Below are 288,358 nucleotides of genomic sequence, written 5' to 3'. Positions count from 1 at the left end.
ACTGCCACGTTGCCTGTCCTCCATTGCTTCCTGAATAATGTGAGGCTTGAGTTGATATTTTCATTTGGAGTACAAATGACACTCTCAAGTCCCAGCACTGATGTGTTCATTGGCTGAGGAGGAAGTTTTCAGGTCTGTCATTTGCATATATAAATATATTTTCTGCACCATTTACTAGAAGTATAGCGACAGTCCTGAAATCAGGACTGTGTCATGTACACCTTTAATATTTTATGCTTTTGAGGAGCAGGAATTTGTCGTCACATGAGTGAACTCTAGAGTGTTTTGCTTCATCATTCACGTAAAGGAACATCATTTTAACCTTATTGTACATGTCACATAACATATTGATATGAAACAAAATTGATGGAATAGACTGTTTAAACATCAACATTTTTTATTACGTCAGTAAACTGCGAGCAAAGCTGCAATTTAAGTTAAATTTTTTTTAAAAAAAAAAGTATTTTCTTAATTCAAATTTTTGACATTTGAATTTTTCTATTTTCTTTTTTTTTTCTGGGGGGGTTCAGCAATATGCAAGATGAATGACCCCTCCCCTTTTAAGTACTTATAAGCAAAGGCCTATGTGTCAAAGTGTAATAGCAGCTTAAAGCTTCAGTATTTTAGTAATAAATTGCTCAGAATATTATTTGGTTCTTTGTTAAAATAATAATAATAAAACATAATATATTGAATGTCAAACATGGATTTTTTTTTTTTTTTACAGTTAAGATGCATAAAAAAGAGTATTTTACTCTATTTTTCTCCTCTGCTGAAATGTCTTGTTAACAGTTATGTCATCTTCAGCTTATGTGAAGCAGCAATATCTTCAAGTCCGTACGCAATTAATGATCTGTAGCATAACACCCATTAACACTTTCCTAATGTGACACAAAAATATGGTTAAAAATTATCATTAAGGAAATTATGACGGAGCCATGGAAAAATCCCATTAGCTCGGCTGTCAGTGCTCTTGACATGCAGCTCAGTGTGTTGGACTGGGTGTCGCGGGAGCTGGCCGATATCTCTCCTTATTCCATGGCATGTGTCTCTCTTGTTGTCTTGGATTGTCTGCCACATGGAGACAGACTTCTGATACAGACACAGTGACTGATTCCCGCCACTGCTGCATCTGAAGTGATACATTGCTGGGTTTCTTTGCAACTGTCTCGGGTGCTTGTATGGATAATGTTAATATTTTCCAAAAGCTGAATTTGCAAAATAAAAAGAAAAAAATCCTGCTAAATGAAATTATTGATTCATGACATGCCACAAGGAGAGCTCCTTTTTTTATATAAATTTTGCCTAAAATGCAGCAATAATATATGAAGGATTACAAATATTACGCAACATGATTAACATGCTCCTCTATTGTAAATTATTTATGACACTAATCATCAGTTCAAATAATGCTCATTAAAAAAGTTATTCATGTGCAGTGTGTGTCCTCCTCCCTCCCTTCCCATTCCTAATTGAGGAGGGTTGACCTCTTGACCTGAGCTAAATTGAGTTGTAGTCCCTGTGGCGAGCGTCTCCTTCCCGGTCAGTCAGGGCGGATTACACAGCCATTGTGTTCGGCACTGTATCGTCCAAGCTGGCTGTAACCAAGCAGATGAGTCACGCATATCCAAGAACACACTCAGGGCTTTTAATGTCTGCAAGATGCCTATACACACAAGCAGACACACACAAAAATATGTGGCAATTCTCATACAGAAGCGCATAACATGCACAGTATTCACACATCTTTGCATGCACATACACACACTTAAGTGTTCTCTTACAAAGCAGGATTTTATTTGAGAGATTAGTAGAAGGTCCAAGCTGCTACGTGTCTGTCATTGTCCGCTTATGTGTTTCTGTTAAATCAGTATTTTTTACAACAATCTCAAATTCAATTGCAAATTCAATTCAGTTCAGTACTTTTTTTTTTTGTTTGTTTTTGTTTTTTGTTTTTTTTCTCCTTTTGTTTTTCTGTTGTCTGCAAAATTTTCCGAGTAGTGCATATCCCGTCTTGGGAGTTGTCATTCTCAATACAATGACCGTTATTCCACGTTCATTTTTGTGTGTGGCCAGTGCGTTAATTAGTGGCCTTTAATGCTGTGCCACTTGTTGTGGGATTATGTTTTTTTTTTTCCTCCTGCTCTGCATTTTGAGAATCAAAGAAGCCATGCTCAAACGGTCCCATGTGTGTTCAGTGTTGTATCAACAAAACCTAGCAGCATGATTACAGTGTGTCACCGCCTGAGTGATACACTGTACCTTGTCAAACATTAATTAACTGATAGCACTGATGCATTTACAGCAGTGTGGACTGAGCTGTATTCAGCTGAAGTCATTATGAGGTGATCACACGCTTTAGAATATGTTAATTAAAATGACATAGCCAGTTATATTTGCTCTACTGTGACTGGTGATCAAACGTCCAGTTAGTATAAAATATCTTAAGAGTTTTTCACTTACTTGACAGCTTGCTCTCTGTGATTGCTCCTACCTAGCTATAAACTATCAAGCAGACAGGTGCAAATGAGAAAATCATTTACACTGATGGAAGTTGTTTAATTTAAATGACAAAACTTTTAATAAGTTCACCGTGGTGACTAATCATCGCAAACTGCTGTAATGTTTAAGTTCTTATGGCATTGTAAAATAGAATTTTCTGCCTGAACTACCTCATCTCACCAACAGTGACGGTAATCAAAACAAAAACTCCAGCTCCCACCACCAATCTCTGATAGAACCATGGGGGATTTATTAGGACCCCCTATCCCAAGCCTATTTAAATGATCCAAGATGCAAAGCACTCAACAGTGCTAGAGAAACTCATTAAACTCTCATGGCGTCAGTCACTGAGGCCACCTTTAACAGGACAACTTTTCTCTGTTGGCTAATAGTGTTTTGTGGCTGTGAGGGATGTTCTACCTCCATGGTGTTCAACTATATTTATTTCATCACTTTTAACTGATTAAACTAATAACTGCCTGACCTATGACCATTTGTGTTACTAAGGGAAATATTTCCAATCAGAGACAATCCTATAAGTGTTTGTATTACTGCTTATGTTTCTTTAGTAGATTATTTTGAGTAGCTTTTCATTCAAGTTCCTCTGCGAGTTAGTATTGGTTGGACAGCGAAACATAGCTGTTCTGTCGTTTGCTGTCTTCATAAGAAACAGCTCATCACTTTCCTCTTCATTTTTCACTGAGGTTTGTCACCCCGCTTGACACTGACTTACACTCCCCTGAGGAAAAGGCTTCTGCCACCATAGGATCCCGCCTTAATTATGCAAAGTGCAGGATATTTTGTGCGATTTTAAAAGTGCGCCAATTTCTGCTTTGGCAGTCACTGCCATTCTACCCTACTGGGAGGTCCTGTCAGACTCCCCCTTCCTCTTTGCCCAGGAAAATGAAAGGCTAGAAAGAAAAGACATAATGGAGAATGCATTTCAACTGCAGGGGTGGAACGCAGAGGCGTATGAAGTCCTTAGTGAGACCCTCATTTTACATGGAACAGGTGGGAGACTCTTTTGTTCTCTTCCCGCTGTTAAAATCCATTTCACTTCTTGTACTTGACATGCCACAAGGAAGTCTCACCAGTTCCAAAAAAAGGCTCCAATGTAAAAGGTTCCTACCTTTTACCAAACACAAGTCATGTTTTTCAAGGTTTGTGCTATTGTCAAAAATTCAGAAGTGGTTTATTTGCCATGTACCTAATGAGCAGATCTGAGTGCCGATCAAGCCGTCACTATGTTGTCACCACCCTGTTAGAGCACTTTGCCTCTGGTTTGGCTGTTTTGACACCCACTGTAAATGTAGAGTGTATATTTTTATTATATATATGGCATGAAGTATTTCGTCTTAATTCATATTGAAATCTACAAATCTTCTTTTTAAAACTAGCCAAATTAGCTAACCAGCTTGCTGTACAGCCTTCTTACAAATATAGTCATCAAGGTGTTTTTTTTAACTTGGTCACTGTTGATGTTAGGAGGATGTTTCAGGGGAGACGTTCATAATTCATCACGCCATTACGCAGTCCAAAATGTTATTTACATGGGTGACTGTTTGCCTTGTTGCCAAACCTCATACATATGAAAGGCTTGTGTGGATTCCCAAACCACAGGTTGAGCTGTCGAAAGCAGCTGAAATCTCTTGGAGTTTCCATATAGAAAATCTCAATAGTAAATAATAAAAAAGAGGGAAATCTCAATGTGTCTAACTTGGTTTTCACTGTTAACTGTTTCTTCCCTTTTATTTCTCCCCTTTCTCTGTTTCTGACAGTAGAAGACAATGTGACAGAGGACCAGCACAGTCCTGGGCAGACTGCCATTCCAAGCGGTAATGCTCCATTTCATATTTCATCATTTTCGGCTGGAAAGTGGATCATGTGTCTGTGTGTGTGTGTGTGTGTGTGTGTGTATGTTTGTTAAATCATTGCTGCGACCAGAGTGATGAAAAAGTATGTGTTTCCTGTTTTTTAGGTTTTCATACTGTAAACTACATGGTTGCATGTGTTTTCATAGGAGAAGGGCAGAGCGGTGTAGCTTCTTCTTCTTCTTTTTTGTGTGTTGCGCGTGCATGCGTGCAGGTGTGCTCATAACCGTCCTTGTGTTTCTGTGTGTTCTTGCCGTTTTTTCGCACTCTTTGTTTCCCTGTATACCTCTGTATGATGTAGAATAGAGCTACGCAGATGAATGTGTCCTGTCTCCGTGTGTGCCATTCACAGTGGCCCTCCAGGAACAGAGCGGTAATTCAGGTCAGGCTAGCAGAAAGCCCCCCTATGAATGAAGCCTGCTCCTGATCCACCACACTGTATATTTTCATTTCATTTGTCTCTGGTAAAGGTTAAGTCTCAGGTGTGGTTATTTTAAACCCAATATGGATGGTTTTGCCCAGCAGGCTGGGGACCCTGGGTACATCTCGCCTGCCACATTAGTCCGGCATTTACCCATAGCTTTGTAAGTGCTTCTGCGCAAAACCATAGGAGTTGTATGCATCGCTGTTTTTTTCAGCTGCTTATGTTTGTAATCTCTGAAAACCTGTGCCATCATATTAAGTAGGCATTTTTAAATTGTTTGCATATAAAGGCCGAAGCAGCTCAACACATTTAAATTTATTTCCCTGCCCAAACAGTGCAGTTTTGGATTCTTTTATTATTATTATTCTTTCCTTACAAAAAGCAAATCAAAACTAAATCTGCAGTCATGTTATATTAGGGTATGTAATGAGAGGTTTCAGCTTCTGACAAAGGAAAACTGCCTCCTTTGCCCCTCTAACTCATAGCTCAAGAGATTTAAGACTGGGCATAAGAGACTGACTTGCCTCGGAGACCTCCTATCATCCAGAGCCAAAGCAGAGTTAATGAGTGTGCCTGATTACAACGACCCCCTCAGACACACGAATCTCCCCTCTCCCCGTCCCTCTACCGCCTCTATCTCCAGAGTGAGAGGAGACAGCCGCCACATGATCGATGTATGCCTGTGGAGAAATCAGGAGGGCGCACAAATTAATTTCTCACTTTGCTCATTTGACTTCATCTGACTGATTTATTTTTTAACCCCCTCTCAGGATGCGGCTTGACGAATGGTCACTGAGAAAAATGTTGTTTGAGCGGTAAACTTTTAAGACACCATTCAATTTCGATCAAGTAAATTCTTCATCCTAAACTTTTAAAACATTTTGATGCACTTATTAATAACAGTAGTAATTCTGACTTTTAAGCCACTGACCAAATAATGGTAAATTGAAAAGCAATGGGAAAGCTCGCCTAATTCTCATGCATTTGCCACTTTGACAGACAGGCCCACAGTAGGCATTTGACTTCTGACAAGCCAAGGGCTTAATCAGACAGGGTGTCAAGATCTACCTCATAAGTACACCCCCAGTTGTGGTCTTCTGTGACTCTGCAAGTGTGCTGCGAGCCCTGCATCCTGTTTTTCATTCATGTTTGATTTTTAGCTGAAGCAAAGGAGAAATGCTAACAAAAGAGGGCCTCGAACAGATAGACAGTGATATGCATAGTATAGAGGGTTAGGAACAGTGTGATATCGGAGATTTAATGAGGCAATGTGCTTTTTTACCCAGAGAGTCTGGAGAAGGCTTAAGATCTGCAGCTTGGCTTTACCACTGCACAGCCTGTGTGTAATTATAACCACATGCTCTGCGCTTTTTTCTCTTCCTTTTTTTCTGTATACATGTATATATATATATATATGTGTGTGTGTGTGTGTGTGTGTGTGTGTGTGTATAAAATCTTATTTTTTTTGCAGTTGTCAATGTCAGATTGAGCCTGTGTTTTCTCAGTGTTTCTGCTTTGTCAACGTGGAGTGGACTGAGGCTAACAGAAGAGTTGCAGAGAGCTGGTGCTGGCTAGGTGCTATAGTGTAGAGCAGTGTAGCATTTTGGTGCGGCGTCTGAGACTCTGGCTCTGGCAGAGGTTGAGGCTGCCCACAGATCAATGTACTGCAGGGCTCACTACGGCAGGAAAAGGAAGGGACTCTTTCACTCCACCACTTCAGAAAATCATATTCTCTATTATTCATTTCCTTTGATGTTTCCCTGCACTAATGGCATAGCAAGGCACTCCGTTCAATATTATCACTCCCAGTGAGGGAACCAGTAGGACAGAGAGAAAGAGCATTTGGTATGTTGTTTCCCATTCAGCTGCTTTGATTCCCATTCTTCCTCATATGCTCCTATCTTTTTTATGTTGATATTTTAAGGGTAGATGATGCCGTCTGTATACTTCTAATTTTATGTGCTGCTACCTTCATGCAGCGTTCTGTGTTGTCAACATTGTTTGTTCTTACTCCTCCTATAATTGTTTGGCACCTGTGCTACTGTTATCTTAACACAGCATGCATCATAAAATTTTCATAAACATGCTGCATTTTTTTTCTTTTTGTAATAAATAACAAGACGGGAGCATTGCTTGAAACTTAAGCTTGTAACATGTTTAGAGCTTTTAGAGAAATGGTTTTTGACAAACACCTCTGCTGATCTGCTTTCACATTTCAAATGCATCAAATTATTAAACCGTAATTAGTCCTTAATATGAATCTGGAGAACTAGAGGCGGACAAACTGCACACACCGACCACAGGAACGCAAACTCCCCGCCCTCTATGTAAATTCTTGATGATCGTTAACAATCTAGCAAGTGTCAAGCGTACAGCCCTTTCGTCGGATCATGATGTTCTTTAATGATGAGGGATCAGAGGATGTGACAGCTCTTAAATCCCATTCACACTGAGGAGGATACACTCAGAAGCACATGTGGCATTAGAATGTAGTGTGACCTATATATGTTGGGTGCTCTGCAAAAGTTTTAGATTTTTAAATAATGAGGTGCCGGCAAGCGTGTGAAGGTTATTCAATCTTAATGTCCTCCTATTTCTGACAGCCTCCCTCACTCTGATAAAGGAGTCTGCTCACCTTTGATCAGGCCTGCCGACACGTGTCGACAGAAGCTGCTCGCTGGTTAAAATAAATTCTTAATTCGAACTTAGGGGGTGGTTGCAGGGTGGGTTGCCAGAGAGGGGGCATCATAACAGGATCTCTTGAAATTTGATTGGAGGAAATGAGGAGATGGGTGCACTGGTAATGATATTTTTGACACAGAGTTCTTTCATTTTACAAAGAAAACCTACAACAGAGTTTAGACTGACTGAACCTGACAAACTGTTATCCACAGGCAAGTAGGAACATAACCCTCAGTGATTTCATACTTTTTGTGCTTAGTATTTTGTGACTAGATTTGAATGAATTTAAGTCTGAAACGTGGACAAAAATGTGCAAAGTGCGCACATTTTCATGTTACTCTTTTCTTTATAATAAGCATTCAATACGTTTTCCCATTTTTAAGCTTAAGGGTAAAATATCCCAGGAGTTTAAAGGCACAATTTATAAGAGTTAACTTTTGTTCAAGCTTGGCAGCTTTGTCTCATTTTATTGCATCGTATTATTTTCCTCAATTCCTGTGGGTTCGTGCCCTTCCTCAATCCCTGTGGTCAGTGTCTCCACCTGTCTCAGTGTGTGGGCCAGACAGTAGGGAATGAATGTAGGTCTTCCCTGCCAGGGACCATGGGTCCCTGGTGTGGCTAATGGAGCAGAGAAGAGAATATCAATTAAAAGGTTATAAATATTTAAGAGCAGAGATATTCAATAATATAAGGGTGGGGGGTCCAGAAGACTCTTCAATTCTCAAGATGAAAGTTGTGGCATGATAAATGTCACTTGGCGCCACAAGTGTGTGTATGATGGATGGATTTGGACTCAGTAAGATATTACATGGCTGTAAAAATGTCAATCACCATTCAGATCCTCACATTTTATGAGCCCAGTATTAATGCATTTTTAGTACGGTAAAGATTAGAATTTTATCTACAACAAAACCTTTCTCTAAGATCTTCATTATATACCCCCCAACACCCTATCCCCACATGAATAATTTCTCAGTCAGCACTTTTCATCAAGCTGCTTTTATCAGAATATGGATCAGTTAGTAATGGATCCTTTCTCTTGTTGTTCTGCAGCACTGTTGCTGATTATACAATTAACATGCCGATCAAGCCTTAATTCTTAATATGTCGCACATCTTCCACCCAATATTCCACATGTGATTGTCAGCCAATCCAAGCATGCCAGTATTGATCTGCTGTCCAGCCTATAGAGACTGCTAGAAGAGGATGTCCTGATCTGATGGATTACTGTATGAGGCCCAGAGGCACAGGAACCTCAGTATTGATGTGGCTCTTTAATCCCTGGGTTGGACGTGACCTTGCTGTGTCACCCCCCCCAACAGACACACACACACATACACACACACACACACACACACATGCCCTCAACCCCCAGTTTCCAAACCAACTCACCCCCACCCCCTTCCTTCTTCCTTACATGTTGCAGTTTACACTTCCAAGCGCTGCATCGCAGCAGTGCGCCGGAGGTCACTCAGCTTGGCCGAGCACACTGACCCAGCTTGGATTCACTGGAAGTCACAGCTGGAACTCATCACCTAAAATTAGACAAAACAACGGAGTAAAACTCCAACTCTGAGTTTTATCCAAATAAAATTCAGTTTAATTCCTTTGGTCATTATTTTAGATTATGTAACTTTCAAATGATTTATAAAATCATAAAACTTAACTGCATCTGCATTCTGCAAGCAGAACTGTGTTTGTATCTCAGCTAAAACATTAAATATAATCTTTTGTTTTCTCTGACAGAACCAAGCTGTAATATTAAAGAAATTAATGATTCATGAAGGTCTCTGGGAGGTCTTAACCTCCTCCACAGAACCCCTGCAAAAAAACACACAAAGTCTTCACTTTTCAGTGCATATTGTGAATTCTGTGCCTGCATATGTGGATGAATCGTACGTCTATATTTTGTGCATTTTGGCCTCAGTCAGAAGTGTTTCCCTGAGAGCAAGAAAGGCCTGCATCTGTGAGGATTGGGTTGGGATTTTCATTTTCTTGAAACACCTTCTGTTCGGTTCTGCATGGTCCCACTTGGGACCTCAGTGCTGATATTTTTAGAGGGCATGTTCCGAGAGCCTAAGTCGCCAAGAGGGAAGGACAATGGAGGGTGTGATGTTACATCAATACTTGGCGCAAGTGGGGGGGGGGGAGAAAAAATCCTGGGTGGCCTTGATGAGTTCTGGAACGCCTTTCCTCAAGGAATTTCACAGTTTAAGAGCACCCTACAGAGCAAGGGTTTAAAATGGCCGCTACACCCACTGCATGTACACCCGCACCTGCCACCTGCACACATCGGTGCCACACACTCCTTGCCCTGAGGCACTGTGTGCTTGGCAGAAAAAAAAGGCTTTCTCCTAACGTTTCCTCCAGAGTTTCAGAAAAGCTGAGGAGTGCTTGCATCTGTGGGGCTTAAAATGGCTGCCAGTGAAGTGTTAAGGCTCTTCTCCCCAACAAAGCATAACCAGGGTGAGATGATTGTTTGATTGGAAGTAGGCTTTTTAATCAGTCCCATTGTTGAGAGTAATGGCCATGGCAGGGGAGGAAAAAAAAAGCTGCAGGCCATGCTGCCTATTTATAAGATGCTGTTTTAAATTTTCTATACTGCTGAATGAAAATATGTACTGGTGAGCTATACAATCATTTATCCGCTGTCAGAATGTTTTATCATCACTAGAAGAACTTCAGATTATACTAGTAATTTGAAAGATGGTTGCTAGTCCTGGTTCAGGGTAGTTGGTGGACCACCCCTGGCACTGCTGAGGCACAAAGCCAACAAGAGACAAAATGCAGATGGATTGAAGAATATTGATGTACGCGACCCGCGGCTGCCTGCAAGCAAGGCTGAATAATTTAAGGAAGTGTGTCGTGATGACAATCTAAGGCACAACAATCTCGGTTTTGTGTTTTAGTGAGCTGTGCTCCATACATCCCCAGCTCTGGCAAAGTCTGTGTTCTTTTGATAGATGCTGACTGATGCAACGCAGTTCTCACTGGCAGAATTTCATATTTCTTTGGTCCAGCCAAAACTGCAATCCTGGATTTATTAACTACACATATTCCCATCAGTCTAGTTTCATATACTGAAGTTTTGCTTGGGTGAAGCAGGGCAAACACAACTAAAACCATTTCTAATAACACAGGTGTGTGTGAGTGTGTGTTAGATGTGAGTGAGCATTGTGCCACCTTCTCTGCCTGTATATTTCTCACCTCACCTGCCCAGCACCTCCGTTATGGCATGAGTGGTTGAGTTACAGAGGTCCAAATTGAACCTGCATTTTTATTACGCCTTTTATTATTGTTTTTATTAAATCCAGAGTCTAGAAATCCATTTTATTGTCACCCAGAGGAAGCTGTAGTACCTCACTGCGCGGGTCACCCCTCTGACTATGTGGTGCTGTCATTTCCTGTGGCTCTACAGATCCAGAGTGCGCCCTCGAGAGGGCGGCGGAGGATGGTGAGACCAGGCGTCTGAGGAAGAGGCTGCTCTCTCCAGAGGAAGGAGAGGAGGGAGAGGAGGAGGACGAGGAGCCTGCGCTGCACAGCTGCGACAGTTGCCGGCAGGTGTTCGAGTCGCTGAGCGATCTCACCGAACACAAGATTAATCAATGCCAGCTGACAGGTAAACAACGTTCAGCCCACCGAGCCTTCCCTCCACTCTGCCACTCAGCTCTTCTCCCACTCCCACTCTCACTCTGTGCCTTCAACAAAGAATATGCCACACTATGTGTGTTAGTACACTGCACCATGGGAAACACAACACCAGACTACCAGTTTCATTGGTAGATATCCAACAAGTCAGGCCTCACACACATAGCATGTTATTTATATGTGTTGTGCATCCTCTAACCCACAAACAAGCTTCAATGTGTCCTTATAGTATGTTTATTTATAGTCTGAGCTCTCTGCCCTTGCTTGTTTCAGTGTAACATTTTACACAACGCCACGCTTATTCTTACAGCGGCCGTTAGTAACAGTTGGCTTCTTGGTCCAGCAGAAACCAGACCACCAGCTGCAAACAGATCATTGCTTCAGGAATGTTCCTCAGCTGGTCCCAGTGTTAAAGCGTTGCAGTAGTGATACCTTGTGGGACCGAAAGAGAAGGATGCCAATGGCAGACTGTGTCATTGACCTGTTGATGGATGAATAGGACTATAAATACCCTGACAAGGTGGCAGACAGAACTAATGATGTGAACTGAAGGTTTCCATGTGCTTCTCATGGACTTGCTGTCCTCCTTTACACGTCCTGATGGGCCTGTATAGAGAAATGCCATCTGACACACATTTTCCCTTTCTCACTATGTTCAGAAGCAAAACATGATCAGAAATGTTGCAACTTTATGTTTGATACAGTGCACTAGCTACCATCGATCATCCCAAAACAATTTAAGAGATGTTTAAGAAAATGCTAGTTTGGTCTCACTTCTGTTTGCATTCATGCACAGTTTGATTTATTATTTCACAACCCATAATCAGCAACCACAAATTATAGGTTGGATATCCCATGAGTTTTACAAAGATTTTCCATTAACCGTATAACAGACTCAGACTTGTGTTTGTACACAATATGTGTGTATTCCATCAAGCTCCAATAGACGTTAATTCAAGAACAAATGAATGCATGTGTATTGAATGTTACTTTAGTGACTATGGCTGTGCAGATGTGCTTTTTCGTATATATGCGTGTCACTGGTGTGCTCTTGTGTGTTAAAACAAAACAAAAATCAATAGCAGCTGGCAAAATTTGTGAAAGTATGAGAGTATTGTCTACTTTTGGATTATTTTTATTTAACAAAAGAAATTATCACCTCAAAGAAAATTAGTTCAACAACCTGCTGTCAAGCCCACACAGATGTCTTGAACCCCTGTAAGAGAAACGTAGAACATAAAGGGCATTATTTAATGATGATGTTACGTACTGCAACATTCAAGTGTGGTCACGCTGACATATCTTTTTCTGTAACTAAGCCTATTTTTATAAATGTCAGTCTTATGGACAAATAACTCTTAATTGCCCAATGATGAAGAAAAAAAAACCCCCCCCCCACACACACACAGTTTAGATAAGAGCCCCCATGGAAACTAAACAAAAGAATCTAATTGCCAGTAGGGTATTGTGATTGTGCAGAAACACCCTATTAGTATTCAAACACAGTGGGAGAAAAGAAACTTCTAGATGGCATACTAAGTATTTTAGATGTGTGTATGCATGTGTGTGTTTGCGTATTCTCAGGAATAAGGGAGATTTCCTATGTGGCATTATGTAGACATCCATGACCAATTAATCTGTCTTAGATCAAGTCTCTACTCACAGATGGATGCTTTATTAGAACCATTTTTCTAATCAACCACCAGCACCTGCTAAACCGCCGGTTTTTTTACTATTTCAAATGCTTTATTTTTGGTAAACAAATTGCAAAGCTTCACTGGAACAAATCCACATATGGAGATTTGCTTATTGACAGGACTTGGCTCTTTTTTCTTCCAGCTAATAGCACATAAGCATGCACAGTGTATTACCAGAACCAGACGTGCCCATATACAACCATTACCGCACATGTATTTTCTGGGATTCATTAGGATTCTATGTTATTCTACAATAAAAAAAATAATATTAATAATATTCTAACAGGAATAAGACAAAACAAACTAGATAAAGTCTACATATTCAAACTGAATGTCAACCACGCCCAATGGACAGAGAAGGAAAGAGATGTTACATGTCACCTCGATCAATGGCAGCCATTGTCTCTCCCCGTCTGGCAGAGGTATAACACCTTTCCATGCACTTAAGCTGTGACCACTGCAGTGCGCTAAGGGAGCGCATGGGTATGGATTGCCTTGTGTCCCCGATGCGATCGGTGCTATTGATTGCACTAATGCTGGACTGCGGAGGAAGGCAAGAGCCTGAGAAAGGGAGCAAGGGAGAAGGAGGGAGATGTGGAGAGGGAACAGAGAGAGTGCTGCAGGAATGTGTCCCCAGGGAGCCCGTCTTGGGTTGGGGCAGGGCTTCAGGAATGCTCCCCAGGAGATCCAGTGAAGGCTAGGGCAGGGCTGGAAGAATGCTTCTCCAGAGAGTTGAGAGTGGAGGCTGGCTGGGGCAGGGCTGCAAGAATGTTTCCCTAGAGCACCCCTTTAACTCTGGGGCAGAAGTGAAGGGGCTCTGTGGGGGGAGAGCACCCCCCCACGCCTCCGGCTCCAGGATGGCTACGGATCAGGTTTCCGTATGGGGATCAGCATCCTGCCGACAGGGCTTTAGGCTGCCCAGGGGAGGAGACAGGAGACTGGAGGCATAGCTATTCCACAGGCCTTTCCAAAAATTTCACAAGTGCTTTGTTTCTATTGCACTGTCTCACTGAATTGTCTGTACTCCACTGTATTGTTACAGATCCTTCATGAAGAAAGAGGAAACCGTGTTTGTACTTTGACTTTTGTTCTCAGTTGGCACAGGACATGTTCATATGCTAGATATGAGATTGCAGCGGTGGGCAAGGAAACCTGCCTTTAGACCCCTCTCGCCAAAGTAATACTTTACTCCCTGTTTCATTTCCGCATGTTAGCCCACACTGTAAATAAAAATAACACCTCTTGCTTAGAGTTTAATTCAAAAGATTACATTTTCACTGAGCTATTCACCGTCAATTCTTCAATTTCAGTGTCTCTGAAGGTATTTGAATAGTCTAGTGCACATATGGGCTGTCAGCCTGGTGGCTATTCTTTCATTACGGGTCCAGCTCCCTTGAGCAACACCTTTTCTTGTGTCCTTCACTGGAGGAGGGGCATGGCTGCTTCCCCCAGAGAGATCTGTGCCCTGCTATTTTAACCCTCTGTGAGATGACCTTTTTAATAAGTGTCTTTCCCTGTTTTCCTGCCGGCCACTGTGCGAGCAAACAGAGCATGTCTTCTGCTTCCCTCAGATAAAGGAATCAATCAGAGAGGGTGCAACGCAGAAAGAGAGACAGATAACTGGGCCATATATGGATTTATATTATGTAGATTTCCCCTTTCTGCATCCCTGTAGACACTGCAGAATGCATTCAGTTTCAATGGAATACATTTTAGATTTATGAGAAAAATACAAATGAAACACTAATACTCAGTGAGAAACAATAATTTCCCGACACAATGCAGAGGATGCTAATGTGATTGAAATAGTTTAGAAAAATATGAAGTCTGTTTGCTGTGGGGAACCAGACAAGTGTTTTTTAAACCCACTGATAAATGTTTTCCCCATCATTCCCAGCCACGACACAATTGTTTGAATTCGTTTACATCAAGGCTTTGGGTCAGCAGCATGGAAAGATTCAGTAATAGTCTCAACTATGAAACAAGCTCCTGGCAGTCCGTGTTTCAGACTAACTGTTTCCAACATGCTGCTATTGGTTGAGCTCCTTTTTTTTTTTTTTTTCCCTCAACTAACTTTGTGTATTGATCCAACAGCTGCTTTGTGGCTGCCAAGAAGAATGTGCCAAAGTGCATAGACTTTATTTGCTTCAAAAGGCCTCACATAAGAGGAAAGCGACATGAACAAGACCTGATTAGCCGAACTCTGAGCCACTGCCGTTCATCAGAAATTCTGCTGTGTTTTTGCCGGGGTGTCTTGCGACATCCTGGTACAAAGAGCAGCACACTGATTACAAGGCTTTGAAAGGCGGAGAGGCGGTCAGGGGAGAATAGCTACTTCTGGCACAACGCAGCCACTGAAAAGAGACCTCATGCTAGAGTGAGCTCTCACAATTGGACTTGAGTCGTTCCTGTGTATGTGTTTGTGGAGGGCAGTGGGGGGGAGGGGGGGGGGGGTGTTCTATGGGAGAAAGAAAAATAGGTATGGAGCGGAAGAGTGCTAAAGAAGGAAAGTAAGAGAAAGATAGTATTAAAGTAGAGGTTTGACTGTGTGGCATAGTCTCCCTGAGCACTTCCTCTTTGTGCAACAGTGCCAGTTACATTAACGGGAGTTTCATTAGGAATTCAAAGCATATGCCCTCATGAGGATGCCCTCCTTCTCTTTCCCCTGTGCATCACACCACACACATTATGCACTATATAAAGTATTTATTGGTCTTTGTCAGACGAGGGCTGCATTTTTGCAGAAGAACTATCCAAATAAGGATAGAGGAGTTTTTTGCTTATGTTTGTATGCTTACAGTATAAATGGCATTAGCCAGCACTGCAAATCTTCCTTACATTCACTTCCCCCCTCTATCTAACACACTCTGTCCCTCCCATGTTTGCTTGTTTATTCAGTCATCCACTTAGGCATTCATATGTATGCATACACATATGTATTAACCAGCACATACACGCATGCTCCCTCGCAGCACCTGCGTGCTTGCAGTTTGCATTTTAGAAGACACATAATTCATCGCCCAAGAGGCTCAACAGAAGCTGGGACTTCATCCAGTTGACCTCTTTCTTAAGTAGGTAGCCACAATACTGAGGATGACATGTGGACAAAACAGAGATAATGCCATATTCTCACTCAGAACTATGCAAAGGGAGCAAAAACACCATATCAAGAATATTGTGGTTCCCCCCTGCCCATGTAGCCTACCATTTAAACTACTGGTTATAGTTGTATGGCAATGACCGACCCATGGAGTTGCTGTCTCGGTTTCTCTTACACTCTCTTCATCTCTCCTTGGCCCTAGCTCTGCCTGTTCTTTGTTCATTTTCGTCCTAAGCTTGCAAGTCTTTTTCAGCGGCACAAGCAGAAGAATGGCACATTAAATCTTAATAGGACTGCGTCTGGCCGTGTTGAATTGCAGAGCGTGTTAAGCCGGCGCTTTCCTCCCCCTTGGCACACGCTCGTGGAAGTGGAAAACAATTGAATAAAAGAAACCGCTCCCTCCCTCTGTAACACAAGTGACTTCGACTGTTCTGCTGAAGCTATGAGATTGAACTGAGTCCAGCTCACAAATGGCTTAAGCTCTAAATGAGAAACTGTAGCATAAATTACATTAGCCCCTTCCAGGATGCACTGGCATACCTCCAAAATATGTAGAGGATTTACCTGACCACCCACAACGAAGATGTAACAATATTTCCATTTCAATGGAAGGGAATAGGAGTTGGAACAGAAATTGGATATTTCACAGAAAACTCAAAAAAATAAATTGAGAAGAAGTCAAAAGTAACCACTAAATGTAAGGAAGCTGTGGAGGTAAAATCAATTGGTAGAAAAAGGTAGAAAAGTAGAGGCAGACACAGTCAAGGTAGGAGAGAGAGCCAGTCTTAGCAGCAGCAGTAATGTGAGTCCAGGCCTGCTTTGTAAGGCAGTCAGAGGTGGTAATTAGCCAGTGATGAGTTGACTTGTTGTGTGTCCAGTGCTCGGCACTGCTGGGTGGGGCTGTGGGAGGTAGATAAGGCCAGCAGTGAGCTTATCTCTGAGAAGGACAGGCACCAGGCCTTTCAGGCAAATCCACCCGCGGACCAGCCGTATTTTATTAACAACATCATTAATGCCAGACAGGTTATGTGCAGTGACTTGGAAGAGAGACAGTGAAAAGTACCACAAAAAAAAAAAAAAAAAAAAGAGAAAAAAAAACAACAAATAAAGTCTCAATTCCTGCATGGCTGGCTAGTCTAAAGTACATAGGCACTAGCTGACGTGTTTTGAAAGCAAGGAGCTTGCGGAGATGTTTACCAGGTAGGCAGTCAACGGAAGGGCACGGAGTGCGAGCTTGGATCTTACCTCTGGGTTTTGCTTGCTCTCCTTTGGGTCCCCAGAATTCAAATGATTTTCTTTTTTCTCTTTCAAACGTGGAACTACTCACCAGAATAATGATTAAGCTGATACAGAGAAGCATAACTAGGCAGAGAGAAAAGGCAAAAATGTATTTTAAAAACTTAGTGGACATCCTGGGCTTAGTTTCTAAAAAAAAAAAAAAAAAAAAACCTAGTTAAATGTTGAAATTATTTAGACTAAGGTTTAGATGAATTTTGGGGCTGTGAAATTATTAAAATCTTTAATCAGAATAATCACAGCTTTCAAATTAATTAATCATAATTAATCACCATTCACAACTATGCCTGAAATTTGTCCATTTTAACTGTATTGTGTCAGCAGAAAGAGCCAATGCTACAAATATTTACTGTTAACTGACCTTGGGTAAATGTCAGATGTCCAAGGGTCAGTAAATGGAGCATGTAATGTACTTTTGTGTACTTCTGGGTTCTATGTTGTTTTAAATCATCTCTACCTTGTTCTAGATCATAATTCAGAATTCATATCATCTCACCGACCGTCTTCATAGTGAAAATAAAACCAACAGATGTGACGACAAGTTAAAAAGTCAACATTGATGAAGAAACTCTGATAAAACTGATGATCTGAATAAAAACACATTTTTTCCTTTTCTAATTAATGTATAAGTCTTTGTGCAGCAGTGATAAAAGTTCTACAGCAGCATCAACCAAAGTAAAACACTGTTGAAAAAAAATGATCATTTACTTTAGATAATCACTTTAGTTGTAATAATCAGTTCAATGTTTTATAAAATCTAGACCTTAAAAAGGGTCTCATTTGTGCCCTCCTTTTCCTGGTCAGTTGGCGAAGAATACTTTGGGGTGAATATAGCCAGTGTGAACCATGAGCCTCTAGTTTCCTCCTTCTCAGCCGAATGATAAATGCGACAGGAGAAAAGCCAATCGGCTGATCACCGGCAGCAATCATAATTCACGTAACAACATGAGAGGAGAAGGAGGGGGAGGAAGCAGCTGCTGCACAAACACAGAGACGACCAGAGAGGCACTAAAGCAGACACGTTGGTGCAAAACACAGGATAAGTTTTTAAAAAGAAAATGCAGGAAAAGTGCAAGTGTGGCTCATCTTTTCCATCTCGCCTCTCCACGTCCCTCTGTCATAACAGAGAAATGATGAATGCGTGGGGCTTGTCATGCCGCGCATGCATATATTGCGTTAAAAATATGAATGCAGTTAATTACAAAAATGTGTTACTGCCATTATCACGTTACTTTTGACAGTCCTAATTAATTGATATCTTTTTAATTTAAAGAATAAAGAAAAAATGCATTTGTTGTCTAATGTATTTGTTTGCAGTAATCCCCATTTCCTTTGATGAAATTATGTTAAGCAAATGAGCGTTGACTTTCTCTTCTTTCACAACGTAAATGACTGTATCAAAAGTACAAGTCAAACAAACACTTTGTTTTTAACTTGTGATTAACACTTTGTATAAGTGTTTTACATGCCTAATGCTCTAAGTGGGATTCCTCTGTAACAATCTACCATAATAATCCCACTCTCATCTTGTAAGGAAGATTTCCAGTCAAACTCAAGAGCCCTTTCTTCACTCAGTGAGCTGAAGGAGACCAATGGGCGAGGTCCATCCATCCATCCATCCATCCATACATTCATCCATTTTCTACTACCACGGGTTCAGGTCACAGAAGCAGCTGCATAGGCAGGGCAGCCCAGACTTCCCTGTCCTTGTTCTTAATTTTTTTTATATATATTTCATTTTTTCATTTATTGTTTACAGTTATTCAGTCCAAGTGACATACATACCCCCTGAATCTTTTTTTAATCATCCAGAAGTATAAAAACCTTCATTATAATCATAATATAATATCATAATTTATTGGTTAGCATGAGAGATTACTTTTTGCTTGTATGTCAAATAGAAAATGTCAAATACATCAGTAGCAAGATCCACTCATCAGCTAACAAAATTAAAAAAAATTTAAATGTACTTGTACTTTTTATCAATTATTTGAAGATGAACAATTAAAAAAAACATCATGTAATGCTAATGTAACAAAACAGTGCTGGATGTCAGGTGACATTGATTTATTGTGTCGCACGTCAACAGTTCAATATTGAATGCATGCCGAGTCATTCTGGCATCAATGCAGCTCCAGTAGAGGACCCATGCATTCAGTGCAGCCATGTCCAAAATGTTATAACACATCTCAACAGGCCACCTTCTGGTTGCAGCTAACAATGAATACTGCATCGGTATCTTGTCAAGGATGTCTATTCCTAACTTGGTCATATTGTAGTAAGAGGAGCTGGTTATTTCTCCCCTATGAAAAGTTTTCCGCATTCATTTGTTGGAGCATATCCAAAGCTTATTCTGCAATCATTCTTCTGCTTCTTTTCATTTTTTATTTTTTATTTTTTTATGTTTTCAGCAGCGTTAGTTTGTCTGACTGTCTGTTGTGGATGGATTTTGATTTAATTTTCAGTAATGGAATAAAGGGACAAATGATCACATCTTGGGTGTGATCCAGATCACTTTCTGGATCCAGGAATTTTTAAGGATTCTTTACTATTGGGAGATAGGAATAATTTTGCCATTACAGCTTCTAACTCGTCAGATAATGCCCAGAATCACTAGCAAAAACAATAATAATATTTTAAAAAAAAAGAATAAAGAAATAAAAGTAATAATAATAATTATTATTACAAGATTACAACATGATAGATGTTATAATTCAACATTGTTTGACCCAGATCATGTTGGAACTGGTGATCCAGCAGGATCAAAATATAGGTGGTACTGGGTGGGTTATTGGGCCTTTTGAGGTTTCTCTACGAGACAAAATTTGGTTATGGCCTCATTTAGTCTAATCAATATGTTTAGCAATTTCTATGTAAGAACTACTTTGATTTTAAGGGGTTCTTTCCATATATGGCAAGGTGAGAGTGATAAGGTAAATCTAAACCAACATTTAACACAATGTAATGAGGGTTTAAAACTCACAAAGTCTGCAAAACTCCATCACAGACACCCAACAGAAACATTCACAGGCTTTTGAATCATGTATATCAATACTTCTTAATGAAAAGGTCAAAGGATTTTGCTTATGTCTGTGTGTGGAAATGTACTGTGCATTGATCCCCATAGGGCTTTTTCCTTAGATGGCTTTTGCCAAACTTACCAGTAATGGGAGGAAAGGAAAGAGGGAGACGGAGGGCGGTGGAAAGAGTGACCAGTCCGACAGGTTTATGTGTCCCTGCAGGCTGAGCACTGTGGAGCAGGCCCACAGGAAGAAGCAGAGCCAGCTGTGACGGCATCCTGCAAGCCACTGTGGTTCAGGAGCTTTGGGGCTACATTATCAACGACTCAACATTTCCCCCATCCTCTACCCCTCCCTGGAGTTATTTTTGTTGGCCAGGGGGTAGTGTTTGGGTGGGGACTGCAATGGGGCTCTGCAGAGCAACCACTCCTATACCTCAGAATGTCAGTAGCTACAGTCAACCACCCACATGGACTGAGACTCAAATATAATGTAAAGTAACACATTTGTTCCTTAGTGCTAATTGCCATTTTCAGATTGGAAGGTGGGTTCATAAACTTATCTTTATAGGATGGACGGGTGTTGTTTAAGGTCTCCAAGGCCACCAGCTGGACTGTGCTTTGGCAGAGGGAGCAGCATGTGTTGGTACAAACTGTAATGGCTTGACAGTAAAGCCATGCTGTCAGCTAATACAGAGACTTCCTCGTAATATTAAGACCAGTGGACAGCAGGGGGTACAGCATTACTTAGAATGTAAAGGTCATCTAATCTATTCCACCTCCAACTTGCCTGGCTGATCAATCATACTGGAGGAGTCAATCGATTTGATCAGAGAGCCTCTCCTAAGAGATGGTCTTCTAATGAGTAGCAGGGATTCTGCGAAGGCTGCAGAATGTGCCAGCTTGGTGCATGTCTCTGCGATAAGCCCAGACATTAAAATCCTCAATTAGATTGTAACTCACCACCTGTAGCAGTCATTTTTAAAATAAGCCTCTGCTTTAGAACAGTAAAGAACATCTATCCTTACTATTGCTTCATGGGGGTGTCAGGCTCATTCTATATGTGCTGCATGTATACTAAAATCAGATCAACAAAATCCTTCATGGCTGACTGGCAGCTAAGAGAGATTGTGCTGTAGTAAACAGAGTGGTAATCTTTATATTAGGACATTATGTGCCCCCAGTCAAAGCATGATGCATCTTTCTCATCATGAATCTGGTTTGTCGAACATACCCCACAAACAAAGTCAACAGACAAAACCAACTTGTGATTGGATTTTAATCCAATTGCATTATTATTCAGGCCTCCCATTGGCCATTCATTACTCTCACATTGAGCTTGTGTGGGTTGTTATCACCCAATCACCCAATCAGGCTCTAGACTGTATTCTGGAGAGCATGCTTTCGTTTGCATCCTTTAAACCCTGTGAGCCTTCCCTCTGTCCTGGTCCGCCAACGGAATACCTAATTCCAAAGTAAACTGATTGCTCCCTCCAATAAGATTACACTGTGATGATGTTAGCCAAATGAGACCACTACTCAGATGCAACCAGGGCAGGCAAGAATGCTTACTGCAAGATGACTGATCAGCATGTTAAGAGAAACAAGGTTGGGGGGGGAGGAGAAAATGAGGGATAGAAATCGAAAGAGTGTGAGAGAGTTGTGAGCGTGGGGGTAAAGCTGAAATGTAATTTGCTTCTCACCTCAGGCGACTGGGCTCTGAGGCCAGTAAATATGCAAACAAGCTGAGCTTGGCCATCAATATGAAGACCCAAGATGATTACTAATATCCACCACCGAAGTAGATTGAGATCTATGCCATGAAACATGAAGGGAAAAAGTGAGGTTAGAGTCCAAACAGTATTGCCATGTTGACCCCCAACATGATGATCAATTTAGAGTTAGTAATAAAGTTGACCTTCAATTTGCACTGATAATGATGCATGCATATCAGTTAAACAATAACAACAAGGATATTGGTATCTTAAACATATAATTGTTTTTAAAAAGAAACATCAATGATGCTGTGAATATAAATCAGAAACTGATGCTGTAACTTCTCAGTAACTTTGAACCTTGTTCTCAAATCACCTCCGTCTTTACATCATGGAGAACTCCTTCCTGATATGAGCTCTTAGACATGCTGCAAAGTAGTTTACCAGCCCATTGTCATTCCCTGTCCGTAATCCGGGATAAAAAAAAAACCTATGGGACACAGACCGGTCTGGAGTCATTAGGTGTGTGTGGGGCTTACCCAGACAGCCAGATAAACCAGATGCCTCAGGATGGCCAGGGGTCATCTCTCTGTGAGAACATGTTGTTGATGTCCTTGTTTCTTTCTGCTTCTTCTTCTCTTCCTGCATTCTTTCACCTTCCTTCATCATTCCCTCTCTTTCTTTCTTTGCCTTGATTGCTCTGCACAGTCATCACAAACACAGAGGTCTGTGGTGGAGCTTAGCAGCCGAAGAACCTGTCAGCTAAAGGGAAGGAGGAAAGACAGACCGGGGAGTTGTCTGTGGCCCTGGGTTGAATGCCTGAGGGTGTGCTACGTGTGGAGGATAGTTAGTGCAGAAGGACACACTGCAGTCTGCAGGTGAATCTTCTCATTTTTGGAGACTTAATGCATTTGAAACATCACCTCTAGGGGGAGGTGTTATGACTTTCTGTTACAGAAGGAACCTTGATATAAAATGCAGCAAAAGCTGTGTTTCTTTTCTCCAAATGCAGCACAAGGGGCATGTATGAGGAATATATATTCAAAGAATGTCTTTTCAGTCCTAAATATAATTGACTATTCCTTGTATTTTAGAATGTGTTTCCAGCATTGAGCTTTACTCTCTGCAGTGAGTGCACAAGGCTTGAGGATGTTTACCTGGCATGGTGCCTGTTGTAGCTGCCCTCCTGTTGAGGAAAAGCAGGTCAGGCTATAGCTTTGTGTTTGTTTGCACATGTGAGCATTTTTGCGGGTGTGAATTAGATTGTAAAGGTGTACGCATTTGTGTGTTCATGTGTGTGCATGTGTACAAAGCGGAGGGGGAGATCATTAGGGTAGAGAGAGTCAGCGCGCATTACGTTCACTCAGGAAAAAAGATGTATGTCTAATGTAAGCATTTATTTTTCAGAAGAAGGAGGCATGGTCAGGCAACATGGGAGATGCTGAGTATCAATTCAGATGAACCATCTATCTGTTCAGCCATCAATCTTCTCTTTTCTATTCCTCTGCTCATTTACTCATCCTTCCATTTATCCAGCACATTCCTTGGCCAAAGGGCCATGTCACTTTGTGACCCTGATAATCTGGACCAATTTTCTTTGCAATTTATTTCCTAGCCAACTACCCACCTGGTCAAGCAGTATCAGGCTCCTCAAGGTAGAGCCACTTATCCCAGCAAGCCTCTTCCCACCAATCACATTTTTTCTCCATGTCAAACTTCAGATCTTTCCTTTTTGTGTGTTAAAGTTTCAGTTCATTACTGCAGTAGGACAGTAACCTTTCCTCTTGTCTTTATACAGCTCAGTTATCAATCAAAGTCAAATGTTGCCATTTATCCATTAAATGCTAAAAAATCTCAAAGTTTCTCAGCAATAGGACTCCAGTTTGAACTCTTATACCCAGCGAAGATGTGTATTACACAACCAATCTCACAAACAATTCCTGTTCATAACCAGGTGACTGCATTGCCAACTGACCAGAGTGCAAGACAAAATTAATTATTTGATGAATTAGCCTACATTGAAAAAAAAAAAAACAACAATCTGACATGTAGTCACACCTATGGTGTACTTGAAAAAGACTTTGGTGAGTTGTTTGTTGGTTGACATATGCTTATGCAGCATAAGATGTGTTTGTGCATGCTGATGGCATATTTACGAGAAACATTTATATTATGAATACCCATGGCTTTTGGAAGCATAAAGTTACTTTACAATAATATCTAACACTGCCATGCATCTGTTATTAACCCCCAATGTTTCATCATTGCTTTCTATTATCATATTCCATTTCTGTCCACGGCTCTCTCTGCAACCTCCCCTCTTTCTCTTTCTTTCTTTCACCCTCCCTCCATCCTGTCATGGCTCCTCAGTATTCTGCTGCTGTCTTGTGTGGAGTGATTTTGCCCAGACACGTCTGGCTCTGGGTAAAGTGCAGTCCCCAGAGAGCGTGCTCCGCAGCCCCCAGGTCGCAAGCACCATGAATACATTATGATCCCCATTTCCATCCTGTTGCCACGGCAGCACTTTTTGAGCCGCAGGGCGATTAAGACGTGTGCTGTCGATACCCTGATAGGAGCAGAAGTTGGATCTAGAAGCTGGCCTTTGATCAGATTTCATCCTCCAACCTGCTTTTGGTGGCTTTAGTGGAGGAGGGTGAAGGCAGAACCTTGTGGGTTTTTCTTTGGTGACAGCTCATCTGGTGTACGTATACCATGTATCCATCCTCAAGTTCTTTTTTTGCACCTCTGTGCTTTATCTCCCTCTTTCCTGCCTGAAACCATCCCCCCCCCCCCCTTATTCTCATTTCCTTTGCTCTTCCCGATCATCACAGTTCAGCTAAGGCAGCATTATACGCAGACTTGCTCTGCTCTATGATATTTTGCTATCCTCACAAAGGAAGCAACTCCCTTACCTTTTATTGTTTCCTTTTTTTCTTTGGGGGATGATGTATAAAACATGGTGCCTCAGGTAGAGGATGTTGGGTAGGAAGCCATGTCCCCCTAAATGGCCAGCCGTGTGCATGCGCCTAACACTTCACTGAGCAATCTGTCAACATGTCAGCAACACATGTTTTGTAAAAAGCCTCTGGTGGGAGCCAGGGGAAAAAAGGCACTCCTGCCAGACCAGAGAGGAAATGCTTTTTTCTCTTCTATGCAGTGGATTTTCTATTGCTGGTGCTCAGTCCCACGGGCCCCCCACCACCACCCTCTCCTCCCCCACACATACACCCGTTGTCTGCACTTCAGAAATTTGAACTGGGGACCCTCGAGGGGGTTTACAGGGAGGGTGGGGGTAGGCTGGGAGGGAGGGGCTCCCTCTTTTTCAGAGCGTATGAAATTGTGAAGGTATATTGTGGCAGGTCCCCAAGCGGTCTTTTCTAATACCTGAGTTTCTGGCGAAGCTGGAAATTACCAGCGGCTCCCCCGAGGGACGGCTTTATCCACACCAGGAAGGGGAGCAGAACTCAGTGGGGAGGTTACTTAATGCATGGCTGAAATAAAAGAATTTCTGAGAGACAGAGGCTGAAAAGCTAGCTTTTTTTTTTCTTTTTCTTTTTCAACCCCCCTCATTCCCCTTCCCTCTCCCTCTCTCTTTTCCTCCCCAGTAGTATAGTTTACTACTCTCTGCCTTCTCTTGAAGGGTTCTAGTTTAATAAACTTTCAGAGGATCCTGCTGGTGCAGACAGCTAGACAAATACCCTTGTGTGTTCTCTTTTGTCGAAGATACAGCTTTTTGTTATGTTCTTGCAAATTTGATTTCTCCCTCTGTCTTTCGTTTTCTCTGCCGCCCTCTGTCTCTCTCCCCTTCTGCATTTGTCTTCATCTCCCTTGTCCTCCTCTTGCTTTCTGTCTCCCTTTTTGATTCACACACACACACACACAAAGTCAAACTCTGTCTCTTGTGGTTGAGTTTATTGTTTGGTCTGTCTGTTCGTTCTCCCCCTCTGTGCTCCCTTTTGTTTTCTGTATGTTTTGTTGTATTGTGCACAGAGGCTGAGATGCAGATAGAATGCAGACAGTTTGCCCTGGGTGAAGACTGTGCACAAGCACCCTTGGTATCTATTTAGCAAAACACATTCATTTGTTTACACATGACCAAATGGATAAAACTTCACCTTCTGTTGAAGCAAACTTTATGAGGTACTGTTCGCCTGGAGATTTTATACATAAAGTCTTTTACAATCTGAAATCCAAAATGACATTTTCTGTGGAAATCAGCATTATGTATTTAATGTCTATGGATAATTAACTTGCTGTGTTCAAAACCTCAAAAACAACATCAAACTCTCATCTATGTATGAAATGCATTTCCTTACTCCTTCTGTCTTCCTCCTCCTCTGTTGGTAAATAATTCAACCTTTTCCCTGTAACAAGTGCTGGCCTTAATAGGGAGCAGTACCTGTGGTTGGGATAAACAAGGCAGCCGGCCTTAGCAGTGAAACAGAGGGATTTCAGCTTCATGAGGGCAGAGGAATAAGTTGTTTCCTTCTGAAAGGCAGAGTAGACTGGCTGACATTAATTAAACCCTATAGGATAAAGGTTATCTGAGGCCTAGCAAGGCAGAGACTGTGCATGTAGGATGTCTGCCGAATCCTAATCAAGACTTCTTATTAAAGGGACATGAGCTGGTTCAGACATGTATAATTTGTGCAGCATGTTTGGGATGTTATTTTCAAAAATTTGGTGCGTATTTTGGGAGTTACCGATGCAGAAGAATGACATTTCACCTAACAGGTTAAAAATATTTCCCATCTCTTTGCAGATCCAGATACAAGGAAACAATCAAAGCAGAAAATAAATAGAAACCATCTAACAAGCACCTCCACTACATTTCCAATGTTCTGGACATTTTCTGAAAAATAAAGATGAGCAGCTTTCTGAGTGTTGCCAACCAAACACTATAATGAAAGGATGTGCCTCTTCTCCATTGAGGTGCACCTGTGACTGAGTCATGTGACCCTCACTTTGAACATGGCACTTCAATGCCAGTCATGTTTTACTAATTACCTGGGATGCAATGCACCACGCCTGTGCCCATATTTTCTTCCAGCTGGGTGCATAGTGTGTGGGATTATATTCCTCAACTATAACTACTCCCCCTAGACACTCAACAACCACACAGATGAGGGGCCATAGAGGGCTGAAAACACCACTTTTATCTATTGGCTTTCTCTTTTTGTGCTGGATGTAAAGACAAGACAAACATTGTGGATCCTCCCAGGCAGATAAAACACTCTGCATGATGTGCTATGTGTGTTTTGACCGGTGGTGAGCTATAAAAATCTCTTTCTTTCACTCTCTTCTTGACTCGTCATCTTATTTGCATGTCAAATTTAATTAAAGGTCACATTATTGATGATATTCTCTTGATATTCAAAATAGCCAAGTAAGCCATTGGATGAATGACACAGGATTTATTATCATCTCATTGGGTGCTGTTTCTATATTAGTGACTGCATCAACAGCTCACCCACTTTAATAGTAAAAGACCAACGTCTTCTCCTTTCATATACTGATAGCAGAGAGTGTCCTTTCATCTACAACGGCCCCGTGAAAAGTAATTAGCTGATATGGATGTTGCTGGCAGTGATAACTGATATTGTGGGACTACTACATTCACTGTCCTGAATGATGGTCCTTGAAATTAGTTAATTAAAGAAAGCTGTACATTCAGATTGCCACATATAATATTCCAAGAAATGAGAACAAAACTGTTGCAGTATCTGTGAAAAGAAGTCATAAAGATTTGATATATTGTAGTCTTTTCTTCCCTTTTTTTATTAGAACCCATAACTTACCTCTTATATTTGATTTGTACACTTAATATTGCTTGTAATGTAGAAATCAAATGTAAAGTCATACTGTGCATCTTAGATCTTTCATCTGTTTTTTCTCATATATTGAATGGTTCATAATTCAAATTGTGAGGGTTTTGTTTGGAAGTCATACCAAGTTCCTCTCCTGAGAGAGATATAAATAGCCCAGGTGGTGGTGCACAACTAAGTAAATGGCTACTAAGCCAAGATGTACTTGGTCTATGTAAATAGGGAGAAAAGTATGTGTTGAGGTGTTGGAATGAGAGGAGGGCATTCATGGGTAAAGTGAACCTTAATAATCTCTTTTTATGGATTCTTCTACAGTGACCCTGAAAGTTTTCCACTAAGTCCGTCAGCATGCAAACTTTTAGCTAAACAATTCAGGAGAAAGGGTTTTTTTTGTCAGCTGATAAATAGATAAACAGGAATAAATCAATGTGATATGATGGATGAATAAGTAAAATGCCCTGTAGTCATTTGTCTGGTTGTATTCAGGCTTCATATTGCATCCCAGCTCTGCAAATGAAGATGAGGGTGAGGGCAGTGGACTTCTTCATCCGCTGAGGTGTGTGCATATTTGTTTGTATGTATCCGTGTGTTTGTGTGCGTGCTTTTATTATCCTTTCAGTAATAAGATACGATGATGATGAGGAGCTGCCTGGATACCAGCAGAAAACAATGCAAGAGGAAACAAAGCAAACCCCTAAATCTGTCTGCCATTTGTGCTCACATACTGTACACACATGTCATGAGTATTCTGGCACAGTTACTGGGCCAGGGAAGTGCTGGTCTGGGGCCTGGCCCATTCTCTAGAGACAACCCCTCGCCTCCTCCCTCTCCACCCCCTTCCCCCTTCCTGTGCAAGTCTGTGGACACAGTCAGAGGCGACAAGGTTGCACAACAGCTCTCGAAACCTTCACTTTGCAAACACGATCATAAAAACAAAACACAGGCTGCCATTAGGAATCTGTTTAAAAGGGAAAAATAATTAGAACAACTGTGATAATTGTGTCAAGGGGGAAATAGATCAGACGAATTATGGGAAGAACCAGAAAATCTTGCCACGGCTTTGTTACTTTGCTGTTGGTTCATTTCGACATTGATCCACCCTTCCATCTGTCATCCTTTTCCTTCGCTCCTTCGTCAGCTCTCAATTTTTTCCTTTCTTTCTGTCTCCCATTCCTGGATTTGAAAGTGAAGGAGCCTTCTGGCTTTAACGGAGAAGGGATGAAGATGTTTATTCATCTGGAGGGTATTAGAGCTATGATTAAGGAGGGGAGGGAGCTGTAAGGCTGATGCGACGTCTGCATTGCTCGTTCGTGGGCCGCCTTCAGGATTCTAGCCAATACGCCAGGAAAACAAGAAAATGAAAAAGGATGAAAAAACTTGTCTTGAAATTTGTATCTCTCGGGAAAGAACAGAAGTTTAAATTTTAGCTGTCTAGCACACACTCTTATTCTTGCTCTCACTGCCTGTCCTCACAACTCAGCTAATTATTACTGAATGCGGATTCTGTTGAACCTTGGAGAGGTGTCAGCACTACAGTCACTGAAGGTTAAGAAATCTTGACATTTAAGACAGGGATGCATGAAAATACATTGTCTTGCTTGAGTTGATGCTTGTTTTTTCCCCCCTCCCCATTCTTCCTCCACGATGCATGTTTTCTTCTCCCTTCTGGGCTGTCTGCAGTTGTTTTAACACTGACAAGCTGGACCGGTATTGAAGAGATATCAAAAAAAGTCAGAGTGTATTAATCAGGCGAAGCAAAGGTCAGGGGTCAAGAACGATTGCAGGGATTTTTCTAAGCTATGCTAAAGCTAAAGGAATAGTTCATTGTTAGCCTGGTTTGTCTGTTTTTATGTAACTTTTATCATCCTATGCAGTGAGAAAAAAAAGATGACAATATCAGTTTTCATGAGCAGTTTTTGACCAACTAACTGCCCTTTTAAAAATATTTTCTATGTACTGATCCAAGTGTCTAAAGTTATGCTTAAAAGTGAGATAATTCTGAATTGAAGTCTAGTCCAAGTTTTATGGATCGCTCTTAGGTTGCTTGATTAAAAAAATTAGACCTATTTTCCAAATTCACTCAGCCCTGTGTGGGGTTTTAAGTAATAGATAGTGTCTCTTGAAACTTGCAGAGCAGACCCTATTTTAATGAAGCAACCCTCTTGTACAGTAACTCAGCAAATTTCGATATGCACAACTATTTTTTTCTTTTCTAAGCTGATCACATAAATCACACTTCTGCAACTAACTGAGAGTGTGGGGAAACATTAAAAAAAGTATCTAAATGAACTCTCATGTGAGGAAAATACAGTAGCAACATGGTACAGTACAGGACTGCAGCATCCCTCACAGTGCCTGACTGGCTAACTGACTGTCCACTGGGTCCTGCGCCTGATCTGCCGCAGTGTTGAGGGAACAGCACATGATCTCTCTCACACACACACACTGAGGCACCCCTGCCTATTGAAGCCCAGCCCAGTCCAGTCCCGCCTGGCCCAGCACTCCCTTAGAGCCGGTGCAGTGAGGCAGGCGGTGAAGAAACATGCTGGGGGACAGATTGTCGTCCTCCTCTTTCTACCTGGGAGGCTCACTGTGGCTGCTAGTCCAGCCAAGACCTGGGGAACAGCCTCCTTCCTGTTTGTGCTGAAGTCCACCTGAAGTGGTCAACTGTCCTTCCTCTCCACAACACTAACCACTCAGTTGTAGGGGATATGACGCCGCTGCCCCTACCCCACTCCCACACACAAACTGCTTCAACTGAGTAGTGATCATCTTGCTTTGCAGGGCTTTCAAGTCTTAGCTGGAAAAACAAAAGAATTAACATTTTTTAACAAATGTAAAGGGTTATTATTGAAATGAATTAAGAAATATAAAATGTCTTTTGCTTAAGATAGTCAGAATATATATATATATATATATATATATATATATATATATATATATAAAAGAAAATACAAGAAAAGGGTCTCATAAAGGACTAAAATGTATAAGTGGCTCATTTGTGATTCACTTTCAGAAATTCCAACATCAAATCAAGTAAAAACGTAGCCAGTGCAATAAAACACCAGCATCAGCCATGAAGCCCACCCACTGTACTCTGAATAATAACCTTCTATGAACATCAAATTCACCTTCTTCTTTTTGGGAATAATGCTGTAATTAAATGTCTCCCTTTTCTTCTTCTGTCATTAATTTCTTTTCTCTCTGAATCTCATTTTTAAAAGCAGCCTTCAGAATCACCCCTGTCAGTTTAGTTGAGTTGAGTTGCACTTTCTTCTCTGAAAGGAAGTCACACAACGGAGCAGAGGAAGGGCCAAATAATCATCCAAGAAAGCATCTGTGAATTGATTTTTTCATCATAACTCATTCCTTATATTATAGTTGTACTTTATGATAAATAAAAGATGTGCGACCTATAGTATCTGAGACAATTTTTAGATGCCTGTTCATTCCTCTTTGCCATTAATATGACACATAAGTGATGTAGTAGTCTGCTATTATTGAGAATAAGAAGTGTTACCCGGAGGTACTTTGGCCTGCTGTTATATCTGGAAATACAATAAGGTAGATCCTGTACAGCTCAAATCCTTTATTTTATAAAATGTCTTCATTGTTTAATATAATTATTAGAGGTTTCATCCATTTTGGAGGATAACGTCAGTGTTGCAGAGGTAAATCTAAGCAAAACAATTCCTCTTTCATCTCACTATCACTGCAAAAAAGACATAGACCTGGTAAAGGATGACTGGCCGCCCTACTTTTCTTTCTCCCGCCTTCCATTTGTCTAACTTCCCCGGGATGCCACTGGGACACTGTGATTTCTGGGACAGTGACCAAGTGCTCCTGTCTGAGCTGGGGGACGTGGGTAATGTGGACAAAGTAGTTGACAGTTTGCTGTTTCCCCATGGTTGAAAGACAGTCATGAGGGCCAGAATAATGGACATCCAGACCACAGAGTCAGAACAGCACTTGATGTCCCAGCTCTTTGTGTCAGGCCCTGCGTGAAAGAATCCCCACTGACAACAGTTTGGGGGTGTGCACATTTCTTCTAGTCTGTGTGCGTGCGGTTATGTAGCATGTACATGATGTTAGGCCAGAGTAACTTGCTGTTGTGGCACTGATGAAACTGCAGGAAGTGAGCCCTTATTTCATCTTATGTTTTTCTAGCTTGTCCAGTGAAAGACAGCATACTTGTTCACCGATTCTCCAGTCGTCTAGCACAACCCCTCCTTTCTTATCTTGTAGCATGGTGGATTTGATTGATCTGTAGCAAGAGGGGAGAGGGACCTGACATTTCTCAGTGATGTGTAAAAACATATTGTGTTTGCAAAGAAAAAAAAAGAAGGAAAGAGAAAGACAGACGACAACATCCCCGACTTAAACACTACACTATCTAAATATATGCATTTAATGATAAACTGCAGTTTCTTTCTCTTTTGCATGTTAATCAATTGCATTGTCCAAAAAAACACATCTACCCCCTTGGCACTTTTGTCAACAGCCATTAATAATCAGTGTTTAGTGGATTTGATGTCTTAAAACAGGGATGTAGCATGACCACAGAGTAAAGCTCATAATTACGCTTCTTCCAACAGATCTGTGTCCTCTGAGCTCTCAGTCTTGAATTAACTGAGTGATTTGCTCATCTTACTGGAATTAGTTGCAAGAAAAAAAGAAGAAAAAAATAGGTGGGTGAAAAATCCCACCCAAGCTTCTCTGTCATGTAGAAAAGCATCTTAGCTAATGCAAAAAATAAAGAAATTATTTCACCTCTTCCACTATAAGATCTTAAATGATTGTGTCACAATCAGGGCCGCACATTATAATTTGTTGTTCAGACACACACTCGTATTTGGGCATCAGAACAGGAAAAGTGTTGAGATGACACATGCACTGTCTCATGGGAAAGACTCACTACTTTTCTCAGTAACTGTAAAAAGATCCCTTCTCTGAATATGAAGCGGGGTCATGGTGGTACATCAGACAAGTTGTCAGCTTTTTGTTTATTCAATGAATCCCCAATCCCCAATGTGCCACAAATATACTCACACAAACACATCTCTTATGACAACCACTATGTACAGATCTCTGCTACAACACACAGGAAGATAGGGTTTGGCTACTGAAAGCTTGACCATGTTTTTTTGCTTCATAGAGCGGCTTTTAGACAAGGTCTGGTTTACTAGAAGAGGAAAGTGAGTTATAGCAAAGATTATTATTGGACAAGATAAAGTCCTGAACCAGGATAAGACTTTAGCTTTTCTAAATAGAAGAGATGGACTCTGTTGCTGTCAGGTGGTGATAAGCCATCATGATTTGCTTCCAGCTCCGTCAACACGAAGGTCTGGGCACCAGCATTGAGTTATTCCCAACGCACAGTCCTTGAAAGGTTTTAGATAGGTATAGGCAAAAATTGCAGAATCAAAATGTAAGCATTAAATTAAAAGTTTATGAAAATACAGCTTTCCAAACGGAAAACTATCTAATCAAATGATTAAAGTGTTAACAAGCATTTTTAATTTAAAGAGCATCTTTAGCATTTTTTTCACGAAACCAACTACAAAAACACAATATAAAAATTTAAAGTTGTTTTTTGTTTGTTTATTTTCTTAATTTTGGTGGTATTTTGTGGCTCTCAGAAAAAAAGAAAAAAAATCATAGCATTTTAAAATTACAACTGTGCTGTGTGTCTGGATCTGAGAATAATACACAAGTATTTACTCCATTAAGTGCTGCAGTACATCAAACTTAAATGTTTTAGTTTTTATTACCCACTCTCTCTCTTTTTTGACAAATACAAAATGGACTAGATTTTCTTCTGTTCTCTTATCAAATAACTATAACACATACATATGGTGTACACTTGCAGTCCTGTTTCAACTGGAAGAGGAATTAATTTGATTTGAATACGAATAACTATCAAATATTTTATTTAACATAATATTGCTGTGCACAGCAGCCGTTAATATTTTTTTGATGTTGGAAATCCAATAATCTTTCCTTTGTCGCATTTTAGTCCAGTATTACCCTCAAATCATGCGGTGAAAGAGCAGATTCTGTCTACACTGCAAGCTAATGCAATCATTTCTTTTGCACTTTATATATCATTTAACTTTTTGACAAAATGCACAGCCATATGTCTGACAGTCTAAAGGTAAGAAATACCAATAGAAACATTAATGGCTTTTTGTTTCGAAAATAATATCAATATGATTTAATAAGTTTTAAATTCTTTAGTCCAGGAGGTAGTGAAGGTGTGCCGCTGTGTACAAAATTGCTAAATGCTGTTCCCAGCATTAAGGACCGTATTTATACAGGAGTATTTACTCTGGGAGAGGGTGCTATAAATGAACATAGAGGAAGTGGAGGACAAAGAGTATTTCAGACTGGCTTGGAAGAAACTGAGACCTGCGTGTGAATGGGGAATTTTTCGCGGTTACTTCTGCAAGACTTAGAAAATAAACTAATAGGGAGAGACCAGCCGATGTGTCTCTTACATATTGGAACTTGCGGGCAAAGCTTTATATATTTTTTTTATTTTTAGAAAGTTCTGATGTCCTGCAGCTTGGGGCAAAAAAATTCTCCTTCCAGTAAAAATGGCTGTGGCTCATTTTATGCCATTCCCTACAGCGGCACTCCATTCGAGATTGTTTTGTTCCATATAGGAGACCTTTAAAAAAGAAATAGGGAGGAGGGTAGGGACAGAACTCCCAGAGAGGGACAGGCCTTAAGATGGAGGTCTTCCTCCCAGGACGTGACAGGCTGTTGGCTGGAGGATGCTCAGGAAGGCCTTGGCAGACCAACAAAGACAGCCCTTCAGCTGCAGGGTGTAGTTTTTCAGGCCCCAGCATCCCCTTTGGCAGCAGCACAGAGAGTGTTGGCGTGCACAGGCCCCCGGCCCGAGAGACAGGGAAGTAAGGCCCGCTCTTTTATTTACTCAGGCTGCTGCTGAGGCCTGGGCATTTCTTGTCTGGGTGAAGAAGGAAAAAAAAACAAGTCTCTCTCTTTCTTTCCTCTTCTGGTCTCCCGAGGAAGATTGCTCTTTCATCTGCAGTTGTTCACACACTTGTTTCGGCCATTTCTCTCATATCTGTGTATATGTGCGGATGTTATGTGTGCACATGTGTATGTTTGTTCATATGTGTGAGCGTGTACCTTGTGTACTTATATTCTCCTGTGTGTATTACAAAGTCTCTGTGTGTCTGTGTGTGTAGGTGTATGTATGGCTTTTGGGAGGTGGTGGAGTGAGAGATCGAGTATTTGAAATTTAGTTTCAGCTCACTATAAAACCAGTCTTTCTTTCTCTTTTGTGTCAGGCATTCCATGTCCACCACAGAAAGAAAAAGAACTTGTTACAGTTACAGTGCAGAGCAAAAGTATGATCACACTTTCATTGTTACTGTGGAGTAACAGAACTGTGTTAAAGATTTCCAGAAATCATAAAACTGAAGATAATACCTTCATTGTGATATTTAATTAACTTTTTTTTCTGTGTTGTACAGTACAATAACATGAAGGACAGAAAGCAGAAGTTTTGGTACCCTGCATTATCAGCACTAAATGTTTTTGTGTAGTCAGCTAAGCGTACAGGCTTGGAGGATTATTCTTCATTAAAAAGGATTCTAGTTGTGTGCCGTCTTACTGACGTTTTTTTTTTTACATCTATCCACTCATTTCAAGTGAGGTCATTATAAAATGGACATAAAAAAACTTCTCTTTGATCCTGTTGAAATAGTTACTTGTAGATTTTAAGCTATTTTAAGGATAATTGTCCTATTTTAATTCACTTATTTTGCCATGTTTGCTTTCAGAATTCACAGATATGTAGTTACATTTTTTTTCTCTACCCTGGAAACACTGTGTTACCTACTGCCACACAAGCACAGATCAGGGTTTTATATTTAACAGTTGAAGACGTGTAATTTTCCTGCAAAACATCATTTTTACTGCTATGAAGTTTCATCATAGCATTATCTGTCTACAGGAATTGTTACCAAAATGGAATGTTTACCAAATCCAAACATTTTTTGAACTTCTAAACCTTAAATTAACCTCAAATCCAGTTAAGTTCCTTTTGATAAGTAAATTACAAACTGCTAGGATTGTTATTTTTGTTATTTTGTTATTTTGGTAATAGAGTTCATACAATACAGCTGTTTAATGGTGTGATAATACTGGTAATATTAGTGCAATAGGAGCAACTAATAAACAGATTACTACAATGTATTTTTAGTACTGTTTGTTATTTTACTTTTAAAAAAAGTATATATTTGTGCAATATGTCCCAAAACTACTGTCAAGTTTTTACACAAACGCATATTTTCTTTCTACTAATTTAACTTAAGTATTGCTTAAACCTCCCAGTTGTCCCCTACAGATAGAATTTTATGCATATGTGTGTTATGGGCATAAGGCACCAAATAAGTAATGTATATCAAGTAAACAAATATCAAAAATGGAATAAGGTTGCCCTGCAGTTTACTAGTGTCTCTAGGCAAAATCTTCCTCATTTAAGACAGTAGAATTTCATTTAGCCTTGTACAGGCCCATTTATTTGTTTGTTTTATACTATTGTCTCAAAGCCAATATGTTTGACTGTAGGGCATTGGCTGAGGTCATTCTTCTTTCACTGTCTTCTTCTCCCATACCCTGGGAGGCAGTATGAGATAGGGCAGATCCGCCCCCTCTGTGGAGGAGGGCATTGCACTGAGTCACTCATCCTCCCTCAAACCAGAGAGAAAGAAAACACTGAGACATGGATGGGAGATAAAGCAAGTAAATAAGGCAAGGTTCGCTCCTTGAGTGAGATGTATGTGCAGAGTGGGCGCCTTGCCAGGGGTGGGAGGTTTCCGGGAGGGCCGCGATGTGGAGGTGGGCTCTCAATGTGCCGCTTTCAGCAGTTCGGAGGGGCAAGGGAATGGCCTCCGACCCCATCTGTTTCCTGAAGATAGGCCCTGATGGGGGTAAGTGCTCAGAGAGGGCATGATATCCTGACAAAGGGCAGATCTCCCAGCAAAAACAACAGACAGGGAGAGAGAGAGACTTAGATTTGTCAGCTGAAGGAGAGTACAGAGGTTGGATCCTGGAAAGAGCTCATGCTTTTCCTCCATCCTTCTCATAAATCTTTCCCATTTCCTCTTGTTTATCCCATTTCAAGTTATGGCCTTTTGACACAGTTTTTTTTCTGAAGGGGCTGGGATTACGTTGTTATTTAGGTAAGGAAGTTCACAGCACTTAGAGCTCAGCAGCGGGAAGAAATGGTCTGTAACCTTTTGAACCCATGTAAAGTGGTGTTCTGTGTTTTCCATTCATATCAGAGTACAGTAAACCAGTAGATCGGAATGTCGGTCAAGAAAATATTTATATGGGGATCCTTTAAAGTATTTGTGAAAAGAATGGGGGCTGTTTTATCAAATGACTGGTGTTCCCTGGTTATTCCCTGCACCTGCTTGGCCTTGAGCGAGATAGCTAGCCACTCACTCTCCGTTTTCCAGTTCAACTCTCTGCATCAGCACACGACACACTCATCCATCCAGGATCAGTTGCCTCACAGCCTAGCACACACCACTCAGACAGATATATTTTAATAATGCATATTATATAATCTGATATCTATTGACTGATGTTCTGAAAGGGACATGTTTCATGAAAATCATCTATTTTGCAGTAGAGATCCCAAAGGCTATGCATAGCTGTGGCCTAAATTGTACATTTAATCTTCTGCTTCATTCTTGAAAACTGCTTTTGCTTGTTTTTTTTCTTTTCTTTTTTTTCCTATTGTTTTTTCTTTTCCTCCTGACTTTTCGTCCTTTGATATATATATATATATATATATATATATATATATATATATATATATATATATATTCTAGTAAGGAAATTCAGGAATAATAGAAATGTTCTAATTTACCTCATGCAGGGCTTACATCCTAAAGCACTCCCATTGTCTGTGTTGGCTTTAAATGTCAGAGAGATTGTGTTTTGAGTCACAGTGGGCTAAGCCATTACACGGCCACATACAAGGTTAATTGTAGTAAAAGTATTTCCACTTATTCTCTTCTCTAATTATACTTTAAATTGCACATTTGAATGTAACTTTTCAAATAACACCTAAGGAGAGATATTGTTTCCACTGAAACCACTGAAGAAAAATTGATCTACACCACATAGAAATTAAAATTCATTCACCATAACCTTATAATAACCAATTCAAATAATGACACAGTGGCCCTTCTTTTTTATTCACGAGTGAGCCAAATAAGTTTCTACTATAGTCTTATAAAACACCTTAGACCTAACTTATACTCCTCTCTCTGTGTTTTCCCTCTGACTTGCTCTCTATTTTTTGCTCTGTCTTTCTTCTTCTCCAGACGGTGCTGATCTTGAGGATGACCCGTCATGTTCTTGGCCAGCATCATCTCCCTCCAGTAAGGATCAAACTTCTCCAGGACATTGTGAGGACTATGATTTTGGTGAGGAGGAAGGAGGCCCTGGTCTACCATACCCATGCCAGTTCTGTGACAAGTCCTTCAGTCGCTTAAGCTTTCTCAAGCGCCACGAACAGAGCCACGGCGATAAACTTCCTTTCAGCTGTACCTTCTGCAGTCGCCTGTTTAAACACAAGCGCAGCCGAGATCGGCACGTTAAGCTACATACTGGTGATAAGAAGTACCACTGTGGAGAGTGTGACTCAGCCTTCTCCCGCAGTGATCACCTCAAAATACACATGAAAACCCACGCCTCCAACAAACCCCATAAGTGCCCTGTGTGCCGTCGAGGTTTCCTTTCGTCCAGCTCTCTTCACGGCCACATGCAAGTACATGAAAGGGGCAAAGATGGCAGCAGCTCAAGTTTTTCAAGAGCTGATGAATGGAAGTTAAAGGAAACTCGAAAATGCAGCCGCTGTGAGGAAGGCTTTGACGTTCCAGAGGAGCTTCAGAGGCACATCGCAGAGTGTCACCCTGAGTGCTCTCCATCAGAGGATGGAGGTCTGGGTGCGACCCTGCAGTGCATCTACTGCCATGAGCCCTTCAGCGATGAGGGCACCCTACTGACCCACATTGACCAGGCCCACAGCAGAGATAGGAAAGGCCACACCTGTGCTATCTGCTCTGAGCACTTTCTGTCTGTTGAGGATCTCTATGCTCACATGGACATTCACCAACTCCCTGAATCCAGTAACCATAGTAACAGCCCTTCCTTGCTTACTGTAGGCTACACCTCTGTCTCTAGCACTACACCTGACTCCAACCTCTCTGTCGACAGCTCCACAATGGTGGAGACAGCACCACCTGTGCCCAAAACAAGGGGGAGGAGAAAGAGAGCTGCTCAGAACACATCTGACATAGGAGGGCGTTCCTCAAAACAGCCTAAAGTCTCCTACAGTTGCATCTACTGCAACAAGCAAGTATTCTCCAGCTTGGCTGTACTTCAAATTCACCTACGTACCATGCATCTGGATAAGCCAGAACAAGCTCATACTTGCCAGTTTTGTTTGGAGGTTCTGCCCTCTTTATTAAATCTAAATGAACATCTTAAGCAGGTTCACAATGCAGAAGACCATGCTGCGCTGTTAGCCAGCCTGCCTGATGCTCTCCTTCAGTGTAATTTTTGCCCTGAGGTGCTGAGTGACCTAAATGCTCTCCAGGAACACATTCGCTGCTCCCATGGCTTCCCCAGTCCCGTTGCCAAGGAGAGTAATGCCTTCTTCTGTCCACAATGCTTCATGGGGTTCTTGACAGAGGCTACCTTGGAAGAGCATGTTCGTCAGACCCATTGTGATGGGGGTAGCCTGCGCTTTGACTCACCATTGGCTGTAACTCCCAAGGAACCTATAGTAGAGGTGTACTCCTGTTCATATTGCACCAACTCTCCCATATTCAACAGTGTTCTAAAGCTCAACAAGCACATCAAGGAGAATCACAAAAACATTCCCCTGGCCCTAAACTACATCAATAATGGAAAGAAATCCCTACGCACTCTCAGTCCCTCTTCACCAATATCAGTGGAACAAACTGCCATGCTGAAACAAAGCAGCTCAGCCTCACGCACTACTAGTGAGTTCATATGTAACCAGTGTGGAGCCAAGTATACAAGTTTAGACCTTTTCCAGACTCACCTCAAAACTCATCTGGATGGTCTGCAGCCTCAGCTCACTTGTCCACAGTGCAACAAAGAGTTTCCCAATCAAGAATCCCTGCTAAAGCATGTGACAATTCACTTCACTATTACTTCCACTTATTACATCTGTGAGAGCTGTGACAAGCAGTTCACTTCAGTGGATGATCTGCAGAAGCACTTACTTGATATGCATACATTTGTGTTCTTTCGCTGCACTCTGTGCCAGGAAGTGTTTGACTCAAAGGTATCCACCCAACTTCACCTGGCTGTAAAACACAGCAATGAGAAAAAGGTATACCGCTGCACATCCTGCAACTGGGACTTCAGGCACGAGACTGACCTACAGCTGCATGTCAAACACAGCCATCTGGAGAACCAAGGACGCGCCCACCGATGCATTTTTTGTGGAGAGTCATTCGGCACAGAGGTGGAGCTGCAGTGCCACATCACCACCCACAGCAAGAAGTACAACTGTCGGTTCTGCAGTAAAGCTTTCCATGCCATTGTCCTCTTGGAGAAGCATTTAAGAGAGAAACACTGTGCGTTTGAGGGAAAGACTCCGAACTGCAGTGCGAATGGCTCCACTGTAAGTGGCGGGGAAGGCCAGCCTAAAGAAGATGCTGAGTTACAAGGTCTCTTAACTAACAGTCATGGTGCAGGAACAGCAGGAGGATCAGTTGTGGAGTCCCAGAACAGCCATGATGGAAGTGAGGAAGAGGTTGACACAGCAGAGCCCATGTATGGGTGTGACATATGTGGAGCATCTTACACCATGGAGTCACTCCTCACTAACCATCAATTAAGAGATCACAATATCCGACCTGGTGAGAGCGCAATGATAAAAAGGAAAGCTGAAATGATCAAGGGCAATCACAAGTGCAATGTATGTTCCCGTACCTTCTTTTCTGAAGCTGGGCTGAGGGAACATATGCAGACCCACCTTGGGCCTGTCAAACACTACATGTGTCCCATCTGTGGAGAGCGCTTCCCTTCTTTGCTCACTCTGACAGAGCACAAGGTCACCCATAGCAAGAGCCTGGACACGGGCAGCTGCCGTATTTGTAAGATGCCACTGCACAGTGAGGAGGACTTCCTGGAGCACTGCCAGATGCACCCTGACCTAAGAAACTCCCTGACAGGTTTTCGCTGTGTGGTGTGCATGCAGACTGTCACCTCCACATTGGAGCTCAAGATTCACGGTACTTTCCACATGCAGAAGACAGGGACAATGTCCTCCAACCAACCCATGGGCCGCAACAATGCCATCTCTCAAAACCAGCAGCAACACCACACTCAAAAGTTTTTCAAGTGTGCCTCTTGCCTGAAAGATTTTAGGTCCAAACAAGACCTGGTGAAGCTGGACATCAACGGACTGCCTTATGGACTGTGTGCATCCTGTGTGACAGTCGCCGGCTCCAAGAGCTCCAGTCCGACAGTGAATGGAGGGAGGCAGCAGCAACTGCAGGGTGGGGCCACCACCCCAGCAACAACTACTGCTGCATGGGTGCAAGGAGAGAGTCTCAGTCCTGGAGATGGGAAAGGCAAAACTGTCTCTTCATCATCCTCATCCTCTTCCACATCTTCATCATCTGCAGCCAAGACACGCTGTTCCAGCTGTAATGTGAAGTTTGAGTCTGAGGCAGAGTTGCAAAACCATGTCCAGACAGTGCATCGGGAACAAGGCGGGGATAGCAACAGCGGGCAGATGAAGACCCCCCAGGTGTCACCAATGCCCAGAGCCAGTCCTTCACAAACTGAAGAGGTACTGTTGATTAAAGTTGTATAAAATAAAGAGCAAATAAAAATAATATTTGATTTGCAAAATCTATTTGATCGCTACCCTCTTTCAGACATGCACTGGTTTTCATAATTTTAGTAGCAACTGAAAGTTTGCTTTTCTGTAACTATTTGTGACATTTTGCTTAAATTTATGATAAAGGGGTACACTACCAACCATTCTTCTATTAACATTCTCTGATTCAAATGAAGAAGAGAAAACATTTAAAAGCATTTGAGCTGCAGCTTCTGCTCTCTGTCTGACCATATCTCAATATTATTACCACCAATCTGATCAATTAAGATTAAAACAATTCTACATGTTTTTTAGTTTGATGTCAGTTTTTATGGCACTAAGCAACATTGTTATAAGAAAATTATAACTCTGTGAGGACCTACTCTACAAGGTCATCTGTGTGGTAGTGCAGGTAGTCTCTAGTATGACAAGTTGAGGTAATAATAGAGATATAACCTCAGCTTGAGTAGAAGTTCGCCCTCTTTTTAAGTTGACAACTGCTACATTGTTAATGCACTGCAATTAAAACCTCCCAGATCTAACACTGACTATTCAACAAACTTAAACATGAAGAAAAGTGATATTTTCAGCTTTTATCCACTGCTGCTATGTTTCACACAACCACTGCACACTTGACACACAGCTGTGAACTGCTATGATGTTATGTCGTGATGTTGTGAGAAATCTGTGTTTCTATGAAGACAAACATGTTTTATGTCTAATTTTGCAGTAATGGCATAAACTGCACATATAGTGCCTGTTTTATCATTGGCTGAATGAATGAAAAGTGGTCAATGAATGAAAACCATTGCTTAAAAAAATTGGCGAAGCCATTATTGTTATGTATGTCATGTCTGGATAGGGCTACTGTATCAAATTGTTAGAACAATTCTAGTTATCTGTTATTCCAACTTGACCATATTTTATTTTCTGTTATATTCATAGAAAAAGACGTACCAGTGCATCAAATGTCAGATGGTGTTCTACAGTGAATGGGACATCCAAGTTCATGTGGCCAACCACATGCTGGGTAGGTGGCAACTCTTTCTGTTTCTATTAGAATCATTTCTGTCTGAACCCTGTCAAAAATATCATGCTTGTGTAGTTTGCCAAAGTTTCTCTTAAATGTAGCATGACATTAATTATTGTGGGCTTTAGGAATTTAGTTTAATTGATTTTGTGTGACTCTCATTGTGTCAGTGCGCAAAATTTTAAGCATAATATGCCAAATGTCACATTTGAGCATTTTAAACCAACCTCAGTCTTTTCCCACGTATTTTTAAAGGATGACTAACATACAAAGACTGATTTTATATATGTAATGAAATATTTGACCCTGTCTCACTCAGGCTCACAAGTGTCTGGATCACATCACCAAATAGGTGGAATTATTTTAATATTTTGACCATCAAATGCATCCTCAGTGTTGTGCTTTCATAATCCTGCAAGTTTATTTTCTTCATGCATGTGAATGGTAAATTATAGTGTGTCTGCATGCTTGTGAAGCAGAATCTCTGCACTTCAAACCATTCTAGGTAGTTTGGAGTTGTGGGGAAATAGACAGATTATTGAAATTATTCATTTCCAAACTGATTTTATTCAAACTGTTTAAAATTTCAATTACTATCCAATATATATGTTTTGAAGAAATCCTTACATTGCTTCTGATTTTTGTCTTTTTTTTTTTTTTCTTTTAGTGTGTTTGTTGTGTCTTTTCACATAAGCACTCTTCTCAGCCCTGACTACACCTTCTGCATTTAATGGCATCAAAACATTTGAAAATCATGGTTATATGAATGTCATAGATTATGTATATTCAAAATGTATTCAAAATTTAGCATTTTCCTTAACAAAATTCTTAAGCTGGGAGTGCAAGTGTAAGACCAACCTTCACATTTTGAAAATGTCTTCACTTTTGGTTGCCATTTGTATGCAGGCAGAATAATTTATAGAGAGGAGACAATTGGAAAACAGGTTTTCTTGCCTGCAGTAAGTAGGTGTCTGAATTCCGATCTCACGTTCCTTTATTCATTCATTTATTCAGCTCGTTTGGCGGCTCTTTCATTACACTGCATTATCTGTTGTCTTCAGTGGGGGAGAGACTCATTGATCTGGAACCAAACCGCCTCTCTGTTTGGGACACGCTTCTAGGCGCAGGTGAATTTAAACACGGTGGGCAATTCTATCAGGACCAGTAGGCAATTCTATCAGGGACCCACTGTTTGTGCATAAACAATCAGAAGCATGTGATTTGTGATTTTGATTCTGCGGTGTATTTGCAAAAGAGAGAGACGAGCTGAGAGTGTGTAGGTGTGTGTTTTGTATTCATCTTTGCGATCTGCTCACCCACTAGTCTACTGGGGGTGCCTAATACAGTACCATGCCAGCATTAGTCCTTTCTCTCGCAAAGGCAGGCACGGAACACACTGGGAGGGTAGAAAACAAACCCCCCTACTGGTTATTTTATGTCTTTCAGCCGCACAAGCACTCAGTTGCCTCATAATAGTGGAATTCAGAAAGCTTAAGATAACAGGAGGATAGGTGATTGGGTTATTGTCTGATGTCTTACTTCTCTGATATTCCATTGCTTAGTATTCAGCATGATAACGGGTTTCATCTAACTTCTCAAAAGGGTTTCTGTTAGATGCATTTGTCTTGTGATCTCTAAATGTGGAGAAAACAAAACTCATCTTAGTATGAAGTTGTCAAACAAACAAGAAGCAGTCTAAACAGAACAAAGAAAATATGTTTAACTGATGTAGCACTAAAAATCATATGCATCACATCAGTAGTATTACAAATATTGATCTCCTGGCTTTATATTGATTCTTAAGAATTTTCCTTTTCACCGTAGAATATGGTTAAATTAAACCCAGTAATCACAGCAAAACCAATTTGGGCCAAAAACTGAGAAAAAAATACTAATTTGGAAAAGCTCTAAATGCATTCTCTACAGAAAAAGGGACACTTTCTCCTTTTAATGGCCATCTGCACAGGAGAGGGGAAACAGGGGGCTGGGGTCATCTCCGCTCAGCTGTCAGCGTTATTAGCGTAGGTAATGGAGCAGACGCTGGATTCATAGGGGTGTTGTTTTCATCCATGCCCTGCTCCGTGGTGTCAGTTCACACTGATAACTCTATATATAGTGATGTGCCTTGACATAACTATAGTGCAAAGTGTATGGAACAACAAACCTGAGCCTGTCTCACCCAGACAAGTCCTTATTAGCTGCCTTTGTAATACAATAGTCTTTCCAAACCAAGTGCATCGAGCTTCAACCCTCACCTTCCCCCATCAGGCCAAAGCAGTCATGGCTGCCTCTTCTGTAAGACTGCCAGCACATTTTGATGCATGGATATTACACTCAGATGATGACGGTCCTGGTTTAGACATAAAGGGCAGCTCTGGTGCTCAGCTACTCAACATTTACTATGATAATGGAGGTAAATGAAAGGGAAGGAGGTGGCCATGGTTGCAGAGGGTTGTGCTGCAGACCAGCCCCAGCCAAGCCTGTGAACAGCCCCACGTGTCTTAAGATGGAAGCTGCAGCCTGCTAGGGCCCAGATGGATCAGTACACATTTGCTGTACAGCTGGTCGCTCTGTTTGGGGACCTGGTGTGATACTCCTATGGAGAAAAAAATGATATTGCCACCATCCAAGGAGCAATTTAATAGCAGGCCAGAAGACAGCTGGCCACTCTTTAGTTTAGAGTTTTTTTGGCATGGCACACTTACAGAATTGAGGGTGTCCGATTTTTCTCCAGAGACACAGATTTATACAGCTTTCAGCTGTTGCAGTCACTATCAATCCTTTAATTTTCTGTTTCTCCCAAATAAAAAGACAATCTGTCCATCAAGATATTTTCTCATTTTGATCTCTGGTAACTGTTAGAAAAAAATCTTTAAAATTGTTGTGCTTCATAAAGTCACCTTTTTCTTTTGCCTTTTGTAAGAGGACCTTTGAAGGTCTTTTACTGACACAAAAGCCTGTTTGGTTTTATCAGCACGCCATCATGCCACCCCATAGCTTCACTTTGACCCCAGTGTAAACTATGACATTTGGAGCCTCATGGGGGGCACGTTTGGCCCATTTATTGCTCTGTTTCAAATGTCCCTGTGTGGATTTTCAGAGCCCTGACATCTTTTGAAGCATGGGCTCTGTCTTAAAGGGTTTTGAAGGTGACAGGTTTTTGTTATATCTGCTTTCAACCTAATTCATATCTCACTCCAGTACATTTCAAGCAGCAACTGCCAAGGTGGCGGTGCTCAGAAGGACAACTGTACACAAACAAACCAAACTACATCCCAGAAAAAAATGTTTTTGGGGTCACCTCTACAGATTTTTTGGGTTGGTGACAGCATTGAGCTTGAAGCCAAGTCAGGGAGGAGCCTCTTCTCACAGAGAGGAGCTGGTGGCCTGGTCGGCCCAGGCAAAGGGGGGGCACCGGAGGGGTGGAAAGGTTCGGGGGCGGAGAGGGAAAGACACATTTGCTGTACAGCTGGCCGCTCTGTGTGAAGCAGGCACTGTGGGCCGTTACAGAGCTGGAGAGGAGAGCAAATGAAGGCCTTTAGCTCTCCTCTAGTTTCTCCTCCTCCTCTTCTCTCTTCTCCCACTCCCCTATCTCTCCATTTTACTCTGTCTCAGTATCTAAGCTCTCACATTTTCATATTAACAGAGCTCCAACCTGGCAAAACACACTGTGTTGGCTGTTAGTGGAGAAACCAACAGGAGGCACACTGTAACAGTATTTGAAGCTGAAAGCCGTGTTTTTTGTCTCTTACTAAGGGCCTCAAATTATCCTTGACACATATCCTCTTGTCTTGGGCCCCAAGAGCAACTTGGCCGGTGTATGTTGATTATATGGTCTCCATCACTGTCTGTGCCCTGGTGGCAACACATTTATTTCTTCATTAAGTCCTTTTGTCCCTCCTGATACATAAACAGAATGTGGGATTTTCTTTTCCTATAATCCTCTTTGATTAGGTATGTCTGATGGCGTTCCCACATTTTCTAGGACTTATTCATAGAGCATGTACACATGTAATCTGTTAACAAACATGACCAAACACTCCTCATTTGACTCCTAGGGGGCTGGATCAGAGTCAGAACTCAATAAACAATACAGCACAGTAACAAGATCAATCTTATGAAATAAATAAGAGAACAGGTTTGGACCAGCCACTGGAAACAAAGGAATCCATGCATGCAATGACTGAGTGTGATATCTGCCGGCTTTTATTAATTGGTGATTAATAACGCCTCTCTGTTCGTTAGCATAGTCACCTCCCGTGCAGCCAAGTGTGTTGCTGCTAATATGCAATTATGCGCACCTTACTGCTTGTTACATTATACGTCTCCCTGACTAATGTGGGGTCCATGAGGAGAATAGAAATCAGAGCGAGCTGCAAAAAAAAAAAAAAAAAAAACAACCACCAATACGATTCTCACATTCTTTGTGCTACTTGTCTGTCTGGGTGAAAAAAAAGAAGTTTCTTACAAATTCCTCGATGTAACCAAGAGACTGCATTAAAAATTTTACAGCTTTGCAGAGACTGTTTTGCTCTTCCTGGTGTTTTTGTTGTAAAGCAGAGGTAATTGACATCACCATGGGGATGGTCTGTTGCTAAGCCAGACATGCTCAGTCTGATGTGGTCCTTATCTATTGATTTTCCTGACATTTCCCCACACCTCACAGACTAGGCCAACATGTGAGAAAATATCTGATGCTCTCAGTTCATACAGCCTGCTTGTACAAACTCCAAGCGGGCTCTTGCTGCCCCTTCCTGCATTGCAATTGGTAGGCTGATATCACTGTGGCAACTGGGGTAAATGCCTTTCATTGATGGGTTGAACTGTGCTCATTTATTGATTTAATCACTCTACAACATAAATTAGCATCCTAAAAAGATATTTTTAGACAAAACATACTGTTTCAGAGTACTCCTGTGCAAATCTAGTTTTACAGTTAAGTGACCTGAATAAAGGTAGGCTCTTCCTGACTTTCTGTTATGTTTTATTGATATACATCAGAGATGTCCCCTTTAGAGGGTTAATGCAAACCCTTGTTCTGAAGTAAAACACATAAATACTGGATGATCAGAATTAACCTCTGCATTGCTCCACCTCCCCATGGTCTCTGAGATGTCACCAAGGCCGGAGGTGCATGCACACCCATGATCTGATGGGTTGCTTAGCAGTCTGACTGGAGGGGGGCTTAGGGGAGAAGTGCAAACAGACAGTCCTGCCTTAGTAAAGGTCAGAGCTGCAACCTACACCTCTCAAATCCCAGTCTGGCCCTGATGGGACCAAGGTTCCAAGCATGCCTTGAGATGCTTGTGGTAAGGGACACTTATAGTGAGACTAAAGTGGTGGCCTGCTGCTGAACTGCATTGCTTTTAGAGGTTGTCAGCACCAATAGCAGTGTGACAGATCTGATCTGATCTTGTGTAGTAGTTCTTACTTGGTGTGTTTTTTTTTAACAACACACACACTGCGACACTAGTAGCTATCATATGCTGCTGAACAGGAAAGAATTTCAGTATTGTTCTCAGAGCTGTTGTTAGCCATGTTTCATAGGTGTGGAGAGGTTTGTTTTAGAATACAAACAGACTCCAAAAAAGTGCAGCAAAAAAAAAAAAAAAAAGTTTAAGCTCTCTTTATGGAGCACAACAGTGGTTTTCCAAAAGTACTGTGTAATGAATGACCATCCTCATCAAAGTTTGGCTGTGCAAATGGCGGGCAGGGGAGGAGAGGGGAAGGGAATAGGGTTCTGAAAGGCCCCCCAGTGTCAAAGCCTTAATAATCATGTGAGCAACGCTGGACTTCATTACCCTCCTGTTCGACAGGCCGAGTGCCAGCCTGGATTGCTGGCTGGCTGTGGCAAGGTCAACGGCGGAGGAAAAACCAGTTACTGTGTTACTCTGGAGCGGAATGGAGAGGGGCGGCCATCTGTCAGCTCAGGCCTGCCATACCCGCAGAGCAAATGGACACGGGCGGCCAGAGGAGAGGCCACATACACCCATAGAGCTAAACCCAGTGAGCATAACACTGAGGCATGGACACAGAGCCAGCCAAAGTGATGGGCCTTGATACCACTAAAACACATATATGCTGTATGTACACATAGTACATAGAGAAGTTAAGGCTGTCTCCAAGAAATTTGGCAGCATATTGTGTCGATGTTTATTCATGTTTTTTTTAAGCTTATGCACACTATTCGACTCCCACTGTTTTAAGTCCAGATGGCAAACCATTTGATAAAAAGTTAACAAAAGTTTTACTCTGCTTGCCAGCAGTAAACATGTTTAATCCTAGTTTTTCTTTATAAAGATATTGTGAATATAGATGCAGAAAAGTTTTAAGATCCACTGGACCTTTCCTTGTCGTTTCCTTTAATCTTAGACACCACACTCTTCCATATCACATTCTAGTTTTAATGTTTTACTTTACTGGCTGTTTATCAGTGTCTGAGTCGCATGAGCCTCGTCTGTGAGGACCTTTACGATGCCCTCTGGCCAAAGTGGAAGAACCCTGTGGAATGTTCCAAAGCTCTCTAATAGGTTTCAGGTGCTGTGGGCCACTGGCCAGCCCCCCAACCCCCTCATCAACACACCACTCCGTGTGATAGGACTCCCTGTTCAACAGTTCAACACTCTCCTCTAAAAGTAAAAGGGCAGTGCTGCAAAACAGGCTATTGTTTACTTTAAAATCTCTTCTTATTTTGACAATATAAAACTGATATTTGCTCTTTTTGGGGTTTGGTTGATGCTGGTTCATCTCATTTAATTTGTGGAATTAAATTAAACCAGTTTTCTCTCACAAATGTTGTTGAGGATCAGGCAAAAGTGCACTTTGCATCTCTACCGTCCCACAACTCAGCACAGCTTAAGTTCCTGCCTGTTTTCCTCCTGCACCAACAGTATCAAACCCCCTGGCTTGAGCATCAACATACTCCGGAAAACAGGGGGATGGTCCTGGGCGATTCCCCTCACATTAATGGAAATCACACAGGAACTCCCTGGATGGAACCTCTATAAGTTATTAAGGTTTAATGTTGATATCAGTGCTTATATGTTTACTGGAGTGCACAGCATTGCTGATGTTGAATTGTCAGAGAGATGCAGATTTAGTAAGGAATTAGTGTACACTCAGGATTTAATTAAGGGTATCTATTTCCATCTTGTTAGAAAGAGATAATGTGAGGACTGCATGCATCATGGGTTACCATATTAAATGTGGCTTCCTGTAAACAGCATATTATGCACTACAGAATTGCTTGTAGGTTACCGAATAGAAACAGCATGCTAGATTTGCATGGAGGAATTGTGGCAAAACTTAAATCACATATTCCCAACATTTTCATATTTTATATTTTCTTTTTGCTTAAATTTCTTTAACTTTTCATATGCAAAAGAACTCATTAAAAAGTAACAGCCTTTAGAAGTGAAATGGTCACACTTCCTCTGTTTCTTTACGTCTTGTTTCATTTCTTGCATGACGATGGAGTGTGAACACTAAAGTGACATGGCCTCTTTGTCTTTTCATTTGTTCCACTGCTGCCAAGAGATGTAAACCTTAAGCCACTCACTCTCTGATTAATCTTTTAACATTTATAATTACTAATTAAGTTAGTAAGAGACTTTTAATGTAGTCCTCCTTCAATGGGGAGCAAAGAGGACAACAGATCATTAGCTTCAATAATGAACGTGGATGAGACAGATAATGGCTTATGATAGGTGAATACTGACAGTTATATTAAATGAGGCCAGTATGTGAGAAAAATACTGTATGCAAGTTGCACTTCATGTCTTCAAAGGCACAAGAAGACAAGGTTGGGAAATATTTTGTTAATGTCCAAAATAATCATGAGGACTACGGAAATGTATTGGAGAAATTTTTATTAATAAAACATACATATATCTGTGATGCAGTATGTAACGTATAATGTAGGCCACATCAGCTTTAGTAGTAGTGTCAAAGTTAAGTTTGAGCATAGGTTTTTATTTATTCATTCACTCGGGTTTCATTGAGTTTTTGGTGTCCCTAATGTTTCTGCTGTATCTCATTATCACATTAGTACATTAGTGTGTGCATTATCCTGGTGGCTTTGTGTTGGTACCCATTAAAAGAGTCATTCCATCTCAGTTGTTTTATTTATTTATTTTTTACCTTAACGACGATGCTACTCTGGCACAATCCGTGAGCTTTCTCACTTTGGGGAAGGTGCTTATGCCATAATGATTATTATCATTAAGAAGATATTAATGTGCTTAGTGTTTGCGACCCAGCTGCTCATCATGGCCTGAGCTACCGGAGGGAGAAGAGCTGTTGCCAAAATGGACAGTGCACGTAGGCCACCGCCCACCTGTCCAGAGGTTTCGGGGGTTAGTGGAGGTCACAGCTACCTACCTCACCACCCTCTGCTAAACTAGCAGAGGGATTGGCTCGCAACATAAAATTGGAGGAGATGAATTGTGTTATGCAGGCTCGTGTTAAACAGTGCAGCGCAATGAATTGAAGTGAATGTGAGCATCTTCCTATTACACAATTTCAGCACATGTGTTAATTATAGTTACATTACTCTGCTGTGTGGGGAAATGTATGTTTTCCCTGCAGAGATTCGTGCCACATAATTATTCATTGCATTGAAAATCTTGCTATTATTTAAAGTCTTTTCAGCAACCGAGCCCAACTGTAGCAATCCATGTGTTTGCATTAAATTAGAGGTTTTTTAATAAGTAGTTTTATTATCTTCATTATGTTAATCAAAAACTTTTTTTTGTACAGTTTCTGTGCTCAATCAGAAATATGGTGACGCCTGTTTAGATGCCCCATACACACAGAGACAGAGAGTGTGGGACTGGAGGCAGTGGGCCTGAAAATCCTCCAGTTTCTCAGCCTCAAATTGCTGCTTCATTACGGTTTGGAAAAGAAACCCATGGTTACATTTAATCAAACGAATTGCTATGGCAGACCAACATAATCAATCACAATCCTTATCCAATATGCTACATTCTGTAACTACCAAGCTGGTTTGGAGAAAAGTCAATTATGGCTCCTCTCTCTGCTCCTCTGCCGATGCTATACTGTTTCTGCACTTATTTTCATTACGCAAATATGTAATGTGTGTATCACACATACAACTTTTCCTGGTCATATACTCCCCCCCCCTACCCTTTTTTTTTATACTGCCTGTTCTTGTATGATACATGGGCTAGGGGCTTGTCAGAGAGTGTGGTGTGCCATAACTGAAATAATCAAATTAAGTATTAATGATTTTTGCTCTCAAACTAACACTGGTGTTACACAGTAGGCCGGAGTCAGTGATGTTGTTCATATTTCATATGTTTTGCCTCCATACGGACTTGTTCTCACTATCTCTTATGGTATAAAATCACCTACACTTTACTTTTATATACAAGTTCTACTTTCCCACCCCATATCCTTGGGTACATTTATAAGAGCATAGACAAACAATGTAAACATGTACATTGCAGACACTCATTTAATCTATCAATCTTTTTCTCTTCTCATCATCTTGTGAGTTCTTTTTCCCTTTTCACTCCAGCACTCAGTCTCGCACACAATCAGCATGCTCTATGCAATAGACAAACACGCACACACAAGGTAGCTTGGTTGGTGGGGGCCATGGCTGCAGCTCTTCTGCGCAGTCCCAGAGTGGCTCCCGGGGCTCGGCTGCCAGTTGTTTGCCAGCGTCTCCGGGTGGAATTCATTCAAATTAAAGCGGTGGAATGAGGCCCGAGTCCCAGAATGCCTCGTCCCTCTTCTTCATCAGCATTCCGCCGATGAGAGTAATTAAAGCAGAAATTAATTCTGCTGTAAGCAGAGGAGCCACAGAATAACTGATATTAGAGGCTGGATGATGAATGCTTGGCATCAAGGGAGGTCTCAGGGGAGAAGAGGAAAATTCACAGATCTTTCTTTCTTTCTTTCTTTCTTTCTTTCTTTCTTTCTTTCTTTCTTTCTTTCTTTCTTTCTTTCTTTCTTTTTCTTTCTTTCTTTCTTTCTTTTCGTTCATTCATCTTTGTATTTCTTTGGTTTATGATTTCTGACATTCTCTCTATAACTTGATTCTCATCTTCACATTTTTGCCATCTTCTGTGGCAACATTTGTCCTTCCATGCTGCTTAAAAATTGCTACAAAGAGCTAAGGACATTGGCTGTGGGCATGACTAAAGACATCGCCACTATGCCCTCTCTGCTCCGTAACAGTGGTCCACGTTCTATCAGCGCTGATGTTCGCATTTTCAGTCAACAGGCATATTAGAGTGTACTGAAGCTGCAAATGTCAGTGTACTGTATTAACCAACAGAAACCAAAATGGAGAGAGCTTCCAGGTGGAGTCTTTCTTACCAAAGGCGGAGCATAAAGTGTCACAGAAAAATGTACATATAATTTCTAATTATAATGTGAGCAACAACTGAAATCCATAATTAAACTGAATTAGACTTATTCAGCTTGGAGCTAAACATTGTGTATTATCCTGCATACAAGCTGTCGTTTTTTTCTCAGGAATTGTTGAAGATTGAACCTTGAAGCTCTCCAGATGATGTGATATTCAACCCAGGATGATTCAGTGATCCCCCAAGTCCCTCGACGCTTTATTTTTGGAATGGCACATCTTAAGCGAGAGCAGTCACAAGACTGAAAGACAAACAAGTGAAGTCTTGAAACACCAAGGCTGGATAAGACTGTCAGTGTTTTCTTCTCTTAGAATCAAATGGAATTGAACAAAGGTTAGCTCTCTTTGGGGCTTCATGGTAATGTGATATACGATGCTGCCATGGAATTTGCCAGTGCATGTCTTAGCACTGTCTGACTCCAAGGAAGGAGTGAATTGTAATTACACTGACCTCTGCTCCTCCCTCTCTTATTCTGCCCTCTGGGTAAAAAGCCTGAGGAGGTAATAAACAATAGATAGATTTGTCTTGTTTGCGTTGCAGCTGCTGCACTCCTAATAACACGCGAGATTGGTCTCTATTTTAAAAATAATACATGCCGAGATCTGCAGGTAGTTAAATTGCATTTTTAATTGGTTTTGAGCAGGAATATATCAATCAGATGTAAATGAATGGAAGCTCAACCTGAGAGTTACTGACTGTTATTAAGAATTTAGCAGGCGGGCATAAGACTTGAAACACGGGATGAATGATTGGAAAGCATAAAGAGCCACAACTGCAGGAGATGCAAAGTAGCTGAACTGAACAAAAACCTGTTGATGAGCCCAGTTTGAGAGGCAAAGAGAAACAACCAGAATGCCTCTGTTATTCAGCATGCTATATGTTCCACTGCTCACACCTAGAATTCTGCTGTAAATTTTCACAGTAGCTGAAAGATTCATTGTATTCCCAATGAAAATTATCTATACAACATGCAACATGATGGTTTCATTCTGTATATATATATTTCTTTATTATTCTGAGACATTTATTGGCAGATATTGATTAAAAATGGTACAGTAATAGCTTCTGTGTATTAGGTGCTTTACATTAATGCTAAAGTGGAAGAAAAGAGGTAGAATTTCTTTAAAAAGAAAACATAAATGTTTAATAATTTAGTGACATTTTCAGATCTGTGGTAAGAAAGCAATGCATAATTCCAGCCCCATAGTTTCACTTGATTTCACTTTTTCAGTTTCCATTTATCCATTCCTCTTTTGGAAAGATGATGTAAGGCATGGGGCAGAAATAGTAAACATACAGTAAAGGCATTTATTCTAAATTATTAAACAATTGAGTCTTTTTATAGACTGAAGGCGTACCTATGGACCTCACTAAAAGCTTGCTACTTAACAGCAGTTTTCTGAGACTCCACAGTGGATCATATTGCTGCAGTGTGTGATATCTTCTTCTATCATTCAAATAGAAGACGAGCAAATCTTGATGTCCGCCATCCTTGAAATGGCCACAGTGATGTTTGTTTTTTCTGCAGGGTCCATGCACCAATAAAAATACACTCAAAATGAAACCTTGGTGTAATGATGACCTTAAACGCAATGACACTCTTTCCCATAACATTGTTCTGTCCAATAGTCCAGAACTCCCCTAAGAGGCCTTACAGCAAGTCTAGGAGGAACCAAATGAGAGAGAAATCGATTACTTTCCTCTCTCCACTGTCTCTGCCCTGGCTGAATTACTGAAACAAGATGCTGCACTTAGGGGAGTCTTTGGAAAGGCAGAGGGAGAGAAAGAGGGTGGGGGGGAGAGAAACACTTTTAGGGACATGGGTGCCATTTAGACGAGGACCATCTTCTCACAGAAAACCACTAAAAGCAGTGAATGATCCTCTTCCTGTCCCTGGCTGGGAGGTGGTTACCCTGCTGTGGATAAGTGAATACAGAGCTTACACTCAGGTTTGAGGTCAAAGCAAAATCGTTATGAAGAATATTCATTTCTGAAATCCAAGTATGAGAGGCATGTATATGTGGCCATATCAGTTCATCTTTAACTTCATCCAAGCTTATCGCTGTTATGGCGTGTCCGAAAGATTGACACCAGACTACACGGACCCTGTTGGGTTGGGGATGTTGTTTGCAGATTTCATGTTGTCAAACGGGTGCTGTTTAACATCAACACTAGGTTTTATTGTCTGAACTATGAAGATAAAATTGAAGCCTGCTCGTTTGGTAGACAGAACGTGGTGCTTAAGGGACCCAATCCCTGTAAGTGCCATTAAGTGGAAATTGCCGTTCACATATTCCAGTGGTTTGATTAATTACGCTCTCTCATGTGCTTTCATAAAGGCTCAATGAAATATGGGGAGCAAATTGCATTGTGTTTCTGTATCCTGTTATGTAAAAGCAGTTTAATTATTGACACATGTTTTGCCACCTGGCAGGGGAAAGGATGGTCGGACATGAATAGAAATCATACAATAGATATTATGGAATGGTAGAGGCAGCACTTAAGATGCCATGTGTTTCTATATCTGTGCCTTAGTTGATGTTCCTGCCTTCACCTCGCCGCACGTTCTCTTATAGAATCAGAGCAAAGACCCGTCGTGATCAGCTGGATACACCATAGTTGTAAGGAAAGTGTTTTGTTAAAGTGGCTGCACTTTGAAACCTGTTTAACTTTTTGAAAGGTCTCCTCTAATAAATATGCAGTTAAGGCGATATTTTGTGAAGGCTCCACAGCCTCTCTGGGGGATTAAAAGATCACTGTTGGCTTTGTGTAATATCTTATGATAGCTCTTTTTGATAAGAGCAAAGGCTTAAGTACTGCTTAGTAACCGACAAATGGCTACTTTGAACTCAAGGAAGCGGTGTAAGAAGACGACAAGCACTATGCAGATTTAGCATAAGTCAGTTTTCCCCCCTTTTCTTCTTTTTTCCTTTGTTCTTCGACAGTGCTTTTTAAGAGCAGTGCCCTCTAGTGCCACAGAAACTGAATAACATCATTGTGTCAGGACAGCTCTTCCCTTCTGTTGTAGCCAGTAGTACTTAGGCTTCACTCTATTCAGTATTCTACAGTGTATGTGGAGGTATTAGCTCATAAAACCCTCCTACTGTCATATGAACTGACTGATGTCCCTGAGCTCTATATGAACAGCAGGGCTCTGATACTCAGTCCCAAGCTGTTCCTGTTTGCCCAAAACGATCAGGCCTGGCCTCATGCTCTCTACCTGATCTAGTTGACTGGGCTGTGTAAGTTAGGTAGGCAGTCCCTGTCTCCATCCCCCTCCTCCTTCCCAATATGCACTTGGACCCAGGCTCCGGCTGCACCTTTTGTGTTCCACAGGGATAGGGGGGCCAGATGGAGGAATTTGATTAACCAGCAGTGGAGGACCAAATGTTCAATTGGATACAGAACCAGTTGGAAGACGGGAGGGAGCTAGAGATGAGGTGGGGGTAGAGGGAGAAATCTAAAATGGCTGGTCATGTACGCCGGCCAACACTTTCCAAAGGGGAGCCCAAACAGACACTGAGGTGTAGTAATGCAGAAGCCCTTTTCCAAGTACCAGCTGGGCCTTTTAGGAGGCTCAATCCCCACAGCAGACACTCGGCAGCCTCCGAGCAGCTTGACTTTACCATATGTGGAACTTTTTTATGCTCCACCTGGTTTCCTCAGGGGACCTGTGCCGTTGGGACGCTGGAGGCAGGTGAATTGCTCTTAATGCAAGGCACTGAATCACTGGGCCAACAACATGAGGGAAGTGCCTAGGGAGAGGAAATGGATCTGTAGAAAGACTGGCGCGGACTGGCACGACCTTGGAGCTCATGTCCGCTTTAGAGCAGTAAAAGGCGCAGTGTGTCATAGTGCCTCCACTCTCCACACACCTTTTCTTTGATAATATCTACATGTGTATTGCTTACATAGCATTGTGTCATTTTATAAAACACTTTTTAAAAGTCAGATCCTTTTATATTTTATCTGACTCGCACACTCATTCAGACTACCATTCTTACTATCATTCACATAACCTTTCTGAACATTTTCTTCTTTCGTAGCTCTCTGTGATAATCAGTGCAACCCAGTCACAGTCTAATATTTTCATGTATTTTGTTTTTTTTCCTTCTCTATCAATTTTCAAAGTCCAGACCATGAGGACAGGTGCAGTAGGTCGGATGAGTTAGATTTTTCGCCAAGATGGCGGGGTGTGGTCACTCTCCTGCCTGCACCTGTCTTACTGAGTCTGTGGCATAGAGCCAGAGGTCAGGGGTCACCACAGGGGGCTGTCAAGGTCAAAGGTTTATCACTCTCTAAGGGGTCTTGGAACCATCACTCAGACCCTACAGTACACACTGTCTGGTTGAATTTTTCTCTTCCCCCACTTTTTCTAATCCTTCCAAATGGCTCAGGCAAAACTCCTGACAGCAGCAAGAGAAACAAACTGTGGGGTGTTGAGCTCTAAGCCATCAGCTGGAGATTTCACTTTGAAAAGATTCCCTTTTTACTCACTGCCCTTTCCACCAATCAGAGGGCACACCAGAGTCTAAGCACCCAGAGCAGCTGCCCTCTGACCTTGCCAGCGGTTGTTGGTTTATTTTGTTTGGGCATTTGAGGGGGAATGGGGCTGCTTTTGACAGGTCAGGCAGCAGGACTTGGATGAGGTCTTTAGCAAAGAAGGCCAGAGAGGGAAAATTTCACAGCTCGAGAAAAGACACAAGCCAACCCAAGCTGGTTTTGCAGTTCCAGTATTGCACTCATGTTTCTGGATTGGTTGTTATATTCATTGAGACATGTGGAAAATGGTCCATTCTAGGGGGAGAGGAAGGCCATTCATGCAAAGTCAATTCCAGCAAGCAGGCAGAAATTCCATGATACTCCTGTTTATGCAGCTGTGCCCACTGATCAAATTACATCAACTCCCTTCTGCCCCTTTTTCTGGTCCCCTCAACCTCCTTTGAATGTGCCAGCAGCCTCATATAGGTCTCCCAGCCACCAGGGAGCATGGGAAAGGTAAAGAGACATAAAGGGGCACATAACCCAGAGTTGTGGCTACCATCTTCAGTAATTGGGGCAAAGCTATGGAGCTTCCATGGGTCAGTGGAGGGTTCTGTCATGTGAGGGGCACTTAGGGGCATGCAAAGGAGGCACAACCCCAGAGAAGACATACTAACCGTCATGCCATAGCACCAACTCTGACAGACCGCAGGGAATGGACCTGCCACATCGAGCCTGTCAGCTGTTTCAGCAGCGCAGAGCGATTGTGGAGCCCTCCACTGGGACTGTATTACTGAATGCTTTTCTTCTCTGCCTCTGTTTTATTTTTTTGGGTGGGAGGGCAGGGTTGCAAGTCTGTGTGCAAGAGGGGGTGTTGAGGGGTATAATTTAGAGCACAGAGGGAGCTTCGTCTCTCCATCTTATGATTTGGAGGTGAAGACAAGCGCCCTCGGGGGCCCCCTGTCAGAGCTTTTGGGCGCACTCAATGCAGACTTCAATAAAAACACACAAAAAGAATTCCCCCACAAGGGCGCCTGGCTGAATTGCTGACGCCAATGTAAAAGATTCAGTTTTCTGTGAATCATTTAGTACACGACCCTGAGCTCGCTGCACAATATGACAATAACAGGAAACACTCCCTCCCCATCCTCCTCATCACAGAAAAACGGGAGTTACAACAAACCCAGAGCATGCCGAATTTTTTTTTTCACGCAAACAATTTCACACATTGATCACCTTCCGCCACTCCTCCATTTTCCTGCTCTCCTCCCACCTCACTCTTCTTTTCTCTCCTCCTCTCACTGTATTCCTGTCATGACAAATGTCAAACACAGTCAGTTAGTAAAGTGCTTTTTTTTTTTCTTTTTGGCAACTGAGAGCTTGCCAAGTCGAATGTGTGCTGGGACAGACTGCTGCAGAAGCATCACTTTGGAGCATCAGCATCAGCATCAGATATTTCTGTGAAAGTAACAGAAATGTTTGAAGGTGTTGTCACAAGCTCACAGGTTCCTGCTGTTTGCGTGCACCGGAGGGAAATGGCGCCTTCTCAGCCCTTTTGTCTCCTCCCTCCCTATTGTTGTTTTTAAACTTATTTCTCTGTTTAGTTGTTATCACTTTTATTGTGGTTAAGAATCTCAGCATGCTGTTTTTTTTTTTAGTTTTGACAGAGGGGGTCGGTGTTATAGTCAGAGTTAAAATTAGAGGAGTTGCTTTTCTGTGTGACTTGGAAATATGTCATCTTCTAGAAGCTGTGGGGAGTCTGTCAGTCACAGCCATGGTGTGTTTTAATCATCTCTGTCCCACTTGGTGAAGCGCTGACGGTTAGAGTGAGGGTTCCCTCCCCTGGACAATACCAGTGCGTTAGAATCGCATACACTCTGATGTCAGACGTAGCAACCAGTTAAGAAATATGAGATGTTTCTTCCTTGAGTTAATCCTGCAAATTCAATGGGGGAATCAAGCAATGTCTGGTGAATCTGAAGACATATCACAAGTGTGTTTGAAGGGTTTTGTGATCTTTCGAGAAATATGACAGCTGGATGGAGATTGGCAAGAAAATAGCAGGAGTTTGTCACAATAATAAGAGGATGAAACTGATAGAATAATCAAAACCCACGATATGTTAGAAGCTTAATGAGTGCCCCCCCCCCCCCCCAAGCGAGCAATGACAATAGTGTTTTGTAATTCTATAGCCATTTAAATAATACACCTAGGAATTTCAAATAGGCATGACTGTGTATATGAAAGTAGGTTAGATTGCAAATAGTTTTCTTCATATTGTAGTGGGAATGGCAAGAAGCACATCTTTACAATGCAGCACTCTTAGCGAACATACATTCTTAAAGCCAAGATGCTTTGAGGCAAAGTCAGGATGCAGATTCCCTTGACCCTGTGGTGAATTAGCCATTACACTACTTACAGTACGTCCAGCTCCTTTATCCCCAGCCTCTGTCTGAACATGCTCCCTGTAGTCCTCTCCAGTGATACGGCCCCTCATTTCTGAGAGCATCCTCTGACGGACTTAATGGACAAGTTTCTCTACAAGCTCTTGTTGAAAAGACTACTCATTGCATGTCTAGATGAAGGAATGTTTTCTCCTCTCAATCCTATCTGAGAAATGGAGCTTAAGTAAATACAGAAGGAAGAAATGGCTCACACATCTGAAGACGTGTCAAGAAATATCCCGATAATGTATATACTTAATTAGAGAGGGAATGAAATACATTTCATTCTAAAGCTTGGTTATTGTTTCTAACTGAGGATGGAGTTTAGAGTTTTCGCCATAGTGATGCAGGCCTTTAAATTGATCTTTACACCAAAGTACTTAAAAAAATATTCCTATAAGCCCCTAAGCAATTAGTCCAGCCGCCTGCTTTTGTCCACCTACCTATTGTGTTCTTTGTAAAAACTATTCTCTTACACCTCCATTTATTCCATCCTTTGAGACGCCATTGGAAATCCGGGGCTCTGAGTTTAACCCACAGTTGGTTTAAGTGTAATGAAATGTATGTCATGTCTCTGGCTCGCTCCCTTCGGCTTCCCCTCACCCCTGGCCCCCTGAATGCACTGCCTTTGACAGGAAGGCCTCTGTGGCTTCTGCTGCAGTGATCTTTAGCCCCTTCAGGTCCCACTGACTGTTTAGGACATCCCTGCGATTTGAGGATGGACTCAACCATTCACACATGCTTCAAAGCATCGACCGAGGAGAGGACTAGACAGATGAATGGAGCAGAAGTTAAACCAGCCTGCTGGGAAACCCTATTCCAGAGCCTGGCCGCATAAAAAGTAAAAAATGATAACCTTTGTTCTGTTAGTATTTATTAATACTTAACAATGTGTTTATTGTAAAACCCAGAATTGGCAGTGCTTATCAACCACACTGGGGGTCTAGCAATATGCACATTTACTCTGTGGTTTCTACTATTTGTCTATTATCTGTTCTGTCCTACAGTGTACACATAATAGAAACCATGGCAACAGAAGTCAGGTGAAGTTTCTGAAAAAAAAGAACACAAGCTGAGCCATTTCAGATGATGCTTATTTAAATTTCAACATGTATAGACTCATCTCAATATCAGCTTTTTTTTGTTTGTTTTTTTTTTTTTTTTATCTTTCATTCAATCTGTATGCAGATGAGGGAAAACACACCACACGCGCTTATCTGGCATGTGTGGGTGCGCGTTTATGAGACAGTGTATATGATTTACCTGAAGCGTGTGCGACTGTGTTTATTCCCTGGTGCACATCTGTGCATGGAGGTGTCTCTGTGCATGGATATTGCAGCTTGGAACGAGTGTGCATGTCCACTATATTAGACAGAGCGTGTGAGGGGTGCCTCAGCATGTGTGCATTGCTGTCTGTTCAGAGCTCTCTGCACCAGCAGGGTGCGCCATTCCAATTTACCCATCAGCCACAAAGGTAGGGGGTAAAAGCGCGGGGCATCGCTGTCGGAGATTTCACATTCGAGGGACGAGATTACCTGTCAGGGAACCCCTGTGTGGAGGTGATGAGGGAGGGCGACTGCAGGGGCACAGTGTGGGGGAGTTGGGACTATTTGGGGGACGGGAGGAGTGCTGAAAGAGGGGAGGGCAGCACGACTCAAAACCACCCTGGAATCTGTGGCTCTCTGTTTTCTGTGGAGCATAGCTGCCAAGCTGCACATCTGTTTGACACCAGGCGCTGTGGTATGGCAGTCAGGGGCTGTCTGTCCTGATTCACATCTCTTCACTCTCTAGTTTGTTGTAAAAATCTGGACAACTGCTGGAGCTCAGTCTCTGTGGAGATCCTGGCAAAAACTGTGTGTTGTGTAGGTTTTCAAAAACAGAAGAAACCCAAAAGACAAAGGAAGCACAAGTCTGATTATTTCTCTATCTCAGGTTTTTCACTTAATCTTTTCAATAATATGCACAAGAAAAAAGTGTGTATCTTAAAAATCTATAACATAATCATGTCTTTGGAAAATTAGCTTGAATAGCTACTCAAGATCCACAGACCCAGCTTAATCTCCTCCCTGCTCACTCTGCTTGCATTTGAGTGTCAGCCAAGTCAGCTATGGCTGCTCCAGAGACCCTAAAGTCTGCCGGGGAGACGGGACATTCCAAACAGCATAACTCATTCTTTACACCATCTCTGCTGCCATTAGTTAATTATATGCAGGTGTTTTCCTTTCTCTCACTTTTTTTTTTGGTAGATCTAATAAAAATGTAGCTATAAGTACATAAAGCCAGAAAGGCAGAGAAAAGGGACGGGTGGAAACAGTGTGGAGGAAGTGGCTAAATGTGCTGTGTGAAGCAAATTATTGCCCCATGTAGATTCATCAGTTCTCCCTGCTGGATTAAGGAAGGGCCTTTCTAATGAAGTTCGCCCCGTCAAAATGAAGGGACTAATTCTGATTTAGCTGAGGTAATGAACTTCCCCTCTCCTAGTGAGAGCAGCACCATGGGGTGAGGAAAGAGGGGTGGTTGTGCTGCAGAGGAGGGGGCAAAGTAGAGTGGCAGCAAGTGAGAGATGTAGGCAGGTCGAAGACAAGACAGCAGAGAGTCATGGAAAGAGGACAGAAAAAGCTAGGAGGGAGAGTGAATGAGAAAAAAAATTATGCAAAACGGCTGTCTTGTATTTGCTGAGATGTATTAAATTTCCAGTGCGGGTGCCTGTGTTATATAAAATTATGTTAATGTCTTGTGGCCCGCTGCGAATGGCGGCTTGCTGGTCCTGAGCATGCGTGGCTGGCCGCTACACGGAGCGCACTCAGTGGGACTCAGCTTTTCTATTAAGGAAAACCTCTAGACACCTGATGATGAATTCTCTCTCACCAAATGTTCCCCCTTTTTGTGTCGAAAATATGAGCGCTTTTCTAAATGACTTTGGAGAGCCTGGCGTGGCGCTTGGCGGCCTGCATCTAGCAGGGGGGAAAGGGGGTATGAGGAAGAGGGGGGGTCCCTCTGCAGCAGGCTAAGGGAGTCAATTAAGGAAAGCACTGATAATTATAAGCCGACAGAACGCTGGGGCTGGCTAATTGTACAGTGTTCCATGCCGCGAGTCCAGACAAGGGGCCTTTCCTCAACACTCTCCTCCCCTGTTCCATTGTGTGGACCTCAAACCCCACAGAGCCACATACCTCAGCCTGACAATGCCACAGCAAGGCTAGCAAAAAAAAAAAGAAAAAGCTGGACATGTGCCCATAATTAACTTTTTACATTCAGGTCACTCACTCTTTTGAGACCTGAAAGAGAATCTGGTCTATATTCACACCATGTTTTTTTGTGTTTTTTTTTTTTTTCCTCTTTCATTGCCAGGAAGTTTACTCTGCCTGTTGTACTATTTCTTTATTTTGTCTTTTTTTTCTTACTCTGCCAGCAACTTTCACCCAGTCTTGGAAAGTCAAGGCATAGTCGCTTGACCTTTATTTCCTTCTGAACAAGAATGAGCCCCGCAGTTTAGGAATAGGCATGTATAGTGTAAATTAGAGCATTTCAGTGCAGAGTGGTGTTTGTGTGGCTGCAGGGGGTCCGGCACTCCATGCAATCCATCTCAGCAGCCTGCACTGTTTGTCCCCAATGGACCTCCGTACCTGCCTGCAGCTGCTGCGCCTACATATCATTCGATAACAAGTATTCGCTTCTCGCCTTTGTTGTTGTGGACTTCTCCACTCACTTTTTTCCTTTCCTCTGCTTCTGTGACCTGCACACTGTTCATTTGACCAAGTTTTAGCCAGTGTGGTGGTTTTGTCTGTTAGAAAAACAGGTGATGTGGTTACAGAAAATGTCAGGCTATTTTTTCAAGCGGTACTACAGTACTGTAACTCCTGCTGGAACATTATCTTTATCTGCTAGTACCAATTCTCCCTGTGGCAGAAAGCATATTTCTACCATATATTCAGTGCTGTTTCACATTTATAATTACAAATACTGTTTGCAGAAACTCTGAAATAACACAAATTCCTTTGTGTTCATGATGTTCTTCAGGCTATCTTGATAAATCCTATCTAACTGTAGGATTTGCTACATTTACTTATAATAAAAACAAATTTGAAGAGTAGCAAGTTACAAAACAACATCAACCAGTATTACTGAACAGAATGTAAGCTGGAGGAAGTGAAAGGTAAAATTTGCAAGTATATATATTTTTTTGTTGATGTCAAGCTGCTATTTGAAATGTTGTTGTAATAGAGTTGAGTCGTAAAGGCTTGCACATGTGCACAATGCCAGCAGGGCAGTAGGAACAAAGAATGATCTTCATACACACTGGAAGGTGACAAACCAGTCTCCTTTTTCTATTTTGTGCTATTTCGTCTCCTTTTTCCAACGTCCTCCTGTGTCTGACCTGGAAATCGATCTCAGCATGCCATCATGAAGGATGTCTCAATTCCTTGAATGGATCTGGAGGAGAGATGAGGATATACAGGTGTTTTCTTGGTGGAAGTCTTTCAGAACACATTACATATAAAAGGGGTGTGGCACATTTTGTAAAGTTCATTAAAAGTCAATTTCCTAAAAAATGCTCGTCTGACAGAAGTTATAACATATCATAAAATAATAGCAATGATACATAAGTGCTACAGATATTTAATTGGTCTAAAATGACTGGTCAAAAGCAAGACGGTCAAATTGTTAAATGAATTTTACCTCAACCTCTTTCAATCTCCTCACGTCTTCTTTTCACATTCTCTGCTCATATCTCAAGTGGAAATGATTGAGATGCTTGGAGAGGAGGCAAGAACAAGAATTGAGGACATAAAAATTAAGAAAATATAAGTGAGGGTGAACTCTTGCGTGACTCTATTTTGCCTTTAATATTATTGCTCAGCACAGACTCATGCCAATATACATCAGAGTGGCTCACGACTCAAAATCTATCAGCTTTACAAGAAAGACTCCGAAACAGAGAGATGGGCTGGGTCTTGTTACCATGGTCATGTTTAAAAATTTAAAGCTGACCTTTTTTACCAGACTAAATAATGCCACTCTTTTTTAATTGTTATCCTTATTTTCTCGGTCTTACTTACTTTATTTAAGAAAATAAATAAATAAACATTCCTACAGTATGTCCAAACACACTCTTGACAAAAGAAATCCAACAAGAAATGTCTGCAAGTGTGTGCAGGAAGAGTCCTCATGTTTTAGTCCCTCATGTTTTGTAAAATCCAAAAGGTGTTCTAGTTGGCTAAACCCTTTGTAACATTCATTCAAGCGTTGTGCATGTTTATCTCGACACAAAAACCTGTCACTTTGGTGTTTCTACCTCTGGCCTGGTAGCCAGGGGAGCTGTGAAGCGGTTAATGTAGGCACAGAGTGGCTGATCCTAGCAGGAGCCGAGCCCTGCTCTGATTAGCACCTCCAACGAGCTGCCATGCATCAGAGCTGACATTCTCTCAGAGTTTTGTTCCCCCAGAATCCTTTGCTTTTACTGTGCAAAGGCATCACCACGGCTGACATGTCACATTCTAACCCCTCTTTCTCCAGCTTTAGGGAAGAAATGTTTTAAAGTTGGGACCTCTATATTGCTTACCTGAGCTTTACTTTTCTCTTTCAGAGACAGAATGTGTTTTCTACATGCCCTCCTCCCGCCTGAAGTAAAGCTTTTCTTTTCCTGCTGGGGAAGTTCTCCTATATATTTGATTCTATTATCTTGCACACAACCAAATTTCCCTTACTGTTTGTGATTGGGGTATAGGATTTTTTTCATGCCAGGATGGAATCTTATACTTTCATTTTAACAATTTGCACTCAAAGTGTGGAGGCTGGAAATAAATATTAGTAGTGTTTTCCCCAGGCGCCCGTTCTCCAATCAGCTTTGGTCCAAGGGGAGTCCATCCCTCTGCGCTTCCACCTACCACCTTCCTACCCCCATACACTCCATTCTCTGGTCCTTAATGGCCTGTGTAGTACTTCTGAAATGAGCTTGTGCCTTATGAGCAGTGCTTCTACCTCAAGAGAGCACACCACATGGAGGTGGAGTCAATTTGTATTCACCCATAATTCCCTGGGCCTTAATCACTCTGATTTTTCCCCCATTATCTGTTAATGGATAGTTCCCGTAGAGAAAAGAGAGAAGTAAACCCACCTACTGTTTACAGGCCTGCAGCTGTCTCTTCTGCTGCCATCCAGCATTCTGTGGTGGGTTGTATATACGGCAGTAAATCTACTGAAAATCAAATTTCCTCCGTTTATTAACACATAACTCCAACATCAAGTTTAAAAAGACTGGACAGATGGTAGAACAGACAGCAAACTCTTACTAAAGGTGGAATTCCTCATAAACATGCTCATCCCAGGCAGGTATTTCCAGTGGCCTGTTAGTTTTGGGGACAAGCTTTGATTATTATGACTGTTGTATCTCTTCTCCTCCAAAACAAACCATTCCTAACTACTAAATATTCTCAATTTGTTCTTCCACTTGTTTACTCATTACTCTCAGCAAAGAAGTGCCATGATTGATGTCCTTAATATAACCTACTCTAGCGACACAGGCAACTTGGGTCTCTCTAAGAGTGAGCTTCAGAGAACCATTCACTGTGCCCCAGAGAGGAGTAGAAATCTAAGTGTCAGATTTTTCTTGTGCAAAACCAAATGTTCAGTTCAAATTGCTTCACAGCAGAATTGTTTAAACAGAGTGAGGTTCATTGGTAGCATTGGAACAGAATAAGCTGAGGGAGATTTTTTTAATTAAAGAATGCCCTGCGTTACACTTAATTACATACTATTATCAGAAAGTCGGACTGCCGCCAGACGCTTTAGTTTCAATCTCTTACTCACTGTCATTTGATGGCTCAGTAAAACATCTATCAACCTCACATACACTCTTAGTACTGGTTTAAACCTATAGAATTCACTAAACAGCTGTCTCATCATTGATTTTACTGAACTATACAAGCCAGACCCGCAAGCCCCTGTGTCCCAAACAACCTTCAACAGCACATGAACTTCAGACTCAATAAAAAAGTAAACAGCACAAAGAAATAAAGACCATTCTTTGTGAGAGTAGTTTTCCTCTCTCCCTTTCCCGTCCTCCACATGGGAGAGATATTAGGCGTTTGTGTTTTAAGGAGCTGTGAAATACATAAACCATGAGCCACAGGAACGCGAGGCCCTGTGGATATGCAGATGGGCTTACTTTGCTGGTGTCAGGGATGCTTAGAGGGAGCAGACGCAGGAGCAGTTCTCATCTAAAGGATTTTCTTAGGAGTGCAGGGGGACAGGGTGGTGGCAGCGGAGAACACTCCGGAGACTCTGAAACACAGAGTGGGAGGAGGGAGAGATGAGGAAAGAGAGAGAGAGCTGACAGTCCCCCGTGGCCCTGTAACTATATCCAGAGTCTGCTCAGTGCTTAGAGAGGGGTGGGGGCCCGCACAGGGCCTTGCTGATTGGGCAGCCCTGGAGAAGGGCTGGGGGAGCAACAGGAAGTGACCTCAGCCCAATGAGGCAGCTCTAGGGGTGAGCAAGCTGACTTCCTCCCTTGGCTCTCACTAAGAAACAGGCTGCCAGCCTGATTCAGCCCCTGTTACACAGCTAAATCCAAACCCAGCCCTAAATGCTGCTATAAAGGAGTGAACAGAACACAATATACTCCCAGTTAAACCGTGTCTTTTCTCTCAGTCTCACTATTTTCTGTCCTTTTACTGTTGTTACTTGGATGAGTTGAAGTTGTCATTCAGGATTAAGTCCACAAAAATGCATTTTTGTTATTGCTAACAGAACATTTGACAAGATAAGCTTGTAATTCTTCAAGCAGCTACTGTCTCAGCAGCCAAGGGCCTATTTAAGTTAACTTAAGCCATCAAGTATTGTGCCAAAATCTATTACCAGATATTTTTTTTCTTTCTTTTTTTGTCTTATAGAGTTGAGGAAAAAAGCAGCCTTATTCCTTAAATGTGTAGAGTTCTGACTTTACCTCTATTTTCCCCTGATGCACCTGCTCACAGACATAAACACACACATGCACACACGCAAGGTCAGTCAGGCAGGTGCAGTTATCTGCATAATGAAGCAGACTGGGTCTCTGAAGGGACAGCATTGTGCAGTAGGGTCAAATGAGGGCTGCACATATGGTAGAGGAACAGATCTGTGAACGCTGCAGCTAGCTTGACCTCAGTGTACACCCTTACACACATAAGCAAACTGAATGGTGATCAAAGAGGACAGTGATCCTCTTGCACGGCTGCATGGATGCACTCATGCTTCCCACCTCCCCCTCCTTCACTGATGCCTGCTGCTACACTCAGATGCACATGTAGGCTACAGAGTAGCTCATCTGTCAAATGCATGATAGCAGAGCACAACATTAACTCACTTGCCTTTTAAACTGCTATGAGCCGCTTTGATCGGCTTTTTCCTCTTGTAAAACAGTCGTGCTGGAACATCATCAGTTATCTTGTAATTAATCACTACTTATAGTTTGTTTTCATGTAGCAAACAGTACTTTATGATATATCTTGCCATATATTTATATAAGACATGCAAAAATGTATTATGCCAAAAAGTTTAATATCCATACACTCCCACTGTTTCTTTAGTCACTGCAGGAGATGTTGCTATTCCCTACTTTTCCTGGAGTATTAAGGGTCATTGGGTTCCAGTTGTCATTACTTCTAAACATCAATTCAGAGGCATAAAAGTTGAGGCATAGAAGAAAATGTTACTACTTAAAAAAAAAAAAAAAAAAAAAAAACAGCTAAAATTGCTAAAATTATTGATGTGGACATAAACCTTTTAGCATTATTGTTAAATAAAGTTAAATTTGGAACAGCTTCTGTTGTGCCTGTAGAGGTTTTAGTATAAACACCAAACAGTAAAATATTACATACCAAAGTATGTTTCATAGATAAACACTTACTGGTAGATAGGAAATATGCTGTAAATTGTAAGAACAGAAAGAAACAGAAATCAGAGGGAACTTTATCTATTCATGCTTAATTTTTACTTGTTTTCAGCTGACATCTTTCACCAGATTTGCCTAAAAGACCTATAATTAACAGCTGGATGATGTATACATGCTTTTGATAACTAAAGCCTGAGTAGTGGGCATTGGGCTGTAGAGACCTGAAGATAAAACCTAGTCGGGTCACTGAGGTATCCACCACACCCCAGGACCTAATGTCAGGCTTGGCAGGAGTTTGATCGAGCAAAGTCTGGCCCTGTGGCAGAGTGTAAAGGCCTTTTATTGACACACTGGAGATGGGCACTCCTCTGAACATCTGAGTCAGCAGGTTGTTGTGCTACAAATAAAGAGTGCATGTCCACAGTTGTGACATGCATTTAAGTTATCAGTGACTATGGCTGAGGAAGCCAAATGTGATGAAGACGTGGGGATTTCTAATGCCAATAAACTGTGATCTTGTTTCATTGAAGTATGTTGTAAAGGAAATTGCTTTGATGAACAGTGCAAACTGATAAAGTGCCGAGACTGGAGAAAAGGGATGTCAGAATGAGGTTTTAGAAACCATTTATTTAAATGTAACTGTTTAACTATTTCATGTTGTTCTGCAAAGCATTGTTTCCTGTTTCATGTAGACTTCCACCAAAGTTATTTTAAATTGTGAAATCTGAAAAGAAACTTATTTTTCATACAGTTTAATCAAATAATGTTTGACGTGCAAGGCCTCATCGGAGTGATTAGAACCCCAGCTGGTCATTCAATTTGTGCCTGATGGGAGCAGATCACACATTGTATTATTTCCTGTCTGACTCATGGAAATCACAGACAGGAGTTTTTGCCACAATTTGTTGAATTTAAATTCATGTGAAAAGGAAAAAAGATGTGAGGGTGGGGGGGCAAGGCAGAGTGAGACCTTTGCTGCTCCTTGGCCATTCAGGCTCTGTTTATTTTTCCTCTTATGGTTTTCTGTGTGTTTGTGTTGTTTCTTATCCGCAGAGGAAGGACTGAACCATGAATGCAAGCTCTGTAGTCAGTCATTCGACTCACCAGCGAAGCTTCAATGCCACCTGATTGAGCACAGCTTTGAGGGCATGGGTGGAACCTTCAAGTGTCCGGTCTGCTTTACAGGTTTGTATTATGCCTGCAAGCGTGTATGCTTTGTGAATTCTCAATCCAATTGAAAAGATTTCAAGTGCTAAATAAGGTATTGTTAACTTTTCAGAAACATTTACATATCATCAAAGCTTTTAAACCCATCTTCTTTGAGTTTGAAAAGTGAGTTTGGAAAGGTCAAGCAAGCAAGTCAACTAAAGCTGAAAGCAGTTTGCTGCATGTGGCTTTTTATTTAGTCAAATTGCCTCCAAATCAAGGCCAAAGAAGTGTCATGAGGTGAGAGGGGGAGAAAGAAAGAGAGCAGGGGGGAAAACAGTGTGAGCTAAGGGGAGATGGGGGATGGAGGAGTGGAAAAAGAAAAGGAGATGTGCTAATTGTGGATGGCAGTGGTGCTGATAGCTGTAATGATCTCATCTGTCTCTGTGCGTGGAGGTGGAAGGACCGGACTCCTCCTGAGAGGATAGCGCCCTCCTTCAGTGTCAACAGGGTTAACTATCTCTATAATGAAATCTGCAAAGTCGTTAACTTCAGCTCTTCACTCTTTCTCCCATCTCAGCTCTTTACTTTTCCAAACACTTTTTTGGTCCTTAGTCCTCAGACCCCCCCTCATACTTCTGTCCCCCTTCCCTCAGCTCATTGCATAAACAAATCAACTCATTTGCCGCTGTTCCTCTCGTTATATCAATTAACATCATTAGCTCACATTTTGTATTATATTCATTTTTTCTATTATGTCTTCATCCACCTCTCTTCACAGCTCTTTTTTCATTCCTCATCTCTCTGCACTCCCCTCTCTCTATTCTACATGGCTGTTTTGGCTTTATCGCTCTTTTAGATGAAGCCTATTGATATTTCCCCACACTGAACCTCTTCTCCCTCCACCCCTCACAGGGGTCTGGGCATTTAATATACAGAGCATGCCTCCTTCATCTGAGCCTTCATTTTCCACCGCCAGCTTTGACAGACAGGTCCCTCTTCTCCCTCTGCGTCCATATCGATCAGGGCGCATGAGAGAGAGCGATGCTGGGAGAGAGAGGGGAGGAGGGAGAGACAGAGTGCACCCTCAGGACAGCGGCCATAGAGCAGACAGACAGATGGGCGAAGGCCTGTGGTAGTGGGAAGGCAGGCGGTGGAGAGTATAGGGTGAACTGAAAGGCCTCCCTCTGTTGGGGATGCTGGGGACAGGCAGACTGAGCTAAAGTCAGAGCTCGTGGAGGAAACAGAGCGATTTAGAGATTGTCTGACAGCTGTCCTTGAATATATTTCTTCAAGCTCAGCCTGGAATATAGAAGAGGGAAGATACTTGTTTAACATTACTTACTCTATACTATTAGATAAATCTGCCAACAAGATTTATCTTTATTGGTTTTTCAATTTTGAAGGTTAGATTCTTTTTTAACTCTCCTTTAAGGATATATCTGGCAGTGTAAATGGGGTTAAGAACTTTCAATTGAGGAAAAATAGCACCACAAGGAAATTTAGGCATTATGTTCTAATTTTAAACAGCAAAGTATGTATGATGTATTTCTATTGCAATAAGGAGAAGAAAGTATTACATAACACATTTGATAAGTTACACAGTGTTACATAAATATGTTTTGTTGTTGTTGTTGTTGGTTTTGTTTTTTGTTTTTGTTTTTTTTTGTCTGTAATACTAATCTGAAACTAAAATCATAATTAACTCATGTCAGGTGCAGGAAGACCTATGACCCCAGAAGTCACTTCAACACAGTGGGTTTATTCTGTTTCAACATAATTTCATAATTTAAAATAACCTAATATGTCTAACATGTGCACTACACATCCCCACTTTTATGATACAGCTGCTTGTGTCTGGAAAACATCTAAAAAGTTTTTGAAAAAAATTCTCAACATCTATGATGACATGAAGATTTGAGTGTATACATCAATCATTACATGAAATCTTTACCACTAATTAAACATATAGGACATGTCTATTATAAGTTTTTAAAACATCTCAAGTCTCAGAGGGGATGATGGAAAAAAATAAATCTAAAAAGGAGGATTTAAAGTGCACAATTGTAAGTGTTTTACTAATGTTTGAAAAAGAAAAAAACACAATCCCTAAGGACACATGTGGCTCTCTCTGTTTTCCCCTGAATACCACCCAACTAAATGTGTGAGTAGTACATAAAATATGATTTACAATATATATGGGTTGAGGATAAATCAAGCTGTTTAAGATGCAGAATCAGAGCTGGATTGTTATACAAGCAGTCTTTATATGTGACCTGTTAATCTACTTATTCTTGTAAGAACATTATATTCTTTCAGGTTGTTAAATCTAAGTTAGTGTTTCATTATTTTGTGAACTGAAAATAAGCTAATATCAAAGTGATAAAACTAAGATATTTTATATGTAGTGAAGTAGATGTGAGAAGTATAAAAAAATGTATTATTTATGTCAATTAAATATACATTAAATGCAATTTATGTTGCTGGTTTTAAAGGGTCTATATACTTTTATTTAAACAAGAGGAGAGTCAGTGTGTGTGTTTTTCCGAAAATGTTACTTTTCTAGATTAAAAGGGTGACTATTATGGATGTTATGAGTCTGAACATTAAAGCGAAACTTTGATCAAACTAGGTGGTGGCAGTGATAACGCCAGGGTTGTCGGGTTCACTCATTTAACAAGGTTACTCTTTGTTTAAAAGACCAGTCCCACTCGATCACCATGTTTTAGTTTGAACTGCCCCTTGTGACCCAAAACGCCGTGGGAGGCAAAGAGTGATTGTCATTCTTTGACACACCTGATTATCCTCAATCCACTCTCTGGGGACTGGCATGAGGGCAAATAACGCCACAAAAGTATGGAGAAAAGTAAGTTGCAGGTGGTAGATGAGGACAGACTAAATAGAGGAGAAAAGGGAGACAAAACTTAGAGGAAGCTGAGAAGGTTGCAACTGGCAAGTTTGGATGTGAGATGAAAGGAGGGAAGTGGAGGAGGAAAAGAGAGCTGTGAAGGGGAGGGAGGGTAAATGGAGAGAGGTCCATAAGCCCCTGGATGATGAGAGAGAGGCTGACTCTCCCAGGACAGATTTGACAGGTTTCAGAAGTGGGGGAGCCTGCAGCTAGAAGTGTCTGTCTGCACCCTTAGGAGCAGTAGGGAGGGCTGGTGTGGAAATTGTGATTGGGAATATGCGCTTAAGACAAACAAAACAGAAGAAAGTGTGCCTGATGAAAGTCTTATATATGTGTGTGAGTGTGTGCACTTTTCTTTTACCTATGTCACTGCATGAGGAACAAACTTAAAAAACTACAGGATGCGCAGCTTTCAAATCCACACGAGTCTAAAAATCTGAAAACAGTAGTTTAATTAGTTTATAGTTCAGTAGCTGCACACATTCTGCAGCTATGTGTTATTATAATTCTGACGTCTTACACATAATAATGTAAAGAAAAAAATACACTGGCGAAGGTCTAGTTTTAAATTAGTAGCTACCAGCTTACACCTCCAAATCTACTCACTCAGCCAGCTTGTTTGTTTTGCCTGCGAACATTAGGATCAGCCTCTGTGTTAGTGAACTCTTGGATTAAGCAGAAACGAACACATGCAGGCAAGACGAATAAATAAATGAAAAGGAGAAAGGGGGAAAAAAGGATAAACTTATTTTTCCTCCCTGCACAAACAGCTTAGTATTGGTGCAGTACAGCCTGCAGAGAGCACCACCCTGCCAAAATAAAGATGAGCTGGGGCCTGTAGTAAAGGAGACGTCTGCCATGGGCGGCCCCTGAGATCTAATCAGAGGGCTTAATATCCCCCACAGCGAGGAGACCTTGGCCCCTCAGCCCCCTCAGCCCTGACACCCCTGACGCCCAACCCGGCTCAGCGCTCTGTTCATCTCAGCTCTGCTCCAGCTCCACAGCCAGCAAACTCCACAAAGTTCTCTGTCTTTCTCTCCCTCTCATATTCTCAGCAGGGAGAGACACAATGGCCAGCCACTGATCCTGTTTGGATGTGGTTTTGGATTATTTCTTCCTCGTTTCTGTATGTCCTCATTTTAACCCTCTTGGAAGACATGTCTCTGTTTCTCCTCTGAATGGGCAACACAGTTGCATATTTTATGTGTGATTCATGCGGCCAAATGCCAATAGTGTCCCCCTGTAACCCGTTTTTGTTTATCCCTTTATTATGTGTTGCATGCTAATTTAAAAAAGCAACAATGAAGACAATAAAATAATAACAAAAAAATTGTATTAATTAGACATTTACCATAGCATATCTGGGCAAAGTGTGTGTGTGTGTGTGTGTGTGTGTGTGTGTGTGTGTGTGTGTGTGTGTGTGTGTGTGTGTGTGTGTGTGTGTGTGTGTGTGTGTGTGTGTGTGTTTTTCAATCATCCTTAGTAAACATAAAAATAATCCAAGCTCTTAGATATGTCAAAAGTGACCAAGCTTTAAAATGATTGGGTTTCCGTTCACGCCCATGCCTTAAATGTCTTTAAGTCTTTTGCACACTCAGTTTTTATTGGTCTTACAGAAAATTTGAAGGTTCCCTTTAAGCATTTTAGATCCTAGCACTTTAAATAAGTTGCCACTCTCCTCCTGCATATAAATGAATGGCAAGCTATAAATTGATAAATGCATAGCTGATTAAATGTACTTCTCACTGGCATTGGACCAGAAACGCATGTTAACATCAAGTAAAAGCTAACTTGACATCTCAGTTGTGTTTGGCCTTATTGTACAGTATTTGAAGGCCCCCCCAAGTCTCAAATCCATTTTTATTTTTGCTGTATTGACTTTTTCCTCTTCTAGCCAAAGACATAATGAAGGCTTCCTGCAGCTGCTGTGACCTGTTTCTGTACAGTATATGCAGACAAAACACAGCTGAAAGAAAATGCTATTGTTCATCAGCACATTTTTTTTGGGGGGGGGGGGGGGGGGGGGGGGTAGAACATGTTTTCCCTACAAAGAGACACAAACATGTTATCTGAGCTCTTAATTTAGTAATGTGCTGTAACCAGATGTCACACCATCCATATATTTGCATGTATGCTTATCCTCATATAACTGTGGTCGTTACTCTCAGAAATGGACCATTGAGTTACTGTTTGTTCATTAGAGGAGGTTTGTTCATTTCTGGTTAACATGCTGCCATGTTCCAGAGACAGCTGTCACCCAGGCATTAGCAGTCTGACGGCGTCTGTTGTGCATCTAAACTTTTTATTTCCCAGGTCAGGATTCTGACATTCAGTGAAGTCAAATGTGTCTTAGCTCTACACAACTCAATAATTAATAACAGCACTCCCAGGTGAGCCCAAATTGGGACATGTTAAATTTGCCAAGCCCCACCACAAGGCCGCTGCTACCCCAAAGCCTTCTCCAACAGACACCTCACCTTTTGCTGCTGTGCTTCACTTCCCTTCTCTCCTTGTGGCCCTCAGTGCACACATTAGAAGAAAAGTTATTTTGAGCTGTAAGAAATTCAAATGAAGCCCCCACATCCTAACTTTTCCAGAGCATCCAGACCTTTGAGATTAGACAGCCATCCTTAAAGCACAAGGGTCTGGGATAACAAACGGCATGTTTGAAGTGCTCCTTGGAGAGCATCCTGACACACACACATGCAAGACACTCAAGATGCGCACAATTCCATCCCACTTAGCTTTTCAGTGTGGACTATGGCTTAATTAAAGCACAAATGTATGGTATATGTTTTAAGCTCCAGCGAGTTGTGTGTTTATATGATGGCGAGTGTAGTCAGTGTCTGCATGAATAAATAGTGCAACACCATGAATATTTATATTGTCAATATAATTAGCGATGTAGACTAATGGAGGCCATGTTTTGCACTTGAAGCTTTGCCAGTTTTTGTGGTTGTTTATTTCCTAGCTTGTTGTCCCCACAGCAGCGCTAAATAAAGAGCATCATTATTCCCAAAATATTATGCATTCACCAGATATGGAGCCACAAATATGACCACTCTAGTAACTGTTAACATCCAAATTGTTCTGAGTTTTTTTGTTTAATCTCAATATATATCTAATAACAACAATGATTTTTATTTATGTTTCCACATTACATCATTTGTTTCTAATTAACCTGTTTTTCTTGGCCATTTGACATAGTTAATTCTCTTTTTGTTCAGGCTAATACACTTGTGGTTTTGTCTTCAATATTATCAACCAATAAGTTGTACTTTTCTTTTTCTCCCTTTTTTTATTTATTTGTTTGTTTGTTTGTTTTTGTACATGAGCAGTGTTCGTTCAGGCCAACAAGCTCCAGCAGCACATTTTCTCTGCTCACGGACAGGAGGACAAAATCTACGACTGCTCGCAGTGCCCACAGAAGTTCTTCTTCCAGACAGAGTTACAGGTGAGACTTTGGGCTGGGGTAGCTAAAAGGCTGCAAGGAGAAACCATGCCTGCTAATCACACATGACAGCTTAACAAACACTAAACACGGCTCACCACACTCTGGCTATCCCCTCCATCCCGGCTGGGATGAGTGACTCAGAAGGAATTATTTCAGTCTGTTTCTAAAACTCATTTGTGATGTGCAGATATGATTTGATTTGCTTATTAGACCAGCAGAGCACTAAAATATCTGGAATTAGAGGATTAGTGGAATGCTCGTTTTTGAAGAGGTAATTACATACAGTGCAGAGGCAAAAACACAGTTGAGTCAATATGCCTGCATCTCCCCTCCCAATCACAGAGGAGGCCTCGTGGCTAAATATGAGCTATGTCCTCTGGGAGACCATATCTGCCCTTCAACAAAGTTAGTAGTTGGACTTATGAACTTGCAATGTTAGAGAGATAATCCATTTTCTAGCAATCTTTTTCTCTGTTCCTTGGAGAACCTGAAAAAATGAAACAGACCTTATTATATTATTTCACTGTGGTGGTGTTTTCAAGCAGCTCTGTTTTGTTTGGGGGATTCTTTATCACACATCATGGCACACTTCTCATATCCAGATCCTTTTCTGTTACCTTTTGAAACTAAATTGCTAAAGTAGGACTCGTCTATAACAACAATGTTTAATCTAATCACTAAAACTTTTAATTTGCCTTAATTTGCTCAAAGAAGCTCCAGAGCACATCCACCTACCTATCTGAAACTTCACTGTACAGTGTTGCATATTAGCTGGTAGCCAGAGGTAGTATCCATTGATTGGCGATGATTTTCATATTGAGATTCAGGTTGTAAACATAGAGTTGTGTGTCTGCCAGGAGGAAGGTGAATGTGATCATTATCTGCTGGTCATTCAAATACTGCCAACATGAATAAAACAAGTCCTGATCCACTAACATGCAGCTCCACTGCAGAGAGGATTATTTAACAAGCTTTACATGCCAAAAAACTGCCAATGTTGAGGGCTTTCATTCATTTCAAGCCCCCCTATTTGTCACATTTTTATCTCTCATTGGTATTAGTGTTTTCTATGTAGAAAGGGTTGCAGCAGGTACCTGTAAACAAGCACAAATGACCTCAGGATGTTTTGCTACTTTCTTTTTTTTTTTTTTTTACATTTTCTGAAATGAAGTGATCTCCACCTCCCGAAGGTGATGTTTCATGCATGATTATATTGTTTTACTCTGTGTGAAGAAACAAGAGCAGAACATGAAAGACCTATGGCACTCCATTGTGAAACAGGAGGTTATGAAAAGAGAGCAGGAGTGAGCTTGGGGGATACGATGATCATTATCTTCAACCTGTTCCGTGCTCTAAAGGCAGTCCCAAGTGAGTGCATGCTGACATGCTCTGATGCGATACATATACATGCATGTACTATGTAATATGGTATTAAGATAGAGAAATCAACAAAGTTATTGTTTTATATATATTGTTTTTATGTATATATAACAGCTTTTTTAAGTTGTTATTGCACATCCGTGTTCTTAGCACACAGCTCCTGAACTTTCCAGTCTTAGACTGGTTTTGTAGCTAAAACCAAGCAAACAGTGCAGGATGGAGGCTTGTTTTAGTTTTTGTTTGCTGGTGCTATTTCACAAGCATCACACATGAAAATGTCTCGCTGACACAGGGCAGTCGTTTGTCAGTCTGTCTGAAGTGGAGCTGTCTTCCAGCAGTGAGAGCTCCTTCTCTTTACTTGGTCTTGAGTTTGGAGTTTCTCCCTATTTCTCCCTGACACTCTGGCCTGCTCGCTGGCTGCCTGGGCTCCTCATCTCTCACAGTAGTCGGAGGGGTCAAAGGGCCAGTGCAAGCTGGGAGAAAGAACGGCGAGAGGGAGAGCTGCCACGGCAGGTAAAGGGAAGCAGGAAAGATATTTTATTAATTTGCTGCTGAGATCCTGAAACAGACCAAAGGCTGTGACAGGTATCCAGTGCACCACTCCACATCATCCCCCACCGCCTCCCCCCATGAACTCTACCCTGTGAGGGGCTAGCCAATTTTCGCCAGCCTGTCGAGATGGATGATGGGAGAGCATCCGTCTAATCAGCCCTCTCAGGACCCCCCGCCCGGTCGCCCCCCTTAGACCGACCAGATTGACTGACGCCTGGGCCTGCATGCCCCAGAATCCAGATTCCAGTGGAGAATAATCTCTTTTGCTCTCATCCTCTTTTTCTTCCATTTCTCTTTCCACTTTCTTACTCAGACAAAAAATAAGCAGTGAGATGCATAGACCACTATTCCCCTTGAAACTCTCCAGAGGACTCTCCTCTACCATCACACACTCTTACCTCCACCATGCACATCCCTTTCCCTCACCCTATTAAAATATGGAGCAAAGTCTAGATATTTCATGAGGTGTTGATAGGGAGGGCAACCACGCAGGCTGTTCAGTGCTCTCTCTGACCCTCAATTACTGCCCACCCCTTAAGGAACTTGCAGACATAGTTTCACTTTATACTCTTACCCAAATATGCTCCACTGTCCTCTCGCTGCAGCTGTCCCCTCACTAGAGGAAATGTCCCAGAGTGTTAATAATGACAACACTGCAATGTGAAACTCATTGAAGAGAAAAAAAGACTTACTTTTTCCTTTGTGTCAACTTAGCTTTTCACATTGCACAAGGAACTGAGCCACTGACAATGCTGCAAGGCCGGATTAATTAGCCAGATTCATTAACTGATGGATGCACAGTATTAGCTTCAGCTTAAATGTGACATTTCTCTGAGTGCAGTTCACTTGTAAGGAAACATACAAGTTCAGCTCCAGCGTTGCAGTAGTGGAGGACTGCAGTCAGAGGATTCTCTCCTGATGATCCCCATTCCTCCAAAGACAAGACAATGAGACTGAAGTTACACAACAGCGAAGATGACATTTTCTGCACGAGACTCCCTTGTTCCCTTTAAGCCGGGGTGTCTTTTATTCCCTCCATCCTCCAATTTCATTATCATTCTTTGGAAGTGACATGAGATTGTAAGTTGTGTGTTGAGTCGTGCCGTGCTGTGATCGACGAAGGAGTGGAAATAGTGAGGTACTGTATGACTACTCCCTCTCTTCAGACGCCCGCAGGACACGTACCTTAATTGGAGTGTCTTTTTTAAAAGGATTCCTTCAAAGACAATCCAAAGCTCCCTGGCCTTAATGAGTGCTGAAAGTGACAAGAGCACATCTGCATCATGTTCTACTTCCCCTCACAAATGAGATTCTCTTCTCCCTGTGTGATGGCCATTATTGCCAAGCTGTGACCAATTCCACTGTTTTAATTAAGCATATTTATAGGCTTCATGGTCACCGGGTCAGCGTAAACAGCTATGTTTGTCATAACGCTTGTCTAAGGCAAAAAAAAAAAAAGGGGGGGAAGAAAGAAGAGAAGAGATGGACACAACAGAGTGGAATCTTTATATGTATTAAAGCATCAAATTACTTTTGCTATGCGCTCATTCTTCTAGTGATGGCTCCTAGAAATATTATTTTAGGTCTTTCATTTTCCCCTTTTCCTTTAAATGGCATTCTTCAGCATGACGCAGGAGACCTTATTCCCCAGAAGTCTTTTGTGTTTTTTTTTGTTTTTGTTTTTTGTTTTTTGTTTTTTTTTAATGAATCTTAAAATATGCCCCTAAAAAAGTGCCCTAACTGCCCCGAGTCCCAAATGTGTCATACAAAAGCAAAGCTTCATGCATTTGTCCCCAAGTGGCTCTCAAACACCAAATTTTCTCTGAATGTCTTGATCTGCCAAGTGTGACAGCTCTTCACGCATTTGAAAGTTGCATATATATATTTATATTTCCTTTCATATGACAACTTGTTTTCTTCTTCATCACCCCAGGTGCTGAGAATTCTGTCACCATTTCAAAAAGTTGCTCGACAAATAAAAAAACAATGTATTAGAAAAAATAATGTTGACTTGTGAGGCGCCATCATTAATATTTAAGCTTATCTATAATTATGTAAAACACTGTGCACACACTGCTTTGCACTGTAAATAGGGACATAAACACCCTTAGATTACTTGTGATGTATCACAATAGTTGTGTTCTAGTTTTGTAGGTGGATCAGGATTAGACAGCATGACAGACCTAATGATCCTGGGAGGATTTTCTCTTTCTCAGTGTGTGCGTGTGAGACTGTTTGTGGGTATACATCTGTGTGCGTGCTCTATGTATTTGTCTTTGTCTTCATCTCTCCCAGGGTCTGATATGTGCATGCAAACACATTGTCTGGAGGGAAACATGACAAAAACTCCCAGAAGCCTTTGAGCTCTTCTTTTTTTCTTTTTCCTCTGTTGCACTACTGGGGAAAGTTAAATCCAAACAAAGAGGAGATGCTTGGTGTACTGCGCTACAATCCATCACCGGATCTCTTCCTCAAACATGTCTCTTTTACTTTTCTTAGTTGACTTTTTCAACAACTTTGATAAACACCATTTTAGGCGCTTCTCAGGAAAACTCGCTGTAGGTTTCATTTTCTCTCTGTAGTGATTTTCAAGCGCCTGTTGTGCTGTTGATGTTAACAGAATGTAGCAGAGGCCAGAATAAACAGCATTATGACAATTATTCCCCCTGGAATTTTCTATTCACTCATCATAACACCAAAGCGGTTTAACTCTTCAGATTTGGAAACGCTTGTTGAATTGTACCAATTGTATGTCAATTAGTTCGTTTTGATTCACTCCTCCATTTCGGTGGGAAAACAGTGCCAATCATTACTTGCCTTATATTGGATGCCTGGAAATGGGAAATTAAGTCCTCAATAAATAAATAAGATCTGCATTTGTGTAGTGGTACATCTACTGTAGCAGGATTGAAGAGGCAGGGGGGCGCTCTGTAGTATCCCTAGTCAAAGTCTGTCCCTGACTGAAGTGGTTAAATGTGAAAGTAATTGTGTTTTGTTTCTGGGACTGACATGCGGAACCCTACGGACCCCATCTCCCTCCCAGTGACAGGCAGAGATCCTCCCCCCTCGCTCTGTCTAATTAGAGGATGTAGCCCAGGGCTCATGTCCCAGGAAGACCCATCCCCCTCCCAAGATGGCTCCCCTAAGAAAGCCCTTAATTGGGTTCTTTAGTCATAGTCTTCATTTTGGCTGGAAAGGCATCTGTGTGTTGCTATCACCTCAGAATACAGTTTGTATCGCTCTCTTGTGTTTTTTTCTATTTCACTCTTTCCTTTTTTTTCCTCCCCCTCCCTGGCCTTCTCTCCATCGCATCTCCTCTTTCCCTTTCCCCATCTCCCACTCTCTCCTCACTTAATGAGGCCCCATAATAACACAGCAGTTGTGCAGTTGTTTTGCTACCTCAGTCAAACAGCAGGATCACTGCATAGTGTGTTTCTAGTACCATTCACTTGTCTACTTAGACAGGGTAATGAGTATCATTTGGCGGTACAAAGCACCGGCCTACAAAAAGGGTGGTCCGTCATCTCTGGTTGCACCTCAAAAGTATTTGCTTGTAGTTGTTAGACGTCTAATCAAAGCACTTCAAACATTATAGATTTGTAATACATTTGTGCAGAAATGCGTTGAAATCCATTGCCATTGCCATCTTCTTACTAGCCTGGCACTCTTACAGTATGACCATGACTCCCTGGGCACTTCACTTCAAACAAGACAGTCTGTTACCAAGGAGACCAGGCTGGTTGTGGTACAACAGTGTTTGGGGTCAACTCTCCCTGCGGCCTGATAAGTGATGACTGTGGAGAATGCCAACTGCTGTATTATTTATTTATTTGATTGTGTTCTTCATTGGCTAAACTAGCCAGCAGTAAGCCTTGCCTGAGGTCAGAGCAGGAAGGATTACTCCCTCAGTGGACTGGTCAACAGTACTGAAAGCACAAAGGGAGGAACGAGTCAATACTGGACCGAGTTCAACACACCATTAAAGATCAAGACAGAATGCAACACTCCTGTCTTCCCCCAGAGTAGATTCGAACAACAGCAACACACTTTACACTGCAGCGGATTTCTCACATAGTGGGGTCATTACTGTTTAAAGTCCACTGCTCATCTTGCAATCATAACACAAACACAAATAAGTTTAAATATTCAGGTGGTTCCTTTGCTTCAAGTCACCCTAAACTGTATAGCCTGAAATAAAATCATAGGTTCTTTGTTTTAGGATCATGTAGTGACATTCTCTTATGCCTTAATTAAATTCCTGAGCAATGACTTCGGGTGTGTACGGGTCTCAGTGGTTTTGTGCACACTCCCCTCGCTCCAGATGCAGCTATGTAGGCTTACTGCATGTCAGACATGCAAGGCTTTTATTTAGAGCCTAGAGAGGGATGTTTACACTTTTGACTGGTCTTCAAATTTTCAATCACAGATAAATTTAAGAAGACACATTTGCTGTGACATTAAATGGATGTGTTGAAGTCCTTTAATTAAAAGCTTTCTTAAATGTTAACTGTAAATAATACTGGATTCATGTCTGATTTATGCGTTGCTGTTGTAATTGCATGTCAAAAGGAACAGATAAATCTTGATAGCAAATGCAAAACAATTTATTGTTTTTTATTTGTTTCCTTGCTGCCCTCGTGCTTTACTATAGAGATGAACTGCAACTATCATGATAAGTAGTGGTAAAAGAATATAAATTCTCAATAAATTGGTAAAATTGAATATGCATCACTTAGAACGTAAACACTTTGTAATCTGACACATTCTGGACATTTCATTCCTCAGTTCTGCTATTATGTGAAATGCGTTATTTGGTCAAAAAATCCTGAAGGCCATGACTTAAAAAGTCAGTATTGCTCACTTGGCTTTTTAGCCACTCAATAAAGCATTGCTTTAATTCTACATGCTGGATAACACCAGGTAGAAGAGCAGACACAATGTATTTAACATGTGCTCAGCAGGTATTACCATTATGCTAATCAAACTTTGTTAGCATTACAATTAAGCTTTACATCTTCTCTCTGTGATGTTGGACAATCTGAAGATTTTCTCTAATACGGCAAGATCAGATGAAAGAGAGGCTGTGCCTGTGAGTCCACTGGTCTTTTTCTGCAGTGCTGATGCAAGAGATGCACCTCCATTGCCTCACTGGAGACCGGGTGCTATCGATGGAGACCAGAGCAATGGGGAACGACATAAAGAATGATTAGTTAATAAATCAGCTCCCCAGCTGACTTGCTCTTTCCTGGTTTCTGCTCTTCCCTGATCGTTCCCCATTTTCCTCCCCCTCTGCCTTTCTGCAATAGAGTTAAATTCCTAAGACATGTTGCACCTGTTTGCATGGGTACACAAGACCCCTGCCGGGTGTTCTCCCTCCTCTTCCACTACCCCTGAGGGCGTTGCAATAGGGTGATGTAATCAGATGAAAGTGGTGGTTTAACGGTGGCACAGAGCGGGTAAGGGAAGAAAGGAGGAGGAAGGGGCTCACTCCAAGCCAGTACAGCCAGTCTTTATAAAGAAGAAGTGGGTGTGCGTTATTGATCAGTGCAAAATTTAATTTAGTGGAGGATTGAGTGCTATGGTTTACCTGAACACTGCTGGTAACTGGGCTCTGCAGCAGGTCTGTGTGACCAGCAGGTGGTTGAAAGGATCGAGGAGGAGATTAAGGGTTGGCTATAAGGGAGGGAAATGGATGATAAGGGGAATGGCAGAGTTTCAGGGGGAATAAAATTGGAGTAAGGATGAGAGCTAAAAGGCTTAATGGAGGGCATCTAATCCTAAATTGCAGTGATTCTAGTGTGACACCATTAGCCACATCCTCCTTCCTGGGGCAGCTGACATTTTGGTAATTTTCTCGCAAAAAGCATGAGTGAATTGTGTGTTTTATATCTAATTTGTGGTTGCTCACTTAGGTATTTTACTTATCCAACAATGGTGCCGGTACTTGATGAACTTGACAAGTATGAAGATTGGAAAGTAAATTTCCTCTCTCCCCTCTGCCTCCCTTCCACCTTCTATACTCATAGAGAATAGTTTATAGTTACTCTGCAGAGTTCAGTATCCACAGAGATAAGGTATCAGTTTCATTTTCTTTTAAAGTTTTTCCCTTCTTTTCCTCTATTTCCCTTTAGTCTGCAAGGCTGCCATAGCCACTGAAGTCGTTTAACACCGTCCTTGAGAAAGCCCTTAGTGAGAAAACTCCTGGCATGTTTAAGGAAAAGGTAGAATGCAGTGTGTGTCAGACAGAGCTGGGACATTCAGAGGGGGGGAGCCATTCCCCAGAGGGGTTATTTTCCCCTCTAATAGCTGTTACGAGCCCTACATTATATCCAAGGAGCTACATTCCTTTGGGGTCCAGACACGCACACACACACACACACACACACACAAATACACACGCACCTAAACACACTGTCACACTCTCACAAAGCCATGTACACTCAGTTGAGCACAAATTTTCTCTCTGTGGTTCTCTCTTCTCCACACATACACATACACAGGAGCACACATTCAGTTCTAGCCGCTTTGCTCTCCCCGTGTCAATATCCTGCCATTTGAAGTCACGTACTGCAGGGGCTTCTGGGAGTCACCAAGGAGCCAGGCTGACGGGTAATGGGCCGCATTCATTAATAAGGTTGCCGTGCTCCTGTCCCTCCTCAGCAACACCAAGGATGTCTTCACCGGGGGGTAGGGGGTTGGTGGAGTGTGAGGAGGGGGAGGTGAGGTGAGGAGAGGCGAGGAGAGAGAGCATCCCGTGGGGAGTCTCCTCCCAGACTCACTTAAAGGAGCTTTATTTCAGCAAGAGGAGAGAAGCAGAGCTGTCCGGAGCAGCCTCTTTAAAAAAGGGAGAGTAGGGCCCAGGCGAGCCACGCTAACCCATACAGGGGTCATAGTCCTGCTCCACGTCAAACAGCTTATTACCCCACCTGTCGGGAAGTAATCGCCCTAGCTGAAAGGAAAGCTGTTGAGGTGTTTAAATGCTTTATATGGAGGCAGCTGAAAGGGTAGAGGGAAGTATGAATGCAAGGGAGGGGGCTAATAGGAGTCCCTCAGCACTGCCCAAGGGATTTTGCACCAATAGGACTGAAGGTGACTGCTTTGGTAAACATTCCCATTTAGGTTCAGTAATCATAACATTTAATAGCAACTAACATATCCTAAATGTAATTTCACTCACTTTTTTTGCTTAATTCAGAGCCTATTTGTTGAAGTAAAAAGGCCATGTGTCCACTGAGGTGTGTGTGTATTTGTGCATGCATGCGTGGTGATGTCTCTGTGACAGGTGTGTCTAGTCCATGCCAGTTTAGAAAGTCCAAGGCCGTGTTTTAAACGGAGCGCAGCAAGTGGGGCATGTAGTTTGCATTAAAGGGATTAGCAGTCACTTCAAAAGATGACCTGGATTCAGCCCACCAGGGACACCAGTTACACACCCCCTGGTCCACACTCCCTTTAAAGAACCTGGCACAGCTGCCCCACTACAACCACTCTTAACAGTCTGCGTGTGTGCCTGCATATATTTAGAAGAAATGGCATAACACAGTGATATTGTCAGCTTGTTATCCTGTCATGGTGAACTGTGCATATTTACAGAAGTGTGAAGGATCAAATCATCAGTGGCCTCACCTGCACCTGAGGTATTTCTCAACTTTTTTCTCTGCACTGCAGCACATTCAATAAATGTAGGCGCTGGATAAACAGGTCTCGTAGGATGATATTCCATCAGGTGTGTCAGTGCCTTGTTATGGATTTGTTTCCATGGATACAGGCTTTGATCGGGAGGCAGGATTTCTGAGGAATCGGATGTTATCTGTCAGTAGTCTTATGTCTTTGTGTTAGACCAGGACTTAAGTATGCTTAGTCACAAAGCCAACTGCTATTGATCCTCTACACGTTAATTGGATCTGGAAAATGAAAGCCTAATGATGACAATGTTCAAATATCAACATAATCAAACAATAGCATGTGTCAATCATAGCATTTGAAATGAACTATAAAAAAGTGAGAAAATGAAAGGATTTAAAATGGAAGATGAATGTTTTTATAGAGGAAGGTAAAGGACGAGAAAGCCTGATTCAGTGTATGTAATCATGTCTCCCCTGTGTTTTTTTTTTTGTGTGTGTGTCCTTGCAGAACCACACGTTGACTCAGCACAGCAGCTAACATGGCAGAGCTCAGCGCCGTGGCCGAGAACAAGGATCACATGACGCACAGAATAATGTCTGACCGCCAATTACCGTCAGTGCAGTTTCCCACTGACTGTCTTGCACTGAACTTTCGATTCAATCACACCACAAGAAACCATGCCACAGCAAGAGAAAAAAAGCAAAGAAAACAAAAGAAAGAGGGGGGAGGACACATAAAAGAAACCTCTTTTCTTTTCTTTACTAACCATTATGTCAAAAACAAAGAAAAGGCCAACTTGTTTGTACATAGAATTCTTCATGTGTTACTTAACCACAGCTATATTGCAATCTTATACACTATTTGCCAATGTACAGTTTAAAATGTTTGTTCAAAAAAAGAGTAAAGGAGGTAAAAGATCAATGACATTGTCAGTCAAACGAGATGGATCTTAACCAGTTGTGTAAAGGAGAAACAGGGTGCCACTGAGAGCATAGAAAACTGTAGGAACTGGCAAGAGTTGTCAGGAGAACTCTTTTCATCAGTGGCACTCCTACTGCGCAATACGCCACTCTGTATCCAGACATGGTCAATCATTATGAGGTAGAGGAGCTTGATTCACCAGCATAGGCAGAAAAACTTGTCTGTGTGTCTATCATACACTAATATGGCTGCCAGAGGACCAGCTGTGAACGACGGCGCAACAAATCTGCACTGCCTGTGCTTGAGTTCATATGAGAGGTGGGGGAAAAAAAGATTTAAAAAAAAACAACAACAACACAGAAAAGAGGAAAACAGGACAGGGGACGGGATGCTGATATATGCAAATGCAGTGACACAGATTTGGAAAAGGCTAGTTCATCTGGTTGGCTCGTGAACAGAGGCGTGAAGCTCCCATGTGGCTCTCAGAGCATGGGGAAATCTCCAGCCCACTGATTCAACCTGTACATTTCTGTTATTAATGTTTACTGCTCGTTGAAGCCCGGAGATTACTGGAAGTTTCTTTTTTATGTTTTCTGATCTCTTCATGTTTTTTATTTCATAGTGAGGGACTAAATCCATTTGAATTTGGGGTCATGAAGACTAAACACAATTTCAGTCTGTCTTGGAGATATACCATAGGTATCAAACTCCATTCATGACTCTCCTGGAGAGTGACCACATACTCATGTTGATTTCAGCTTTCCATTGCCCTCTACTCAAGCTGGAAGCCACTGTGGCATCATAAAAAACTTTAATCCATTCTCTCATGTAAAGGTTTTGCATTCATTGAATCTGAGATGCACTTTTGTATGAAACTTTAATGTTTTGACATTTTGATTGAGAATTGTTCATACACAGTTTACAGGAAATTACCATCTCCTGCCGCAAAAGGACAGTTATCTCCAATGTTATTGAAATGTATTGTACAAATATGGAGTTCTGTATTTGACAGACCTCGTTTTTTGTGTTGCACATGTGATGGAAATATTAAAAACTGTATGAGGAAATGGCTTTGGTGTCTCAGTATAAAAGGCTTGCAAGTGTCTGTATGCTAGTGTGTGTGTGAGAGAGAGAGAGAGAGAGAGGGAGTGCAAGAAGACAATTAACGTGTCAGACAAAACCTAGAATAGCATTAACATGATCGCCATCAAAAGCTTACACTGTTTTTTTTTTTTATTGTATCAAATAGCATCCTATTTTTCCTCACTCCCTCGTGGCTCTCACTAACGAACATCTGAGCATCTTAAGGGAGGTCTGTGTTATTAATGACTCCATTACCCATCACCCTGTGCGGTCCCATTCTACACACCCTCGCGCTAGGCCTATTTAGGGAGCCTCCAGCACTCCGGGGGGCCAAGAAGAAGATTCTTCTGCCTTTGCCGAATGGGACATTAGCATCTGTCTGTCTCAGCAAATGATTCATCAGTGATGACACACAAGCAGCATAACATTTGTCGAAGCTTACTGTATTGTTTTGAATAGACTCTGCGGTGCAGATCATAGCACTGTATCTACTCTGTATAACAAGAAACTACACTAAAGCTTCATCAGAAATACACAGTGAGTCGTGCATCTCAATTTATATTGTATATACCTGTGAAAAAACTGTATTATTACTATTAAATAAAAACAAGATAAACAATAATTTTACTATGAGCTGTATAGTTGTTGTTTTGCTCCATTTTAAGCAAAAACATATATTAGAAATACATGAATGAACAGGTAAGCAGTAAACACACACATTTTTCACATAAACGCGGTGACCCATGAGGTGAAAAGCAAAAGAATATTTTACATAACACAACAAGAAACACAAAACAGAAAATACTACACTGTTTCTCTTAAAGAGACCTTAAAAAAGACTTGCATATAAGAAAACACACCCCACAACTGGTAATCAAGTATAACAAAAAAAATGACAATATGAAAAGAAACAACATTTCCGTTATAGAACTGAAAATGTAGATTTACATGTCTGTACCCAAAAATAAATATCTCTAGAATAGACTGTTGTAATATTTTAATAATGAAGATCTTAAAAGAATTTAGATGATGCCATTTACAAAACAGAAGTTTGGTGTTCTCCTCTTTGCACTTGCTTTTTATCATTATTATTATTATTATTATTATTATTATTATTATTATTGTTGTTGTTGTTGTTGTTGTTGTTTCAAAATAATGGGTTTTTGTTTTTCATGTTTTCTAACATTTGTTATAGTCTTGAGCTGTTTTTTATATATTTTTTTTTCTTGTTCTTCTTCATTCTTTTTTTTCGTTTTATTTTTTTTAAATGTTGTTTCTAAAATGTTATTTTGTTTTGATAATTTCTTTTCAGTGTTGTTTTTCATGTTATTTCATTGTTGTGTTTTCTCCAGTGTTGCTGGTCTCACCTCAGGGCTACATAACATAAATGGTCATATTCAAGATTTTATAAATAATTTCTGCTTGGTGAAAATGGACTTATTGAATTTTCCTATTCAGGCATGACATCAAATGTGCATGGCGTCTGTCATTTGTTAGCTTTTATTGCATTTCTATGCTGATAGTCATACGAGAAATGGATAAGTGACATACTTCCACAATGAAGATGAAACCCCTCATCCAAACCAGAGATGGTATAGCCCAGCATTAACTGTCACACCAAATGCATGCCCAGCCATTAAACAACTTTGCTAGCATCTCCCTGTGCCAGACACTTTTAATAAGCTTCAAGGGCATTTGAACAGATCCAGAACTTTGCTTTGCCAGAGATGGACTGGCCCACATCATCCATTACATTAAATTGGGTGGTGGCCTCCAGCTCATATTTATGATTTAATTAAATTCACTTGTGAGGCGTATCAGAACCACTGCGGCCTCCCTTTTAACGCCAGCCTAAGCAGCAAAACATGCACACACAGGCAGCTACACACATCAGTGCATACACAATCGCTGTGTTTCTGACACTCGCCCAAGTGTAAGACTTTGTGGGCGCTCTGGCAGGAGGTTCTCTGGGGTTCATTTAAAGCAATATAATTACACAGCCCCTAAGTATTCTTCCATCAGAAAGCAGCAGAATAGATGGCTTGTTCAGAGATAACGTAGCCAGGCTTGATCCTCCGCAGTGTCATTGAGCTGAACATAACCTTAATGCAAGTGGCACTCAGTGCTGCAAATAGGCCAGCTAGTCCTTAGTGAAACTGGGCAGTGGAGCCAGATGTTGGGAGTAGCTGAAATTGCATTGTTTTTATCCAGGATGTGTGGGAAATGGTATTTTGTTTTCTGTTGGTTTTTTTTTTTTTTTTTGACAGCCACATACCCACAGCCCTCTGGAGGAAAAGTGGCAGGCTGTGTTAAGGCTTTATTAAAGAAATATGAGATCCTACTGAAGCTGTGCAGTATGTTGCTATCCAGGAAGGTAAAAACATGGTTTTTCATCCCATTTGAACAACCTGCACAAATATGCATTCAGTGCTTGTCCCTTGTGTTACAGTGTCCTTGCTATTGCTTTTCTTTGGTGCAAAATTTAGTTTGGTGAAAACTCCACATTGTTAGACTGTGCATTCCTCCCACTGAAGGAGACCTCAGAGACCTCTTATGGCATTCAATATGTGCGCCCAAGCGTGAGATCCAGCTCCATTTGGCCGGGAGATCCACTGGGAGTGTCTGAGGTAACCCAATCTCTCACACCGGCACTTCACATCCACAGAGCCATCTTTTTACTTCAGAACTGTGTCAGCAAAATGGACGCCACAACCATAGCGTGTAGTCCTGCCAGGGTGTTTATAAAGGAGTAGGGCCTCTTGTCATACAGGTATTCAGCATTAAATTTTGTGTTTTCTGCTTTTAAAATAGAGCAACAGAATGAGGCAAAAAAAATCAATAAAAAAGAGCTGTCTTGTCTGCATGTATCATGACACAGAATGAGAAAGCAGTGGCTATAAGTGTAAACTTTATCCAGCCCAGTCTAATGGTTCATTGGGAAATAATTACTCAATTTAATGCATCCAAGTAGGTGCGTACGACTTTTTTCAAACCACACTTTTTCTTTTGTCAGTGTGGCAGGACTTACCTGTGGTAAGCTAGAATATTGAGCTTTATAAAATGTGGTAGACATTAGTCATGTTTTTTATGACTGTCTGACCAACTTGTAGGAAAAAAATAACTCTGAAAAGAGCATGCAAATCAAACACATTTTTCTCCTTTGAAAAGAATAAACTAAGCAATAAAGAAAAACCATGTGCAATGTACAAAACTGGGACAGGAGACACACCTGAAACTAAATGTCAGAGAAAGAAACAAAATCAAAAGAACTTAGAAAACAACTCTTTACTGCTGCAAAAGGTATGTCCATCTCAGTTTGATATTTATGGCAGAAAATTTCTTTTAATCTGTTCATAATGCACTAAGCCAAGCAATGATATTTCCCCACATCTTATCAAGTTGTTTAGATAATTAAATTAAAATTCTAAGTGTTTTTTCATTGCTAAAAATCATTTAAAAATGAAATAGAAACACTAAGACAAGTTTAAACACTAAACATGTTTCACCTTGTACTAAAATAGCTAAATTTCTTCTTTCAACTTCAGTGAAATGAAATGCATTTTGCAAAGTCAGCATTTAAATTTGCTTACATCAAAGCAGCCTTTTAAAGAACAAAGCAGGCACAAACTAACAGTTTTCTCCATGAGGGGTGCCTCTTTTTTGCACAGAAAATAACTTTTGTGTTCTTGATCCCTATTACTTTGTTTAGAGCTGTCTAGATAAGAAAATGTTTCAGTAAACTGTCGGATTTGCTGCCTAAAACCAATTCAAACACTGCTAATTTTTGGGCTTCACTGTTCAGGCTATATTAAAAGCCTGAACACTTCAAATGCAGGATTTTTGTTAGGCTTGCAGATATGTAGCAGTTTCTGACCAAACATTTATGTAAAAAGAAAAAATAGCAAATATTCAGCAAACACAATAAAGAGCATGGGGAAGAAATGTGTTTCACTTAGTTAAATGTTGATGAGTACACCCTGCCTACACCTTTGATGTTTGCAGTATTAGATATCTTGACAGACTCCAAAGAAGATGTGAAGAGAATCTGCCAGTTCTCTTAACAGCCCGAAGAGGAAAGCAGATAAAATCAACACAAGCTACATGTGACATATTGTAACATTAATAATGTCAGCTGGAACAATGAGTCTGGAATTAAGTCCTGCAAAACAATCAGGGAGTGTGTGATCTTGGCTTCATTCCACCTAACATTAAAGGAAACGGGTCAGAAATTAGAATTCTTTTAGCTTTTTGCTTTTATTTTAACAGAAAATTCTGATCAGCATCTATTTTTCTTTAGAAAGAAATGAACTAATAATTATCTAACAGAACTTTGTGCAATATTTTCTTCTTTCAAGAATAAAGAAAGAAAAATTGTTTCTTTGTTAAGGAGCTAATTTGACATCTTCCTGCCGTTTTCTTATTTTTTTCCCCAGTCTGAGTCCCCATTCCTATCAAATGAAGCAATAAGTACACAAAATTGCAACATTTCCAAATCATCAGTGAGACCAGACTTCTTAATGTTGGATGTTGTGAGGTAAAAATCATTTTGCCTTATGTACCCACCAATCTGTTCCAGTTTGTGGTCCAGTGTTTTCATAACCTGGGCTAAATCAGTGTTTTACACACAATGAGATTTTCCCAATTGAAAATGTGCACCGACATTATCAACGCACAGAATTGTGGGAGTATTTGCCATTTTGGGAGTACCAGCGGTCTGTTTACATCGGTTCAGCAGTGACTATCGTCAGTTTCATCTTCTTCACATTTAGAATCTCTGAAAAGTATTTCATCTTATCGTTTTCTCCTCAAGTTGTGTACTCAACTGCAGCACACAAAAGGAAAATAAACCAGCAAACTTGCATCCTCCGTTTATGTCTTGGTGCAGTGTATACGTTGTATAAACACAGGGAACAGGGGACTTCTGCAGAAACTATTTATTTGTGCAGAAGAAAAGATAGCTGCATTTACAACGTGTCAACAATTAACAGGATGATGAGAGAACAGGTGAGGTGGTACACCTGAGAATTCATGTAGAAAAGGTTACTGGCCACCATGTGCACTGTCTTTCACCAGACTGTGATCATTTGTTGTTTTGATAATGAGTCCCAGTGTTGTTCTGTCAGATATTCAGGACTGTTCACCCTTTTTTTGATGTTTCAGAGTAGATCTGCCATCAAAGCCAATAAAGTTTTTTTGTACATTTATTTTTCTTGTAATAAATAAATATACTCCACGTATTTTGTTTTCATATTTTTACTGCTTTTGCAAAATGTATTGAGTTTATTACACCTGTATATTTAGACATGTTTTGGTCTTTTATAACGTCCAGAATATATATAAATTTATCAAAAATGAAAACACACACATGATAATATATTTGATTTTGGACTCAAAATATCAGAATAATAAATCTTTCATAAGCATACGTTTTTAGGATGATGGTCTAGTTGCAGCAGACAGTTTGTAGATTTGCAGGTTTTAGTCCAAAAACAGTTGTGTGAACATTTAATGATCTAATGAAGTGTAGGAACTTCCAGCAAACACAAGGTAAACACTGATGTCTGAAACTGAAACAGGTGGCAACACATATAAACCCAAACTTCATTCACTGTTCAGCACAGTTTAACAGTCTAACTCATTAACAGTTAGCGTTTCTACATTGCAATGACGCTTCATTTCTCTTCATGGTGGAAGGGACATTTTTTTTTTTAGACGTTTTTTTTTAAACACCAAAAAAAAATTTCACCAGTGAGAAACCTTAAAGTGATGGAAATAGTAGCTGGGTTCCCCAAAAATGTCAGAGAAAGCCACGGTGACGTCACATGCACATTCTCTATAAGAGAGATGAGCACCAACTTCCCATGGCCTAACTGCAGATGAGGGAAATATAAGTATCTGACAATGAATTTTTTAGGCAATCATTTTTCTGTTAGTTTTGTGTGTGAAAATCTAACCTCAGTTTGCTGTGTGTGCTAGTTTGCGCTCTTAGGTAAGGTGCATTTGTTCTCTTATATAATAATTAAGGGTTATTGAGTGTTATTTGTGTCAAAACCTACCACTGATTGATGAGTGATTATGAATAGCTACCAAGATGGCATTGCAATCCTCTGGTGTATTTACCAATTATGTCAAAGATATTTAATGAAGAAATCAGGAAATTGTATCAAACTGTGATAAAGGGGTATAATAATGTCTCTTTTGATTACCTTTGTAATCAAAAAGTATGCAAATCATTCCAGACAGCGTAATTATATATCTCTTTACACTTATTCTGGAGAAATTATAATATCTTTGTATGAAATCCCAATTCCTTGTAATCTATTACAATGCAGTTCAGTGCATGGGCAAACACATTCACTTTCTTTCCTCCACTGCCTCCTCTAATGATCCTCATGTCTCCTGTACTGGGAGAACTGAAGGTGAGTATCCCCCTCCAGTCATCTCCCTCTGTCTCACTAAGACAGACACCTGAAATAGACAAACCACTTTTTTTTCAGAGTGTGTATAACTGGGTGGGGGGAGGATTTTCAAAAATGTATTAAACACCAAGCAATAAAATATAGACCAGGTGGGGTCAAATTTTCTGCAACTCTTATGACTTCATAAAACCAATGTGGCTGGTGTGAGAGAAGAGGACAAGGGAAGAGTCTAACAAGAGGAGAGAAAAGGGAAAGAAACTATCAATAATGCAGAGTATGCTGTAAACAGCTGAAGGTAAAAATGGAAAACACACTGTCTGAGAGAGAGGAGGGATAACTGAATTTCTGAAATGAGTTCTTGGTATCCACAGTCAGTGCCAGGACATGAATTTTACGATGAAATGATTTGAGCCTTTTGTAATTAGTTGGAATGCATGCTTTGGATACACATGCATAAACGTCTTTGTATCATTCATTTATTCAATGAAAACGTTGTATGTGTCCATAAAGGAGGCCATAAAGTGTGATTTCAAACACACTCATATGCTGGTGATGAACAAAAACCCCACAAATGAACAACTGCCTCACTCTGTCACTAACGCCTGCTCCCACTTTTTTTCTCTTTTCTCTCCTAACATTCCTCTCTTTGACTAATTTGGGGCCTTGCCCTCTGCTGTTTCTCATCTTTTGCTACCTTTACTATCACCCACGTCAGTCTTCCTTGCCGTTACGGCTCCTCCTCTCCCTTTGCATCTTTTGTATTGTAAACAGCTCACAAAAGCATGACAAGGTCTCTGCACATGTTCCCCCAGCCTCCCTCTCTGTTCTCCCAGCTATTTGTTATTGTCTCCTCGCTATCGTGTGTGTGTTTGTCTCTATCACACGTTCTTTATTCTGTTTTTCCTCTGCGTCAGAAAAGCAAAAGTTAATTAAATATGGAACGAGATGGAGCAGCATCTCTTTAAACCATCATGTCATTAAAATGGCATCCCTGGGAGATCAGCTTAAAAGGAGTTGGAGAACAATGTCTCCTCAGTCAGATATTTATGGGCCTGGTTATGTAAACATGCTCCCTTTATTCTCTATGTATATTTCATGTAATTATCACTTTTTGTAGCTATTCCCCCTGAGATTCATAGAGGCAAGAAGTTACTGGGGGAATGTCATTAGAGGAGACTATTGTTACAGCGCTGCTATGATACTGCACCAGGAAAAAAAGCTACGTTCCCATCCTGGTGAAACCTTTTATCTATATTTGACTTCATCATACAAAAATCATCAATGTCTTGTTACAGCGTATCTGCAGCTGAGACAGAGACTGAGGGCCCTATTTCTTCGCAGTTGGCCTTCTTTAACAAACACAAGAATTACATTAAGTAAAGCACACAGTTGTAATTTGTCCTCATTCTTGCATCAAATGCCAGAAAATTTACTGATGACTTAATAGTTTACCAAAAACATTTGATGAAGATGTTTTCTTTCTTAGTTCATCCATTTCTAAGTGAAGCTGCAGCTCTGGAGTGAACTAGATTCCTTTAGCAGCAGAGGCCAGTGACTGATGCTTGTAGGCCTGGGTGCCAGCTGATAGAAGCTACTAATTAAGAGGGCTGGAAAGACAGTGGGGTGCCTCACGAAACAGGGGCACCTGGGTTTCACATGAGGGAGGCTGGGTGCCCATCACAACTCATCTGTGTTGCACAGAGAAGACTGTAGTCAGCTCCGTCTTATGCCATGTAGCACTCTTTCACTCAAACATCATGTCACATACGGCTCACATAAGCCCCCACCTCCCCCTGTGTCCTCTCTCAGCTTGTTTGCCATCACAGAGGGAGATCTTATTGCATGGCATGATGAAAACGTACATGTCAAGGTGCATTTCATTTAAATCAAATGCACTTAAATGTAGATGCAAAAGGAAAGGGAGTGCATACATAATATAAAAAAAATGTTGCAGACCCACACACACAGACACACACACAGGATTCAAAATCCCACATGCATAACTTAATGCTCCTCTCCTTTCCTTTGTTCCTTGCGTCTTCTTTGCTGTAGGGTCAGAATGTCTCTAAGTAATCTAAGTGGCTCTGACTTAAGGGACAATATAAGGTCTGCCACGAGTTCTGTCATTACACTTTCACACACCAGAGGCAGATACAGCTCTCAACCACAACTGAACCTCCCATATTGCTATCCAACCCGACACCACAGATGCTGTAAACCTAAGTGAACCAGAGTTTCGAAAGTCGACAGCAATAACCACCGCAGAATTGCTTTTAATCAACGTCTGAAATGAGGGTGACTTGAAGCGTCGCCCCATGCTGATTAAATGTAATTGTTTAATTGCCAAGTGCTGGGAACCCATCCTAAGAGGATTCCAATGGAATTATTTAATCTCTAGTCAGGAGGTACACTGCAGGAAAAAGCTGAGGGAACAGGAAGAAGAGAAAAGGACAAAATCACAGAGAAATACTCTTGTTTTTTGTTTTTTTTTTAGCACATCACTAATGAAATATTAACTGCAGCTTACATGTGGTTTGCTGAAAAGTGAGCAACCTACACAGAAGCAAATTGTACACTAAGTGAAGCTCCAACTTCTAAAGGGGTCACAGCTCTGACCTCCATCTGCACACTAAAGTGGTTTGATCTTGTCCTCAGGCTTGCTTTTATGTCCCATCTTTATTTCTAAAATGCCACAAGTGTGGAATACTGGTTGCTGCTTAATGGAAAAGAGTTCCCCATATATGAAAGTGCCTCCATCTTTTGCCAGATAATACATCTGCCATCTTTCATTATCGGCTTGAGGTATTATTCAGCTAGAAACAGAAAACTCCAGACATAGGGGGAATAATTCTCTGATCACTGACTGAGTCTTTATTAATGTGGCCCAACAAGCTTTATAAACTCCATTTGGGGTCACCACTTTTAGACTCTTTGTTTTGAATCACAAGCATCCACCATATAGAGTGAAATTATGAAATACATTAACAGATATTTCTGTGCATTCATAATTATCACCTCTTATCTGTATTCCCATCAGCCCTTCTTTTCCTAGACCAATGTAAGCTGGCATGATCGCAGACACAGCCTCAGTTAGTAGTCAATCAGTTTGGCACACATGCCATGACATTTCAATCTATCAACAAAATCAATAGCAGTATTCCACCTAATATAACTGCACAGAGTGCGAGCGCTCCACTGTAAAACTGCTTTTGCTGTCGCGCTTGAGAGTAAACCCAGCTTTGCCATTCTGCTGATAAATGCAGTTCTGTCACCCCCAGGGAAATGTGCCTGCATCCCTCTGGTCAGAAGTGTGCTGCTGTCCCTCCACCATGCCGTGGGCAAAGAGGGAGCAATGGGGAAGCAGAGGCTTGTTTCCTGCAGCTGTGCCCTTATTCCCAGCACCTGACCAGGGGCCCAGATGTGCACAGGCAACAGCAACAATTTGAGCAATGTAAGTCCCCAGTGGGACCCAGGCACCTGCAAATGAAACTTCACAATATGACATCATGAGTGTAACAATTCTACATCTGGAAAGATCTCATTTAATCTTATCATTTCTATAAAGAAGAGCAAAACCAAAATGATGTTGCACTCCGAGCTTTTCATGTGCACATCAAAGAAAAGCAACTCAGCATTTGGCTCTGACCCAGCAGTGCTGTCATTTAGAGCAAAGCACAGAAATGAATTTTATTTATTTCATTTCATACTGTGCATAAAGATCATCAGCTACTGTCAGAAATGTGTTTCTCTTTTAAAATGTATCACTTCTAACCCCCTTAAAGCAAGACAATAATGTACTATTTTAAAAATAAATGATCTTTCTTCCAAGTCAAGCAGACATTTAAATTAAAATGAATAGAAAACATTGCAAAATGTCTAACTTATATTATTGGCTGGACCGTAGGCTGTATTACTGCTACTGTTGGAGTGACAATAAATACTACAAAATGACAGCATGTCAGTGAATGTAGGATGGAGAATTGTCCAATTTCCTTGATCTCTTATTATTAAATTACAATAAATTACAACTTGAATAATCCAGATGGTAAAGTAAAACAAGTATTTGACAACATATTCATACTACAGTGTAAAATCATATTAGCTGATAAAACCACAGAACATCTCAAAGGCTTATTTTTACTCTGAAGCAACCAATCACAGAAAACGGAGAAGGCCGATGGTGACATCTAGTGGCACAAGAAGATACATACGCCTGCTCATCACATTCAAATGGTTTTTCAGCATAATCAGCAAATTACTTGAAACAGATTATTTTTTTTTCATTTTCTTTTCCAGATTAAAGTAGATAAATATGTACAAATGGGCAATGATTTGGAACTAAATGTACTGTTTCTGATGAGATAGATAGATAGATAGATAGATAGATAGATAGATAGATAGATAGATAGATAGATAGATAGATAGATAGATAGATAGATAGATAGATAGATAGATAGATAGATAGATAGATAGATAGATAGATAGATAGATAGATAGATAGATAGATAGATAGATAGATAGATAGATACTTCATACTCTCTTTCATACATGTGGGGTGTATAAGATGACAGCTTTTTTCCCTACCTTTGATTTCAGTCAGAACACCACTCTTATTTACCCTTCTCAATAGAATTTTATCAACAAAAGATGGAAAAACATAAAGGTTTCCTTTGGTGTCCGTGTAAAGACCTGCTGCTCTAATCAGAGTAATTGCAATCAGACTGATTAAATATTTCTCCATGTAAACATTGTTACTTTTTCTAAAAACTTACTAACAGTAAAACTAACAGTTGTGACGTCACTGCAACTGTGCTCTGGTCCCACTGAAGTTAGACAGCCTTTGTTCATTCTTAACAAAGATAGATGCCTTTAGCTTATTCTACTGATACATACAGTAATACATACAATAAATACATCGATCAGATTATTGTATTGTCTGCATGGTATTTTAAAAGTTATTTTCTTATCCCATTGTTTCCTTTGTTTCTTTGTTGTTGTTTTTGTGACACACAACGGCTAAGCTTGTCTATTTTTCATTTAAATGATCATAAAACATATGTGTGTATTTTCATGGGTTAAAATCTAACACTGAATAAATCAAACTGACATGATACTTTAAAATACCAACATTATACATCCAAGCATTAAAAAGCACAATTGAGAATAATAACTGATCCACATGATTAATGGCTCATGGAATTCTTTCATCTGTTCTTGGATCAGAGTTTGAGTACATACTTCCATCAAGAGTTTTGGTACATTGTTCATTCCCATACATTCATCTATCCATGAGTATGTGCTTGTCACTGGCCAGCACGCAGGACAGATGAAGGGGATGTTGTGTGCCTCTGTGGGCAGAGAATCTTGCTAAAGGCCCTGCGGAAGCTACTGTGGCACAGAGGGTACAGGAATGGGTTAATGGCAGAGTTGAGCCACAGGAGCCAGAATGTGACCTCATACCAGTGATGCTGGATGCATCGCCCTCTGCAGGCAGCTCGGATGATCATCAGTAGGGTGTATGGTGCCCAGCAGATGGCAAACACACATACTATGATAGCAAGGGACTTAGCAATTTTCTTATCCCTGGACAGACGGCTGGGCTGGATGGCCCTGCTGGTTGAGGGATCTAGTTTGCCCAAACAAGGGGAGGAGGTCTGTGAGTGGAAAGAGCCTCTTGTGGGCAATTTTTTCCCAAACCCCCAGTTGTGGGACAGGGGGATACCTTCTCCCTGGGCAAAGGCAGGTTCACTTGCTTGAAGCTGGAGCTGGGCCTCCCTGTGGTGAAGCCTCCTCCTGCGTATACTGAGGTAAATGCTGAGGTTGAAGAAAGCCACAGAGATGAAAGGAGAGAAAAACTCCAGCATAGAAGCACTCAACAGGAAGTACCAAGAGTAATAGAACTCTGCAAAGCACTCATCCTTTGGCACGCGGCTTTTGCCCACTGCTAGCTCCCAGAATATGATAGCTGGGCCATACAAGACAAAGGCCAGCACCCAGACAGCAATCATCTTGATTACAGCTTGATGAGTCATGCTCTGTCTGGCACGGTAGCTCACCTGCAGGAAAAATAAGCATGAATTAGAAGATGGATTTCAGTAATGCTCCAAGTAATGCTAGATTCATTTCATTTTACTGAAATACTTTCTGATGGGTGTTTTTCTAAAACAGCCGTGGTGTAAAAGCGATTCAGAAAGGTTAAGCTCAAAGTTAAAATCACAGATTAAAAAAAAATTATATTATTTTAAATATTTGCATTAACATACCCTGAGGGCTCTCCGAAGGGATTAATAAAGTATTTCTATTCTATTCTGTAGTTTATGTACATATAATTACCCGTTAGCAGTATTATATTTCAATATGTAAAAAAGAATAATCTTTGCCTGTAGCTTCGGTAAACCTAAGAAGAACAAGAACTCAACATATTATATCATTATTTATCTAACAACAAACAAATGGACAAACTGCAAAAGCAGTTTGTGAAAACTTACTATACACCATGATTGCACAGCATGTAACAACTTCAGTAACATCTTCTGTATTCTGCATTCAGTTTCTCTCATTTTTTGTGGTGGAATTTTATTCCATCTTTTTTTGCAATGTTGCTTCAGTTCATTCAGAATTTGCAAGTTTATGAAAAGTTCTTTTAAAGTCGTGCCACAGCATTTTAATCAGGTTGAAATCTGAACTTTGGGTCATTGCAGCATCTTGATTCTGATCTTTTTCAGTCGTTTTGTTGTAAAATTACTGCTGTGCTTGATGTCGTTGCCTTGTTGTATGACTCAGTTACAGCCCTAGTTTTCAGATGGATGGACTCATTTGATTTAGAATACTACACTGCTCATATCCAGAAGAGTTCAGTGTTGACTCAATGACTGCAAACTGTGTCCAGATCCTATGGCAGCTAAACAAACCTTAATCATTCCTCCATTACTGTGCTTCAAAGTTTATATGAGGTATTTGTGCTGATATGTTCTTTCTTTTTTTAAAGATAAGAGGCTTTCTCCTTGCAATTATTCCAAACAAGCTATGCTTGCTTGGTCTTTCTTGAATTGTAGTTATTATAAGTAGTATGTAGTGATATTTAAAACGACCTGTAGAGTCTGAGATGCAGCTCTTGGGTTTTGTGCCATTTCTTTAACCATTTTGCAGCCTGACCTTGAGAAGAAGTTGATTGGATCTCCACCACTGGGATAATTGTCAATTATCTTAAAGAATGTGCATGTCTTAATACTTTTTCTAGCTGTAGAACAATGGACTCCGAGTTGTAGGAAAGAACCCTATAAACCATAATAGACTGATTTGCTCTAACAATCACCTCTCTAGAATTATAGCTGAAGTCTTTCCCTCTTGACATTGTATTGCTCCTGAGCTGCAGACTACCCAGAGTCTCTGCCTTTACAGAGTTGCTGATCATCAGTTAGTCAAGTGTATTTAATTAGCTGTACCTGGCTGCTAAAGACCCTCGTACTGTACCCTCGTAGTTGTATAGGTGAACTTCACACACCGCTTTCTTTATTAAATAATTAATGTGTTCTTGTTCACCTGAGGTTGTATTAACCTAAAACCCCAGAAGAATTAGATCATTTTTTATGATGCAGCTGGTATGAGTTTCCACATGCCTATGATATGTAGAAACTCATAATTCACAGAAGATTTACTTTATTTTATCTATGTGTGTGTTATATATTTCTGGTTAAGATGGAGTTAATTGAATTGTTTTCCATGATGAAAGATGAGAAGAGTTGAAAAATAATAACTGTAAGTAGGTAGAATTACTCAAAAAAAGAATAATTGCCTGAAAATGCAGTTAAAATAGGTCATTTCGCTTAACAACTGTTTCAAGCAACAAATACTATTTGTGAAGTAATCTACTTCAGTCAACTAGATGGTCAAGCTCTAAGACACTGTGTGAAATAATACAGTTAAATTGAGAAATCTTTTAAATGATCAGGCCCTGAGACTCCCTATAAGAATGGGAATTAGTACCACATGTTTCCCAATTATAGCATCAGGTCTTAATTTGTTAACATCTGGGTTTTAATGATTTCACAACTGAACTGCATATGAAACAAATCTATACATATTGTACTCATCTATTACATGTACGAGTATTGACAGAAAAAATATTGAACATAGCGCACAAACACAACGCATGTTCAACAATCTAAAACCAAGCAATGCATAAGTGTGTGAATGAGTGTTAAGTCAATGAGGTACCTTTCATGGCCACTTGTCTGAATTAGTGTCACATCCTGTGTGCCTGTCCACATCCTGTTCAGTGGACAGAATACTTTAAAACATCTCTAGCTACTCTGAATATATGTCACAGTGGTTCTTGCTAATGAAATGTTTAGACTAAATTAAATTTGGTTCCACTTATGTTTGTATAAATTGGCTGGCACCTAATAATTGTGAACCCTGCTGCACGTCAATCATTTGTTGCAATCAGTAATTTTATGTTACCTTTGCTTGTAATTAGAGTCTTCCTGAGAGCTTATTATGTGACTCTTAGCTTATTCTTATAAGCCAAATACTAAAATATGTTGCATTCTCTCGAATGCTGTGCAGTTTTGGTAATGTGCTGTCATGCCAGCTGTGTGTAATCTGACTCCACCTTTTCTTTTCAAAGACAAACTGTGTCTCTGACTGTTGACAACCCTTTGTCTTCCAATGTTCAGAGAGAAATGCTTTTAGGAAAATGTTGCTTGGCTGCTGGCGCCCCGAGTCTGCAGTGATTGATCTCTTCAGGTTGGAAGGACTGTGGCACTGAGGAGGACCTCTATGATCAAAGCTGTCTAATTAAAGAAGAGGTTCGCTCTCTCTCTGGTGTTATTTGTATTCATTGCTCTGATGTTAAGTGTTTGCCTCTAAAAGGAAACAGAGCACCCTCTGTGTCTCCTGAGCCAAGCACCATCCTACATTTGAGTTAACACAAATGTGCATAGGAAACAGCTGAGTGATGCACGGACAGGTCCCCAAAAAAGCTAAATGAGGTGAAAAGCTGTAGAAGTTTGGAAATATATGAAAGAGGAAAAGAGTGCTGAGCAATTGTATTTCAGAGAAATCAAGTAATGGAATGTGGATTCATGGGCAGTGGTTTTCTCATCTGAATCTGTAGAAGGATGAATTAAGAGTAATTCTGAAATTTAATTTAGCAGTCAAATATAACGGCTTATAGTCAGTGATTCATTGTTTTCTACTTTGCTGATTGCTAATCTCCCAAAGCTGTAATGTGGCTTTTTTATTTTCATCATGAGGGGAAAACTATAATTAGAGGTGGCACTGGGCCTGAATGGGTCAGGAAAGATTAACCTCCACAGATGGGCACATTTGGGAGAATGAGATGGCCCTGCCCCAACGAATGGCCTAAGAGACTCATCAGAAATAAAGCCACAAGCCACAAGGAGTGAGCATCTGTATATTTACAAGCTAAGGGGATTCAAAAACTTAGCAACACACTTTGAAAGCACCAAATGCAGAGTTTGTGTTAACACTACCCTAGCCTTTAACTTTATTTGATCGGTCAGATTCTTCCATAACTCATTGGCAGTTTAGTGGACCCTGTGAAGATAAAACTTATTTCACAGACTATGAGCATTAAGGGACAGTATGTTCCACTCACTGCTCTGGTGACTGAGAGGAAACGGTCATAGCTGATAAGCACAATGTTGAAGACAGATGCAGAGCAAAGCAGGTAGTCGGAGACCAGCCACAGCTTGCACAGTCCTCGGCCCAGCGTCCACCTGCCAGTGAGGATGTAGGGGATGTAGACCGGGATGCAAAATGCCCCTACACAGATAATTAATGTCACAATAGAATCAGAGGGAAAGGCCAGTAAAACCAATACAAATTCAATACAGATTAACTGATTCTTGTGAACACAAACATAATTAGTGACAACAGAAGTAACTGCATTAATATTGAGGATATTTGTAACAGAGCAGTTCAATTAATGCACATCACTTTGAAAAATTAATTAAAAATGATCAGTCTAAAAACAAAATGTGATGATTGCCTTTCAAAAATAAAGCCTTGTCATAGCTCAAAGGAAAATAGATTTTAAAGCTGTATCTCCCTGTTTTGCTGCCACTTAATCTTTAAATTCTGTTACTGCTGTGCTTGTCTGCCTCATGGGGAAACAAATAGGTATTTGTCTAAAATATTTTGTATTTTCAAACCTAATAAAAGGTTATCAGAACTTAACAAGTGTGGATACACAAACATGCTGATGTGAAACCGTTTTAATGGCAGAAATAAAAACCAACGTTGCCAGTATAAAACTAAATCTAGTGCTCTCTTATTCTAGAAACTGTTACAAAATTAAAAGAAAAAACTCAAGATTGAACTCACCTACAAGAAAATCTGAAATTGCCAAATTTAAGAAGTAGTAATTGCATTGTCTTCTCAAACTCTTGTCCACTTTGAATGCCAAAATGACCAGTGCGTTGCCCAAAACTATCACAACCACCAAAGTCACCATCATCATCATCAAAATGACAAATATGGGTCCTGAGAACGCGAAGCTGCTATTGACTGTAGCTGAAGCATCGTCAAAATAGTGCCCGGTGGAATTAGTGTTTTCCTCCGACATGGTCGTGAAGTAAGCCGAGCGCTGGGGTCTTTAAATCCTCAGCGGATAGGTGCTAAAAAATAATAAGCCAGCAACAGGTGACAGACAAAAAGGAAACTGCACTCAGCACCCTCATATGTGCGGCGAGAGTTTCACGATTAATCTGAGCACAGTGCTCCAATGTTTCCACGAGAGAGCGCACGATGCTTGTTGTGCCGAAAGAAGCCCCCCCACCCCGATTATTCAACAGACTTGTGATCTTCACTATCAATGTTGCTTGTTGTCCACTCTGCTGCTTTGCACGAGACTGACAGATCATCACCGATGACAAGTTATGTTACTGTTAACTAAAGTTACTAGACTTAAAAGTCAACTTCGTATAATAAAGTAACATGAAGATGCAAAAAAGGCTTGTAACATTTCAGACTTATCTTTTGTTTGATGGATTTTGGAGCGCGGCAAACCTGATGTCAATTCAATCTGACATTGGAGCGCGTAAAAGCGGACAACTCCAAAGAGCCCACTTCTCTGTCTTATTTAAACATCACCTTCATAACGTGAGCTGACCCGCTTTGTTGAACCATTTCCATTCATATTTCCCCTGCTGAAATCATCTCATTTGATTCACAGACATACAATAATTTACTGCATCATCAGCCACTTTAAAACCGAACCAATTTTTGTAGCTTTTTTAAATGATCTTTGTGTGGTGGCGCGCGACTGAGCACAAGTGGATGCTGAACACCAGGGCTGAGGTCCTTCTTTTTAACAATACACTACTTACAGCCCTCCAGACTGGGAGAAAAAGCACGCAAAGAAAATCTGATATGGCTACTTTAAAGTAGAAAAACATTTAACTTAAAAAATAACTCGAAAGAGTAAAATGTTACGTCGTTATTTTAGCATTATTGCAAAATCAGCCATTGTATATCAGCCCGCAACTAATAATTGTTTTCATTGATTTGATCTTTTTTTTTCAATCGATTGATGAGATTGTTTCAGAGGATGATGTCAGAGCTTCAAGAATACATGATCAGCCTACATTTCTAAAAAGTCCAAATCGTTGTACTGAATAAAAAGGTTTAATGACATATTAGTATTTCTGTTGCATGACCTGATGTATTAAAGATTGTTTATTTAAAGTTTTTTTAAAAAAAAAAAACTTGAATTCCTGTCAACCTGTCCAGCATTTGAATCTCTGACAACAGCTTACACAGCTGTTTAATAGTTCGTTTTTAGGAGAAATTTATACAGCCATCACATAGATGCTGAAGGTAAAGGAATAACATTTGCCTATGAAATGTGGTCAAGTTCAATAATAGGTTTTTAATAATACTCAAGCAAAGCCCAAGTATGCCAATTTGTAATTCTTAAGAAAATGTGTTTTAGTTGCATATAAATATCACAACTGCAGAGCCGGTGACAGCCATGATGGTGCCCTCCTATTACCATTGTTCCTTGTAACAGATGAACCATGATTTATTTGGCTTATAGGTTTTTGTTTTGTTTTTTTTTAGGTCAAAACCTTTGCATAACTTTGCATCCAAGATCCATGTGTTTTTGTGAACATATTTCACATTGATAGTAACGTGTACATCAGTAGGCTTTACATTTTTCAGAGACAGTCCTGTGTCCACCAGCTGTGATCAAAGAAAAATGGCTGAAAGAGTCTTTGAATTTTTGTTAGTTTCTGACAAAGGAGTCATCCCCGTCTTGTAAAGCTGATGCGGTGCAGGGACCAGTATAATGAAAATAATACCTTTTTAGTTATTCTGTTTACCAGTTTTATTTGTTTGTTTTGTGTTTTTTATGAATGGTTCATCTTGATCGATGTATGCCATGACAAGTCAAACACAATATTAGTTACATCTCTCTTTCTAACAGAACATTTATGAGAGATAAACAACTCATCAATGGGTTTTAACTGTTTATATCCATCTAATTATTCGTATTTGTCCAAACTGCAAGTTGAGAATTAAGGGAGTTTATGGCTTATAACAACAAAATGCAGATGAAAGATTAAATATAAATTTAAAAAAAATCTCTCTCAAATATGTGAAAAAGGTGTGGTGATGCCATGGAAACTGGAGTTGTGCTGTCATGGAAACAAATGCCTTATCAGATTTGCTCAAGTGCTGCAATACTGCGTACATTTTTGTCTTGCTTTTTTGTGAGTTGCAAACTGTAAAAGCACCACCTTAAAAAAAGACATTGTATCCCCAATAATTAGACAAATCTCATGAATTATGTAAAAATCTAATAAATGTGCCTCAGACCAACATTAATTAACATTAATGTTACATGTTTCCTCAGTAGACAATGCATTTAGCTATCTGGTGAGATAATAGAACAATAATATTTTAGGAGCAGCACCTCTACTGTGTTTATCAGTTATAACTTAATTTCCTGAGAACCAGCATCCTAGTATGAGGATGCACAGTCTCATAAAACAGAACCATGGTTTTATGCTTAGTATTGAGAGGATAATTATACCTTCTCTATGTAAAATATGGTAAACTAATGCATATTAAACAGAATTAAGACATGCATGTCAGGAAAGCATTCAGTTCAGCAGGTGCAGTCTCTGGATCTGCAGACTCATTTAAATATCGAGTGTACTCAAACAAAGCATTGTCGCAGAGGATCTAGTGTTACCTATTATCCTGAGGCTTGTTGTGGCTCTCAACCACACTGCTCCTCAAGTGTTTGTTTTTGAATACTGGGTTGGAGTACAGATGCTATACTGTAAGTGTACCTGCCAGTTTACAGTAATCACAATTAAAACTCACTGATAACCTGTACAATCCTCATCCTAAGTCAACTTTTAGCCAGGGTCAAGGGGTAGTTTGTGTCTGTGACAGTGAATCAACCAGACACTACGGATATAAACAGATATCTTGAGAACTGTTAAAACTGAGTTGTTCCCACATGAGGACTCAAATCCAAAAAGAATAGCATGAGTGGAATTTTATTTAATAAGCACATGTAGTTGTGACATTGAGCTTTTTGCATTCATTTCAAACTTTCCAGATTCCCCCCTTTGCCATTTTTTTTTCTTTGTGACATGCGATTTTCATCTAAACAAGTGGAATTCTAACATTTTACTCATTATAAACAGATTTCTTCAGTCAGTGCAATAATAGCCCTGATCTCATTGTACAGATTTGTTGTGTCTTGGTTTTGTTCCATTTTGAGTAATGCAGGAGTTCCTGACAAAAGTACACCTCAAAACTCACAAAAACAAAAATAAAATAGCTGTGGCTGACATTTGGAAATTTTTGGTCAGCGTGTCTTTCAGACTGAAGGATGATTACAGAGAAGTCGTATTCTTTTAAAAATAAAGTTGGTAGATGCTTTTTTATGGCTGGAACAACATTCTTAAAACAAGCACAAATAAACAAAGCTTGAAGTTTGTTCATGATGATTGAATAAACAGCTATAACATACATGCATTGTTCTTTGAAAAATGTGCATTGTCACTGTGGGGTCATCAACTTGTTTGTGGACTCCTGTTTTGAAGCCTTGTGTTCAGCATTTTTGACTACATTCAGTTTTTTTTAAAACAGCTGGTATAAATTAGCAGGAGGTCTGACTGAGAACTGTAAACACTCTGCATACCCGATGTCAATGGTAATGCCAACCAATCACTACTGAGTACCCCAGGTTGGGGTCAGGGGGGGCATGAGCCCAGCTGCTATCAGGCGTGAGGCGGGGAGCACCCTGGGTAGGTCACCAGTCCATCAGAAAGTCATCACAGAAACAAATACAAACCACCATAGATGCTTATTCTCATTACAAGGGTTGATTTAGAAACACTAATCAAACCAACATGCACACTTTTGGAATGTGAGGGCAGACCACATAAACTCCACATAAATAACCAAGCCCTAAACCAGGAGGCACTGTGAGGAAACATCGCTAACAATCATTTAAATTATTTCACCATGCAGCCCTGTGCAATATATATATATATATATATATATATATATATACTGAGAGATGTCCAAGTGTTTATGGAAAAAATAATGTTCCAACTGTTGAGGATTGCTGGAAAAGGCTGCATCAATATGCTGGGTCTGGGCTAATTGCCATTTGAACATAACAGAAATATCCCCTGCTAGTCCAAGTCTTCACATCACACCAGAGCTGTCACAGTTTACATAATAAATGCTGATCATTAATGAGAGAGCTGAACTCATAGTTGGACAGCTCCACAGCCTCACAGTCTGTTTGGCAGAGCTGCTTCCAAGAGGAAGGGTGCTGGCATTTACCTTATGTGAGAGATACACAGAAGCTCATTGAAATGCTGTGGGTGTGCCTCATCGTAACAACATTTTTTCACTTGTTAAATTTTTCATTTCATTTTCAAAAGCTCCAAGCTGGTTAATCCAGGTATTTACCCCACCCTCATCACCAAAAAAACAACAAAAAAAAATTGAGAAAGTCATAACCATAAACATTACTCTGAATTTATTATTAATATATGGAACAAGTGGACAAGTTGGACTTTAAATGATTGGTCGGTTTTGTGAAAAATAAATAAACTGATTGTAGCCAACAAATGTAGAACAGTTTGGATCATTTAGATTAAATATTCACACTTGTCTGTTTTAATTTCAACCAAAATATTTCCACCAGCATTTGAAACAGTTTACCTTGTTGCAAAATAAATACGCTGCTTTAAAATGAGCGTTTAAGTTTTCTTTATAAAGATTAAGAGATAGTTATCCCTAAATGCTAACTAAATTATTCTGTGTTTTATCACTGGCATAATGATTACATTATTTAAATTATATGAATTTAAATGCTTTACAGCATAGACAACTGTCTGTTTTTCTAACAATATCTCAGAGAAAATGAAAGCAAAATCTGATTGCCTATTCAAATAAAATGCATTAAAAAGAGACATCACATTTGAGAGCATTTGAGGGACAATGCCTGTGCCTGGTAATGAGTTATACCTGAAGTAAAAATTGCCTTATTTAGCATAACAAACTTGGCATATCTGCCACTGTTTCTTGTTTTCTTCTCTTCCCTGAAACACACCCGCTGAGACAATCTTTGTGATGGTCACCATCATGGTGATGAACCCAGCTCACCTAAACATAGACTTATAGGGCTAGCTTTTTATAAGTTTTCCATCCATCCATCTGTTTTCTGTACTTGTTTATTCCAATGCAGAGTTGTGGAGGGCTGGAGCCCATACCAGCAGCTCCTCAAGTACATTTCACAAGCTATGTTTTTTGCTTAAGCTACAAATATCTACACACTTTGGTGGCAAATTTAACATGATCTGCAAAACAATTGCAACACACTTCTTTTGTTGCTACAACGCTTACTTTGACAAATCAGATAAAATATTTTAAACAGGATTAGAAATCTGTTATTTGCCTGTGAGAGCATTGACAACATTTGCAGAGAAACATGTTCACAATGTTACCGAAGGGACACATCAACATTACTTAACTGTAACCTTATGCATATCATGTGCATTTATTATTATTTTTTTATATAATTTCAAATCTGTAATTTCAACAGGTTAACCCAACCATGTGCTTTTAACTTTAAATCTTTACCATTCACAATTCCAAAGTAAAACAATCTGGCAGAGCTGTTAGTTTGAGGAAAGTGGAAAGCCTGTGTAAAACATTGTGAAGGGCAAGTCTTATACTCAGCTTATCCTCAGATCATCAGGGTGTAATTTGTATAAAATGTCATTTATCAAGATGCTGCAGGTTAATGATATCACCATGCAACAGCACATGGCAGTGCAACTTCATGTTGCAAAAAAGTAGATAGGTAGATAGTGAAAGAGTACATCAGAAAATCTGTATATACAAAGAAAAATGAGTTTCTATGTAGGTTTTATTTTCCTGCTTCTGCCTTCTTGGGTGTGTCTTCCAGTTGCTGCATTGAGTGCTTATGCAGCTCACCTGGGACAACTGATTACTGCCTCCATTTAAGTCTGGATCTTCTTTTCAGCCGTTACAAGTTTGTCTCGTTCCAGTGTTTCTCTGTCAGGATTCATCAGTTTGGATTATCTTTTCGGTTCAAACTGTGGAAACCCATCTGTCATTAATCGGTATTCATCTAATTCTCTAGTCACTCTACACCGCCACCATTACTACCTGGAAGAATCACTTTCACACCCTTTAGGAAAATCTTTATGGTCAATAAATCATTTTGTACTTGGATTACATTTATCCAGCATTCACCTGTGGATTCACCAGCTTGTTCTTCTCCAGCCGTTATCCATCTGATTTGTCCCTCCTCCTTCCTGTCCAAACAATCAACCACCTCAGCGACAACCACCATCCTATCAATAAATCCCTCTTTAATTGTAATCAGACTGCAGGTTTTGGATTCTACCCTAATGCATCACACCTGACTCAAATCACTGGGTCATTAACTGGCTTGTGCAGAGGTGCGTTGTAGTAGGAGACATCTAAAACCCGTAGGACAGTAGCTTATAAGGACCGGAGTTGGAGACCCCATTTGGAATTTAGGAAGTTTCATCATCAACACTACATAATATCTCAAGTTTTAGAGAATCTCAACAGCATTAAAATTAAAATCAGACACAATCTGAAAGTTCAACCCACTTTAGTTCAGAAATATCTCTAAAAACGTATAATTAGTAAAGCTCACAACTACATTTACAAATTAACTTAAATCTCTACTATGCAAAGAAAAAAACACCTTTTTTTCTTTTTAAGGTCTTTTTGCAGCAACACAAACATTGTTTTACGCATGTTGCAGCAGAATGTTTCTGCAGTAAGAGAGTGCAATGCTTTTAAACTGACCTTTCTACACACCTCTAACCCACTGAAAGCAAATGGAGCATAAACCAAAAAATACAACTGCTGAGACACTGAAATCCTGCATCAAGCAGTTAAACCTTCCAAACTACAATCAGTCTGTCTCTCCAGTTCACAAAATGAAAGAAACTGAGGTGACAGCTGTTGAGAGGGGTCATGCAACATTGTAGTAAACATGTCCATCTCCGCACTGTATTAAAATGTGTTGCCAGCATCTCAAAGAATGTTTCACAAAACACATTCAAACTAACCAGCCATCTTCTATACCTTATACTTCTATAATCAAATTCAGAGTTGTGGGGATATTAAAATGATTCATTCTCAAATAATTTTATTTCAACTTTGAAAATGTATCACGTTGTCTTCTAGTCTCCTTCAGTCATCCAAGCTGCACCAAAAGATGACAGAAATTTCACTTATAATTTGCATATTACTGCAGACCGAGATTTCATTAGAATGATCAAAATCTGCCGCGTTCAGCTCTTTGACCTCATCTCATGTGGTCTTGCGTGACAGTTTATAAAGCCAAGAAGAATCAGACTGCTTGAGTTACACATTTCTTTTCCAAGTGAAAAGAGAAATAAGTGTGTACCATAGCAGGTAGCAAAAGCTCTGCTTGGCAGGTTTTAATATATAAAAAATACACAGGCACTAACCAGTTACTTAGATCATATATTTCAAATAATATTATATTATAACATCATTGGTTTAAATAAGCAAAAAGTATTATGTATTTTAAAAGTCCTGCTACTTTGCTTCTCCATGTGTAAGTGCTTTGGCTGTTGGATAAAAGATTTGTTGTGGACCAACTATTTTACTGGGCCACTTTTACTGGACCCTTGCTGACGTAACAGAACGTTTTTTTTGTTGCTGTATCATCTGCTAATGGAGTACAACAAGGCTTCAAAAACAAATTCCATTTACAACAGGTCAGAAGTAGGTGTTTACTGAATCTACAGTTTTGATTGTAGCCAGGAATAATATACATCATTCAAATCTCGTGGATCTTAGCTTTCCACAGGTACTTGAAATGGAATCTGAGTAAAACACATATTTATTTGTCATGTCCTGCCCACTGAGCATCTGGTACCAACAGGTTAACCAACCAAACCCAGCTGGTAAGCCTTATGGTATTGCCAATTCATTTGCCTGTCAAACATTGTTGTCCACTATTTAATAATACGTATTTTTCTTTATTCATTTTGATTTGCAAATTAAAATTCCCTGTAACAGCAACACAATCACATGCAATGTGTCAGGAATACTGAATTGCAGTTGGTTGTTTAACCACTCTGCTGCTTTTTTAATATATATATTGTGTTTTAGCTGATTTGCACCTCAGTGGCTGCAAGCTGAAGCATCCGCTGTCCTCATGGTGTACTGTACATCATTAAATATAGTAAATCAAAAGTGACTTGTGATATTCCTGAAAACAATTTTACTAACGGAAACATTGAAATATGCAAAGTGAGTTCAAGAACAGCTTTGGAGACCAGTTTCCTTTGGAGAAAATATTTCAAACCAAGTCTTAGCTTCAGATATACTCTGTGAAGTAAAACACATTTTTTTCTCTCCTACCTCTTCCTTGCTCACACAGTGTCTGTCGCTAAAATGTCCCTGCTGGGGATTTTATCTCCTGGTTCTTTTGAAGCAGTGGCCTCTCTTTTCCTCCATTATCTTGTAATTTGTGAGGGATTACGCTCTGGAGCACATACAGTCCACCCCGTTGCTTAAGAACTGTGACAGCTTACAATAATTGCCATGCTAATTAGCAGGAACTAGCCCAGTGCGCTTCTTTTCCTCACTAGACACGATTTGATGAATATGCTTTGATTAATGTCTTCAGTAGTGTTTCCATTACATCCAAATTATTCTAATTTACTTTTACACTTTCACCAATATTAAGTCTGCTGACAAATAAGATTTAAAAGCATTGTTTTTTTTTTGTCTGTCCTTTCTAAAAGATAGCAAGAGAGACAGATGGAGAAGACCAGCCTACAACAGTTATTTGAAATGTCTTTTTTGGGGTTTTCCTCTTTGTCAAGGCAGTTTGTATTTTGTATAATTGATTAAATTTCATTGTCTCGCTACTCTTTAATAAATTCAGTAGTTATGCTGATAGCTGCACCTCATTTGCAATGAGACTTGAGTTGTCTTCCTTAGAGCTCCTATGATGCTTAAATGCTCCTATTTAAAGTCTAATGCCTGACCTTTAATGGGGCTGTTTATGAATGTGATATAGTCACTGAATCTACTCCACTGATGCTCATTTTTTTCCACCTACCTCCTGCAGTCCTATTATGTATTAGCCTTTCCTGCTGACTGATGCTCCTTACAACAGCTCTGAAAAGTATACCTTGTTGGCATTGGAGCTATCTCTCACATGTACCTTCATTACTGCATGGCCGACTATCACCTTACCTCGAAAAAATGCTCATGCCTCAAGGGACCTAACTGGCAGAAATAAGCAGGGCTCTCAAAGCACCACATAAGCATTGGCCTTTAATACCTTAAAATGGTGGCAACTGGAGATTTTCCAAGATGCAAGAGCCTAGTATGAATATAATTTAAAATAACATCAGGTTGTAATTACAAAATAAAATATAGCTAGATCATTCAAATATATGTGACATGCAGGTATCCTTGATTTCTCTTTTTTCTTTCACTGAAACTTGTAGCTCCAGCAAAGTGCTTCTATTGAGAGAGAAGAAATTCAACAAAAAGGTGGGCTGTTAAACAAGTTAATAACTAAATAAAAAACTTATTATACACAGTGTACAAACAAAACAAACAGAAGTTTAGCTAATTAACACAAACAGGTAGAAAAGCCAAGTGAGTAAAAACACAACACAAAGGTGAGTCATTTGGCTCATTAATGCAAAAACAAACCAATCAAAATGATGTGAACCACTGTCTGGAAATACTGCATGCCAAATGATGGACTGGAGTATTTCATTGCTAATGTGAGCACTTAATTATGATAGAAATTTTAAAGGAGAGAGATGGAGTAAACTTGGCGTGGTTACAAGTAACACAGGTTATAAAATGATGACACAAGGAATTAGCAGAACCTTAGACCAAAGATCCTCTGCATGTAAACAAGACAACACTTTTCAAGCATAATTAAGTCTAATAAATGTTTAAGTGTTATTAATGTAAATGTTATTAAATATAAATGTGTGCTGCATGATTTAATTGATCTAGGTATGTGGGCTAATGAGTGATCATTTTTTTGTGTATAATACTTGGATCATATATAAAGACTTTACAAACATCTGTGCTGCAGATATGAGAGTTTACAAAAGATATTTGTTCCTGACATGTTACTGCACATAATATATCAGCTTGTGTCAGAAGTATGTGTTTTGTATCCATCATTTTCTTCAAAGGTCATGGGGTAAAAAATATGCAAAGTCTGTGCTTCACATGTTATAATGAGGAGACTTGGGAAGACCTCCTACAAAGGGTCTGTGAAGAAAAATCATGAGACACACATACATGAAATTAATCTTCTTTAGTGGATGATCTTGTGTTTAACAGCCTCTGGCTTGATTAAACAGTAAGCCAAATAATTTAGAGGAAAAAAAAACATCTAAATGTATCAGAGACATCAATCATGATGCCATGGGGTTATTTTCATTGTTTCATGTTTTATGTTTCCTCCTCATGCCACAGACCAGAGCAGTGTTCTGTTGTGTTTCTCTGCCCTTCCCACCACAACAGAACCTTTCTTTGTTCTGGGATCACCACCCGAAGCACAGAGTAAAAAAAATTAAAAATTAAAAAAAAAATTATTAAAGACCCTTCAGAAAGATGAGATTAAACTGCACCTTGTACTCGAGCATTACAGTTATATGGACAGTGTGGTAAATGTTCTTCATTTCTATAGTAAACTTGTGAGAGATAAGATGAAATTAAGATGTCATTGAGTTGCAGATACTGGTGTGAAAAAGCAACAACAGGATATTAAAGTGGGCTGTTGCTATGGAGCCCATTTTCAATTTACAGCAATTAAAGAGAGATAGAGAAAGAGTAATTTATTTTAATCAAAATATATTTTAATTTATTTTAATGGCAACTGACTGCTACTATTAGCACTACTATTTTTTCTTTTCAGTTTCTATCTATTCCATATACATAAATCAGTTCATTTGTATAGTCTTAGAAAAATAGTGTAATTATCTTTTTTAACTCAATGCAGACACTCTTGCACTTAAACTTGCACTTCTCTTTATAAAAAACCAAAGAAAACAAGTGGCGTACAAAATAACATTGGACAAACAAGGAGCATAAACGGGGGAGGGTAAACATATCCAGTCGTAATCTCCCGTGATCCATATATACCCTGCATGGCCAAAAACAAAGTCACCACCTGGATTTAACTAAGCCAACAGGTTTGAGCCTCTTATTGAATGATTAGCTACTTCATGGCCGACTATCTTTCAGCTGGCAAGTTAATTAACCCCAACTACTGCAATGGGCTTCACATTTCTTTAACAACCATGTGGAAAGACATCCTGTGGTTGTGGAAAAGATGTTATCCTGTTTAAGAAGGGTCAAAACATCTAATGAGATTGCCGAAACCTCTAAAATTGACCTAAAACTGCTCAACACATTCAAAACTGGAAGGATAGTGGGGAATTATCATCACTTTAGTTTGCTAGGGAGCATAAAGATTAGACTCTGGAGCAACACAAGAAAGTCATGAAGTCTGATGTGTCAAGATTTACTGTTTCCAGAGTGATTGGAGCATCAGGCGTAAGTGTTTCTTCCCTGATGACACAGGCAAGATGACTATGTCAGGATTCATTGGGTTTAAATTGTGAAAGAGTGGTTTGACACGTCATTGAATTTGGCCACCACAGAGTCCAGGCCTGAACCCCACCGAGAATCGTTCAGATATGCTGGAGACGGCTTTGCACAGTGTGTCTCCCATCATCAGTACAAGATATTGGTGGAAAAATGAATGCAACACTGGATGCAAATACATCTTGTGACGTTGCGGAAGCTTATGAAAACAATGCCACAGCAAATACGTGCCACAGGGACTAACTAACAAATGGTGACTCAACAAAATATTAGAGTGTGTGACCTTTTTTTCCGGTGGTGACTTTTATTTTGGCCAGGCAGTGTATAAAATATTTAAATACATAACCTTTTAAACAATTTACACCATCTGACAAAAAGGAGACAAATCTATTTCATCACTGAGTCCAGGATATATTGTTGCTTTCACTCGGATCATCACGTCCCATTTCTATGTAATGTAGCATCATCTATAATCTATATTTTTTAGGAAGCACAATTCTTTTATTATTTATTTCGCTCAAAGTACAAAAATCTGTATTAAGTTAAACACACCTGAAAAATCAAACATTTATAAGAGCATGAGGACCCAGCAGCACTTCCAGAACCATTGTGTAATTATATTCATTTTAAATGAGGATTTATTCAAGTCCAAATGATAACATTAATCAGCCAAGAAAATATTTAGAGTTGCAGCCTTTAATGATCTATGAAGACACTTTGACCAAATAGGCCAAAACATTGTATAATTTCATCTCTCATTCTGATCATGCATGTTTCAATCATTATGAAAACTGTTTTGAGAGTGAGCACACTTGTTGCAGGTCTCCTCGGTGTCAATAGGCGATGAAAATAAGATTTTTTTTTAAAAAAAGGGACTAAAAAAGCAACAAGACACAGTCAATTGTGATGTGACAAAGAGGTGGCAAATCTCTCAGGATGTGTGTCCTATTGCTTATCAGAAAACCAGCTTTCTGAAGAAAAGTGGTCTTTAGCTGTTAGATCATTTAGTACATTGCCTCTCAAAGTGATTATTAGAAGTCGCACTCATGATGAAAACAAGGATTTCCAAGGCACAATTTAGCATTTGATTAAAGTTTTGTGTAACAGAATGAGACTATATGTACTTCACATGTGTGTTTATGCAACAGATGAATTACAAGTGATTAAAAGAAAGCCTATTAAACATAGTAAACGCATGTTTATTATGTTTAAATTATTATTATCTTCACCAATCAAACATAATATTTTACTTTCCAACTTTACTCGTGGGATTTTACTCATATTACCATAGATACTCTTATTATATAAATCAATTTACATGACTAAGTGGTAGATCAGCATTGCTATTATTTGTTCCTTGTTTGTAGCTTTGGGTTGGGTGGAGGCCTGTACTTTTGTACCAGGAGAAGCTATGCAGAATGTTTTTTTTTTTTTTTTTTTTTTCCCCCCAGTTTAGCAGCTGTCTTGTCACGTGACAGTTGATCGTCAGCTGATTGAAGCGATCAAATTTCGGCTGAGAAGTGTTGTGCTTCTAAACCAGATCAGTGTCAGACTTAAGATTTGATGTGAGTGCGTCTCAGTCTGATCAAACTAGCATATCAGTAGTATACACGCTCATTTTTCCCATTGGCACCATTATTTTGGGAACGTCGCGCAACGTTTATGGGAGAGGACTGAGGCTGATGTTAAAAAGTGATATGGTAGCAACTACAGTTCAACTTTAAGACTTTATTTGTAGTCTGGAATCTCTTTTCATCTGTTACCTTTAATATTTGTTTAACAAGCCGCGGCTAATTTGCGTAAATCATCGTGGACGTGGATCTAAAGTCGCGTAACTTGTCCAGAAAAGTTCAGTGATGGAGGAAGACACACGGGAAGATCAGCTTCTCTTAAATGCTAAAGAGGGCAATTTTCTCCTTATTCAGAGGCTGCTTCAGTCCAGGATTGACCAAAACGGCTCTTTTAATATCAACCGCAGATGTAAGTGTGTGTGGAACAGGTATTACACAGCAGGTATGAGTTCAGATGTAGCTGGGAGTTAATTTTCCTCTCTCTGACTGTAGCTTGGTCTAAAACCACTTCAGGCTGGACAGCCCTACATCTGGCCTGTAATTTTGGCCACAAGGATGTTGTGGAGGAGTTACTAAAGGTCAGATCTAGAACAGTCTACTGTACTCTTATGTTGTGTTAAGTGGAAAAATCACTTCCAGGAATGCATTTGCAGGCAGGGGTCAATGTGAATTTGCAGGATGATATGGGCGACACACCTCTACACAAAGCAGCTTACACTGGAAGAAAGGTATGAATACATTTTCTTATAACAGAAGATGCTGTCTGCAATGTACATTATATGTATCAATTGTCATGAACTCTAGTATTATCTACCCTTCTCCTACTGAGACTCTTAATTGATGACAAGTAATAGACCACGTGTGACCCCCTTCCCCCCTTTCTCTTTGGAACCTTAAGGAAATTGTTCTGTCGTTGCTTCGTTATGATGCCTGTGCCAACATAATCAATGGAACGGCTCAAATCCCTAAAGATGTCACAGAGGATGATGAAATCATTACAATGCTGGAGGGTATGAAATCGCTGGTGTTTTTTAAATGGCCAGTGGTTTTTCCTTGCAGAAGGCCAGCTGTCTTTGTTCTCAAGTACTGTTTGGTTTGTGCAGCTGCAGAGAGGAGGGAGATGAGACGGCGAGAGGAGAAGCTTTTAGGAGCTGCCAGAGAGGGGGACCTTTCCAGTCTGTCTAAATTGGTTTGCATCTGACATTTCTAAGAACTTTGAGTGAATATATTACACTTTGTGAGGGTTTTTTTTTCTGACTGAAAGAAAAGGACTTTCACTGGGAGGTGAAAGTCTGTGAGGTTCTGCATATTTTTATTTCATACATATATATATATATATTTAGCATATATATATATATATATATATATATATATATATATATATATATATATATATATATATATATATATTAGAGGCTCACTGATTGATGCTTAAGCAGGTAGGTTGAGTCCTAAAGATGATTAGATATGCCATCATTCACAGTGATCTGTGAGTTGTTTTTTTTTTTACCTCTTTTTCAGACCAGCTCTGACTTTTATTATCTGGATAATAATAGTTTTATTTATGTAAAAAAAGATAAACATTGGTTGCTGTTTTCTTCAGCTCAGTCATAAAGAAGCTCCAGATATCCACTGTAGGGATTCAGTGGGGAACACAGCGTTACACTGTGCAGCCTACAGGGGGCAGAAGCAGTGCGTCATAAAGCTGCTTAAGTCTGGAGCCAGCCCAAGTGCCAAGAACAACAATGGTACATCACTCGTATTGTTCTCATCATGTATTCGTTCTGTAGTTGTTCTTTGGAAGAAGTAGACTGTCCATAAGCACTGTTTGAGGTAAAGTAGTGTCTAAAGGTGCATCATTATTTCTTTGTTTGACTGATGATGTTGCAGATCAGACACCACTGGATCTGGTTCGTACTGACGAACTGAAGCAGATTCTGGCAGCCTATCAAGACAAGGTGAGAAAAACATTGTTTTTAATCAGCAGTTTCCTTTAGATTTGCCTTTTTCAAAGATTTATACCAAGTTTTTATACATTTTTTCATTTTTGTGGACATTTTAATCCTCAGTCTTTTGCAAGTTCCAACTTCAGCTGTCATGTCAAGATAAAATTCCTAATAGATCAGTATTTGATGTAGTTCATCTTCCTCTGATTTAAAATGACTGTTTTTTTTTTTTATTTGTTTTTTTTTTTATCCAGCACCCTAATTGACGGGATATTTTTAGATCTCTTGTTGCAGACAAAAAAAAAAAAAACATTCAGCTGCAACCAAAACATGAATCTTGCCTCACTATAGAGTAGGATGTCCAGACAACTAGTTCTACTACTACTACACATCTCTTTTTTTCCTGCCATCTTTGTATATATTCATTTTAGCTTTATAGACTGTGAAGGAAAGTCTTGCAACTCAGCAGCCCTGCTCTCGCCTGAATGTCTGATAAGCCTGGCACAGTGTCAGTGTGGAGTTGTGCACAGTCATGGTAAAAAGAGACCACAGACTGAGCTGATGAATAAAACTGAAATATACTTGTAAACCTTTTTAAACAGTGCAACTGAGTGTTTCTGGTCTCATTAAAGATCTAATCTTGTCATCTGGTTCTATCTGTTCACAAGTCTGAGATTTCTTTCTTTTTTCCACCTCTAGGATGTGAGCAGTGGGGTGCAGAAGGTTGAGGGGCCTCTTTGGAAGGTGCACAGATGTTCAAGTGTATTTCCATCTGCTCTCAATATATTTGTTCAGATTAAAACCTAAACACATATTTTGTTATATACCTTTTTGCCACAACAAACTCATTATGAAGCCCAGGAACTGGGATGATTACAGTTGACATATTGTGTCCTGTGGGTTGCAAGGTGGGACTTCTATGGATCAGATCCTGTGGATGCTCAGTCGAATTAGAATCTGGGGGGATTTACACATTAGTTACAAATTTGTATTTTTTTGTCAGATTTCCCAAGTTATTCCTAAGTATTGTGATATGGGGCATTGTCCTGCTGGGTGGGGCTGCTGTGGTCCAGTCCTGGAGAGCTGCAACACTGCTACTTTTTAGATGCACTTCTTCTCCAACACACTTGAACTAATTCCCTCGGAATTCCCTCATGTGCTTGTCATTCAGCGCTGCGAAGGCCTGGTTACAAGCCATTCATTTGCTTCAGGTGTGCTGGAGAAGGGATCTAAAAGTTGCAGGATAGTTGGACATAAACACCCCTGCAAAAGAGGTTCTCAGTTGTCTTCAATTTGCAAATTTGCCACTAGATGCTGCTAAATCCTACACTTCTCCTACAACAAAGCTTTATTGTTTTAAAGCTGCAGTGTATAAGAATTACATAATCTAGGGGTAAAGATGCTGAGCACAGTTGTGAATGGATGGTGGCTGTCAGTGGCCAAAATTCTTTCAGACATAAACATGTTTGCATCTGTGAGTGCATCCAGTGACCTCAGGAGCAGCGATAACTGCAGTGCATGTTACTTCTTTAAAGTTGTGTACATATGTAGTGTATTCCTCTATAGGGCTTTTTAGGTGTTAGTTATCCCAAACATTGCTCTAGCCCCGATCAAACAAAGCACTGCAGTTTTAAAGCTCAGACAGTTCTCGCTTCACACAGTTGTTTGTCATTTCACAGACACCATAGTAAAATGGTGTCAGAAATATGGCAGCTGCCATGTATGTGGACCCATGGCAAGTAAGTATCTAAGAAAATAAAGCCATAAGTGATTACATGCCAATACCATCACATTTCTAATGATATCATATCACTCATTGACCTTTTGATTTTTCTTACACACTGCATCTTTAACTCATTCAGACCTGATGCCTCATATGTGTGAATTTAAGCATGAGCGTTGAATCACTATTTTTAAGACCACTGTTTTATTATTGTTCAGTTACTGGATCCATTTTATGTCTTTGACAGAGTTCCCGCTTTCTTGGATGGCGATCTCATTGGGTGGTGATTGAAAATGGAACCATCTCCTGGTACCCCAGGCAGTGAGATAACTTTCTCTAGTTTTCCAAAGCTTAAAGCCGATATGCACATACATTAAGTAGTGTTTTTTTTTACTGTGTATAAAAAGTCAAGTTAATTGAAACAGTATAATGTTATCTGCAGATACTGAAATAAAGCAAATCTCATTCCTTCCAAAAAATTCTTACTGGGGTGGAAATGACCAGCAGCAACTCATCAGTCATGCACTGAAAGCTGTTTAGACATGGGCAACATCTGTGCTGCTGATGGATTAATGTTGTTATGCTGTATAACTGCTGTTTTTGTGCTCTTTCATCTATTTTTTTTCTTCATATATTATTATCTATTTTTTAGAGCTGATGCACAGGCTGATGCTCGAAAACAGGGCTGTAAGTCTCTTTCACAAGCCTACTGCATGGTAAGTAGCTGAGGCTAAAGACTTATTGTCATCTGTTATGACTGCATAATAATGCTCAATCAAATCATGCCTCACTTGGAACCACTGTCAGCTTGTAAGTTAACAATGTCCAATATTAAGTGCAGCAAACATGACCTTTTTACGTTTGTCTCTCGAGGTCAAACCATGGGATCATTGCTTCTTCATGCTCAGGTGCTTCGATGACACTGTGCATAACTTTAAAGTCCCCTCTAAGATAGACTCATTGGCAGCTAGAAAAGTGAGTTAAACCCCTTTCTGTAATGCTGCTACACCACTGCCTCTGCAAACATATCTGCTTGAATAGACTAATATGTAAATATTACTGGTATTTGTCCACTTAGAAATGGTTGGATGCTTTGGAAGAGCATGCATCCTACAGCACTCGGCACTGTAATCAAGGTCAGATCATTTATGATGGAGATTTTGATGTTGATTTGGAAATGGGGAATCTGACACAAGCAGTTCAGGTAAATTAAAATTTATTGGAACAAAAGTTTATGTGTTGAAGTGGTGACATTTGAGGTGTCCGTTTTTTAATACATACATTTAGTCACCTTTTCTTTTCAAGAGATGCTGTCGTCTATTTGTTTTCAGCCAATTTCAAATAATGTGCATCAGATGATTTCTTGAGCTACAAAGAGTTCCACAGTTAAAGTATTTTCTCTTGTTTATGCTGTTTCAGGCAGCCAAAGTCTGCCAGCAGAAACTGGAAAGTGAAGTGTTAATATTTGAATCTATGGTGAAGAATGAGGGAAATTTAGGTAAGTATCAGATAGATCCATGCAGATAATGCATTGCCCTTTACTTCTATGTGTTATATGGCTTTTTTTGCATGTACAAAATCTGTAGGGATACAAATCCTGAAGTTCTCAAAGAGTGAATTTCTGGGGTTGTTCTTTGATGTGTTGCTGCTGCTTTTCATGGGGTATTCTGGAATATTTATATGTAGTCTAAGTAGTTGTCATTGTAATTCATTGGGTAATGGTAAAAATAGTTGTGAAATTTTGTAGTAAATAATAATGTTGAGTTTAATTTTAGTTAAATTGCATACATTTTTAACACAAGGCAGTGTGGAAGTTGCATGCCTATTTTAAATGCCCTGACATGTTTCAGGCTGATGGACATGTCACATGTGCATCATTTTCTTTCTTTTTTTTAAGCTTTGGCTGCACCTCTTCTATTGAAAGTCAAAGAGACCAGTAAACTTTCCAGTGAAACTTGTGCTGCCCTCAAGACATGCCTAGAACTGCTGTCAAGACAAGAAGAGGTAAGAGAAACCTCTTCATCATGTCAGTTACTGTTGACCAAACTAAAATTATACTATATTTTTTCGGATTTGAATGCCCACTGTGTCATTGCACACGATTGCATAAAATCAGAGCTATTGAAATGTTGCAAAGGTTGATCTAATGCAGTGGTTCTCTAACGTTTTCTACTGTGCCCACTGACATGTTGCCACGCCCTCCAGTTTGGACATTGATCTAATTTATTATATTGTGTTGTTGTAATGTTGTTATTTTTCCCTAATGATTATAAAACAGTGTTTGATTTCAGATCTCATCTAGCGTTGCTGAAGCACCTTTCAATCCTGTTATAGATGTGAAAAGACTTTAGATGTTCAAACTGAGTGCAGCTCTCCGAGCATGTGAGAATCTTCATGTCTCTGATTCAGAAACCAGCACCTGCGTACTGGGATCAGCCTACTGGTTGAATAGATTATACTGAATGGTTACAAACCCTTAAAACCCTCCCCTTACATTAGCTCCCTCATACCAATGTGGTTTAAAATTAATGTCCACGCTTATGTGTCACTGTCCACCTGTCTCAGTGGCAGCGTTGTGCATTTGGGAGGGGAGGGGGTGCATTGGAAGAGTGTGGTAATCACTGGCATGTCTGGAGGAAGGACACAGGAGAGATCCGCTTTTATGCTTAGGTCTGCGTTCAGCTTGGAGATCAGTGTAGAGACACACACACAGACAGTGAAAACCTCGGACTTGGATCCACACACTCCTGCTCTAGGGAAAGGCTGCGTGTGCATTGAGTGAGGGAACTCAAGCATTTGCATATTCACAGGCTCAGCTGAAGATGCATACATTCACCCTCACACAGTGAAAATACAAGCTCGCAGGCACGCTTTCACATGCCAGAGCATCCAAGCCCAGGAAAAAGAAGAGGCGGTGACGGCACTTTCAGATTACGTCTGCACAGGTACAGGACTCAGCTGTTGTTCTTGTGAAATATTCTCAGCTTTCCTCTTGTCAGCTGATACCTGGCTGTGTTTGCTGTGGGCTGATCTCCCACTGATTTGGTGAAAGGCATTTGAAGTTGAGCAGTTATTCATTTGTAGTGTGCTGTTGACTTGAGATTTATGTTTGTATGTATAGATATGAAGCACAGGCAGAAGTGAAGGCTATCATCAGTATGCAGAGGTCATTGCTATGGATTAAACTAACTGAATTTAGCATGATGAATTGAGCTCATTTGAGGTGATGCTGAATGCTGCTCCTCACTGCATCCCAATAATGAGATCATCTTATTTAGTAATGAATTCTGCCCAAGTATGAGCGTAGACGGGCATGAATTCAGTTGCACTAAGGACTTATTTGATGATGTAATACCAATAGATTAGCTTTTAAAGTAAAGATGTGTAATTAGCTTTTGATAAATACCAAGTTTTTCATGTAGTACCTTAACTTTAAAGCTCATATATCAATCTGTTTTTTATTATTGTTTTCATAATACCACACTGACTTCTAAGCATAACATGACAGGCATATCTGCTTCCTTGAGTAAAACCATTGATAAAGTGGGAATTAATCTTCCTATGGGAGATTCATGGGAGAGTACATGTCAGTTTGCATTAAAAAGTGTAGAAAACTTGATTTATTTAGCATCAGATACAATAAAACTCAGCTGTTTTATAATGTACATTCCCAAATGTATCCTGGTTGGCAGCAACAACTGTCCTGTCACAAGAAATAACTGGGCATTCTCAGCATAGGGAGGCTGGGGACGTACACTGCAGTCTCATCACCCAAGAAGCACTTAAAAAGTCACAAGAAAGGAGGGTGAATTAATTACTTAGTTGATAAGAAAAAAAAAATGTCTTAACAAGCATGTTGCATCCACTACTCTCTTGCTAATCTGCTGCTACTACATGAGCTAACTGGATTATATTTCCTACACTGCTGAGATTGCCTGTATTAAGCAGTATTAAGCTAATCCCACATTTTCATAGTCGCAGCCCATATGTCTCTGTTGGCAACACTCACACATTTGTTGCGTGCGCATGACGCACAACAGTGGTCGTGTGTTGTTGTACTTGCACTTTGACATCCGTGAGGATGATATAATAGAGAAACACACTTCACAGTTCAAAGGGTTTTGAAGCAGTTAGTTTTGCCCCTTAGCATTGTAGATGTGACCCATTTCAGCAGCTGCTGCAGAGTGCCACATTCATGCAGTGCATGCAGGGTACAGTGTGACTAGCTGGTAATGGCAGTACATGGTATTTAATCATGTGGAGAGATTTGTGCAACTAACTTTGTTTCTGTGCAGCAACCTCAAAAAGACTGAGCTACAAATGGGCAACCTTGGGTTAGGGAATTTTGGGATGTGTGTGGGGGGTGTAAAAGAGAAAAAAAAAATAAAAACAAGCCTCTAAATCTGTACTTGTCAAAACCAGCAGGGAGATTTTAAACTGTAAGCCTCTACAAGGTTCCCTGACCGTTGTGAATGTACTTCGAGTAGACATGCAGATGAACACATCTGCGAGTTTGTATTGCTCTGAGGGCAGGAGAATGGTAGCATAGTGTGTATATGATATATATACCTTTTTTCTCTGCTATCTGTAAGATAACTCATTGGCCTAATGTAGGGGACACTTTATTACATCTTTATTTCAGTCATTGCCACACAGGCAACTGACCCATTGACTGTCATTTCTTATCATGGAGTCATTACTTAGTGTGTTTCTGTTTGTCAAATTAGCATTCCTTCTGTGTAAGAGGTGATTCTGATCTTTTGATCAAACATGTCTATGCATAAAAGGTACCTGGTACTTTTTCTGTGCAAATGGTTATTACATCTCTAACTGCAAAGGCACTTGCTTTACTTTGTTTTCTTGGCTTCCAGACAACTTGCATTTCTGGGCAGTTTGATGAACAGTATAATGTAGAGCTATAGAGCTATAGTAATTTTGCCTCTGGGATTTGCTTTCCCTTCAGCAGAGAGCAAATAAAAATCTCTACCCTTTGGGGTGTTGGCCAAGGAGAAGCATCCCTCTCAGGCTCCAGCCTTTGCACAGAGCCTCAGCAAGGCTTAAAATAGCACTCTTTGTGTCCAGGCGCGAGGATGCAGTGAGAATGAAAGAGCTGGCTGTGATAGTTACACAACCAAGTCGATGGGCTTTTCTGTCGAGTGTCTGGAAGGAGTGTTGCCACAGATTCCAACACAAGGAGACAATTTACCTCATCTTACATTTTATTTATTATTTTAAAGCTTTGCAACTACTGTGTTTTTACTGATACACATTTAAATTGTGAGTTGTTTTTTTTTTATCATTATTTTTCATGAGTTTTCTGTCTTTTCTGTCTCAGTCCAACTGGAAATGGTTTGTTTAAGCATCATGCTGTATTTCTAGCCACCACAATTTTCCTTGGCTAGAGCTTGACTGATTTTTTTTTTTCCTTCAACCCAAACGAATGCCAAAACAAATCCTATCAATGTGGCAGGAGGAGCCAAACCATGGATATTTTTGTGCATAACTCAAAAAGAAACCATTTATCAGAAGCTGAACCTGCACACTGATGCTGTATTTCTGTGTTTTCCACAAAGAAAATGACAGTAAGGGAATAGAGAACATTATAAAGGGTGAGGACTGAAAGTGTGAAACCATTAACATGTCCTACAGTGTCGGTGCCGCAGTGCTGTTAAATCTTATGTTACAGAAGGTTTCTTTTAGCTTTAATCACAGTTCAAGAAATCTTGCCACATCATAGTAATTCAGTGTATGTAGACGGCTCGTTTCAGCAAGAATCCTTGCAGATACAAGTCAGTATTTAGTTATTATAATTAACTTTTTGTTTTTGTTAAGTTTGCAGTTTAAAGTTTCAAACTTTAAACAAGAATAAAGTAGGAATTGCTCTGGCTCACCTTTTGCTGAATGGACTTGATCAATATTCATTACAGATGGCTACATCAGCGACCTTTAATTGGCTGTGCTAATCAGAAAGGAATAATCTGGAAATATATGCATTTTCTGTTTGGTAGACGTCCACCACAGTGGAATTTGATGCAGTGTGTGTTGATGGATTAAAGGTCAAGCTGCTGACTGCAGTAAAATAGCAGGTCATTCAGGACTGTTTTGATGTGTGTGTGTGTGTGTGTATATGTGTGTAATTTTTAAGAGTATAAATGACTTGCACATGATATACGCTCCAAAAAATACACAGCATATTTTTCTTTTATTACATCAATGCAGAATGAAATGGTGGGTTATTATTCTCTCATATGACCACAGTGGCTAAAGTCACTACGGGGGAAGTTGATAAGCAAAATGCCAAATTTGATTTGCATTGAATTTGAATCAATTAGTTTTTCGACTGACAAACATAATATGCCCTGAATTGTTTGTATCATTTTGATATAATTTGTGGCTAAACATGTATTCTCTGTAACAGCAATCACTTTAGTTGCTAACAAACCTTCTGCATGTCTACACTGGGATGGTGGATCCCTGCTCTTCAGACATATTTCTGTTTTTTCATAGCCATATACACCGCTGTACAAAATCTCAACGACATGAAAAATGAGCAATGAAGTTAAACTTTTGATTTTCAATAGAAGACGCTGCCTTTGTTTTGCAGTCTCAGATTTACAGTGTGATTTACAAGCTCCTCTTCCTCTGACTCATCTGTTTTCAAGGTGACTGGAAGTTTTCAAACTGTTGTCCACTTTCTTTTGCCTTGTGAGACCTCTTGCATTTTTAAGTAATTTCTAAATGTATTTATTTGTATTTTAAGGAAACATTTCTGTTGTAACAAGAGTTTTATGATTTAGTGGCAGTGTCTGGGTTTTCTCTTTGGTTGCACATCAACAGCAGACAACAGGAAACACTGATCTGGCCTGTCCCACAGTGACCCAGCTCTGTGACTGGGGTGTATGGTTCTACCTGAGAGAAACCAGATCTGTGTGTAGGGTTAGAACAACGACCTGCCAACAGCACCACAGATATGTACACACTGTGGCTGCTGAACAAGCAGATGAATGCCTTCATGTCAAACGGCAATCACATATTTCCAAACGATATTGACTGCATTGTTCATGTAGACTTGCATCAGTGAGTAGATTCTTATTCTTGTCTCTGCTGTGTTTTTATCTGCCCAACGATCCTGCCTACAGGTGTGGAGCCTAAAGTTAGAGCAGGAGGAGGAGAAGAACAAAGCTCTGACAGAAGCTCTGCAAACTTTGGCAACTGAGAACCACGAGACTGTGTGTAAGAGCAGGAGGTCGTCTACTCTCACTACCCTCACAGAAGATGACTTCTATGATGCTCAGTCAGGTCAGCAACCCCTAGAAGGACAGACACTAAAATTGTCAAGTTTTGTTAATGTCACATGACCAGTCATCTCCTGAATGGATCATATATTGCTGGGGATGATTTTAACCCTTTAATGCTGTATGTATTATATTAGAAACATACAGTTTATGGTAAAAACTTTGCTCAAAACCCTGTTTTACACAATCTTATACTTGTCTTATGCTCCCTGGTGGATACTTTTGTACTACAATAATTTTGACATAATAGCACAATAATAAACTATGAATGCAAAAATTATTTAAATTTATTTTAATGTTTTGTTTAAGGGCCAATTAAAGACTTCAAATTTTAAAAATCTGTTTTCTCCCTATTTTTTTCTTGGATTATGCTTTAAAGTGACACTGCTTACAGTGAATTGTTGTCAGAAAGTATCAGATTTCTTCATGTTTAGCACATTTTATACTATAGATTTAATTTTTAAGTGACTTAACCTGCAGTTTTTGTCACCGCCTTTCTCCCGAAATATCCTCTAATGACAAGGTGAGTTTTTCTTTTTAACATTTTTTTAAAGTTATTAAAAATCCTCAACACCAATCTTGGTCCTCACGTTAAGTTAAGCAGCTTTTAGTTTTCTTGGTTAAATCGTTTTTCTCATTCTTCCTCGAAAAAACTGGAAAAATTTGACAGATTGGAGGTGAACTCCCACTGTTGGAAAAACATCCCCATTACATGATGCCACCACCACCATGCCCTAAAATAGGAATTTTACACACAGTAAAATTTTCTTGGCTTACGTTTTTCTCATGCTCTCAAGTTACCAAAATGTCCAAAAATATTCTCTGTCTAGTTGGTCTATTGAAAACTTCTTGGAGAGATTTTGGTTGCCCTCCTACTAGGTTGTATCATCCTTGTAGTAGATTTATGAAGCTTTGTTAGTTTGACTGCCTGCACTTTGGTTCATTTCCCGTTCAAAGCCCCATCTTGTGAGTGCAAACATTTTTTCATTTTGCAGTTACGGAGGTGACTTTGAGTTATAAGTTTTAGAAATGTTCTTATACCTATCCCCTGATCTTTGCCTTGCCATGTTATTGCAGAAGAGAACTGTTTTCTCTCCCAGTATGTAGTGGAAAATGTGGCACCTTTTCAAATATGTGTGCAATTCTAATTAAATCCTGCTCAATGACCCCTTGGTAGGTTTCAAGAATAATTTTCAATTTTATTGCTAGTTTTAATTTTTAGGAAAAGTTCATTTGATTTTTAATGTTGGCCAACAACCTGGAATTCCATGCAGCTGTTGCTTTAACATATTATGTAGTACAGGCATATAAATAAACACTGATCTCAGACTAACATATGCAGTTCTTCTAATGTGTGAATACCATATTCTCCTCTCCTTTGTGTTGGAGACAGCACCTGTAACGTCACTGACAGCACTGTGTAGGGGAGGGAGAATCCAGCAGGCACAAGGCAAACAATGTTGGAGGAAACAAAGCCTCTGTTTGGCCTCTCGTTGGTGCTCAATCCTCAGGTGGGGCTTTGCCGGCATCAGGGAGGGGAGAGGAACCCATGCACGAACGCTTATTTTCAGAGCGTATACGGTTGAGGCAACAGAGCCAGAGGTTTTCTGAGCAAGCTACTTGAACCTGTTCGTTACTTGAACTTCTGTCCCGTGTCGTCATCCCACAGAGTCTGAGTCGGAGCTCTCTGTGAGCGGCTTCCTGTCTGTGGCCAGTTACTCCTGCGAAGAGGACGAGGACAGAGACACCCCTCTTAACAGCCTCCACAATCCTAGCGCATACAGGGGGGCTTGCGGAATGTCAGGAGAGGGTAACCGTGGCAACCAACCAGCCCAGAACAATGGAGTCAAGAAGCACAGGTGGGACATGCTCTAGTTCTGATGTCATGTGTGTTTACTAGCTTAAATGATGAACAAAGAGTTGAATGCCAACACAAAGATGTGTAAGCTCATTGTTTTGCATCTTTAAGGCTTTGTTCAAGATGGTCATCTCTGCTGGATTCAGCAGAATATAACTTCAATTTTGAGCCGATGACTTGCTTCGTATGTGTCTGATAGGCTGCTGACCTCAATCAGCAAGCGGGTAATCCAGTAGGCAGTGCTGGTGTAATGAGATGCCACCTTTCCACTCTAGTTTGTTTTTGTAATAAGATGTTTTTACTTGAGCACCTGATCCACAGAGAATAGCCTGTTTTGTTTTTCCTGTGCTCCAATTCTCCAAGTGAGCAGTCATTTTAGCTCCTAGCTTCTGAATTTGACTTTCTCTTTGGATGCAGATTTTGTGTTAGCATCTCTTTGTTGAAACAAGTGATTCATAAATAATTTGACATGAACTGGTTCAAAGAAGAGTTAGAGAAAAGGGCTGGGTAAATAGCTGGCTAGATTTGTTATTTATTTATTTATGTTATTTGATATTTCACTTGTAAGTAGGCCTGTAGTCTTTTTGCTAAATAGGTTAAATATTACAGTAAATTTTATACATAAAAAAAAAAAAAAAAGATAAGCTAATGGCTACAACAAAACTACATGTTTGCCAAACATTAAGAGCAAGTACAGCATTGTGCCGATTGTAAACGATTCGGAAGAGAAACCCCTCTTGTTAGCGTAATTAAATGAATCGTCCATGCTTAAATACATCTTGAATCAGAGGGAACTGGAACAAAAACTAGGCCAGAAGTATATCTGCTATGCATCACTGCTCTGTTCATTGTACAGATGGAGCAATCCCCCCTCCCAGCTCCCATCTTCACTGTTTATTTAGCTGAAGTAATGGCTTTTATGTGTATAGCTGCTCCAGCACTCAATTTTGAACAGGGACACCATCTGCTTCTAGCTAGTGTACCTGTAAAACAGTCAATACTACAGATGTCAGCAAGACTGGAAGATAAACTCAGCCAAATAGATGACCCAATCTAATCTAACAAAGTCTGTGAAGTAGAATAATGGCATGGGGGGGGGTTTCTTATGCAAAGGCTTTAGATGCAGAATGATTAATTAAAAAACTACCACTACCAAAAAGCAACACATACTGGCATACAGTTGTACATCCAATCATGGGTATTACATGAGGCTTGAACAGTCCAACGGAAAGCTTGTTAGCTTACAGGTGTCAGATAACCTTTTCTGCTTCAAAGGTGGATCAGCAATGCTGACTACTGAGGATTTTAAATGGTGCAGGTTCACTTGAGTGGCTCGCCCAGTTCGTATCGCAGTAGAAAGGTGAATTACTTCTGAGTGTTGATTGATATCATAATTTCCCAAGGTTTACTTGTTTTGCACAGCTGACACAAGTTAAACAACAAAACCTTTTTTTTTCCTCTTCATATAGTTGATTTTGACATACTATTTTATTTGACAAACATGAGGCTCATCGTACATGCACCAGTTCTGTCTTACAGTTCTTTTCACTGCTTTCCCACAGAACATCCTTGCCGGCTCCAATGTTCTCCAGGAATGATGTTAGCATCTGGAGTATCCTGAAAAAATGCATTGGGATGGTAAGAACACACCAGCTTTAGTCAGGTTGTGGTATCTCTACTTAATAACTGCTTCCTCTAAAGGCTACTGTAAAAGTCTGGTAATTAACCAGGACTGTAGGTATAAATACATGTTAATGTTAATCCTCTCTGTGTCACCAAACTCATGAAAGTTTTTGAAAGCAAGCTGAGAGATGCACTGCACTTTTAGCAGATGCATACTAAAAGTCAGAAAACCTCACTGAATTTTCAGCTCTTTGCTAAAGAATCCCCTATGTGCAACATTATTTTGCAACAGCAAACTAGGTGTTAGATTTGGGACACCGTGTGAAGTTGCTGCGTGTTGCATAAAACCTGTGATTAATTACATGAGGTACTTACTTGCTGAAGAAGCAAATGCAGTGATATTGTCTTTTATGTTCCTTGCTGGTCCTAAATAAGGCAGGCAATTGTAAAACCCATTTCATTTCTGTAATCAGGCCATAAAAGTATGGGATGGCAACATCAAGGTTAAATGCTTATCATATACATCTACTTGAGTGTATCGATTATTCACAATACGATATCACCACTGAAAACACTGGTACGACTTTGCTTAGAACAGATAACAAAAAATGTGTAGTATAAAGAGTGTAATTATTAATATCCAAACATGATCCACAACCCAAACTGAATAAAATAGGCTTTGAAAGATGTGATAAAGTGCAGTTGCGGTGAACTGTATTTGATTTTTGAGTTTTCTCTAATGAACTAGTAACTGAAAGGAGAAATGCATATTTCTCTGTCAAGTTAATGGGCTGTGCTCTTTCAGTGTCTTTCATCTCCATCTCTTCATGTTCTTCTTCTCAGGAGTTATCAAAGATTGCCATGCCTGTTGTATTTAATGAGCCTCTGAGCTTCCTCCAGCGGCTTACAGAATACATGGAGCACACCTACCTCATCCACCAGGCCAATGCAGCAACAGACTCTGTTGAAAGGATGAAGGTACCAGTGATACGTCATTATTCACAACTCCACCTCCAAAGAATTATTGAGCAGCAGTGTAAATTGTAAATGAAAACTAGAGTTAAATGATTTTTTTTTTTTAAACAGCAGTGATGAAATTATATCTTAGGGAGAGGGAACTTGTCCCATTGTTGTCTGATATAGGATTCTAGCTTTTCATGTCATGCTCACATGTGACTTTTTCTTTGCAATTTAGAACTTTGCCCTCCACGTTTAACATTCAGTGATTTCAATGACAAAATCATGGTTAATTTTGATGCAGTGCTTTCTGAGGGCTAAAACATGAGAGATATCTGATACAGATTTAAGGCCTTGACATAGGTTCTGAATTCTGATTTTTTTTTTCTGTGTTGCAAATGATACAATATTCAGTTTTTGCAAGTTTAAGTGGAAAATCATTATTTTGAGATCACTTTTTGCATTGTGTATAAAAAGAGTTTCAGCAATCATAGAACTGACCTGTTGCCAATTAATCTAATTAGATGCAACGTCCTCCAGCAGCTGTTTCCTTTAAGGACCACTTACATTTCCACCCCAATTTGCCACTCCAGTGCTTTTTGTTTTTATTTGCATTTTTGCACATCGTCACAGCTGTTTTACAAATGGGGTTGTATTAGAATCAAGTCAAAATTCATTTGTTTTTCATAAAGAATTTTCTTATTGTTTTGCTGTTTTATTTAGCACCTTTTCAAATGATCATGGTACTGGGTCCGCTCCATTTACTGCCCGGGTGACCAAGCAGTTAGGTGGACAGAGTTTTCACTTCATTTAAAACAGGGAGTCTATTCTATTCTATTCTACAGTCATTTAGCAAATGCAAGCAACTTACATTTGAGAGTAAGAACAACACAAGCAAGAACTCAAACAAGATGGGACATCATAATTAAGTGATAGTCAGACTGCATAGAGTCCAGTTTGACCCAGGTGCTGTTATGTAGAGCTAGAGGCAGTGTGTTTTTTGTAGTTTTTTTGTAAGTCAGTTTGTTTAAATACAAGATCACAATTTCATCAAACAATATAAACTTGGGCAAAAGTGCACACAACTTATTCAGTCAGCTGGGGCATCAGCTGGATGGTCAGATGTGGTGGAAACGCCCTTGATGTGCCCTTCATCTAAGCTCTAGATAACTATGCATTAAAATAATGCTAATGCTAATATCTTTATACTGCATTGTCCTTATTTGTTAAGAGACCTCCAGTGGACACTGTTGAACTTTGCAGACTAAATGCATGGAAAATTATGACTATTTGTTCTAATTTATCCACCTTCCCCTGCTCGTCATCACTTCTCTCTGGGTCATCACTCAGCTGACTAAAAAGGAGCGTACCCACTAATAAATGCTAATCTGGCTGTGTATGATTTTTGTCTTAATAAAACATCCCTCTGTAGTGTGTTGCCGCCTTTGCCGTGTCAGCTGTAGCCTCACAGTGGGATAGAACAGGGAAACCCTTCAACCCACTGCTGGGGGAGACATATGAACTGATCAGGTACAATCAATAGACAACACTTAAAGTAGACAGATTTGTTCTTTCTGTAGCAGTACCAGTCATTCTTTTTTTCTCCACTAGAGATGATTTGGGCTTCAGGTGGATGTCAGAACAAGTTAGCCATCACCCTCCTATCAGTGCCTTTTACGCTGAGGGCCTCAAGGAGGATTTTGTCTTCCATGGTTCCATATATCCCAAACTTAAGTTCTGGGGAAAGAGCATAGAAGCCGAGCCCAAAGGCGTCATCACACTGGAGCTCCCCAAGTAAGTTCAGTCACTTTCCTTTTGAGTTAACATTTCATGTTACTTTTGTCTTCACTGGTTGCTTCTTGATCTCTGCAGACACAACGAATCTTATACTTGGACAAACCCCACCTGTTGTGTTCACAACATCATCGTTGGCCAGCTTTGGATCGAGCAGTATGGCAACGTGGAAGTGATCAATCACAAGTAAATGAAATCCTCCTCTGTGTGTGTGTGTGTGTGTGTGTGTGTGTGTGTGTGTGTGTGTGTGTGTGTGTGTGTGTGTGTGTGTAAAAGTGCTTTCCTAGGACATTTGCATGAGCAGACAATTGGGTGCATTTTTTTCTTGTGCTCTGCAGAGGAATGTTCCACTTTCAGATCCAGCTTATTGATCAGAAGCAGAACTGGGACAGCTGCAATGAATGTTTGAAAACTTGAGCTTGTGGAGGGAGACAAGTGAAAGAGAATTGTTAAGAGGCTGTCATTCTGTTTCAGAACTGGGGAAAGATGCAACATAACATTCAAGCCTTGTGGCCTCTTTGGAAAAGAGCTCCATAAAGTTGAGGGATACATTCTTGATAAAAGGTATTGATTAAATTACTTGTCAATTACAATTTTGTCATTTGTTTTATGTCAAGACATTGACATGTTAATCTGTATGTTAGGAGTTTTGCTCACGTGTGTTTTTAGATGACAAAAACTTTAATTTATTATCTATTCTGTGCACATTTACAGCAAAAAGAAGCTGTGTGCAATGTATGGCAAATGGACCGAATGCCTCTACGTCATTGACCCTGCTACTTTTGATGCCCACAAAAAGTCAGATAAAAAGAATTCAGAGGAAAAAAAGAGCAACAAAGAGGTATGAAATTTTTACTGACTTCAGCAACAGGTCTCTAGTTGGTTTAAAAATGTAATCCAATGGGAAATGTTTCAGAAAAGTGAGGATAATTAAAAAAAAAAAACAAAAGATATATCCTGTCTATATTTGGTGTCAGGTTTTTGGCAGAAAGGTTGTTCCACCTTCTTGAAGAGCTCCTCTGTGGAAGCTTCCTTTCCTTGTAATTCTAGGCTGACTCCTTCATGCTGAGATCTGGGCTCTGTGGGAGGCCAGCCCGTTTGTTAAGTCATCCTTGTACTTCTTGTCAATGACGACAGTTTCTTATAATTCTCCACATATGTTTAGGGGTCTCGTCATTCTACAGTATAATTCGGGGCCACTTGCACAACTAAACTTCCTGACAGTAATGCATAACAAGCAAGAGTCTGTCTGTAGCTCTCACTAATACCAAAGCCACACACAAACACCTGGCTTTAGGTGGCTAATATTCAATAAGGACTCTGGACTACTATAGAGCTAAATCAAGATTTTTTTAATTGAAAAGGAAATTAAAAATAAAATACCAGTCAAAATTGCAAGTCAAGTTTTGATTTTAAAAATATTGTATGCAAAATAAAGCGTAACAAAAGCTTTTTGACCTGAGCATTGGTTTATTTTAACATCTTATTTCATATATTCTGTCACCTCTTCTGCTACCTCACCTTTTTAAGCAATGCACTCCCTCAGCGAGAATTTTTTTCCCCTCTTTATTTTTGAAGAGGAACATGCGTGCGATTATCACTGTAATAACATATAGATATTTAACTGTAATTCATGATTTGCTAAATGAATGTGCGTCTGTAGTCTCAGAGCAGTGTTGACGAGGAGCCTGAAGAGATGCCTCCACCAGATGCTGAGACAGTCCAGGTCATCCCCGGCAGTGAGCTCATCTGGAAGATAACTCCTCGACCAGACAACTCATCCAAGGTACAGCACAACCAGGGTTACGGTGGGAAACGGCGTTCAAAGTTTTAAGCTAAATTGAGTCTCTCTTGCAGTTCTATGCATTCTCCACATTCGCCATGCAGCTAAATGAGATGGACAAGAGCATGGAGGGAGTCCTTCCTCCCACAGACAGTCGCCTCAGACCAGACATCCGTGCCATGGAGAACGGAGATATAGGTGTAGTGTGTGGCCGTGACTTGAGTTTGCTTTTAATTCCATCTCTAGCAATATTGAGTTTTCTATATCCATGTTTTTGCAGATTCGGCGAGTGCGGAAAAAAAGAGGCTTGAGGAAAAACAGCGAACAGCCCGAAAAAATCGCTCTAAATCAACAGAGGAATGGAAAATAAGGTTAGTCGCTAAAAAATTGTGATCTACAATATGTTATGGCTCATTTTTTATTTATTTGTGGGTTAACTTATTGTCATCTTGTTATCAACTACGCATTTTCTATTACTGTAACTGAATAAAGGAGCACTGCACTCAGCCCAAGGTTTGGTTCAAAGCTTTGTAATCTTTGGTTTGCTCTGATGTGAAATGCTGCACGATATCACCCTCCTCAGGATAAAATGCACAACTGCGTGTGATGTGTCCAAAAGAAGTAACTACATTTACCACACACGTGGTGCCTAACATATTTAGGACTTTTTTTGTGTGAATGTGCATGTAGTTTGGCTGTGATTCTTTTATCCTTCTCGTTTCTCTGATATTGCTTTGCCCATATTGAAGCCATCTTTTTTTTTATCACCTGTTTTTTTTTTTTTTTTTCTTCTGAAGGTGGTTTCAGCAAGGACCCAACCCTTACAACAAAGCTCAGGACTGGCTCTACTTGAAAGGCTACTGGGACAGGAATTACAGTCAACTGCCTGACATCTACTAAATGTAAAAATCTGCACAGGTATACACACGGATATCTGTTTTCCCACCTTTGGACTCCGCCTGCTGCTCTGGGGATTGCACTCCCAACGTTTAGGAACAACATAAAGAAGTCTATATAGAACTGCAGGTTGAGTATGGGGTTCACTTTGAGGAGAACATGCTTTAAAAATGCAGTGACACACTGTTTGAACTCAGAGGTATCTCATTTTCTTTGGTCTGTGTGATAAATAAGGCACAAAACTTTTTTTTTTTTGCTTATTTATTGTGGTTTATGACCACTTACATGAGGTGTTAGCATGTAGTGGAAAAACTAGAATGTATTTGAGAAATATTACATGTTAGATGGTGTGTTTTAAACAGAAACCTCAGCTTAACTGTTATTTTGTCCAAAATTCTCTCTGTCATGACATTTTACGCGTCAGTGTCGATTAAGTGAGGAGGCAGCGAGACTGGATGAAGCTTGTGGTGTTTTCTAAACACAGCTTTGTTGCGAATTGATACTTGTGCATGCATTACTGTAATGCAGTACAATGTTTTAAAATGGATCATTTGGGTACATTTGCCTTTGTTTTCTCTTTCTGGTACAGTGAGTGGTGCAAATATTAAGTATGTAAAGGAATGTCTTTAGAAATTTGCCTCATTGCTTGTTTAAAAGGCTACTATAGTTGATTGTAAACCTGTCAGCTAGATTAGATCAGGGGGAAAAAAAAAAGTAAATAAATGAAAACTGATGACCATGACGGTAACAGGAAGATTTTGAATAAGATACTCTATCCTTAAGCCTATTATGTAGCATATAAACATGTGTTGAGATTAATGCTCTACCCAACCCTGTAAAGACTTTTTTCTCCCTTACTATACTAAAGCAGAGACACTGGTTCTGTACTTATAGAAGTGTGTGTGTGTGTGAAGGTTTTGCTATAGATTAATACAACTGATGATATTCGTAGTGCTAAGTGCATTAACCTAATCAAAATCCATCTATCATGATAAATGCATGTGCATAACTATTACTATGCAAGCCTTACCTCCTTCAGTCAATCACTGACCATTTGATTTCTCATGATAGCTGCTACATGTACGTTTTAGTTTTACTGTTATCACTCTTTTGGGTATTAAACAGAATTTCTATTGTTGCTAAATAAAAACTTAATGGTCAAGTTTTCTTATTTACCTTGTTTTTTTTATAAAATGTGTGTACATTCCCTGGGTTTCTTGAGTGGACCATGGTTTTGCTGTACACGAACAGTGTACTGTTCTGTTCTCTGACATGAATTGGCATCAATTCACTGCAAACAGGTTCAAACTAAAATATCGAAGTTTAAAAAATCTTGCATCCAAATGTATGTCTACATTTTTACTCAGTTCAAATTGAATAGTTATGACATGAACATTTATATCCAAAGAGATTACACAGAAAGCAAGAGGACCTCTTTAAAAGCCAAAAGAAAACCTATTATTTCCACTTCATGTTAAATTCCTAATATCAGGCCTTACAGACCACTATATTAATATGCAGTCAAAGCATGTCAAATTCAGCTTTAACAACCAATAAATATACCTTTGTTCATAAACTAATTTAAAAAAAAAAAAACATTTTTAGTTTGGTTGAGGTCATGTGGTTAAGTGGCAGCTCTTGGGTTATATAGGATGTTTGAGGTAATCAACCAGTGAATTTTTCTTATGAGTGAATTCGAGTACAACATTTGGAAATCGTTCCTCTACTTCTATCAGCAGTCTCAAAGTCAGTAAATAAAGATACTCAAGCTCATCTACAGCCATTTATGCCCCTGTACTTCAGCATGATTGAAGGTGGATTTGGGAACATTCAGATCTTTCCTTTTCTATGCTCTTTCAGTTGCTCCAGTACAGATTTGTTTTAGTTTTGTTTACCCAGGCTTGTCTGTGGTTTGCATCTTGACATGCATACATATGCTTGATGTTGAGAGGGGTGTGCTGCAGATTTCTTTGATCATCTTTAATCAGTTCTGTGGTTTTTCAGACCATCTGCTGATACTAAACTCACTGAAGCAACATCTTTGTGATGAAATGAATGAGCTACTCGTATAGTCTGTACTATAATCTGATAATGGTGGCCTTCTTCACTTGCAGCGACACCTCTGGTTGCCAAGACAGTTCATAAAATAACAATTCAGCAGTAAATGTCACATCTTCTAAATCTGTAATGAAATTAGATCAAGATACCATTTCTGTCAGCTTTCAGAATAACTTACAAGCCTGTATAAAAACAGAGTTGTCTATAAAAAAAATTGCCTGCATTTTTATAAATGCTTAATAATGAAAATACCAACTTTACAATATTTTTATTATCTTGTAACAAATATAAAGTAAAACCAGTTTGCAGCAAAGTTTTGTGCTGTGCATTGATGCCATTAAGACATGGAACAGTGTTTGCACATTTATTAAAACCTGTATTGAAGAAATATTTATACAGAAACTACGCTGTTCAAGTGGGCCAAAAATCCCAGATTGACTCTCATGCCTATGACTCAGCAAAGTCTCTACAGAACAAATGCTGTGCAACCATTACTAAGGTTCTATTGGCTTCACACAGTCATTCCTTTGAATTGCTTTGAAAAGGTTGATAGTTAATGTGCCATAACTTAACTTGCCCTGACTTGTAGATCTGAGATCAAATCTTCCTTCTTTCAAAATTAATTTATAGGCTACCATCTGCTTTAACCAGCACCTAGTTATAAAATAAACCGCTTAAAATCTAATTTGTTGATGTATTGTGAAGTCCAGTAGAAGGTCAAAAAACATCTGTAATGTTATTCCATGAAACATTTATCTTCACGTTTAAATGATGCTTTGGCTCAGAAGAACAAAATGAAAACAAAATCAGTAAAAACATACAGTGAAACATTAGTGTCTGAAGTTGTACTGTGGCTTTTTCAGTCATGTCTTCCAGTTTCTTTCTGAGGTGTAGATTCAAGGCTGGGCTGCAGTTCTCATAGAGGCGAGAGCTGAGTGAATACGAACATGGAGCCTGTTCTCAAAGTCATAGCCAGCATAGTCCTCCTGTACAAAAAGATGCAGAGGGTAAATAAAATTAAGTTTATTGTGGTCATGCTCTGCCCTCTAACAAGTTGTGAAGTCAGCACAGACAGATCAATGTGCTCGCTGACCAATCGGATAACGTCACGCTCATTAAAAATGTAGGCATCCCACTCCTGGCTCCTACTGTGCTGCTGACAGACAGCAGTGCATCTGCTCAGTTGTGCAACAGTGAGAGTGAGATCTGTCACTGTCAGCTACCAACACATCAAAGTCAAGGCTGCTGGAGCAAACACCTCTTCCATTGGCTGAAACCTCACCTATATTCTGCACATGAGCTCACACAAGCTACTGTAGCCGTTTTAAACAAGGGATTTCTTTTGTTAATCCTAAGAAGCATTCAGAGAAAACGGATAATTAAGGGCAGATGGCTGTGTGAATTGAATGGTATCTGTGTGTCTGCATGACTTCATACCAAGGACAGAAAATACACCTCTACTTAACCGACAGATTTAGGTGGGATGTGGCCTCTTTCTTTGCTTAGAGCCCTGCCTTTCTCAACAGACAGTACAATGACACCCAGGAGAGTTGCTATATTCAGTGGCCACTCCATAAAAGCATAGCAACAGAAACCTGGCACTGCTTCCAACCAGTCACCAGCCAATGTTACTAAGTGTGTCTTCATATCACTTTAAGTTAAGGTAGTGGTCCCTAGCAAATAACAGTGCTTCTTTTAAACATCTGAATAAGATCAGTTAGATCTGGATAAATCAGAAAGTTGTTTTTATAAATCAGAAAAGCTACATTTACATTGACTGAAATGTAATCATTTACATGGGTAATAAAGAGCTCTGATAAGATGTGTGTTTACATTGTGTAAAGCATTTATTTGAAAATGTATTGTTCTGGGCCTTCCCGCTAATCCTTAAAAGATATTGTTTACAAAAGGACATACGTATACTGCTCCTGCTTTCTACAAACAAGCACAAGTAAAAGTGGACCTTAACAGCTCACATTGTGTGCTCCATAAGCAGACCCAGGAGGCTATGGATGAATCATTAAAAGAGCGCGGTCTTAAATGACTTTACTGCTCAAGAATGATCAAATGATTAAAACAAAATCTGATTAGATAGATAGATAGATAGATAGATAGATAGATAGATAGTTTCATACCCTCTTTCACACATGTGAGGGTGATGTGATGACCTTTAGGGTGTAGAACATGAGAGCCTTTTGTCCCCAATTTCTCAAAAAGATCTTACACGAGTAAAAAGCTGCTGAACATCAAAATTTTTACCTTTGATTTCAGTCAGGACAACACTCTTAATTACTCTTTTTCTATTCCTGGAGGAGGTCACAGGTTCTCAATAGAATCTTATTAACAAAAGATGGAAAAACATAAAGGTTTCCTTTGGTGTCCGTGTAAAGACCTGCTGCTCTAATCAGAGTAATTGCAATCAGACTGATTAAATATTTCTCCATGTAAACATTGTTAATATTTCTAAAAACTTACTAACAGTAAGACTAACAGTTGTGACATCACTGCAACTGTGCTCTGGTCCCACTGAAGTTAGACAGCCTTTGTTCATTCCTAACAAAGATAGATGCCTTTAGCTTATTCTACTGATACATACAGTAATACATACAATAAATACAATACATTGATCAGATTGTTGTATTGTCTGCATGGTATTATAAAAGTTATTTTCTTATCCCATTGTTTCCTTTGTTTCTTTGTTGTTGTTTTTGTGACACACAACGGCTAAGCTTGTCTATTTTTCATTTAAATGATCATAAAACATATGTGTGTATTTTCATGGGTTAAAATCTAACACTGAATAAATCAAACTGACATGATACTTTAAAATACCAACATTATACATCCAAGCATTAAAAAGCACAATTGAGAATAGTAACTGATCCACATGATTAATGGCTCATGGAATTCTTGGAATTCTTATTCCTGGAGGAGGTTACAGGTTCTCAATAGAGTTTTATCAATAAAAATACTCTAATCAGAGTAATTGCAATCAGACTGATGAAATATTTCTCCATGTAAACATAGTTACTATTTCTAAAAACCTACCCAACAGTTGTGACTGTCACTACAACTGTGCTCTGGTCCCACTGAAGTTAGACAGCCTTTGTTCATTAAAATTCCATTCTCAGAAATTCAATTTCCTTTGTTAATGCTTTATTATCTGGCTGTGACTATTCCAGCCACATTGACGCCATCAAATTTCTTAAAACCTCAGTTTAATGCACAGCTGACCAACTACAGACAGCTCTCAAACTTCAAGGGGAACCAAGCAACAGTTTTACTGCTTTTTCACTGGGTTACCTGATTAGGCAGTGGCTGTCTGTCTTCAAAAGCTGAGACATGAGCACATCCTGCAATATTCTTAAGGCCTTTCACCAACACTATAAATCAAACAAAACTCAATGTACTAATATTTTGCTTTCAATCAAAATCAGGGAAACATTTTGAACACAGAGATTTTCATTCCTTTTGTCAGGGGAAAACCAGCAACAGTCAGTTCAAGGACTACCAAACATCAGGTCATTGTCATTAACAATGTGACTACTATTGGAAAGTCTTCAGAAGTTGCAAAGATAAAAAGGTCACACAATAAAGACAAAATGAAAAGAAAAAGGTTACTGTACCTTAGCCTGAAGCATTAGCATTCGACCCTTTCCTGCATTCTAGGAAAAAATTATATATTTAAACCATGTGATTTCTTCACCAACTCTGATAAAAAGGAACAGTTTTTTTTTTCCATAACACATACACAGGAAAAAAATTACCTCTGGGGAATTTAGCAGCACACAGCCCAGCTCATAGCAGGAGTAGGGTTGCACATAAGAGTTGCTCAGACAGCCAACCTCGTCCCTCACAGCCAGTTGGAAATACTATAAGAAATAATGGTTAGACCCAGTTCTTACACACTGGAAAATAAAACTGCTACAGCTATAATTACCATAATTATCACTGTGTTATGAGTACATGGATTAACTCCAACTCAGAGTAGCATGTCATGCATCAGGTTTCCAACTCTTATACACTGCTTTCCAGACTATAAGTTGATTTTTTTCAAATCCAATCCAGGCCACTTTCATATGTGGTCCTAGATCACATACTTATCTGATCTGTGTGGAAGCAACCTCAGTCTGAACGTCATATTGCATTTCATCTGACTTTGGTCACAGAAGTCAAACATCAGACCAAATGCCTAGCATTGTGTAATACTAGTGCGCCAACAACAAACATGATGCTAAAAACGACAATGGAAGCCAATGAGCAACTCGTTTTCCCTCTGCTTGGCTTTTGGTTCTTTGTATGAATAATACATGCCACATGACCGTACTGTTGTTTGTAGGCATCCTTTTCCTATTATCTTTCCAACGTCCAACTGAACCATGAACTGAACTGTAACGTTGCGTTTCGAGCTTGCTTTTGTCGTGGGCAGTGACGTATTTCTGTCCGCCAATTAATAGATTTTATCGTTAGATGCCAGTAGCTTCGCCTTAACCATACAGTAGAATTTTCCTATCAACCTACAACGGAAGGGGGTCCATAAATGGTGTGGTATGGTTTGGTTGTATGTGCCCCTTTTATAATAGAAACACACAAAATAGCGTACCAGTCTGCACCAGCCCGAGCCACTCAGTGGAAACAGGGCTGAAGATATCCAAGGATCAGGTTTGGTAATTGTCCTAACAGGTTTGAGCAAGTTGGTAAAACTGGATCTGTGCAGGACTCTGCACAGACGAACTCAACTGCATTGTCTGTACATGCCTCTGCACAGAAGGAACCAATGCTCCACAAAAGGCCATTGTTAACATTTGTGCTCTCCTTTTTCTCAGTCTCCTCCTTTCATTCATCAATTGGGCATAATTTTATCAGTTCAGAGTGGGCAAGTACTTCTAAATTGATAAAACAGACGTAAAGCAACCATTACATCTGTAAATACTATGCACTACATGATGTCGTTTTATCCTCTGCGTATGTGTGCCACATACAATTCACACATCAGTGTAATGAAGACCGCATTGTATTGCGTTGCCTAAGTTAACATAACAAGTCGCAACTCCACTCAAGTTACCAGTAAGCAAATTTACTAAGCTCCTGATCTCACTCCACATAACTAAATCAATGGAATTCTTCATCCTTTGTGTCATTTCTGAACAACTCCGCTAATTGCTGCTCAATTACTGTTTTAAGTTGCACATTTTACTACCTGCAGTTTGTAATCTGCAGAATAAGATTTTCTTCTTGGGGGCATTTTGTTTGTGACCAGACTTGCTTAGTTGTTTTTCATTAATGTTTTAGTTAATGTTTTCAGTGGCACAGGAGCAGCATATACCATAGTTATCACAACCCTAGAGCGCCCTCTTGTGGCTGTAGACGGTAATGTTTACTCCTTGGTTCATGTCAGTTGGTATGAATTATATCTAAGTCACACTTGACTATTGGCTGCAGGGCCAAATTATGAAAAAAGTGCAACTTATAGTCTGGAAAATATAGTGACTTAGTAAATTAGTATACCTGAATGGCATCTTTGGTATTATGGAGACACTTATTTAGGGCACCAAGAAGCAGGTTTTTCAGGCCTGCACATGAGGCGTCATCAATTCCCTGCAAAACTAAAACAGTCCAAAACAAAGGATACAATAGAAAACAAAACTTAAAAGACATATTATTCTTGATACAGGTAAGATGTATGTTTACCTTGTGTCATTGTCTGCAGCTTGGCAGTGGAGCAGTTGGGCAGAGCTTTCCACAGATAAAGAATCTCAATCACAGACAATATGCAAAGCTCTTTGGACAGACTGGAGCTCCTGAGCTTTTCAGCCTGAGGACAAAGTGTGTGCATACACGTCACTGATGTTCTTTAAATTCACTTTGGAAAAAAAAATCATTGGGATACATACATACCCTCTTAATAGAAAACACCTCTATCTGATTATTCTTGCGTTTAAAAAGTCTTTGAACGTCCTTGAAAACCACAACAGCTCCTTCCAGATCACCTGTGGCTCCTTGGCATGCTACCAAATAAAACAAACACCATATACTAAAGCCAGTACAGAACTCAGAAAGTGCCCTTAAAGTCATCCTTCATTAAACTGCCATTACCTCCTGTTAAATAAGCGTAGTAGCACTGGGACCATCGAGATTCAGCTTTCAGTCGCTCAAAAGCCCTGTAGGCTTCGCTGTAGTTCAGCTCAATCATGCTACACCAGCCTGGATTCAGAAAATATTATAAAAACTAATGCCGGCAAGACTGTGTGTGATCTGGGTGGGTGGTGTGTACATTACCTATTTCGTACAAACACACATGCTGAATTTCCCTCTGTTCAGAGGCCAACTCCAAGGCATTACTGAAAGACGTCAAGGCCCTACTGATCTGGCACTAGAAAGAATAACTTTGTGGTCAGTTACAGTGAGCTCTTCCAAGTCAGGAGAAGAATCCACATAGCACAAGAAAATAAGGTTTATTCTTTGTGTGTCTTTACCTCGAGGCGCTGGACTCTGCCTTTAAAAAACATGAAGAGGGAGGAGTTTGGATAGATAGCCTCTCTTTGTTGAAGAATGGATTTGGCTTCTGTTAGACCTGCCTGCGTGTCTGCGCCATCCAGAGCGAAGAAGGGCTGCACAACTGTGTGATACCACAACAGTGCCAAGCTGTAACAGAAGCACAGACACTGATGACTAAATTCATACAATGTGGGAATTTTCCAATTTACTGTAATGGAGACATCTAATAAAACATTATGTACAATGCTTAATAAGTTATTGACAAATATGACGAGTAATTGGAAAATACAGCTTAGCACAGATTAATTATAAACAAAAAACAGAGGATTTTGTAACTTGGCAGGCATAAACACATTTTCACACTTCTTTATTTTAATAGAGGTTAAGCACAAACATGGTTGCCAGGTTAATCTAGGAATAAAAAGGAATTAAAATTATTTAACATGCCATGATGCTATAAGGCCTGAGTCACTCTGGGGTTTCTTTTCCTTTTTTGAAACATTATGTCCCCATTTCTTTCTTCATTTTTAAAACCAGAATACAGATTCACAAACATACTGACTCACGTACTCACGTAGCTAAAGGGGCCTTCATGTCCTTACTTTCACTGGCGTACGTGAGCGCTGACAGGCCTTGTTGACGGTCTCCAGGGAAGCCCAGCAGGTTGACAATCTTGAGAAGGTGCGGCGGCACCATCGAGATACAGAGGTGGAAAAGACCATAACCAAAGCTGACTGATCCTTTTAGCCGATCCAGAGCCTCGGGGCTGATGCTGTCTAATCTCTGAGATGGACTTGATCCAGGTGAGGAGGAGCGACTGCGGTCGGACGGGTTTGAGGTGGAAGACGGAGAGGGAGACGACATCCCTTGCTGTTCTGAAGCCCTCCTTCTGCTGCCCTCTTGTAGATGTGTGATGTCACTGTAACATTTGTTGTACATCTTCCAGGCTTTGCGGAGGATCCAGCCTCCTTTAATATATGCTGCCAACGGACAGAAGCTGAAGTCATTGAAACATGCTATGCTTGAGGAGGACCTACTTGTGTAAAACAGAACAAATATGACCAATAAATATTAAAAGCTCCCTAACCTGACAGCTCTTGCTTGATGAAAGACAGAACTGCAAGGTAAACCTGGCAGTCTGCAATGATGATTTGCCTCTGTAATCGATCCACTGCAGCCACCCCTGACCTTTGAGAGTCCACCTTCCCACATAAATGCATAAACATTTAGTCTAATAACAGACATGCATGAAAGCTAACAAGCTAACACTGGTATTACTGTCCAATTTTGAAAGAGCATTCATCATATACTGTACGTCTCATTAGATCATCTATTATAGAGGTGACTCACACTCCGCTTGATCTTGTTTTTGATGGCCTCAATAACACCAGTGTTTTCACTCTCGCACAGTCTCTCTGTAGCTTTGAGATCATCAAATGCCACCTGCATTTTCTCTTCTTCAAATGTCATCATGGCATTCTGCGAAAAAAATAAAAAAAAAAAGACAAATTCATTTGATACAAACTTAACAAAACAAATAATGGTGGTCCTCAGATTCTAATAGTGAGGAAGAAATTTTATTCTAGTTTACAATTTTAGAGTCCAGAAAGCAGGAAAAGAGCATTTATGATCAACATCTAATAATTCTTGTTTAGAACAGCTCAGAGCAACATGAGACAATAGTACAACTAGAAAGTGACAGAACCAGTGAAATTATTAAATTTAAAGGTGAATTAATGGAAAGTATTGCTAAATGCTCATTTTACTTGATCAGAAGGCAAAATTGTGAAACACAGTTCTCTGTACATGTAGAAGTCAGACAACCTTTCTTCTTTTTAGGTAAATCTGATCATGCCTAAACAGGCACCTTAATTAATGGAAGAGAGACTTTTTACAGATAGCAGAAGTAGTATTTGTTTTCAAATTAAAAGAATACCGAAGGAGGCAGCAAGCATTACTCAGAAGGGAAGTCAATTACTTCTTAAAAAATATACAGTAAGGTATTTACACTACCAGTCAAAGGTTTGGACAGGTTTGGATTTAATAGTAAAGTGTCCAAACTTTTGACTGATAGTGTGCATGTGTGTGTAATTATGTAATTTCTTTAAAGAAAGAACAGAAACTTTTTTTTGTTTGTTTCTTGGGGATTTTACTATTAAATAATAATTCTAATAATAATAAAAACCGCTTTTTTTTGTGTTTTGTGAGTTATTTTTGACATGGAATTTTACGTTATGTAATAATTATATTAATTTGTGTGAAAGTTTGATTACATGAAAAGCATATCAATGCACAACTTCATTTTAAAAGACACAAAAACAAAACTCATTTGTAAGTCTGTTTAGTGGTAAGAAGAAAAAAAAAAAAACACAAAGAAATAAAAATAGTCCTTGCAAGGAGCCAGTGGTTGAACACATGAGAAATTCTTCAATCCTCATAATGAAACCAAAAGCTTTCTTTAACGCTTATAATCATTTTGTCAGCACTTAGACCACAAACTAAAACAGGTTCTTTACTTACAAGAAAGCTCACAAAACTGGCACCGAAACTCATCAAGGGACTGTGGGTCCTGAAAAAGAAGACAAAGACAAGATTAATGGCGGGACAGCATGGATGGGCAACAGATCATCTGTAGGGCAGAAAAGGATGTTGTCAGTGGCGCAACAAAAAAATATTAAGCCTGTTTCATATATAAAGTACTGCATTAATCAAAAGTCAAGAAATGAACAGGTTAAGGCACAAATTGACAGTAAAATTAAAACGCCTACACTGTCCTACACATACTGTAACTTTATGATGTCCTAACAGGGCCAGAGGAACGTTTCTGGTTGATTACGCCAGACACAAACTGATGTGTTTGTGTCTTTCACTTCCCTCTAAGTCAGGGGTAGCCAACGCTGGTCCTCGAGGGCCCCAATCCAGCAGGTTTTCCAGATTTCCGTGCTCCAACACACCTGACTTAAACTAACGAGTCATTGTGGAGATCCTTATAGGCTGTTGGATCCATTTAATTTGAGTCAGGTGTGCTGGAGCAGGGAAATCTGAAAAAACCTGCCGGATTGGGGCCCTCGAGGAACAACGTTGGCTACCACTGCTCTAAGTCTTATTGCTGATGCAGTCAAAGCAGGATGACACCTACAGCTTAGAGCAATTAGTGGGTGAGGTGGCATTTTGCTTTTCACCAGGGGTCAGGAAACATAGGGGGTTGCCCTTCAGGGATATCAATATGCATGTTGAAAGTAAAGCCTTCTTTCACATAATAAGACTTTATTATGACAGGGCAAGAAAAGGTATATAAAATCCTGAAAATGTTCAAATATACCAGTGTGTCACCTATATATATATATAAGCATGACTGAAAGGAATTATCTATATAATATGCTGCACCGAACAAATGCTTTTTAAAGAGCAATTTAGACAAGCGTGAAAATACAACTGTCAGGTAGTACATGTGAAAGTATTTCACATACAACTGTAACAACCAAGAGGGCATGACTGGCATTACAGGAGTGATAACCAGTCAAACAAGCATTTCTCTTTAGAAGAATTTTACAGTAAATATTGTTAAAGCAAGTAAAGCAGCCTGCCTCCATACAACTTAACTTTATACTAAGTAAACAAGACTAATCCTGCTAATAACCAGATAATAAGGCGAACAAACCAGACAAGTATGACAAGGATGCTGGGGTTTAAACGTGATAACACAGGACATGATTTTATGCCTTCATTGTTTTTACTTCTGTTGGTTCATCACATATCTGCAAACATTAGACTCAGCTCTCATTACGTTCATCTTGAGTAACTAACTGAAATGCTGCTTTTTGTCTCTAGGTAGACCCAACGAACCTGTATGTTTTGAAGAGCTCATCACTCTCCTTAAATCCGTTGTTGAGTAGCATATTGATTCCTTTCAGAGCCAGCTCCGCGTCGTTTATACGGTCCTTCTTCACTTCTTCCACGCTGCCCGAGGCTGGTTCTTTCGGGTCCGCCATTAGGACGCCCGATGCCGAAGGCGAGGAACCGAACGCAGCCGGGGGAAAGCAAGGAGGGGCTGTGCGGTATTTTTGGACAGCTTACTCACAGTTAAAATAGTGTCTGTCGATGGCGCAGTTTTGAACAAACGCTGTCATATCTTTGTTTTTTTATGAAAAAACCCAACAGCCGTACAGATTCACGTAACTAACTGCACAGAACTACACAAACAATCCGCTGCCGCTGTCCCAACCGCTGTGTCGCTGTTCCGTATTCTGCCGCCGCCTGTGTAACCGGCGGTTTGTGTTCCTGTGTAGACAGGAAGTTTGCTGCATTCACGTGTTACAGGAATTATCCACTTTAAAATCACAATATACAGACAAAATTCGGTGGATAGGTAATAGGTAGGATAGGTAAACCCATTCAAACAAAACAGCTTTTTAATAATGTTTTACTAAGCATTAAACTTTGATTAAATTGTTTGATTACTTAATCAATTAAGTTTAGTTGTTGTTTTCTAATTCAATATATTTATTCTTGTATCTAAATAAGTGGTGCTTTACTTCCCTTCTGTAGGAGGAGAATATCATGTGTTATATCCTTTAACTTATCTAAGAATTAAAAAAAAAAATTGATAGGAGTTATGGGAATTTTGTAACCGTCTTTGTGCAACTGAATGGGGCAAGATGAAACCCCAGACGTCTCAGGAGGCGTGGTCATCTTTGATGAAGCACCCTTTGCTTCACAGATGACATAAGAATTGGTTTCTCTCTTTTTCCGTTTTATTCATTCATTCATTCATTCATTCATTCATTCATTCAGCCAGTCAGTTAGTCAGTCGTTCGTTCATTCATTCATTTATATAAAATGCTATTGAAGGTATCTATATTATATTATATTATATTATATTATATTATATTATATTATATTATATTATATTATATTATATTATATTAGTCTACTTTCTTCAGTCCGATCTGTAGCTGTAGCATGTAAATATCTCCACAGAAACACAGCTAAAACATTTTCAAAGTCCTCTGGACTTAAAGAAGTGATAACGTGTTAATAACATGCAAATATTATCTAAAACTACAAGTACAGGTATATAAAGTATGTACTGAAGCGTAGAGCTGTCACCTAGGGAAGCGTGGAGATGTCACTGAAATAAACAAAAAATTTGGACCTTATCACGTTATAACGTGATAGTTTTATTGCAAAAACACATGTGTTTTTGCAATAAACTTTTATGTTATAATATAATACGTTTCATGTTTTTACAATAAACTTTATGTGTTGGAGTAAAAATAAACACAAAAAAACAAGTTTAATTGATCACAAATCATTGTTTTATTGGCACAAAAAGTTATTATAGAGAACATTGATCAAACATGTTAAAAGTGGTTCACAAATCAATCATCACAAGGCAGGAATGCATGTCCAAATATGTCCAACTTTACTGTATTTTGTTTTTCATATCAACATATTGTCATTAGTTTTAATGTGAATGTAGACAGGAGGTAAGTAAACACTTGCTGTTAAATTTAAGTACTTTAAATACCTTTGGATCTATGCTATATTGCCTTTAACGTTATAATAATGGTCCCAAACATGACTGAGCAAAAGTGTGTTACTTATGCTGGTAAAATAGGTTTACTGGAAATTTAGCTGAAAAATGCTAAATTTGTGCTTTTCTTCTTTTTTTTATACAAATAAATACACAGAACACTTGTTTTCATGCAAGGAATGGAAAGTGGGAAATTAATTCAAAATGAAAGTAAAACAAATTGAGAAAAAATGTGTAAAAACTACATGTCTCTGAAACCAGTCAAAAATACAGGCCGACATGCTGGCAAGGTGAACAGAACAGCTTGGCAACCCCTGAATTAAGCACCGTGGGTGTAAACATATTTATTCTAATATAAACTTTGGAGTAAAAAAAAAAAACAACAACAACAAAAAGGAAAACAAAACACAAACAACATTAGCAAGTCATCTCAATTACAGCACCACCACAAAAGGCATAATTTGATGTTTTTGTTTTTGCTTTTGTTTTTTAAAGTGCTGGGTTGGCCATAATAAAGCCTTGACTGATCACACACCGGTTCAGTAGCATTTGGTTGTGGACAGAGAATCAGTGGACTGACGAAGATACGATGATGATACATGATGCTATCAAAAATAAATAAAGAAATGTTTAACAGAGCACAAAAATTGGGAACCTTTATGCTTCTGTCCAAACCTCTATTTTTTGCAAACATTTGAAAACTCACACATACACACACACACACACACACACACACACACACACACACACACACACACACACACACACACACAAACACACACACGCAAACAGAAACACAATCCTCATAACACACACATTTTTGCACAGAAACACATTCTCTGTCTTGTTAACTGATTGCACATAGCTGGTGGTGGACATGGTCCCAAAGTCTGTTTGACGATGATGTAAGAAGAAGCTTCTGCTCAGCCTGGACACTCCTTGAGGTTGACCGGACCAAACACACCCGACAGCCTGTTGAAGGAGACTGAGTCATCGTTGATCTTCATGTCCTGGATGCATCCCACAAAGGATGATGTGACAGGGAGCAGCTGTTGCATCAACGGATCTGCAGAAGAAAGGTACGGATGAACTGGTGATTGAGAACACTGTTCTTGCTTACTGGATTTTTCTATTTGTAGGAAATATTCAAATGCTTTTTGATATTTTATAAGAGCAACTGTTTGTCTCTTTAGTGTGAATGTTTGAAGGTATATGGTACATGGACTTTATTAAGGAAAACACAACAAACCTGCTGGTTTTTTTTGGCTGTTGGACCTGCAATCTGACATTTTCCTCACATCACTACTTAATTCATAATATCTTTTCAGATTTACCTGAGATATGTGTATAAGCATGTCTACAACTAATAAAGATTATTTGGATTTTTGCTGCATAGTACTCACCAGGAATGCCACCGATATACAGTGGGTCTTTGGTCAAAGTGGTTGTTGAAGAAGGTGGTCCAATCTTGTAATTGTCTGTTGTGTCCACAGATAGTTGCACTACATTTTTCCTCTTGATTACTAGAGGACAAACACATGGTGACTTAATGAAAATGTATGCATAAACTAATATTATATTATTCTGAGGTTAATTTTGAGTTATGTTATTATATTTCACCTGAAATCTTATGAAATGTTCCATCACATAAAGACGTTTTAGGTTTCACTGACACCATAAATTCTCCTTTTCCATTGTTCACCTGTGCCACAACCTGTAAATTGAAAAACATGCAGTCAATTTTTTCAATCACACACATGTAAAGTCACTCGCTAATCCAGGCCTATAATTAACACATTTCCTATGTTATTTAAAAACCCTAAAACAGAATTTTGATAGTACATCTGCTTTCACAAGCCAGGGAATTTTTCTGCCTTTTTTAACCAATTATTCCAAAGTTTAGAGAGATCATTATGGCAACAACGAGCATGCAGTCTCACCTGTCCTCTGAGCATATAGACGGTGAGAAAGTGGCCCGTAGAAGGCCCATAACGGGCCATGCTGGAACCACCAACATGAAGCAGGAGTCCAGTTTGACTCCGTGGGCGAATGTTAAACAGAAGCTCAAAGGTGGAGCCCACAACAAAGGAATCATCTGTGATACAAAAAATTGACATAACTGCATGTACAGTTGTATGATTTAAGACTCTATACAATGAGGCAATGGCCCATTAACCTTCATATAAAAAAAGAACTTTTATAGATTTAATATTTTCTAAAAATTGCATTTTTAATGGTTTTCTGGTTTTAACCCAATAATAGTTTAGTTTAGTTTAGTTTAGTTTAGTAAGAACCCTATTTGCTGCAGCAAAGCCACAGCTATTCTTCCTGGGGTCCAACAGAATGCATACAATAATAAAAAGAAAATCAATCAAAGTTGTAAACCTGGTGTAATAACAGATTTTAATGCGATTTACTCACTAAAAATGACATGTGCTCCATTCCCTGAGAAATACACCCCTTTTTGTGTCTGTCCCTCGAAGCAGGGCCCCGCACCACGGTTTGTAGAAGAATTTGTCATCAGTTCTCCATTCATTTTAAAATTGCGCACACAGCCGGACACACTCTGCTTTGGAAGGGCCTTTGACTGGAAGAGAAAAAACAACCAACTTCAACACTTAAGACATTTTTATCAAATTTAAGTCATCTGTCCTTTTCTTTTTTTCTTTAATTTATTTATTTATTTTTACCTTTAACTCTTTGTGAAGTGATTCTGGAGCACTACCCAGATATACAGGTGACATGAAGTGCTGCATAGATCTCAGCTCAGCGTTGGTCAGCTGACCATCCTGGGCTCTGATCCCATCCACAACCAATCGGAACTTCTTCTTCTCCAAACTGAATATAACCTGCAAGTAACAGATTCACCACACACACACACACACACACACACACACACACACACACACACACACACACACACACACACACACACACACACACACATATATATATATATATATATATATATATATATATATATATATGTATGTATATATATATATATGTACTATTTACCTTTAGTGATTCAGCAGTTTTTTCTTTTTTTTTCTTTTTAAAGTTATGTGATTAGGATCTATATTCTATATGCTACTGACCGAGTGCCACTTTCCATCGTTGTACTTTTCTCTGTTTAAGATCTCCCTGTCTTTGTCCACGGACAGCCTAATCCTGCCTTTAGACATGTATAAGGCAAGATGAGATCGCCCTCCTCTGGTTGCAGCATAGAACAGCAGACCTTCAGAAGACCGAGTTCTGACATCCAGGGAGAAGTGAGGCCTAGATAGGATGAAGGAAAAACAAAGGCTTTAAACTGCAGCTCTGTTCTTCACATGGTGTTCTCATACAAACACATTTTGTTAAATGGATATCAAGGTATAAGGAAGCTGATTCCTCACCTGGGCTGCAGGACCTGAAGTGGAAGACTGTAACTAAGGACGCTAACTGGCCCCCCCATCCGATAGGCATGTTGAACCAAGGCTGGTAATAAACATGGTGATACACTTTCATTTATCACCTGTATTACAGCACCCTAAAAGAGCATAAAGACAAACAGGAGAAACCCTTATTACAAGCTGATGCTTGGATGCTTACCAGCTCACAGCTCTTATAAGTCTCTGGAAGGGTTCCAATCTGTCGATAAATAAGATTATATCTTTTATAGCTGCAAACATTATAAAATAATATTTAACATGTATAAAATATATGACATCACTTGTCATATCAGGACTCCACCAGACAACAAAGTGAAACACAAGACTAACAACCAGTCACACTCACACCTAGGGTGAATTTAACCATCTAAATCAACATGCATGTTATTGGAGTGATGGATGCTGCACTATCCAGAAAGAACATGCAAACTCCACATGGAAAAATCCCAGCTAAGGTTCAAATATTGCAAATTAGACCACTGGGTACCCCACCACTGCAATGTGTTCTACATCAAATTATTTCACGTAGAGATTGAGATGTTTATTTTATTGAATGTTTAATTTCTTTAATCTGACTGGTTTTTTAAGACCAAACTAATCTACTGCTCAGAAAAAGTCTCATAACTTTGAAAAAATTGTTTTACCCTCATAGCTGGTCCATTTAAATGGTCCATAATTGAAATATACTCAGTTTACAAAGTGAGGAAAACTAGAACATTTTAAACTTTTGCAAAACTATAACCTTTAAATGAATGTATTTAAAAAAAAATAATAATAATACTAAGGCTAAAAATCTGTAAATTAGTTTTTTGGTCAACCAATCAAACCTTAGTTAACATCACTTATTTTACATTTTTTCTATATTTCATCTCATGTGATGCAGATTATAAAGGCAAAACATTCGAATTATCATTTAAAATAACCTGATATAATCCTTCATTGTATATCTCGCAATTAAAGCTACATGAGAGGGCTTAATTATAATAGCAGCTCCATATTTCCACATTGGGGTTGTCATTATCTTGCATTTGATTTCATCAGTTAGGTATGTGTGCTTGTTACTGTGCAAGCTCTTTAAGTGATTTTGGTTTTGCAAGCGCTCAAGAACAAATTAACTCATAAAATACCTTCAGAGATAATAAGGGTTGAAATAGACATTTCTAAATTGGCTCATGAAGCCATAATGATAAGCCATATGATAAACATGATGAAAAAAGGTCCGGCTGATGGCAGCAGATCATCTTTTACATTGCGTTATATATTTTTTTTCCACATACCTCAGTATGAAACCCCACGAATTTTTGATTTAAAGAATATGCATTTTTTTTCAATATTTTGTCTTTTTGTTGCCTCTTTGTAATTTTCCATCAAGTCTAGCCTGTAGTGTCAGCTGGTTATTGTAATTCTGTGAACGCGTGCAGCAGCTGAGTTATTATTATTCACACAATCCATTGTGAGTCAAAGGTTTCTGGGGAACAGATTGCCCCAAACCAGAGGACATATTTTCATATTGATGGTGAGCATGCAAATGCCAGTGTGATGAGAAGAAGCAGCTTCGTTCATGATTTAAAAGAAAAAGAACTTCAATCATCAAACCTTACATATTTCACCTCGAGGCTGAACTTTGATGAAAAATCCTCTCATTTTATCTCAAAGTAGCAGCTTATTAGTTTTCTTAACACATTTTTAAAGCCAAAAATACATAAACACAAGATCATGAGGCTTAAGTGGTCCACAAAGCACCAGTGGGCATTTGGTATATGATATATTTTTAAGTTTTATAACATCATTTGGAGAGGCTTTATGTCATTACACAACAAATATGAAATAAGTCCATTTCAAATGACAAATGTGAATTAAATCTCAGTGTGTTTACTTTATATTCCCTGAGTTAAACATGAACGTGGCTGCTCAAAAACTATGATTAGTACTATGTGTCAAAGTGAGGTTTCTATAATTTCACAGGCAGGCATGACTGTTTTATTCTAACAAGTTTGTTAAGAGGGAATGTGCTTGTGAACTACTGTTAAGAGTTACATGGAAGTAAGAAAAGAGACATGAAATCATTTCAAAGTTGTTATTTGAAGCAAAAGAATTTAAATAAAACAGAAAAAACTGATTAAATACAATATATTCTCTAATATGGTATGATTACTGAAGCATTCATGCAAGTATTTTTATTAGACACTGCAAATGAATGAGCTCGTGCATTAGCTAAAGAACATTTTGGTGCACAATGACAATTTTTCAAGGCAATATCTTGTCCGCATCAGCAGGTCTTAGGTCTCCTTCTTCTTCATTTCTGGAAATGAGGCAGCAGAATTTAATGTAAACAAGATTAAGAGGAAGATTAAGCTGGAAATGACCTACTTCTAAAGAGAGAACTAATTAATCTTCTAGACACATGTTAATGATGTAGATGTTAGTTTTTATCAGTTTCTTTTAATCTAACATTAATTTAAGAAAAAAAAAGCTGACCTGTTGAGAAAAAGATATATCATTTAATCCACAATTTTACAAGTTTGAGCAAAAGCTTTAAAAATAATGATAAAACCAACTTTCTGATGAACAGTATGTGTATGTGTGTAAAACAAAACCTCACCCTTTCAGAGTTGCGGTCCAGCATGAGCTGAACAGGTTTGTCAACCGAACACACATCCAGTAGCACATCTTCAGAAGCCTTGAAGTAACTGAGGTCCTCTGGCTTGTACAGGTTGTTTGGCCTGTAATCCCAAAACAAACAAGATATCAAGTAAGATTAGATCTATATTAAAGATCAAAGCAATTACAGCGTGACCTCTATTGAAAAGGCTATGACTGACATGAATCTGCAAATGCAAAGTGAAGAAACACTACCGTCTAGTGTAGAAGTTGGAAATGCAGCCTTTAAACATCTCACTCCCAAGAACCACAGAGCCATCTGGGACTGGTGACTCTGTCAAGGTACTGACGGCTCTCTGTTCTTGACCCTTATCATCATCATCAATGCGCAGCTCAGTCCTGAAAAAAGTAAATAAAAATCATAGTATTTTTGTATACTGCTCTAACAAAATGTTGTAATAATAGTAATTGCCACTTTTTGAGTTGCAGGAATGTAACTTTGCTTGAAGAACCATAAAGTTGGTCAGGCCAATAGGTGCTGCTGTAATAACCTTACCCAACCTGCATGGACGTTACATTAATGTACAACTTAGAAATGTGAAATAACTTCTTTCACACCTTCCGGCACTTTTGGTGACAGTCAAGTAATGCCACTGCCCATCATGGTACTGTTTGTTAGATTTCCACAACATGTCATTGAAGCGTAGAATCACATGACCGTTTTCCAATGTTAGCGTAATCTCGTTAGCCTAGAGAAAAAAATATATATTTATATGGGTTTTTTTTTAATAATCAAGTTTTCTGTTACTGCAAAAGTCAAGACTCATAAGTGCAGCATCACATGTAAAATCAATTCAAGGACTGACCAGCTGTTTGTCCTGCAAAATAAGTCCCTGATTCTCTGTGCTCTTGAATCCAAGAGAGAAAACCATATCTTGGTCCAGATTGAAGCCGTTGAGGTTAGCTGAGAGGGAGCTTCCTGGGCTGAACTGTGCTTTGCGTGAAACCTACGACAAACCAAGGACACCAGCTCATTTACATGTGAGCAGAATGTGATAATATTATGCATGTTTTCAGTTTGTCTGCAATTTTAAAGCTAATGTCATACCAGTGAATCTGTGGGACAACCTTTGCTGACTCCGACTTGCTCATCAATAACTTTAAAGTTTTTATTCAGCTTAAAATTCTTCAAGCATCCTTTGAATGGCTGTATGGTGATGTTATGTCTTGAATGGAAACAAGAAATAAGTTATTCTCCAGAAGGCGAGATAAGAATGGCTTTTTCACAATAAACACCAAAGACAAGGAACTAAATAATCATGTACCTTTCTCTGAGCTGTTCTGGTGCACCACCAATGTAAAATTCTGTAAGTTTTTGGCTCTCAAACTGAAATTTGGCTGTGGAAGATCCAGGGCCAAACCGGATATTAACTAACTCAACGTTTTTGATCACGATGTTCATTTCTGTCCAGTCACTCGTCTAAAGTTGAGAAAGCAGCAAGATGCAGAGAAATAAATAAATTTTATATCTATCGATGTTGCAAGGTTGAGCTATGGAGCTTGTAAATAATAAAACAAAACACAGACGAAAAGGAAAGCTACTTACCGGGAACGTTTTTGTGTTTTGTTGTTCTGGTGTTTTAAGGAGATTACTGCGTGTATATATGACACCCTTTTCCATTGTCACAGTTACGTAATTGTCCTAAAATAGAGGAAATGAAATAATAAGGTTTTTGAAAAGATTATATTATTCTATTATAAATGCATTAAAACTGCAATATGTATAATCACATGAACCATCACTTACCCCCACTTCCATATATAAAAGCAGACCGTTTTCTGAACGAGCAAAGATTGTCATACTGATTTGGAGATAGAGTGGTACTTTATCTATCAGCACTTTGCCATATCCCGTGCCTTCATAGAAGTCCGAATCCAATGGAGGTACATATCTGGATAGAATATAATTTTAGTCAGATAATTTAAGTCAGAGCTTCCTTTTGCATTATCAGTTTCATACAAATGTTTTTACTTAAAGGTAAAGAGCTCTAACTATAAACCAAAAATTTACTAGCCAGGTTAAAACCCTGTTTATGCAGTTGCGTAGCTTCTAAGCAAGAGTGAGAATAGACATTTTTAGCCAGAGGAATTCCAAAAACCACTAGCAAAAACCCAGCAACTTCATGACACTTTGTTTTAAAATAAGATGGAATATCACTTAAAAAATGCAAAGGGACCTTTGCATTTTTTGATGATTTCAATTGATTTCTTAAGTTCAGTTATTCTCTATATTGATCATACCTCTTGCATGGAGTCTCCAAATTTACTTTCTCTGCTCTATGGAAGTTATAGAGACTCACAATTTTGTCATTAAAGGAGACAAACTCAATGCAGCCCTTGTACATAGGGTATCTGAGAGAAGCTGGAGGCTAAGGAGAAGGAAAAAGAAGAAAGGATTCATGGCACTCATGTCTCTTGATGATAAACAATAACATTTGTTGCAGGTATTAATTCTTTGCTTCTCACAGTGAAATTGGCAGGGTAACCTCCGACATAGAAGACAATGTCATCAGGACTGACATCCAGAAGATCCTTAGTCTCCACACCTTTCCAATTGCTTTTAACTGGGTCACCAGGTGTGGTTGAGGTTATATCGGTGGTAAGGCTAATCTCTGCATCTTGGTAAATTCTAAATCATAAGATAGGAAAAGAATTTGCCTTATACATATATATATATATATATATATATATATAGATCACAGTTAGTCTCATTCTACAAACAAAGAAATAATCATTTCAGTTATTCTTGAAATGATAAATTCTCTAAATTTGAAGCAGAATCAGGTGATGAGTTTACCTGTAGAGGTCCACTCTGTCAAATTTGGCTGGCTCAGACAGGGATTTAGTAATGTATCCTGATTTCATCTCATACTCCTTTCCATTGAGTTTGTACACACCGTACAAAACGTTGTTCCTCAAACACATACCGATGTAATTCTTCGAAGACTGCAACACACAGTTTGTTAGGGTCAGGTAAAAAATTATAAGCAGATATGTATATAACAACATAACCATATTTACTCACATTTCTGCTACCAAGATACAACACAAACAAGTCCTCTTGTTCTCTGGTCTGTCTGCGTCTGCGTCTTCCATCTCCCCTGCCTTGAGGTCTCTGCAGCGACAGAGACAGGGCTGTGTAGGCTCTCAGATCATCCAGATTCTTCGGAGGACGCATCTCCACATGACCATCACCTCCAAACTTCATGGGGATCACAATCTGGAGAGAATACACAAAGAAAGAAAATGAAAACCAGCAAGATGCATTACAGAAGAATGTATGACTTGTGCTCATAAAGTAGATTTTCCATGCATGCATGGCTGTATCTACACCGCCGGGCCTCACCCTGTTGGCTGCATCCCTGGCTTTTTCGATGAGCTCTTTGATGTTCTTTATGCTTTCAGATATGTTGTTAATCGGTGAGAACTGTGAGGTCAGATTCTCCACCTCTGAGATCTTATCATTCAGAGATGGGATAGTTTTCAACAAATTCTTCACTGAAAACAGAAAATAAGTCAGAGAGAAAGCATGTTAATGAGTAAAATTGTGCTGTATTATTGTTAATTAATACAAAAATAGATTAGTTGGTACCATAATGTAAATAATAATAATGTAAATAATAATAATAATATTAATAATAATAATAATAATAATAATAATAATAATAATAATAATAATAATAATAATAATAATAATCTCACCAGACTGATCCACATCATCTAGTACATGGCTTAGGTTAGATGCCTCTTGAGGGACATTGATCTTATCAATGTCCTTTCTGATGGCATTGAGTTGGTCAATCGTGTTGGTGGCTGTGTCATTAGCTGAAGCTGCCTTTCTCTTTGCCTCTTCAATCATATTCCCAATGTCATCTTGTGTGTGAAGAAAAACATACACAAAAAATTCAGACATGTTACACTAATCCTTTAACTGCCTGACATGCTCTACCCCTACCTCTCTTAGTGTCATTTAATTGCCTCTGTGCCTCAAGCAGGTCTTTCTCAAGGGCTTCCTTCTTCTTCTTGGCTTTGGTCAGGCGCTTCGTCAAGTCAGTGAGGTTTCTGGCTGCATCTGTTAAAAATGAAAATTGAAAAAAATCTTAGTGAATGATGTTTTGTGTTGTTTTTTTTTTTTAATGAAAATTTATTAAAATGGTTAATACCTGTAAGGTCTTTGTCAGCCTCCTTTGCACTATTCAGCAGGTCTTCACCAGTCTCTTTTAGGTCTTTTGCTCTTTGTGGGAGTTTCTGTTTTAGTACATTCTAAAAGAATAATAAACAAACTTTACCTGATCAACACATCATACAACTATATTCACTACCAGTACATCATTCTACAAAAAGTGTGCTTCGTTAATGTGTGAAATCTTAAGTTTATATCTTACATCCAGGGCATTGTCCGCAGCATCTTTGGCTTCATTAGCAGCTGCCTCAGCAGCGTTGATGGCATCTGTGATGTTCTTGTAGGCCTCAATAGCGTCTCTTGCATCACGCACCTCAGAAAGTCCACTTGCATTTTTCACAGCACTATAACATATTATTAGATAGCACAGGAATAACACAGGTAAGAACATGAAGAATGGATCAACTAATTATACAAAAAAAGGAAACCATCCCAACAGAGTACTTTAATTATTGTTTGCACAATAAACCTACTCCTCGAGGTCTTGTGCTAGCTTATTTAGTGACTTTGCATGTTCCTCTGCAGCCTCCACAATGTCCTTCTTGGCTGCTGCCTTGGTAATTTCATTCACTTTCTTAGTCAAATCAGTCTTTGCACCATCCAGCTGTGCTGCCAGCTGTTCATACTCCTGCAGAGGGGAAAGATAGGTGAATGGGTGTATGTATTTCATAACAATGTGACTTCATCTCAGCACGAAAAAAAAAAACACAGATCATTATCTAAGTGAATAGCATGTTGCAACATGACAGCACACTGGTGTGAAGTCAAAGATCGTGAGAAGGTAGCTGCAGTGTATCACATTGCTTTGGCACATTTACAGAAATGAATAAATCACAAAATATTTAAGGTTAGAACGATGTGCAAGGGAATATTTCAGGGGAAGAGTATAGAAATTTGTCAAACGTACCATTTTACTGTCAGAGAGATTTTTCAACAAATCCTCAGTTTTCTGCAGTTCACCCTCAGCCACAGCCATCATGTCCTCAACAGTTTTGCGCTCCTTTTTTAGATCCTCAATGCGTTTCTGCAGGGTGTACATGAACCAGGTGAATTTGAGCATATCTGGGTAGTAACAACTGTATATCAAACAACTGGCAACAAGGGATTTTACACAGTATTCTTTGAAAATGCATATGCTTCTTGCTGTAATCTGTAGCAGAGCTGCAAACTCATAATCAAGCATGCATGTTTTTTTTTTTACCTGCAGGTCTTTCAGTTTCTGAGCATTAAGATCATTCTGGGCATTGGCTTTTTTCACCAAGTCTGTTGCCTCCTTCAAAGCCTTGTCGAGGTCGTTCAGCTTGGTGTTGTAATTCTTCAAAAGGCTCCGAATCTTTTCTGCTGCTGCTTCATTTTCATCACACTGCTTACTCACATTAGCCTTGATGTAGTCTAACACTGGAAGGTAGAAGCAATGGGTCAAAGGATTATTTTTTTCTTCACTGGACAACTAGATCATGACTCTGATATCACATCTCTCGACAAAGATTTTATTGGTAGTTCTAGCTAACAATTCACAAAAATCTTACATTTCTTAGCCTCATCTTTTTCTTTCTCAGCAGCCGTCTTCTGAGGAGTAAAGTTCCTGTTCTCCATCTCTTTCACCATGCGCTGAGCATCCTCCAGCATTTTAGCTAAGCTGTCATTGGGAAACGAATCACCTCTGCTCTCACTGTTTTTCAGCTGGTCCAGTAGGTCTACAAGCACACAAAAACACGTTCAGTTCAACAAATATCCGAGCTCTGACATTCAGAGTTTCTAAAATGAACATTGCAACTCTGAGAGATGGAAAAGCTGGGCTGTCATTGAATTTGTTTACTTCTACCTTTGATTTTCTTCAGCATATTTTTAATCTCTGCGTCCAGATCCTTTGCCCTCTTGTGGGTTTTTTCAACATCTGCCACTGCTTTGTCAGCCTCAGTAGCCCTCTTGTCTGCCTAAATAAAAACACATTCAAACAGCATTTATTAACACACACCTTTCTACCTATATTAAATACTGAGGTATTAATAAAAAAAATGTTAGGCACTATTTAGAAGTCTACTTTGTTTTTAAGGGAACTGATGTCATCTGCGAGGCTGGCCGTGTCCTCTTCCAGCTGTTCTACTCTGGATTTTTGATCGTTAATGGCAGAGCTGAATTTGTTGACAAGAACCTGTAAAAGTCACAGCAGCAGAAGTGTAAAGTAAAGCTGCTAAAGTCAAAGAAAATAATAATGTTGTAGATGGTGAACTGAGGCTTGAGGGTTGTTTTCAAATGTGGTTGTGTTTGAAAGCACAAACATAGACTCCAAAAAGAGACACAGTGAGATTGCTGTAAATCAGGAATATTGAAAAATAACATCTTATAATATACTGTCTTTGTGTTGTATGTGTAATGGATGTAATGGATGTGAGTTTCCTATAACTTAACAGTATGCTCTGGCTTGGACAAGAGGAATTAATCTGTGCTTGTAAATACCTTTTGCTGCTTTAGATTAGATATGTTTGGGCTATAGATACAGTTCACTCCTCAGTTTTAAATGCATTTGAATTATTTCAGGGTTACCTTGGTGTCTGACACAGCTTTCTCGAGCTTCCTCATTCTTTCCTGAGAGGTAACACTGGCAGAGGCGTTGTCTAGCTGAGCTTTGATGTTTGTCAGCTCATTATCAAACTTCTCCAAGTCATACAGTAAAGTCTGGGCACAACTATCACACTCTGGAACAAACAAAAAAAAGAGCTAAGACTGTCAGCAACTTATCTTACCCAGTTTGTTTTACATGACATATGACACCATCAGACCTCCATTCTTTTTGTTAATTCACCTTGGCAATGTTCATCTGTGTTAGTGTCTCCTGGCTCCAGGGTGTTCTTGCAGACTACAAAGGGAGTAAAAACAAATTTAAACAGTGTAAATGAAATTAATTAAAACGTAGCGCATCAAAAAATTTTAAAAAAATGACAGATTTCTTTCACGAACAGAGTTCATAATCTAACCTCCAGTTCGGGGATCACAGTTGTTACCATTGCCATTGCAATTACACGGCTTACAACTTCCTCCTGGTTGTTGTGGGTTGCCATAGTAACCAGAAGAACAACTACAGGAAAAGGCAAATAAAAGGTATAGAATGAAAAGCAATTTAGAAATAAGCCAGTAATACTCCTATCTGCAGCGTCTCTCACCTTTCACACCGCTCTCCAGAATAGCCAGCTCTGCATACACACTGGATTTCTCCATACACCTCCCTGCACCCTACTGCAAAACTGTGCATCAACAGGGAGATTACAGTTTAATCCAAAAATACTCATTTTATTTTCAATATAAAGTGTAACAGTTTGTGTGTGTGTGTGTGTGTGTGTGTGTGAGTTTTCTTTTTGTTTAATTTTTGTGGCCCACCTGTTTGTGGCTACAGAGAAAGGGCATGGGCACACTCTGCATGTCCTCTGCACTGCGTTGCCATAATAACCTTCCTTGCAGCGTTCACATCGGTCTCCAGCCGTGTTGAACTGACATCTCTGAAAATGACAATTTCATTACACCACTTCCAAGGAAGAAAGACAAAGAAGATACAGTAGAAAGAATGCACTAAAAAATAAATAAATCTGTGTATGATGCAGCTTGTGATATTGTAGCACATCAACCATCAAATTACTTTTTTTTCCTTTCTCTAAAGCAGAAAACAAACCTCTGGGGAGGAAAGAGAAAAGACCCCTCTTTGCCAAATTCATCAAAGAATGTTTTGGATGAACCCTGAGGAGAGTTCAGCCGCTTGTGTCCATTTGGCTTTGAGCGGTAAATATGCAGCTCCATGCGAGCATTGCATGCACAGGCACAGTCTTGAGTGTCTTGCATAACAATGACAAAACAAAGATTTTGAAATGCATAAAGGGCTCACTCTCTAATCAAAGAGAATAATGAACGAGAGGGCCCCATTATGGGGAATCAGGCAGACAAACCAAATAAAGGTTTTGATGGTGATTAAAACAAAACAGCACCGCAGGGAAAGAGGCAAGGCTGTGTGGTGAAAGTGTGCCAACAGATGTGCACTGAGGGTGAGAGGTCTAGACTATGACTAACCTAAGTGAAGTAATCACTGTTGATTTTAGATTTGAGCAAGTGCCTGTACACCTGTGGTCTTAAAGCAATCACAAGAGATTAAAAGCAGAGTATATCACTTACTAGACACCTCCCTGTCCTGTCCTCACACTCATCAGCGAGACCATTGCAGTCACAGGGCACACAGTTGCCCAGGTAGGGCCCCCTTCCATCTCTGTAGTATCCGGGAGCACATTTCTGAGGACGAAAAACAGATATAAAAATTATGTGATTGAACATTAAATCAAAGCTTACTTACAAATTTACCCGAGCTGCTTGTTCAGCTGAGTTATACTGGATTATTAAAATGTTTGAATAAATATTTCATTAATCTCTAACTTTATCTTTCAGGTTGTTTATTATCATGTTCCCTAACGATATAACTAATATGTGTAACTAATATGTACTAATATGTACCATTTACCTCTGCAGTTTAAACACTTCATCTGTTTTATTTGAAGATAAATATTTTCAAAAGTACTTTTAAATGTCAAGAGTCTGCCAGCACACAGCTAAGAAGCTGAGCTAAATTAACAATTAACTCTGAAGCATGCCCTTTGCTTTTACAGATAACATTCATCCTGTTGGTAACAGTCCACACCTGACATTTAGAGCAGCTCAAGCAAAATAACACCCGTCCAACAGCAAGATCCATCTCATCCTCACATAATTTTACCTGAATCTGAGAACTGGCAGTACTGTCATGAAGTAAAGGATACTGAACGGTTTGTCCTCTGTCATGCAAGGAAGGATAGTGGACCCGTTGGGTGTCTTGATCATTTACAGGCGGATTCTCTATCCTCTGAGCTCCCTGCTCATGAAACGATGGAAACTGTAGCCTCTGAGCCCATCTGTCATGATCTCTGGTGTAGCGCAGTCTTTCTTCCCTGCTAAAAGGCCTGTGCCCAGCGCAGCAAAGTCCAATCAAAGTCCAACATATCAGGGTGTGTAACAGAACCCCTCTGTGCCGGTGTCTATCCATACGCGTATCCGACATTCCCAAAGTTAAGCCTGTGAAAAATAACGCTCTGCTCTCTCTTGCCTCGGTCTCTTAAACACACATGCACGAGCTCACACACAAGGACACAATGAGGACACACCCCGTTTACCTGAGTCAGTTTTGCAGGTCAGCATGAGTGAACGCAGGTGCACAAGCATTCACATGCAAGTGTCTACATGTTTCTTGCCTTTTCTTTCTCTTATACATAGACTGACACACACATCACCAGACAGAATGGTTGGAGACACATTGAGACAGTCAAAGAATGGTGAGGGCATGAGTTTGCACATACAGGAACTGTCTCAACAGAAAAATGGAAGAAAAATCACAGTATTATGAATTCTATTGGGCTCACTTGAAGCTGAACAGGTTGCAAAGCCATTATTTGAAAAGGCAACTCTGTACTGTTCTATATGCTTAAAATCAGGGGTTTTTTTTTGTGTGTGTGAGCTTATGTGACTATGGGAATGTCAGCACTCCTCAGACACCACAGTAAAACTACTCACACCTGAATCACGAGTCCTCAAACAAACAACAGACACAACTACATGAGTCGCTGCACTTACAGATGCATGCATACACTGTAGAAACATTCAGGTTTATGAGTAACGTTTTTGTCAAGTGCCCCACCCTGAATTTCAAGGTGAGGCGCCTTGTCATACTGCCTCTGGGCACATATAATCAGTTTCCTTCAGACACACCCAATCACAGGGGTTCACCCACACAGGTAGGAAACAAGTTCAATGGCAATAGCACTTGTAAACCCGAATTCCAGAAGTTGTGAAGTTCTTTAAATCTGAATAAAATAAAATTAGTCAACATTCTTCCACAACAGAACATACATAACAGATGTCTTAACTGAGAAACTTTACATTTTTATACACAAAAGTAGCTCTCATCAAATCTGATACTTCCTACAGGTCTCCAAATAGTTGGCATGGGGCATGGTTATCATGTTTACCATGTTTGCCATGTTTGCCATGTTTGCCATGTTTGCCATGTTTGCCATGATGTAGCATCTCCTCTTCTTTTCACAAAAATTTGTTTTGGTGTTCAAATTCAGTCCCATTCTTGCCTAATTTAGATTTCCAGCTGCTGAAGAGTATGGGAGCAGATGTTGCTCTAAAATCTTTATATACTTTTCAGCATTCGTAGTTCTTTTCAAAACATGCAAGCTGCCCATGCAGGTTTTTTAAATAAACACTGATAACAGGCTGGAAGGTCTCCCTCTTCTTTAGCCCGGACGATGTGGCGTCCGTGATTACCAACAAAAACCGGAGTTGCAAAGCATTTACAATTTGATATTGAGGAACATTATTTTTGAAGTATTCCATAATATTTTTCACACTCTTTCACTGATTTGAGAACCCATCTTTACTTCCAGGAGGCTCTGCCTGTCTAGGACAACCATTTTACAGCTAATAATGTTATCCTGATATAAATTAACATAATTACTTTCTAGATATTCTTCCAGCTGAACTGTTTTATCTTTCTTTCTTTGTCTGGCAACTATTTTGAGACCTTTCGCAAGCATCACATTTGACAATAGCTAATTTTGTGCATAAAATTGTCAAATTTCTCCATTTAGACATCTGTTATGTTATGTATGTTCAGTTATGAATAAAATGTTGGTTTTTTAGTTTTTTTGTTCAGATTTAAAGAGAATTCCAACTTTTCTGGAATTCTGGTTGTAGAAAAAACTAAACCAAACATTTTTTTGTTTTTTTAATTACTGTCTCTCCAATAAAATGGGATGTCTGTTACATCAATAATTCCTCTTTAATTAGAAGTTGCTAGTTTTTTTTAAATATTTGGTGATGTGGGAAAAAAAGCGAAAATCAAACATGTATAAACCTAATTTGACAAGCACAAACACTCTTCAAACACTAGATCAAGTCAACCACATTCCCAGGATGAAAAGAATAATAAAGATTTCCTTAGCAACGACATCAGGGATGTTGTTCTGAATTTCTGCGAGCTGTAACCATGCCAGTGATTATAGCCTTAAAATCACTAATATTATGTCTGCATGATTGTGCCACATATTCTACCCTGGGGCTACACAATTTGGAAGAACACTCCAGACTGGTTTTTTCCAGTAAATTCCACCACTGTGTCTCAGATGATAAATTTTTCCTTCAGCAAAAAGGTGTGGTACTTGGTTCGGCATGTCCGGACACCCTAAAACGTCACATCAATCAACACATTGCTTCACCCTGCTCGCTATCATCTTTGCTTCTCAGACTTGACACAATGTTCCAGTATTCCCACCCTTTCATCATCTGTTTCTATTTCACTATTTATTAAGTATAATTCTAACACTTTTTTCAAGAAGGACCTCAGCAGAGACAATTTGTTAATGTGATAGACACACACATTTTTATAACAGTTAGCAATTGTGGTTATAGCATTCTCTGTCAAGAGGGGTGTGAATACAGATATTTTGTGTGTTCCAATAATCCGTTTTTCTTTCAACAAGAGCTTTATTCACCTCGGGGTTGCAAGCTGGCGAGCGGTGGTGTGCGATACTGCAAGATTTCATACTGATCCTATACAGAGTAAAGAAAGGTCTGATACCAACAATACCAAGACTGATACCAATACTTACCATACAAAGCGATCAATCTGTGGAATTGACATGCCACTTTTTTCTTCTTATTTATGAAGATTCTGATAGATTTCAAGCCTAACATTTAGAAGTTTTATTATCCAGAAACAAAATTGTTACTTGTGATATTTTAAAAAACCATAATTTGGTATTATCTTGGTGAGAGAAGCTGATTTTGGGCATGTAGGTGCCTTGTCACAGTGGTGAACCAAGGTTCTAACAGTTTTTATTTAGAGAATGGCTGAACCCATTCGATATATCATACAATTAACCACTCAGTTGTCGCATCTGACATTCTGGTTCACACTTCTTACTAGTTGGTGCTGTGTGTGCTGCAGGCTGGTGCCTGTTCACTTGGTCATTTACCTGTGCAGCTAAGTTACGTGATGGTACAACATTAATACACGAGGGAGGAGGAGGAGCAACGTGTGACTAATTCATGCTGAGATGAAAAATCACTGTAGGCAGGCACAGACAGCCAGGTCACTTCTTTGATAAATGCAGCAGCACTGCATAGAGGAGAGGAACTGAAACTAAAGTATTGATGTTCTTACACTAGTATCGATTGATATCGATGCCAGCATTGGTATTGATATTATCAATATTTGAGTTGATCCACCTACCACTCTGGTAAGCCTATTTAATTATTTATACCCAAATACAAGGTAGAAAAGAGGCCCAGGTGGGGAAGTCACTAAATCATCCTTTAATCTTTCAAAACCTAAATTGTCTGAATTGGGGGACTTTGAAAACAGAAGGTGCCAAATTGTGCCAAAATGGTCCGAACTATCTGTACTACAACTTCTAAAATTTTGCACTGCTTATCAGAGTTGGGCTTTGCAGATATAATGCTCACATTTTGTTCATTTGATAGAGGTCCAGAGCTATGGCTGCATCATTCTAAATGAATATTCATATTCATCCCGAAAGTGGTTGTTTTTTGTTTGTTTTGTTTTTTGAGGCTAGCTGAAAAGTTTTATCATTTGTGCCATGTGCCATCTTCATTAACTCTTCACCGGTAACACATATACAGATATTTACACATCTTTACAAATCTCACAAGTGTTCTCCAAAAGTATTCAAACAGATTAATTGTGTTTGCAGAGATATACTCATTTCTATATGGGTATGCAATGACCTAAAAAATATTAAACCCTTCAAAACTCATTTCTGCTCTTTAAAAAAAGCATACATTGTCATAAAAATTGTCCCTGAGTGAACAGAGTTGGTGCACATGTAATTCTATAGTCTTGATCTATTAAATAGCCCTGATCTGTGAATATGCACATTAGGCATGCATTTGAGGTCCCACACTCTTTATTTTATTAATGTAGAAAAGGTTAAAATGTCCCTTCATGCTAAAAACGTACTTTAAAAAAAAGTTTTTAAATCCAGTTTTCACTGGATGAGACTAACTACTAACCTCACAGGAGTCTCCAGTGTACTGAGAGGGGCAGAAGCAGTTCTCCACGTTATTTCCATGACCTCCAGTCCCTGAGTTAGTGGCCTCTTCCAGGCCCACCTCCCCCAAGCTAAGTCGCTGACTTTGAGTAAAATAAAGGGCTCGGATCCTCAAGCCCACCAGACCTGCCAAGACCATCATGAGTTCCTGTCTGGACACGGGCCTGTTTGTACCAGCATGGCGCCAGTTTCCCTACAAACAAGAGAAATTCTGGGAAATAATCCTAAGAAACCATCAGGGGTGAACTTTATTCAAGAGAGACATTTCAATAGATGTAATGAAGTATGAAAACCACATATTAACACTATGTTTTAAATTGTGTCTGTTAAAAACACATTTACACTGACCATGATGTACAACCCTATCCAAATTTTCACAAATGTGCAGGAATAACAGAACCTAACAGCAGATTGCTGACAAGTTTCACACTTCTGAGGAAGAAAATTCTTGCATAGTGTGTATGTCGATAGGCAGACAAAATCTGGGCCATGCTTCTCTAGGCATGCCTTTATTGATCAATTGTCAGTTTCCCACCATTCCAGCTTTAATGTCAAAATCTAAACGTCTAACAAACAGAATTTATCATGTCAGACCTCATAACTGGCACTGGATCCCAGGTCAAAACTCACAATGTGTGACTTCTTTAGGATTAAAACCTAAAGCATCATAAAATCATTAAACAGTAGTGCTGATAGAGAGAAACTGTTTGTTTTACCTCTATGAGCTGAACTCGTCCCTGATACATTCTGTCTGGAAGTGGAATGGCTGAAGCCATGTGGATCAGGTTCATATCCTGACCCTGAGGGGGAGGAGGGCAGTGATAGGATGTAAAAATACACATTTCTGCCAGTATAAGAAAAGAAAGGATCAACGGTAGGAGTAAAGGAACAGTGGTAATACACACAGTCAGCACAACATCAGGTCGTCTGTCCATCAAAGTCATCCCCTCACTGGGGATCCCAAAAGTTTTAGACTGGTAGGTGAGGAAACCGCCATAAGATGAAACCTAAGAGAAGAAAAACACCAAAACCTCTGTTATTTCATTTGAGTTGACTCTAGACATATTTTGTCAATGTTTTTACCTTAAAAACCTGTGAGAGTTTCTGTGTCCCACACAAAACCAGGGGTTCAATAAAAGTGGGACCTGAAAACTAAAGGCTCTGCCTCCCATTCTTCTCCTAAAAATTCTAGTAATCACAAGGCAGCCAGCAGTCTGGGAACAAAGATTTTGTTGTAGTTGATAGCTGACTGATATAAGATGGGGATATACTGTTAAGGGCTTTGTAGGTAATAAAAGGGATTTTATATTCTATTCTAGATTTTACAGGAAGCCAGAGAAGGGAGGCTTAAACTGCAGGAACTTGGTTGTGGCAGGCAGAATTCTGGCTGCAGAGCTCTGGATCAACTAAAATATTTTGGTAAAATATTTGCACAACCAGCTAAAATAACACTGATAAAGAAAAAATCCATAGTAGACCTCAATTATCAGGAACTAACTTTAATACATGAGGACAAAAAGTACAAAAAGTGTACCAGAAAGAAGTTCAGCTTTTAATATTCACATTAATTTTCAGTTCAATATGTGGAATGTTTTATATATACAGGACTGTCTCAGAAAATTAGAATATTGTGAAAAAGTTCTTTATTTCCTGTAATGCAATTAAAAAACATGAAATGTCATACATTCTGGATTCATTACAAATCAACTGAAATATTGCAAGCCTTTCATTGTTTCAATATTGCTGATTATGGCCTACAGCTTAAGAAAACCCAAATATCCTATCTCAAAATATTAGAATATCATGAAAAAGTATACTAGTAGGCTATTCAACTAATCACTTGAATCGTCAAATTAACTCGAAACACCTGCAAGGGTTTCCTGAGCCTTGAAAAACACTCAGCTTGGGTCAGTAAACTAAATCACAAGTATGGGGAAGACTGCTGATCTGACTGCTGTCCAGAGGACCATCGTTGACACTCTCCATCAGGAGGGTAAGACACAAAAAGAAATTTCTCAAAGAGCAGGCTGTTCACAGAGTGCAGTTTCAAAGCACATTCACAAAAAGTCTGTTGGAAGGGGGAAATGTGGCAGGAAACGCTGCACAACCAAGAGAGATGACCGCAGCCTTAACAGCATTGTGAGGAAGAGCTGCTTCCAGAATTTGGGGGAGCTTCAAAGACAGTGGACTGAAGCTGGAGTCCAGGTATCAAAAGCCACTGTTCACAGACGTGTCAGGGAACTGGGGTACAATAGCCGTATTCCCATGGTCAAGCCACTTCTGAACTCAAGACAGCGGAAGAAGCGTCTGACCTGGGCTATGGAAAAGAAGCACTGGACAGTTGCAGAGTGGTCCAAAGTCCTCTTTTCAGACGAAAGCAAGTTTTGTATTTCATTTGGGAGTCAAGGCACCAGAGTCTGGAGAAAGGCTGGAGAGGCGCAAAATCCAGGTTGCTTGAAATCCAGTGTGAAGTTCCCACAGTCAGCGATGGTTTGGGGAGCCATGTCAGCTGCTGGTGTTGGTCCACTGTGTTTCATCAAGTCCAGAGTAAATGCAGCTGTGTACCAAGAGATTTTAGAGCACTACATGCTTCCGTCTGCTGAAAAGCTCTATGGAGATGATGATTTCATTTTCCAGCATGATCTGGCACCTGCCCACAGTGCCAAAACCACCAGTAACTGGTGTACTGACCATGGCATTACTGTCCTCGATTGGCCTGCCAATTCCCCTGACCTGAACCCCATAGAGAATATGTAGGGTATTGTGAAGAAGGAGCTGAAAGACACCAGACCCAACAATGCAAATGAGCTAAAGGCCGCTATTGAAGCATCCTGGGCATCCATAACACCTCAGCAATGCCACAGGCTGATTGCCTCCATGCCACGCCGCATAGATGCAGTAATCCATGCAAAAGGATTTCCAACCAAGTACTGAGTGCATTAATGGACATTTTCAAATGTTTGATTTTGTTTTGCTGTTATAATTTTTTTTTTTTACTTGGTCTGAGGAAATATTCTAATATTTTGAGATGGGATTTTTGAGTTTTCTTAAGCTGTAGGCCATAATCAGCGATATTGAAACAATAAAAGGCTTGCAATATCTCAGTTGATTTGTACTGAATCCAGAATGTATGGCATTTCATGTTTTTTAATTGCATTACAGGAAATAAAGAACTTTTTCACAATATTCTAATTTTCTGAGACAGTCCTGTATATATATATATATATATATATATATAGATTTCCAAGCAAGCATATGTACTGCTTTTTTGTTCTCTCTAATGCTTGCCTAATATGTCTGAAAGTATGGTGCTGTGCATTTTATTAGATAATTACTACAGAATTCTTGATATATTTATTAGGCATGTCCCTATGAAATAAAAATAGAATTAATAAAATAAATTTGGATATTGTGACAGAATTCAAGCTGCTATATACATTTACTGACAACAGAGTTTTCACGGTTATGAGGTTTCTGATTGACTCACCCTGTATCCCAGGTAGGACGGTGGTGCCACCCAGTGTAGAGTTTGAACTGTGGGGGGGAGCTCCTGGATGTCTGCCACTGCTGTGTTACTGGCTACATTCAGCACAGAAGGAACCTCTTCTTTGTCGGGGCTTTCCAAACGCCAGCCCCGCATGTCAACAAACTGGTAATGGCATGTGTGGGAGTGTACTTTAGTTAAGCTGTGATATTTCAAATATTTTCATGACAGTTTTATGGTGCATTGATTTTAATGGACAAATGTCTCTATATCTGCAGAAAAAAACAGCCTGAATTAATAATATTACAAGACAAGATGGAGTTACAACTATTCCTAATACATAGAATGATTTGGGTTTATGTAATAATTCTACTGCACAAAAAGTATAAAATAACTTTGGCGTGGCATGCTATGATCTTTAACATTTTAGGTCTGTGTCCTCTTAAACAAAGGGCACTGTTCTCCTCATAACGTCTGTGAGCCAAAAGGCTCTGCAAGGCATAGAATTTCCAAAGGTATTCAATTGCATGCATGGGCATGAAAAGCAAGCACACCTTTCCCCGGCGTTTGCTGGAGCTCCGACACTGGTCAGTGGCCCCGAAGCAGAAACAGCTGGTGCAGCCAAGTGGGTTGGAGGGGTCAAAATAAAAGGAACCTTTCTGACAAGTATCACACCTGATGCCAGCAACATTTTTCTGCAAAAATGGCAGCAGCAGTCCAGACAGAGTCAGAACAGGGAGGCACAAATAAAGAGAAAATGAGCAGGGGGTTGTTTTTAAATAAGCAATTTAATGAGCTGAACTCACCTTGCAAAGACACCTGCCTGTGTCTGGGTGGCACACATCAGATGTGACTCCACCTTGATTACAGTCGCAAGGAATACAGTCGGGGAAGCGATAATAACCCGCAGCACAACGATCACACTGCCGACCACCGATACGAGGCTTGCAACTGCATAAAGATACAAAAGTGTGCTATTATTAGTAAAGTTTTAAGTGTAAATCCACATCTTAGAACAACCTGCAGTGTAATCGTACTGTTTGCATTAGCTTATGATGCTTTACATCACTGTCTTCTTATCCATTTAACTCTGAAAGTAAAAACATCTTATTTATATTTGATGTTAAAACTGAATATTCTTTAAAAAAAAAAAAAAGGATTCTACAAAAGCTAAAAATAAAAGAATAAATGGTTGTTTTTATTAAAGCTGCACCTGCCACAATTTTTCTCCTCTTTTTTCAGACTCATCTTTCTTAAAGACAGATTTTGGGAACTCTGGCTGGATTGTCATGCTGCATAATGAATTAGGATTCAACCGCATGGTGTATCAGCATGGATAAGAGATGTCTCTGTAAATTGTCACTCAGGACAATAATGGATATCTGTGCACCAGCATGAACGAACTACAAGCCAGTACTGAATTAATATTATTCTGTGGTTTGATGCTTTGATTTTCAGTTTGAAAATTCAGGCCTGACTTTGAGAAATTATGGTATTTAGGAAAATGCAGCTGTCTTTAAAATGTAAAAAAAAAAAAAAACTCTTTGTCCTTGGCAGCTAAATTATTACATATGAGACCTGCTCTTATTGATAGTGCCAAGCCACACCCAGTATAATTGTGCAGTGTTTTGTGTTCTATGGCAGTGTCATCTCACCTGCACTGTCCAGTAATGAGATCACACTGAAGTCCTGCATTTGTATTTATGCCATCTGGAGAGCATAAACAGTTCTCACAGCCCAGTAAAGGATGGTAGCTGAAAGTCTGATTCTGACACACATCACAGGCCGGTTTGACTGTCTGTGGAGGGCAGATGCAGCGTCCTGTCACTTCGTCACACAGCCGGCGGCCACATTCACATGCTACAGACAAAGAAGGCAATTCACCAGCTTGAAAAGAGGTTTGAATTTACTCCCAGAGAGTAATGAATGACATAGTAGCTGTGTGTTTTTAAAGGAGACATCTGGATTTTCCCACAAGCTCATAGGAGTCAAAAGTTAACGTTCACTCACGTCTGCAGTAGGGAAATCCATAGTATCCCGTGGTACATTTTGTGCACTGACGCCCGATGACATGCTGCCTGCAGGGACACTGTCCTCCAACTGGATCACACACAGTCCCTGTAGAGCCGGACTTGTCACAGTCACAAGGCAGAGCTCCATCATTAAAAGCTGCTATGAGAGAGCGGGCAGAGTCTCTGCAGAACTGAGAAGAAGTTCTGGGGCTGTCAAGACAAAACAAGACATAAACAAAACAGCTCTTTTAAATACAGATGAGGTTTAATACATGATCATAACAACTAGAGGGCACCATTTCCAAAATCATTTGATGTACTGCAGTAAATTTCTATATGTTTACTAAACTGGTACAACTAAGAACAAAAAAACAACAACACCCAGGACAGTTTATCACAGAATGTAAGACTTACATGTTAAAGTATCATTTCAACTGGGTTTGAGTCCAGCTTGTGTTATATGGTGAATACCTACTCAATGTAGAACCCTTCTCCTCTGCACTGCTGAAGGAAATCTGCAGATTTCTCCAGAGGCCTCTCGTTCAGGAGCTCTGGGGTGTAACTGCTGTCAGGAACCAACATGATATAGTCCTAAACAAAATACAAACCACAAAGAAATTGTGTGTTTATACATTTTTAACATAAAATCCATTTTTATGACACTTAAAAAATTGGACTGAAAAGAAGGATTTAAGTGTTTGAGACACATTTTTAAATTGATTGTATCCAAAGATGAAAATTAAAACAAATAATAAACAACACACAAGCAAAACTCAACGGTTCCTCCAGGTGGAGGAATGTATCTAAGTACAGCCTGGAAGCTTTTGTAAAGCTGTGTGGGGCTGCCAGGTAGAATACAGTCCCTTTATTGTTGTTGTTGGGGATATGGCATAACACTGAGGAAAAAGGATCACAGGATGCCAAGTTCTCAACCAGATCACAAGCTGCAAAACACAGACTTCAAAAACCTGCTGATTTTACAGAGATGTGTACACTTGTTGTAAACAACTGCATGAACCACAAACCAGAATAAGGGTCTTCCTAGTTGGTACAATCACAGAGATGGTGGGTAGCTGCCAAGAATTCTGGTCAAAGTCGAGGGCAATGCGGTCATCAGCAATGACAACCTCCCTGCAGCCTGAGACTGCAGGGCAGAAGGTTGCATTTATCACACCTGCCAGAGAAAGCAGTTTCAAATTTATGAAAATAAAAGAGATAATACTGTAAAATAATCCATCTCTCTAATAAATCCAAGTAGGGAAATGTGTCCAAATCATTCATCTCCATGCTGTCATGACTCCATGGATTTTATCTGATTACCAGAAGGAATCTGCACCTCAGCGCCAGAGTAAACTTTCAATATTTAGTGGGCGTCAATAAACGTATTGCTTCAGATTGGACAACCACTTCTTCCAACACACTCACCTTTCCATAAACGCCCTGCTTCAACTTGCACTTCCACAGGGAAGGAGATATGTTCAGGCTGGTGATAGTGGACCACAACCACATACCGGCCTGGGAGGGGAACCGTTGGAGTGAAACTGATTTCCGTCTAGAAAAACAATAGAAATGGATAAAACTTCAAAAGGTGTGAGTGAAATTCAAAAATATTTTTGTTACACAGCCAATCAAATAAATGAATCAACAGCAGAGAGTCTGGGTTTTATTCTCATACCTGAGGGAATTTAAGCAGCGTCCCATCGCTTTGAGGCACATGGACAGAGAACAACCCTGACTGCCGTCTCCGCCTCCACTCCTCATTCTCTCCTCGCTGCAGTGTGGATGACAGCCGCCCATCACGGGCCGCGTACAGAACCCAGGCTGATGTGGGCTTATCAAACTGCTGCAGAACACAGTCTCGACTACAAATGACAAACAGTATTACTTTGGGTGTTGTTTGCCAAGTCACAGTGCGACGAGAAAAAAGAAGGATGTAAATGGAAGGTCTAGTTTTTCTCCCTGAGGATGTTTTTGCTGCTTCATTACATTATTCAAAACTCAGATTCTTCATTCATTGCAAATCATATCCTTACTAATCATATCTAAAACAGAATAATAATCTGTGTTGTTTTAGGGTCACAGGGTATATAAGTAACCTGTACATACACATAAAATCAGCTGTATTGGTTAACATTTACAGCCTCAACAGTGTTCCCTTTTATCCATGGATAAAAGTTACATTTGCTTTCAAGTAATCTCCACCTATTTATTTCTTTATATGTGTTTTTCATGCCCTATACTGCACATGTTGAGTAACACAGTAAATGACAGAGCTGCACACTGACAGCTGTTAAAACTGAAACATCCAGGCTGCTTATTAGGTTCAAAGTGAGAATGTATTTAGTAAGACAGAAGGAGTTTGGCCCTAAGTTTAGCCCCAGGTAAGTAACCTGGTCCAACTGGAGGAATGCATGTAAGCACAGCCAGAGTAACCCCACCTAGCATCAATTTTCCATTTTTATTTTTATTAATGTTTCCATTTTTGATCAGCTCCCATCGAAGAGGAGCAGAAATCATCCAGCACTAATGGACAAATACTTCAATTCTGCCTTTAAACATCAAAATACTTACATATATAAACACATATAAATATTATTAGCATATTAGCCATTCATCAAATCACAGAGAAAAATAGTTTTGTTTAAATTCAATACTATATAGCTTGCTGCATTTTTTATCATATTAAACATAAATGAATTTAGTAAGAGAGAAGGAGTTTGGCCCTAAGTTTAGCCCCAGGTAAGTAACCTGGTCCAACTGGAGGAATGCATGTAAGCACAGCTGGAGTACAGATGTAAGTCTCTATTGTCTGGTCTAAACATCTAACATAACCTAAATTGCAACTTAAATTCATTATTATGTCAAAATGGATGACTCAAGTTTTACATTTACACAATGTTTTCCCATCATGTTGATTCAGTGTGAATATATTAAAGATGTGATTAAAGAAATTACATATAATTGAAATACGTGAGTCAAGATTTCAGGAATAATTATCTTTGTGGTGTAGAAAGCATGCAAAGTGGGTTAAAACACTTACCTGTCTTCTGTGAAGCGACCATGAATTGAGACACACAGCACCTTTGGCTCCACATACTCAATGGAAAACTCTTCAGCAGGGACGGCATAGACTTTATACTACAAAGAGAAACTATTTTATTTCAAACACCATGCTGCACACAGTAGAAATCATGCTATTCCTTGCTCTCTGTGGGGATGTTCTCCTCACCAGAAGGAATGAAGTGGTGGACGTTTGCAGAAGAATCTCTGTCTTGTGAGAAAGCTGAAGCTTTCCTACTTGGTTTCTGCTGTTCACTGCCACACTACGGCACAAGGTGCTGCATGGATGAGAAAGCAAAGCAGTTGAAAAACATTCAGTTTCAGAGCATATGACATTTTAATCTTTAGACAACATTAAATGAGGAAAATGCTAGCCTAACAGATGTTGTGAAAGAAACTAATACAAGACTCACCTGAAGGCACAACTATAAATGTTGGCCCGAGCCAAAATCTGTCGATCTGACTGACCATTGATGAGTATGTTAACATTCTGAACAGTGTCAACCTCGCTGGCATACTCAAAGATAAGAACATATGGGCCTGGATGAGGTACACGAAGAATGAGGTCCAGCTGTGACTACAGAGCACAAAAAATGTATTTAATTAGGACACATTGTGGGATTTTAAGATGCCAAAAATAATCATAAAAAGGCATGTTCAGGTGCTTATTTAGTCTATTCTTTATCGCTCTTGTCTACACACTGAAATAAAAAGGCTAATCAAAGTTCTCCTTAACAAAAGCTGACATGAACCTGCCCGCTAACCCCTGCCTTTGTGAAGCTCAGTCTGCAAACCATGTAGTTATCTGTATGACACTGAACCTGTCTCCCATTGAGAGCAGCCATCTCAGGGTGGTCCGGGGTAGGGCGCTGCACACGAGCTTGCCTCCTTCTCCGCCCTCTCCGGGTGGAGAGTCTTCCCTGCGAGCCCAGCACAGAACTGAAGCCATCCATGGCTACATGCTTATACAACAAACAGCTAGAATGCACACGAAGAGAAAGTAATTGACTGAATTCTGCCACCAACAACAAAAAAGAGAGCATGTAAATGATTAGAAAAAGGAAAAAGAAGAGAAAACTTTACTTTGCATCCTTGTTTGCGGAGCGTAAGTATGTGCAGGGCTCAGTGATCTTTTCCTGAAGCAGAGAAGCCTCATAGTAATCCCGAGGCAGCAGCACTAAGTAGTCCTGATGTGGGAGAGTGAGAATGTACATTTTATTATTCAATGTTTTACACTTACAGTTATTCTTCAATAGCCAAGGCACATAAGACTAAGGCACCACAATATTAAACAAAAGCTATTTTATTCTTGTTCTTTAAATATTTGGCGTAAGTTATACATCAGTTTCTTCCTCGTAAACTTACCAAGAGAACCCCTTCTGCCCTTATGTGAATGATCCAATTCCCAGGATTCAATGCAAAAGGCTCAGCGAAGCCCTCTCCTGGTACAGTGATGAAGGATGGGGAGGGACTCGGAGGAAATATTATTTCTTTACTCTGATCAGTCCCTGCAGAGCACCAAGCAAAGATTAATGTAATGTCATGCACATTCAGAAAGACTTGCTTAGCAATAAGATAAGTCATGTATCAGTTTCCAAAAAAATGCTATGAAAGGAATGTTTTAATGTATTAAATGATGGGTTAGATTTGACAGAATGACGATGAAAGGAATGAGCTGATATAATGTCAGAGGCAGCCTTACCTGCAGTGCCTCTGTTATTGGTAGCCTTGATGCTACCAGTCACACTGATGCTGCTGGGGTTAATGAACCGCAGAACCACACGGAATAAATTCTGCCTCCCATCTTTTGGATCAACATGCACTGTTACTCTGACTTCATTCTGCAGGGATGACAGTTACGTGCTGATTACAATGGCACAGGTTTGAGTAGACGATGAGGGAGGAGAAGTGTTAAACGGAGAAATCATGTCAGGTGGGCGAAGACGTTAAGGGAACAGAGTAGGTTAATTAACACATGGAAAGTAAGGTGAAGAGAGAAAAGCAGAGCTAAAGCAAGGCAGGCCCTTCACTTACAGTCACAGCAAGACTGAAAGTCGGCTTCGTCCACCACCAAGATCCACGCTCTCACTCGTGCTCTCCCCTTGTGTTGGGGGGTAGAGTAGCGCATTACAATATGGAAAGGTCCAGCAAAGCCAAGGCTAAGCATTAGGATCACCTCTGGCTGAAGATAGAGAGTGTTAGTTCTAAGAGAGCTGGTGTCCACATTCTCATATCAGCGCTGAAATAACAGGAGGCCATGTGCTTCAAGGGGGATTATTTGTGCAGAAGCAAAAGCAAAAGACTCATGTTGGTATCAGAGTGTGCTAAAGAAGGAAACCACAAGGCCACTGCAGTCACAGGTGCTCTATAAAATCAGTTTTTCCAAGTGAAGTTATAATTATCATATTTTTGTATCCAATGCATCAAAGATTGTGTTGTAACAAGACAAACCTGTGCAGGGGACATTATAGCATAACCCTTCCAGCTAAAATCTGGGAATTGCTGGGGGTCATAACCAAAGCGTACTGGTCTTGAATTTGGTGTTGTACCATCCTCCACCTCAAACTTCAGCTGGTGCAGAGTTGGGAAGTAGTAGCTGGATGCTGGCCTAATATAAGACGGAATGAGTAATATAATGTATACATGCTGTATGTCATAAAATGCTTAATCAGAAATCATATCTTACTCTGTGCATTTGCGGCCAATTACATTCTTCCGGCACTGACACTGTCCTGATTTCTCATTGCATGCCATACCGATGGCACCTCCAACATCACACTGACAACCTAGAAGAGAGAGCAGGGAGAGTGAAAGAAGTCAATAGAGTATTTTAACCCCAGACTGAGAAACAGTGCTTCTGTTTGACAGTGTAGCATCAATTTTCCATTTTTATTTTTATTAATGTTTCCATTTTTGATCTGCTCCCATCGAAGAGGAGCAGAAATCATCCAGCACTAATGGACAAATATGCCTTTAAACATCATTATACTTACATATATAAACACATATAAATATTAATTAGCATATTAGCCATTCATCAAATCACAGAGAAAAGTAGCTTTTTTAAATTCAATACTATATAGCTTGCTGCATAGTTTTCAAGAATTTACCAGAACAGTTTTGATCACTAAAATGATAAGGTTGCAGAAAAGTAAAACAACATCTGTGATATTCTTTTCTAAAATTAATCCGATTGAAATTCCCAGTTTGATTTAAAGTGGTTTTATAAATCCTTATTTAAAAATCCAAATGAGGGTTAATATAAGTGAGCAATATTTGAGTATCACTTAGTGTTGAAGCAAAGAATTATGGGACAGCATTGCCTCCTTTAATTTGGTAAAGGGTGGTGCAGTGTTTCCTTTACTAAAAGAGATGATGAAGCACTGAAGTGCCTTTCCTTTGCATTTAGTGAATTTGGACCAGCTTTTAAAACCGTCTGCCACTTAGATACTTCTGGGTCGTTTCACTCAGAAACGTTCCTGAGCAAAACAAAAGAAAATTTCACCGTAACCTCTATTAAACCTCTGACCTAAATTCTCATCTGCTGACAAGTCTGCTTTGCTGACCTAAGCAACCGATGCACTCTTTGCACACTTGAGCACCCTCTGAACCTCACTTAAGTTCTCCTCTGGCTTGACTCTTGTCTATTCACCAGCTACCCCACTGGCCTGAACCAGTTCTACTCCAGTCCTGGCTCTGGCCTAACACAGCATTATTACTTTCAGACTCATTAGATCAGTGATGAGTCTCTCAGTAGTCCCTTAGTACTTAGTATTTGGATTCAGTTACAGCTTACATGACATGAGGTAGTAAATTCCAGTCATGTAAATTTCATCTGAGGGTTTTGTTGTGTTTTTTAACTAAAAAGATTAAACCATTGCACTGCTTGGTCATTTTTTTTTATATATATTAGGATAAAACTGTAGTAGTATGGTTATATTAGTTAATTATGTTGCTGGGTGTTTGGTAAAGAAGACCATCTTACCTTGACAACCAAAGTAATTCTTTTTCTGCAGCAGGAAGTATCCATTCTTGCAGGAATCACATGCGTGGCCACACACATTGGGCTTACAGTGACACCATCCACTTCTCTGAATAAACAGATGATCCAGTAAAGAATAATGTGTGGTTAAATAAATAAATAGACATGGAGGTTGTGTGGTTAAGCAGTGCAATCAAAATAACAAATAAAAAAAACTGTTTATATTAATAAAACACAATGTAATTAGACAGTTATTTATAGATATGCATTATTGAAAATCCTCACCTGTTCACATTCTCCAACACCACTCAGTGTCCCCTTGAGATCACACTGACACTCTGGTATGAGCGAAAGATAGAAAGGGGGCAGGTAATAACAAGGTAAAGGGGAGTTTTTAGTGAATAGACTGTGATTACAGGGTTTTTGAAACATTCATGAGTGAGATATAGCAGTGCAAAACTCTCCAATCTTCAGAGATCTGCACATCAAAGGTCCAAAAAACCTGTTACAGCCTCCATTTCCCATGGACCCATTTAAAAACAAGACTTTCTCTGAATGTCCAGCCACAGTAAAAACCAAAGGCATTCTTGAGATATTAAAAACACTTTCCCCTTCTTGTGTCTTCAGGCAGCATGTTAGTGATAACATTCTTGTAAGAAAGCAGAATTGTAACATAAGACAGATACCTGTTGAAAGCCTGGAGCTGTAATCTGTATAATGGGAGCAACCTTATTATACCTTTATTTGTAGAAAAGTTTTAAGATGATAAAGACTAAGCTAGCAGTCTGTAGGTTAAGAAAGGGGACGAAGAGGAAGTCATAAGAGGCTGTTTTTAATGTTCCACAGGGTAATAGTTGGTGTGTGAAATCTCCCATTGAAAGCTAACAGGAATTTGTCTATATAATTTGTTATTCTTCTGTTCCCCTCTGAGGGAGAGGAAGGCAGATCTGGCCCCGCTGGCAGGGGTATGTTGACACATTTGCTGGGCAAAAAGGAACAAGACCCATATCAGTACCTTGTCAGATTGTTTCTGGAAATCTAACATTCTGCTTAAAAATATGTGGAGAGATCAGAAATAATACAGTTAGAGGGAAAAACATTACACTGGAACAGTAGCCCTGGATCTTTCCCAAAAGTATACCAGCAAAAGTTTCCTAGTTGTGTTCAGATTTCTGGTAACCCACCTATACAGCCACGAGAGTTTTCTGTAGCGAGGTTCCAGTAGAGAGGTTTACACCTGTCACACAGGCTTCCCTCTACATTTGGTAGGCAGCGACATAAGCCCTGAAACAACAGATAAGAACTGTTGAGACTGGTAGCTTCTGTTGAAAGCCAGATTACGTTTGTTCACCATCAGATAGATGAAATCAGGAGAGCCTGCATATTGTACGACAGAGCAAGTACTTCAGAATGGAAACTGGCAGCTCTCATCCTTTCATTAAAACATAGTAAATGCTGACAAGTTAAAGGTAGAAGTACTTCTGAGCTGAGCATTACTTCATGGTGTTTTTTCCTGTTGAAAATGAAGGGAAGTGTATTTTCCTTTATCCAATTACCTTCACATTTCAAAGGAAAAGCACTTCCTTGTTATACAGTGTAATATGTTGGCCAAAGTTCAGCTGCGTTATCAGTGCTGAGGATATTATTTCATGTGAATCCACACCCAGATTAGACTATAACCAAGGCTAAGAGAAACTTGACAGTAATGCAGCTATGATAAATGGAAAATTAAGTTAACTGAGAGTAACTTACTGTTTGGGGATCAGAAACCTCTGTTCCTGCTGCGTTACACACATTGATGGAGTCTGGAGAATGATGTAGAACAATGCAATGTTAAAAGAAAGGAAAATATGTGTAAAACACTTGTTTGAAAAAAAAGAAAAAAAAACTTTAGGAGAATATTTTGTGTGCCCTACTACAAGACTATGTGACATCCAACATTACTGACTTAAACAACTAAATTTGCCAGAAATAAATATAAAATGGCATCTACAGGTTACCTGAGCACTGGGGGAACCTTAGCCCAGAGGCACAACGGTCACATTTCTGCCCCACCACACCTGGGAGACAGAGGCACTGACCCGACAGCAAGTTACATGCTGTGCTATATGAGCCTTCTTGTGAACACTGGCAGGCTACAGACAGAAAACAAGCAGAATGCATGACCCCATTGTGTTGCCATCGTTGGGATTAAGCAAATCTAATATTAAAAACAGTTTAAGATGACTCTTGAGATTTGCCTGCACATTCTAGGAAGCAAATTTCCTTCAATAATTCCCAGTTGTTCATATTTGGGAAGTCTCTATACATATATATATATATATATATATATATATATGGACTTCCGAAGGATATCTGTCCAGAGCCTAAACCATCAGTGCAGATGACAAAGTAGCATTTTACAGGACTCTGTGGGAATAGGACTTTCTTTTTTTTTTCTCCTTCTTCTTTTGCTCCAGTGTCATGAGAAAAGGCCACCATAAATGCAATGAAACCAGAAGCTACATTTAATTTTTTCTTCAGGGATTAAACCCACTCACCAGCACAGTCCGGATATCCGTAGTAACCTGGTGCACACTCATCACATTCCTGTCCCTCATAGTTAAGGAGGCAGATACACTGGCCATTTGGACTGCATACACTCTCGGACACGCCAGCTCCATCACATCGACACGCTAAGAGAAGATACTCATTTTAAACTTGATTAAATAATTTAACTTTAAGTCATTTTTAATTTAAAAAAATGGTAATCATAGTGTAGAAACTTGTAAATTTAGTAAAATATTATCCTCTATTAAGATTAAACTTAAACTTGAAGATGTTTAACTTTAAGATATTTGTTCCTAAATAAATTGATAAAAAGTTTAAATTTAGGAAGCTGTGGGATTTTTCCATTAATGATCTCACACTTCTTTCAGACTTATCCGAGTGACAGAAAAAAGTTGCATGACAATAAAAAACAACCACTTTAACATGGCTTTGCTAGATTATGAGTCAACCTTAGACATTAGAGCATTTATTTTTATCGAAGCAAAATAAAATCATTTAGATTATTACTGTAAAAACAAAAGAATTACTACATTTACCCCTGTGTGCAGATGGGCTTCTTGAGAGGCTCCATTTAAAGAGTCAAGTTGCAAAGCAAGTTAAAAATCTGACACTCATGCCTTAAAGGGGCTAAAACTTGCACTTGCTTGAAACAGCTTGAAAAACAAATCAAATGTCTCTAGAGTTAGTCCATCTCTACTGGCTGCACAATTATAAAAAAACAAATTTAGTTTTATGGGTCACTGCCGCATCTATAAGACGTCTTTCTAGATAAAAATTAAGTTTTATTGTCTCCCTGACAACTAACACTTTTAAGTTTTGAGGAGTTTGTTGGTACAATGTGCTCTCTCTCACCCTGGCAGTTTGGGAAGGAGTGGTATCCAGATCGGCAGCGGTCACATCGCTCTCCTTCCACACCCTGACTGCACAGGCAACGGCCTGTAGCATCACATATCCTCTGCACTGTTCCTCTGTAGTCACAAATACATGCTGGGCACAAACACATTGGAAAGGTTTATTCTAAAAAATGCAAAGCTAACACGTCCAAACTAAAAGAAATTCAAATGAGCAACACTTTCTGAACAATACAGTGTGATAATGAATTAACTTGGCCATTTTCTTTGAGAACAAAGATTCTGAGAACAAAAATTCCCCTCAGCTGAGGTGCTCTCATATAGTTGCAAACAGTGGTACAGCCTCACAGGTGCCCACGTCTTGCAAAGCCTCGCCTGGTATTGGTATGTTAATAGACTTGGCACTGAGACGGAGCAGCCACCAAAGAGACTGACACTTTTCTTCTTTTTTCTTTTGCCTCTAAGCAGCCCCGAAACAATAAAATCAGCTTTTTAAAGCTGCTCATTAAAATCCTTCTCATTCAGCTCACAGGATAAAAGAAAAGTTTTTGAACAGACATGTAACAAGAATGCTGTTGTTTGTTTATATTCTCTGAAAAAATTAGATTAAGGATGAGGGGCAAAGGTCTTAGTTTTAACAGAAATGCCATACTACTAATAATGGATTTCCCAGCTTAAAGGAAACCAGACAAGGGAATTTAGAACAGGGGCCATAACTAATATTAGATTGGCCAGTTCTCAGTGAACAGTCCCAAATGACCATTGCTATCATGAGAGACCACTTGAACTTAATCCCCACTGGTGGACAAGATCATCTGAGAACATCAGACTGTCATGCTGAACAACTGCATGTTATCTACTATCATTGTGCATTCTCATGCATTATGCCAGTATTCTAACAATCCTGTTAAACCCAAACATGACAAAAGCCAGGTCTCACATGGCCTTCAAACATGACCTCACACATTATATACATTAAGCCTTTAGATGGCTGACGTCTAGCACATGTTCCTAACATTTAACTTGACAGCAAAGCCTGTTAGACTCAGTGGTACCTTACATGGTCCTCTCTACAGCCAGTTTTAACAGCCTGACCTGCCTCTAAGTAAACGTGACTCATGAGATTCTCTATAAAAAAGCTTTCTCATGGGAAATCATATCAGCAGAGTTCTTGTAGAAACAAGTAATTTAAACAAGAGCAAGCAATAAAACAAGTAAACTTAGCATCATCATAAAAAAAAAAAAAAAATCTTCACACTCACGTTGACAGTTGGGTGAGTTGAAATAACCTGGGGGGCAGGCAGTGGGCCCTACCCAGACAGACAGAGAGAGAGACAGAGAGAGAAAAACATGCTGTTAAAATGCATGTCTAATGAAGTTGTAATATGACAAGCTGGGTAAGTTTGCTTACTGCACTTACCCACAATAGGGCCTGCAGGAGATTTGGTGGTGGCCGGGTAAACAGGGTATCCTGATTGCAAAAGAAAGGCACAAAGAGAATGACTCCAGTCATGGGAAACTGCAATAAGCTAAAACCTCACATGCCGACTTTATTTATAGCAGGGGGAGAATTGTGTTTACTGCAAAAACTAAATGCACTTATCAGAACTGTACAACCTTTGAGTTTTACAGATGTTTGCCTCTTCATGAAACCTTTAGGATCAGCTTAGAACTGGAAAGTCTAACTGGGATTATGCATTGATTATTATTGGCACAATTTCCCATTTTTTCCTCTAGCAGCACCATTACCACTATAAAATTCATGATTATGCTTCCATTTGGTTTGGACAAGAGAAATTAAATTTTATATGTTAATAAGATTCAGCTATGCTGACGGGGAGATTGTTTAACCTTTGGACAGAGCCAGACCATTCCCTTGTTAACAGACACAAGGATGGACTTTGATCCTTCAGATCCAACACTCAGGTTGAGAGTAAGCACTCTTATGAGAAACGTTTGCTTCAAATGGTTTTGGGTTCTACATTGTCAGACTTTAGCTGTTAACCATAAAACTTACAGCAAAGGTCAGGACTCAAGCCAGCAGGCTGCAGTGAGGAACTTCAGTCTTTGTTTGTGGGGCACCAACAGCTGAGCTAACCGGCGCCCTCTGATACCCTTATTTTGACTGGTATTCAAATGGCCTTGACTATGATCTCAGAATGACTACTGTCACCTAATGTTAGATCATTCATATTTCAGTATTTACAGATATGGCTGATTCATTTTCCTCACTTTATCGACTAGTGCTGCTGTTAGTGTTTTAAAATGTCCTATTATCATGTAATCATGGTCAGATACGGCCACAGTGACCTTTCAGGACAAAAGTTAGAAGGCTTCCTTTAAGTGTCATCTAGAACACGTCGCAAATCTTTCATGCAGTGACAAAAAACAAACAGCAGAGAAGAGTCTCCTGAAACCAAGACAGTCTCCTCGTGAGACATGTTTAGTCTAGTTTGTCAGTGTTTACACTGGAGATAAGAGGACCACTTAATACCTTTATGCAATATATATTTTAATTACAAATGACAATTAAACTGAAGTTAATTACATAGGCAACAGTACACCACAGACAGATCTACAGACCACAGATGTGAGGGTTTTTGAATGTATGATGGCCATGAAAAGCATCTATGACTATTTTTGAGGACAATGCTGGTCAGAATTAGAAGGTATGGTAAAATTAATGTGAATCTTTACATCCACTAGATGTCACTCTATGAACCATTTGATTATTTTTCTTTATTAATATTTATTTAAAGTCCCTCTACTAAAAGATAGCTCACAAGACACATAAAGATGCTTAAGTAAGATCATCCTGAGACCTGAAACACGCCATATGTCAGTCAACGAAATAACACAAAAAAAAACACATTTTTGAAGAGATAAAAGGCTGAGTGACTTATCTTTACACCCTTTGCAGAATGCCATGTCTGTGCCAGATCAGATAAATCATGATAATTCTCTTTGTGCAACTAATTTCTGTATCTGTTTGTTTGGATGAAGCTATGGTACGTGCAATGTGCAAAAACAACAGCGAGTTCTATAATATGTGCATCTCTTTCTTTACATGCAGCCCTTTATTTTAAATAAGTTTTTTCCTGCAGGGCATAAACTGACAGACACAGACAGGAAAGGATGAGAAATATGACATAAAAAGTATCCCAAACATCAATCAGTTTCACCTGTTGGTGTGTAATTGCAGTAGATCACAAAGTATCAGAACAACTAACTCAAGTATGCAGTAAATATCCCATGTTAACCATGAACCCAAACAATGTCATAATCAAAGATAACATCTCAAAGGTTCAAGAAAGACTAAACTTACGAATGCAATGGGGGTAGTTAGAGTATCCATCAGCACAACGGTCACAGTTTTTTCCAGCAAACCGTGGCTTGCAGAAGCATCTTCCAGATCCCATTTCACAGCCAGCTGTAGTCCTCTCATCACATCTGCAGGCTATATGATTTTTTTTTAAGTGAAAGCAAAAAAGTGACAATGAGACAATATCAATAGAGGCTGCATTAAAGACTGACAGTAAAAACATTTTCTGCACATGACAGCTACTAAATAATTGAAGGTTTCCCTTTAAAGATAAGAGATCTTAAAATAAAATGAATTATATTTAATATTTACTCATAATATTTGCTATTTGAACATCCTCCACTACTAAGTTGACTTAATTGAGTTTATGGATGGTATGGTTTACTTTTCAAAGTGTTCAGGGCAACCATCCCCATTCCACTGCTTTGTCATGTCCAAACACAACTGCCAGCTATTTATACCACAAGGAACAGCCACGAAGCATTAAAGTAATGTAAACAATGGTAGAGCCCAAGTTAGCAATAATACAAGCTGTGGTGCCAGTAGTGACGGTAGCCATTCGTGTCTAATACAAGATGCTTAAGCCTTTTTTCGAATAAAATAGTTGAATGCCTTCATGGTGATACATGATTTAGATTCTAAACCATCTGCTTTAAAACAATCCAGTGTGTTCAAAAAGTGAGTTAAAGTGATGTTTAAATGAAAAAAAGGAGGCCCTGAGGTGCAAAACTTAACAATAAATTGTAATATTAAATACAACACAAACAAAAAAGGTAACATATTGCATATGTCATAAAATGATAGAAGCAAAAGGCACAAATAACCAATTTAGTCCCATATGGTTGGTACATGTTGGTAACAGCCACCATAGCTATATATATATATATATATATATATATATATATATATATATATATATATATATATATATATATATATATATATATATATATATATATATATATAAGTACGTTTCCAGGTGTCACTGACACATAGCTCCACATTTGATGCCACAGTGGCCATTTTCAATTATACATGTTGACTGGAAAGAAAACAGGTTGCAGCACTACCACATAAAATTGATCATTTCAATCAATCCACCTCCAGAGAAATAAAGTAATACAGATAAAAACACATCAAGCTGCGACGAGTTTATGAAACATATAAGCCCACACGCATCTAGCCAACATTTCCCTCGATCATCTCCAAATTAGATTCTTACCAAGTGAAGTTCTATAAAAATGTTCAAAAAATTACTAAAAGATTTTTGTAGATGTGAAAAATGGGCATGCTGAAGACACAGTCGGTCAACGGGACGAAGAGAAAATTTGACTTACGTATGCATCCAGTGGGAGACTCAGGAGGAACCCCATAAGGTCTGTAGAAACCTTCACGGCATCTCTCACAGTTCACGCCAGCAGTGTTGTGCTACAGAACAATAAATTAAAAAAATTTAAGTGGGACCCACACAAGACTAAACTAAATGAAAATGAAAGTTAAGGTTTTTTTTTTCTTTGTTTTCAAAGACTTTTTTTTTGCATTTCTTGTCTTTTTTGGTGTTTTTTTCTCCTGGGACAGAATAACTATACAATATGCGTCAACAAGCATCTTTAACAGACTCTGGTGAACTGATTCTGTTTTTATTTCTTTGGGGCTTTCTGAACCTTGACAAGTATCAGCAACCTTAAATTTAACAATACTGACATAAAACAAACCTGTACACACGCTTTTGGTGGTTCTGAAAGTTTAGCAATAATCTAACTTCTCTCTACTAACATACAGTGTTTGGCAGCATTTGGTGTTTTGGCCGACATACAGCTTAACAGGAAAGTCTAAGGCAGTGATCTCAAACTTGTCGTCGAAGGGCCACTGCAGGTTTTAGATGTGTCCGTCCTTTCTTCAATACACCTGGTACAAATTAATGGGTCATTGTGTAGAACTTGACAACAAGCAGCTGGATAAATTCCATGTAAGATGCAGGGAAGCATCTAAAACCTGCAGGACAGTGGCCCTTCGACAAATATCAAACCTCAATACTAAAAGTGACTTGTTGATGGTTTTAAAGAGTTGATCATAGCATAACTTGCTAAGAAACATTAACTAAATAGCAGTTGTACTGAACCTGTATTTTCATGTGGTTATTTTTAGAAAATCCAGAATTAGTTGAAGCTTGGGCACTCAGTTATGTTTTCATTGTGCCCAGAGAGATAATTGAAAGTTCATTATAGCCACAACATCGTACTTCCATGTCCAGGATGAAATCAGCAGAAAACACAGATGGGAAACAAAGCTTTGCATATAACACAAGTACAGTTTTTACTACAACTATGTTGGCCAATAAAGGACAGTAACTCTTTTAAACAGTATGCATCTGAAAAAAAATGAATTTATTTTGGCCTGAAATATCTGTTTGAAATAATTTTACATGTATTTTACAGTAAATTGTACAGTATGCAATGCTCCACAAAGGACTCTGTTCAGAGAAAAACACCATTGAGGTTTTTTTTTTATATATTTTTTCAGACAGACTCATGCACTCACAAGAACATGTTTAGATTTGACATGCATTTCGTACCTGGCAGTTGATGCACACTCCTCCTCCATCATACCTGCCGAAGGTGTCTAAACTTGCTCCCCTCTTTTCCACTTCTGGGTCATAATAACAGTCAACGGCATGGAAGAAACACTGGCAGGCTAAGGGGGAAACCCCCATGACAAAGACAGACAAAAGCACCCAGAATTAGTCTATATACACTGTAAGTTAACTCATACTCAAACCATCTTAAGCTACTTGTTAAATTTTACAATAAACAATAAAATCTAAAACCAACAAGGTGGCACATCCTCTTCCTGTAAACCCCTTATAGTGTCTTATTAAAGTTTATGAAAGGTTAGGGTGGATTTCTACTGCATGAGTATACCGATCAAATTACAAGTCTTCTTCATTTTTCTTTCTTCACTTTTGTGGTTGATGCTGGGTTATATTTCAGGACAGGAAAATTTGTCAACAGTCCAAAGCAGTTAGATTCCAGCTGACACAGGCTCTGCTGCCTGCCTGGATTAATCGCTAATGAGCTTCCACGGTCTACCATGGCGCAGGCGTAACCAGCAAGCCATCTGACCTGATAGGTTTGCAGACAAAAAGCAGTTATCCCAAAGCCACTGTGCTGTTGATCACACACACCATATGAGGAATGTTCTCAACTTCTCACAGAGACTTAATACAATACCATATCAGGGCATCCACAACAGGGCTTCAGTATCAGAGGCAAGAGGATACTTCTGTCCTCTAAAGGGGCCGTAATTCAAGGAGACAACAGCATGGGGAGTAGTAGAGTGTGGCTTTGTTTACACATCTAATGAAGTATTGTACAAGAACACTTACGCTGGCACTCATTCGGGCTGTCAACAGTTGCAGCGCGCCATGGCTTCTGGTTAAAGCCTGGGCAGCAGCGGTCACATGACTCACCGCAGGTGTTGTGTTGGCACTCACACTGGAGTCTAAAGAAAGGAGATGAGACACAGGGATTCAGCGATCTTTGACAGCTGCACATCAGTGACGCTTGTGAAGTTATTACAAACACATTAGCAATCAGTCACCTTTAAAGCTACGATGCTAAACTACATTAAAATTCATTAAGAACTTTGTTTCACATGAGTGATACATCAATGATTGTTTAGGGGATGTTGGGCAGTTGGAAACAACTTTATAGCGATGCATTACAGTGTCTGAAACTAACGTTGGATCTCGGGAGTGAACTTTGAACTAAGCACTGCCCACTAGTGGAGGAATTGACTTAACAACCATGGCAACGCAAAACATGCATGGAAGTATGAAGACGCCGACAACATTTGAAACAGACTTCGCTATTTACACACGTAAGGGAGCAGAAATGGGCCCCTAGGCTGGAAACTGTCAAAATTTTCATAAAAGACTTGGAGGATAAAGTGGTTTTGTGACAAAGTCAACTTCTCTTGTAAAGATAATGTCAATTTTTGATTTTTAATATGGCATGTTTACTAACTTTGTTGTTCATTCATTATATGTGTTAAAATTAAGGTGCAAATATCAAAGATTTATCTCTTCATTAATGGTTTAATTTTGACAGCCCTGGTAAAAATCCCAATTTTATTTGATAAATATTTTTTATATATTCTTTACAATCATCTGGCGGCCCCCAGTTTGAGAACCACTGATGTAGACCATAGATCATACGAAAATCCTACAACCACCAGTTATTGCTATCCATACCTGCATGTGCTAAATCCCATCTGTGGAATGAGTTTAAGAGGAGAGGAGGAAGATTTTAGGTCTGTCATTCACAGTATCACATACATTGCTTCAGTGATTGACGACATCTGACTAACTGCTCTGAGTAGGGGCACTGAAGACATTTTGGATTTGGGCAAACAGAAAAAAAAAAAGTAAACAAAACAATTAAGTGAAAGACAGTAATTTGAATGTGAACATAAGTATTTTATATAACTAAAAATGTGAAATCTGGCCTCTTAAGCTTTTAAGAGTACCATAAAATGGCAACATGAGTACATTTGGAATTCAGTCTTGCTATAATAAGCTTAAGCTGACTGTCTTTAATCATTGTTATTCACAGCTTCCAGACAGCACACATGTTAGCACGTGGGCCCTTATATGTGAAGCACTAATGCATGTAAATTTGACCAGCACAGAACTGGATGTATGCAAGCGGCCGGGCCCTGTTCAAATCATAGGTTGAGTGAGCCAATGGGATGGACTGTGGGAATTTGGGTCAGTTAAGAAACCTCTCTGTGTTTGACCCATTGTTAATGTGACATATTAGAACAGCTTGGAGCAACTGTGAGCAAATGTCCAAAATTCTTTAAGTTACTATTAAAAAAAAGTAAAAAACGATCAAATAGCTTGAATCCTGTGTTGTTCTGTTTGTTAGCTTTCACGCAACAAGTGGCTTAAAGTAGCACTTAATCACAGACAAAATACAGCATACTTTTAAGGTGGAAATTAATACCATATAAAGGAATTTTTCTTCTTTTTTTTACTCTTTATATCATACTAGGCAGACTATGTTTTGCATCTTATCTTTGGTCTTTAACACCTCTCTTTCTGCATGAATCCATCACACCAGATTAGTTACACAAGGAAGAACCAACTGTACAAAAAGACAGTTTCACTCTGTTAATAAATAAACTGAAGATTTGAAATTTCTGGTTAAAGTTACACCTCAAAGATACCTATTAAAAGCTAATGAGAAAATAGTTCTGATTATAACTAATGAGTTTTAACAAATGTCTCAGCCAGGAGAATTCCACAAAAAACAATGAAGTTAAATAACACTTTTGTGAGAGAGGAAAGCATTACTGACCTGTTAGGGTTGTCCTGATTGTGCCCAGCGCCACACACCTGGGCATGACCATGGCAAACGCAGCGTCCCCCGATGCTGATGTCTTTGATACTATAGTAATACTGTCAGCAAATAAGCAAATCAAAGTGTTAGTGCCAGTAGAACTTCAAGAGTAATAGCTGTGTTATCAGACATATCAACAAGACCGGGTGAAATTTCTGGTGGAGCTTGGCAGCAGAGATGAGTCAGACAAAACAAACTTAAACCATAAGCTAATGGTTTTATGGGGTGAATCAGAGCATCACATAAAAAGATAAGACTAAGATAGCACTGATTGGTTCTCTGTGTTTCAAAGGAAGAAAAGTCCACTAATTCTTTTTGCTGCAAATACTAATTAATAATGTGCAAAAGTTTTGAGTGAGTCCTCATTTATAGAAGTATAGCGCTTTATGAAACATATGGAAATACAATGTATAAGGCAAAGGCTTTTATGAGGCTTCTTGATGGACATCCAGAACTCATTTTTGGATGTTGGCTGCCTTTTGTTGGTTCTGTTCTTTGTCAAGATAATCCAACTGTTTCACTAATATTGAGGTCTGTGCTCTGAGGATTCATCCCTTCATTAGACCTGTTACCACTAATTTTCAGTCCAAGTCTTCTGTAATTTGGCCTACCCCAGCCATTCCTCTATTTTTCCCTTCCTTAAGAATGCCATCCTAACAGCCACCCTTCAATGGAGCCCATTCCTGTTGAGGCCTCAGCCAACAGTAGATGGGTTTATAAAGATCCAAATGCATCTCTCAGGTTCTGTGAAAGGTCTTTGGTTAAGTTTATAGTTCTTTAAAGGTAAGCCACTTCTCCTTTCATCCTTCACTTGTTCACTTTTATGAAATGTTTTAAGGATAAACAGCACATTGTGCTGAGGTATGTCAAATTTCAACAGTAATCTATTTGGCAATCATCTTGTTGGTGCAAACGTGTGGTTTTATTTCTGTTGGACCATGTTATCTTTGGTCTTTTTTCATACATAAAGCTAAAAAATGGAAACAAATTATGTATCTTTGCAAAAGAAGCAGCAAAATGCCTGAATATACCATTTAAAACAGCCTATGTGCTAAGCTTTCTGCTATGTGTAAACTCATCTGTAAATTGCCCAATGAAAGAAGTGACTAAAAATGACCAAACAAAAACTTTTTTTGTTTTAATAACTCTAAAAGATATAGGAAGAATAACTCAATCCCACACAGTCTTTCTTTTATTAACATTATCTTGTGCTTTAAGGAGAGGTGTCACATCTAACACCTGCAGCCTACAGGAGCTGTCCAAACCAGCCCCATGGAAGGAATTCCCATGAAGGCAGGACCAGCAGATCTGACATTAAGTCTGCCAAAAGATGAATGTGTGAGCAGCTGCAATGTGTTTGTGTCAGCCAAAAGGAAGCTGGCAGGTAGGAGGTGCAAAACAGTAAGTTTGGTTTCCCAAATGGGAAACTAGAGCGTGCCAGCATGACACCTTAGTGTGAGGTTGTACAGTGTGTGTCTCACCCTCCGTGTGACGCTGGAGTCTCTCTGGGCCTTGGAGATAAGGTGGCCTAGCAGAGTGTTGGTGCGGAGGAAGTGCAGCCGAATGTTGGTGGCCTTTGTAAAGTCTCGAAGCACTGGCGAGTAGGTGAAGTTTTTGGACCCTGGCCGCCCATTTATCAGAGAAACTACAATCTGGATAAGATAGCGGCCTTATCAAAATTTTCTTCATATCTTTACATTTCGGGGCGTTTGTTTTCCCATCAATTCATACTTTACCTCTCCATTTTCCAAAGGAATGATTTGTGAGTGTTCTGTGGTGCAGAGCTGGTCATCATCATTTATAATACGAGCGTTTGGCCTCTTTCCAAACCTTTCAAAGCACTCATGCTTTGAATCTGGCGATGAAAAGAAAAACAACAACTTCATGTCACTCACTAATACAATACAGCAACATCATTGTTCAAGTGCTTCCTCAAATCTGCCATTTTGTGAATTGATAAATCAATTAATAGAAGGGAAAAAGCATGCATCATTTAGGTATTAAACATGATAATTGTCACATTTCTCGCATCCTCATGAACGTTTTTAGCGCTACTGATAAATTGGACAAGGAATATTCACTTAATTGGTTTTAGTCTTAATTTTTTTGTGTATCTTAATGTGTTAATTCTCTTAATGCATTTTATCTTTAATCTCTGTGTGTGTGTGTGTGTGTGTGTGTGTGTGTGTGTGTGTGTGTGTGTGTGTGTGTGTGTGTGTGTGTGCGTGTGTGTGTGTGTGTGTGTGTGTGTATAAAGTGGACTAGATTAAGGAAAGTATAGTGTAGTTATAAAACTCAAAACAAGTAATATTTCTAAACTGAAGTTTGAGCATAAATCAATGAGAGCTCAATGAAATATTAAGAGAAAAGCTGAAAGCATCAATCTCATGAGTCACAGCATAATCTACAAGTAGTACCTGTGTAAAGGTGCATCCAGACATGAGAAATCACAACACAGAAAAGCCAAGTAAGCAAACATAGGACATGTTTGTTCAGGTCATGTTGAAATGCAAAGACATTACAGGCCTGGTAATTAAGATTTCACTGCAAAGGCCCAACTTGAAAACTAAGATTTCTCTTTTTAAATAAATCATCAAAAGTTAGATAAGTGGTAATTTCCTTAACTTGTTCTCCAACTATCACAGTTGCAAACAAACACACACAGATGGTGATGCTTCTGTAGCACTTTGAGATTTTTTTTTCTAAAATGTAAATTTGTTATAAATAAAATTTATTATTATCATAAGAATTATTAGTTCTGGGAATATATATGATGGATCTCTGCATGGTGTTAGAAATAGTTATAACACCTGTGTACTTATTATAGTAATATATTGAAAACTGCTGTGAATACATAAATGTGCTGCCATTCATATCTTTAATGAAATACTTGTTTTTATTTTTATTATAATTGATTTGAGTGTTGCTGTAATTTCACACCGCATGATCATCTGAAAATCGATGTTTGCGATTGTTTTCTCATGGAATACAACAAAAAGTAAAGCAATGAAATAAAAAAAGAAACGTGTGAACTTACGTGCAAAGTACTGCCAGGGCGTGAATGTTCTGCCATTGTCTACAGATCGCTCCAGCACCCACAGGTGAGGACGAGGTGAATTAGCAAACTTGATAAGGATGTAGGCCACGTGGAATAGCTGAAAACCACAACACAAAGAACAGACTTAACAAAAGGCAGCCTCTGCTCCGAGCGGATTTTGGCAAAACGTTGTAGTTTCCTGTGCTCTACTGACTACTGAGTTTAGGCTTGGCCTGGGGCTCTGACAACATTCTCATTTCCTTTCTTATAAGCATCTGGGCACAACATCAGCAGGGATGTTGCTCTTAAAATGACCACCACATAATTAATGACTTAAACTGAAACAACTTCCTGTTTTAGGATGTTTATATTTTATTTATTTTATTTTTTTTATCTTGTATCTTGACTTCATCAGAATCTGTCCAAACTGCAAAGTACAAACAACATTTGTTAGCACTGAGTCAATAAAACCACTGCAGGTGCAGCCAGGTAAGAGAAAAGACATCAGCCAAGCCCACATGATCTCTGAACTTTTTATCTCTACCTTCCATCAGAGTCCAGAGTCCATACAAGGGCAGAAAATTATGTCAGTGATTGTTTCGGTCAGACTCCAGATGCTCAGTGGAGTGCATTTCCTTTGCACTTTAACAACACCATGATCATGCCATGAAAGCGAATGACTTCAGCTTGATTGAGCATTGTACAGCAAAAAAGTTATTTGTGAGAGTCAAAGCTTTCTTTGTTTGATCTGCCATGGATTTAATGTGACTTGGAATTTAAACCCTGTGACGCCAACCTGCACGAGACATCTGCAGTGTCAACAAAAGACCTCACCAACACCTGACAACACCCCTGTTGTGCTTTGTAAAGCTGAAGCTCTGTTTATCTAAATCCTTTCAAAGAGTCAAAAATGAAAATTTAAAATGGTTGAAAAACAGATCACAGTAAGGATGAATGCTCAACCTAAAGTATTCCTACCTTAAGGCTTGAAATAATTAATGGAAAACTGCAGCTAAAATATTGTAGCTCGTTAAATAAGAGACATTTCAACAGACTGATTCTCTTCAAAAGGATGAAGGCAGGCCCACACTCGTCTAGCATCCCTCAGCACCTTGATGAAAAGGCCAGCGGGTACTTGAAATATTCACGCTTCTGTCTCTCCTTGCATGAGGAAAGGGATTTTGTTAACATATCAAAGCAACATGGAGCATGGCAAAGGCCTCAGCTGCAGAGTCACTGACTGTGAAAGGATTGATAATTTTGGATGAATTCCTCCCCCACCCAAAGAACTTAAACCTCAAATTCAAGTAGCTCTTTGGCTGATAGATTGTGAGAGAGTTCAAGGGTCAATCTGGAAACTGCCTGGCCTTGTTCTCGTCAGACTGATGACAAACCCTAATAACTAACAACAAAATCAGCAAGTAAAATTAGGAATAGTCTTTAACTTGACTGTCCTTTAATCAGTGGTACCACTGAGGAAAATTGCATGTGGAAGTAAATAAAACAGCTTAACATGCCTTTTCCTGGCTTCAACTTTGGATGGGGTGTGTCTTGAAATTAATCAGAGAACACTTCCACCCACATGCAACAGGACGCAAAAGCAGAAAAAAAAGATGAATGGGGCACACCAGAAATGAGCTGTCATCTAATAATAGAAACAAGGAGCTGCCTACTATCAATCTGCTGGTTCTGCTGAGGACCAAGAGGAAATTTAGTTCACACGGGTTGTGATGACATTGAGGGAGGCCTCGGGGGGAGGAGGGATGCAGGAGGGTGAGACAAGAGGAGGGTAAAAAGGGTAGGGGTGGCAAGAGACGTGCTGGCTGGCATGCAGACCCATCTAAAATTCCAAACATAGCGCCACATTTCCCCTCTGTCCTAATGCTTGCTGCTGGTTTCAGGAACCCATCACTCACAGCAACCTGCAGCACTGGAAATCTTATTTGTCACTTATCATAAAAGAGATGATTAAAATCAAACCCTAAATCATTCTTATTAAACAACAAATAAGTGTTGCAGTCAGGGGTTGGATAACTAGTTTGCATCAGTTTGCTTGTTTATTTCTGCTTCGCTAAATAACTGAGGACTCTGTGTGTGTCATTCAGCCGCATTTGTTTTGAATTTTTTTCAAGATGAGAACACAGAGTTGGATAATTTTGCACTGGTGCCAAACATAACACACACATCTCATTACTAAATCATTTGATGGCAGCGCTTGATGGCTAGGGGTCAAAGTACACTCAATATCAAGCCAGGCCTACTGGTGATGAAGTTATAGCTATTCTTCACTGCTTTGACATCTGTGAAAACTTGTGAAAGGTTTTTATTTATTTATTTATTTTTATTTTAATCCTAAAAAGGAAAGATGCAATCCAGCCCCTGCTTTCTAATGAATCTAGTTATCCAATTAATATTGGTTTTATCTCCTATCTTCAGATTATGAATAATGTGTTGATAAGAGAATCTGTGGTGCTTCATGTTGACTTGATTCCAAGCTGCCAAGAATACTCCTCTGGAAACAAACATAGGCAGAAACAGTGTAGTCCTGGATGAAGGAGATCTGTTCTAGCATGGTGTTGCTGCTTCTACAAACAATGCTCTGCCAAGCTAAACACACTCTCTTTAAACACGTCCAGCACCGTTGTATTATTTGGAGAAAGCATGAAATATCGTAATGGCATGCCCAGCATACACACAAAGGATTTCAGTGGTGTAAAACACACTGACAAACTGGAAGATTTGAACTAACACTTGAGCAGAGCCATCCTCCAGCATGTGCAACCACAGACTGTAGACAAGAGTGTCATACAAGGAGGTTTATGCTGAGAGGCTGTGGGTTGGCGTAAAAAAGGCCAGGGCCTGACGTGTTGCAGATATGGGCTGTGTGACAAATACCCGCTTTGCCTTCTCTAAATCCAGACCTTGGAGTTTAACATGACAAAGTAACAAGATCTTCTCCAAACTTTTGATTACACATCAAGGAAAAAGATGCAAACATTTCCCTTCAGACTAAACAACCTTTAAAGGTGTCTTAACTTTCTCTATCCACTTGTAGCAATATGTAAATGTATCATAACAAACATGCTGCCATTAGTAAATCTGTTTAACCTGAATGTGTCATGCCCAATATTTCTGATGTGTGTGAATCATCAAGTCTAGAATGATGACCTCTGACACTTCATGTGTGCAACTGCTCAAACATAATAAATTTGCACCATTAAGTATGAACTGCAGCAAAAGTCCTGACATCTAACTTCACACATGCTTGCTCCCTCATTTAACAGAGCAGTGCAGCCGGCTTTCATACCCAAAGTCCTGATTGCACAACCCTCTGCCTGCAACTTCAGCCATGCCTGCCATGTGGATTTCTTCAGTTATAACCTCTTTGTGTTGATCAAATGAAGTGTGCTGAAAACGACCTGGTTACACATGTCTCACAACCATTCTCAGTCACTGAGAGGTGTAGACACAGTGTACACTGCTGCTTCCATCTGAGTGTGTCAAAACTAATTCTTCACCAAAAGCCAGGGTGTAGGTATAAAGATATTTTTATTTCAGAAAATAGACTACAACTTATCTCAGAATACAAATATTTAAGGATATGTTTAGACATATCATTGAGACAGATTTATTAAAGTCTTCCTACCAAGTGAGACAAAAAAAATTAGTTAATTCAGAAGTTGGTCAAACATTGAACCAACAGCTCTAAAATCATTGGGCTCAGTATAAAACATGTACTTAAACTGTTAGATAAGAAGCTATTACTGTAGTATTTTGTAGAAATAAACACTTCTGGATCTACAGAATTTAATCGAGTGTAAGAATGTTTGTCTGATTTATAAGATTATGCATGTTCTGGCTCGTCCTCCTCAGGCAGAATTAGTCAAGTTTAAATCCACTACAAACTGAGCTATATTGATCAAATTGCATTGTCCCTTTGTAAATCCATAAATGCAGTGTGATTAAATGCAATGAACCGCCAAATAATTTAAACCCTATTTGAAAACTTGTAAAACCACATGCTGGAAATGTGAAAACAAAAAACCCCTGTTTTGATAAATACAGGAGCTCAAATGCTCTGCGCCCCCTTTGTTGTATTTGTTTTAATTGTGCACCTTTTTTCTTTTTTTTTTTTTGGACTGCATGGTGGTCAGTTTAACACCCAGCCTTTTTAACCATATGTTGTGGGAAAAAAATAAGAATAATAAGAACTTTTACTAAGTGATGCTCCAGTGTGCTGTTACAAACAACACATTTTGTTTTACAGCAGATATGGTTAGTGATAAAGACTCTCAGGGTCTTAGCTAGCACAACAGTGATTACTACAGTGGCACCAGAATTAATATCAGTTAGATTGTGACTTAACCTTCTATTGCATGTAAGACAGTGTGTATAAAGGCAAACACAAATAATAGAGAATAAATAAAAAAAATAAATAAAGAGGAAAACTTATTTAATATAACTACAGTGTGTACCACAACATCTTTTCATATGTGGAAAAAGAGATTTAACAAAATGTTAAACAAACACAAACCCCAGACGGAAATTTTAACATTGTTGTAAATCTTTTTTTTAATTTGTTTAAAATAAAAGTAATACATAGTCTTAATAATTCAAATAAAGTCCTGTTGTAAATTGTATTGCTGTTGGCAGGAACCACCTCCTGTGACTTACTTTGTTGCCAAGGAGCTTTATTGAACACACTTGGTTCTTTTAACACTGTTGTGTAAATGTTGTGAATAATTTTCCATTATGTTCAGCAACTTGTGCAGTATTCTTCTCTGTACAGTCAGCCCCAGAATTATCCCCAGCACACAGCAAGCCTTCTTACTAGTTGGCCCAGCTTCTTTAAGTCTGCGGCCTCTGATGCTGACCAAACAGACAGCTGAAGAGTAGATGGCCCTTTCTGTAAGATGCAACATTTTGCTGCAGACACAGAAGAATCTTACTTTCATTAACAAATAAAGTCTGCTCTGTCCCATCTTGTAGATGGCCTTGGTTATGCATTTTCAGTCTGGTCTGTTGTCTTGCTGAACTCCTGGGTTGCAGTTTTCAACCGCGTCTACTTCTTCTCCCATGATGGAAATTATGCTTTATTTACTCCTGTTCCTCCTAAAATCCACAATTATCTATTTTTGTTTTGTTCATGTTTAAGATGAGGCGGTTATAATGGCATTCACCTGTATATTCAGAGGCTTCTCCCATAGCGCTGCTAGCTGAATTGTGTTAAATACACTAGAGAAATCAAAGAACATTATCCTTACAGCGCTGCCTGTTTGCCCAGGTGAGAGTGGACTTGCTGAGGCAGGCAGATGATGACATCTTCATCTCCACCCCTGTATAAGCAAACTGTTATGGGTCCTGAAAAGTGTTCACTTGCTTCTTGAAATAAGCCAATAACAGTATTCCTTAGATTTACATGATGTGGGATTTTAAGGGTGACCGGTCTGTAAAAACAGTGTAGATGGATGAGATATTTTAGGAACTGAAACAAAAAAAGATTTCTTCCAAACATTTGAACTTTCTTCTGACTCGTGCTATGATTCAGGAAGTGTTGTAGAATCCCACATAGCTGTTCTGTACAGGTCTTTGGGGCTGACACTGTCTGGACCTGTAGACTTGTTGCAGTTCAGTCTGTCCATTTACTTCTTCACCTGATTGTTTGAGACAAACAGGCTGCAGAAGGAGGCACAGGAGGTCATGTTTTATGTAGTACCACCTGAGGGCCCAAAGTTCAAGGCGATCACAGAATCACACAACCTTTTATTTGTTGTTGCTGCTCCTTTCTCAAAATTTTCAAAATTAATAGTTAACATTGAATTTAATTACAACTTATTTCACAGTTTAATGTTGTGTTTGCACTGCTTATAAATTAAATGATTTGTTGATAATTATATTTACCATTTTTGCAACACCTGATTGTAGCTCATGTTACAGTAAAAGGCCATGAGATGTAAGCTAAAAATTCAATATGCTCTAGATATGATTTGTCAGAAAAAAAATCCTGATATCCTGATCCCAAATCCCTTCAAAGAGCCCTGCAGAGGCAGGAGGACTAAATCTAAAGTAGGATCAGAATCCTGGCAGAAAGAATTTATCTCGGTGTGCTCCTGAGAATCTCACATGAGATCAGACAATAAGACTAAAGAAAATGAATCACTTTCTTTTGGAGTAGATCAGCCTTGAAGATTAAAAAAAACAAAGCAAAACACTGTAGTCCTGTGGGCCAGTGGGGGTGGAGCAGAGCAGTTGCTGTCCAGTTTGTAACAATGCAATGTACAACTGTTGGTCTGTCTGCAACAGGTGGGATGGACGGGGAAGGGGGCTGTCTGGTGTATTTTCCTCTGTCTCCATGTCAGAATTAGTTTGCACAGTTACAAAGAACAGTTGGCTAAAAGTTGGTGTTACAGAAACATAAAAAAGCATGCTAGTTTCTTCTCAGTGTAAAACACCGCTGCTCTGTTTGAGAACTTGCACCTATCTGTACTTGTCTGCATAAATATTATTTGCATTTGATCTGACAAATAAATTAAGAATTCAAAAAGTCAAGATTTTAAAAACAGCTATTACAGTACTTAGTAATACAATTTCACACTTTGCTAGATGACTTAATTCACTATCTCAATCTTAAAACTTCAGATGTGAGCATAAAACACACAGATTCTGATTCTGGACTGCAATGTTGTAGTTGCAATGTGTGAAATACTACAAATGCATTGCATTTTATAATTTTGCTGAATATCCTACCACCTCTTTCAGTGACCTCAGTTGATAGCGTGCATAACGCTGCGCTATTCATGACACAGCCCAGTCAAATAGGTCTAGGAAAACTGCTGCTCTCTAAACACTTCCCATTGCATCAATGCCTGCGTCAGCAAGCCTACGACCAGTGATAAGCATTACCGTGTACCAACTGATGACAAAGGCCTTGAAAAGGTGAAAAGATCCCACATTAAACCCCACAAGCTTTTCCACACCCCAGCTCTAGATTTAGGAGGAGCTGCAGTCCAACAGTCAAACGTGACGCACACTCCAAGCCAGGCTGCTAATGCTAACTAGCACACGGTGGCTGTTAGTGGAGCAATAAATAAATGTTGGGTTGGCCTTGTGCCTTAGGCAGCCCAGCTAAACACTGTCACTTACATCACTTCAATCACCACTGCAGCAATATGTCTAACAGCCAGTCTTATCTCTGGTGTCAAACTTAGCCAACTGCACTGTATCTGTAAATCTGTATGACAAAGCACATGTCTACAGCAGGACAGATGAGATTTTCAACATCAGTTACACCCCTATTTGTTTTGGGGGTTTACACATCCAGATCATATGATATCTCAATCAGGCTCACAGACTAAATATATTTAAAAACAACTTACTGCATGATTGAGAAGTAGTCAGTAAAACCATGTGCTATGATTCTGTCCAAGATCATCTATGCATGCACCTTAATGTCTGCTCAACAGGACGGCTCTGTGTTAGCGGAGCGGGCTTGTTGAGAAAGAAATTAAATGTTTTCAGTCATGATATGTGTTTGGATGTGTATTCTTTTAAAGCACTCTCTCACCAACAAATTACAACACCTTTCTATTTCCATCCATTTATCCAGTCAAAAGAGAGGGCTAGGTCAGTTTCAACGAGTCTTTAAAAGAAGCAAACCTTTGTGAGGCTCTGAGAGCACAGAAAGGATGTCACACAATACCGCCTGGAAGGATTCTAACACAAAAGGGGGCGACGACTGCAAATAAAACATTCAAACCAACATTGGTGGGAGGTGGACCCCTGAGAGAGAGGATTAGGTTCCTGGGGAATGTCTCTAAAATTGAGTTCCTGGAAGCTTTGTCTCTTGGCGATGCAGAATTGTGAGTTAAGGCAAAGTTGTTGTACTAATCTGGACCAGAGCGCCATCTTCTAACTTCATTACAAAGAGAAGTCCTAGGTTTTGCAGCTAGTTACGTTTTCCAAGTGAAGGGTGAGTATGGTAACCTATAAATTAGATAAACTATGTGAAAGGCTATTTTAGCACACAGAACTGGTGCACAAAGCTCCGCCAAGAAACTATGGCAACCAGAGATTTAACCTTCATGTTAAAACACCAGTTCAGTCCCATGAAAATCAATCAGCTGGCAATCAGAACCTAATTCAAACCCAATCATATCCAGTATTCATCTGGTGCCTCACTACCAATAAGAAGCAGTTCAGACTCATCAAATAGGAGACAGACAGCAGTAAGCCCTGGCATGTTTGACTCACATGCTCTACTCTGGCTCACTCAGGCAGATAAGCACATGTGGTCACGGCTCCTAAAATACATTCCCCAGAAAAAATAAAGAGGAGTGACTGGCGGTCTGATACATGCTGTAAATGTTTACCAGAACAATGGCTTACCTACTGTGTCCTGTAAATAGTTTAACAAGGGCAAAAGTTCCTGGAAACATAGCCCGTATTTTCATGTTCATGGCATGAATTTATGATTGGATATACAAGAAATATTTCACTATTTCTGAATCAGCTGCAAACCACCTGAACTGAAGAGAAGTGGGGCCATTTTCTTTTTAATTATTTGGAAGCAGACACATAACTTGATTATTTTTTTTTTATGTTTCATAGATAATTCAGACAGCATATAAACCACAAATATTCACTAGTAATCAAATCTTTTCATTCTTAAACCATTTATGGCCAACTCCATTTTTAACTGTCACACAGGAGTCAACAGAAGACCATAGAGGTCATTTTCTAATTTGTCAAGGGTCATGGGGTCAAAAGCCAAGATGTCACACAAACAGGGACCAGCTCGCCTGCCTCCATCAACCTCTCTGAGACATGGAGGTCATTTCCAGATTTCTAAACTCAAGTCAGTTTAAAAACTGATCACATCTCAATAAAAATTGGACATTACATGTAGAAGCTTGGGATCAACTAATCATAATTTCTGATATGGTGAATTTTTTAAAAAGGCATAAAGTTGCATTTCTTAATTTATTTTCTTTAACACAGTCTGCAAGATTACTTTGGCATTATCTTTTTCCATCTAAAAAACTGGTATTTAAATCTAACATGATTTTGGATCATTCTCTTGAAATAAAAGCCACCCTCTTTTTGCTTCTAAAATTTACTTTGATTTGATTTAATATTCTCCCATCTACTAACAAACTGTTTCTTTGCAGTTGGCTACAGCCCAATGCATGATCAATAGTTTGATAGATGTTCTTTACCTAATGCAGCTAAATAGTGTATTGAAGTCATTTTCTAGGAATCCTACTAGCTATTTTAGAATGTTTCCCATCTGTTTTCTACCCTGTGAATATTTTTTAATGTTCTGTGGCAAATTTATCATCATTATTCAATACTCTCAAATTTTTTGGTATTGAATGAGGGGTGGGAAGAAGTCATTGCACTGACAAAACAGTAAAGAACAAAGCTGTGCATGCCGCTCTTTTTTGTCTTTTCTCTCTCTAAAACTGAACAAAACTAACATAATGGATTAATCTTGCTTAACCCCTTACAATGCAGACGTACCGGTCCCGGTACATGACTACTAATCAACAACATTGCAGCCATGTGTGCAAGCCCCTCCATCATGAATGCCCACAATATACACATCAAATGAAAGCTCAAAGTCTCATCTTTCCAATGATATAAACCATTTTGACAAGCAACAACCACAGCACTAACACTAAAGCCTTTTTTACAGAAAAGCAGAAAGTTTAAATGTTGACTTTCCTTACCTTTGAGGGCTCTCTATAGGTCAAACATCAATTTTTCCCATCAAGATTGGTCTCTTTCTGTCCATACAGGTTAGGCGAGGACAAAAAAAATATTTTTTCTGTGTGTTCTAAAGTGTATAACTTTTTATCAGTAATACTTACAGTGATTCTGATTGCTGTGGGTGAAACTAGAGAGTGTTACCTTCACAAAGAGCCCAAACCTGTACTTACAATCCAGAGGGTTCAATACCAGCAGTAATTCTAATTTGGAGGTCATATTACAAGCGTTTTTGCCAAAATGACCCCACTTGATAAGGGGTTAAAATAATTAAAATAATGTTTCATATATAACTTGGTGTCCTTTGGAAGTCAATTCATCTACAATTCTTCTACTCGTTGAACTACTCACAGAAACATTCAACCACTGACTCTTTGCTGAAAGGCTGACATGTTATTAAGTTTTATATATATTTTGCTGACTAAAACAGGTTAAAAAACAAAGTATTTAATGTAGGAAAACATGAATCTCTCCTTTAGTAGAATTAAGATTTTTTTTTTTTTTTTTGTAATGCCTCTGGGTTTTGTGAGGGACCACTGCAGATGGAGACATAAAAATACTGTTTTGCAAATGTGTTCATTTTCTGGGCAAAATTACTTAAACTTATATATAAGCCATGCCATACACATTTTTCTGTAACGTTTTAAAGGAAACCTAAACCAGGAATGCAAAATGTGACCAAAACCAATGATATCAAAAAGACTGTCAAAAACAAATAACTTTGTACCAGGCAATACGAGAAACACTGATATCTCTCAACTTTGGAAAAAAGTTTTGAATCGTGAGCACTACTGTTTACAGGTCATGATCATAAGAATTAATTATAGTCACCATACACAGGCCCAGTGGGGTCATTTGGATCTAGATACTGAATACAGTTTAGTATTAAATTCAGTGACTAACAATGTTTCTTCTTCCTCTTACAGCAACAAGATGTTGATGACACATTGGGAAATTGGTGTTTGTTTCCATGTTTGGGTATTGGCATCCATCCAGCCTGCAGAAGTAGACTTATTATTTATGTTTTGTAATGATTGAAAGACATTACTGAATGTCATCATCTGTACCAAAGTTTGACTGACCTATTCAGACACAGAACTGTAAGCTTCCACACTGCAAAACTTCGTTTGGTCAGTCTGCTTTTTCTTAGAAAAATGCAAACCTGTGGAATTCATTACCGAAGGTTTAAAACCTTCACCTCCAGGCTTAAGTCTTGGCTGAAAATAAACCAAAGCTGTACCCATTTATAAACAACACTGTATCTATGTGTAAATGAATCATAGATTTTGTATTGTGTGTATAGGTGAGTTTTATATAGGTTATTAATATATAATTGTATTTTAATGTAATGTAGAAAGGCCCAACCAGGGACACTAGTTCAGAGTTAGTTCTGCCTAAAAACTCTGTTTGCATGGCATCAGCTACTAACTTTTGTGACTATGTACAAATGCAATGTCCCTGTACATAGTTACCTGGATGTTATCCAATTTCTCACATCTATAATAATCAAAAATCAATTGAGAATTAAGCAAGTTACAATTCACTTGGAGGTCAGATACATGTATATTTGCAAATAAGCACCTAGATTTTGTATCTAGACAGGATAGAGAACAAGAGTTAGTTTGAAATACCATATGCAGGACTCTTATCTAAGCACGTGCAACTCACATCAGAAGAATCACTGATAGCTCAAATTTGATGCAAGTCAGCAACTGTCAAGACATTTCACTGTAAAAAAAAGTAAAAATCAACTTCCTGGTGATACAGGACAGGTCAGAAGATCAGAGGAGAGCACACATGTATGTAAAAATGTATGCCAGTCCATCCCAGCGTGCTTAAGATATACAAGCCAACACCACCATGAGTAGAGCCAGCCTGCTGATGTAAATCTGTCTGAAAAACGACTGCATTCATTTCTGATCAGATAAATCTGGCTTTAAACGTGGCAGACTGTGCTTCAAACAACCTACTTTGAAACAGAGAAACCGGAAACAGCCTTGTCAAGAAAAAGAGCCCTTTGCTTTAATCCTCAACATTTTTAACATAAACACCAACCATGCTGTTATCTTTTATATCTACTTAGAGCTCAACAGAGACCAACCCTGCAGCCACCTGCGTAGGTCTTGAAAGGAACCACAGAACCTTTTCAGCTCTGTCTTGCCCACATATTTCATTAAACACGTCGTTTATTTTGTGTCTTTCAAAAGAATCTACAAAGCTATTAAAGCTCCTCAGGGAACAGTCAAACATTTGACAGCTATAACTCTTTCTTAGATAATGCAAGAGCTTACATAAAAAAGAGCAATAACCTCTCGGGTAGGTAAAGAAAGGACTCAGTTCATCCCAGGAAGATGCCTAAAGAAAACTACTCAAACACCAATCAAAATGAATTTGGGTAGACAAGATCTTTTGCATTAAGCTATGAGGGAGTAAATCACAGACATGTCCTCCAATTTGAGCACCAAAACAACCAAACAGCTTACAAAGCAACATTGGCAGGTAAACATTATAATCTTGGTGGTTGCATCAGATGCCATTAAAAGAGAGATGTGTGTGACAGGTGCGTGGTGTGTGTATCACGGTGGTAGTCACAGTCACAGATCTAGCCACGCTCTTTTTAGCACACCATAATACAATAATGCTGCTTTCCCTGCTCCCAAATAAACTGAGCATTACCACGTATTAAAGTCAGACATCTCTAAAGGTCCTACATGTGTCCATCCTCTATTGTGTGGACTATATTTAGCCATGCAGAATCTGTGCTCAGCTCAGTCTGTCTAAAAACAGAGACAGAAAAGCCCACACCCATTGTCTGACACAGTGCCCACAGGGAGTCAAAGGTGCAGCATGTGTGCAAAGGAGTCCCTTTGTTTTTAGAAACCTTTATCAAGCATGAGGTCCAAGAGTCCACCTGCACATTTCCAATCTGATTTTACATCCTTCTGATCCCTAATCCAGAGACAGCATTCCACCCTTTCCTCGCAGCGGATAATTGAGCGTGAGGTGCACTTTTATGGGCTGTTAGCCAAACTCCTGCCAGAGACACGGGTCATGATGGAATCTGATTCCTGGAAAGAATCCAGGCGCAGCACATGATTACTGCTCACTGAGGTGATGAAGCTCACACTGAAAATATAATCATATAACACCTTTGAAAATACTTGTGAATGAATCACTGTGAGTCCAACAACTTTCTTCCAAGCATGTCCAAAGCAAAGCAGCACCAGAAAACTCAGCAATTACAACGAATGTGGAGCAAAACATTGCAAATATCCAGTAAAGATGGCACAACTCATTTCCCAACAGTACAGCAATGACCAAAGAAGGAGGGAAGTTCTTCTCTTTAAACATTCAGAAGCTATATTTTACTATCACCACAGAGCTATCATTATTCTTGCAACAGGTAACAGCTGGTAAACATCTGTTGTTACAGAGTAGCAAGAGATAATCTCACCTGCCCAAGGTCCAGGGTAACATTCACCTCATTGTAGACCATTCCCCTGGAGAGAGGAGGGCTCTGCCACCAACGCTCTGTCCCATCAATGGCATTGCCCACCGGATGGGCTTTGCTTGGATCCATGGAGTTGCAGTGGTCACAAAACTGACCCTAAATAATGAACGCAGACAACTTGTTTTAAAGTGTTGGTGTTGCTGGCAACTTTAACTTATATAGAAAGTAACTGAATCGATAATGTAGATCAATGGAATTCATGAACTTTTACAATAATGCAGGATATTTTACGCGCTGATTAAATGTTCTTTTTTTTTCTTACCTTGATATTTTGAGTATGAAGGTTAGTAGTGGGTCCTCCGACAAGCTTGCAGTATAAATCAAATCTCGGCGTACCAGCCTCATCCTGGCCACAGGTTGCACTGGCAGATATACTGGACCCCTCAGCGAGGTTGAAGTACGGTGGATTCAAACTGAACCCCAAGTCCGTAAAAGTTTCTTGTCCATATGCGTCCCTGCAAACTGTTACCCAAGAAATCAAAAATGCAGCGAGGAAATGAGCTCCTATCACCCCCCTCGCCATGTTCCACATCAGAGACCCTTGTAGATGCTGAGAGCAACCCGCCGCGTGCGTGCAGGTCTTGTCATCTATGGCTCTCCATGAAATGCGCTATATGGTCCGTGAGTTTACGCGCGAGGCTCTTTGAGTAGGTCTGCACGTCTGCTACTGACAGACAGTTTCGAGTTCATCTTCCTCTTCTGAAGGTGTGTCCTGTTTTCGGTGCATATCCCCCAAACAAACGAGGCCAGTTTTCCGCGTTCCAGACTAAACTAAAACTGCGCGCTACGCTGCTGGGGCTCTCAGGTGTCAGACTGTCGAGGGTCTTAGCTGGACACTAATGCGCTGGGGCCAAAGGCTGGGTCACAATTTACACTGCATTCACCAGAGACATGTCCGATTTTTAATTATCTCGAAACAAAAGAAAATACCCCTAGTTTGCATGTAAATCTTTATACCCATGAGCCTGAAGGACCAAACCAAATTCAAATAATGTTTGAGCTAGGGTGATTTGTTGTTAATAAAAATTTCTTTCTTTATTTCTGAGGTAACTTTTGAGGGTAAATTGGACTTTTTTTGCGATTTCGAACCATGCTAAATACAAACAAAAAAAATAATCAGATTCATAATTAAATGCTATAATAAAGACTTGATGAGCACCTGCACATAAGTGACACGATAGCTATCTAATTGCAGATGCAGATGAGCCCAGTGAGGCGTCCGCCTGGCTCCAAATCCATTAACAATGATCTTAGGGCGGCATCTAGTGGACAACACTGTAATTACACCAGATGCACAAAAAAAAAAAAAAAAGAAAGAAAAAAAAAAAACATTCATGAGCACGTAACAACTCTCGCGTGCTTCTGGGTTATCGTCTGTAATAAGATGTGCTATGCAGATTTCCAACTAACAATCCTTTTGTCTAAAATGTATGCTGTTCAGTTGTTGTCCTGAAATGAATCTAAGTAAAAGCTAATGTGAACCTCTAGTCTGGACACTACAGGAATTTCCCTGAAATGTGTGTTTTGTTTTCATTTTTCATTTCCACAGCAACAACTGGGTATCGTGACTTCTTGTCTGGGCATCGCTGTCATTCCTTCGAGTGGACAGGCTGCGTTCTCTTAGACGCATGTGTCAGAGATGAGGGAGTGCTAAGCAAACAGGAACTAAACTTCTACACTGATTGTTGACTACAGCTGGGTAAACGAAACTAGACCTGCGGGGATCAGGGTTTGTGTATATTCATCTTTTGAAAGACACCACATGGAGCCAACAAATCTGCAGGTAGGATGAATAATCTGTAAAGGCTGGAAGTTCCCCTTGTAGAGTGAAGCCAGTGCGTCGGAACAGTAACAAAACTATTGCAGTCTGGCAGGTTTCATTTGGTCCTTCAATGTGCGCTGTTGTGCCCAAAGTTCAAACTGTAGCCTGAATTTAATAAATGTATTTATATGAGCTGTTTTCTTAAGTACGAAACCACTAGAGCTGCCCATCTGACCATAAATCGTGACTCGTGAATAAAGTCTACAGATTAGTTGAAATCTGCGATGTGTATTTAATGTATTAAGCAAGTAATAGTTTTCTCACACTAACCACCTTAGTTTTGGTGTTGTTTCCTACAGCAAATCTCACTATTTCTTGATCTGAGTGAAGTGGACCAGACAGAGCCTCTATATAAAGGATATAATAATAATAATAATAATATCTATCCACAGCAATTGTTGAGAGTTGTGAGGTTCAGTTTCAGGCTTTATTTACTTCAGAGAATCAATATGAAACTCACTGAGTCAGTTTTGACATCTCAAGAATTTCGAAAATTGAAGTTGTAGCCTATTTTAAAAAACAACAATTCTGTCTTGATGTAAAATTTAGAGCTTTCAGATTCCATGAAATAAAATAATGAAAAATGCCATTACATTAGTTTGTTATTGACGTTAACCAGTAATTTAATCAAAATGTCTGTGGATAGTATCTAGTACCTAAATTACAATATACTTTATGAATGTTAATCAGTCCATGACAGTTGACCATAAATCAAAGCATATACACTTACTGGTTATTCTGTTACGGGGCTATTCACAGCGGTCCCATGAGGCCGCTTTCCTGCAGGTTTTTTTGTTTCCCTGCTCCAACACACCTGGCTCAAATTAAATGGATCCAATAGCCTATGAAGTTCTACACAGTGACTCATTAATTTGAGTTAGGTGTGTTGAAGTAGAGAAACAGTGAAAACCTGCAGGACTGCAGCCCTTGTGAGACCGAACTGAATAAACCTGCTCTATTAGTTATACCTTTTACAGTATTACCAGGTTGAGCCACATATTGCCTTCAGAACAGGTTTAATTGATTGTGGGATAGATTTAGCAAGGTGTTGAACTCATTCCCCAGAAATTTTAGTCCATATTGACATGATAGCGGCACACAGTTTGTCAATTGCATATCCATGATGTTAATCTCCCATTCTGGACTCGTTGTCATGTTCGACTAATCATTTTGAAATCATTTGGGCTTTGTGACATGGTGCATTAGCCTGCTGGAAGTAGCCATCAGAAGATGGGTACACTGTGGTTCCATGTTCTTCACACCAAATTCTAACCCTGCTTCTACACATTACAGCTTAAATGGAGACTAACATTTTTCCAATGGTGAGCCTGTGCAAACTGTAGCCTTAGCTAGTGGAAGTGGCACCAAGTGTGATCTTCTGCTGCTGTGGACCATCTGCTTCAAGGTTCTACATGTTTTTTTCAAAGATAGTATTCTGCATGTCTTGGTTGTAACCAGTGGTTAGCTGACTTACCATTGCCTTTCTAGCATCTCAATCTAGTTTGCCTATTTTCCTCTGACATGAAGAAGGCCTTTGGGGCAACTGCTGCTCACTGGATATTTTCTGTTTTCTGCAAACCCTTGAGATGGTTGTGTGTGAAAATCTCAGTAGACCAGTAGTTTCTGAATACTCATACCAGCCCACAACCATCCCACGTTTAAAGCCACTTAAGTTTACTTTCTTCCCCTATTGATGCTGGGTTTGAACAATTCATCTTGACTATGTCTGCATGCCTAAATGGATTAAGTTATTCCCATGGGATTGGCTCATCAGATATTTGTGTTAACAAGCAATTGAACAGTTGTACCTAATAAAGTGGTCGTTGAGTGTAAATATAAATGCTGAATTCAGACAGATGAGAAGTCACAAATGGCACAATCAAATGCCACAAATCTGAATGATCAAATTTATTGCCACACCAAGAAAGTCAACTAATATAATTGTAACACTGAATTTAAGTATTTTAATAGCAAAGATATTTGCATTTAACCATAAAAATTCATTATATTTTTTTAATGAGATATTTAGCACTTTAGCTGTTAAAAAGAAATCTTATTATTGCTTGTGAAAATCTGCAGTTTAAACTTTAAAATGTAAAGCAACAGATACTATATTTGTTTCAGTCAAAGCAGATTGCAACAATTGGGGCCCTTTGCATTGTAAACTGTATATACACCATCACAGGGATTTTAGTATAATAACTAAGCGTGCCTCTACCTGAACAATGAAATAATTTCTTGCCCTTTCAGAAAGCTATTGCTGTAGCACAGAAAGCGTCAGAAGAGGACCAGGCTGAAAACTATGAGGAAGCCATCCGATCCTACCAGCATGCCGTAAAGTACTTTCTTCACATTCTGAAACGTACGTCAGCATGGTGGGACACCTAGTGTGGCATTAGTAGCACTAAGATGTTATGTTATGCAGCAAATTTTACTCACAGTCCATTATTATGACCTGTTTCTTATATTAATAACATGTTTTTCTCTTTTCTAGGTGAACCTCAAGGTAAAGATGGCAACCAGAAGATAAGAGACAAATGTAAACAGTACCTGGACAGAGTGGAAGAACTACAAGCCTACCTAGCGAATAAAGAGGTCATTGCAAAAAATAAAAAAAATTATATATATATATATATATATATATATATATATATATATATATATATATATATATATATATATATATATATATATATATATTTATCCTGCAAATGTGAACATCGTTGTCAGGAAAAAAAGAACAATGTAATAATTCTAGCCAGAGAACCAACTTCTTAAATGGTTTAAACTTAAGTAATTGATAAATTATGTATGTGGTGTGTAAAAAATGTGTCATGCTATTGAGAGCTTTAATAGTTAAGTTACAGTTCATTTGCTAAAGCACATAAAATGAATGGATTATGAACCACAAACGTGCTACACACACAAAAAGAAATTCTACAGCTAGTTCCAAATATTATATGGTTGTAAATTACTATTAACTGACAACCTAACTGTATTTCATACTTTGCTACGCTGTTTAATAAAAGGGCAGTAAAAAGGCAGGCCTATTATTATGGGCTGTGTCAACTGTACGTCTTGACGTCAACACATTCCGTGCACGCGAGTATCGACTTTTCAATGCGGAAGTTACTTCCTCCGTCTGACTCGGTAGCGATCCAAGCAACGAAAACAAGTTAACAAAAAAGCTCGATTTGTTAGTTAACAGTTTGCGTGCACGGCAGAATTTATTAGAAGAGTGTTTAAAATTAGATCACTCCCGGCAGTGTTGCATTCGTTTTGGATTTTAGACAAGTGAGTAGCCCTTATGGCCAACAATAATTTACAGGTAAGTTGTGTACAAGCCCTCGAGGTGGCTGAAACCCTTTAAGAAGCTTCGAAAGTTATTTATACCACATCGGGCAAAGTTAGTTGAAGTATCCGAGATGTGAGGAACGAAATATCTGGTCCAGTTTTCATGAATTGTCTCTGGTATAAGTGCCTTCAATGAAATTACAAGGCGTGAATAGCTTCTGAGCTAATTAGCATTGTTAGCCAAGTTAGCTAACATGGTACAAATCAGCATTAAATTGTACAGAGTTTAAAAAACATCAACAACGACTTACATGTTCTTTGTATATTACAAAAGTATTCATTTTTGTTATAGGTAAATTTTTAGCGGTCTATCATTAGAGTGATTCTGTATATACTAACAAGCCAACTAATGAGATTAACCCTGCTCGTTAGCAGGTCTTATTTGGCCTCTAAAAACATTTGTACTTTAAATAAAAACTAATTATTACTTAATAGTTTTTGCGTGACGCAATAAATCATACACTAGTTGTATTCTATAGTTCTGTAATGAGAAGGAAGTGAAAGAAAGGTCTTCGTAACTCAGGTTCAGGATCCTACCGTGGAGTTTGGGATGTCACTACACTGAACAGTTGTAGCCGCAAGTTTGATCTTTGCAGATTATGATAGCTGTCTACAGATATAGGAATGTTTATGGTGTTCCATTATCCCCCTTTTTTCTTTTTGGCATCCTTTAGGTATTTACACTCGACATTTTTTTCTTTGATGCTGTCAGTTTTAAGCTGATAGTGTAAAGAGATAGAAACACAATGCAAAGTTGTTATCATTAAACAATTCCTAATTAAAGTAGGTTCTTACACATGTCAACATAACTAATGCTGTTCTCTGACTCCTTTCAGAAAGCCATTGATCTTGCCAGCAAGGCAGCTCAGGAGGATAAAGCTCAGAACTATGAGGAGGCTCTTCGCCTCTATCAGGCTGCTGTTCAGTACTTTCTTCATGTGGTAAAATGTAAGGCATAAGACGGCACGTTAGCAATAATGGTACAGCAATACAAGTAAAAAAGAAAAAAAAAATTTAAAAGGTTGGGAATAAGAGTAGCTTTATGCCCTAAAAAATACAATATCGTTAAGAACTTTATTTATTTATTTATAAATTATAATTCTTAATTTTAAATCTTCAGAAGTGCTCAGAACAGGTAATTACCCTTTTAGGAGCACAGTGTTTGTTGCTGACACTTTTGTGACTGTTATTTGTGCTTATTCTTAACAGATGAAGCGCAGGGTGAAAAAGCCAAGCAGAGCATCCGGGCAAAATGTGCTGAATACTTGGACAGAGCAGAGAAACTAAAGGAGTATTTGAAGAAGAAAGAGAAAGCTCCTCCTGTAAAGCCTGTTAAAGAGTCACAATCTGATGACAAAGGGTGTGTTAATGGGTGGGGTTGTGGGCTAGGTCTGCTGATGTGAAGCCATTTACACATGGATGAAAAAAAAAAGTTTCCCCTTGATAAATATAAAATATATAATACAGTCTTTATTTTATTTGACCAGAGAGAAAATGCAGCATACAAATTATACATGCATGCTTATGATTTTGTTTCCAGAAATGAAAGTGATGAAGGTGAAGATCCAGAAAAAAAGAAGTTCCAAAATCAACTCTCAGGTTGGTAATGTTTCTTAATTCCTGCTAAATTAGACATTATCTGAACCAAGTTTATATTTCTATCATGAAATTACTTTTCAGGTGCAATTGTCATGGAGAAACCAAATATCAAATGGAATGATGTTGCTGGTTTAGAGGGAGCCAAAGAAGCACTGAAAGAGGCTGTTATTCTTCCAATAAAGTTCCCCCACCTCTTCACAGGTATTCTATCAAATTTGATAAAAGGTCCATGTCATTATTTGGCTTTTAAAGGAAAGAAACCTAGACCTGCGTTGCATGTAACGGCTGTATTAGCATAGATTCAGTGGTATGTTGGTGGCACTAATTAATTGGACTGAATCACTTCTTTGCTTGATTGACAGGAAAGAGAACTCCATGGAGGGGGATCTTGCTCTTTGGGCCTCCAGGTACAGGAAAGTCCTACCTGGCTAAAGCTGTTGCAACGGAAGCAAACAACTCAACCTTCTTCTCAATCTCTTCATCTGATCTTGTCTCCAAATGGCTGGGAGAGAGTGAAAAGTGAGTCAGGAAACAGTAATTCACAGAAGAATAGTTTAAGCTTCTTTCTTTCTGTCTTTAATTCTTATATAAATAATGAATGTGATTTATAGGAACTTACTTCACTCAACAGGTGTTTGTGTTTAACTAATTTTGCTTTCCAGGTTGGTGAAGAATCTTTTCACCCTTGCAAGGGAGCATAAGCCTTCTATCATCTTCATTGATGAGATAGACTCCTTGTGCGGTTCACGAAGTGAGAATGAGAGTGAAGCTGCTCGTCGTATTAAAACAGAGTTCCTGGTTCAGATGCAAGGTGAGTCCAGTGAGCTACAGCAACTATTTACTGTGAGTAATTATAAATATTCAACTGGCATGTCACTTCAAAATCTGCAAGATCATTTTTATGTTGAAGTTTTTTTTCTGCTGTACATTTAGAATAAGTGCACAAACTGTGAGTCCTAAACTGCATTTTGACAAAAGTTTTCCAGTGTTTTATTACTCGGGAACTTTTAGTTATTCAGTTCAATTTAACATTTTATTTATCCCTAAGGGGCAATTTAAAAGACATAAGGAGCAGCATCATTAAAGAACAGACAGAACATCGGACAACATAAGGACATACACATTGCTAAAAGCATACAAAGTGCTGAAATCAGAATACAGCCATTCCAGCAGCTAGAAGCTGTCAATGTTAAGAAAAGGTTTGTTTCAGGCATAACTTTTGTGTATTTTTAGATGTCTAAATATGGGGAAACTTAAATTATATTGTTTAAGTGTGAAAAATGAAATGGATATTTCTCCCAGCTGCAGTAACAGGGCTGACTAGAGTGCATAGACACAAAGCAGTGAAAAGAGATAATATGTCCAGCCTGTTTAAAGAGACAATGGGTCTGAATGTGAGTCAACCAGAAGTTCAGTCATCTGTTAAAAAAAATGCTATCACTGAGTGTGCAAGACTGAGTATGGTGTGCTTTCCTCCTTTTTACACTTTCATAAATCTAGTAGAAGACAGTTTTTTTATGAAACAGTTAAAATATATTGGTATTTCATGTAGCTTCTGGTTACTGCAGTAGAAATGAAGGGAGTCAAGGGAAGGACAGTCCAGAAGTTCCTTATCATGGAAAGTTCCTGAAATTCAAACACAACTTAGAATTCAAATACAAGTAGAAAATGGAGATTGGAGTAAGGAGACTTGTCTTTTCTACCTTTCTGTATCTTTTTACTGATAGTTTATAGTTTCATAGCATGGGACAGGGTAAGGCAGCATTAAACAATTTTGAGCTGTGCACAAAAAAAATGTTGCTACAGTGAATGAGTGAAGAGTATTTTTGAACAACCTCTCAGTATTTGAAAGGATGGGTTACTCAGTAGATAAAGCCCAGTAAGAGTCAAAGCATTCATATTAGTCTTTCTTTTGTTTTGAACAGTGCTGTTTTCCAGGGCAGGGATGTCATAAACCCTTCTCTTTCTTTCACAATATGATCTTATTACAAAACTGAAGCGTGACAAGAAAACGGCTGCAGCAGCAGACTAAATCAAATCAAATTCTCAGCTTGCTGATTCTGGTCACAGCGCTCAACTAATCTAAGAGCAGATACGGTTTTGACAGATGTGGGGAAATCCAAAAGCGAATCATTGAATTTTCAAGTGAAAGAAAATCAAAGCCCTTTTGTTTTTGTGTTTTCTCTCATTTAAAGTAGCTGGAGAAATTTCTGATTTAAAAATTAAAAATCCTAATGTGAATTGTATTGTGCTTCTACAAAGTGTTGACACGAGCATGAACATCTGTACAATATAATGCAACTTAGTCCATTTTAGCAGTGATGCAGGAAAAAAAAAAAGCCACTTTTCCTCAGTTTATAAGCTGCTGTGTGTGTTTAAGTCTTTATTGTTGTTTTAAAGGCGTGGGGAATGACAATGAGGGAGTGCTTGTACTTGGAGCAACAAACATCCCTTGGACTCTTGACTCTGCCATCAGAAGAAGGTAATTCTTAGCAGACATTTAAAGTTGTTATTCAGGAGTCATCCACTTGTTCTCGGTGTAGTCAAATAATATCATCTCAGGTTTGAGAAGAGGATCTACATCCCGTTGCCTGAAGAGCACGCCCGCTCCTTCATGTTCAAGCTACATCTAGGCTCCACCCCCAACAGCCTCAACGAAGCTGATTTTGCCACGCTGGGCAAGAAGACAGATGGATACTCGGGAGCAGATATCAGCATCATTGTCAGAGATGCTCTAATGCAGCCTGTACGAAAGGTCCAGTCAGCAACCCACTTCAAACAGGTATGTCATTACTAGTACCTGTCTGTTTAAGTCTTCTTTATAACAAAGTGAAATGAGCTTATTGTATTTTGGTTTCCTTCCTTGTGTTATGATCTTTTTTTTTTTAAAGGTACGAGGTCCATCAAGAGCTGATCCAAACATCATCATTGAAGACCTCCTGACTCCTTGTTCACCTGGTGATCCAAATGCAGTTGAAATGACCTGGATGGACGTCCCTGGGGAGAAGCTATTGGAACCGGTGGTGTGCATGGTAGGGATTTAAAACCATTACACTTGCCAAACATTTCAGTAGAAGGATACAGTGGAACCATTATTTGTTTTATTTTTTCTTCTTCTCAGCCTGACATGTTGAGGTCTCTGGCAAATACAAAGCCAACAGTCAATGAGCAGGATCTGGAGAAACTGAAAAAATTCACAGAAGACTTTGGACAGGAAGGCTAGATCAGATGATGGAGCCTAACCAAAGAAAATAATTGTAATTGTCTCTTTACTGTCTTTTTCCCCTTTTTCTTTGTGTCATCCTAACCATTTGCTGGGTCTTGTGGGTTATCTAAGATGGGCAAGATTACAACTCAGTTTATCATGTTTGATAACCACACAAAGGGAAAAAAACTTGGTTTTATTTGGCATTCATTATTTTCCAAAGACCTGCCACATATAGCTGTTTTGATTTAAGAAATAACACCACCTCAGAATATGTTTTGACTCGAGCACTAAAGGTATTGAAGAGCAAAATACACAAGCAGATCAGAGAAATTATGAAAGACAGTAATTGCAAGAAAGTTATTTGAAGGTGTAACTGGCTCTTATGTCCACCTGACTAGATAATAAACTTGACAACTACACGATAGACATCCTTTTATGTACTTTCTATTTTTATGAGGATAAAAGAAGCATTTTATAGCATATACTGTACTTAGACCAATGTATGAACATTGCAGTGTGGGTGAAATGGCATGAGTTCATTAACCTTGTTTTGGTGAAATCTGAGTGGACATCAAAGTTATTTAAGGCAGAGATACTCGGTATAAGATATTTCTTAAAGCCTTGTGAATATTTTGGACTGTTACTAGTTTCCAAACAAGTGGCAGATGTGTTTACTCATTCATCATCTGAGACTTGGATCAATAGTGGGGAAAGACCAGCATTGTTTGACCATTTCTCAAGTACTCAGAAGCTCTGAACTACCTTGCTCATGTTTTTTTCACAAACTACTGTACATAATCATTTATATTACAGGCTTTGCTGATTATCTTTTAATGTAAAAAAGAAATAAAGCCTTACATTATATCTAAGTCAGATTATGAATTTTGATAAAACAGCAATGGCATGTAAAACATGGACAGCAGTGGCTCAGGTGGAAATACGACCTTGTGTATTTAAAAACAAAGAAATGCATCTTCAGTAATGAACCTAAAGTAGCCATAAATGGCAGTGTGCACCACGTGCCTTCTGAAAAAGATGCACAACTTTTTCATTTTTTTTTTTGTGATAAATTGGTTTATTTTTCAATTAATCATTATACTAATATATCAAGTGCTTTGTCACTACGACTAAGGAATGTGCAGTTCTTGTACATTTCATGTTTGCTCTTTTAGGGACTGTATACAACTTTATTTTGTTGGCTCTTGATATGTGCAATCTGTCATTTCTTTTTTTTATCTTTATCAATAGGAGGATTGTCTCATTTTATTGTATATGTCTATATATGTATTTAGCCAACTGTTGAGCCTTTTTTCTTTGAGAAGAGGTAAACCATGGATTCAATATTCTGTTTTTCATTTCCTTAATGTAAATAAAACGTAAGATATGACAGTAGAGAGTGTTGCTTTTTTAATAACTACAAACACCCTCCTAAACCTTGTGTAAAGCCTTCCCTGAAGAGTTGAAGTTGTTATAGCTGCAAAGGATGGGCTGACATCATACTTATTTGATTAAGAATGGGACGTCTAAAGGCAGGTGAGCCAACGCTTTTGGCAATATAGTGTGTGTATGTATGTATAAAACACACCATTTATAAAAAGTTGGGGATTTTCAACTTTCATGTCAAATTTACAGAAAATGTAAAATCTTCACGCATTGCTGATATGAATATTGGGCATTAAAATAGAATCATGTCAATTTAATTATTTTATCGTAAACAATTTATAGAAACAATAGATATTGTTGGCTATACCACAACATGAAATGCCAATGTCATGTGTTAGGTGTGGTCTTGGGCTTACGTGAAACAGTAAATATGATGTAGATAAATACAAGCTGTCTAAACATGAGCATTTAGTCGTCAGTTTATGGTTCAGACACTGCTTATTTTCTTGTGTGTGTGTGGTTAATCACCTTGTTGAAAAGTAGCAATTATGCACCTAAACAGTCGTACATGTGCATTAAAAAGTTTAGAGTAGGAGTTAAGCTAAATTGAATATCCCTAACTTTTTGTAAGTAGTGTATGTGTGTATGTGTTTGTATATAAATATGTGTATCATGCTCTTATTTTTGTCCAATAACTAATGCTGCTTTGGTGTTGGACTAACTGAAATAGACATGAAGTACGAGGTGGAAGCGCAAAGCATTATGGGGATTGTTGTTCATACGAGTCTCGTAGTTCATGCGAGTCTCGTAGTTCCTCTCGAGACTCCAGAGAAACCGTATGGGTTTGAGAACTACAAATACCAGGGACGACCGTTAAACGTTTACTTACAGGCGACAGTTCAGTTTGCTTTATTTTGTGCAGATAGCGTTGTGTCACGAGGTGTCAAAGTCTACCACGGAACGTTATCCTTGCTGTTACATGTCTGTGAACTAACTGCCCAAACCTGGAGCAGCTCCTCCTCTGAAGTCCGCGTTTCGCCTCCCCCTCTCAAGGCCGCCGCCTGCCTCGCAGCTCTAATATCGGACTCGTGAAACTGGCCTGCTAGTTAGCAAGCAAGCTAAGTTTTCACTCATGTCCTCTGAAGAAGGATTGAGTTCAACGATCACAGATTGGCTTTTCATCAATTCTTGGTGGCTCCTTCTCCCGTTTATTATGCTTCTTGTAGTTGTTGCCTTCATTGTTGCCTTTGTGCTATTACTTTACATGATATCGCCCCTCATTAGTCCCAAGCCACTGAAACTGAACGGGGCCCACGTCGTGGTAAGTGCACCACGTAACTATCGGTAACGGTAGCTAACGTCTATTTATTACTTGTTTTACAGCTAGCTTCAGTCTCCAAATTAGCCATAGTTTGATTTTACACTTCAGAGTTACGTTATGTAGAAACATCTTGGCGCTATCGCTACCTTTGATGATCTACTATAACTTTCTGACTACATGTTGTTTTTGTTTTTGGTGAATAGCATATTTATTGGTCATATGTCCATTATTAGCAGAGACACGCCCACGCGAGGACTGAATATACTGAACTACGTAGTTCCCTGTTTATGTAGTAATACACTGCATTTCAATTAAACTGTTGCAGTCAAAATAGATGCAATTAGATTGCGACATGGTTGGAATCCTTGGCTCGTGCATTCACATGTTTTCAAAACAGAGCAATGTTTTAATGGTGGTTATCTGCTATTTGTAGAAATGTACATTTGTGTTATGTTTTTCAGTTCAGTTTAATATTTTTTATTTTATTTTATTTTAAAATTGACCACCTTCTGAAATACACTAAAACTTTATTAGATCACCTTAAGCTTTGATTGACTAAAGATGATTCAGCAAGATGCTGCTTGTGTCAAATAGCTTTGATAAGCGTGCTAGCATAGAGTCAAATGAAAACGGGCATCATCATACTACAAAATACCTGTACCTGTCAGGAAAGGAAAATATCAATTGGGAAATATTGTTCATTAAACATATTAGAAGCACAACTGCTAAATGACTGTACCGCTGCAACACCTAAATTTCCCAGCTTGGGATGAATAAAGTACTTCTATCTATCTATCTATCCATCTATCCATCTATCTATCTATATATATATATATATATATATATATATATATATATATATATATATTCAGGTAGTCAGCTTAGTATCCAACAGCAATCAAAAACTTTTTATGCATAAATGCTATGAAGCAATATTTTTAACTTGCACATCTTTAATTACAATAAGTTCTGTTATATTATGGAAATATGATATCTTTGCAGTTTATTTGTACCTCAGTCTGTGTATCAGCTCCCCTATCTGTGATCTTTGAACTCACTGTATGCACGTTCAGGTTACAGGAGGCTCAAGTGGAATTGGGAAATGCATCGCAATCGAATGTTACAGACAAGGAGCCTTCATCACTCTTGTGGCACGAGACGAGGTCAGTGCAGATCTTTCCATTCTGTCAGAAGCTGTTTGTTTTTATATTCACCTCATTTTTATGTCAAACATTAACAGTGAATTTGTTCCATGTTGGGGAACAGTTTATTTTTGCTTGCAAAATTGGCTTTTTTATTTTAAATATTTGGTCAGCGTGTGATTATTGATGTTCTTAACAGTGGTTAATTTTTTATTTAGTTTTAAATGTGAGGGAAAAAAACATTAGTGACATTTTAAGTGTTTACACTTATGCTAAGTTATACAATTTTCCTATAGGAAAAATTACTCAGAGCAAAGAAGGAGGTGGAGAAATTTGCCATCAATGACAAGCAGGTATGGGACCAGTATTTATTTCACAGAAATCGCTTAGGTCAAGAAAATCATGATTGTTTGTAATCGTTCATTCATTTTTATTTTCAAAATCTCAATTTTTTATCAAGGTGGTCCTCTGTGTATCAGTGGATGTTTCCAGTGACTACTCTCAGGTGGAAAGTGTGATAAAGCAGGTAATGTCACCTTCTTTGTTATGATGACACATGTGTGATCCCTGTAATTATTTATTGAAAATATTAAAGGAATTTTTAATTGTTATTTAGGCACAAGAGAAGCTCGGCCCTGTGGATATGCTTGTGAACTGTGCGGGAACATCCAGTGCTGGAAAGTTTGAGGAAATGGAGGTGGAGCGTTTTAAAGTATGTACTTCCAACCCTTGTGTTCTTTAAATTTAAAGGTCATTGAGCTTCTCTAGAATACTTAAACTGATATTATTGTATATATCATATAGTGTGCAAATATTTGCTTGTTATATTTGCTCCAGATAAAAATTTCACAACAAAGATACCATGACTCTGTGATTATATTCTAGATAATCCTTTATTCTGTAAATTAAAACACAGTTAACAAAGAACACAGTTTTTGGCCACAGCAGGACTTATTGTTCTTATGCACTATCTGAAACTATGGTAACCACGACTATGACTGAGGACAGTATAAAGACTATTGCCCTTATAATTTTTGTAGCCCTTCCTGTTTGTCAGCGTTTAATTTTACTGACAAAAATGTCTCACTGAAGTTATACATACATAAACTTTGGGCTTATGTTAAATAGGAAATGATGGAGTTGAACTACCTGGGCAGTGTCTACCCAACACGGGCCGTCATAACCACCATGAAGGAGCGAAGAATGGGTCGCATCATGTTTGTGTCCTCCCAGGCAGGCCAGATTGGTCTTTTTGGCTATACTGCCTACTCCCCTTCCAAGTTTGCTCTGCGTGGCTTGGCAGAGTCGCTTCAGATGGAGGTTTGTTTTCCATCTTGTGGTAAAAAAGATTTACAATGTATACCAACAGAACACAGTAGCTCAAGGTGTCTCTCTGTAGTTGGCTTAATTTAACAAATAGTTTTTTTTATCTTTTGCAATTAATGCATGTTGATGTTTGTATTAATGGTGTAAATATTGCTACAAGGATGCCCTGCCTACCAACAGGGAACATTCTTACTTATGTTATGACTTATCAAAGATCTGTTTTGTACAAATTGTTGATTATTGTAGTTGATTATCACCAAGGCCAAATAGTTAAGGTGTCTTTTGTTTGACATGCCTGATAATTCTTCAGATAAAGCCGTACAACATTTATGTGACCATGGCATTCCCCCCTGATACTGATACGCCACTGCTGGCTGAGGAGAACAAGTCAAAGGTAAACATCTATGTAAAAGAGGATAGAAAAATACTTCAGTGTATGCTTCCATCAAATCTTTTTCCTCTGTTATTTATTTAACTTCATTTTAACAAGGGGAAAGACAGTCACACCACTATATATGACCTTTACTCTTTGTTTTCCCCACTCAGCCTTTAGAGACCAAGCTAATCTCTGAAACCTCTGGAGTTTGGCAACCAGACCAAGTGGCCAAAATTCTTGTCAAGGATGCAGTGGTAACCAACTCAGTTCATTTACTGCTGACCCATTTAAAAATAATATTCATTGTTATCTGTTTTATGAAAGCAGATTCAAGTTAATTTCCTTTTCTGTTTGATTTTTCCCCCTCTACAGCAGGGGAACTTTAGCAGCTCTGTTGGTCCTGATGGTTACATGCTGTCAGCCCTCACCTGTGGAATGTCACCTGTCACCTCCATCACAGAAGGTCTCCAACAGGTATTTATTAAGGCAGTTCTTCTATTGTCTTTAAAAGAACCTTTTTGTCCTCTGCAGTGCTACCCTTCATTTCTAAATTTCTGCAGATTGTCACCATGGGGTTATTTCGGACCATTGCCCTCTTCTACCTGGGAAGTTTTGACAGCATTGTGCGGCGCTGCATGATTCAGAGGGAGCAATCGAAAGCAGCTGACAAGAGGGAATAACAGCAGCCTTAATGTCCTCACAGTGCACTAGTCCTCCTCCACAGCCCCGTCATCCAGTCCTATTCTTCTGTTTTACAAGTGCACAACCATAGGTGGGGAAAATGTCAAGTGTATTTTATACCAAGTGATAAGATAATATGGAAGAAAGTAGGTGTTTACGTGTTGCTTGTGTACTGATGCAGCATCTCCCTAGAACTTATTACCATTTTGATTTTTCTGTCCTTTGAAAGCATTCCAGTGACTTTGGTTTATTGGGTCCCTTTGCTTCTTGTGTGAGAGCCGCCTTACTTGAGAGAAATGAGGGCAGACTAAACATCCCAGTGCCAGGTTTTAAAGTAGGGGGGCTTTGTCAACCACTAATTTACAGATGTGAGGCCCTTCCTGCCTTGATTTGCACAGTGATGGGTTTATTTTATTTTATTTTTCTTTACAGAAAGGAAAAGAAGCAGAAAGCCTGTCCAAATAATTGTGCCAAATGGCTTCAAATTCTTTTCCACTATGGACTTTAGTGAAAAACAGAGGGGTAACTCTCACTTTCAGTTGTTGCATGTATCGCAAAACTATCCACTTTTTACAGAGATTTTTACACTTTTCACTTAATAAGCCCGTAATTCTTTACCTTCATGTATCGCAAGTCTTTGCTGGCAAAGCACCTTCCCTTTTTGACTAAATAATCTCTAGAACCGGTCGTGACCCTCGGCATTTTGTTTACGCTGTGGGATGTTTTGTTTTTGTGCTTCTTGTGTGAACTAAGCTGTGAAGTGAAACAACAGTACTATTCACTGATATCAAAGAGCGAGAGTTAGTTGTACGTTCAGTCTTTTGTTTTCTTTTTACTAATGCAAAAACATTATTTCCACATATTATTCAGATTTTCCATGCAGTGTTGGGAAGATAATTGTGGGTGAACTGTGTGCATGACTGTGTGTGTTTTTACTGTGACTGAGCCAACCCCCCAAGGGAGAGAAAAGCCATTTGATTTAATCATTTCAGATATAAAGGCACCAAACTATTTTCTGGTTATTCCAGCTAGAACTAAAAGCAGGTACTGAGTTGAAGTCATAAAAGGGGCAGAAAAACCAGCACATGATTTCACTTTTCACCTGCACAAGCTCAAACACCCTGCTCCCACCCTCTGCTTTGAAAGGAAGCATATCTTTCTTACTTGCAGTTCTGTGTGTTAGTGCAGAAATTCAGCCTCCTGAGTTGAGATCCTGTCAGGATCCACTCTGTCGGGTTGTGTTAAGGCAGGGCAAGACTTGCTGGTTCAAGTCTCTGTTGGTCATGTGGACGCTGGAGAATTTACATTAAGGCCAAAATATCCAAGGACGAGCATGGACTTCTGGCCCTTGTTCTTGTCATTTTGACCTGCTGTGAGCACAGCTGTGACTTTGTAATTCCTGAAATGACATCACTTTCCTCCTGGTTTTTGTCAAGCCTGATGGTTTTATATGTTATCACACAACATTCCAGCTGTTTTGCTTATAAAGGGTAGAAAAAGTACAGCACTGACTCCTGCAAAGTCTTCCCTTGGTCCATGATAGTGGGGAGAATGTACTTCAATGCAAAGGAAACAAGTCAGAATATTGGAGTTTTATTTTATTTTCTTTTAAATACACTAATATTTGAATGCCAAAATGTGTTTGAACAATGTTTGTAGATGTAATGCATTTATTTGCAGTTTACCTGGATGTCGCTGCTCTGTTAGTCTTTGTTAAAGCTGTGGAGCAGTGTTGGGATCCATTCTAAGCCTTAAGATGCAACTACACATGAAAAATGCTGAGAACAGAACTGTTGCCAGCACAGTGTGACTTAACCCACGTGTGGTTTACCACATCATTTAATGACTTTTTGGTGTACAATATTCTGTACTTGATCAGTTTCTGCTCTTTGTATGACAAAAGAAGCCATACTGAAATCCAAGATATGAAAGTGAGAATGGATGACTCATGCTTGACGATGTTCTCATTTGATATTGGTCAAAGGCATACTGTTGTTCACTTAGGTTTTTCATTTAAATACATTTATTTCTTTGAAAAGTTCTCCTTCACTTTAAGGTAGCAGTACATAATTTAAACATGTAGCTTGTGAAAAAGCAGTTTTGTTGAACACCTTTAAGCTATGCAAGTGAAGCTTTGGTGTTAGAGAACTTTAGTTTTCAATGCTCAGTCACACTAGCTTCACTTAATGGTGTAACTGATTAATATAAGTTCAAGAATATTGAATATGAAGGTCAAACTGCTATCATTTGATTCATAATTGTTTGGGTTTTTTTTTTTTGTTTGTTTGTTTTTTGCAAAAAAAAGAAAAACTGAACACCTTTACCTTGTGTGCCATTGAAAGAAAATGTGAGAAGTGGAACGTGTTTGTTTGTCTTATTTTCTTACATGATAAAATAAATACATGTAAGGAAAAAAAAAGACCCTCCTAGTCTTCATCTTTTAGTTTTGGAGGCTTGTGGCCTACGATGGCATGTTTGATCCTCTTAAATTGAATTTGACATTGCGCTTCATCGTGGCTGTTTTGCTCCTGTCGTATATCTGCAGTACTTCTGAGGGAAATTTGCTTTTCACCAAGGGTTTGATGTCGCTGAGGTTAAAGATAAAATGAGAATGCAGCATTTCAGTTGCTTTGTTTGACCTGCCAGAAAATAGTGAGACGTTGAGGAAAGAAGATGCAACAACCAACTGGAGATGGAATCAAAGAACACTGGGAATTTGTTCACTGGTACATATATATATTTTTAGTCCAAAGTTGGATTTCCATCCACAAGGGGGTGGCTGGACCTCATCAAAACAGTCCTCAAAGAACTTATCTTGCCCAAGTACTTTAGAAATTGCTGTAACGAAGATATATCATTCATACAAAATCCATTCGATTGGACAATTATGACTATATGGACTATCTATGTATTTAGAACAATTATTTTGATGCACTTAAGTGTGTCTGAGCGTAGATTTACTTGCGTAGGTGACGTCAGGAATACCTCAGCAGAGCGCGGCCCACTGGGCAGGGAGCTGCCGTGGATATGAAGAGGAATCGTGGAAGAGGACTCAGTCCGACCTTGTCTGGCTCACAGTCCCGTGCCTGGTTGTACGTAACGCTGCTAAAATAGTTGGCCGCGTTGAAAGACCATTCGGGCACGTACACCTCTGGCTTTCATTCATATTTTTATCAGCCACACATCCACGTCTGGGTGATGCGCACAGGAATACAGCTGCACTACTCCAACCTCTTCCGCATATTGGATTTCTATGCAAAGAGACGGTCGATAGTGTCCCCTCAAGGATTCGGGAAAGAAGACTGTCGCCGACACGGAATGAGTATTTTTGGACTTTAAAAACGCTTTTTTCCCCCCTCACCTCTGCGCAGTTCTGCAAGGGTTTCCTTACATTTACGAAGTATTCGCTCCATGTGTAGGATATTTACTTGCATTGCTTAGATCTCAGTATAAACCAGTTTTGGACGAGCCTGTACCGTGCGTTGCAGGAGTGCACACTTTCGATCATAATGCATTTGATTTAGGGCGACCTCTGATTATACAAAGTGCCAAAATAAGCCGGAATGGCAAACGAGTGTAATCGCACTATTGTAGAAAAGTATATCTGCCATAAACTCTCTAAGCGGGGGTACGTGTGGGGATTTGATGATGCCCGAGATCAAGATGCTGCTAATAACGGGTCAGTAGGAGAACATTCACCGACTTTGGTTCGCCGGTGCCGCGACGCAAGCTCAGGGCCTGACGGCGAGAACAACCCCAACCTCTGCAGACGGCCGCTACAGTCCGACCAGCACGCCGCCATCCACAGAGTCCTGCGCGAGGCTGGGGACGAACTTGAAAGACTATACCAGCTGGACTTTACGGAGATGTCTCGACAGCTGTATCTCACCTCCATCACGGCGAAGAGGCGGTTTGCAGAGGTGATAGACGAACTGTTTCGGGACGGGGTGAATTGGGGCCGGATTATTGCTTTCTTCGAGTTCGGGGGTACGGTGTGTGTGGAGTGCGCGTCCAAGGAGGAGATGACATCGCAGGTGGACAACATCGCGGAGTGGATGACGGAATATTTAAATGGACCTCTTAACAGCTGGATAGAAGATAACGGGGGATGGGTAGGTCTAATTCCGTGTAGTTGAACGCTTTGCATTTGTGTGCTCTTCTTTAGATCTTTTAGATAGGGTATTAATTCTTTAATCGTATCTATAGCTTAGCTAAATGTTTGTTTGACTTCAAATGCTGCATTCTGATTTATCTTCATATGACTCAATATCGAAAGTACACGTGAAGACGATCATTAATAAAATTCTTCTCGAGATGTAGCTGTGACGCAAGCGTTCGACGTGAACGGTCGTCCTTTTTGAGCGACTCTGATAGGATGATAATGTTGGCTGTTAAAACTTAATCTGACCAATCAGACAACGCCCTCTGTCACACCTCCCGACGCTCTGACATAAAAACCCGCCCTGTCAACAGCACAGCTTGTGGTGGACATACAGCTGTCAAGTAATGTAGAAAGTGTTCAGTTATAAGGAAGTAGAAGGGCGAGTAGAAGGTTTGTTTAAAAAAGAAAATAAACGGGAGCTGGTGTCTCCTGCTTTCTGTTTCAGAATCCACTTCTGTCTGAAGTGATAAGCAGGATGCTGCTGTCATACATCGTGATTCTTCCAGGCCAGATACATGTCATTAAATTGGAAATCACAGGTTTCATGGCTGCAGGTGTCTGGGCATAATTGTAGAGTTCAACTATCAGTTACCTTATTTCAACTGCTAAAAGATATATAAACCTGCTTATTTATGTGCACACATTCAAGGGGGAATCTTAAAGAGAAGCTATCCATTTTTGGAGGAAAAATTCATATACTTTTGTAGGTTTAGCATGCAGGATCATCGAAAGCCATGAAGCCAAGCTGCAATATATTACCATTTAATTAGAGCTATTTTTAATGAGAACATTTATTTTATGCATGGTTATCTTAGCTGGAAGGTCTTAAGTGTCTGTGTGTGTGTGTTTTGAAGGGAGGAGGGACATCAGTGATTCATATCGAATGTTTCATCTCAAAGGATAGAACCATTTAACATTCCCCTTGAGTTTGTCTTGCACCTAGAGGTGGCAGGTTGTGCCACATATCAAAGGCAGGCAACAGAGGGAGGGCCCTCCAGGAGCACAGAGTGCCAATCTGCAGCCACTATGTTTAACATGCAATGTTTTGTTTGTGCATGGAGGTTGGATCTTTTTTGTCTGCTTTTTCAGACCTGTGCCTTGAAGCCTAAAGCAGACTGAGCTGCACAGATGCCTGCATGAGGTCCCTGGAGCCTTTGCCCACTGTACAATAATGTAGGTCATCATAGTCTGTGGTTTACAGCTGGGTGGAGATGACTGTATCTCTACATCCACTAGAGAAAGAAAGAGAGCACACTCCTTTAATCCAAAGGATTATATAGGGATTATATGAAAGCATATGTCTCCAGTTTTGGTCAATTTTGGTGGATTTATTCCCTCTGTGGATCAAAAATCTGATCAGTTTTAGCTCAAAGTAGGCTTTTGTTTTCACATAGATGGAAAGACAACAGTGTAGATTTATATTTATTTGAATGGCTGTCCGAGAGCAAGTTCCCAGAGGCATCGTTTTTAGTTATTAAATTACCTTTAATAACTGAGACAGACTATTGTCTGCACTGTGTAAGGTTTGTAAAACCTAGCATCTCCATTTTATTAACATGCTGGCTAGATTTTAAAATGTAATTAAAGTCAATGTATTATTGAACTCAAGGCTGGATGTTTTTTTAAGGCTTCTGAGTTTTATTGATAAGATCGTTGATGTCTCTCATAGTAATTCTATCTATACCTACACACCCCTATAGGTGTGTGTGTGTTTAAATAATATTAAAGTTATGAGTTGATTGATATGACACATCTTGTATCTATAAGGCAGCTTATATCTAATCAGAAGTTGGACTTTTCCTGTGGGAGTTCATTAATTTGAAGGTTCAACCCAGTTTCTGGCACACAGAGGTCATTTCATCCCCCATCCTTTAGTGGCTGTTATGTTTCAGTTTCATTCTAAAGAGTTTACATAACTCCCAAACAATGAAGGTGCTCAGTAAACATGGTTAAATGCTCATTTAGGTTATACTTATGGCCACTTACACTGTCTATTGTGTTATTGTGTGGAAGAGGTGAGTGTTGTGTTTTTCACCATTTTGAAAACAAAGGTTAGGGGGCTAATCATCCTATTACTGACATTTTGACATGTGTGAGTGGTGTGGAAACAACTATCAGTTCTCAGTCTCTGTTTCCTGTTGTTTTTGAGACAATTTGGGCCCAAAATAGGAGTGTCCACTAATCGTTGTTGAGTCTGTGAATTGTGGGTGAGTCAAATATACCTTTTGTTAAACAAAATCTGCCCTTTGGTGCTGACAAAGCACTTACTGTATTGGCAAAACCCATCCGAGGGTTAAATTGCTCCCACTCTGTGCTGATTATGTCCCACACCCTAGGATGTTAAACAAGCTCCCCAACATTCAGTTTAAAAAAGTCGACCTTTATGTTGACAGAAATTGCCCTCTTCAGTTGAGTTCAGGCTGCAGCCTCACCCACACGTGGTGCACCTGTGTTTATTTACAGGCGCTGGCAGTAAATACCAAGTGATTGAACAAAGCAGCAGACGCCGTCCGAGTTCTGAAATTACATGCTTGACCTGAGACATTTTGCTGGCTGTGGGGGCGGCACAGAGCAAAATGCCAAAATGTGCTTCAAGAGAAAAACAGCAGTTTCACAACTGACAGTTAACAAAGAAAAGCTCACAATCAGAAAAACTTAATTGCTCCCCAAAGGGAAATTGCTCAATGTTGATGTTGAGAAACAAATTTCCTTATCTCTTCTGTTACTTTTTTTAAGACAGCCACCCAAAATGGCAATGCCTGTTGGTCCACTGTATCTGTACTGCAGCCGTTATGCTTCCAGTAGGATAAAAACAGGTTGTTGACATCCATTTGGGCCACTATTAGGTCATACTTGTCACTTATCCTGGGGCATAAACACCTACGTGATGGACAGACATTCAAACTTTCCAAGACAATCATTCTGCATGATGTTTATGTGTCTTCAGTGATGCTCTGATCGTTCATCTAGAGTTATTCTCAGGCCAGTGTTAGTCTCTTCCCAGTACGAGTGAATATTTAACCAACATTTCCATCTGCTTCAGGTGTTCTTTGTATTTGTCCAAACAACAAGATCAGGTGTCTGAGGAATGCTGCTATCCAGGTGGCCTGTTTTACTACTTTTCTCTTTGTTGCAAGTGTGTGTGTTAAGAGAAGACAATATAAGTTTGGGTTGGGTCCATCCTGGGGGGGATTCCCTGAGCACAATCTTCTTTGCTGGTGGGTGGGACTTACATGTTGATATTGGTAGGGTGGATACCTTGTTGATATTATCTGGGACATAGAGGGGGATCGTTAATCTCCATACAGATGATGAGCCAAGAAAGAACAGACAAAACCCAAACAAATGAAAAGCACGAAAGACAGGAAAAGAAAATTCTCCATGAGATCTCACTTGCATTCAATTTACATCTCCAAGCTGCAAAAAGTCTGTTTAACATGAGTAATCACACTTGCCTTCTGGAAGTGTTTGAGGTTTTACCAGCCTTGGCTTTCAACTATTCCCTGTAAACCCCCCCCCCCCAAAAAGCAGTCTTTACTGGCCATTAAAAGGACTGCTTCTTCTGAGGACTACTGTTTTACATTGTGATGAGCTTTATAAGTCACGACTGATCCATTCTTTCTAAGCTACAAATCTTCTGTCTTCACCCTGAGTGCTGTCGCAATCAGTTTATTAATCTGGTCTCACAAGCTGGAGCTCACTGCTCTCTTGTTTCCAGCATACAGACAGAGAATTAAGTGATTACTAATACAAATAGTATTTAGAGGTTTTTCTCCTCCCGCTCATCAAATATCAGTGTAGTTTCATTCCCAGAAAAAGGAAAAGGGTACGTAAGCAAGGCTGAGTTTGGAGATTTTGACAACAGTCTTATCTGTTGATGTGGACTCTCAGCTCTGTAATGGAGACTGTACATCACAAAAGAGCTTAGTGTGGAGAAAAGGAGCCAGGATTTCCCCCGTGCTGTACCCCTTTTGCTGTGCACGCCTTGGTCGCTCACCATCTGCTGCTGTGTTTACATCCTTTAGCTCAGCAACTGTAAGCTCAGAAGCATTTCTTACAGAGGAAGACTGTTCTGGGCTCTAATGTTCTGGATCAGTCTGACAAGAATATTGTCTTTCAGTAGCAGGCCTACAGAGAGCTCTCTGAGGTCTCTGAAATGCTTACAACTCGAAGACCTTTGATCCACATATTCAGTGTGTGAAATACATACAAAAGCAGATTTAACCCTTTAATGTGAATAGAGTAAGCGAGTAGAAGATATTTCATACAAGATTTCATTGCTATCTTTTATAAAAAAAAATAAATAAAAAAAAAGACCAAGCCACTCTATTCCCTTTTTTAAAACAACAATCAAAGGTTATAAATGTTTTGCTAAAATTCTTTCAGTTAATGTTTGTGAGATGTCTGCCCATTCTTCCAGGAAAAGGGTTTAGTCCCTCTGAGGGTTAAACTAAGACTTTCAACGATGTTAAGGTAAAGGACAGCTCGTGTCACTTAAGGTAACCTATTGTGAACTTTGAACGTGTGTTTAAGATAATTTTTATGTTATTGAAGTACATTTTTTTTTTATCATTTTTTTTCTTCAAACAAAGAGTTTGTTTGGTTCCATAATGTGATACTGAATGCTTTCTTTCCAATATTAGTAAAAAAAAAAAAAAGTCCCCCCATGCTGCAAAACAAGTCCAAAATATGACCAGTCCACTTCTGTGTTTAACAGCTAGAACGGTGTGCTACACACCTTTCCAGCAAACACCTGTCTTCAACACAACCAAGAAGACTGGTTGGATTTTAATTAGTCAATTTCTGATATTGGATTTTATGGTGAGGTCATTGCAGGAAGGGTTTTCCGCTGATGACTCTAGTAAAACTGACTTGTCACTCCAGTCCAGATTAGTCTTCTTACAGATCCAATGAGCAGTTATCTTTTAAAGGTCATGATCTTACAGACCTTAAATTTACCACCACTGTTTCTGTGTCGTGATGTTTCTTAACAGCATTACAACCTCAGGTCACAGCTTCCTGAAAACACATTTTCCTCTTCATGTACACGTAACATTTTTGCACATCAATTATCTTAATTTTCAGAGCACTAGTTATTTAGAAGATCCTATGGGACACGTTTTGAGGAGTAAGTATTTATAAACCTTTGGAATTAGCATTTCATGGCCTTTCCTGAACAAAAGGAGCGAGTCATTACCAAGCAAGCTCGGTGAGATGTGAAACCTTGCTACAGGTTATCTCAGAGCTCTCAGGCTGTTTAAACTACTAATGTTCAAGTTTAAAGTTTTAAAACAAGGTTTCATCTTTAATTTCTTGCCCACTTGAAATTCAGTTCATCAAATTTTGAGCAGAAATGCCCAGATCTTTGCATAGCACTGTATGTGTGAATGCCAGCAAAACAGGCTGTTCTGTTTATGCTTTTCAGTAGCTTAAAAAACAGTTTTTAATTCTTATTATTCACTATTTGTTTTGTTTTTTTCTCTAAATCAAAGCAAATTTGTTCAGCACAACACAACATCATTTTGCTTGCAATGATGCTGGACAGGACAAGGTAAAAAAAATTATAAATAATATAAAGTAAAATAAAATGCCAACCCACAAACTACACATGCTGTCACTGTCTTACAGTGGAAGATGAGATGAAGCCAGAGGAACATAAACACATGTTGCAGCCAGATAAAAGTTTAATCAAGCTGTTGACTGGAACAAAAATCAGACATGCAGCTTGATTTCTTTAAATCAATCTCAAATGACTCTCCATCTCTATCATTCCACGCATGCCAAGCATGTCTGCAGAACTTCTGCTGTGTAACAACAGGAGTTTCACAAAAACACCATTCGGTCACAGTTGCAGTGATTATAATGGTGTTGTGCCTCTTTCCTCGACCTCGCCTTTCCCCAGAGACCCTCCACCCGTCCTGTGTGATTATTTCTGGGCCTCCTCAGGAGGCCTGCAGGAATTTCTGGTGAGGAACAGTGACTGTAAATAAATAATGGAAACGACCTGGGTTTTTCTTTCCTGAGTGGCCATGGAAGGGTGTGGGCAATTTTATGTTCTTTTGTTGGATAATACTGTCAGTGGAGCATGCCTCTTTCAGGAACACGTGCTGACTCGAGTGGTTTTGGTTTATTTTGGCTCAGTTTCAATTCCTCCACTTGGCTTTATCCCTCAGTTTTGATATGTTGCCCCTTTTCTTTTAGGGATCATGGTGTAGCAGTCATCATCCCATCCAAATGGTTCCCTGTGCTCTGATTTAAGGGTTCAATGGCTACTACTCCTTCATCACTACAAGGAAAAAGGCATTTACTTTTTTAAAAATAGGAGTCTGGCCAAGTGGGCCAAGGAGAGAAACTGAGCCTTTGTGTCTTGCAAAATTCCACTTATGTTTGACTTGTAGGTTCTTGCAAGCCTGCATATTGATAGTATACGTGATTTATTAATATGATTCTGTTTCCTTTTATTATTTTTGCTCAAATAAGCAATCACCAAAACCTGCTGTTTCCTTGTATCATGAGGGACATGTGCCTGAGCTATTTTAAAGCCCTGCTATCCTACTCAGAACACTTGCTGATAAATAATATATGGAATGGAGAAACTCAGACACTAAATGCACATCCCTCCAGTAAAAAGTCTAAAGGCTGTCTGAACTCAATTTGAGAGATCATCATCTCTCTTTCCTTCCTTTCCTTCTCTCTGTCTCTCTTACCCCACCAACAAGCATATACATTTACATACATACACATGGACACATCCCACACAAATACACCAGTACTCAGAGACATGACTTTCAGTGTCAGGTGACACCCCAGATTCCTAAAAAATGCAGGAACATGTGAGAGGCCTCTAAATATAGAAGTGTTGCCATCACTGTGCCTGTGTGGTCCTTTAATTGTCATGTTGCACTTAAATCCCTGCCCTGTTGGCTTCTAAGCTATCTGTCTCACTCACATCACAAACCCACCACTGATCTGCATGGAAAAAATGTCCCAATGAGCCATTTAGGATGACAGATAAAAGACTTTTCCACCTTTCCTGTCATGGTGAGAGCTGGATAATGAGGAACCTACAGAGACGCTGGTTGACTTTGCCACTAGGCACACCCTTGTGCTGTAAAGCATATCAATATAGGGCAAGGTTAAACTGTTCCTCCCATTGTCTGGTTACTCTTGATATTAGGACAAAGCACCAAAAGAGCTTTGTAGAGTTGGTTTTTTTTTCTTTTACTATTAATGTCTGTAGCAACCCCACCCACTGCCATTTGAAATGCAGCTTTAATTGCCTTGTAATTTACTTTGTTATTAACAAAGACTGAGCCTGATGCATTGGTTAGTGTGACTCCAAGAAACTTATAAAGAGTCAGGCCACAAAAACAAGAGAGAAGACTGTATTCACTGTGAGCAATTTGCAGCTAGTGAGTCATCAGTAGCTAGTTTTCTATCCAGTGCTGAAACAAACTTTGGAAATTAGTCTCATTAAGACATCAGGTTTTTTTCCATTAACTGGTTTGGAGTGAATAAACCAGGCTGCACAGCATCGTCTGGGAGTGGCAGGATAAGCTAATTTGCAAACTGCAACAGTAGTTGCTAAAAAAAAAATGAAGAAAACAACAACAAAAAAACACTTACCTTTCTCATATACAAGACTAAAATGAAATATTAGAGTCCTGACATGGATGGTTTGCTTGCTTTAAGAAATAATTATACTTTCATAAAAGTTTATGGAGACTATAAATCAACATTTAAAAAAATACATTCTCAGTTCTGAAAATAAATACCACGCTCACTTAAACTGGCATTTACTTTTCTTTATTTTAAGGACGTGTTGTGCATTGATTTAGTGCCAAATGCGTATTAATGGTAAAACGCAGACGTAACCAGCAAAGTGAGGGACTTGGAAATGTAACCATTCAAATTTGCTGCATGCAATCCAAGAAAAGGAAAAGGTAACAACACTCCTCACTGTTGACACTATTTATAGGTTGAATGTTGATTAGTTTAAAGTTAGCTAAAGCAGAAAAGGAACAAACAGATTTATTAAATATCTATGGGAAAGTAACTTGTGGAGCATGAAATAAGCTCTAAAACAGGGGTGCCCAAGCCCCGTCATCGAGATCTTTTAGATGTATACCTTTTCTAACACACCTGAATCAAATGGCTGAATTCCCTCATTCGCATCCCATTCGGCTCTGCAGAGGTCTGTTAGCAACCTCTTGCATTTCTCTTGATTTTAATCTATTGTTGATTTTAAAAAAACAGAAAGAAAAGCAGTTTATTGCAGCTATAGGTCAAAACTGGAAATTATCTTTATGGCCCCGTGCTAATTAAAACTGAAAGTATATTTTTGTCATTTTGACCCTTTAAGGTTTATAGAGTTTATGCACATCCAGGCAGGCAGGCAAACACAGAAGCGGATGTACAAGTGCAAATCAATTATTTGCTGTCCACAAAATAGCTGTGTACACACTCACAAGCATATGCATAGACACATATACAGAGTGTGCACACATAAGTAGACGTGGTGGTGTGAATCAATAATGCTGTGTTGTCACAGGGTGACATGTGAGCCATGGCAGAGAGCAGATGGCCCCGGGGTGCCTAGCTTCCTGTTAGTCGTGACTCCAGCACACACATGCACATGAATATCCGCTGGGATTTCCCAGTGCAACTAACCACAGCACTGACCATTAACAAACAGCATGCCATTATTGACTTTTCTCACAAAAAAAAAAAAAAAAAAAAGACAACAGCCAGATGATGGTACATAGATTTTGCTTCCTCATCCATGGAGGTCTGGAGTAAATAATTCTCTACTTCCCCACCCCAATGTGATTTTTTGGCAGCAGAGCAAATAGCCCACAGGAAATCTGATCTGTTTCACTCAACGCTGAGTGAGGTCAGCCATTGCTCAGATATCACTTTGACTATGTTGTATTGATTGAGCGTTTCCGATGGTTTGTCAGTTTCTCTAAGCAAAGACTCAATTAACACAGCAAACCAATGACTGAAAGCATCAGACTGCATGCAGGTCATTCACAAATATTCATTCTGAAATATATGGTGTCTCTGTGGAAAGACCTTGATTTGATTTTTTTGTGCTCTTAGCTTTGGTAAAGCTCACACAGCACCACCTTGCTGACTGTCTCCTTTGATGGCAACTGATTAGGTTTGAAGTGAAGAAAAAACCAAACGCCCCTGATGTTTGGAGGATAAAAGCGTCACTGGGGGACCATTGTTCTGCTGCTATGGATTGTTTCATGGAGGCATGCACCATTATTACCATTCTGAACTCTAGACGTCCTCTTAAATATGCAACCGCACCGTGTCAGGATGCTGCAGCAATCACAAATAACCCCTGCTGTTTCCAGAGTATCACAACTACAAGCTGCTTCTGACAGCAACATCTTCCCTGCAGGGGTAAACTTGATGTTGCCAGGGTTTTATATTACAACAATTCTGCTGAATCTACTCTAAAGGAGCTGCCTCTAATTGGTTGCTGGGCTGTCGTTACACCTTCAAATAATGACAGCTACATTAAAGAAAACATTGATTTGGAAACAATAGAACTGACAGAGATTTCTTTTTTTCTTTTCTGTTTCATTTTAGATAGCTTTTTGACAATACAGTTATGATTTACATTCATGTATCATCCAAAGATGCAGTCATCTTATGATTCACGTCAGTTTTCATACCCCCCCCCCCCCCCCCCCCCCCCCTTTTTTTTTATTTTTTATTATTATTTTTTTTTTTACAATGCCAGCATTCAGTTATGTCAGGCGTCATTTTGCTTTATTGGGGCATTTTTAACTCCTGTCTAGACGAGTTTGGTGTCTGCAAATCTAACCACTAGAACTTTAATCAGCTCTGCAAATTGACCTATAAAGTGCTTCATTTATCTTTCACATTTTATGAAAAGTGGTTTGTAACGGAAAAAGGGTCCAATTTGAGTGTTTCTTCTTCATTTTAGTCAGCAAGATTTTCATATACTGATGCAGAAATACCACCCAGTCTGTTATAGCGAGCACTCGGACCCCCCCTGACCTTCAGGGGATCCAGATTTGAATTAAAATTAGTCCACATTCCTTCACTCCAGGGAGGACAGGAGGCAAAAGATATTCTTGGATGAAATGGCTGGACTTCAGAAGGTGTCTTTGATCAGGAGGTGTGGCTAACATGGTTGGGGAGGAGATGGATGAGAGACGAAAGGACAAGGAATAAGCAGCGGCTTATGAAGTTATAAAGAGGCAATCCTGTCCTTACTGCTGCAAGCCAGGTTGAGAGTGACAGGTAATTTCTAGTGAAAAGGTTGGATGGTCAGCAGAGAGGATCAGACGACCATTTTAGAAGACCAATGCTGAGAGAGTAAATAGTTTTGATTTAATTTGCATGCTGCTGAGCAGAAAGTGGGAGATCTCTAGAGCAAACTTGTATTAAAGTTGCTTGTTAAAGTCATCTGACTCAAAAATCATCTGATTCTCAGCTGATCCATCTGCTGACTTGAAGGCAGAGGGATATACTCGTGAAACATCCACATGGGCATTAGATTGCATAAAGTAAAAATAAATAAGAGCATTTATAACGCTGGCAGCCAAGTACAGTACATTTTTCCTGCGTGATTTAAGGCCTCAATTTCATGCAGTGTTCCTCTTATCAGAGCACAGCAGAATCAAGGATACCCTGCATCCGCTAATGACATTTTTCATGGATTATTCCAAGGAGGATCTCTCCTCTTTAATAAAACTGACACATACCTAATTTGTTTTCTTCACATTTACCCACCAGACATTCACTGTCACAACAGACATTTTTATTTTTTTATAATTCATCAGGTAGGCTTTGCCTGTTTCCCTTTGGTCCCTTGATGCAGACAGGGAAGGTCACACAGCTCTAAGTGAACCAACCTGCTCTGAACAATCAGCTTTTCTTTTTTAAAGCCTGCTGTACAACATGGCTCATGAGTCACACTGAACTCACAGCAAAGAAAGGATCAGAAAGGAGTAGAAGTAATGTCCATTTCTTCTCTTGGCAGCTGGATTAGGCTTCATTTTTCTACAAGGGATTAGCCATAGTGATTTTATTACATAATGCAAGTGTATCATGCAGCAAAGTTTCTCACTGGTTATCTTAAGGCTCATTCTCTTCTTGTATCAGTCCTCTCGAGTGAACACAGTTCTGTTGTTTGTCTCTACACATCAATGCATTCCTCTCATTCCTTTCCCCCCAGCCTGGATGAAAATCAGCTGGTTGCCTGGGAGAGGTCAATGAACTTTTACCCAGTATTCCCAGCCTGAGAGGAACAAGAAGGGATCATTTCCACATTGATTTCTTTCAGATGCACTGAAAATCAAACTCAGTGCAGGTTGTAGTTGTATACTTGGATTTCTCACTCAGAAGTAAAAATGAAAAATAATATTTATACATTTTTAAAGCGCATGCCACTTTAAAAAAATGACCTTTTGCTTCATTCCTGAAGCTTTGCCATGCATTTCACAACTGCAGTCCTCCAACTGTGGGAATGCTCCTTTCCTTCTGCTTTCTTTGACTTTAATTTTCTCATTTGATCATGGAGATTTTCTTTCCCAGAGAAATTCCAAAAGGGGCATTAAGTAGAGCCAGCAGACATAGTTATTTTCCATCACTGACAGCAAATGCCTTCTCTTTGACTTTGTGGAAAATTTTCCTTGTGCTCTGGCTCCTCTTCTCTCCACTTCAAAGGTGTTCCTGAGGGAGCTGCACCTCAAACAGATGATTGTTTTCTCTAGCATTATCGGACATCTGAGATCCTCAATCTGCTATCTCCTCGCAGCATGCCCTGTCCCAGACTGTGGCCTCTGTCATTTTCATGGGTACGAGGAGAAACACTGCTAAACCTGAAACCTGGCCCCTGTGTGCTCTAATCACGTAAACCGCTCCAGTATCTTGTTGCCAGAGCTGTCAAGCTTTCATTTAGCGGCTGAATTTACAAGATGTCTCCTGTATGAAAGAGGAGATTATCTGAGTCTACCTTTGATGTCGTGATACTTTCTCCTCCACTGACATGTTTAATTCTCTATTAGATGATGTTACCCTTGACTTGTTTAGCTCTGCTTCCTAAATTACAGGGGTAACTTTTGGGATTTCACGAAGAAAGAAAATCACAGCACTGCTGCTTTTTGTGAACACAAATCTTACTTTTTCTAAAACTTGGGGCTAAATTACTTAATGTTTCCCAACAAATAGAAATCTCTTAGTTACAGTGCCCAACCAACTGTAGCTCTCCTCAGCTACTCCACCTCCCTTTCTCTACGGTATTAGTATGACTACATGTTTGGCTTGCCTCAAATCTTTTCCAAGTTACTCACACAGACTGATCTAACCATACTTGGCTGTACCACAGAGAAGCCATAGTCTCAAACCAGACAGTGATGTCATTTCTGTAGCGTCTGGCACAGGAAGTGACTTCATACTAACTGATCTGTCTTTATAAAGACTTCACTGCTTGACTGAAAAGCCCCTTTCTGAACATTGGGATTGCGTAATCCTGTTACATCAGAACCTCCATACAAAAAAGCTCAACACAAAACGAAAACAATAACAAAAAACTCAATATGTCCTTTCAAACGAATTGCAACACAGCGCCCTGTACAGCCACAAGGCCCTGCTGCAGATAGCATTCCCACACATCTCAGTCATTACTCCATATACAGAAGCTGTTTTCGGCTCACATTCGGCAGTCTATTTGTGGACTTGCCTGTGAGATGTGGTTGTGTGGTCTTAAGATCTTAAGGGGTCAGTAGCTCTGACTTTTCAGGCTTCAGGCCTCGTGCCGCCCCAAACAGGAAATGAGGCTCTCTATTTGGACTGTGTTTGTTACAGGAGAAGCAAAAGGCCACATGGGAATCTACTGGTTCCCACGGTCTCTATCAGAGGTCTGATAGACTATCTGAGCCGATCAAGCAAAGCAGATCAGCTGCAGGGGCTCTCATGTTCTCTTCATGGGTCAAAAATAAGAGGTACTCTGCTTCCTGAATGCAATAATCCAAAGCCGATAGAGCAGCTTGAAAGGTGAAAGTTTTACCTCGGTATATAATCATTAACTTTTTATTTTCCACTGAGTGCTTCTGCGTGTTTTAAATGCCTCTTTCACTTACAAAGAAGCTTTTTGTACAAGTGCCCCCTTCACATTCCTGAGTGCAAAATGTGAACGAAACAACCCCAGATGGAGAATTTTGTGCAATTATCTCAGGAAAAGCACAACACTTTATAGGCTTTTACTCAGCTTACATGGAATGTTGAGGCCACAAATACATCACAGGAGCATCTGATGTACTCTGCGCAGCTTCCTTAGAGAGGACATGGAGCTCTCAGAAGCCCAAGTAGCTGACATCCTTTCTGCTTTGGGAAGCCACTCAAAGCAGGTTTAATGCACTCTGAGAACACCAGCCTCCACATGTGGATGATGACTCAGCTGCCCTTTTCCACTCTCTCTTTGCTCTTGCACGTCATCTGTGGCCTTTTAAATGGACCGAACAGCGGAGATCAGAGTTGTTTTATTAGATTGGGAAGCCCTGAACCAGGAGCTTGGATGAAGCGTCTGGATATTTATAGCAGCGCAGCAGTTGTGCTGCCTGTGTGCAGTGAGACTCTGTCACTTCCTCCTCTGCAGAGGGCCGGATGGGCTTGGTGCAGACATCCTCATAAGAGGCAGACAGACACTTTTAGCTTCATTGTTGCTGTTTTAGGGTGCCATTGTGCCTGGCTTGGTGATTGTGAAGGACTTGGGATCAACTGTTCAGGTTGTAACAGACACAGTGACTGAGCTATAGTGTTATTGTGAGGGGAAAGGGATTGTCTCTCAGTGGTTTGCCCTTTGCTTTGATGTCTCTTTGCTCTAGAGGTGACTGATCCTATACGATACACTCTAAGCTTCAATAAAACACACTGATAAAGCAGGAAGAGAGAAAGTGAGAGGAGCAATACACCAACCTTAACTCCTCTGAGCCTGCAAGGTTATCCAGTCCTTCATTTCATGTTGGCTCAGGGCTGTTGAGAGAAAAAAAATCCCTGGGTTTAACAAGAATAAAATATCTCATAAATGCTGATTCCAGGTTCAAATATTAGACATGTTTGCCAATTCTGAATGTGTAGACATCCACCAAACCTCCAGACTATAATTATGCAAACCGGATCATTTGACTCCTGTTTTAATGGGATAAAAACCAGGTTAACATGGCATTGTACATCTCCTGAGAAAGCTGTCTCATGTGTGAAGTTACAGTCCTTGTTTATGCTTCAAGTTTAGACAATGAATAATGGAGACAATAAAAAAGCACAGAGTGTCATGAGGAGTGTGGGTGATTTACTGGGGATCATGTTTCATGTTCCAGTGGTGGAGGCTGACTCCCACGGGAGAGCAAGCTGTTTTGTAAACACACAAATGCTGCCGCCACTGCTCCTGACGCAAATTTGAATATTTATGAGCCTTTAGGATCGCAGCCAACGTCAAAATAGCTTCTCCTTTTACGCTTGAATGTAATGACTGTTGAAAGTATGAAACCTGAGTTTGCATTGAAGCTCAAATGGAAGGGTTCCTGTTCCTTTTGTTTCACATCGTGATCTGTTTTCATCAGGCTACTATAATTTCATCCTCATTAATGTGATATTTCAAAGGATGTTCATGCTTTGTGAGGTATTAACATCACTATGCATAGTGGAAACACGATAGGGGTCAGTGAAGGTTTTTAACTTCAGTGTTTGGTACCAATATGATTGCAACTTTATTAGTGCAGAATGATACAAATTTGGGTTTACTTATGTATTTTTCTATTTTACATTTTAAACAATGTGATGGCAGGTTGTGCAGAACTCATCATTTGTTAAATTATGAGAAGATTTCTTTTTAAAAAGAAAAAAAATTATGAAAAGATTTCTAACAAAACGGGTTAAAGGAGACCAGCAATTTATAACCCATACACACATTTGAATGGCAAATGATGACAAACTGAATGTGTAAAAAGAAATAAAACTTTAAAACTACTGGCCTCTTGGATGGTAGTCCTGTCTCTTAGACCTCTGCAACCTCCGCCTTACTCCCACTCTGAACTTTTGTGCCTATGTGAAATCATCAGCCCTGCATTAAATTTTATTAGTGTCCATGTACATGAAAAAAGGAAAAGTTGTGTCCCTGACAGCCCTGCGATGGACTCGTGACCTGTCCAAGGTGTACCCTGCCTCTTGCGTGGTAACAGCTGGGATAGGCTCCAGCCTTCTGCAACCCTGTATTGGAATAAGTGGTAGAAAATGGATGGATGGATGCATGGTGTCTATGATCAGCTAATGTGTCACAAATTTCAATTAGATTGTGTATTTAATTTCTTTTTGTCTCTTTTTGTCTGCTGAAAGTAAAATGAGGGACTTTGAGCATATTTGTAAATGCCCCAAGCGTCATTTATCCACACAGTCGAAGATTAGTCATATTAGCATTACTGTTGTGGTACTGTTACAAAGTGAATTTGGGGTTATTTGGGTAAATTAAAAAAAGTATAATAAAATAGAAATATCTCAACTTTTGAGGGGACATCCTAGATGTACCTGTTTTGCTGAAGCATGACTCAAAAACCAGAAGAGGTTCCATTTAAAATTATGATATTAGTGTGTTGGGCTGAAAAAATGGCTCTTGGTGGCGGCTTGTTACTTCCTGGATAGATATGAGGGTGAGCATTCACATTGTTAAAGACAGCAAATTTTACATTAATAATTATTCTGTTGATTAACTGATTCATATTTTATCTTAATATACTGAACCAAGGTACTAGGCGTTATGCTAAGGTCTGATCCGATGAAATATTATGTACAGCTTCTTGCTGTAGTTTTCACCACTTGGTTTGTGAGACTCTTTCCAAGGATTGCAGTATTGTCACAGGTCATTGAAGGACTATGTGTCCGCAGCGCCAACCTGTTTACTATTGCTGACACAGGGGATTCACCGGGTAATGAGTGTTGCAATAAACTCCTTCGTCATCTTATTTTTTTTATTTTTTGCTGGGACCAGTTGATAGATGACTCTCCAGGGACTTGATCAATCTTGACCTTTTTCAGCAGTCCTGTCATCTGGTCTGTCTGGGGATTTTTCTTTTTTTTTCTTTTTTTTAGCCATGGATGTATAACTAGCTACAAGATAGAAATAGATTAATATATTTCTTGATGAAAGCAGATCAATTATAAGGACATTAGTGCTTTCCTTGCATTTTTTTTCATCCCCTTTTACTCCCCTTGGCTGTTGAAAATAGGAGTTTTGTTTGACTTTAATTAGCTGTGGAGAAGTCTGCTTGAAGCTCATTAAAAAAAATCAAAGAGGGGCTGCAGGAGCAGAATGTGCAATAATATAAGTATGCTGCTATGCGAATGCTTTGGAAATAAACAGAGCAAGGGGAGAAGGTTGGTTCAGAGGTGAATATAGCAGCAAAGCCACAACAGGCACTTTAATTACAAATTGAACTTTAACCCACATCCCTTTCTCTCAGTCTCAGTCTGCCCACAATTGCCCATGAAAACGTCCCAAAACAGAAATGGCTGCCTGATCATTTTGCTGTTGTGGCAAAGTGCTGCTGGGGGTTTTAACAGAGCTGCCCAAGCACACAACATGACTCATTATCTTCCACACAAGCTGCTGTACTGTATCACTCCCACAATCACGGGGAATACCCAAAGGAACTGGCAAATGTTTGGCATTTCCTGTTGCCCATGAGATAACATTCGTCCATCCGAGGAAGACAGCAGGGCAAAATTTCTTTGTGTCCATGAGAAAGACAGAGCAAAACCCAGAGGTGTAAATCATGTGAAAAACAAATTGGAGGTTGAGGAAAGGCTGTCCCGCTGGTGGGAAAAGCAAATCGTGTGTGAAGCTCTCAGTCAGGGTAACCATGACACTCAGGCAGCCAGTTGCCAACCCATGGCTGAGTATGAGATCCCATCAAGTCCTCACTGTTCAGTCTGTATGTATCTCTTTGAGGGAGTCATTGTGGCCAGTGCAAATGAAGAAAGGGGAATGTAAACCCAGCAAGGTATTTTCCCCCCTGGCCTCTAGGTCCCTGCTGGCTGGCTGTGACCTTTTAAAAGTCATTGATCCAAAAAAATGAATATTGTAAAGACCCTCTGTCAGGACTTTATATCCTGACTGCACACCTGCTGCTGACAGCAGATGGCTTTACTACTGGGTAAAGATGAGCTTTTGAGGATTCATAAAGTCTTTTGTTGAATGCAGATGTGTTGTCCTTCCCATTCTCTCGTCAACTTTCCATGTGCTCTCCTCTGGCTGCGTATCATTGCTTTCTTCAAAGGCTCTCATTATCATAATGCCAGTCAGTGCAGCAGGGGAAAGAGGGATAAAGGAGAGAGAGCGAGAGAGAGAGAGAGAGAGAGAGAAAGGAAAAACTGAAATTTCCATGGTTTGTTTTTCTCCCAACTCACATAGTTTATGGCAACACTGTTTGCTAACGTGTGGGTGAAAAAGTTCCAGGAGCTGAAGAGCAGCATGCCTCAGTCTCATGATTTCCACCTGACATCCCTCCCCTCCGCCTCTGCTTTCTAAACCTCCCCTGAGTCAGTCTAGAATTATTACCATCCATGCCCTTGTGGGATTCTTTTAAGCATCCATCACATCTCTTGTGAACCTCTTCCCGTAATTGGTCCTCTTTTGTTTCAGACTTAAATAGACAATAACCTATGGCAACTGTCTAGGGCATATCAAGGACACAAATCATGAGTTTGCCAGTTTGTTGAACTTTGCTGGCGGTCAGTCACATGCATTTGCTGCTGATTTGAGTTGTGTCCTTAGTAAACTGTTATTTTCAAGAAGTAGGTGGGAAGAATGAAACACTGTGTTCCTCCGAGCTGTAGGTTTGACAGAAAAGCTTGTCCTCTTATTACCTGAACCCTGTGAAAAAAACAGTTGGCAACGTACTTGGACAAAAATGGTTCAAAAGGCTAAATTGAGCTGTCTGACATTTTGTTTGTCATTCTAGCAGAATGGATCCAGAGATAATGATGTCAGTTCATCCCCAATTTGTTCCAGTCCGAAACATCTCCCGAACTATTTAATTGCATGACTGCTGTGAAATGTTTTGAATAAAACATGGACATAGCCTCCAGGTTTGAAAAGTAAAGCCAATGCATAAGGGCTTCACTTTGGAGTCGTTTTTAATGGCAAACAGGGGAGCTGAAGAAGCCTCTGATTGAAGTCACTCAGACATGTTAGACATGTTGTTTTATCTTTGTGTAGAAGGTATGCAGTGGTGTCTCGTATGTTTAGTAACTTAGTTTTGTTTTTTCTTGTTGTTTGTTTGCTTGTTCAAATCAGCTCCAGGGCAGAGTGCGAACCATACCTTGGGCTTAGGGGGAGCTGCTTTTGTGCATTTCCTATCTTTTTTCGGCAAGTAAGAACATGATGCCAGCTGATATTACAGCTTGCCCCACAGAACATAGGCGTACCAATACATAATGGTTAACAACTCTTATGCAACAATAATATATAACAGGTGCAAATGTCCCTTGCAAAAAAAAATTTTATTACTCTTTTTGAGAAGATCAACTTACATAGTTAATATTCCCCACATATCACACACGTACACATCGATGCTTGCCATACACAATATAATGAGCAATGATAGTTTCCCATATTGTAAATAGTTAAAGCAGGTCTTACCTTTTACGCATTCACTTCTTTTATTTTGTATTTAACGTAGATCTACAGGAAGTTTAACTTGGAGCGCCGCCACGCTTCAGTGGTCACAATAATTATAGCATCCATAGTCATACTTTAGGCTACAGTGAATTTGTGAGCAATCAGCATACATTTTATTGTCAGTATTATATAGCTCCCCCAACATTTCATAAATCCTGTTTCTAGGGGAGCTCATGTTTCATTAAGGGGAGCTATAGCTCCCCCAGCTCCCCTGTGGTTCGCACCCTGCTCCAGGGGCACCAGAGAAGTCCCCAGCAGTCTTTTTTTACTAATTGGTTCTTCTTTTGAAACAATGATTTGTCAGTAAGAGCAGGTAAGGTGTGTTAGAGGTGGTCAGAAAAGGACACCCTGACAGCACAAGCCAATCACACACAAAATAGACACGTCATCAAATCATTTATACTTCAAGGTAATCACCATGTTAGGTAGATTAGCTCTATCTCTGTTCAGACTGGTGTGATACTTTCATTTGTGGGCAATAACTTGTAAATTCTATTCTATTAGCATCAGCATAACTTTGTATTTAGTGCTAACATGCAGGTTAGCAGGTTGAGGTAAGATGATACAGCTCACATGATTAGCTACTATATATAACTATTTCCATTGTGTGTGTGATAGCATGCTGGTGTTAGCATTTAGATCTGCCTTAGCCAAGCCCTGTGAAGCTGTTAGCATGGCCTTGGATAATTAAAAACGCCCGCCTGCTATAAACACAATGTGGTTGAAGACATTGCCAGATGATTTAAGAGCACAGGGTGTTTTGACACCAGAGGGCCTCAACTTGGGAGAATCTGCTGATCCTTTCTCCCTAGTGTCACCAGCCCCCAGCCTCAGGAATGCCACAAGATGGGAAGGGAAACAGGAAATGCTTTTGTCTCCCCGCAGTGCTTCAGTTTCCTTTTTTCAATCCAGTGTAGGCTTTTCTTTCATAAGAAACTATGTATTAAAAATGTGACACTTGTGGAAGTGTGTATAATGAACTGTTCTCGTTTTTTTTCCTCATAGATCAAGGCCAAATTCAATGTGTATTCCTGTTCATTTAAAATAAATCATAATTACAGTATGTAAGTAAATTGACTTAAACACAGACAGATTGAAATAGAATGATAATAAATTCCCATGGGAACCGACACAGTACTGTTGTAGTGAATCAAACTTAAAGATTCACCATTGTTCACAGGTCAAATTACAGCAAAGAAAAGAGACATCAAAGCAGCTCAGATGTGCTGCTTCACACCGCAGCGTCTGATGTGGTCACCTCATAATAGCAGAAAAAATAGTCAATGGGAGAAGTTGGTATTTCCTCCCTTAAATCTCTCTGAAATGCACCCTATTGTAGTTTGGCTCCAGATAATCTACTTGTGAGTTTGTGTGTGGGACAGCAGAGAGCTTAGCACCATTACTTCCTGTCCAGCTGTTCCTGCTGTCACTGCTTATGAGCAGATGTCTGTATTTCCTCATCTCAGACATGCAGCCCTAGCATTTGTTCATGAGACACTTCTCATATTCACTCACACATTCTCAATTCCTCTTTAAAACCCCTCTGAGTTACATTAATACATTTATGCTTGAGTGCTGCATTTGTTCAACCCTTTACCCCACTCATCCCCCACCCCAAAAGGAAAAGAAAAGAACATTTGCACAGCAAATTGGCTTTTTGGGCTTTTTATTTGTGATTCCCATGTTTGGTTTGCTTGGAGAGTGTTTCTGGGTGTCTGGGTTGTGCGTAGGAGGGTGTGAGAGCTGATGCACATTAATGGATCTCTCTTTGGCATGGGTGTAAAAACACTCTATTTCCAACCATATTCTGGGACAGCCGAGGGATTTACATTTTAAAGGATCATTTCACGCAAATAAGAAAAAAACAAACAAAAAAAAGGACTCACCTAGCTTTGATGGTTTCCACTCATGTAGTTTTTTTTCTGTCTGCTGAGATGTTTGCCTCTGAGATTTCAGCTTTGTAGAAGGGAAGTAAAAAAAAAAAAAAAAAAACCACCAAAACTGTCAGAAACAACACCAAGATGTTGCTGCTTTTCTTTTTTCTTTTTGAATATTTAAATACACCTATCATTACAATTAAACTTCCAGTCTTATGCATCCTAGTGTACAGACAGATATAAGAAACAATACAATTTGAATTATTGGGTACAACCAAAACAAAATTAGTTTTAAGTGGGTGGAGTGGAACAAAACCCCAAATCCAAAGTATGTAAAGTTATTTTCTTGTGTTTGCTCCACTGAAAATTAGAGGTCAGAAATTCTGTTCAACAAACTCCCCTGTAGTCAATTTTCCAACTTGGAAAGTCAGTAACATGTCGCCAGCCTGACTGGAAAATCGAACATGGCTGCACCGCATGTGGAAAGTTGTGACAAAGCTGTAACAAACTGGTTATAAACACTGGTTAGTTTATGTCTCATTGAATCAGTTGCACACATATTACATCCCAACCTCAAGCATTGAGTCTGTAAATGACTGTGTTGCTATTAGCTGGAGCTGCTAGCCTGGTTAGTAAACACAACAATGAGAAAATACCACTGGGTCTCCAACTTGCAGTTGGAGTAGGTCAGCTTGGATGTAATGGGATTCCCACCTCTGACATCTGATAGCCAAAGCTAATGAAATATTACTGAACACTGCCGCTGAACTGCCGGAAACTCTTCGTTTTTAGTCCACCATTTACTTCCTTAGTATATCTACATCACCAGTAAACACGTTTGCATGATACCTGCTTGATCACTAGCTTGGCACAGCTCAAACAGAGGAAGACCAGCTGCCTCGCACTCCTTCGTTTTGAGCCTTAAAGAGACAAGAGCTGAAATGCAACAACGAATTAATCCTGCATATGTAGCCAGACTTCAATATATACAGTGTATCCTGTTCCACTTTCCTCTCAATGCATGCTGCATTGAAAAAATGACTTAAAGCATGTGAGCTGTTAAAACGGGGCGACGCATTCTTTCTTTACCATAAAACGGTACCATGAAAACTTCCTTTTGAGTCAGTATTACTGTGCTGCAACAGAAATTAAAGCAGCAAATTTAAGAGCTGTGACTGAAAGAGACCCAGTGGATACCTGTTTTTTCCTGCTTCAGCTGTATTTGGGAAAGGCTGTTTTCTCCAGCTCTTTCATGAAATTGCTGAGTCTCTTAAAAATGTATGTTATGTACATATTAATAGATAAAAGGCTGATGTCTGCATTAAAAATGGACAGAATGCCAGCCATATTCAATATGCCAGAAGTCATATCTCTTTCTGTCTCTCTCTCTCTCTCTCTCTCTCTCTCTCTCTCTCTCTCTATCAGGATGCTTTTGTGGAACTGTATGACAGACAGAGGGACTCCATCTTCAGCTGCTACTGGCCCTCCATCAAAACTGTCTTCGGTCTGGCAGCGCTTGGAGCAGCCAGCCTCACCATCGGAGCATACCTTACACAAAAATGAACAACAGCTCATCTCTAACAGCTTAACTATATTTCCTAGCATCTTTTTCCTCTCCTTGTACACCCCCCATCCCCCACCTCTTTTTTTAAAGATGCCCCTGACCCCTCAGAGACAACTTTCAGACTGCATCTGGCTCTCTTCAAAGCATCTCTCAGAAAACTTCTTCCCTCTTGCCCCTTCATGTCAAAACAGACACAAATCAAAACAGCAGAAGGAATCAGAGGCATGGCCCAAAGAGCAAAGGATGTCTGGAAAAAAAGATGCATCTAAGATGTAATCACACTAAGCTGAGTACAAGTGAGGAGAAACAAGGATGCATGTTTTTCTATGTTTTTTCCCCCCTGCTTGCTTCTGTAGTAGTAATAGCATGAATGTCGAGTGTTAGTGTAGACGTTGTATGTGTGGGACCTCTATTTGGAGAGTTTGATGGCAGGGGTGCGAGAATGATTACACCGGAGAGGAAGCGCCTTCAGCTCCACCCCTGCTTGTTAGGGTGATGGACCCCGTTTGAACTGTGGACTCCTGTTACCTCCCTACAGCCGTCCTTCAAAGCACTTCCTCTGCAGAACAGCTGCTCAGAATGTATAATGGAAATGGCTCCATACAACAAGCGCAGTGTGTGTCTGCTGTTTGCACTCCTCAGACAGCTCTGGTGAACTCTGAACACACTGCACCATTATACTCTACTGGCTTGTAATGGAGGATGGGAAGACTGAGATTGGCTCAGGTTTCTGTTGCAGAGTTGTGAAACCTCCTGGATTTTTATGTTGGTTCTAATTTTTCTGGCATGGCAAACCAAGTGGAGAAGTTTGAGTGTGGTTTTTCAAGGATTAAAAAAGAAGAAGAAAGAAACCCTTCAAGGTATGTTGCTGAATGTCCTGAGAGAAATGTAGAGCACCACAGAGAGAGAGAGAGAGAGAGAGAGAGAGAGAGAAAGAGAGAGAGAGAGAGAGAGAGAGAGCATGAGGCAGACACAAGGCCTCTGCAATATAACTGGACAATTTTAAGAGCGCATTCCTCAAGCAGTGTAATGTGAAGGAGACCACCCCTAAGCTAAATTACTCCCCAGTAAAAGTCAAACAATCTCAGTCATTACTGTTTGCACAAAACAACTCTGAAAGCTCTTAGTTCTGCTGCAGCTCCTTAAAAATAAAAAAAAATTCACAAGACCATTTGTGGTCCAAATGGATTGGGCTCGCCCAGGTTTCAGAGCCCACCCCATCAACATGAGTGCTCCAGTTGCTGCAGTACCACAATAGAGAATCCAGTGACACAGACAGCTGTTGACGTGGACACAGAACGTTCTGCGTGGCCACATGTGACTGAATGGATACCACGGCAGCAGTGCTGAAACCTGAAATGTCCCTTCTCTCCAGTCCGCAAATGCATCCAACCATTGATTTGTTTCTTTCAGCCTGTTTTATTGATGTTTGTCTTGTGTTACAGTCTGATGGAAAATTTTGGAATTGCTCAAAGGTTCCAAAATATTTTATGTACTGTTCTCAGCAAGAGAGAGGTGATTTTATTTCTATGTCTTTAAAACTTCTTTGTTGCATGAATGAAAGATTACTATCTTAACACAATAGATATTTACAATGTGTAACTGTATTTATAGCAGAACAGGCTAGAAGAGGTCAATAACAACAAAGAAGCTGCATTCTTTTTCCTATTTATTACGAGGTACCAGATCGCAGATTTTTAACAATACTTTCATGACAAATCAGTCACTTTTTTTCTTTTCAATGGAATCACACTGTAATTACTGGCTGCTATTATAACAATGTTTAAAAATTAATTTCTGTGTTGTGTTAATATTGGCTTGAGGCTGCTATACTATCAATTTAACATAAACTTACAGCTTAAACTGCCACAACTTTACAGTATAGAGCTAGAGCTGGAAACCAAAGTAAACTTGTATTAATCCTTAATTTAAAGTAGCTTAATGAGAACACACGTGGAGGGTTTGTGTAGTGTTACTGAACTATATCAGCTTCACATTTCCCAGCTTTGTACTCAGATGATAACTCGATGCTTTTCTGTAAAATATTGACCCATCAGACCCAAACCTTGCCTCAGCAATCACTACAGAACCACCAGATTCTCATTACAACAGCTCCCGGTGTGTGATATTCTCAGTGGGTGATTCATGGGCAGGAATAGGAACAGCTTAAGAGCAATATACTGTCATTTTTATAATCTCTGTGCATATATGAATGTAGCACTGTTGTTGCTGTACTGTTTTGTCTATACTCGCAAATCTGTAGCACTTAAAAATAAAGTGAATTGTTGTTTCTGTTGTTTACTGCTATATCCACAATAAGCTAGCAGGATCATGTTGCTCCTAATAAACCAGATTTCTTGAGCAGATGCAGTCCAAGTTCATGTTGTGTCTGCTTCTTGTTGTGTTATTGATTCTCGCTCTCTTCTCAGAGCTAGTCAGCAAGGCAGAAAGAGAATAAGAGATGTTAAGGTGAAGGGTATCAACTGTGTTCTTTTGATTATATGTTATCTATCAGAGCTCTGTGAGCCTGATTGTGTCAAGGCGACAGTCTCCTCGTGAAGGCCTGTGTAAGAAGCAGCAACCGCACCCCGTCAGACATCAAAGCTATCCCCAAACGCTGCACTTGTCAGCCTCCCTCCTCAAGCTCCGTTCACTGCTAAACACGAGCGCAAGAACCCCAAATGCCCTGCGGCCAGGTTTTGTACACCCCCTGCCTCTGCTCTGATCACACTTGTCTTCAAAGGCTAAGGCCCCTCACTGCTCAGTGGAATATGTGCAAAGCATGATGCAGTAAAACTAATGTTGAATGAGTCGAGTTGGTGCAAGAAAATGAGGGGTGAGGAGCAAACGAAAAGTGGTAATGGTGGTGTGTACAGATATATCCCCGAGGAGACTGACAGCAGTGGGAAGTTCATTTGGACTGAAGCCCCCCTCCCACCCCCAATCCCTCCCCTGTCTCTCCCACTCTCCATGCATATAAAATGCATGACACGCTCTGAAGAGGAATTTTAAATCAGGTCCTAGACTTTCAAAAGAAAGTCCAGTGTGTGTGTGTGTGTGTGTGTGTGTGTGTAAAGAAAGAGGATGATGGGCAGTGAAAGAGGAAGGGGGAGGATGGCGAAGCCCACTTTTTGCCTCCTCTGCTTTAGGGCTACAAGGTGTGAAGGAGGCTTTCCCAGCGCTGGGTATCACAAGGGAGATTTGGAGATCAAAGAAGATTGTCTGGAGTCAGCCTGGTCTGGTTTTACCCCTCATTTGGTAGTCCATCAGATCCACATACACCTCATTTCCAGGCAACTCCCTTAAAAACTTCCCATTGAAATAGCAATGTCCTTAAAAGATGTTTAATAGAATCTCTGCTTTGAAATCATTAATTTGTTACAGGAAGGTAAATATTCAATGAGAAAGTGATGGTTCCTCATTATACCAGGATGGGATCAACTGTTGAAGCTGCTTTTGGAGCTTTAAATATGTACGACAGCGTCACCTTGTGGCTGCTACACACACTCTCCAGTTCAGTTCCTGCACATCATGCAATCAAAGCCTGTAAAGACCCTAAAGTTTATAATAATGTTTCCTCGTACGTGTCCTGACAGCTGATTTTTCTGGGCAGATTGTTTTTATATATAAAGGATGAATCATCAGCTGTGGTAGTGTTCAAATAAAACCATCCTTTTCCAAGCACACTGGCACACATGGTTGCCTATCCCTGCTCTAAAATATCCTCAGGGCAGCATGCCACGAAGGGAAAAAGGCTGCAGGGCTGAGAGCTCAACAGCTTACAGTTCAGTGAGGACCGTTCAGCTGTCCGTGGTTGGCGAAGCGTTGGCTCCATGTGTGAGACAAGCATCTAAATCTCACATGATATGGTAATCAGCAGGAAAGGAGGCTTGGAAAGTGTGTGGGGTGGCTGCCAACTACAGCTCACTGGCATCAAACCCAAACTGTCTTCAAGCTGTTAAAACTGAGAAAATATCTCCAACAAGTCCAGAGGTTTAGAGAAAACAGCATGACATGATTTTAACATTTCTCTTAAAGCTTCTTTGGTTGTTTCCAAAAAAAAAGTTCACAAAAAAAGGAAGAATAGTCCACCATTAAGAGTTAAAGGGGACATATGTTAATTTTCTGGATTTTAAAAAGATATTCTGTGACTCCATTTTAGTAGTTTTGCATGGCTCAATAAACTGCAGCAACACTCAAACTGCTTGTGAGGATCCATTAGAAAATATGTAGTGTAACCAAATTTCAATCTAATAAAAGATCAATCTAATATCTTTAGGTTAATTTCAAGAAAAATGCTAAAGCAAACAGGAATATAAACTTTCTTCATTCATAGGGTCTTGCCATTTAAAAGTTAAAGTTAAGATTTCGGATTTTACAAGTTGCAAAATCCAAAATCTTAAAGTCAATGTTTTTAAAATCTTGTGAATCCTTGCATGTTTTGCACCCCAAGCTAAAGCTTGTGGTTTCTATAACAAAGATGTTCACAAGTACTTTTTTGCAAGTCCAAGTCAAGTCTCAAATCTCTGACCTCAAGTCCAAGTCAAGACTCAAGTCACTTTCTGTCATAATGTGTAATCTGCTATGTAACATCTTGCCTGCTTAGAAGACTGCATTATAATATCCAAGGAATTAAAAATCCATCCTCAACCTTTATCTACCAGCATTTAGAAACAGCACTGAGTCCTCATTTATAAAACTGTGCGTAGGATCCTTAATAAAAGTGTATGTAAGCCCAAAACCCAAAGTTTGTGTGTGCCAAAAAATATTCAGTTTTATAAAACTTACAAATCTGATATGAATGGTTAAATGCACAAGATGAATGTGGCTTAAATTCACCATCTCACCAGCTGTGCTGCCAGTGTCCCCCATTTTCAAAATGTTTCTGCACAAGATTCAGAGTTTACGTACAGATGTGCACATTCTCCCGTCAAGTTTGTTTTTATAAATCACAACCTTAGTGCAGAAAGTGACTTACGTCACTTTCAGGCCCCTTTTTATGCATGTGCAACATTTATAAATGAGGCCCCTGATCTTTAGCTTAAACTGAAATACTTTTCCTTTCTTTGCTTCACTTAATGATCCATTAATAATTGGACTTAATTGTATTGCAGCAGGTAAACATGTAAAATCTGCAGTTTATTCCCAGTTTAACGCCATCACGGCATTGTCACAATCTGTGGAAACTGTTCAGTAAATGTTTCATTTTTCTTCTGAACACATCCAGTGGAGCCAATCTGCTGGAGTTAATTTTATTTTAATACACAGGTAGTAACAGGCTAATGTTTTCACCGCTGACGTTCCAGTTTGCTGTTGTTATACTGGTTACTGCTTAAACAAATATTTTTTTTAAATAATATTTACAAAATTCGCATTCACAATTTAGTTTAAATTATTTTGGTCAAAAGAATATATATTATCAATAAAATTTGAAAGTTTAACATCTGTTAATAGCAAATGCTGATGCATCACACCGTTGCTTACTTTCTATTCTTTACACCATTAATGTTCACTCATTCTCGCAAGGTTACATCTTTTATTTTAAAATATAATTATACAATATTTACTTTAAAACAACCCCGTTTATTAAATACACATGTAAAAGCTGACAAGAAATTCTACTTAAACCTGAGTTCAGTGTGAGAAAAACCAGAGGAATGCAGCTTTAACGTACATTCAGTGTCTGTTTATTTTTCTGCAGGCAGAAAAATAGAAAAAGTAAAACAAAGAACATTCATTCTGCAGAAGTGTAGTTTGTCATGCTTGCACATTTACAGTACATGTTGATCTGATACAAAGTTTCTCTGAACTAGACATATTGCTGCAATATATTTACAAAAATAACATTGAAACTGCAGTATCTTTAAACATGTTCACACATTCATAAAAAATAAAGCTTTCTCTGACATGTTTTGCAAAAACAATCCCATTTACAGTCAAATACAGAGATGAGTCCTGTTGAGATAAACAAGCCGCTTTGCATGTTTGTGAGCGTCCTAACAATCTGAAGCATCCAAACCACAGAATGAATGTAAAAATGTTAAACGAAAAAAACTTTTTTTTTTTTTTTAAATTCTGAAATCACAGTGACTGTAAATCACTCAATCGGTAAGAAAAACACATCCTCTACTCTTGGCCGACATAATCCTTAAAAAATGCTCCTCTTTCCTCTGAGCTCTGCATAATTGTTTCAAACAAACCATAACCAAATAGAAATCCTGGATTTTAATAACAAAAAATGCATCCAAATGAAATAACATCAGATGAGTGGATGTAAAAACATCAGTGTTAATGTTACTCATTAGTATTTCAGGAACTCCTTTACAACCCCCCTCCAAAAAGAAAAAAAAAAAAAAAAACCACCACATTGAGGGGAAAATCAAACGGTACAAATAAAGACTGAGCTTGAGTGCTCCATCTTGGCACTCTCTTTAATGACAGCAGTCTTTATATTACTGTGGGTGAAGCGTAATTGTGCTACCAGATAAGTTGCATCTGTGGATGTTTACATGGAGCTGATGACATTAACCAGTAACTGCAAATTTAAAGTTTATTTATCTAATAACAGCACCATGTTTGTGACAGCACTTTTACTGAAAGGTAATAAGTGTACCATGTGTACATGTTTGCGTATACTGTAAATTTTATCTGTAATGTAATCAATATGACTGAGCAGTGTGCAAACAGGAAAGAAATTCATAAAAATCCATCTTCAGTTCAGGACTCCACTTGGCTCAGCTCTCTTCCTCTTTGGATTCCAGGCCTTGATAGTGCACTGGTGGCAGGCATCTCCGGGACCTTCAGACTGGCTCTGCCCCCTACACCTCAACCATTCTGCACATTTACTCCCACCATGTAAGCTGATGCACCACTCTCTCATTCAGTCAAGTTCTCGTCCTTACAGGCATCTGGGAACAACAAACACATATTCTGTTGTACAAACAGCATAGCCATTTAACTGCAGTTTAAAAAAAAGAAAAGAAAAACAGGCAACAGATCTGAATGAAAAACACAGTTAAATCCCATTCTCTGACCATTAACCATTAGGGTAAAATTAGGTTCCCCTCCGGATGGAACACAGCTCTGAATACTATGTCAAGTGTAATGACAGCATAGATTCGGTTTTCATTGTTCAGAGATATTAATACTGATGTTTTTTTTTATTGATTTTTAGGTCTTGATTTTAGGATGTCAGGGAGATCGAGATAGTTGCTGGACCGCTACCAGGCCTCGGGCCTTTTTTTTTTATATCCATTTCACTGTCTGTGGTTTAGTTTAGTAGCTGATCGGTGTACTTTCGTGTTGACCTAAAACTTGGACATTTATATGTGAACATTAATAAAGTTGCATGCCTACATTATAGGAATACTTGTGCCTGATTTTATTCTGTACACCTTATGGACTTGTCTGTCTGAACCGAACTTCCCACTTCCAACAAGGCATTTTTGAGTCCTCCACAACTGGTCGCTTGGAGTTTGGTTAGACCCGAATAACAAGCGGTAGCCATTCTACTCTGACGTGTCAATGCACAGATGAAGTCAATATAAACATATCAATGAATGCTGGGTTGAATTTCTAAAATAGGAGGTCTGAATGCAAACAAACAGCAGCCTCCAACACTTAAAAATTGTGCAAGCATGTTATTTTCAAGCACATCAATACCAAACATAAATCACATCAAAGAAGAGATTGCCAGAAGCAAGATGCAGCTACATCTGGAACAAGCCAAACATCAACTCAACAGAATATATAATATGTGAAGCCTCCATGTAGAACATATTAAAATTGGCTGCATGATAAATATCTGACAATCATAGGAAATGTGATGTTACATGTAAAGACGGCTACAGACTTTAATGTTTTTACATTCCAACACATTAAAGGCAATTCCAGTACCCTGAACTCTTCCATTTTACTGCTGACAAAATCCACCATCAAGAAATATTGATGTTAAAAAGAGTGAAAATGCTGAGGTAGTTGAAGGATACAAACTAAAATCTATTTGAATACCTGTACCCAAGGTTTCCCAGTAAAATATCTTCCAGACTACCCCATGTCCTCATCTGCCTTCATCTGGCTGTTCCCATGATGTTGAGACAGGACTCACCAGACAAGGTTGCTTTATTCCACTACTCCAATTCTTCTATGTGACCATCATAAGAGCTTAACCCCATTATTGGCTTCCACTTGTCCTTCCTTGGAGCACTTTTGGCTTGTGTAGCAGCATACAGGGAACCCCCACCCGTACCAAGATTGGCTGATTTGGACATTCTCTGAGTTAGTCCCCTAGTGACTACAATTTAACCCTTGGTATTTTTAACTTTTTTTCCCCAAGTTACCAAATATCGGTATTGACTATTAAAACAATTTCTGAAGATCACAAATCTTTCCTATCAATATCTAAAGTAAAGCAAAATAAATAGCCCAGTCAGGTTTGGTTGTGAGTTCTTTTTTTATCATACACCATAGAGAAAAATTACATCTGTGTTATTTACTGAACACTGCCTGTGTAAATATGTCAAATCAGGCAACATTTACCTGAAGTCTTTTCGTGCATATCACCTGAATGGCATCACATGGGAAAACTGAACAGAATCTGCGGTTCTGTTGCTAGCTAAACAGAAGCTAAAGAAGTGGAGTTATAGAAGTTTAAACCACGACTAGCATAATGCCTTTTTCATCCATCCAGAATTAAAGTTGTCATATAAAATGTAATGTACCTTTTCAAATGTGCTTCCGGGGAGAGCAGACAGTTCACTTGTAAATTAACTGCAAACCCATTTTCCTGACAAAAAAAAATCCAAATAACACTGCGGAACAAAGCGGCACCCAGCAGGACAAGCAGGATGTCAGAGAGGCATCATGCCTCCTAAGAGCCAGCTACAGGCGATGACCAGCCTTCAGTCAAACAGGTGCGTTTCCTACCTGGGGCAGGGTTATAGGGCAGATGGGGGAGAGAGAGCTCAGGGTCCAGGACAGAAGTATAGTTGGGGCTAGCAATGCTGAGCATCTATACCTGCAGGGCTGAGCACCAGCGCCTGGAGAATGTCTGACAAGGAAACAATGCCCTCAATACTGGAGCGCTCGTCCACCACCACCAACCGATGCACCTGGGAGTAAAAGAGAAAAGTTGCAGCTAAAACTGACATTGGTCCTGGGGCTATTTCTGAGTAGCTTAATGCATATATAGATCTTGGTGTCTCACTTCAGCTTTGACTATTCTGTCCACAATAGCCTCCATTGTTTCCATTTTATGGCACTTCACGACTCCTTCGAAGTACTGAGAGCGATGTTTTAAGGCCTGCGTCACTGTGATGTCCAGGTTGTTGTACGTCTTCTCTGCAGCCAGGTTCTGCACAGAAACACAACAGAAGTAAAATAATAAATCCCAGAGCAGTTTGGCCCAAAAACTAAAAAGGTAATACTTTGTCTCTTCAAAACTGGAAACTGCAAACTTACAATCACATCAAACTTGGAGTAAATATCAACAACTTTGCCTGCAAGAGGAAAAAAAAAACAACTATTGAAGATAAAAATGATCATTTAGCAGGAAAACCTACACTGCCATAGTTGTTTGTGATCTCACCTGAATCATCCACCACAGGCAAAGCAGAGATTCGCCTCTCCACAAAGATGTTGAGTGCTTTAATGATGGGTGTGTCTGGGTGGATGAAAGCAATTTCGTGGTATGTACCAATGCCAAGCTCGCCCAGAGTCTGCTTCATGAAAGCTGGCTTTGGCATTTCACACATCTGGGAAATAGAAACACGCCCAGTATGAGGCAGGAAGATGCCTCAACCAACATGATTTAATCACAGTTCCCCTTCACCACTAGGGGGCAGCAAAGAAATAAAAAAAAATTGGACAATCTTATTCGAGCTCTTAAAATGTGATTTGTGGGGATCTGTTGGACTCACAAACAGCTGGAGGAACTTGAGGATCCTCTTGTGTGTGAGAATATAAAGAGCGTTTCCCGTGACAGGGTCAATGACAGGCAGGCGGTGAATTTTGTTTTTGATGAGGGTATACACTGCATCAAATAAGCTGCAAATACAAACATGACAATTAATTATAAAAGGAAAAAAAGTCAAAATCAGCTCACACACAAAAAACATGCAACAAAACATTTGCACTTATTCTAGAAAACATACCTCGCATCGGGTGATATGTTGACCAAGGGTTTGAATGTTGCTTGAAGATAAACCTCTAAATAGCAAAGAATATAAAAATGATTTTACATTCATAAAAATTGGGTGAATCTTAATGCATATGTGCAGCATCAACATGACAGAATACTTGCCTCGCCAGGTCTCAAGCTTGTGTTCCTCTAATTCATAAATTTGCACCTGAAATACAGGAACAAGCAAAAATTTAAAAAAAAGAAAATAACAATTAAACCTAAATAAAATATTCAAACATAATCAATCATGTAAACCTACCATTGGTGACTTATAGTATCTGTGCAGTATGATGATGAAATCTGTGATTGTCAGCATTCCTGTAATGTAAACAGGCAATAAAACATGTTGAATCTAAACAACACAGTGGCTACCCTGCACTACCCGCGCCCCCTCCCCTCTTTATTTTCACATTGACTTTGCATTTATTATTCATCAGAGGCTGACCTGCAGTAAAGCTCAACAAGCCCAATTCACTGCTGGCTCACCCTTTGAACTCATAACTGAGAGGGTGAGGAAGAGATGTCTGTCTTTACCTTTCCTAACAATACGGACGAGTCATTTCTGTGCTTAATGGTTTAAATCAGATGTAGAGTGAGAATAAGATTAAATTAACTTTTTAGTGTTTTCAACTTAATCTTTTTAAGTGCAAAAACAGGAATTTAAAGACATGCTGGAAAAACCTGAGCTGCTTCTTAATGAAGCTGCTTTCAGATATAATCTAACAATGAAACTAGTGCTCTTGACTCAATAGGCTTTTTGTTGGGTGAGTGTGGTTCAAATTTCAGCACATTTAAAAATGCAGGAAAGTGGTGTTTCTTGCAGATTTCAGGCTTCTTACCCACAAAGCTTTGCTTCTCTGTGTCCCATAGTGGAGCAGCCCGCACCCCGTTAGCCACCAAGGCAAAGAACGCTTTCTTAACCTGACAAGCAAGAGATGAAACAAAGCAAAAAAAAAAAAAAAAAAAAAATCTTATTTCAGATCAAATTATACAAAATACCTCACAGCAGCATGTGACTATCTTGATAGAGTCCATTATTCTGTTAGCTGATCAACATAAAACTTAGAAGCAACTAATTAAATCAGTTGTTCAGTTAAGCAAAAATTAGCCTCTGGTAAATTGTCCGAGATTGTTTAATGCAAAGATTTACGTCCGCTTTGTGTCATCTCGATGGAGAGCATATAAACAGTTGATAAGCTAAACAATTACATAAAAAGAGAAATCAAATGCAACCTTGGGTTGCAGCCCTCTCAACAGGAAAAAAGTAGCTTCTTGTTCTTGTGAAGTTGTGGCTTTGTTTTGGTTTACCTTTAGATAAGAGATCTTAACACTTAGCTTTAGTGGTTGAAGATCTACACATCAAAGACGTCAGACCTTCCTTGGTTTAGTGTTTAACAGTTTTATGACAATTTGCTTAGCTGCTTAACTGAAACTGTTTTGAGGTAAACTACTTTGGTCTCTTCTATTGAACATTAACTTCAGTTGAAGGTCTGTTTCGGTTCTCAAGAGAAACACCCAAAAAAAAAAAAAAAATCATTGACAAATTGACTTTCACATGTAATCCTGCTCCCTATTGTAAACTCAACTGTTTAAGTTGAATGTTTTGACAAATACAAACTGAGAAACCTAAGGTGGTACTAACTTGGAGTGCCGTATCAAACACAACCAGCTTGGAGCTCGTGGGGACGATATCGTAGCACTTGTGGGATTTCATAAAGCGCATGTAAATATCACTCTCTGGCTCAGCAGCTGTAAGAAAAGAAGTAGAGAAATTATTCTAGGGGAAGGAGAAATCTCTCTGGGAATACATAATGAGACCTTGGAAAAAACAAAACAAAACATACACACCCTAAACGACCATTACAGCCATGGACCACTTACAGTCACTTTACTGCTCCATACTCCAAACATCAACAAGCACACAGTGGAAAAACATTGACAGCAAAGTGCTGAGGGAACTGAAGTCTTTTACAGACGAGGCAATTGAAGATTTGTGTGGAGCTTTGCCATCAAGTGGTGGCAAAAGTTTAGGCAAATAATTGATTATCTGGGGGATAAAATTAAACAGTGCAAATTTTGTACAACTTTAAACATTTTCCATGTTAAAAAAAATGTAATGTTGCTTTCATATATACTCATTTTTATGTCAAGCACAGCAGATATTCTTATTTATATCAACTTGAATGATACATTTAAATGACGGAATAGCCTAACATAACTCAAAATGTTGAGGGAATATCAAGAATTTAGGCTTAATTGCCAACAAATGTTTGTTTGCAATAGCTACATCTAAAACTGGCAACAAACCTGCGAGGCCAGTTTTATCTTTATCACTCTCACACCCTGTTAAGTCAAGATTTACAGCGCTGTTAGTAGTAAAAGAGCAGTGGCTCAGTAGATATGGCAGGAAGACACTTACCATCATCATCTAGTTCAAGTTTCTCCAGCATACCTTCGAATAAGCCGTAGACCTACGAGGAAAAAAAGCGACAAGTTTGCAAATCTTCACACAGCGCCACACGCCAGCGCACAACAAAAACTTCGCAGCAAATAGTGAGCGAGCAGCAGGCTGAAGCGACGCCTGCGGCTCCCAGCAAACAGACCGACTGTGGTGCGCTAAACCCCGCTAAAACACACGAACAACCTGGCACCAGACCGGCGTCGTAGCGATTACAAAACGCTACTCAAGAGACCTGAATGTACACACACAGGTAACGTGACACAAGCCCTTGTGCGGTGGAGCTTTAAGTGGGACATTATAATTGCACTACATAACACACCCCCTTAAAGCACGCAGTGGAACAGTCCTGGTCTATTTGGCGCAGCATGAAGGGAGGACCGACGCCGTTCCTACATTCACACACACAGTTTGGGGGAAATAACCCCGCTGCCACTAATCATCTGTAGACATTATTCAACGTCTAAAACTCACCAGAAACAGTCCTTCACACGAAGCGTGAGGAGAAAGCAGGAAGCTTGTTGCGCCGAGGACACACCCCTCCGTACAGGACGACCCGGGTGTCTCGCCATATTAGGAAATCCCTCACGTTGCCTAGCAGCAAGAAGCTGGGGATACCTTGTCACGTCTTCAACGTTTATTACTTTAAACCAAACCGAGGTCTAATATAACATTTCCCGGACACAATGGCTGTAGCAGCAGGATTAACGTAATGCAACGCGTTGCACTAATTGCATCTCCCCACGCAACACAGTCGAGCTCCCAGCAGGAAATGTGCTGTGTCATGCTGAGGGATTAACATACTCAAAGTGTGCGTGTTGATACATGATTTCCCCCGTTTCTCACTTTCACAACAAGCCTCTGCAGCAGTATGAGAACGCCTGCATACCTGCTTTAAGATGCTGTACGGTCCCAGTGTCGGTGTCCTCCTGCAATGGTGACTCAGCACTTCTCTTGCCAGAATCTACCTCTGCATCTCCATAAATCTGACCCCTCTGCACCACCAGGCACTTGGCCTGCTTTTTGTATTACAGTAAAGCCCAATGAGGCAGACAGAGTTAAATCAATTAAAGTGATTGCTCTTGAAACTGGATTTGGCAAAAAGGTAAACAACACCAGAATATCTTGTGAGAGTCCCTTATGTGTTAGGGGGGATACAGCAGAGATGCAGGACAATCGTGATATCAACAGTTACGGAAAATAATAAAACAATTCAGCGTCAACATCCCATCCCCCATGGGCTTATATTATTGTCACTGATACTGAATAAGTGCAAAGATGCAACATTTTACCTGCAAGGACGGAGAATTTGGCTGAGTTGTGTCTTTTTTTTTTTTTTTTTTTTTTTTTAAGCAAAATTAAGAAACATTTCACCTGCTTCCTGTGCCCCAGGATAGCTGAGAAGGTATCTGATCTCTTACTGTTCTCTGCAAAAAGCTGCAGAGGTTACTTCTGATTCAGTTTTGTAGCATAATGCAACTAAAAAAAAATCAATAATTGGTTCAAAGCTTACTAGCACTGACTGAACTGTCCCCAAGCAAATTTATAACTTTAATTCTCCAATTATATTCATTAAATCTACGTAAAAGTTTTCTGCACTGTGACTCACGTGTTGTGAGGTAGAGTAGGGGGGTGGCACAGGACTCGTTGAAGGGATTGGGGGTTTAGCAGAGGGAAGGCTGAGGCGTTGTCCTGTGTCCGGAGGTGTGGAAAGGGAGCGGGCTCGAGAACTCCGCTCCATTCGTTCAGGGCTCTGGCTGCTCTGCTGGGCCTCCTGGGGGAACACAGGTTGGCTGGATGCCTGGGTCGGGGTGGTGGGTGGTGTCAAGAATCCAGAAGCTGCAGAGAGATTTAAAGTCCAGCACAGATATGTCAGCTTATCTCTCGGCTATTCTTTTGATTTCTATCTCTGCTGTGCTTTCAGCGACACTGAGATGTAGTGCTGACTGACATCGATGATAGGGTTAGCAGGTAAAACTGTGGTGCAGCCACTGTGAATGCTGTGATATACAAGAGATGGATGGAATACCTAATCCATCATTTACAGGGACATCATCAGATAATGAATGAATATCATTTTCTGTTTTCAAAAGAGAATTCAGAGGTAATAATTTGCATTTGTTCCAGCTTTAAAAAATAACCTTCAGACTGAAGAAAGGGATAGTAGATTCTTTGCTTGAGCTTTGGTATTTACTGTATTCATTAAAAAAAAAATAATAATAATAATAAAAAAAAGTTAGTCTTGTTTGATCTATTCTATTACAAACAAAAGAAAACAAAAAACCAAAACGAAAGAAACCACAAGAAACTCATGACCCCTAAAATTTAAATTTTGATTAAATTGATGATGTGTTTAAAAAACAAAACATAAACAATAAAATCGCTATTAGCTATGCAAAAGCTATAATGAACCTAACCTCACAGAGAAAACATTAACCTGAGGATTATTTTAGCCTAAAACATAGACAACAATTTGATGGAATCAGTTAAAATATCAGTATAGATCCTTAATATATAAATAAATAAAAATTATAATATATATTCATTCATTATCTGAACCGCTTAGTCCGTTATGGGTCGCGGGTAAGCTGGAGTTTATCCCAGCATTAACAGATGAAAGGCAGGGTACACCCTGGACAGCTCACCAGTCCATCGCAGGGCCAACAAGGATAGGGACAAATAACCATTCACACACTCACAGGGTGAATTTAGAGTAACCAATTAACCTAACATCCAATACATACACGGAGAGAACATGCGCAGTGCACACAGAAAGGCCATATATGTTTATGTATGTATGTATGTGTGTGTATATAGCTTTATAATATATTTATTTATTAATTGAACTGAATGAGCTGTACCAACATTGATGGATACGATCAAAGATTAAAAGATTATTCCTTCTACATTTTCTACATGAAGATTATACCTTAGTGTGATTAACTGGACATGTATTGAAAATAAGATTTGATTAATCAATTTTTCTTACCTAGATAAATACATATAAACAGTATTAGTAAAAGTAACAGTTTTTTTTTTTTAAATCATAAAAAATGTATTTAAAATATCCATTTTAAAATAAAAGCTGGAGTACAGGTATGATCTTTATGCTGATTTGAAATGCCTTTATATGTAATTTTAAAACATAATTTGAATATAAATGTGACTGTATAATTAGTCAAAAGTTCCTGAAGGGAATTATATAGCTGGAAATACAAACCCCCGACTCATGGCATATTTTACAGCACTGCAGTGAACAACCATCTGTTGACACCTGCATCCTCCTAACTGCTTATGAAAACTCCTTGAAGGCTGTCTGAAGCTCAACTCAAAAATAAATGCAAATAAATGCAGTAAAAAACAAAATCAATGATGGAGCATTTCTAAAGGCGGGGGACCTGCAGTGAATCATGCAGGCTGTCTTTCTTCTGTTCTTGGCATCCCTCTGTTCTCAGCAGGCAGATCCAAATTAAACCCGACTCTACTGCAGCAGTCAGCTGTCTGTGACACAGCTGCTGCTGCAGTGTCAGATTGAGTGCTCGTCACATGACAGGCTGCTCTTTTACGTCAGGCACCACAATCTTACGTGGGGGGGGACATGCAACACTCACACTGCTCAAGCACCTCCCCAGAGACATATTTATGAGGCCAGACAATGAGCGACATGGACGATGAGGACCAAATGGTTCACATTACGAAGACTCCAGCCGGAGTTTTATTATGCCTAATGCTGTCGTGATCGTGTAGCTGCAAGTATTGATTTCACACGAGAAAGCTTAGTGAATATTAGCCTTGACTTGTATTAAATTAATTGGGTTGATTACTCCATCATTGCATTTAAATATGATGTAGAAATAAAGCAACATCATTCAAACAACAGTGAGTTATGCTCCTAAGAGTCAGATTTAAAGTATTTATACTGACATCAATGGAGTACTATGACTTAACTAATTCCCTTGTTAATAAACATGCAACCATTTACTTCATTAAGCTACCACTGACTCCATGTAATAATCATTTTAAAAGAAAAACAATAATGATGTACAATTTATTACATTTTTCTAAAAGTAGGCCAAGTGAATGTTATCCTCAGGCTGTCCGAGACCACTCAACACTATCTCCTGACATTTAGTTGGCTTGCACCGGCCTCTTTGGTGTGGCCAGCTTCCGCTGTGTGGCTTTCCTTTTTTAGCCACGCTGTTGTGGCACATTCCACAGGAGCAGATAACAGCAGTGCAGCGACTCCTCTCCTCTGCCTGGTTAAGAGGGGGGGTTTAACAAGCAGGCACCACCCAGGAAACACAACTCTACTCCATCTACATGCATAAAAAAAGTAACAGTGATTTATTTTTTACTTCATGGTTAAATTACCAAAGAAAAGGGATGTTCTGATGCAATGGCCAGAACTTTGTCTACAGAAAAACAAATGACTCGTCATTCCTCTTTAGCTTGATAATCTATGGAAATTGGCATTTCTATATCATAGAAGGAACAAATGAATTTATTTGTCCAAGTAGGTGTGCCAAAAAATGTATGAAATAACTTGCTGCTTTCTTTACTGTCTTTACTGTCAAAGTAGTTTTAGCTCATTAGTCAGACAAAACAAGGGATGCCAGTCACCATGGAGATAAAAAAAAAAACCTCTTTCATTTCGGAAAACAAGAAAACACAATATAGATTAGATGAAACTGAAACTTATTGATAATTTCAGCCTGGACCAAAACCTTTAACAATTTTTTAAAGGTTAAACAAGAAAAATATTGCTGAATATTAATGCAAATAGCCAGGAAAACAGTGAGTTATTTGCATTTAACCTGATTAAAAAAAAATCTAAATAATCTCACAATTTAATGAAATTATGTCTTATTGCAGTGCCCAGAAAAGCAGCTCCTCTCAATCCAGTTGTCCCCTGAGGCTTTTGATAATGTGTTTTTAGTCAAGTGGGAGACTTTAGAAGCAAGGTGAGCCTCTTTAGTTCGCTTCATAAAAAATAACAACACTGTACTAGCTCCAAAGAACAAGATGGTCCAGCCATTTTGAACAAAGTATAGCTGAGAAGCTCTGAGAATTTTTCTGAACAGCTGATGTTCATAAAGTTGTCAGCTTTATGAACATCATCTTCTTGAACCCTGTTGCCTGCCACGTTTAAAGGCAGCATGGTTTCTGCTTCCACAGTGCGAGCCCTTGATCAAAGAACCTATGGTTTAGATGGAGGTGCTACCACATCTTATATTGACAGCCATTTATCACTGTGACAAGACTCTGCACCTCTCATCTGCTCAACCAAGGCCAGAATAGCTCTAAATCAGGAGCTGTGTGGTCTGTGATAAAACAACACTTCAACACTACAAAGATTGCTTCACTTTTCAAATACGTCGAGCTACTGCTCTACAGCAGATGCATTAGCAGTAGTTAGCTGCTTTTGTTTGGTGCCCTTTTCATGGCTTCCTGTATTGAAAACCTGAAGAAATATTACTTGTGGAGATAATGCCCCCACACGGAGAAAAAAGTATAATAATAATTTAGCATGATCTGACAGCTTCAGCTCCTTTTTAATAAAGCACTCCAAATGGACCAACTATTTTAAGCTCCCTTTGGATCCTGGACAAAAATAATGACAGTGTGGCGACACAAGATGGAGTGGCTATAAATCACTCAGCTGCAATGACAGGATTACTAGAAAAACACCAACTGACTTTAATTCTGCTTTTATGTTTCTCTAAAATACTGCATTACTCATTGTGCCATTTAATCGGTAAATTATTGGAAATGCAAAATTATTGCAGACTGCTTGCCTCCATGTCAGCCCCTCAAACACAGCTTTACTATGTCTGGCCTGTGTCCCGACACACTTTGTGCAGATGCATAGCCTGCACTTGTTAACCAGAGATCAGCTGTTGGCAGCACCTTAACTAAATGTAGCACCTTTAGTGGTCATAATGAGCAGCAATCAGTACCTTTAGCTACTGTTTAATCAGATACACAGAGTCTAAAACTAAAAGACTGGTATTTATATCATATTCTATTATATATTATTTTTTTTTAATTCAAACCACACTGGCCAGGCAGCAGCAGAAAGTTTTAGATAAACCACATGAGGCAGATATGGTTTCTCCTCATAAGATGCTACAATTTAGGAATAAAACTGCAATGAATGAAAAGTGGAATGAAAAAAAGAAACAAACTGAAATATCTAAATAAGTGTCAGCGCAAAGTCTGAGTTTTGGATTATCATCTGAAAGATATGCCGAGCATTGATTTTGTCTTTTATTTTTAAATCGATTCTTTATTATTTTTTTTTTAGCCCTTTGGACAGCAGCTTTGTATGCAAGCCACTTCATGTGCAGGCTGACCTCTGAGTTTGTTGTGGGTAGTCAGTATTTAAAAGTTGTCTGAAAAAATAATGTGTATCATGGGTTAGGAGGCAGAAAAGGCAATGCTACAAAAATTCTCACCAAGAAAAGCGCATCTAATGTTAAGTCAGTTAGGAGAAGCTTTAATCAGACTCCTTTATACATACAAGATATTTTACCAAATGCAGGTTAAAAGTTAAAATAACATAATTGTCCACACCTTTCTGTGTCATCCACATACACAGATTTGTAGATAATAGGCGAAAATAACTTTTACAGAGGTTTTTAATGTTGTTGATCTGGGTCATAACTCTGAATTATATGCTATTGAGCAGTACCCCTTCAATATTTTTTTTTTTTTTTTCGTCCTAATGATTTGAATCAATACGGGCAAACTTCACAACAGAAACTCTTCCAGTTCAGCTGCACCACAAATTACATCTAAATGAGCTTGCATCAGTAGCTCTTTAAAACATTTTAAAACAAAAGCTTATTGTTGAGTCAGGCTGCAATAAGTTTATCCACATGTGGCGAATAAAAGAGAAAATGGAACAGATTCATATAAACTAATAATAGCTGCTTTTTAAAATATGGAATTTAATGCATGGATAATAACCCAGATGTTTTAAACAGGATATATGTGCGGCACTACTGAGGTGTAAACTTTTTTTTAACATATAAAAAAAAAATTATAGTGAGCGCTGAAAGAGGCCATCCTAGTGCAAAACAAATTGGAGGAAGCTGCAGGGGGTAAATGTAAGGGGTGGAAAGCAAAGTACATTACCAGCCAGAGATGACGCCTCAGTCTGATGCTTTCCTCCTAACCCATCTTGCTCTTTTTGTTTCTTGCTTCTCCTAAGGCTGCCAAACCGCTTCATGGAAAGCAGTGGGTTGTTGGCTCAAAAGTGAATTTTACCATGACCAACTGCATCACAAAAGGAGCACAACCCCTTCTTAAAACTGCTGCAAGTGAGATTCACTTTATTCACTTTGCAGTTTGGAAATTAAGTTGAAATTAAATCCAGATGATGCAAGTTGGATCGAGAAGAGTTAGTCCTCAGGGAACTGGCTGACTTCAATCAATGAACGATGGCGGGTCTTTTTTCTGACTTTTCAATGGCCATAACAAGACATCAAAACGTGCAAAGACTGCATAGCCACGTAAAAAGGGGAGGAAAAAAAAAAGAAGAGCACTGAGCCAAAATGAAGCTGTGTGCAGCTCATATATTTGATGGAAACGACACGAGTATGGAAGCTGTAAATTCCACAGAGTTTCAGCGGCAATGATGCAAATAACAACTGGGACAGACTGGAGCGCCTTTCTCCCTCTGAGTGGTGTCAGAGCTGTAAATTGTCAGGTGCAGTTGGGGGTGGCGTCTCTTTAATATAGCATGCGTGTCAGCAGCCTGTAAAAGGAGGCCAGTCTATGAGGGAAACTCCACTGATTGGCTCAGAGGCACCGTCTCCCCGCCCTTCCTTTTCTTACAAGAGTAAATTCAGAACAGGAACATCTGCTTTGCTCAGTCATCACATGAGGTAACTTATTCAGGATAACACAGGCTGAATGCTTGTGGAGGTAAAAGCCTCCCTTTAAATGATCGGTACAAGATTATAAAGAAATAAATAGACAGTTGTTGCCTCTCTGTCATTTGTGTAGCTAGGTGTCTGTAACTTTTGGAGGCCTGACCTTTAAGACTGCTGAGACCAGCCCCCCATCAGATGACAGAAGCGGGACATCCCATGTTCTGTCAGCTGATCAAAAAGCTTCCATTCAATATCAGTCCCCTCTCCTAACCCTCAACAGATGTCCCACTCAGTATTTGCTGCTTACATTAGCTGAAGCATGGCCAGTACAGATCTCAATTAACATGTTATGCAAGTGTTCCACTCTGCTTTGTGAGTCAATGGCCAATATGAGTTAGGAGATCAGATAAACAATGAATGATGTAATAAAGATTTCATTATCCAAATAAAATCAGTTTAATTCAGTTTAGTTTGGAGTTAGAAAAGTCTCATATCCATGAGGAATTCAAAGTGTTTTGTTGTGGAAAAAGCTGGCATGTGTGCATGTCCATGAAACTCTTCATTAGCTCAATAAATAAATAATGATCCTGTCCTTATACGGAGTGTGTTTTAAGAATTTGGACGGCCAAAACTACCAAGATCTTTTATTTACTGACAACATACAGCCCATGGTAGCAACAGAGAGTGAGAGAGAGGGGGTAAAAATTGTGCATGACTGTGTGAGGAGCTCCTGAGAGTCTAGGCACTTCCAGATAAGGCTATGGAAGTGCTACAGCAATGAGAGGCTGACAATGTCCAGGCAATAGGAAACATATTTAGAAGCAGCTGGGAAAGAGGAAACCTTCTAGTCATATCTTTCATCAAGTAAAGATGCAAATGTACCTGCTGGAAAAAGAAAACAAACACTCTTGCCCTGTGAATGTGCAATTCATACAGGAGCTGATATAATGATGAAAGAAAATACATCTGTTTGTCAAAAATGGTGAATAAGTAATAATAAAGAGATGTTACAGAAACAACAGCCTCATTAACACTTATAAGGACAAATCAAGACAAACCTGTGCCTTCAGCACACCCTTGTGGCCAAAGGAGGACTCCACAAAAACACCCCACTACTATACTGCAACTAAAACTCCGACGTGGCGACTCATTTGCTGGGTGATATTTAGTTAGAAGAGTACCCAGTCAATATTTTCATAGATAAGATAATTTAGTTGCAGATCATTACTAAATAAAGAGGATGCAATGTTTCAAACCATATTGCATACTAGAAAGCCAAAGCAGCTGTGGTGCGAAGCGTGGAGCTGTTGGTGTATGTTTTAGTTTTGTCGTTATTATTAACAATGTTCAGAGAAAACAGAGCCGGCTGTCTTTTAAGTTCTGGCCTTAACTAGGCTGTTCCATCAGCCACTGCCAAAAGAACCCTCTGCAAGGAAACATAGAAGAATGGGTAAATGCACGAGCCAAAAACACATGAGTCATCTGTGTAGCTGGTTGATGGCACTCTCAGCAGGGCTGTTTCCATGAAAACAAGGGTGTTTTTTGTTATATAATGATCATAAAAAAACATGGAGACATGAGAGCAAAATATCTGCCAGTTAGGTCTGTTCTTCATGAACCAAGGCCTTGTTCTACCTAGTTTGTCTCGTTTCTCATTATCAAATTACCATAATATTGTAATTAGCCTAATAGTGGCTGGTGAAAGTACTATGGCTGCCCTCTCATCTAGACTTGTAACTTAATACGACAAACTACTTTTTCAGTGCAGTGACTGATTTTAAGGTCTTGATGGAGACAACAAACACAGCCAAGCATTTACTTTTCATAGAGAAAATTGTTGACAGTATTAAGATGATGAGGTCTGACAAGCACTGTGACCACGTTGGCTGTGACCACAAAGCAGAGCAGTGGATTCTTTTTCCCGTTAAAGGAAAATTTTACTTCCTTATTTGTGCAACAATGTTCTGTAGTGTTATAGAAAATGAGCTAGAGGATCGAGGATGCAGTTCATGTCAGCTCAGTTTCAAGCTGTAAAATATGTGAATTCATGAACCCAATTAGACTGACAGGTTCCGGTATGTGGCTTTGTCTTTTGCACAAAGCAGGAAACCCAAATAATCTTTGAGATGACACAGTTTCATCTATTGTGTCTAACTTCCTATGCGTGTGTCTTGCTCCTGAGTCTTCATTCTTACAGCTTTTTTACTCTATGAGTTATCACTTTCAAATCAAGCTTATTTTATTATGAAAGCTAGCTTAGTATTTAGACTTACCTTTCTTGGCTCTGGAGAAGATTTTCATACTTGCAGTTGTGGAATTAGACCGGAAGATACCACTGAAGCTTAGGCGACGGGGGGATTTGGGTGAAGCGCTTTGATGGGAGGGATAGGGGAAGATAGTTTTGGGAGAAGCTGAATTAGCTTTTGATTGCACTGGAGCAGAATGGGGTGTTGGGGGCACACTGGTTGGGCTCTTTACTCCTTTGGTGGGGCTGGCTGAATGAACGAGACGGTCTCCCTAAGAGACAAGAAAAAGAGGCAGTTTTATTCTCCTGTATGTTTCATGACCAGTATGCATCCTCTGCATGGCAGAAGATATTGATACGACGTAGTGCAAATCTGCAACAGTTCTTTACGTAAGTTTGCAAAGTGAAATGCCAGACTGAATGAGGAAATAGAAAAAAAAAAAGATTTATTGTAAAATGGCAGCATTTTTTTTACACTGCTGTGTCACTTCTCCTTTTAGCAAACATGAAAACAGAGTTTTGTTTAGTTAGTTAACTATTGAAGTTAAAGGCATCTCATAAAAATAGTACGAGATATGAAAATGGGTCTCATTTGCAAAGTGCATCAAAAATATGTTTTACAGATTAGCTATCTAATAGCTGAGAACAGACAGAGAAGAGCAACAGCACACTCTGGTCCATAAACAACAATGTTTTTATTTTTATAAGTAGATATACCACCTCATTAGGACAAGTACTCATAACTGTGCAAAGTCTTCTTTTAGTATGTCTCATGTAGATGTGACATTTTAATATCCAGAGTCAACCAGCAACCTGGAGTCACAACAAAACAGCAGCAGACACACATACAGTGAAACTATTCAGGTCACACCTTGAGGGACCGTACTGATGCATGACAGCACATGTCTGCATTTATCAAAAAGAGAGAATCTTGTGATTAAGCTCATTTATTTACTTTCTTCATTGGGATTCTTGTATTCTTTTTGCTTCTCTCAGTAAAGAACTACACACATTCTCATAACAAGGTCCTTTTTTTTATAATTTTATTTATTTTATTATAATTCTGCGACGGTACACTGTGTTGCATTCTGGGATGGAAGCGCCATCTTCTGTAACCTCTGCCCATCTCCATTGTTGCCTGAAAAGTTTTTGTTTTGTCTGGTAAAAAATGGTCTGGGAGAAATTTATTCATATTGCTGAAAGAAAGATCTGTTTATTAACAACTTGGTATTGTATGAAAATCTGATCTCCTGCTAAATCTGACTTCCTGTTTTCAAATCCACTTATTAAAATAATATAAAATTACAACCCCGATTCCAAAACTAAATAAGTAACTTGGAAAACTGTCTAAAATGTAAATTAAAATAGAGTGCAATGATCTACAAATCTCGTAAACTCATATTTTACTCCCACTAGAACATAAACAACATATCAGATGTTGAAACTCAGATATTTTACTATTTTAAAAAAAGATATTAGCTTATTTTACAACAACATGGCTCAAAAAAGGGTGGCACTGGGGCTGGAAAACTAACTAGCATAAATCAAAAACAACTAGAGGAGCATTTGACATTCGAACAATGTGGAACAATTTAATAAAAATGCTTCTCAATGTAAAATTTAGAAGACTTTTAAGATCCTGCTATCTACAGTGTATAATATCATCAAAAGATTAATAGAATCAAAGGAATGGCTGCACACAAAGGACGAGGCCAAAGGTCAAAACTGGCTGCTTGTAATATTGGGGCCCTCAGGCAGTACTGCATTAGTCTGATTTTCTACTGGAAATACCTGCATGGGCTCAGGAACACTTCCAGAAACCACAGGCAGTGAACACAGTTCATCATGTAATCCACAAATGCAGATTAAAGCTCTATCATGCAAAGAAGAAGCCATATGTGAGAACACACCTCTCAGCCACAGCACATTTAAAATGGTCTAAGGGAAAGTGGAAAACCGTTCTTTGATCAGATGAATCAAAATTTTAAATTCTTTTTAAAAACCACAGACACCGTGCCTCTAGAGGAGGGATCATCCAGCTTGCTATCAGCCGACAGTTCAAAAGCGTGAATCTCTGATGACTTGGAGTTGCATTAGCACTTTACACATCAGCAAAGGCACCATCAATGCTGAAAAACACAACCGGTTTTAGAGCAACATCTGTTCCCATTCAGATGAGATTACTTTCAGGGAAGGCCTTACATATTTCAGCAAGACAATGCTAAACCACATACTGCATCCGTCCCAACACCATGGCTTTGCAGGAAAGAGTGCGGGTGCAAAACTGGCCTGCCTGCAATCCAGACCTTTTATCAATAGTAAGCATCTGGTGCATCATAAAATAAAAGGAAAAAAACAGCAATAAAGGCCCATGATTATTAAGCAACTAGTATCTTGCTTCAGCCCAAAACGGGAAAACATTCCTCCTAAAACTCCAGCAACTGGTCGCCTCACTTCCCACACATGTACAGACATTCACAGGTAAAAGAAGCGCGGAAACTACACAACGGTAAACATCCCTTTGCAGCTTTTTTGAGATGATGGAAAATGTCTTTGTTTTAACATCTGATACATATATGTAGAAATATAAAGTTTAAATGATTAGCAAATAGTTGCAATGTGTTTTATTTACACTCTATACTGTGTGCCAACTTTTTGGGGAACAGAGTTGTAAATGTGACACCATCTGAGTTGATAGAAGCTACTTGAAATCTAACAATACTGTAAAGAAATACTGGACTCACTAGTTATGTTATGCAACTAAAATCCACCTTTAACCACTAGAAATACGTCCACACTTTCTGTTTAATTGAAACACCATGTTATGTAGAGTGTTTGCGGAGGAGATATACATATTATCAGTGAGGCCATATATGAGTCAATAAAAGCACCATCAGGTTCATTATCAGACAGTGTACACAGTTGAAATGCACAAACAATATTTTTCACTTAGTCTCTCTGTTTATAAGTCTGCCTTTGCAAGGTCATTATCATGTAAACAGATGGAGAAATCCTTCACTATTTGCTGTACAGAAACCAAAACAAAACACGAGAGATGGCAGCCAATCTAGCAGGAGAAGGAGAGAGCCTCCTCCCACCACTGCCTGCTGCCTGCTCTGGATATGCCAGCAAAACACTTAACTATTTGTGGGGTCTGATACAGTGAAGCATCTACAAGGGGGTTGTATTTACTGCAAACAGTGAAATGCAACAAGAGTGTTTTGGTAACACTGTCACTACATAAAAACCTGCCTAGAAAACTGCATGAAATGAAAAGGAAAACTGTTGCTCTGCAGGAAATAAAAAGGTACAGATAGGAAAGCATGAAGGACAAACGCTGTATCTGTGATGAGACTAATCAAAAAAAAAGGAAGGACTGCTTTGTCTGGTTCCCTGGTACTTCCTTAATGCTAGGCCTTACTCCACTGGTACATTTCTGTTTAAACCAATCCTGTGGCAGTCTTGAGGAGTGAGCGCACACACCCATCTTTGCCTTTTGCCAACAAATCGCAATCTCACATTGTGCAACATCTTGTTAAGGCAAGCGAACAAGCTATAGGGGTTTATCTGAATACAGCTTGTGTCTTACAAAACACAAGACAGTACAGGTTTTATTGGTACTGCACAAATATTACTGAGATAAAACTAAAATATGTATTTTGGCTACAGTCGATGATTATTCCAGCTCAAATGAATACGAATGGACAGAAGGATGAGGCTGCTTTCTTTTAGAAAAATCAATTCCCAGTATCTGTTTGAGCCTGAACACTGTGGGCGTAATGTTACTGTAAGCCAAAGTGGGTTGGCAGAACAGAAGAGATGCCCTTGTGAATTATTTTACTCTCCCTATCCACATTTGATTGCTTTTTAAGGCAAATAAACATTAAAATAAACATAATAAATCATGTGTTGGAAAAAATGACAGACTTGACTTGCAAATGGCAAGTAAATATAAAATAATGATCCAGAGAGGATTGCATTTACCGTCCGAGTGCCAGTTTTGGTTGAACCACTTGTCTCCAGTTGAGGGGCAGTGAATGCACCACAGTCCTGCACATAAAAGAAATCTGGGTGTCAAGGATAATAATAACTTTTAAAAAATAATGATAATAAGAAGAAAAAATATTATATACTGCTACAGTCAGTTTAATTGAAAACTGGCTGCAGCAAAATTATACACCTGCTTTATAGGAACAGACACATACGTTTCACTGCTGTGGAAACCTTTGTAGGAAAATGCAAAATACAGCACACCACTTCCCCATACCAAGGGCAGGGTGTAACATTCCTCTTAAGACAAGAGATGCGATCCACTCTGCAACAGAATGGCTGCTATGTTACAAATGTATAATGAAGTGACTGCATGAGACTGCTCTGTTATTCCCTATGCAACTATACTGGAGCCTCCACCATGCTGAGGATGGGGAAGTTTGCACGCAGGTGATAAACTTGAACATATTACACTTTAGTGTCAGCCACAAAAACAGTACCGCATTCATAATCTTACATCAGAATGGGGACTTTTTGTCCAATCTGGACAGCAGCACATGAGTACATTATTTTAAGAAAACTTCAGTATCAATGTAGTTATGTTTATTAGGGGGAAAAAAACAAACCTTACCCATCATTATTGACTGTACAAAATCCTGCCCAGGACACACAAATAGTCTAATACATGTGCAAAAAATGACATTAACTAGCAGTGAGCATGGCTACTGGGAATGAGTCAGTGTAGGATAGTGAAATTAAGTTAAATGATCAAAACCCAACGTTAAGTAATGACTATAACGAGTCATGACTGTTGCCTCTGAGCAGGTTAGTTTTCTTGGTATTTCTATCTGTTCCTCACAATAAAAATCAACCAACCTTACCTTGAAATGAACCTTGGAGGAAATGAGTTATAGCTGTAACATGAACTTTACATCATTTGCAGACAAAAATGACATAAGAATGATCCTATTCTGTCTTTTTAAAGTCCTTATCAAACTTTTTTTTTTTGTATCGCTGCATCCATTTAGCAGGACGTCTTGCAATTAATCCGGAAAAAAAACGTGCGCGTGATTTCAGGTGATTTGTAAACAGTAGTTGCAGCTGGTAATTACTGCCGAACAAGCTGATGAAAATATATCTATCGAAAAAAATGATAATCCTCTGTGAAAAGTTGTTTCTAGAAAACTACTAATACCTCCATTACGGGCTCGGAAAATAAATTACACATATATTTGTGCTAAATGATCAACTTGGATTAGCAGCGCAGAACAAATGTCAATCACGAACGCGCTCCTACGTCGCGTGCGATCACAGACAGCAAAAACAACGGCTATACACTAGTTTCTTTCAGTCCTGGTTTCCAGGACAAAAGTTCACTAACAGATCAGTTTGTTAAAGGTCACAGTAAGACACCAAATTAGCTGATACTTCACCGACTCACTGGCATGTTAATCCGCAGACTTCTCCTCTTCTTTGGCATTTTTCTTGAGCTTTCTTTACTGGACTCCATCACCGTGCTTCCCATTTTTTATCCTCTAATGAGCAAGCAAAAAGTGCTGTAAAGTAACTGCTGCAAGGCAACAATAAGCGTTAAGCTGCCGCCCCACCTTCTCTTCATCTGCCCCCTATACTCACAACACCGAGCGAGGAGCAGCCTCGTTCACCAGGAAGTAGGCTTGGCCGAGAAAAAGCAGCAGGACACACCTCTTCAATGCGGTGTCAACGCAGATTGTTTACAGGTGTAATGTTGCAGTCAGTTACCCAGAGGAAATTTGTGTCCCTTAGTGTATTTCCGGTTCAGTCAAACGCCAGAGAGAACAGAAACGTTGAAATGATCACAGCGACGATTAAAAAACAAAAAACAAAACAACAACAACAAAAAAAAAAACAGCTCCTTGTATTTTATGCAAGAAACATACGGACCTTGCATTTGTCCGAAAACAGTAATATTATTGCAAATGCCAAATAAATTTGCTCTGTAAAAGAGTGGGCTGTAACTGTTAAGTTCCTTTTTTCGTTCCAGGTACGCATTTTCTTTTTTTTCTTCTATTGACGATTTCCTTGTCAGGCAGCAAAACTATAAAATGCCAAACCGAACATACGCCGTCAGAAAACATGTTTTAACGGACACTAATTTTAACAGTACACCTCTGTCCTGACTTACACAGACCCCTCACCAACAGATGTCAGTATGGCTCCGGAATTCACAGAATAAATGTAGGGACTATATATATATATATATATATATATATGAGTGTGTGTGTGTGTGTGTGTGTGTGTGTGTGTGTGTGTGTGTGTGTGTGTGTGTGTGGTTGTGTGTGTTAATATCTTTTGACTGCAAAAGTAGGAGTATACTTGGAGTATACAAGAAAGCTTTTGAAAAGGCCATGCAGGATCTTGAAAAATGTTTATTTTCTTACGTGAAATCCTGTGCTAGGGTGTTGGCCTTGAATTGTTGGTACCAAAGGTAGCCATGGCAGTGCTCGTTGTTGCTAGTTATTAATAATCTGTTTGAATCATCAGTAGGCATATGCCTGCAATAAAAATGTGATAATTTCCAGTGTGAAGGGATTCATTTGAGGTCTACATCTGAAGCAATTATTATGCCTCACTGAATTTTATTGACAACAATTCTGTGCTCTTTTTTTTTAGTTGGTTAGTCTAAAGGCAAAAAAAGGCCTGACATGAACTAATTAACTATCAAACTACCTTGGTTTCGCAGCTATTTGTCAAACAGAATTCAGTGTTCAGGCTAATGGATCCACTTCTCCTTTCATTGAGGTGTCTAGGGGTGTGTCTCCATGCTCAGTCTTGGGATCTATTTAATCTTTTATGTACTCATCAACAATCTGTGTAAGGATTTACCAAATGCCTTCTATCACTTCTATGCCTGTGACACTATTATTTATTGCCATGTCAGGTCTGTTACACAGGTCATTGAGCATTTGTAGTCTGCTTTGGATGTACAGTCTTGTTTGTAGAAACTTAAACTGATGCTGAACCCAGATTAACCTAAAATACTGTTTTCTACCTTAGGTGAATCTCCAATGGGCACGCTGCATATAAAAACTTTAAAAGGAACACCTTTAGAGAGTCACAAGAGAAAACTACCTATGTTATCTTATTGACCAGAATTTGTCATTCAGTCAACATTGAAAACCTGATGTCTAAACTCAGGTTAAAACTAGGTTTCTATTTCAGAAATAGATCCTGTTTCTCCCTTAGTGTGAGAGTCTGTCTGCAACCTTTCTGCTTCCTATTGATTAAGGTGTCATGCTCTATATAATGGGTCTGTATTTGTAAATATTTAGAGTACAGTCTTTAAACACTGTATCACTTTGCTTTGAGGTTTATGATGGGTTGCAGTTTTCTAGCTCAACACTGTGATCTGTAGGCCAACATTAGCTAGCCATCCTTAACCCTTTAATGTCTGAACCAGAAAATAATAGATAGATAATCTTTTAATCTGAAGTTTTCATTTGGCCCTTTGACAAAATGCAAAAAAAAAAAAAAAAAAAAAAAAAAGCATATATGTACAGTTTATTACCGTATGTCTGAATCATTGTTTTTGCAAAAGGTACCCACAGGGGGCAAAATGCAAGTATCAGATTGTATACAACAGGGTCTTGAGCAAAGTTTTTACCCCATAAAATGATGCAATAGAGATCATGTCTGAGTGGAGTGCACAACATCCTGTGTGACTCAGCAAATTACTTGTTTCAGCTGTTGCCCTCAGGGAGAAGATAGAGGTACGTCCAGGCCAGAAGCAGTAGATTGAGCCATAGTTTGTACCTCAAGGCAGCGCGACTGCCCAATGAACACCTTACAGCCCCTTTCACCTCCAGTCAAACCCCTCACACTGCATCTTCCACGCAACGACAGTAACCGTGAACTAGACTTTTCATTGTTGCAATACTCATTCAATATCGCATCTTCCTCCATAATAAGCACAGTTCTTCTCTTTCTCCTTTAGTTGGGAAGCCAAAGTCTCAAAAATGTGTTGAACCAGAGATGATACTTTTTAGTTGTGTTTTTTCTGTTAACTGTGACACTAATAACAAATAACTGGACGGTATGCTCTGCTGGAAATATCTCAAAAGAAATTGTATTATTTTACACTATTTTACCAGGGTCACACAAATAAAATATAGCAAAATGACTAACTTTTTTATTGCCTCAGAAGACAACAGTTAACAGTTTTAATGGAACAAAGTTACTTAACATAACTTAATTAACTAGGTGCAGGTCCCTGTGAGGTTGGATAATCAGGAGGGTGGCACATTGCTCTGGGGACAGACCTTCACCATCACCACATGACAAGACAGCAAACAAGACCGGCAGGGCGAGTTATATAGTATACAGTGTGATAAAAGATGCACCCCCACTCCCACACAGACTGACATGGCCTACTTACGTGTCCCTGTCTTCAAGCACAAGTTCAGTCCTTGAATATCTGTTGGGGTCCCCGGTGCAGAGACATGCAATGCCAAACCTCATACTGGCTCTTGCACAGGAGCATCCTGAGGCACACATGCTTTTCTTGCAGCAGCATTTGTTGTGCTTGAGTTCATAAGATTTTGCATCATGGTTCTCACCAATTTGCCACTAAGTTGTCTCCCAAAATTAGGTGAGTAGGTTGGATGAACCATGTGTGCCCACTTGCGTGCAGCCAACTGATGCAGGGCTGGGCGAAGGTGTAATAGGAAGGCATCGTCATTTGGTGGTCTCCTTTGATGCTTACAAATAGATGGGCTTGCAGTGCGTCTAGAATACCACCAAATCACCAATCACCCCTGTCATAGAGTCTCACCATGTATCGCTGTGCTGCTGTTATAACCTCTTCCTGAACATCCAGGCTTTCCTCAGGGTCACCGTACCTCCATAGCAACAGAAGGTCTGTGAGGTGTTTAATAGCAGTGGGGTAGGCCTGCCTTTTTCCTCTTCTGTACAGATAGCTCACTGTGTCACATCCAGTAAGTATGCAGGTGCTGAGGAGAAGGGATGTAAGATCTGAAGCTGCAACATCATACTTCACCACCAGAGCTTCTGTGATAGCATGAACTGGTAGAAAGATATCCTTTGTCTTCACCCAAAGCTCCTGCAGCTCATCTCTCACTGGTGCAGAATTTGTACTGAGTATGCAATGTAAGCAAACATCCTGGTATCTGCCTCCTCATGTTTCTCACAGGAAAGTTCTGGAAGCTCAACCTGACAACCTGCTGACGAGAGGACAGTGCGACCAGAATCACAAAATATTCCAAGAATAAGTGTGCATCCTGCAGGAAGTGGTTTGTTCTGAGCTGCCTATGCTTTCCCCATGTGGTTCAACAGATTAGCTTTAGTCAGTGGAATATCAATGAAGCCTTTCCATTCAGGTATAGGGGGAGTATAATGTGGCTTGTACTCCTTCATTTAGCTGGGGCATCTTCATCCTCTTCTCTCATTCCTCACCTTTCAGACTTTCAGCAGGGGAAACATACCAATTGGCAATAAAGTGGATGCAGTCACACTTGTCTAGGAGGATTTCAAGGAGCTGCTTCAGGTACTTTCCTTGCAGTTCATGAACAGTGCTACTCCCAAGATGTTGGTAACGCTGAATGCATGCCATGGCATCTACTACCATTACAACAGGCTTGTCAGAGGGCGGTAGTTTGTCCACTTCTCCCCATGAGCTATCAAGGGCTGTTTTGATTGCAGCCAGTAATCTGCCTTGTTTCCTTTATGCATTGCGTAACTCTGTCCATGTAAACATGTCTGCTGTCAGAACTGAAAGAGCTTTTAAGTATTCCTCTATAGCCGCTGGCTGATGCCAGTGAAGAGTTTTGTCTTGGCATCTCGGTTGTAAGTTTTTTCAAGTGGCATGTCTGTCCAGACACCATTGAATCGCCCTTCTGTTTGACGTACAGTGAACTTCCCATCCTTGATTTCCTTATAGATGTTTGGAAACACAGGTAAGCTTCTTGTGGGGCAGGCAGGATACGTATATGTAGTGGCCAGCAGCCATGAGGTATAGCAACATCTTTTCCACTTCAGCCAGGTGTTCCTCCCACAGCAGCATGGATGAACCGTCTAAGAATTATAACCATATCCATGTACATTAGCTACATTAGGTACGAGCTTCATCAAACATGACAGCTTTTTCAGTTGGTCAGCTGTATCAGCACATGCAAACATAGACACACATGTAGGACACATACCTTAAAGCATAAGATTCTGACAATTTAAAAAAAAAAAATCTCTACCCCATTTTGTGAGGAGTTATGGCTGTTTAAAGAAACCACTGAAATGAGCTAAAACGACTAAAGCTAGCAAAGTAAACTAGTAGAGAATGAATGCTGCTGCTGTTTGGGATGAAGAATCATCAGAAATAAATATGTAGAAGATATTCAGTAGGTCTTTCGAAATTATGAGTTGCCTAAAATTCTATTGAGGTTCTCCTGTTGATCGCCAACTAGTAGTGAAATCATCATATATGCAATGATTTTGGTTGAATTTTTTTTATCATTCTTTCTGTGAAATGAGTATAATATTTGGTTTAAA

General features: G+C 39.5%; 9 protein-coding genes and 1 long non-coding RNA gene across 20 annotated transcripts in view; 5 read left to right on the top strand and 5 right to left on the bottom strand.

The window, feature by feature from the left end:
* Positions 1-87,964, top strand: part of LOC121644089 (zinc finger protein 521-like) — a 91,363-nt gene extending 3,399 nt beyond the window's left edge. For 2 of the 5 annotated variants that reach the window (XM_041991788.1, XM_041991785.1), the window contains exons 2-9: positions 4,284-4,337; positions 10,898-11,098; positions 38,150-41,661; positions 42,637-42,721; positions 43,041-43,073; positions 69,967-70,098; positions 76,306-76,421; positions 86,484-87,964. In XM_041991788.1, the coding sequence (XP_041847722.1) occupies positions 38,506-41,661; positions 42,637-42,721; positions 43,041-43,073; positions 69,967-70,098; positions 76,306-76,421; positions 86,484-86,513 (3,552 nt within the window). In that variant the 5' untranslated portion in view covers positions 4,284-4,337; positions 10,898-11,098; positions 38,150-38,505 and the 3' untranslated portion in view covers positions 86,514-87,964. Of the gene's footprint in view, positions 1-4,280; positions 4,338-10,897; positions 11,099-38,149; positions 41,662-42,636; positions 42,722-43,040; positions 43,074-69,966; positions 70,099-76,305; positions 76,422-86,483 lie in introns of all 5 variants that reach the window. The other 3 variants (XM_041991787.1, XM_041991784.1, XM_041991786.1) reach the window with 2 other exon arrangements.
* An 11,072-nt stretch (positions 87,965-99,036) lies between these two features.
* LOC121644732 (histamine H3 receptor-like) lies at positions 99,037-104,909 on the bottom strand. Its single transcript, XM_041992891.1, has 3 exons — positions 104,750-104,909; positions 104,022-104,188; positions 99,037-100,455 (listed from the first exon to the last, which is right to left on the bottom strand). The coding sequence occupies exons 1-3, from the start codon at positions 104,886-104,888 to the stop codon at positions 99,703-99,705; spliced, it is 1,059 nt and encodes a 352-aa protein (XP_041848825.1). The 5' UTR covers positions 104,889-104,909; the 3' UTR covers positions 99,037-99,702.
* Positions 104,910-118,096: 13,187 nt separating this feature from the next.
* On the top strand, positions 118,097-139,187 carry LOC121643775 (oxysterol-binding protein-related protein 1-like). Its single transcript, XM_041991299.1, has 27 exons — positions 118,097-118,576; positions 118,660-118,745; positions 118,821-118,895; positions 119,066-119,177; positions 119,271-119,356; positions 119,771-119,915; positions 120,058-120,125; positions 120,813-120,857; positions 122,084-122,157; positions 122,489-122,552; positions 122,710-122,811; positions 122,915-123,040; positions 123,256-123,334; positions 123,734-123,840; positions 128,976-129,135; positions 130,801-130,990; positions 132,552-132,627; positions 133,456-133,590; positions 135,002-135,099; positions 135,181-135,363; positions 135,442-135,549; positions 135,838-135,927; positions 136,078-136,204; positions 137,027-137,149; positions 137,221-137,344; positions 137,427-137,517; positions 137,944-139,187. The coding sequence occupies exons 1-27, from the start codon at positions 118,453-118,455 to the stop codon at positions 138,044-138,046; spliced, it is 2,901 nt and encodes a 966-aa protein (XP_041847233.1). The 5' UTR covers positions 118,097-118,452; the 3' UTR covers positions 138,047-139,187.
* LOC121643776 (tetratricopeptide repeat protein 39C-like) lies at positions 138,256-150,879 on the bottom strand. The gene is made up of 14 exons (XM_041991300.1): positions 150,446-150,879; positions 149,120-149,168; positions 147,950-148,078; positions 147,687-147,801; positions 147,174-147,579; positions 146,578-146,746; positions 146,381-146,474; positions 146,198-146,305; positions 146,000-146,109; positions 145,793-145,916; positions 145,610-145,707; positions 143,869-143,973; positions 143,728-143,766; positions 138,256-141,087 (listed from the first exon to the last, which is right to left on the bottom strand). The coding sequence occupies exons 1-14, from the start codon at positions 150,589-150,591 to the stop codon at positions 140,998-141,000; spliced, it is 1,782 nt and encodes a 593-aa protein (XP_041847234.1). The 5' UTR covers positions 150,592-150,879; the 3' UTR covers positions 138,256-140,997.
* Positions 150,880-152,615: 1,736 nt separating this feature from the next.
* LOC121643774 (laminin subunit alpha-3-like) lies at positions 152,616-213,227 on the bottom strand. The gene is made up of 77 exons (XM_041991297.1): positions 212,798-213,227; positions 212,479-212,631; positions 199,260-199,377; positions 197,959-198,077; positions 197,704-197,874; positions 196,181-196,281; positions 194,206-194,321; positions 193,396-193,514; positions 192,158-192,248; positions 190,824-190,955; positions 188,919-188,969; positions 188,761-188,808; positions 187,500-187,634; positions 186,638-186,772; positions 186,098-186,232; positions 185,850-185,902; positions 185,282-185,381; positions 184,383-184,435; positions 184,101-184,206; positions 182,802-182,901; positions 182,567-182,723; positions 181,818-181,956; positions 181,481-181,623; positions 181,199-181,302; positions 180,937-181,093; positions 180,529-180,692; positions 180,285-180,393; positions 180,096-180,193; positions 178,731-178,917; positions 178,481-178,607; positions 178,081-178,229; positions 177,531-177,646; positions 177,054-177,265; positions 176,699-176,903; positions 175,850-175,994; positions 175,598-175,738; positions 175,047-175,208; positions 172,465-172,566; positions 172,276-172,359; positions 171,522-171,752; positions 166,575-166,688; positions 165,792-165,910; positions 165,578-165,658; positions 165,392-165,492; positions 165,220-165,273; positions 164,961-165,112; positions 164,458-164,568; positions 164,239-164,350; positions 163,943-164,110; positions 163,615-163,811; positions 163,321-163,437; positions 162,887-163,041; positions 162,616-162,757; positions 162,394-162,493; positions 162,186-162,302; positions 161,933-162,103; positions 161,577-161,728; positions 161,256-161,450; positions 161,028-161,176; positions 160,697-160,859; positions 160,472-160,599; positions 159,978-160,122; positions 159,777-159,872; positions 159,496-159,650; positions 159,279-159,396; positions 159,037-159,177; positions 158,789-158,919; positions 158,426-158,569; positions 158,172-158,292; positions 155,534-155,667; positions 155,234-155,414; positions 154,826-154,984; positions 154,557-154,722; positions 154,076-154,230; positions 153,756-153,849; positions 153,539-153,658; positions 152,616-153,201 (listed from the first exon to the last, which is right to left on the bottom strand). The coding sequence occupies exons 1-77, from the start codon at positions 213,065-213,067 to the stop codon at positions 153,059-153,061; spliced, it is 10,239 nt and encodes a 3,412-aa protein (XP_041847231.1). The 5' UTR covers positions 213,068-213,227; the 3' UTR covers positions 152,616-153,058.
* Positions 213,228-214,135: 908 nt separating this feature from the next.
* On the top strand, positions 214,136-223,910 carry vps4b (vacuolar protein sorting 4 homolog B). Of its 2 annotated transcripts, XM_041992597.1 has the most exons (13): positions 214,136-214,318; positions 216,608-216,719; positions 216,852-216,952; positions 218,548-218,659; positions 218,921-219,071; positions 219,252-219,310; positions 219,392-219,511; positions 219,673-219,829; positions 219,973-220,121; positions 221,711-221,792; positions 221,873-222,092; positions 222,202-222,342; positions 222,432-223,910. In XM_041992597.1, exons 1-13 carry the CDS (start codon positions 214,298-214,300, stop codon positions 222,531-222,533), a joined length of 1,527 nt encoding a protein of 508 aa, XP_041848531.1. In that variant the 5' UTR covers positions 214,136-214,297; the 3' UTR covers positions 222,534-223,910. The 2 variants fall into 2 exon arrangements, with proteins under 2 accessions (XP_041848531.1, XP_041848532.1); XM_041992598.1 differs by lacking the exons at positions 214,136-214,318; positions 216,608-216,719; positions 216,852-216,952 and adding an exon at positions 217,425-217,685.
* An 827-nt stretch (positions 223,911-224,737) lies between these two features.
* On the top strand, positions 224,738-231,035 carry kdsr (3-ketodihydrosphingosine reductase). Its single transcript, XM_041992576.1, has 10 exons — positions 224,738-225,222; positions 226,296-226,385; positions 226,661-226,717; positions 226,825-226,890; positions 226,981-227,076; positions 227,493-227,684; positions 228,001-228,084; positions 228,237-228,320; positions 228,439-228,540; positions 228,627-231,035. Exons 1-10 carry the CDS (start codon positions 225,034-225,036, stop codon positions 228,744-228,746), a joined length of 1,080 nt encoding a protein of 359 aa, XP_041848510.1. The 5' UTR covers positions 224,738-225,033; the 3' UTR covers positions 228,747-231,035.
* A 716-nt stretch (positions 231,036-231,751) lies between these two features.
* Positions 231,752-257,434, top strand: bcl2b (BCL2 apoptosis regulator b). Its single transcript, XM_041992690.1, has 2 exons — positions 231,752-232,859; positions 254,930-257,434. Exons 1-2 carry the CDS (start codon positions 232,311-232,313, stop codon positions 255,065-255,067), a joined length of 687 nt encoding a protein of 228 aa, XP_041848624.1. The 5' UTR covers positions 231,752-232,310; the 3' UTR covers positions 255,068-257,434.
* LOC121644614 lies at positions 243,671-254,245 on the bottom strand. The gene is made up of 4 exons (XR_006011301.1): positions 254,161-254,245; positions 253,514-253,583; positions 246,872-246,928; positions 243,671-244,193 (listed from the first exon to the last, which is right to left on the bottom strand). It is a non-coding gene; the product is annotated as an uncharacterized LOC121644614 (long non-coding RNA).
* A 3,298-nt stretch (positions 257,435-260,732) lies between the features above and the next one.
* Positions 260,733-283,532, bottom strand: LOC121644114 (5'-AMP-activated protein kinase subunit gamma-2-like). 6 transcript variants are annotated; one of them, XR_006011225.1, is made up of 17 exons: positions 283,260-283,447; positions 281,813-281,878; positions 277,857-278,100; positions 269,316-269,545; positions 267,668-267,719; positions 266,891-266,997; positions 266,088-266,169; positions 265,508-265,566; positions 265,369-265,414; positions 265,220-265,274; positions 264,986-265,112; positions 264,655-264,820; positions 264,528-264,565; positions 264,274-264,420; positions 264,085-264,178; positions 263,789-263,993; positions 260,733-261,976 (listed from the first exon to the last, which is right to left on the bottom strand). XR_006011225.1 is itself a non-coding variant. In XM_041991833.1 (17 exons), exons 2-17 carry the CDS (start codon positions 283,341-283,343, stop codon positions 263,938-263,940), a joined length of 1,653 nt encoding a protein of 550 aa, XP_041847767.1. In that variant the 5' UTR covers positions 283,344-283,353; positions 283,454-283,532; the 3' UTR covers positions 260,733-263,937. The 6 variants fall into 6 exon arrangements, 4 of the variants coding, with proteins under 4 accessions (XP_041847767.1, XP_041847766.1, XP_041847768.1 ...); XM_041991833.1 differs by adding an exon at positions 283,454-283,532 and having other exon boundaries at positions 260,733-263,993; positions 283,260-283,353; XR_006011226.1 differs by lacking the exon at positions 263,789-263,993 and having other exon boundaries at positions 263,994-264,178.
* Positions 283,533-288,358: the final 4,826 nt, after the last annotated feature.

This window comes from Melanotaenia boesemani, chromosome 8 (assembly GCF_017639745.1).
Source record: "Melanotaenia boesemani isolate fMelBoe1 chromosome 8, fMelBoe1.pri, whole genome shotgun sequence".
NCBI classification, from domain to species: Eukaryota; Metazoa; Chordata; class Actinopteri; order Atheriniformes; family Melanotaeniidae; genus Melanotaenia; species Melanotaenia boesemani.
The sequence above is the reverse complement of the archived record's forward strand: the minus strand, read 5'-3'. Positions and strand labels throughout refer to the sequence as shown.

What these genes read in the sequence shown, in the direction of transcription:
- LOC121643776 (XM_041991300.1), bottom strand. Translation starts at nt 150,591, where the DNA reads ATGGCGGACCCGAAAGAACCAGCCTCGGGCAGCGTGGAAGAAGTGAAG. An exon ending in AAAACAAGATCAAGCGGAGT is followed by an intron (nt 147,802 to 147,949) that starts GTGAGTCACCTC and finishes TTATGTGGGAAG; the next exon opens with GTGGACTCTCAAAGGTCAGG. An exon ending in ATACCAAAGATGCCATTCAG is followed by an intron (nt 143,974 to 145,609) that starts GTATACTAATTT and finishes TATTTCTTATAG; the next exon opens with TATTTCCAACTGGCTGTGAG.
- bcl2b (XM_041992690.1), top strand. Translation starts at nt 232,311, where the DNA reads ATGGCAAACGAGTGTAATCGCACTATTGTAGAAAAGTATATCTGCCAT. An exon ending in TAGAAGATAACGGGGGATGG is followed by an intron (nt 232,860 to 254,929) that starts GTAGGTCTAATT and finishes TCTCTCTATCAG; the next exon opens with GATGCTTTTGTGGAACTGTA.
- LOC121643775 (XM_041991299.1), top strand. Translation starts at nt 118,453, where the DNA reads ATGGAGGAAGACACACGGGAAGATCAGCTTCTCTTAAATGCTAAAGAG. An exon ending in TTTCACAAGCCTACTGCATG is followed by an intron (nt 122,553 to 122,709) that starts GTAAGTAGCTGA and finishes TTGTCTCTCGAG; the next exon opens with GTCAAACCATGGGATCATTG. An exon ending in ACTCATTGGCAGCTAGAAAA is followed by an intron (nt 122,812 to 122,914) that starts GTGAGTTAAACC and finishes TTGTCCACTTAG; the next exon opens with AAATGGTTGGATGCTTTGGA.
- kdsr (XM_041992576.1), top strand. Translation starts at nt 225,034, where the DNA reads ATGTCCTCTGAAGAAGGATTGAGTTCAACGATCACAGATTGGCTTTTC. An exon ending in TGGAAAGTGTGATAAAGCAG is followed by an intron (nt 226,891 to 226,980) that starts GTAATGTCACCT and finishes ATTGTTATTTAG; the next exon opens with GCACAAGAGAAGCTCGGCCC. An exon ending in CAGAGTCGCTTCAGATGGAG is followed by an intron (nt 227,685 to 228,000) that starts GTTTGTTTTCCA and finishes ATAATTCTTCAG; the next exon opens with ATAAAGCCGTACAACATTTA.
- LOC121644732 (XM_041992891.1), bottom strand. Translation starts at nt 104,888, where the DNA reads ATGATGATGATGGTGACTTTGGTGGTTGTGATAGTTTTGGGCAACGCA. An exon ending in AATTTCAGATTTTCTTGTAG is followed by an intron (nt 104,189 to 104,749) that starts GTGAGTTCAATC and finishes TTATCTGTGTAG; the next exon opens with GGGCATTTTGCATCCCGGTC. An exon ending in TCCTCTCAGTCACCAGAGCA is followed by an intron (nt 100,456 to 104,021) that starts GTGAGTGGAACA and finishes TTTTTCCTGCAG; the next exon opens with GTGAGCTACCGTGCCAGACA.
- vps4b (XM_041992597.1), top strand. Translation starts at nt 214,298, where the DNA reads ATGGAGCCAACAAATCTGCAG. An exon ending in CTTTCTTCATGTGGTAAAAT is followed by an intron (nt 218,660 to 218,920) that starts GTAAGGCATAAG and finishes TATTCTTAACAG; the next exon opens with ATGAAGCGCAGGGTGAAAAA. An exon ending in TGGAACCGGTGGTGTGCATG is followed by an intron (nt 222,343 to 222,431) that starts GTAGGGATTTAA and finishes TCTTCTTCTCAG; the next exon opens with CCTGACATGTTGAGGTCTCT.
- LOC121644114 (XM_041991833.1), bottom strand. Translation starts at nt 283,343, where the DNA reads ATGGGAAGCACGGTGATGGAGTCCAGTAAAGAAAGCTCAAGAAAAATG. An exon ending in TGTTTGATACGGCACTCCAA is followed by an intron (nt 266,170 to 266,890) that starts GTTAGTACCACC and finishes CTTGCTTGTCAG; the next exon opens with GTTAAGAAAGCGTTCTTTGC. An exon ending in AACATATCACCCGATGCGAG is followed by an intron (nt 265,113 to 265,219) that starts GTATGTTTTCTA and finishes TTGTATTTGCAG; the next exon opens with CTTATTTGATGCAGTGTATA.
- LOC121643774 (XM_041991297.1), bottom strand. Translation starts at nt 213,067, where the DNA reads ATGTGGAACATGGCGAGGGGGGTGATAGGAGCTCATTTCCTCGCTGCA. An exon ending in AAACTCTCGTGGCTGTATAG is followed by an intron (nt 184,436 to 185,281) that starts GTGGGTTACCAG and finishes CGCTCATACCAG; the next exon opens with AGTGTCAGTGTGATCTCAAG. An exon ending in TTGGAGACTCCATGCAAGAG is followed by an intron (nt 160,123 to 160,471) that starts GTATGATCAATA and finishes TATTCTATCCAG; the next exon opens with ATATGTACCTCCATTGGATT.